Consider the following 243,793-nt stretch of genomic DNA (forward strand, 5'->3'; position numbering starts at 1 on the left):
GTTTGATTAATTTGCTGGAGTGGCTCACAGAACTCAGGGAAATGCTTATGTTGTTTACCAGTTTATTATGAAGGACATTTTAAAGGATACGGATGGACAGCCATATGAAGAGATACACACAGGATGAGGTCTGGAAGATTTTGAAGGGTCCCAGGTGCAGGAGCTTGTGTCCATGTGGATTCAGGGAGCACCACCCTCTCAGCACGTGAATGAGTTCTTCACCTTTTAGTCACCCTTCATGTGTTCAGCTCTCCAGAAGCTTCCAAACCCTGTCCTCTTGGGTCTTTATATGGGGAATTTGTTGGATAGGCCTGATTGAAGCATGGGTGACTGTGGAAATGTGATTGGACAAAATGGGTTCTAAACCCAGCAAGGCCTGTGTGTTCAGATTCTTCTTGGCCTCTCTGTGTAGCCTTCCTTCCTCCAGGTTATGAGACAAAACCCTCTTTGGAATGAGGGTCTCATGACCCACAGAATCCAGCCATGGGCAGGGGAAAGAAGGGCAGGAGAAGGTGTGAGAGAGAGATTCTGTTTACTGTCACAAGGGCTATGAGAGTTATGAACAAGGAACTGTGGATGAAAACATATATGTATATGTTTCAATGACATGCCACAGCCATACTTTCATACAGTTTGTTTCTACATACGTCCTAAACACCATCATGCTTTGTTATTTTTGCTTAAACTGTAAATTATTTCATAAAAAATTATGAAAAGCAAGATAAAAGTATTTTATATTTACCTGTATGTTTCCCTTTTCCAGGATTAATTCTTTAGTGTTTGGTAACGTGTTTTCCTTGTCTAGTGATTTACATCGATTTTTGAAGGGATAAGACCAGTTGCCTGGGTAAAAATTTCACTTTCTGGATTTGCTTAATAATTTTGATATTCTTATTCCTCTATTGACTATTCTAGAGCTGGGAGAATACATCAGACATCTGTTGTACATAGAGTCATCATGAAATAGTAATTTATGTGCAAATGCCAGCTTTTCAAAAGTTGATGCCAATTTGTGTAAGTTTATGGTAGAATTTGCTAATCTATTTGTTTCAGAAAGATTTGGGAAATCAGATAGTGATCTCATTAAATCTTAGTATAGCATGACATATATTAGACCCTAAATAAATGCCGCTAAGATCAGTTTTATGATGAGAAGAAACGACGGCTTGGTTGGGCTCCATAAGGAATTTTGATTTTGTTCCCCATCATTGACATTCCCACCTGTAGAATAAGTGCTTAGCTTTCACACCTGTTTCCTTTTAGCATTCTAAATCAGAACCTCAGAAGCAAAATTAGGCTCCAGTTTTGGTTTAGAGTTTATCTTAGTAAACACAAAATATTGGTGTCAACATCACCATAAAGGAACATGTTTTAATTGCCATTAACATGAGAGAATAAGATGAATTCAGTTCCTTCTTTGAACAAACTTTCCCCAGGTGTGTGCCTTGCTAGGATCTACCCCAGACAAGGAGGGCACAAAGAAGCCATGATCTCTGCCATTTCTCCTGGACACTCATAGGCCAGTGCAAAGAAAGACACTTGCAAGCAAAAGACTCCAGTATAGTGAGATGAGCTTGATTTTAGAGGTATTACAAAGAATGCTGGCTTCACCAGGAAAATAAGGATTAGCTCTGGCTGTGCCTGAGCAAGGAGGTCACCAGAGAAGAAGAGATGACTGGGTTGACTTTTGAAGCTTTGAAGATGACTGGGTTGAAGTTTCGAAGAGATGACTGGGTAGGAGTTCAGTATGAAGGGAAGGTTATTCCAGGTAAAAGGACCAGCATTTGTAAAAGCAAAGAGCAACTGCTTTCAACTGGGGATGATTTTTCAGGGCACATTTGGTAATGTCCAAAGGTGTTTTGTTATCAAAACTGGGGGGTGGGTATGCTATTGGCACGTGGTGGGTAGAGGCCAGGTTTGCTGCTAACATCCTACAGCACACAGGCCAGGCCCCTACAACACAGCTCTCCAGCCCCGAGCATAAATAATACGGAGATTGAGAGACCCCGATGGGAGGCATGAAGCAGTGTGGCTTGTTCTGAAAACTGTGTTTTGTGTGGTTGGAGTGAAGTGTGCGGTGGATTGGTGAGGAAGGAGAATCCAAGGAAAACTGGAGGACCTGAGACCCAACAAATGGACTGGATGCTGAAGCTGCTGCTCCATGGCTCGAATCTCACCCCGAAGGAGACAGGAGCCACAGCAGTCCTTTTGGAGAACCAATATCAGCAGCACTCACATACGGAAAGATTACCCTGGCAGTAATGCCCAGATGGATGGCAGAGCAGGGAGGCGGCTGCAGTAATTCAGGGCAGAAATGGGGAGGGCTTTAAAGAAGAACAGTGAGACTTAGTGATCCTCTGACTGCAAGGAAGATGAAGGCACAGATGGCCGCTGAGTTCCTCGCGTGATGGCTGGGTGACTGTCCTCACTCACTGAGGCCAGAAACACAGCACAGAGGAGCAGGCTTCTGGAGAAAGGTGCTGAGCTTGAAAGGTGAAAGACATCTTGAGAATGAATAATATATCTAAGATAGCCCATGTGTGGACAACAGGGCCAGGAGGAAAATTCAGGGCTCTGCTGTTCTCTCTGTCGCAGTAAATGACCAGAAACTTCATAACAAAAGATTCACTGGGAAAACCCAGAGGAAGTTAGAGCCAAGCAAAATGCAGCTTGCTTTCGGCTTCCTCATCCCCTTTTCAGAGACTTGCCTGGTGCTCCCAAGTCTCAACAGCGCTAGTGGGAATGCAGCCAAACAATAAGGCTATTTTTTCTATACCATGTTGTTTCATTCTTTGGCTACTGTAATCTATATTATCAATTCTCTGAATTTTTTCCGTGCAAAGGAGAAATAAGTTGTTAATAAGTCAATGGACAACAAAGTTGACATTAACTCTCTGCAAAACTACAAATGTGAGTCCACATACTCATGAGCGTTGTGGGTGGACAGGCTGTGCTGCCTCTACGGGGCCCTCCTGCTTCGGCTCAAGGGCCAAGGAAGAGTACACCCCAGGGAAGACTTCACCTGGCCCAGGGTCCAGGGTTTCAGGCATGTGGATGCGATGTAGGAGCGGTAAGACCATTCAGGTCTCACTCAACTCCACTTCTCCTTCCTCCCCGCTCTGTGACACCTTCCTGTCCTCCTCACTCCTTCCAGAACAACAGAAAATGAGAAGGTTTCAGGTGATCTGTTTAGGAACCAACCACCTTGCTTTACAATGGCTTCTGTAGGGGGGTTCAAGGTCTGTGTGTCTAAATGTAGTCCAATGGTCCAATTAACCAGAGAAAACATAGAACTGATCAATTGCAAGGCAAAGTTGGCATGTAGACATACACAGTTACTCTTGGTACAAAGCTATTTCTGAGCATAGCTCAGATAGCCAGGCCAGGCCAGATAGCCAAGGCCATGAGGGATACTATGTGTTTAAATATGTGCATTGATAAGAAGCATAAACCTAACTGATTCCTCGTGAGAGAAAAAGAAAAGTGAAATCTGAAAAATGTCTTTGTGTAAGTCATGTAGCAACCACCTTGCAGTGACAACCCTGAGCTCACACAGGCTGCTGTCCCTGCTGGCTCTTCAATGGAAGAGGAAGGCAGTGTGGCAAGCCAGAGCTCAGTACTGGCTTCCAGAAGTGGAGGTCGATGTCTTTATGATGTTCTTGCCTCTGGCGGGGATAAAGTCTGGAATACCTGGAGGGAGAATGGATGTCCATTAAGATAGTAATACTTGTGATCTGCAAGTCTCTTGACAGCTTACGATCCTGCTCTCTGCAAAATGTTTCCACGCTTATCATTCATGTTCCAAATCCCTGTTTGGTGGTGCATTTTCTCTCGTGGAAATTCCATTATCACAAATGGAAACCATTTGCCTATGGCTTCCACCCACCAGTGACTTGACTACAGACAAATACGTTACCCATGTTTTTATTTATTTCTGTGTTCTTGGTGCTCTGGCATCTGGGGCCTCTCTGGCTGGGGAAAGACTGCTCCTCCCAGGGCCAGCTAATTCTTAGAGGTGATAAACACGCCTTTCACAAGCAAATTAACTGCTCCTATAGGCTCCCCCCTCCACTACCTTCTTTATGTGGCTCTTATCCTGCAGGAATATTGATTCCCTCACCTGGTCACCCCAGGGCCAGGCACCGGACGGCTTGGGGTGGCTCCCACATCACACCCATCCCCCTGCTCCCTGGGGACAATGTCACCCTAACCCACCCTCCCGCCCTCTCAGCTCCTGCCACATCCAGTTGGGCATTGGGTCTTTCTAGTTTTGCTGTTTTTAGGTCAAAACTATCAGTTTTTTATATCCTTTTTTTTTTTTTTTTCTGAGACGGAGTCTTACTCTGTCACCCAGGCTGGAGTGCAGTGGCATGATCTTGGCTCACTGCAACCTCTGCCATCCAAATTCAAGCAATTCTCCCGCCTCAGCCTCCCGAGTAGCTGGGATTACAGGCACCTGCACTGAGTCCGGCTAATTTTTTGTATTTTTAGTAGAGACGGGGTTTCATCATCTCAGCCAGGCTGGTCTGGAACTGCTGACCTCGTGATCCACCCGCCTTGGCCTCCCAAAGTGCTGGGATTATAGGCATGAGCCACCGCACCCGGCCAGTTTTTTATATTCTTAAATATATTTCAAAGTTTTGTTTTCTCTCCTGAACCAGGTCACCTGTCTCTTCCCCTGCTCAGCACATCTTTCGTCTGAACTCAGATAATGCCTCCTCCCTCTGGAAAGTCTGTCACCCCCTCCTTATACCGAAGTGAGTAGCTTCTCAGTACCAAATAGAGGACTTTGGGGACATGACTTCTTCCCATGTCTCCTTTTGAAACTCCTAGTGTTCTTCTATCCAACAAAGATTTCCTTATATCGACATAGTCCTCACTTCGCATAGTAGTCTGTGACTATAAGAACGACCATGCAAGCCAAAACTATAAAGTGATCTTAATAATCAGTGGAGAAAATCATGAGTGTTCTGCAACCTTTGAATTTTTTTATCCACACGTTAACATGTCTCTTACCATTGCATATTGTCTTCATATGAACACATGAAAACGAAACTCAGGAAAACTGATATTTATTTCATATATTGTAATTTAAAATCTTTAGACACACTGATAGTTCAAGCTTATTTCTTTATAAAAATGTATTAAAAGCCAGGCTTGGTGGCCCCTAGCCTGGCTTGGTGCACCTCCTGACCAGTGCAATGTCAGCACCCACAGAGGCAGCACCACAGTGCCCTTTCCTGGAGGTCTGAATGGTACTTCCGAGGCTGTCACTCTTCCTTTCTTTCCTGCACTTTCCTCTTTGTTGGCCAATCCACTCTTCCAGTTTTTATCTTTGTAACATTCCGAGTGGTTTTATTACTAGGAATCTAAGAAGCAAGATGACTACACGTGGTGTTGTCTGTACAGGAACCGAGCTGTGCATGCGGAGGGAAGGGCCCTGCAGATTCTGAAGGGAGTGGTGTGGTTGGTCACTGATCGCCACTTGCTCCTGGTGTTCATGTAGAGGCTGGTGGGCAGAGGTGCTAGGAGCGACGTGTGCACTTTGAAGGCACAGTGATAACTGGAGTTTGAACTGTTATGTAAATAAACTGTGAGCATTCAGTGCAGTGAAATCTCTCTAAGAATCCCCTTCATGTCCAACCAACAGCCCCCGGGCTGCATGCAGCCCAGGACAGCTTTGAATGAGGCCCAACAAACATTTGTAAGCTTTCTTAAAACATTATGAGGTATTTTTTGTCATTTTTTTTCTTTAGCTCATCAGCTTTTGTTAGTGTTAATGTATTTTATGTGCAGTCCAAGACAGTTCTTCTTCCAGTGTGGCCCAGGAAAGCCAAAAGATTGGACACTCCTGATAAAGTGTTTTGCTGGCATCACTGGGCGCTGTGAGAATCGGAGCCTGCAGAGTGAGGACTGCCCAGGGGTGTGGCATCTGCACAGTTACAGCTGAAAATGCCGTTTCCCACAGTGGGGTTTACTGTCCACTGGGGAAAGTGATGAGAAAAGTTCACCATGTAACTTTATTCTCAGGTGCGACTAAATCCCGGACACATCCTGCTGTTCTGACACAGCTTCACCTCATGCTCTCACTGGGGCTGCATGGACCTTGAACCCTGCCCCATCAGCTTCTCCATTCCTCCTGGTTTGTCATGAGTCAAGTCTGATGGCCTCATCCACAAAACCGATCCTCTTCTCTTTCCACTTGTCCTTCCTCATCTCAGTCCTCAGAGCCCGTGCTGCCCCTGCCTCTGCACTTCGCAGATTAGTGAAAACTGCCATTTCTGGATCTTTCCAGTTAGACATAAAGTTCCACAAGGTCCAGAACTGCCGTAGAATCCTCATTTATAGACTCTGACTTTGCCATCTTTCCCTTAATACTATAGATGGCACCAGCATTGACCCAGCTACTCATTCAGGGAAGCCACTCAAGAAATGGATGACAAATTCCGTTGCGGCTTCTGCCATGGGACTAGTCCCCGATTCCTTTCCCCATTGCTGTTGCTTTAGTGAAGGCGGTCATCTCTTTTTCAGGTCTCTGGTTCTGGCTTCCCCTTCAGCCACCGTCCACTCTTCTGAAGCATTGCTTCTTTGACATAAGTCTGATACAGCACATTCAGGCCTTACATGGATCACTTTACAGACTCCCCAGTAGCCACAGCAGGATCTTCAAGGAGGGTGTGTACAGCCCAGGGAATGCCCAAGATGATCTTTTAAAGTGTGGAAAGGAAATTGTGAAAACTCTAATTACACTGATTTTCACCTAAATAAGAATTTTTTAAAACAATACTAGTGTTAGCTTAGTACATGATAGTATATGTATCTAATGCACGCTCATGTACAAATGAGTTACGATGTTCAAAATATGTTTACTGCTTGAGTTACCCCAAAAGCGTAAGGCAAAACTAGAACTAAAATAGGCATACCTTACAGTAACTTGTTTAGATTTGCAACAATAAACATAGTAGGAATCACATCCCAAATGTGTTTTCCATGTCCCTGTTTCCGAACCCCCAAAGTGCTGAGAAATGCACAATTACAGGTATCAGTGTCATTCAAGGACGTGGCTGGGGGTCCGCCAGGAGGATTGGCAGCGCTTGGGCCCTGTTCAGAGGACCCTGTACCGCGATGTGATGCTGGACAACTGGAGACACCTCATCTCGGCACGAGCGGACTTGACGGCATGCATTTTCTTTTTTTTTGAGACACAGTCTCACTCTGTCACCCAGGCTGGAGTGCAGTGGTGTGATCTCAGCTCACTGCAATCTCTGCCCCCCAGGTTGAAGTGATTCTCATGCCTCAGCCTCCCGAATACCTGGGATAACAGGCATGCACCATCACACATGGCTAATTTTTTTGTGTTTTTAGTTGAGACCGGGTTTCTCCGTGTTGGCCAGGCTGGTCTCAAACTCCTGACCTCAGGTGACCCGTCCACCTCGGCCTCCCAAAGTGCTGGGATTACAGGCATGAGCTACCACACCCGGCTGCATTTCCTTTTTAATTGCAATGCATGTAGACCCTCTCCTGAGCTCAGGGCTGTTCATTCCCGCGGATTCCCCCTGCATGGCCTGGGGTTCTCCTCCTCGGGGTATGAGTCTGTCTATGTGGCTAATAAGCCAGTGCTCATCTCCTCTGTCAAGTGTCGTGCGTGTGTGTGCAGCCATCCCCCTAGGCCTAGGGCAGAAACCCTGCTCACCCAGTGGGGTAAAGGGGAGGCACCTAAAACACTCTTCCCACAGTAGCCACAGTGAGTCTGAAAAACCTCACACCATGCGCTCTCCTGAAAGCCCTCCTGTGGCTGTTCCTCTCACACGGCAGAGACAACTCCCTCACCCACATCCAGGGGGCTGCACACAGGCTGGCCCTGTTACCCCGACTTCAGCCCTCTCCGCTCACTTTCATTGACACTTGAGCCACAGGTCCTTCCTCCTGGGAAATAGCGGGCCACTCTGCTCTCCAGGCATTTATCCCTGCTGTCACCCCGGCCTGACATTCCCTTTCCACACACAGCCATGCTCTCCAGGCATTTATCCCTGCTGTCACCCCCGCCTGACATTCCCTTTCCACACACAGCCACGTCACCATCCTCACTCCCTTCAGAACCATATCCCAATGTCAGCCTTACATAGCTCTTGCCATCACTTTCTCAAGCCCCTAGCTGGCACTCCATGTCCCTCGTCCTGCCCTTCACCTGCTCCACTTTCCTCCATGGAACTCCCTGATGATGTGCCACGTGCTCTACTCATTCATTTTGCTTTTTTCCTCTGTCTGCCCAGCTGGAGAGAATTTTGTGCTCAGCAAAAATGTTTGTGGCTCGCAAAGGGTGTGGCCGTGTTCTAGCCTCCCTGCCCCACTGGGACCGCGTGTCTCCCTTTGCCCCTCCCCTGTCTGCTGTGGGTGCAGAAGGCTGTCCTTCGTGTGTTGACTCAGTCTGCCCTGGGGCTGGGCCCAGAAAGCCCCAAGCCCAGAAGCCATTTTCACTGCCAGTGTGGACTTGGTGGATGAGCTCAGCTACCAGAACCCTGCTGGATCATCTCCAAGAGCCAATCATCTCAGGGACCCTGAAGTCGACTGTGGAACAGCTGCCAACACAGCTTTGAAATGCTCAGCAATATGAAGAGTGCTGACAGCCCCTGCCTGCTGAGGCACACGGGGCTATGGTATTTCACTTCTATTACAGTAACATGACTTTAGTTGAGGATGGGATGAAAGAATAAAGATGCAGCCTGGGCAATATAGTGAGCCCCCATTTCTACAAAGAATAAAAAATTTATCCAGGCAAGGTGCACCTGTAGTCCCAGCAACTCTGGAGACTGATGGAGGATGGCTTGAACTTGGGAGGTCAAGGATGTAGTGAGCTGTGATCATGCCACTGCACTCCAACCTGGGTGCCAGAGAAAGACTGTCTCAAAAAAAAAAAAAAGAGAAAGAGAGAATAAAAAAAGATTAATTCATCATCTTGGACATAAACAATATTTTCTTGAGTGTTACTCAGATGTGTTTTTACTTCCTGCCCTTCCAAGAAAAATACTGGTAATGGCTCTGCCTCTTTCAGCTTGGAGAAGACAGCCAGGCCAGTGAATATGGAACTGTTAGGCCTGAGCAGGCATAAAGGAAATCTCCATTGTGCAGTGTTTTCAGCATAGTTAGTTTGGGATGAGTAAAGGTGTGTGGGGTAATTGCCATGCTTTTTGGCAATCGGGCATGCAAATGGGAAGGTCACAAATCACCCAGTCATACCACTTTGGACAAAGAAATCGGGAGTGTGCATTTCTTTTTCTTCTTATTTTTGCTTTGTTAGAAGTGAGTGTTCACTTTATCTCTGAAGGCATGTGATTGTTATGAAGTCAGCAGTGATGATAGCTCTTTACCCCAAACTGCCAAGGCCAGGGATTACATCAATCATCTCTATCCTGAACATGGTGCCTAGCATTCGGCTGGAGCTCAGCGAGTATTTGTTGAATGAATGAATCAATCCCATTTCGCCTTCTTGCCAGCTCTGGTCTGGGTGGTCGGTACTTTCCTTTTTGAGTACTGCACGGACCCAGGTTTCTGGAGTCTGGACTCAATGGCTTATGTGGGAGCAGCCTCTTCCATTCTGCAGTGGGGATTACTATCCAGAGCCAGGTACAGGCCCCAGAGGAGGGTGCACTGGGGCCACAGGCCCAAGGCCATCCAGTTCCCTTTGCCCAGCTGGGGTCTTGTGGAAGAAGAAAGCCAGTGTCCTGAAATTATTCCTTCCTCACTGCCATCTATACTGGAAATAATCCCAAGGGATTTAGAATAAGCAAAATCAAATTCTGTCATTTCTAAATTTTCTAAGATGAACACGTATAGCTTTTATACACAGAAAAACCATATTAAAACACAAACACACGGCCGGGCGTGGTGGCTGATGCCTGTAATCCCAGCACTTTGGGAGGCCGAGGCGGGTGGATCAGGAGGTCAGGAGATCGAGACCATCCTGGCTAACACGGTAAAACCCCGTTTCTACTAAAAAATACAAAAAAGTTAGCCGGGTGTGGTGGCGGGCGCCTGTAGTCCCAGCTACTCGAGAGGCTGAGGCAGGAGAATGGCGTGAACCCAGGAGGCAGAGCTTGCAGTGAGCCGAGATGGCGCCACTGCACTCCAGCCTGGGCGACAGAGCGAGACTCCGTCTCAAAACAAAAACAAAAACAAAAACAAAACACAAACACACATACAACCTCGCTGGGTCTTGAGAAAGCTTGTCACTGGGGAGGTTAATGGAAATTGTACATTTTTCTCTGTTAGCTAGTTAAAAGTCTTTAAAAATCCTGCCTCAATTTAACCTTGGGAAATGGAACTTTATAGGTGGTTCAGGAATGTGAAGATTCACACATCACAAAATATTTAAATGTATTTGACGTGTGATAAACATGTAAATATCATAGTGCTGTGACTTTGCTTATGAGTTATATATTTCTAATCATTTTAATGTTATCACGATTTTTTAAAAAGTTCTTTTATATGATAGTTATTATTTGGGGTTACTGTGTAAGAAAGCCATTTAGCCACCAGAGGGCGATGTGACACAGCAGAAAGTAGGTCTCCGTTCGGCTGAAACCTTTACTTTTCAAAACGGGAAATCACCAGCCTGGCCAACATGGTGAAACCTAAAAAAAATACAAACATTAGCCGGGCGCGGTGGCAGACGCCTGTAATCCCAGCTACTCAGGAGGCTGAGGCAAGAGAATCGCTTGAACTGGGGAGGCGAAGGTTGCAGTGAGCCGAGATTGTGCCACTGCACTCCAGCCTGGGCGACAGAGCGAGACTCCGTCTCAAAACAAACCAAAACAAAACCAAAACAAAACAAAATAAAACACAACAAAACGAGAACTCAAAATGGAATTCTAAGGAAGTGGTCACTTTTATATATGTCCATGTTAAAGTTCTAGAGCTGTTGATAAATATAAAAACAATAATGGTAAGTTATTCCAGTAGGAGATGTTCATTATTTTCTTTATTAATGCTTAATGTTTTTCAGTTCATATTTCAAATATATGTATTCTATATGAAATTTTCATAAAATGGAGAATGGCATGCTATCTAAAATGTAAAAAACACATATACATGTATATATACCCAGATATCTAGATTTTGCTGTTGCAATTATAGAAGAAAACAATGACCTCTGTGCCATTAAAAAAGCGTTTGATTTTTCCACATTTTTTTCTCTTTTCCTTAGGGACTCAGAGTTGCAATGAAGTGGTTTTTGAAGGTTCTGTCTTGTAATATTGTTCTGCTGTATAGAAACTCAAAAAGACTTTGTAACAATAGACCTTATTAGAATTAACTTACCTGTATTTTTACTTTATTTTTGCGGAAGACCAGAGTTTCATTATTATTCAAATCAGACTTCTTGAGCATTTGTTTTGTTTTGTTTTAAGATGGAGCCTCGCACTATTGCCTGGGCTGGAGTGCAATGGTGTGATCTCAGCTCACTGCAACTTCTGCCTCCAGGGTTCAAGCGATTCTCCTGCCTCAGCCTTCCAAGTAGCTGGGATTACAGGTGCCCGCCACCACGCTTAGCTGTTTTTTTGTATTTTTAGTAGAGACGGTGTTTCATTATGTTGGCCAGGCTGCTCTCCAAATCCTCACCTCGTGATCCGCCCGCCTCGGCCTCCCAAAGTGCTGGAATTACAGGCGTAAGCCACCGTGCTCAGCTTAAGTTTTTAGAGACAATTTGACGGGTAGGGGCTAGAGAAGTGGGGAGTGCTGATTGATCAAGTTGGAGATGGAATCATAGGGGGTCGAAGTGAGGTTTCCTTGCTATCTTCTGTTCCTGGGTAGGATCTCAGAACTGATTGAGCCAGATTACCAGTCTAGGCGGTGTCAGCTGATCCATGGAGTGCAGGGTCTGCAAATTCCTTCCCGAGGTTAGTTCGGCCTATGCCCAGGAATGAACAAGGACAGCTTAAAGGTTAGAAGCAAGATGGAGTCGGTTAGGTCTGATCTCTTTCACTGTCATTATTTTCTCAGTTATAATTTTTGCAAAGGCTGTTTCAATCCCTCCCTTAGGGTTTCATAGCACCTTATTCTTAAGGTGTGGGCTATGAAGATGGGAAAAGGCCGTCGATCACTCTGGATTCTTCCTGCAGACAGGGGGCATAGTGGGGTAGGTGTTGACCCCAAGGTGAGAGGAGTGGAACTGCTTTGCAGCTGTCTGAGCTGTTTGAGTGTACTCACGCAGGCCAGGCTGAGCTTCCAAGGCTTTCATGACAAAGGCATTCGTATTCTCATCTACAGTTTTAGTACGACATTTACACAAACAGTGTACAATAAGGTAAGTAATGAGTTCCGGAACAAGGAGTGCCATTCCCAGTTTTAAAAGTAAAGACTTAAAAGCATTAGTTTGAGCACTTGTAGCCTCCCAAAATTTAGGATTCAGTCTAAATGGCAGAAAAAAAAATCCTCAAAAACAACTAACAACAGGTGTACTGTAGTTTTTGAAACAATTTTTTCTCTCTTCAGTTCTTATTTTTATTAAAAACAAATCCTGATAGGACCGATTTTGTTTGTGAAATAAACTTTAATTTTATTATACTTGGCATGATTATTTGCAAAGAGCACAGCAAGAATAATTATTTTTCACATGGGCCTTTTAAGTTGGCTTTGATGGAACTCTGCATAAAGAGTCTTAGATAGACTTTTTTTAAAGCCCATCCCAGCCATGGGTTTGTACCCTCAAATGCCTATGAGTTGGGTACATTCCCCTCTTCTTGAGATCCCAAGATAACTTAAGATTCCGGGGCCTTTTGGAAAGTGACATTCTTTACTTACCATACGTTAGGAACCCTGTACAGGGACTGCGTAGACAAGGTATGAGGCCAGTTTACCCTAGGGGTTTTTATTGGCTTTGTAAATCAAGTTTGATTCCTTAAACAAAAGCATGCCATCCCAGTCAAAACCTTAGTAAAATAAACAGTTTCTCCAATTGTGTCCTGTTGCAAAAGAAAACATTCTTATTGCACTTATGCAAATAATTATGTTGCCATAAATTAAGAATACTTGCAAATAGCTTCCAGATTCTTGAGAAATCAGGTAGAGAGAAACAAACATGCTCCAAATTTTGTTCACAGGAGTATATTTTTCTCAGTTGTTAAAAGCTGTAATCAAAAGAAAAGTTTTCTTGGCTCTCTGAAAAATGAAAAGGAACAGCCACATTTTAAGCAAAAAAAAAAAAGGAAAAGATTAGTTCAGTTTTCTATTAGTTCATTCCATTCAGTAAACTCTTGTTCTGCTTAATGTTCCTGAACAAGTCAGCTCTCCATGAGAGTCCTGAACGTTTTTTCCTTTATTCTAATGTTGCAATCTCCAAAGCTATCAGAAACTTGCATTCAAGAGCACCCATCCAAGTTTCATAGCTGATTATAAAACAAGAAAATTTTTAACCTCTGTGGCACACAATAATTTAATGTATCAATTATAATTATTACTGATAACATATGCTAAGGCATATCAAACTTATAAGAATCTTATACAGTTTTGAAACACATGCTAATAACGTATTTATATGAATATAACCCAAAGAAAGTTAAACATCATTTTATATTTGGCCATGTTTTCTGCATGATTTTAATACATTAAATAAGCAGATTATATCTTTTTGGACTGTAGGGGACCTATTTTTGTTTAACTTCTAATTTGATCTTGTCAGGTTTGTCAAATATGGTTTAAAACACTGGATGTCACAAAATAGAATGCCAGGTCACCATAAGTCAGTTATTTAGCCAAAATGATAACTCACAAAGTTTTAAAAAGGAAAAAACCTTTAGTTTGATAGAAAAGAGACTCAGCTTCTCAAACTACAAGACCCAGTGAAGCCGTCCCCTGAATTGGTCACTTCTCTCTCCCCTCCCTTAAAAGGCAAACAAAATTTTTTCATTGCTTCTCAATATTACACAAGAATCTTTTTCAAAAGAGAAAACCAAATTTCATGTTTGCATTATTGCACCTTTAATGCTAAAGCTAGTTTTTATTAAAATTTTATAAATCTATCCAGTTTTAATTAGTTTGACCATAAGTTAATGTTCTTATAAACCTTTTATAACCCTTTACAATTTAGTTGTTGTTGTTACAGAGCAGAACCATGTTTTAAGAAAACTCTGTTATGCTTTTATTCCAATGTTCAACTTATGGAAACATTGACTAATACCCCTTTAACTTTAGCCAATATGTTTACACACAGAATCTCTTTTACAATTAATTTTTTATAAACTTTTCACAACTTGCTTAAACCTTTAGGCCGGGCGCGGTGGCTCACGCCTGTAATCCCAGCACTTTGGGAGGCCGAGGCGGGCGGATCACGAGGTCAGGAGATCGAGACCATCCCGGCTAAAATGGTGAAACCCCGTCTCTACTAAAAATACAAAAAATTAGCCAGGCGTAGTGGCGGGCGCCTGTAGTCCCAGCTACTTGGGAGGCTGAGGCAGGAGAATGGCGTGAACCTGGGAGGCGGAGCTTGCAGTGAGCCGAGATTGCGCCACTGCACTCCAGCCTGGGCGACAGAGCGAGACTCCATCTCAAAAAACAAAAGCAAACAAACAAAAAAAAAACCTTTAGACTTTTCCTGTCTCACTTAAAACAATAACCCTCTAAACTTGGGAAAGAAATCCATATTCCCAGGTCTTCTTATAATCTTTTACCAAAAGTACATTCTACTTTTCTTACATGCCTTGAATGTGGAAATGTTTCTTCAGTAGCCTCAATACATGTTACACTGTTAACTCTGTGCAACTTCTATTTTTGGTGAAAAACCTGGTTAGTAGGACATTTTAATTATGTACCAAGTGTGGAGCTTAGGACAGACAAAGGACAGAAGTGCAGATCAAGTCTGACTTTTTCCAGCATAGCTATGGAATGTGGCTATCTCCACATATGCCCAGCACTTACCTAGCAGTAACGCAGGTAAGTGTATAGTTAAGAGTCACAGTGGCGTTTGTGAAGCATTTAGGCAGCCTAATAACCTTTAAATTGTACAACGTTTCTTGCATAAATTCCCTTTCATGAATCCTTTCATGGCTTAGACCATCTATTACATGCTTGGACAACGGTCATTTCAACAACCAGTCATTTCACTTTAGGACAAAAATTTACCATACAAGATCCTTTCTTATACAAAATCTCTTTTCTTTTTAACCTTCTTTGAGCAGCTAGGGGGCTAATTTCACATGTCACCGGGCCTTATCTAGAAAGTAATGACTCCAAGCTAGGTAAATTGAACAATTTTTAAAAGTTAAAGAAGCAGTTTATGATCTTAAAGCATTTAGCAAACCTAACATCAGACCCAATTTAGACCAAATGTCTAAATTTTGAAGACATTTTATTTTACCAATTTTTTTTTTTAGACAAAATCTCACTCTGTCACCCGGGCTGAAGTGCAGTGGCGCAGTCTCAGCTCACTGCAAGCTCCGCCTCCAGGGTTCACGTCATTCTCCTGCCTCAGCCTCCCGAGTAGCTGGGAATGCAGGTGCTCACCACCACGCCTGGCTAATTTTTTTGTATTTTTAGTAGATATGGGGTTTCACCGTGTTAGCCAGGATGGCCTTGATCTCCTGACCTCATGATCTGCCCAGCTCAGCCTCCCAAAGTGCTGGGATTACAGGTGTGAGCCACTGTGCCCAGCCTATTTTATCAATAATTTTTAATCTGTCTTTATTACCAAAAGATTACTAAAGTTAGGTGAACTAAAGGGCATTAGTTTTAATTTTACTGACAAAATATTTGACTTAAGTGCCTACTTTTCTTTAAACCAATTAATTAGAGCTTTTATGTAAACATCACACACAAAACATATATAAATACATAGACAGACAGAAGATCCAGTAGTTGTAAGATTTTTCATTTGCCAGTTCTTAAGTTTCCTAGTGGGATTACTAGATTCAGGCTGGAGCCCTTTGAAAAATAGGGCTGGGAAAGCTTGCAATTTCTAGGGCCTAATAAGCAGGCACAGCTGGAAGGCAAAAACAGATCCCCCAAATTAAGGGTGCCATTTTATATGGGATCCTGGATTCCCCCCAAAAAGAGGGAAATACTACAGAAGAAGCTAGTGCAGTGCTTCTACCCTGCATTTTATTGCAAGACAATCCAAAGCCAATCAGCCCATTTTGTAATCAGCCCATCCCCCATGGGATTCTCATCTCTCAGTGGGGGATAGGGATGTTTTCATACCTTCTAGGTGGTCAAGAGTGTGCTTCTCTGATCCAAGCATGCAAGGAGCCAAGTATTCCTCCTAATTGCCATTAGCAGTCCCTTATAGTGTATTTCCTATCTGGTTATTATAAACCATGGCTAAAAGCTCTCCCATAATGTGAAGCAATTTCTGATATACCCAAAAGTAAAAAAAAAAAACAAAAAAAGTCAGGTAACATAATGTAAAATTGAAAATTGAACCGAGACTTAGATTTTGAGGGAGATCTATCAACTTTCAGCTCCTGGGGTTTCATGAGGAAAATGGAGGTTTTTCCCAGAATGGGGTCTGTGATGCCTCCTCTGTTTTTCCCTATGAGTCCCAGGCTGTTAGAATTTATCTAGGTTCTCTCAGGTGTGCTTTAAGCATGGCAAGAAGAAAAAATGGAGAAAATCAATTCAGAAGAAAAGAACTTATTCCAGAAAGACATGAATCTAGAAGAGGAAAAGATAAAGGCCTTTTAAATAGATATAGTTTGGGTACTTTTATTTATTTATTTATTTAATTTTAAGATGTGGTCTATGTTTTCCAGGCTTGTCTCAAACTCCTGCTGAAGCAATCCTCCTGCTTTGGCCTTCTGAAGTACTGGGATTACAGGCATGAAAATAGATATCTAGGGTTACCCCACCCAACCCTGGATGTCTATTTTTAATTAAGCCACTTTTAACCATAGAGCTCTGCTGTTTAAAAAAAAAAAAAAACTTTCAAAATCCCTTATTACCAGGCTCTAGTGAGGACACCCCACATTTCTGGCTTTTGAATTCTATACCAGGTAACCTCTCACATGAAATTAATAAGTTTTAACTAAGGTTATAACTTAACCATGAACTCATGATGTGTTTCAAAGAGATGGTAAGTAGTTTTTTTTAAACAAGAGTTAGAATTTCCCCAGGGTAGTTCACAGAAAGGAAAATTCAAGACAGGAAATCAGAAATTATCCATAGAAAGGGGGGAATCCCTCAAAAAATGGCAGTTACACAAATAACAAACAAGAAGGGAATCATTCCCAAAGCCAAGAATTGAACCTGGGGCAGCCACTGTCAAAAGACAAAAGCCTTGGTTATTGAGCTACATCATTCAGCAGGTTCTGTTGCTCTTCCCAGAAGGAGCCTAGAGGTGCCAATTTTGACCTTGCAAAAGCTTCTACCTGCTCAAGATAATTTTTAGTGCTATGACATGAATCCCCAAATTCCTGTCCGCTGAATGGCAGACACCAAGAGAAAGTATCCCCACATGGTCACAAGGTTAAGCTCTCAAGGGCATAAAACGAAAAGATGGAAACTTTATATGGCACTGGTCTTGGGGACCCCCAGCAAAGTTTGTAAATGACCAGCTGCCAGGCTGGCTTGAAAGGCAGGCTTATAGGGGTCCTAAGCCCACCTTCTCTCCTGTGATACCTCTCTCTCCATTAAAGAACAAAGCAGAAAGATAAATTCTTAGCACAAAGTGCTCCAGATTTGCTACAGCCTAAGACTAGTCTCACAAATCCTTTTTTCTATTTGTAGAAAAGAGAAAACAGAGGAGAGAAGACAAACAGTGATATTTACCATTTGCATTCACACGCACACACACAAACACACAGAGGGAGAGGGAGGGAGAGAGACAGGGAGAGAGAGAGAAATATGAGAAACTTGGTTGGTAAGAATTTCTTACCCTTTTTTCGCCAGCATACCAGGTTTCTGGGTTCCCTTTCTCTGCAGCTTTCAGAAGAACAGAGCAGCTTTGATGACCTTGCTCAGTGTAACATAGCTATGGGAGCCAAGTTCCATTACAAAATAAAATTATGCTTTTCTGTTTGATGGAACCATAGGCATAAGCTTCCCAATTTTGCAAGATGCTGCTCAACAGGCTGCATGGGGAATCAAATTAATATTTTCCATCCCAGCCAAAGCAAAATACATGTAGCAAAACAGACGCAAGTCACTTTGTTCAGCACCAGTGTTGACCTGGCAAGGCTCAAACTTTCTCCTGTTGGCCCCTGTTATCTTTGATCCACACCAGGTGGGAATGGATGATCTCCAAATGGTAATTCAGTGTGTAACCTCTAGGCAAGACAACAAACCTGACAAAAACAAGCAATGGGGAAAGGATTTCCTATTTAATAAATGGTGTGAAAACTGGCTAGCTATACACAGAAAACTGAAACTGGATCTTTTCCTTACACCCTATACAAAAACTAACTCAAGATAAAGTAAAGTCTTAAATGTAAAAGCCAAAACTATAAAAACCCTAGAAAAAAATGTAGGCAATACCATTCAGGTCATAGTCATGGGCATATATTTTATGTTGAAATCGCCAAAAGCAATTGTAATAAAAGCAAAAATTGACAAATGGGAACTAATTAAACTAAAGAGTTTCACGCAGCAAAGAAACTATCATCAGAGTGAACAGACAACCTACAGAATGGGAGAAAATTTTTGCAATGTATCCATCTGACAAAGGTCCAATATCCAGAATCTACAGGGAATTTAAGGAAATTTACAAGAAGAAAACAAAAGACCCCATTAAAAAGTGGGCAAAGGACATGAACAAACACTTCTCAAAAGAAGACATAGATGCAGCCAACAAACATAAGGAAAAAAGCTCAACATCACTGATTGTTAGACAAATGGAAATCAAAACCACAATGAGATACCATCACATGCCAGTCAAAATGGCAATTATTAAAAAGTCAAGAAACAACTGATGCTGGTGAGGTTGGGGAGAAATAGAAACAATTTTACACTGTTGGCAGGAATGTAAATTAGTTCAACCATTGTGGCAGACATTGTGGCGATTCCTCAAAGATTTAGAATGGGAAATACTATTTGACCCAGCAATCCCATTACTGGGTATGTACCCAAAGAATATAAATTATTCTGTTATAAAGATGAATGCACTTATATATTCATTGCAGCACTATTCACAGAAGCAAAGACATGGAATCAACCCAAATGCCCATCGGTGATAGACTGGATAAAGAAAATGTGGTGCATAGACAACATGGAATATTATGCAGCCATAAAAAAGAATGAGATTATGTCCTTTGCAGGGACATGAATGAAGCTGGAAGCCATTATCCTCAGCAAACTAACACAGGAACAGAAAACCAAACACCACACGTTCTCACTTATAAGTGGGAGCTGACCAAAGGGAACACATGCACACAGGTAGGGGAACAACACACTGTGGGGCCTGTCAGAAGCAGGAGAGAGCATCAGGAAAAATAACTAATGCATACGGGGCTTAATACCTATGTGATGGGTTGATAGGTACAGCAAACCACCATGGCACACATTTACCTATGTAACAAACCTGCACATCCTGCACATGTACCCCGGAAGTTAAAATAAAATAATAAAAAATACACAAAAGATGTGAACAGACATTTCTCAAAAGAAGACATATGAATGGCAAACAGGTATATGAAAAGGTGCTCAACATCAATGATATCAGAGAAAGGTAATCAAAACTACAAGGAGATCTCATCTCGCCCCAGTTAAAATGGCTTTCATCCAAAAGACAGACAATGGCAAATGCTGGCGAGGATGTGAAGGGAACCCTCATACACTGTTGGTGGAAATGTGAGTCAGTACAACTTCTATGGAGAACAGTTAGGAGGTTCCTCAAAAACTAAAACTAGAGCTACCTCATGATCCAGCAATCCCACTGCTGGGTACACACCCAGAAGAAAGGAAATCAGTATATTGAAGGGATACTTGCACTCCCATGTTCCTTCTAGCACTGTTCACAATAGCCAAGATTAGGAATCAACCTAGTGAGTGTCCATCAACAGATGAAAGGATAAAGAAAAGGTGGTACATATAAGCAGTGGAGTGCTCTTCAGCCATAAAAAAACAATGAGAGCCTATCATTTGCAATAGCATGGATAGAACTGGAGGTCATTAAGTGAAATCAGGCAAAGAAAGACTAACAAACATCACATGTTCTCTCTTGTGAGAGCTAAAAATTAAACAGTCAAACTCATGGAGATACAGAGTAGAAGGATGGTTACTAGAGGCTGGGAAGGCACAGGGGGAGAGAGACGGGGATGGTTAATGGATAAAGAAGGTAATTAGAAAGAATGAATAAAACTGGGTATTTGTAGTATTTGACAGCAATAGAATGCCTATAGTCAATAATAATTTAATTGTTCATTTAAAAAATAAGGAGTATAATTGGATGGTTTGTAACACAAAGGAAAAAGGCTTGAGGTGATGGACACCCCATTTACCATGCTGTGATTATTACACACTGCATGCCTGTATGAAAGTATCTCATGTGCCCCATTAACATATACACCTACTGTGTGCCCACAAAAATAAATATTAAACTTTTAAAAAACTATGAAAATTGTAATCAAAATTCACAACGATCAATAAGTACAAAAAATGTAAATTCTATGTCTGAGTTGATGCAGGGCAAGAACATATTAAGGGGGAAAGTTAGAACTGCAAACAAATGAGTTCCTAAGAGCAAGAAACTGGAGAAATAACAGAAACTCCAGGGAGAAGTCTAGATTTAAAGATGCAGGAGATTGAGGGACTGGCACAGAGATCTCCACAAAACCAGGTAACATCTGTGTTCCAGGGAACAGAATAGAAAATGGACCCAGGGCTGTCTCTGACAGGGTGAGCAACTGGAGTGGGAAGGAAAGATCTGGGGGACCCAGGAGGGTGGAGGGACTGGAACTGGGACCTGAAGGAGGGGCTGCGCTTCAGCCTCCTCCTCCCACTGCCCCTCCCCTGCCCCCAGGAGCCCTTGGTGAGGAGGAGGCCCCAGCTCTGTGATGCAGGCCTGGGCTCCAGTCCCTAGTCCCAAAAGCGATGCCCAGGGCTCAGTTGCTTGAGGGCAACATTGCACTTCAGATGGAAAAAATGCTCTTTCCTCTGAAGAGCCCTAGTGCCACGTGGCTGGGCCCCAGCTCCACTCCCTGGATTGTGGATTTCATCCTCACCTCAGTGTGGAGCCTGGGCTTCCTCTTCCTATTAGCCCCCTACCTCCCCAGTGTCCCACCCTCACCCCCGCATGGGAGGAAGAGGAGCAGCAGGAAGGTAAGGAGCCCTCAGCCCAGCCCCACAGAGAAAGATTCTCTCTTCTTTTCCTCCCCTCATTTCCACTTTTCCTAAGTAATGAGAGACTCTCCTGCGATGGGAAATCTCATCATCCCTCTAGGGAAGGGCAGAGCAGGCAGGGGTGGGAGTGGGCAGAGGATTCCATCCTCAGCTCCCAGACTATCTGTGACATGCGCGGGAGGCATCAGGGCAAAACCCAACACTGGACTCAGTGGCGAGGACCAGATCAGGAGAGGGGTGAGGTCTCTGTGGGAGGACAGGCCCCAGCTCTGGCTCATCAGCCCCTTTCCAAGGCAGGTGCCTGGGGGTCCAGGCTCCTCTGTGTGGGGTGATCTGGGAGCTGTGCTGAACCCCTGAGAGCCTCCCGCTAGAGCCTGGATTCACGTCTGGCCTCCTCTGAAGCAGAATCCTACTGGCAGCTCAGAGGTGCCTGTAGGCCTGAGCCTGGGTATGCCTTCAGCGGAGGAGCAGGGACTGGGGATATCCAGGGTGGAGTCACACAGAAAACCCCTGCTTGCATTTCCCTAAGAAGGAAAACAGAAAACATTTCATCAATGGTAAACATGAGTAAAAGAAACGCACGCAGAGCTCCCTGAGCTACAGGCAGAAAGCCGTGTCCTTCAAGAGCACTGCGTGTGTGCAGCTGGTCTGGGAAGAGGAGACTGAGAACTGGTCCCAGCCCCTCACCCTTGCTTGCCTCTCGGCATCAAAGGAAGAGATAGGGGAGGCCCAGGAGCAGGAAGAAGATCCCAGCTCTGAATTGTGAGGCCCTACTAATCCCTGAGACTCCCCAGAGGTGACTGAGCATCGTCTGTCCCTGAGGGAATCATTTGCAGAGGCCTGAGAGGGAAGCTCCTGGGAGGGAAATCAGAACCCGGGGCCTCCTCATATTCCCTGTGGGAATGAAGCCATGGGCCCGGGAACCGGTATTGCCCATAAGGGGGCGCTGTGGGGAAGGGACCAAGGCCTGCCAGGATATGGGGGGAGGTCAGGGAGACCCCAGGTCCACGTGGACAGCTGTTCTCCTCGGCCATGGCTGACTCTTCTTAGAGACCACCCCATCCACTCTCCCCACAAGATGGTTGTGACACCCATGAGGGGTTGTACATGGAAGCACTTTTTGCAAATGACAAAGTTCTGCACAATGCACACCTTGCTGTCACCATTGGGGCCATGTGGCCTTGGACACAGATGCATGGGCTTCAGGGTCTAGTTCCCCATGGTGTCCCCTAAAGAGACATCCACCACTCAGCCTCCCATGAGGTTCGCTGGCACCGCCCTCCCCGCCATAACTCTGTCTCCTTACTTCCAGCTTGCAGAATCCTCCTGAGGGAGCTGGAGGAGACTCAGGACCTGACCAACCTTCTGGAAAGATGAGATTCCCCTTCTCTCCATGTCGTCCTTTCTACCAGGGCCTCTGAGGCAGCCCCAGGGTCCAGTGTTGACCTGGGAGGGGGAGGTCCTGGGAAGAGGCGGGAGTGGACTGAAGCCCTGGGCAGGCACAGACAGAGCTCTGTGAAGCCAGCAGTGGCGGAGGTGGAGGAGCTGTGGGCACCAGGTGCCCAGCCCTCCCGACCTCCCAACCCCACCTGCCCCTGGCTGCAGCTTGTGCCTTGTGCAGCCACCTGAGAAAGCTCACTGGGGAGGGTGGCTCCCATCTGCCCTTAGGTGGAGAGCCCTGGGTGATATGTACAAACCAGCTCCTGCTAAGGCCCACCAGCCGCATAGGAAATGCATGCAAGATCCATCTCCTGACAGCTTGTCCCCAAGGACTCCCCCAGTTCCTCTGGCCTCCAACCTGTCACCAGACACAATGACCTTCTCAGAGCCTTTTGGACCACGCTCAACCCTGAGTGCCTCCAGGCCTCCAGAGCCCTTGCTTCCCCTAAAATGCCCTGCAGTCCGGCCACATATGCTTTTCCTTCTTCACCACAGCCCCATGTTCCCGTGGCCTCCTCTCCACCTCCACCCGAACACAGCCTGGCTGGACTTCAGTGTGGCTCCACAATACGCCCTGTCCCCCAGAGCTCCCCTCTACACAACCAGGGGCCACCTTCTCCAACCAGGGTGATCTCTGGCCTTGGGTGCTCCAGCGGTCCCATCCGGGACCTCTCCCGCTGGAGGGAGGCTGCCACCACCTGGGGCCTCTCCACCTGCTCACAGGGCAAATCCCAGCAACAGCATCTTCCCAACCACCCCCCAGAGGCTTCCTTCTGGGGAGACCCCACACCCAGGCAGATGGAGGCAGGTGGCCGCACATTCTTCCATCCCAACGTGCAGAAGCTGCTGGAGACTCATCTCCAAGAGAGCAGTGATGAAGATGTGGCAGGAGAAAGAATGGGGGTGGGCAGACTACCCGCAGATGACATCACTGGGGAAGGAGTGGGACATCACGACTCTAAATCCCTTCTGGAACGTGGCAAACCTACCACAGAAGCTGCCCCATCCTCAGCAGGTCTCTGACGCCATGGCCATGTGGGACCACTTAGAGCAGAAATGCAGCCATCTCTTCTGGGATCTCCCCTCTTTCAATAGCGAGTCCCTGGTGACCATGGCCTGGGTTTCTAGGAACATTTCCTCACAGAATGAGCACTCTGTACCATCGGATAAAGCCTCCACTTCCCTTCCAGGTGAAACTGAGGTTGAGACACCCTCACAGCTTTCCCAGGCACGGCCCCAGCCCCACCACGTGGCCCAGCCCCAACCTTTCACTCCAACCTGGCCCCAGTCCCAGCCCCCGCCTCTAGCTGGGATCCAGACACAGTGGGGCAAATCTCAACCCCTGTCCCAACCTCTTCTCCACCCCAGATTAGGGTCTGTGGAGCATCTTGCCCTACATCCCAGAAGAGGGCACAGTCTGTCATCCCCACTGGAAAAAAGTATCTTGAGTGGCCCTTGCAGAAATGACCAAAGTGGAAGAGGGTTTTGCCCTCTCTCCTCAAAAAGTCTCAGGCTGTCCTGAGCCAGCCCACTTCCCACCTTCCCCAGGAGAGGCCAGCCTCCCTGAACCCTAAGTCAGCCCCCATCCTTCCCGGGATTGCCACCAGCCCTGAGCTCCCAGAGCACCGGTGGCAAGGAAGGAGTGCCATCCACCAGGAGCAGTCCCGTGGCCTCCCAGCAGATTCAAGGCACCTGGAGACCTGCTGCAGCCTAAGGGGGAATTCCCAGGGAGGCCCCAGAGTCAGGCAGAAGCCACGCAGGGGGCCCTCTTGCCCTCCCGGGATTCTGAATTTGTAGGAAAGGGCACGAAGGATGTGCAGAAAGCAGGGCTCAGGAGCTCTGGAAGGTTCTCTGGGAAGGGGTGCTTAGGGTCCAAACTAGAGCCAGAACCAGGATCAAGGCTCAGGAAGGACTTCAGTGAAGGTTCTGGAGAAAGACAAGGAGGAAGCAGAAGGTGATTTCAGGAGGCCCTGGAAGTACCAATCAGTAAGTTCTGCACCCAGGGACCCAGAAAAGCAGCATCTGGAAAACAAGCCACAGGTCCATCTGGACAGGAAGGTGGGGGAGATCAAGGAGGGCTGGATCCCTGTGTCTGTGCATCGCTCCTAATTCATGGCCAAACATGCCATTCCCAAGTCTGACACCCACAGGAAATCGAGAAAGGTGACATCCTGGAGGGGTGGGAAAGCCCACGTGAACACCTCCCAGGAGCTGTCCTTCCTCCATCCCTGCACCCAGCAGATGCTGGAAGCACATCTTTTCAAGTTCTGTGTGAGGCACAGGTGGGGTCCAGAACTTCAGTCCTTAGAGCCCATAAATGTCTAGTCAGGGGAGGCTCAGCCTCCACCCCTCCCACACTCCACCATTCTCCCCTGGGCCTCCTGGGAATCTCTGGCTGAATCTGTAGCCAAGGTTGCCATTTTGTCGGGAAAACCTCCCCAGAATGGTCCAGGAGACAATAGAACAACAAGCAAGTCAGCCCCCACCATGAGTGGCCCTGTCCCTGCCCCACCAACTGAGCAGGAGGAAGTCCAGAGGGTCCCAAGAGGGTCCCAGTCAGCTGACACCCATGAGCAATCAGAGGCCTCTCTGACTGGACAGGAGGGCAGGGCATCTTCTCAGTCCCCCATATGCAACCTTGTAGGCAGAACCTGGCAGAGAGGGACTGTCCTGGGGTCCGGGAAACCCAGACTCGAGGGGAGTGTGGGTTCAGAAATGGCTGGGAATGAGGCATGGCTTGAGACTGAGAGCATGTCCCCAGGAGACCCCTGTCATAGCAGAGCCCTGCAAGAGCTCAGCATGGGGTCCCAGTGGGCAAGGGCCAGAGATGCCCTGGAGGCACTGGAGGCCAAGGAGGAAAAGCCCCCTGATTGGAAAGTCACCTTGGGAGCCAGTGTGAGGGCAAGATCAGGAAGTGTTCAGGTGGATCTGAGGAGCACAGGGACTCTGGGGACCACTAGTAACCCCTCAGTGTCTACAATCTGTGTTGCTCAGGATCCAGGGCAGCTGTGCCTGAAAGCACAGGTTGTCAGTGAGATTGCGCTCATAGTGCAGGTGGACTCAGAGGAGCAGCTGCCAGGCCGTGTTTCCAGCATCCTCCTCCAGGAGGGCGCCACAGGCCTGTGCCTTCCAGGCCGCCATGTGGACATGCTCCCAGCCACATACAGGCCACCCACTTAGGCCCCTCTGTCCACCTCCCAGAGTGTGCTCAGTAGGAGGAACACGACAGCTTCCCAGGGGCCATGTGCCCTCCTATGGAAGGGAGGGGACAGACTGGGGCAGCAGGAACCTGGGAGCCCAAAAGTGAAGGCCCCACAGAAGAGTCAGAAGATGCTGGGCTCTTTGGACAAGGGCAAGGCCCACAGGAGGCCCAGACCAGGGGAGCAGGGACACAGGTCCAAAGGACCCAGGACCTCCCAAGCCAGTGGGAGGAGCCACCCTGCCCACACGAGGGAAATAGGAGACAAACAAGAAAGGAAATACAATCAGCCTCAGCCAGAGAAGGGACAGGCACCACCAGAAAGCAACTTCCAGAGAAAGATCAGTCACCGTCCACAGGGTCTACATCCCAGGAAGAGGGGCTCAGGGCAGGAAGACGTCCTGCAGAAAGGCAAGCCTGGGCAGATGCTGTCCAGAGCTGGGGGTCTGGCCCAGCAAGGTTGTTTATGGACAGCATGGCTGATGAAGCCCAGACCATCATCAGAGTTATGGGGCAAATCCTGGTGGACAAACTGGGGATTCAGCAGGGACGTGGTCCCTCAGAGGTCAGTCGCCACAAAGGCGACCTCCACGCCCAGGAGAATGTGCCTTCCTGCTGCCACAGGAGTCACTACTACCAGGAACATAGCAGAGAGATGGGGCTGGTCTGCAGCCCCAAAGCCACCCCCAAGGGCCACAAATGTCCTGTCAAAAACAAGGGCATCAGAGACAGAGACAGCAGTTGGGCCCCCACCTCCCAGGGAGCTTGTGTCCCCAGCTGGTCCCCACCACCACAGGCCATGAGTGGCAAGCACCTCGGGCAGCCCCATCCACAGCTGCAGGAACTGAGGTCTACACAGAGGTGTCTTGCCTCCTGAACCAGACCAGGCTTCCCACACCTCTCCTGGAGGAGACAGGGGGTTCTATCCAAATAACACTGGACGCCTACACAACAAACCTGTCCTGCGTGGGTGACAACAGTCCCCATGTGTTCCTGACTTCCACGGAGAAGTTCCCAATATACCTGTTTTCCCTGCAGAGGTGGTGGCTTCTGTCTGTTCCATGCTAGGCTGCAGGCAAGGGCTCAGTGTCAGCTCCTCCTGAGTGCGGCTTCCAGAATGGCTGGGCCTAGAGGAAGCTGACAGGGACCTGGAGGACCCCCTTTTCTCCCTGTCCCCACACTGTGTCTGGTTTCCAAACTGGATCATGACCCAGAGCCTTCAGGATATGTAAGGACAGCAAACTTACGGAGATCCCACCCGGGCTCTGGCTCACTGCATTCCCTGTTCTAAGGCGACTTCTGTGCTGCTGTAGGGGATGGGTCTACAGGGGCGTCACGGACTGGGGGGTGGTAGGCTCCCCTCAGGCTGGAGGAGTGATGGATCCCAGCAGCCTCCCTGCCTCACAGTAGCCTGGGAATGTAGGGGGTGTCTTGTGCTGGCCCTGGGTCAGAGGGGGGACTGCTCTTTCTGGGATCTCCTGGTGGGGAAGAGATGACACCCTCCCCAGACCCTTTCCTGACTGCTGAGTTCCGGATCTGGGATGGACCTGGGCCCCTCCAGCACTTGGCTCAGGCTTGATAACACCCCTGGGTTCATGTCTGGTGTCCCCTGCCTCACTCTCCAGGGCAGTCTCCCAGCCCACTAGTGTGGGGTGTCTGTTTCAGGAGGCACCTAGGGCTGCTGCCTGCCCCTCTGGCAGGACTCTGTGGTCAGGAATCACAGGAGGAGACCTTGGGGCCCAGGGTGAGAGGTGGGAGAAGAATCAGGGAAGACGAGCATAAGTTTGCAAGTGCAGGATCCACAAGCTGCCCACAGCTGTAACCAGGGTCCTTGCAGTCTGGTGACCATTACAAGCAAAAGTGGTCAGTGCCACTGCCAGGGGAGGGGGACCCAGAAGGCAAGGGCTGGCCTGGGTTACAAAGCACATCTATGGTTCCAGGCCCAGGTGCTGGCAAGGGACACATTGGGGCTCAGAGAATCTGGTCACATGGTTGGCAGGGACAGTCCCCACAGGGCCCAGTCCTGCACTCCCTTCGTCCTGGTACTGGGTCCTTCCTGGCCATCCCCAGGGAAGGCAGGAGCAAGGGCAGGGCAGGCAGGAGCCAGTTCCTCAGAGGGCTCTGCCCAGGGGCCTTCTGCCCAGGGAGAGCTCTGCACCTGCAGGGGCTGCAGAGGCTGAGGACAAGGTGTCAGGTCTGTACCCAGGCCTGGCGGGACCCACACCGGGGACCTGTTTCGAACACGCCCTGGTGTCACTTTGGGTGTCCAGGCTACTGTTGGAGCCAAGTCCTGTCTGGGGTGGTGACCTGGGCAGCTCCAGTGTGGGCCCAACATCTATGGGACCCAGGATCCTGTGACCTGCAGCAGAGGAACCCCACAGGGACCCCCGGTAGACCCCAACACGCAAAGATTCCCACAAAGACCCCACATTCATTGAGATTTCAGAGATTCCCCACAGTGACCCCCAGAGACCCCAACACTGAGACCCCCCCCCATGAAGACCCCCCAGAGGGACCCCCCCACAGAAACCTCTGACAGAGACGCACACGGAGACCCTTCAAAACCAACACAGAGATCCCCACAGAGACACTCACAGTGACTCTAACAGAGACCTGCACAGAGAAAAGATATCAAGGTCACTTTGCCACCCGCTAAAATCCCTAGCACTGCACTTGGTGAAAATGAGCAGCATCTTCCTCATTACCAGCAGCGGCTTTCTCCTGGCGGCCCTCTGCCCTCTTCTAGATAAGATTCCTTGAGATATGAGATGCCGAACAATAGAAAAGCCTCCTCTATCAGACAGCGTCCAACTTAGAGCGACCCCCCGACCCGCTGACAGACCCTTCCCAAGATCACCCAATCACAACTCCCATGCTGATGTCAAACTGTAAGTGTTCATGATAGAAACGGTGAGAGTTCCTCTGATGCCGTCCTTCGGAGACCGCGCTCAGCTCCTCAGGCCATGCTCCCCCTCAATGCCAAGGGAATCCACCCGGCTGGTCTAGGTTGGCCTTGCTCACAGGGCTCCTCCTGCAGGCCTTGTGCTGGAGCACATGGAGCGGGAAGGATCTCGGCTTGGACACAGCTTCCTCAGAAAACCTTGTCCGACTCCCCTGTGAGGGCAGGCCCCCTGTGCTGGGTTCCCCACCCTGGCCCTTCCTCCCTTGTGACAATCTCTGCATGCCTGGGTATGTTTCTCCTAGAACCCTGAAATCTTCTGGTGGGCCCAATGAGGAGGGAGGCGTGCCTCACCACCTGACCACACTCCCGGTACTGACTGTGGCCCCTGTTAAAAATTGTTTCATAAAATCTTCTTAGTTAATGGGCACAGGAAGTAAAGCTTCCTAATCTACCTCATATATAAGTTGCATCACTAAAATCATATTTTCATAAAGGGTATTAGCTCTTTCCAGTAGCCAATATAATGTTTCAAGGAAAATTTGTAAAAATAAATGTGGCATTGATACTTCAAATTTAGTGGTATAAAGAAATTTCCAAATTCAAATTATTCCATCTAAGTTACTTATTTTATAGATCAAATATGAATATTCTTGTAAGTTTTGAAATACTTCAGAGTAAAATTCTGAAGTTTAGATAATACAAATTAAAAAGCAATTTTTCTTAAAAACATTCTAATGTGCCACAAATTTATTTTTAAAAACTCTTACCAAAGAAGATGTATTTTTAAGTAATTTAAATATACAACTTGCATCAGACACATATATTGTAAATACACCCTTCCAAAAATGAGGAGCAGCTATGTGTTTACTTTAACATCTAAGATGCTGAAATATCTATATAACAGGTCACGTACTTAAAGCCACATGTAAAACAGGGGATTGAGAAATAATTCAGCATGCATATTTGTTCTGTTTGAAATTTTTTTAATTATTGAAAATAATTGAAAATCTTACAAAACATCATCTGTTTGAAAGATGTTAGAAAAGAGAGGGTAGAAAAATAGGACTGCATTCTTATTGCCTAACAGTTTAACCTCAGTTATAAATACACACATATTACACATATCTATGTGTGTATATGTGCATAGGTCTGTATACACATACAGACATGGGTGTGTTGTAACATCATTTGGTTAGTATCACTTGTCCTATTTTTTTTCTTGAATACTCCGTTTTTATTATTCTACAGAGAAGGGCACAACGCAATTGGTCTCTAGACTTGCCCAAGTAACTTTCTCTCTCCAGCAGTTTCTGTCAGTTCTTGGGTTTGGAAATTTCCTTCCTGCTCACCTCCACTGGCAGCGTGTTCACCTCACGTTAGGCCCTCTGGTTCAATGCTCCAAAAGTGTGATGAGCATAAAGAGAATTTTCCTCTCAGGAAAACAATAATGGCTGGATCACTGATACACTATGGGTTCATAAAGAAAGGTGAGTCTATTTGATTTGTCTATTAACCTGGAAGAGCACATTGAACATTTTTTCTTTTTTAGAATAAGTACACGTACACATTGATCTTTTACTGAAAATAAAAAAAAATTAAAAGATACATGTAAATAAGAACAAAGGACTTTTATCTAGCCCTAGATCCCAATAACTTCTTTAGAACTCTTTTCCTAAAAGGTTTATAGTACAACCTTTTATATTTAAGTTTGCAAACCATTTCTAGTTAATTAGTGTATAAAGTGCAAGGTTTACACTGAGATTTTGAGCCTGTGTTTATTTTCTCCAGTAACATTTGTTAAAAAGACTATTCTTTCTCTTTCAATTACTTTTGTACCATTGTCAAAAATGAGAAATGAGTTGGGCATATTTACTTGTGTCAATTTCTGAGTTCTTCATTCTGTTCTGCTGACCTATGTGTCCATCTCTCCACCAGTATCATGTGCCTTTTCATATAAACTTAAAATAGGTTTATCTATATGCATAAAAATATGTAGCTGGTGTTTTGATATGACTGTCATTAAGTCTACCCATCAATTTGAAGAGAGTTGACATATTTGCTATCGTGAGTCTTCCAAACCATTAATAAGGTATGTTTGAATTTTAGTTCTTCTCTCAATTCATGCACATTTTGTAATTTTTGCCATCTTGATTCTGCATGTCTTGTCAGATTTATGCCTAAGTATTTTCTTTAGAGCAATTGTAAAGGTATATTCAGTTTCCACACATTCATTTTTAGTTCATAGAAATATGATGAATTTTGGAGGATGGATCATTTATCCTGTGAACTTGCTAAATATTATTTCTACAAGACTTTTTTTAGTTTCTCTGAGACTTTACAAAGACAATCGTGTAATCTGCAATAGAGGCCACTTTCCTTCTTTCTCTTTTTTTTCAATCAGTATGCCTTGTTTCTTGCCCAATTGTGCCGACTAGAACTTTCGGTGCTCTGTCAAATAGCATTGTTGAGAGCAGGTGTCTCTGCCTTGTTTCCACCCTGAGGGGAAAACCATTCATTCTTTCATCATTAAGCATGACATAGCTGTTTGTTTTTGATAAATACTCTTGATAAAGTTCAGGAAGTTTCCTTGTATTTCTAGGTTTCTGAAAGTTTTTATCATAAAACTGTGCTATATTTTGGCAAATGCTCTTTCTGCATCAATTGAGATAAGTAACGTACGTATTTTTGTATCGTGTTTCCGTGTTCAGGTTGATATTCCTTGTGTTTTAATTGACACATGTACACAATTTATATTTAAGATAACTGTAGGCCGGGCGCAGTGGCTCAGGCCTGTAATCCCAGCACTTTGGGAGGCTGAGGCAGGTGGATCACGAGGTCAGGAGATCGAGACCATCCTGGCTAACACGGTGAAACCCCGTCTCTACTAAAAATACAAAAACATTAGCCGGGTGTGGTGGCGGGCGCCTGTGGTCCCAGATACTCGGGACACTGAGGCAGGAGAATGGCGTGAACCCGGGAGGTGGAACTTGCAGTGAGCTGAGATCGCGCCACTGCACTCCAGGCTGGGCGACAGAGCGAGACTCCGTCTCAAAAAAAAAAAAAAAAAAAATGGAAATACCAGAATGCCACCTTCTTTTGCAATGTGGGAGACAGAAGATTTATCTCCCTTCTTGGCCCCACTGACACCATCCGGCAAGGGAATCAGAGCACTGCTGATTCCTTCCACTCTGTGTAAGTGAAGTGGATCATCAGCTCCACACTTGATTTCACTGAACTATGGTGTTCGCAGAGGGGGTTTCCATTGATGTTTGGCTACACTCAGGTGGGTATTCCTTGCTAGGCCATTATTTTCCAGGTTCTTTGGCTGAGACAGCTGGGGTTTTATTAGGTTTGGTTTTGTTGGGTGTGGTTTCTGGTTGGAGGCTTCTGCAGCACTCTCTCCAGGGCAGATGAGAAGAACAGGAGACCCAAGGAACATACCACTGTGTCATTCCCCAGGGAGTCTGTCTTCCTTATTATATTTTTCCAACACTTCCCATGCTCCTTTGTTGTTTTACGTGCAGACTTTCATTTAGAACACAAAGGATGTGATAGTAATGAGGCTTCTCCAACTGGGCTGAAAACACATGTGTTTTTGTCTTAAAATCATAAGTATTTTAAAATATACTTGAATAGGTTGGTGAGAATCCTGGGGAGAATTAACACATGATTGGGAAAAAAAAAGAAACATTCTCAACACTACAAGAAAAAGTCATTTCATAACAGTAAAAACTCTAGCTCACATTATCTGCAACTTACTTACTTATTTTTTCTAGCCTGGTGTCAAAATTATCATTTGCCCCTGTGATAAACAAAATTACCAACCAAAGTGGAGTGTTTCTATGCAGCTTGTTTGGTCTTAACCTTAGAGTATCCAATCAAAATACCATTTTCCAAAGTGTCTTTGATCAGTTTCTTTTTCCTCTTGGAATCCTCTGACTTCCTGGTGGATTTTTTTATTATTATTTTTATTTTGCAAAAAATAAGAAAGAGGTTTTGTAGTGTAGCATTTGGTAGGGTTTGAGAAACCATAGAGACACGTGTCCACCCTCCAGCACTGCACAGAACAGCCGCATCACCCTAAAATTCTGTGTGTGATGCCTTTGTGATCAACCCTTCCCTTTCTCCCAATTGTGGGCAAACTCTGATCTGTTTTCTTGACCTATAATTTTGCCTTCTCCGGAATGTTATACGAATGAAATCATACAATATGTAGACATTTGGGGCTGACTTCTTTCACACAGCAAAACACATGTAAGTTCATCTGTACTGTTGTGTAAGTGAATAGTCTGTTCCTTTGTATTGCTGAATAGCAGTTGATGGTATTGATGCAATAGTCTATCTGTTCACCTGTTGTAAGATGTGTTGGTTAGGCTGGGTGTGGTGGCTCATGCCTATAATCCCAGCACTTTGGGAGGCCAAGGCGGGCAGATCATGAGGTCAGGAGTTCGAGACCAGCCTGGCCAACATAGTGAAACCCTGTCTCTATTAAAAATACAAAAAATTAGCCAGGCATGGTGGTGGGTGCCTGTATTCCCAGCTACTTGGGAAGCTGAGGCAGAAGAATTCCTTGAACCTGGGAGGCGGAGGTTGCAGTGAGCCAAGATCGTGACATTGCACTCCAGCCTGGGTGACAGTGCGAGACTCCGTCTCAAAAAAGAAAAAAAAAAAAAGAAAGATGTCTTGGTTGTTTCCAGGTTTTGGAGATTATAAGTAAAGCTGCTAAAACATTTGCCTAGACTACGGGCTTTTATGTGAATTTGTTTTCATTACACATTGATAAATATATAGGAGTGGAATGGCTGAACCTCACACTGGACATATGTTTTACTTTATAAAAAGCTGCCAAATTATCTCCTAAAGTGACCATGTCATTTTACATTCCCAACAGTAATGAAAGAGAATCTTTGTTGCTACACATCTTCAGGAGCACTTGATATTTTAATTTTTTATTTCTATTCTAATGGCATGTAGTAGTATCCCATTGTAGTTATGTTTTGCATTCCCTTATTAATAACAATAACCATGTTTTCATATGCTTATTTGCCATATGTCTGTCTTCTTTTGAGATGTACGTGCTCAAGATTTTTGCTTGTTTTAAATTGGATTGTTTGTTTTGTATTGTTGAGTTTTAAGGGTTCTTTATTCATTTTGGATAAAAGCTTGTATAAGATACGTGACTGATATGGTCTGACTGTGTCCCCACCCAAATCTCATTTTGAATTGTAGTTCTCATAATCCCTATGTGTTGTGGGAGGGACCTGGCAGAAGGTAGTAGAATCATGGAGGCAGGTTACCCCCATGCTGCTGTTCTCAGATAGTGAGTGAGTTCTCATAAAATCTGATGGTTTTATATAGGGCTTTTCTTCCTTTGCTAAGCACTTCTCTCTCCTGCCACCATGTGAAGAACAACATGTTTGTTTGCCTTCTGCCATGATTGTAAGTTTCCTGAGGCTTTGCCAGCCTCATGGAACTGTGAGTCAATTAAACCTCTTTCCTGGTAAATTACCCAGCCTCAAGCAGTTCTTTATAGCAGCAGCAGAACAGACTAATACAGTGACTTAATATTTTTCCCTGATTGTTTTAGCTTTTTGCTCTTGTAATGGTTCTTTCACAGAATGAGCATTTTTAGATATAACAAAGTCTGCTTTTTCATTTTTTCTTTTATGGATCATGTGTATGGTGTTTTATCTAAAAACTCATCAATGACCCCAAAGTCATACCTAATTTCCCCTGTTTTATGATAGTATTTTATTGCTGTATACTTTACACTTTTATATGGTCTATTTCAGTCCACTTTTGTAAAAGGTGTAAAATACGCATTAAGTTTCGTTTTTTTTTTACATGGGGAGATCCCATTATTACATCCCCATTTACAGAATAGATTATACTTTCCCCTTTTCCTCTGCATCTTTTTCAAAATGCAGTTGAATATATTTGTGTGGGTCTATTTCTGGGGTCTGTATTCATTCCATTGGTCTACGTATCTAGTGTTTTAACAATATTTTAACAAAACCACAATATTTTGAGAACTGTAGCATAATAGTAAGCCTTGTAATCAGTAGTTTATGTCCTCTAACTTTTTTTCAGAAGTGTTTTGACAATTCTAGTTATTTTGTTTTCCATGTAAATTTTAGAATCTCCTTGGTGATATCTACAAAAAAAAAAAAACTTACAGGAATTTTCATTGTTAATGAAGGAACTCTACAAGCAGAAATGGAAAAGACTGGCATCTTAACTATATTGAGACTCTGAATTCATAAATATTTCATTCCCCTCTTTTTAAATTTTCTATTTATTGCATTTATATTTTGTAGTTTTCAGCATACAGATCCTGCACTTCTATTGTTACATTAATACCTAAGCACTTAATTTTTGCTTCTATTTTAAATAGTAATTTAATTTTTTCAACTGTTAATTACTCACACATAGGAAAATTATTGACATTCTATATTGACCTTTGATAATAAAACACTTAATTTCACGTATTTATTTTAGAAGCTTTTCATAAATACTGTAGACTGTGTATATAAAGATTAGTTTTATCAGCAAATAGAGGCAGTTTTACTTCTTCCTTTGCAATATGTATGTTATTTATTTCTTATTCCTGTCTTATTGCACTTTGCAAATTTTCTAATACAATATCGAATAGGACCTGTCCCCAGTCTTAAGGAAAAATCATTCAGTCATCACCATATAGTATACAGATATAAACATATATCCTAAGTTCTTTTATTCCTAATTTTATGAGTTTTGGTCAGAAATAGATGTTGGATTTCATCGAATGCTCTTCCTGCATCTCTTGAGAAGAATATTTTAAAAATATTCTATAGCAGATTACTTGGATTGGATTTTAATAGTGAATCAGCCTTGTTTTTATTGGACATAATGAATCATCCTACATGGGGAGATGTTCAATTTGATGTCACAATATTTTGTTGATATTTTTTCATATATGTCCATGACTGATATTTGTCTATAGTCTTCTTTTCTCTCCATATCATTTTTTGGTTTTGGTGTTATTGTAATGCTGGCCTTATAAAATGAGTTGGGAGTGCTCCCATCTCATCTATTTTCTCTAAAAGATTGTGTACAGTCAAAATTATTTATCCTTCAAATATTTGATAGAAATCAGTAGTGAAAGAACATGTGACTAGATTTTTTGGTAGGTTTTATTTACAAATGCAATTTCTTAATTAATACAGGACTATTTGTTACCTGTTTCTTCTTCAGTGAGACTTGGTAGTATGTGTTGTGTCTCTAGAGGAATTTATTTTTTTCATCTCATCTATTAGATTTGTGTGCATAAAATTATTTTTAGCTTTACTTATTTATGGTATAGTGTGTATTGATAGCTTGTCTTTCAGTCCTGCTGTTAGTAATCTGTAGTCTCTCTTCTCTTTCCCTTTTTCTCTCTTTGGTTTTGAATTTCACTTATTTCTGCCCTAATTGTTATTAGCTCCTTTCTTTAGTTCCTTAGATTTAAGTTGTTGTTCTTTCTCTACGTTCCTAAAGAAGAATCTTAGGCTACTGAGGTGAGATTACTCTTTTCAAAGAACCAACTTTTAGCTACGTTTATTTCTTCTACTGCTTTCCAACCTTCTATTTTATTGATTTATGCTCTAATCTTTATTATTTCTTTACTTCTGCTAGCTTCAGATTTAGTTTTCTCTGGTTTTTATACTGCCTTTTAGGTGTAGAGTGAGGTTACTGATTTGAGCTTTTTTTAAATGTAGTTGTTTATGTCCATACATTTTCCTTCAAACTCTACTTTCACTGCAGTCACTAAGTTTTGGTATGTTTTGTTTTTATTTGTCTTAAGATACTTTATAATTTCACTTATGATTTATTCTTTCACTGGTAGTTTAAGAGTGTAGTGTTTAATTTCTACATATTTGTGAATTTTTCAGGTTTCATTTTTTATTTATGTTTCCTCCATTGTGGTTGTAAATTATATTTTGTATGATTTAAAACTTTTGTAAATGATTAGGACATATTTTTGTGGACGAAGATATGACCTATCCTAGAGAAAGTTCCATATCCACTTAAAAGGAATGTATATTCTGCTGTTTTGGGGTGGACTGTTCTGTATATGTGTATTAGCTCTAAATGGCTTATACTGTTGTTCAAGTCTTCTATTTCTCATGAAGCTTCTGTCTGGTTTTTCTATCCATTAATTAAAATGAGGTATTGAAGTGTCCAACTACTATTATAGAACTGTGTGCTTATCCTTTCAATCCTGTTCATTTTTTTTCAGCTTTACTGAGGTATATTTGAGAAATAAATATTGTACATATTCAAAGTTTACAATGTGATGTTTCTATCTACATGCGCATTTTGAAATGATTACCAAAATGAAGTCAATTAACATATTAATTACCTCGCATAATAGTTACCTTTTTTGTGTGCATGCATGGGATAAGAATACTTAACCATAACCCTGCAGAGTGGCCATTCCAGCTGCTCCAGGCTCCTGCAGAGGAGGAGCGGGGCGGGTGGCACCACCAGGGGGGCCCTCAGGCCTGGCGCGCACGCATTTCGGAGGCTGCCCAGGCCAAGGTGCAGCTGCCCTCTGCCCTGTGTGTGCAGGTAGCAGCCGCCTGTCAACTCCCGAGCCCGGTCGCGCTGCCAGCGTCGCAGAACCGGGGTCAGATGTCCCGGCGGCTGCACAGGAGTGAGAACTGAGAACCTGCCGCTCAAAGCCATCACAGGTGACTGCGGAGTCCCCATGCCAGCAGCTCCTGTCTCCCTGTGGTGGAAGAGCCGGGCGGGATGCGCGGCTTGGGGCTTCTCAGCCTGGGCGCCCTGGCGATCCGCAGGCCTCCCGGGCCAGGCCCCTCCAGCCCGCCTGGGCACCCAAGCTGCAGCCACCCTCTGTGTGCAGGCAGCAGCCTCTGGGGAACCTCTAAGCCCGCCTGCACTCGTAACATCTCAGAACCGGGGACAGATGTCCCGGTGGCTAGAGCCAAGCCAGATGGTCTGCCCGATGGCGGCTACACAGGGGCGAGAACCTGCCACTTAATCCCATCCCCGGTGGCTGCGGAGGGCCCCTGGCCAGCGGTCCTGAGCTCTGGCAGAGGCGGGGGCAGGGCCTGGCGGGCTCTCAGGCTCGGTGTACTCGCGATCCAGAGGCCGCCCAGGCCATGTTCCACTGCCTGGACACCCAAGCTGTAGCCGCCCTCCGCCTGCAAGCAGTAGCTGCCTGGCAACTCCCAAGCTCGCTCGCGCTCCCAGCATCGCAGAACCAGGGCCAAATGTCACCGTGGCTGCGGCCAAGCCAGGCGGTCTGCCCGGCGGCGGCTGCAGAGGGGCGAGAACTGAGAACCTGCCGCTCAACCCCATCTCTGTAGGCTGCGGAGTGGGGTCCGGACTCCCTCGGACGGCCTGGCCAGCAGTTCTGAGGTCCGGCAGAGGAGGAGGGCAGGAGGCACGGCGAAGGGTACGGACTCTCAGGCCGCGCGCGCTCGCAATCCCAAGACTGCCCAGGCCATGCCCCGCTAGCCCTGGGCGCCCAAGCTGCAGCTGCTTTTTTGTTTGTTTTTCTTTTTGCAGGCAGCAGCTGCCAGGCAACCTCCAAGCCCGCCAGCACCCCCAGCCTCGCAGAACTCGGGCCAGTGTCGCCGTGGCTGCAGCCAAGCCCGGCGGTCGGCCTGGCGGCGGCTGCACTAAAAACAAAAACTGGCCTCAGCCCCATCCCCGGTGGCTGCGGAGGGCCCCTGCCAGCGGCCCTATCTTTCTTCAAAGGAGGAGCAGGGCGGCCAGAGCGGCCGGGAGGGCTGCGCGCCTGCGATCCTACGGCGTCCCAGGGGAGCCCAAGAGAACCGGTGAGCCAGCGGCGCCTGCGCCCAAGCTGTAGCCGCCCCTTGCGGACCGCGCCACTTGGGAGAGGCTTCCGGAGTCCCCGCGGGCGCTGAGCTGCAAGCGTGCGCCTACAGGCTTCGCTTGGCTTACTCGGTCTGAGAGGTCGGAGGCTGCCAGTGTCGCTGCTGAAGGCTGTTAAAACCAGCTACACAACCATCTGAAAGCCATTTTCCTCCCTCTGGTTAAAAACAGTCATATGTCGCTGGGCGCGGTGGCTCACGCCTGTAATCCCAGCACTCTGGGAGGCCGAGGCAGGCGGATCACGAGGTCAGGAGATCCAGACCATCCTGGCTAATACGGTGAAACTCCGTCTCTGCTAAAAAATACAAAAAATTAGCCGGCCGTGGTGGCGGGCGCCTGTAGTCCCAGCTACTCGGGAGGCTGAGGCAGGAGAATGGCGTGAATCCAGGAGGTGGAGGTTGCAGTGAGCTGAGATCACGCCACTGCACTCCAGCCTGGGCGACAGAGCGAGACTCCGTCTCAAAACAAACAAACAAACAAACAAACAAAGAAAACCAGTCATGTGTCTACTGATGATGTAGTTAAGGCTGTGTCTAGATCTATCTCTCAGCAGGGACGTGGTTTCTCAAATGCGAATGTTTGACCGGCAAAAGTTTTGCAGCCAGAGCCTGTGCAAGTATTGGCAGATTGAAAATACAAAATCAAGGCACTTCTCACGCCTAGCTTTTTTTTTTTCTTTTTTGAGACAGAGTCTCACTGTGTTGCCCCAGGCTGCAATGCAATGGTGCGATCTTGGCTCACTGCAACCTCCGCCTCCTGGGTTCAAGCGGTTCTCCTGTCTCAGCCTCCTGAGTAGCTGGGATTACAGGCATGAGCCACCATGCCCAGCTAATTTTTGTATTTTTAGTAGAGATGGGGTTTCACCACGTTGGCCAGGCTGGTCTGGAACTCCTGACCTCAGATGATGCGCCACCTTGGACTCCCAAAGTGTTGAGATTTCAGGCGTGAACCACCGCGCCTGGCTGGAAACTATTTTTGTTTTGTTTTGAGACACGAACTCACTCTGCCGCCCAGGCTAGAGTGTAGTGGCATGATCAAACTCACTAAAGCCTCGACCTCCTGGGCTCAAATAGTCCTCCCCCACCAGCCCCAGAGTAGCTGGGACTACAGGTGTGTGGTACCATGGCTGGTTAATTTTTTTTTTTTTTTTTTAATTTTGAGACAGAGTCTCACTCTGTTGTCCAGGCTGGAGTGGAATGCTGTGATCTCGGCTCACTGCAACCTCCACCTCCTGGGTTCAAGCGATTCTCCTGTCTCAGCCTCCTGAGTAGCTGGGATTACAGGTGTGTGCCACCATGCCCGGCTAATTTTTGTATTTTCAACAGAGACGTGGTTTCACCTCGTTGGCCAGGCTGGTCTTGAACTCCTCGGCTCAAGCGATTCACCTGCCTTGGCCTCCCAAAGTGCTGGGATTACAGGTGTGAGCCACTGAGCATCTGATGTCAAAAAGATTAATAAATGGTGCCTCCTGAGTGGCTGGGATTGCAGGCATGTGCCACCATACCCCATTAGTTGTTTAGTTTTTATTTTTTTTGGTAGAGACAGGGTTTCTCCATGTTGGTCGGGGTGGTCTGGAGCTCCTCCCTCAGGTAATCCGCCGGCCTCGGCCTCCCGGGGTGCTGGGATTGCAGGCGTGAGTCACTGAGCCTGGCCCGAAACCCGGTCCCATAACGGAAAAACAAAACAAAAACCACAAAGATTAGCCGCCCCACAGGTAGTCCCAGCTGCTCCCAAGGCTGACCTAGGAGGATTGCTTGAGCCCGGGGGTGGAGGTGGCAGTGAGCCATGATGGCGCTGCTGCAGTCCAGACAGAGCAACAGAGAGGGACTGTGTCTCAGGAAACGGGAGAGGAAAAAAAAAAGTATACAAAAGTGCTAAATCAAGGAACAGCTTGACAGTATATTATTGAGAGACAAAGAGGCAAAGGTTAGCAGACACCGATGTTCGCTTAGTGGAACTGCAGGTGTCCCCCACAGGAGGGTGCCACTTTTCCAAAAGAAATGTATTATTGACAAAAAAAAAAAAGTTGTAGGTTTGTTACAATATACAAATAGCTAAACTTTATATAGCCACGACCCTCTTCTAGCACTGCTCTAAGCCTTTTCCTGCTCTGGAATAGCTACTATTGTTACCTCCATTGTAGAGAAAACAGATGGGGGAGGTTGTTGTGGAAGGACCAGGGAAACTGACTATGAAATTGACTTGTAAGTTGAGGACTTAAAGGTTCTTCCTGCTTTGCTCCTTACATTGCCACATTTTAGTTAACATACCTCTTAAAATACTGATCCTTTCTGTATTTGGAGGGACTCCTCTTGCAGTTTGAAGTTTTTTCTTACACTAAGCATCTGGTTAGAAGATCATCTCCATTTTATGTCAGTTTAAGTTTAGACATTGTTCAGTAAGGAATGTAAATATGAGCAAACAGTTATCTGATTGAAATAGATAAACTAGAAAAAAAATCACCTATGAGAAAGTCAACAAAATGTCAACTCTGGATTTGTGGCTATTTTCAGAATATTAATTTTTTGATATTTAATGGCATTGTGAATATATTTATTTTTAAGAATTCCTTGTCTTCTACAGATACATATAAGGTAATTAAAAATGATAGGATGTATAGGTTTTACTTCAAAATAATTCAGAGGAAGAAGGAATGTATATAAATGAAGTGGGAATGTAAATGAAACAAAACTGGCTGTGGCCAGGTGTGGTGGCTCACGCCTGTAGTCTCAGCACTTTGGGAGACCGAGGCAGGTGGATCACCTGAGGTCAGGAGTTCAAGACCAGCCTGGCCAACGTGGTGAAACACCATCTCTACTAAAAATACAACAATTAGCCGGATGTGGTGCCGGGTGCCTGTAATCCCAGCTACTCGGGAAGCTGAGGCAGGAGAATCGCTTGAACCTGGGAGGTGGAAGTTGCAGTGAGCCAAGATCATGCCACTGCACTCCAGCCTGGGCAACCACAGCAAAATCCCACCTTTAAAAACAAACAAACAAACAAAAAACAACCAAAAAAAAAAAAACTGTCCATACCATGAATGAAAAATTGTTGATGATGTGTATATGTAGGGCAATTATATCATTTATTATATATAATATATATATTATTTTTCTCAACTTTTTTTTACATCTGAAACTTTCTATTGAACACATGGACATGTCCCTTGATAACTGGGGCTGCTTCCCCATTATTCTCTCAGCAGCCCTTCTGATTTTCACTCCATCTTCATTCTTAGAGATTCTGGATTTTATTTTTTTTTTGGGGAAGTTCAAGTATGTCTTTGCAAGGATTATCCAGCATGTCTACCTACTCAATCATATTATCAGAAACAGAAAAAGTGTCCAGATTCTTGTCTTGTCCTGTTCAGATTTTTTAAATTCCAAGAACAGTCACCTTCTACCAGACACTCTGATGTTGGAAGACAAAGCATATTTGGTAAGTGGCATGATTTCTGGGCTCCGATTTAGAACAGTCACAGCTTTCAACAATCCAAAAATAGCTGACTGTGACTCACCATATTTAGAAAGATGGAGATTATTAAAAAAAGAAAACCTTAATTTATTATGTGACCGCTAAGTGTCTCGGCTGAAAATTGTAAAGATAGAAAGGTAAATCAAAAGATACAGAGACTGTAATCATGCACTTAATAAAGCGCTAAATCAAAATATATTTGGCATATGTGAAAGAGTTTAATTTTATCCCATTTTCTACTGGCACTATAGGTATTTGTAAGTACATATAAAACTACAGTGTTACATATAAACTACCAAAAAGGAACTTAAGAAACGAGACTAATCTAGCAACTTTATTTAAAAGTTTATCTTAAGGGAATAATTAAGGATGTCCATACAAAAGGATTTAGCCATGACACGAGAATGTTCTTCCTGGCAAATCAATGGAAATTATTAAATGTGCAAAAGGGAACTGTTGGAATAAATTCTAATGCCTTCATATGATCGTATGTCGTAACCTTTTAAAATGATATTAAAGAGTTGCATACATTGACTTAAACAGATATTCATAACACATCACTGAATAGGAGAAATACGGGCCAGCAAAGAACATAGAGTTGGTCCAATTTCTACAAAAAAAAGAAGACTAATAGCATGACAGCAGGGAAGGGGGAATATGTCAATGTATGTGTGTATATATATGTATGCATAGCAAGTATGAACTTGAAAGGATATATATCAAATTGTTTACACAGATTACCTCAGAGAGGTAAATAACTGGCCTTTGGTGTTCTGTGTTCCATAGATTCTGAATTTTCTTTTTTTATTTAAATAGAGATGGGATCTTAGCCAGGAGCAGTGGCTCACACCTGTAATCCCAGCACTTTGGGAGGCTGAGGAGGGCGGATTGCTTAAGGCCAGGAGTTGAAGACCAATCTGGCCAACATGGCAAAACTCTGTCTCTACTAAAAATCCAAAAATTAGCCAGGCGCAGTGGCTTATGCCTATAACCCCAGGTACTCGGGAGGCTGAGGCATAAGAATTGCTTGAACCAGGAGGCAGAGGTTGCAGTGAGCAGAGATTGCACCACTGCACTCCAGCTTAGGCAACAGACCGAGACTCTGTCAAAAAATAAAAACAAAACAAAACACCACCACCAACAACAAAACAGTAATAAAGAGAAAATCTTATGGACAGGAGCAATGTCTCATGCCTGTAACCCCAGTGCTTTGGGAGGCCAAGATGGGAGAATCGCTTGAGCCCAGGAGTTCAAGACCAGCATGGGCAACATAGCAAGACCTTTTCTCTACAAAAAATTTAAAAATTAGCCAGGCATAGTAGTGCATGCTTATACTCCCAGCTACCTGGGCGGCTGAGGTGGGAGGATCACTTGAGCATGAGAGTTGGAGGTTGCAGTGAACTGTGATCACACCACTGGGAAGCCATGACCCCATCCCTGCCTTCTTCCTCTGTCCTATGCTAGCAATAAGTAAGTTTCCCAGCCACAAATAATTATTAGAACCTCCTCCCCATGTGCCACCTCCAACCACCGCTAGGTATGATACAGGGGTGGCCCTACCCTCTGGAATATACAAAACCTTACACAGACACAATATATACACCGGGGAAGGGGGGCCACCCCAGCAGCCCATGCCTTCGCCTGGTCCACAGTTAGCCCCACTGTCCTGCCTCAGCTACCTCTCTGAATAAGAAGATTCGAGCCCCCACTGAGGGAAAAGTTGCTATGGTGAGAGTAAGGAGGCCATGAGGCCTCCTCCAAACAAACCAACTCCACCAGCCTCTGGCTCTTAAATAACAATATCATCCAGAAATTTAAGGACTCAGCTCTGGTCAAGGTGGCAAAGGGTCTGTTTGTCTTTCCTCGTTAGACAGTGGTCTTGTCTTGCTACCCTAATTGTAAAGGGGTGACTGGGAAGGGGAGATAGGGACAGTGTGGTGGTGGAGAGACCCCAGCCCCACTTCTCCAGGCTTTGCTGACAGGGGCCTGCTTTTAATTTTAATTTTTATTTTTATCCCATGCCTTTTTTTTTAAATCCCATAACTTCTTTTTCATAACTATTTTTGGTAACTTTTCATAAAACTTTTTTCTACTTTTTGGTCACAAGATTTTTTTGCCACAACTTTTTTACATTTTTTATCCCATAACTTTTTCACCCCATAACTTTTGTTAATCCCATAACTTTTTTATTTTGTGTTCTTTTAATAAACTCTTGCATAGTTATATTACAATTTTGTAAAAATGAAACATTATCTCATGCCAAGCATGCTCAGCATTTGCACAGTATCAATACCTTTAATACTATATTTTTCAAGACACACAGAATAAAATTTTAAGGCAAAAACAGCACTTTGCAACAACTTAATAATTTATTACATTACAGTAGCATCACACCAGCAGTCAATAATGCCACTTTAGGCAAAAGTCTTTCAGTATTTCCGTTTTACATTCCGCTTACAAGAATTCATAAATTGGTAAAATTCATTCTAAGAAAACTTGGCAAATAAAGCTTTGGACTGGAATTGGCATTTCTTTCTCTACTTTTCCTTCCCACCATTTATTTCCTTTACAGTATTCATATTTTAAAATGTTTTAACTTATTTCAGAACATTAAGATAGCAGTTACATTGTTTAATAGTTATTTTAAAATGACTCTTTCAGATAAAGTTTTAGAGAAACTATAGTATGGATAGGGCTGATTTACATTTTCAAATTTTCTAAAAATCAGCTTTGGTTTTAGAGCTGATTTTTGTTCATTTCTGGAAAACCTATCAGATTTAATCCAATACTTTAAAAATGATTATTATATATTGCACTCTTTAAATCGGTGATTTGATTCTTCCTACAGAAATTCAAATTTATTGAATTGAACTCACATTTTAGAATTCTGTTTCTGATGAACTCTAACCTTCCAATGTTGCCTTCTAAGCAAATTGAAAGCTGCCTTATACCGAATGAGGAAGAATACCAATACTTGGCTGAATGAGGTATCGCAAAAGACTGCATGCACTTTGAAGAAAGACTTAAGTTATAGTCATGCGATTTCCATTCTTTTTAGCTTTTTCTTAAATATATGACAAATATCTACACAAAGAGTGGTATTTCTGTTAATACAGTCAATTTATTTTCCAGATTGACATTCAGCTTAAATATGCCAGTATGTGATTTAATCCATAGGCACCTGATGAACACATTATTGTCAGATTGGTTACAGATGCTCGTAGTTGTCTTTAAACTGAACTCAAAGAATGCAAAAACATCAAGTTCAGAAAATAAAAGGCAAGGACAGGACTTTAAGTGCATTTTAAAGCCACGGGCTAGAAATCGTACCACTGTTAACTAGCCGCATTATTTGGTCTAACATTTTTTCTTTATCATTCTGAAACTGGGTTTATCTAATACATTGATACATTCATACAATTTGGAAGAGTCCGTTGAAGTCACAAGGACCCGATATTTGCACTCTTTCAGTGATTGCCGGCAAATCTGTTATTCCATCGGCAAAATCGTACTGCTGCTCTCCTGTTAATGTCGTATTTATAAAAGTATCATGAGGATGCCAAATGCTAAAAATGGAGATGGTCTAGTAACTAGAAATCCCCACCCCAGGGAGCACACATACATATCTCCCTACATCCTAATAATGTGATGTGTTTTGGAACACAGACATTAGAACTTCATGAAGTTTTAACTGTTGAGTCTTTCCCAAGCATCATCAAGTTATGATTTAGGCAATGTACAACTGAAATTCATTCATTCATCATGCATAGGCACAATCACATAAATACTGCACAAAATATGCCCGTAAGTGAAACCCAGAGGTACAGAAACACATTTCACTCTTCACAAAGAAGTTTGTGAGGAAATATAACTCTGTGATTGTATAGACATGTTTCCTGATAATACACTGACATTCACCAACAGTAGATTGCACTGCAGTTTGTACACATTTTAAGTTGCATAAACTTCTCCTTGATTTTCAAAGATAGTATAATACTGTCTACTAAAACTCCTTTTTGTTTCAACTAAGCACTCTCACATATATTAGTTTATAACAATGTTTATTATTATTTCAAAGTGTTTTCCATTCAAGGAAAAGAAGTCAATTCCTATGTCAAAGTAACCAAGGTGGTTGAAGAATAGGCAGAGTGGTCTAGATGGTAAAATCAATCTTCAAGCCTCAAAGAAGCTCCATGAACAGAGGAATGCCAGGTGTCACACAGCTTTCCTTCACTCTAATTCATTCTTGACTAGAGCCTGTATGCGTGTTCCAGGGACATTTAAACTCTTAAAGGATTTCTTCTGATCTTTACTAAATACATTAAGAAGAATGCCAACCAGTGCCCTTTTGTGTACTGGGACATGCAGTCATGTGATTAAAACAGGTAACATGAACTCTGACTTTAAAATATAGATACAAATGCTCTAAGCTAGGAAAGGTTTTCCACATCCATAGTCAATGATGGGAACCTTTCATTCCTCAGAAATAAGCCCTTTTTAGGTCATCAAAAAAGAGTACAACTGCTGCAGCTCATGATGCAATATCTTCATGAGCCCAGAGCACATACAAATCCTAAAGGAACTACAATAGTACAGCACTAATTCTTGGCAACAGAACAAATGAAACACACTCTATCTTGCACATACCTGCCAGAGCAGGCAACTTTCCTCTTCTGTGAAATTTAAAAAGCTCCCCCAAAATGTTATTACTCCCATCACCAATACACAGAAAATGAGGGAAAGGCTGTTTCCAGTTCTCGGCCTTTAAACAACTCTAAATGTCAGTACTCTTGGTGGCATATTACAAAGTATTAAATAGTGCACACTTGGGGCAAACCACATATTGTGCTAATGAAGAGCTCACTGTGATTAAGATTAGATCAAACAATAGCAGAACATAGGCAAATTTTATCTGAATTCTGTAATGAATATACATGCTTCAATAACATTAAAAACACATGGCAGCCTATTCCAAACCAGCAAGAATAGTTTTGTGCAAATAGTGGGTCTTTGTGTGTTTGAACTCCCACCACGTAAGGGCAAACTCAATATGCATGCTAATGACCTACAATCATGAAATTGAAAAAGAAAATTGCGAAAGTATGCCAGAGTGAACATCAGTGAAAGCCACAGAGACCCACTCTCTTTTAACTATTTACAAATAAACTTAAACTATAAATTAGAAACACAAATAATCATAAGTGGCTATAACATTCAAACGAAGTAAATGAATTGTGTAGGAGATTAACCCCATAACTTTGTTTCTTTTTTAAAAATTTCTTGAGCAGGTCTTTGACGATGGTCATGTTTATCTCCTTCTTCTTGGCAGCCAAGCCCAGCAAAAGAATGGCACACAGCAGTTGCTGCCCAAGCCTGGGTGCTCCTGGTGGTCCTGCACGATCGGCTGTGCAGTAGGGTTGTCGTGGGGAGAACCCTCCCTGGCCTCTCCTTGCACAGGCTCCACGCTGTCAGTGAGGCTCACCTCACAAAGATCTTTGGAGAGAGGGAGGCGGGGATCTGAGCTCAGTGAGAGCCCCCCTGCTCCTGCCTGCCCACCCCGCCTGAGGGCTCTACTCACCACCATGCTTGTGGGCAGCCCCAAGCTCCTGGGGGGCTGGGGCTCCTGGACTGGGCTCATGAGCAGGGTTCTGGGCAGTCACCAAGAATTTGCTGTGTCCCTTGTAGTCGCCACCAGCTGCAACACCATCTCCTGCAGCTCCAGCAGCTTCACCTGGAGGGAGGGGTGCTCAGCTGTCACGCTGCTGCCAGCGCTCACCGTCACAGCCACCCCCACCCCCGCAGAGATGTTGCACACTCTACCTTCATCTCCTCCCTGTCCAGGGCCAGCCTGATGGTGTCCTCCTCCCGGTGCTGCATCTTTGGCACTGCCCCCTGGCTTTGTTATAGGGTGATAAACTTTCCTGCGGGAGGACAGGGCTCAGACGCTGGGGCCCCTCCAACAGCCCTGCAGCTCCCCCTGCCACGCCCTGGCCTCCCACTCACTGATGGCATCTCTCTCTGTAGTACTGGAAGAATCCAAGTTCTTCTTTCTCCACCAGCTCACTCAGGTCTGCCTTCTCCTCCAGGTGGTCCATAAAGCCGCTCTGGAGCCAAAATAATGGGGTCACATCTCGGCAGCGACCTGCCCTCAGGTGGCATTTTCAAGTCATGGAGAAGGCGGAGGTGAGTTCCGGCATGGGCCAGCTTCTCCATGACTTCCTGCAGGGCCCGGTGGGTCTCCCCACTCACAGACTCGCCCCCAGGCCCTGGGGCTGGGACCGCTGCCTCTGGCTCCTTCTGGGCCGAGGCCACCGGGTGAGCCAGGCGCTGGCAGCACACCCTCTGCTCTTTCACCTGCTCTTGTAACTGTGCCTGCTTCTCCTGGGCACTAGCTCCAGCGGACTTGAAAAATGCCACCTGAGGGCAAGATGTGAGCATTCTTCTAGGGGCATACACAGAAGAAATGGGGCAGAGAGGTGGAGCGCAGCCCCTTCCCTTGGGGCCTCAGAGAGTGCACCTGTTGGCCACAGGTGAAATGGTGTCTGACCACTGGCTCTCGGAAGGGGTGAGGGTCCAGAGAAATCAGAAGGCAGGGAAACGAAGAGCATAAAGGGGTCTTGGAGGGACCACAGAGAAAGGTGGCAAAATGGGTGCAGGGGGAGTCAGGCTCACCATGGCCTCCCTGCTCTCCAGGTCCTCTGGGACACTCGGCATGGGCCGAGGTGCCTCCTCCCCCTCACTGTCCAGATGTTCTCCTCCGTGTCCTGTTGGGGGTGGCCAGAGGGGTCTTCAGACAACTCAACAAGGGAAGTATTGTGGGCCCACCTCTGCCTCCACCCTCATTGTGTAACCCTGAGCCAGGCCCTCCCCAGAGAGGAATGAGCTGCTGTTATTTATTTTTACTTTGAAGAACCAAGATCTTGCTATACTGCCCAGGCACATTCCCACTACTGGTCGGTGTGGGAGTTCTGACCTGCTCCCTTTCTGACCTCGGCCAGTTCAGCCATCCTTAGGCAACTTGGTGGCCCCCCGCTCCCAGGAGGTCACCATATTGATGCTGAACTTAGTGCAGGCACCCGGTTAGTATAATGACCAGCTGTTCTAAAGGTCTCTTCCAACTCCTCAATCCTATGCTGCTAGCAGTCCCCCCTTCCTCCTGGGGCTCTCTCCTCTTCCTCTAAGCGGTCTCCCGTACCTTCCCCAGGGAGAGCCATGAGGCTCAGCTGGGCCGTTAGCTGCTGTTTCTGCTGGCTGGCAGCTTCCAGGCGCTCCTAAGGGGCCAGGAAAGAGTGAGAAGGCACAGAGTTTGTCAGGTCGTCCCCCTCACGGCCCCATCCTCGGCAGCTCCCTCCCCTGGGCCTCCTGCAACTTTTGGCAGGCCATCTCGGCCACCGCTTTGCCCCAAGCTTCCTGCTGCTGCAGCTGGTTCATTAGCTGGGTCTGCTGCAGTCACTGCCTGTACAGCGCCTCCTTCTCACAGGTCAGCTGCTGATAGGCGGCCACCTGCTGCTGATAGGTGGCCACGTACTGCTGCAGGTGACCCAGGTAATGGTCTGGCTGCTGCTGCAGACTCTGAGCCTCTTGGCTCTTCAGCTCCACCTGCAGGAAGACCCTGGGTGTGAGGGCACGTGGTGGCTGGTTTCCAGATTCTGGGCCCATTAATAGGGTAGCGAGGGCACTGTGGGGCTCTGTCGCCTGCCCAGGCCCCTGGCCCCTTACTCCAGGCCTAAGTGACTGCCTCCCTTTCCTAGAACCCCATGCCTCCTTCCCCAGCCTCAAATCTCATGTCCTCTTCCCACCATTTCAACTGTAGGCCACAGAATGGTAGAAAAGTAGTGGGAGCCAACCACCATCTGCTAAATGTGCTACAGGCCTAATGCTTCCCATGTATTATCTCATTTAATCCTCAGCACCTCTGTAAGGAAAATGCTAACTTCCTTTTGAAGTTAAAGAAACAGAGACTTAGAGATGTGAAGTACTTGAATGGTGACCAGTGGAACTGAGGCTGGAATCCAGTTTTAATCTAAGGAGTCTTTTTGTTTTGTTTTGAGACAGAGTGTCACTCTGTGGCCCAGGCCGGAGTGCAGTGGTGCAATCTCAGCTCACTGCAACCTCCACCTCCTGGGCTCAAGCAATTCTCGTGCCTCAGCCTCCTGAGTAGGTGGGATTACAGGCATGCGCCACCACCATGCCCCACTAATTTTTCTTCCTTTTTTTGTTTTTTGTTTTTGTAATTTTAGTAGAGATGAGGTTTTACCATGTTGGCCAGGCTGATCTCAAACTCCAAACCTCAAGTGATTCTCCTGCCTCAGCCTCCCAAAGTGTTGGCACTATAGGCGTAAGCCACCGCGTCTGGCATAAGAAGACTGTTATACCACTCTGTCTCTTCCCCTGTGATTGGCGGTGCTCCATGTCTCTAGCTGGAATGATGATGTCCAGACCTGGGAGGAGCCCAGGGCTACCCACCTCTAAAATCAGAGGGCAGGAAGCAAGAAACAGCCACAGGACTGCCCTGGAGGGTGCTGGGGTCACCTGCCCCCGGGCTGGAGCTGCCTCTGGCCTGGCACCTCCCCTCCCCAGAGGCTGGTGCCCACCTCCCAGACCTTCTTGGATGGGGTGGAGGTTACCGTCTCCTTCACCTTGCCTAGCTTCTCCTGCAGCTCCTTTACTTGCTGCTCCAACTGTAGTACGCTCTTGTTCTCATTGTTCTGGACAGAGAGAAGCAATCAGCAGCCACCCACTGCAGCTGGAGACCCCAGAACTTGGTGACTGCCTCCCATGGCACCGGGAAGGGTGGAGGCAGGTTAGAAAAATCATCCCCTGTCTCCCACAGCCACCAGAGCAGGGCTCTGGCTCACAGGTGCCTTTAGGAGTAACATTTCACTTGAGGGCTACACTGCCACATTTTATAGGTGGGGAAACAAAGGCCTGGAGGGCTAGGGAGGAGGGCAGGCTCCCCAGCTGGGGCAACGCACCAGCTCCTTGAAGCTGTTCTGTGGCTCGGCCAGCTGCTGAAGCCTCTCCTCCTGCTCCCGAAGCCTCTCCTGCTGCTCCTGAAGCCTCTCCTCCTGCTCCCGAAGTCTCTCCTTTTGCCCCTCATTCAGGAGACTTATGCGCTGATTGTACTCCACCTGGGCCTGGAGCGCTCCTGCCACTCTCTCTAGTTCCTTCCTCAGGTGCTGCAGCTCCACCTCAGAGGGCACTGCTGGGGGCTCCGGGGGCAAGGGTTCAGCTGAGAAAGGAAGCAGATAATAAGGGCCTCTGGATTCTCGGAAAAGAAAAACCCTCCTCTTGGCGCACAGCTCCTCTCAGGCTCCTCAAACTTGGCCTCACTGCTAATGATTCCTCGCACCCAGATGGTAGCCAGTCTTCCAAACCACTTTCAGAGAAAGAGCACTGCGGGTGGCTGACAACGGGCCCTCTTTGCTGATGGGGACACTGAGGCTCATTGAGATGACAAGACTTGCCGTCTCCTGGAACAGACCTCTTTCCCTCTGCCTCAAAGCCCTTCCCATCCACCCACCTCGCTGGGGCACTCCAAGCCACCCTCACAGCCCTCTGATGCCAGTCCTGCTGTCAGGTCACGCCAGCCCCATCTTACCCATCTGGTGTTTGAGTTTGGACAAGCTCCTCTCCAGCGTCTCTACCCGATATTTATCATGCTTCTTCTCCTTCTTCAACGAGCAAACCTGCCCAAAGCACAGGGGGAAAGGGCCCTGGAGAGAGGGGCTGGAGGCTGGACATGCTACCATCTCCCTCTCTGCCCCCACCTCCACAAAGCCCAGTCCCAGGACCACCTCTGGCTCTACTATTCCCATTTTACAGGTGCCCAGAAAGATCCAGTGACCTATCTAATGTGGGGGGGCTGAAGGGTCAGATCTCACCTCCTGCGACATTTTTCTCATCCTCTGCTGCCACCGGGCCCTCTCTCCTTTTAGATGTTCAGCATATTCATCCCTCTCTAGCTGGACTTCTTTAAGTGACTCCTTCAACTGCAAGAATGGGCACAGAAATTAGGAAGGGCTGTCACTGGTCCTCACCTGCTCCTGGTTACCTGGGGTCATCTTCCTTCCACATCCCTCCCTCTGAACACCTCACCTGTGTCAGCTGCGCTTTCAGCAGTGCCTGCTCCCGCATGGACTGCTCTAACTTCCACTCCATACGTGCTTTACTGCGGCTGGAGAACTGCTGAAGAGTGAGAAGTTTCAATCTGGGGAGGCCGGGCCATTCCACACAGTGCCCCTTAAAAGGGCCAGGGCTAGGCCCAATATACAACTCGGTCAGTAAAGATCAAGGCATTTCCAAGCCCGTGGTTTGGTTTTTAAAGAACTCAGTAAAGTTGGAAGGGACAGGGAAAGAGATCGAATTTATAGCTGGCTAACAGAGGCCCAGAGAGATCAGATAATATTGCTATTGTTATTACTGTTATTATTACCACTGTTTGAACTTTTATGGAGTGCTTCACCAGATACCATGCTAGCAATCCCATTTAATCCTCGCAACCACCATGGGAGACAGTTACTATGATGACCTCTATTGTGTAGATGAAAAAACATGGAGTATTTGAGGTTAAGTGCTTGCCTAAGATCACTTAGGCAGAGCTGGGATTTAAACACCCAGATCTATCCAATTCTCTAAGCCCATTTTTCTTGCTGGGGGTGGGGGCACAGCTAGGAAGGGGAAAATTAATCTTTTGTTCACTTTTTGAAAGGATAATACATTCACATAGTCCCAAACTCAGAAGGTACAGAAGGGAAGTATCTCCCAGCCACCCTGTTGCTCTCTCCTGAGTTTTTATGAACACTTGCAAACATATTTTATGTATATTATCATAATATGTACACACACACACACGTTTCCTCTCTCTACAGAAATGGTAACATACTAAAGGTACTCTTCTGTACCTTCACAGTACAAGTAGCCAATACCCCACTTAGGACTTGGCCAAGACCACAGCCAGGTAAAGGCATGGCAGGCACTTGGCCTCCAAGCTCTACGTCCTGTGTTCTCTCCCCAGAGTGCCCCCCAACTCACCCACAGCAGCTGACTCAGTCCCAAGCTGCCGCTAACAACCATACAAAAAAGCAGTGAGAAATGGCCATGCTGCCTTCTGGGCAGGACACTCCATCCTGCAGAAGGGACCTTTAGGCTCACTCCTCTGTCTGCGAAGCCAGGCTCCCAGGGGACGGGGCAGGTGGTTGGACTCACCCTCTCCGCCTTCTTCTTCTGTGTGGCGGTGACAGCAGAGAGAGCCCGCTCTAACTCTCCTTTACGCTGCAATGAATGTTGCAGACGGACGGCCAGATCCTTGGACTCTTCTGTAATGAGAGAGTTGAGATGGGGCCCAAAGGACTCCCCCTGAAGACCTGTCAAAGTCCCAGGTTGAAGGATGACAGGGTACCCAGATTCCCACCTTCAAAGTATCTGAGAGAACGTTTCGTGTGGTACAGGTCCGTATTTAGTTTCCCTTTCTGTATGTTCAATCTCTGGATTTGAACCTTTGGGAGAAAAGCCAAGCAAGTGCTGAAAGAGAAGGAAAGAAACATTCTCCGGAGGACAGGAGAAAACTGCACACCGTCCACTCACCTCTAGCTCCCTTTCGGCTTTCTGTTTCTCGTTGTTTGCTTTCTTTTCCTGTAGGAAGAGGAAGACAGAGATCTAACCAGGCAGAGGCAGAGATGGTACTGCAAGAGACATGTCCCCAGAATGCCACCACTGCCCCTGCCCCGGGACAGGCCCACCCATGGGACCGGGTTATCAGAGACCCTGTGGGGGATGGGGTGGACTCTGGGGGGTTAGCCTTCTTCCCCAGGCTGGGAGTGGGTGAGACGAGACTCGGGGCCTCTACATCTGAGTGTCCCCCAAACCGAGCAGTCATGTCGCGAGCAAACAAAGAAATCATGTTACTTCTTCCAGCTGATGTACCACTTGTTTCTTCTGTTGTTTCTGTGGGGAGAGTCACATTAAGGTGATGGAGGGTGGCCCCCTCAACTCTATTCCCCAGAGCAGGAAGTGGTAGGCAGGGACCAGGAATGGATTTTAAAGGCAAAGTTCTCAGACCCAGTGGGAACTCGAACTGGTAAACTCTCCTCAAGCTCCCAAGGACAGAGGATTTGGGTCTTTGTTGGCTTTTGCCCACAGCCACAGAACTCAAGGTCTGAATCTGGAATCTCTTGACAGGACAGTAACATAAACCTCTAGAGATGGAGTTTGAGAAAGGCCCCCCCTTCTGCCAGCTTGTGATTTAGAAAAGTGCATTCATTCAATAAACATTTACTGAGCACGTACGGGCCAAGTACGGTTCTTCACAGCAGATTTAGGGCGGAAAAGGACAGACAGGAGCCTTTGGCCCTGAGGTTTCCATTCTAGGAGGCCTTTAAATCTCAGACTCTCAGAGCTAACAGAGACCTATGATACTCACTACTTCCTCTGGAAACACGAGCCCAAAAAGGAGAGGTGGCTTGTCCAGAATCAAAGAGCAAATTAGGGACTGAGTCATGGCAGAAATACAGGGCCCCTGACAACCAGTCAGGCTAGCACTTCCCCAAGAGGCAACAATCCCAGGGCGTGTGTAGCAAGGACTCGAGCAGGGGCGTCTGGAGAGGGGAGAGTCAGCAAACAGGGCAGCAAAAAAAGAGCCATGCTGCATGCTCCGGGGTCCCTCCAGGTGAGGCCTGGGTGCCCCAGCTCCCTATTCGCCCTTGGCACCAGGGGCCCCTGTCCCCTTTCTTCAGGGCCCCAAGGAGAAACTAGAGCCCAGGATTGGCAGCGTGGAATCAGGGGACCCCAGTGGACTCTTACCAAAGATTTGATGGTGTTCTTCAGTTGACTGACTTTTACAGACCTCGAGTCTGGGACTACTGCTAGTTCTTGGCACGGGCTCTGAGGCGCATGCAGAGAGGAGGAGGTGGAGGAGGAGTGGGGGGAGAGGTAGAGAGAGCAATCATTAGGGCTGGGGTGTGTGTGGACTGTCTCAGCTGGCAGAGGGGCACCCCGTCCCACCTGGAGGAGGAGGTTGGAGGGCTGCCCTGCAGGGTCACTGCACCTCTGCCCAGAGCCTCTTACCTCCAGATCCTTCAGGGTAGCAGATGATGTAGGGCTCTCCCCGTGGATACCTGTTGCTGACTACAAGAGATGAGAGTGCACATGAAGATGTTCTGTCCCACTCAGTATCTAAGCCCTCTGACTTCTTTTCTTCCCCATCAACTGGCACAATTTTCTTTTCTGCCTATCTTGGACCCTTTGTCCCATAACTCCTTTGTGCCAACTTCTCTCATGGTTCTTATCTCCCCACCACAGCACCCTGCGGCCCTTTCAGTGACTCCTGTGCCAAGTGACTGTTCTCATTGTCCTGGCTTCCCCTTGAGACTGGGGATGAGGAAAATCGAACAGCAATGACCATATCCTGGGTGTTCTGGGTGTTTACAGCAGGCCATGTACTAGGGATTAACATAAAAACAACAATAACAGATCTCATTTAAACTTCACAAATGGAAGTGAAACAATACCACCTCTATTATACAGATGTGAAAAGAGAGGCCCGATGAGGTCAAGCAACTTGCCCTAATTCATATCCCTAGCAGACAAAGAGGCAGGATTCAAACCCAGAATTCTTCACAGGTACCCAACAGTCCATCCACAATCTTAACAATTACCCTCTAGTGCCCCTTGGGTCCCCTGTCCCCAGGAACCTAGTCAGCCAAGACTCACATCTCCAGGTGAGTGGCAACCACCAGAAGTGGCTGTCTCATGGATGCTGCCATTTGTTTTCCTGTTCCTCTTGGCTCCTGCTGGAACACCAGGGCTGTTTCTCTGCCAATATTCTTTTAACTGTCAGAAACAAGAGCAGTAATACTCATGAGAACTATCAGCCCCTGCAGCCACATCCTCCTTTACAGTTTTTATAAAATACTCTTATACGCCATCTGATTTAATGATACCAACAACTGTACAAGGTGTTGTCACAATCATTTAGTGACTCAAAGAGATTGATATCATGGCTAGAAAAAAAAAGAAGAAAAGAAAAAGGCGACAGACGAACTTTGAAACTCAGTCTTCTGACTCCAAACTCTGGGGTATTACCAAGAATCATCAGCTGCCAGGGACCAAAACCAGAGGCAGAGCTAGAAAAGTAAACATTAAGTTGGCAGGAACTGTATGCCATGTGGTTTAGAGTCATACATCCTCACACGTCTGTTAGTGTGAAGAAGTGCACCAGTACCTCTCAAACTCTTATATCAATGTATCCTCATGGCAGAAGGCAGCCTTTCTGTTAAATCTGGGAATTTATCAGAAAGAGGACAACCCAAGCCTCATTTCAGAGAGAGGTCTGGTATACTCTTAGAAACCTATGTGACTGTCATCCCTAAGTACATTAATGTTTTTTCTCTTGATCTCAAGAGAATCAATGGAAACTGATGCTTCAGAAAGATGTCCCATATGTATCCTGTGGCACTCAAAGTACCCCAGGTTTACATAATATGAGGAAGATTCAAGCTGTCAAGTTCAGTTTCCCAAGATCTATTCCACAGAAGATGAGCAAATCTCACTTCACAGACCACTGACTGAAGGGCAGTCTGGTCCCAGAACCATGGAGAATTAGAATGTGAGGTGGAGAACTCACAAAAAATTTGTTAAAATCTCTCTGGAAAGTAGAAGCCTGGGAGAAAACCAAACCAAGTCAAACCCATTCTCCAGTTGCCATCCAGAGGTACTGTCAATGTTTTGAGCTCACAGGGGAAGTGTAGGCTTTTCCCGCTGTCAATGTTTATGTTAAGGGAGTGAGGCAGCCTGAAACCTCTTGCTCCTAGGTCCCAATCTCCATTCCCCTTCCAGCTGGAAATTTGTGCTGTGACAAGAGGAACCAGAAATGGGGTGGCAATGCTTAGGGGACTGGGTCATAAGATCAAAGGCCAGTCTTGCAGTAATGACAGTTACTGGATGGACCGTGACATCACTACATTCCACTCTTCCTGGTGAGGGGGAGGGACCACATCAGCATGATGTCCGAGTCACCGCTCCATGATAGGGGAGGGAAAAACAGAGCTGGGACCCAGGTCCTTGGAGACGCCAGTGCACACAGCCTAGGGAGGTCCACCTTGAGGCAGCAGGAGGGAAGGGAAGAGTCAGCAGCAGGGAGCCCCAGGATTCACCAGCCTAAAGTCACCCAGGGATGACTGGTGAGGGTGGGGTCTGGGGCTGTGGGACCCAGGTCCTTGGAGATGTGAGCCCAAAAAGCCCTGGGAGGTCAAGCTTGGGGTGGCAGGAGATGAGGGCCCAGTAAAGGAGCGGGGAGCCCCAGGATTCACCTGCCCAAAGTCACCCTGGGGTGATTGGTGAGGGCAGAGACTGGGCTGCTTGCTGAAGGGGTGGGGCTGACTGGCAAAACTTTGGTGGGGGTAGCCCAGAGGCACCGGTGTGGGGGTCCCAGTCCGGTGAACCTCGGGATTGGTATGGACTCTGGCAGCAGTCTTGTCGTTGGAGAGGATCTATGGCTGGGTTGGGGGTCCGTGACCTGGTGTGTTTTTACCTTTCTCTTGGCTGCTGCCAATTTACTTTGTCGAGTTTCTTCTGCCATCGCAGGGTGGGGAGGGAGGCGGGCTTGGGGCCACATCAGCAAAATCCCACCAAGCACTGATCAACACCTCCAGTCACCTACCAGGTAGCTGTGCGACTGAGCCAGAGGAGGCGTAACCAGGGATGCAGTAGAAGGCAGAATAGGGGCGTGGCCTTAATGCTCCAAGCCCATTGGTTAATGAGAAAGATGAAAGGGAAAGGGGGCGTGGCCAGGCATCATGTGTCCAGAGGGACCTTTGGCTCACAAGGAAAGCTGCCCATGCAACCACTGTCCCCACCCACCCTAAGAGAGGGGAGAGGCCGCCAACTCTGGGAGAGGGGCAGGGCCGGCTTTTGCTTTAAAAGCTTTTAAAAAATATATATGTGTATACTTTATATATATGTGTGTCTGTGTGTGTGTACCTGTGTGTTCCTCCAGAGCTGTCTTCATGATCCAGCTTCTATGCAAGGTCTATGATTTTGGCCTATATTTTTCATAGAGTACAAAAATTACCAGTATTACCTTAACCGAGATACAGATCCTATGAAAATGGAAAATCCATAGCATGCTTGATGATTACTGAAGCAGACTATATTATCCAACATTCCAATAAGATAAAATAATCACAATGACTTCTCTTTTTTGGAAAAATGTTTCTCTTATTCTCCTACGTTATTGTGAAGACTTTTTTTCTTAAACAAGAAACGTGTAATATTTGTAAAAACACAAAGCTTTTGGGCCGGGTGCAGTGGCTTATGCGTATAATTCCAGCACTTTAGGAGCCTGAGGCTGGTGGATCATGAGGTCAGGAGATTGAGACCATCCTGACTAAAAAGGTGAAACCACATCTCTACTAAAAATACAAAAAATTAGCCAGGCGTGGTGGTGGGTGCCTGTAGTCCCAGCTACTTGGGAAGCTGAGGCAGGAGAATGGCGTGAACCCAGGAGGTGGAGCTTGCAGTGAGCTCAGATCGTGCCACTGCACTCGAGCCTGGGCTACAGAGCGAGACTCCTTCTCAAAATAAATAAATAAATAAATAAATAAAACTTCTATTTCTTTCACTTTCTAATATAATTTTAATATCTCCTCCTGGGATTTCACTAAGACACATTTTGGACCTCATTCTGATCTTCCTCTCCCCTCCAAGCCCACCAACTTCTGCCCTATCATCTATCCTCATGTCTCTCTGTGTGACATGCTGACTTACTTTTTGGAGAGAATCGTCTAAACAATTAATTCTTTCTTCTCGTGTCTAATCCATCCACTAGTTTCTTATTTCAACAATTACATTTTTATTTCCTTATTTCATTTTATTCTGAGACTGAGTCTCATTCTGTCACACAGGCTGAATTGCAGTGGTACGAACCTGCAGACTCGGCCTCCTGGGCTCAAGTGATCCTCCCACCTCAGCCTCTTGAGTAGCTGGGACTATAGGCAGGTGCCCCATACCCAGCTAATACCATACCCACACAGCAGAGACATAAAAGATTTCCATCCTCAAAGAAGGTTCCATTGAACAGCACTGCTCTAATTCAATAAAAAATACCACTGAGCACAACATAGTAATAGAAAAGATTGAAGAGGCAGTGCTGATACTTAAAAACCTGGTATTTTCAGCCAGGCATGGTGGCTCATGCCTGTAATCCTGGCACTTTGGGAGGCTGAGGTGGGAAGATCGCTTAAGCCCAGGAGTTCTAGACCAGCCTGGGCAACATGGTGAAACCCTGTCTCTACAAAAAATACAAAAAATTAGCTGGGCATGGTGGCATGTGCCTGTAGTCCCAGCTACTTGGGAGGCTGAGGTGGGAGATCACCCGAGCCTGGGAGGTCAAGGCTGCAATGAGGTGAGATGGCACCACCACACTCCAGCCTGGGTGACAGAGTGAGACCCTGTCTCAAAAACAAAAAACAAAAAACAAAACAAAAACACCTGATATTTATTTTTAAGTACACTATTTTCAAACATTCAGAAGTTATTTCATCCTACCTTCATGGTTTCCATTCTATGCCTGGTTTAGAATTGGGATCTGATAAAATAAACGTGTTCAACAGAACCACTTCTCATGGCTGTATAACAGATGATCAATATGTATTTGCTGAGGAAATCATACAATTTTCTTAATTTTTTTTAACAAAAATTGTGCTTTCAAGGGACCAAACTTGAATACTACACCTTCATGTTCTAAGAATCAGGGGACTTATATAAAACCTCAGTTGCCTGATAAGGACTACATCAAAGTGAAAAGCCATGGGAAAGAACTAGAAAGTATACTTTTGACCCTAGTTCTGTAAAGTTTCCTTATGCCACAGGTAATACACATCGCAATTCCTGCCAAATTCTTTCCCTCACCTCTGTTTATGGTCTCGATTCCATAAATAGGAGAAGGGCATGAATTTGCTTTAGTTAGATAGACAGATAGATGGATAGATAGATAGATGGATGGATGGATGGATGGATAGATAGATAGACAGAGATAAAGATAGAGACAAAGATGGAGACAGAGATGGACATAGAGACAGATTTGCAGAAGATAAGTTCTAGGTGAACTAGTGTCAACATTAAAGTGGTATGCCTACATCTAACTATTCTGGAGAGAAAAACATACCTCAAAGAAATTGACTTAAATATATACAGAGAAAAAGTTTAAGCTGAAAGCTACTGCCTTTTTATATGAGACACTTTAGGAAATTACTTGGGGGGCAAGAGAGAAAATGGGTGGACATAGCTCAGAGGTTACACAGTAGCAGATATGTAGGATGAACAAGCCTAGAAATATAATGTACAACGCAAGAAATATAGGTAATAAAATTGTGCTGTATTGGGATTCACGCTAAATGAGATTTTAAGCTCCTCTTGCCACCAAACAAAAAGAAAACGGGTAACTATCTGAGTTGAAGGATACGTTAATTTGCTTCACTGTAGTAATTTTTTTAACCATCTATATGCATCCCACAAAATCATGTTGTATACCTTAAATACACAGAATACAATTTATTTAACATAAAAAACTACTCCAATATTTTCTGCATTTTTAATATGCTCACCCAAAGAAAGCATTAATTTGCATCTTTGATGTTAAACAGATAGCCTAATCAAGTCACTATCAAGATCAAGACTAAAAGTTACAGCTTTTTTCTTTTGATGCCTTTCAGATATATCTATTTATATATAAAAATATATATACACACACACATACATACACACACACATATATATGTAGTTATGTGTGTGTGTATATATAGTTACAGTTTTGGCCAGGTGCAATGGCTGACACCTGTAATCTCAGCACTTTGGGAGACCAAGGCTGAAGGCTTGCTTGAGGCCAGGAGTTTGAGACCAGCCTGGGCAACGAAGCAAGACCCTATCTCTACAATTTTTTTTTTTTTAACAAAATTAGCCAGGGATGATGGCATGCACTTGTAGTCCCAGATACTTGGGAGGCTGAGGCGGAGGATCCCTTGAGCCCAGGAGTTCAAAGCTGCAATGGGCTGTTACTGTGCCACTGGATCCCAGTCTGAGCAACAGAGCAAGACTTTGTCTCAAAAACAAAATTTATAATTAAAGATAAATAGTTATAGTTTTATGAACCTTGACTGCAACTGAGGGAAAATCCCGTAATTGGCAAAATGAATTCTGCCTGCTTGCAAAACTTCTGACTAATACGGAATGAATAATAGGAAGCCCATATTAGAGGATCCACATCAGTTAAAAAGTTTCCAAATAAGAGTGACTCTGAGTTCTGCAGAGTGAAAAGATTGGGTTCAAACCAAACACTTGCAAGATCTTGAGTAAGATACTTAATCCCTCTGTGACTCACTGTTCTCAAATGTAAGTGAAGATAATTTGTAACTCAAAAAAAATGAAAAAGTTTTCTCTAAGATTGTAAATCCTAAGGATAATTTCATTTTAATATCAGTTATTTAGTCTGGATACACCATAATGCAGACTAATTTTCCCTCTGCTTAAAGACCACACAAAAACATTACCAATAAAATTTACTTGTGTATCAACTTTTACTCCTGAGACTTCATCGTTTGTTTGGTTAAAAAAAAAAAAAAAAAAGCGCACTAGACCGGGCACAGTGGCCCATGTCTGTGATCTCACTTGCGGAGGCCAAGGCAGGTGGATGAGTTTGAGAACAACCTGGGCAACATGGAAAAACCCCGTCTCTACAAAAAAAATATATAAAAATTAGTCAGGTGTGGTGGCACATAACTGTGGTCCCAGCTACTCCAGAGAGTGAGGCGGGAGGATTGCTTGAGCCCACGCAGAGGTTGCAGTGAACCAAGATGGCACCACTGCACTCCAGCCTGGGTGACAGAGCAAGACCCTGTCTCAAAAAAAAAAAAAAAAATCACTATAAAATTGAAATTCACAACAAAATGTGCATACTTAACCTTCTTTTTATTTATTTATTTATTTATTTTTAATATTTTGAGACAACATCTTGCTATGTTGCCTAGGCTGGTCTTGAACTCCTGGGTTCAAACCATCCTCCAGTCTTGACTTCCCAAAGTACTGGGACTACAGGTGTGAGCCACCAGCCCCGCCAGCCCTGTTACACTATTCTTGGCCCCTCAAGTGACTGTATGAATTTTAGGATCAGCCTCTCGAGTTCCACAAAAAAATTCTATTGGGATTTGTGTAGGAATTTCTTGAATTTATAGATTAATTTGTTGAGAAGTAGTATGTTTATAGCATTGAGTCCTACGATTCATAATATATATGGCATATATTTCAGTTTAGTCAGTTCTTCCTTTAAGTCCCTGGGTAATTTTTATATTTGTCTTAGTCCCTTCATAGTGCTATAACAAAACACCTGAGACTGGGTAATTTACACAGAGCAGAAGTTTATTTTCTCAGTTCTGGAGGTTGGGAAGAACAAGATCAAGACTCCAGCAGACACAGTGTCTAGTGAGGGCCTGGTCTCTGCTTCCAAGATGGTACGTTGAATGCTGCTTCCTCTGGAGCAGGCAAATGCTATGTTCTCATGAGGCAGAAGGGACAGATTTACCACCACCCACAAGCCCTTTTATAAGGAAGGCACTAATCTCATGCATGAGGGCTCACCCTTATGTCTTAATCACTTCTTAAAGGCCCCACTTCTTAGTACTATCATCTTGGGAATTAAGTTTTAATACATGAATTTTGGGAGACACATTCAGGCTATGGCAATACTCTTCATGAAAGGCCTGTGTATACTTTGCTAGATATATTCTCAGGGTTTTGTTGCTATTGTGAATAGAATCTCTTTTTTTTTTTTTTTTTCTTTTTTTGCCACGGAGTCTGGCTCCTTTGCCCAGGCTGGAGTGCAGTGGCGCGATCTCGGCTCACTGCAAGCTCTGCCCCTCCAGGTTTAAGCAGCCTGTTGCCCAGGCTGGAATGCAGTAGCATAGTCATAGTTCAATACAGCCTCAAACTCCTGGGCCCAAATGATTCTCTAAGCTAATATTTTTAATTTTTTAGAGATGGAGTTTCATTCAAGGATCACTAAAGGCCAGTGATCCTCCCGCCTCAGCTTCTGAAATTGCTGGGATTACAGGTGTGATTGAGCCATGGAGCCTGGCCAGACATGGGCTATTGATTCTCGCTGTTACTCTTTTCCCTTTCCTTCTAATCCTTGTATTGGGAAGAAAACAGTATGGAAATTTTATTTCTTCATTTTATTGATACGTAGATCTCTGCTTAGAAGACAATTTTAGTTTTAAATTATAAATGTTTCGTTCATTATTCATAGAAAACTAGATTTGCCATGGGATATTTATAAGTGTTGCACGAATGAAGGGTTTTCTAGTCAAATAAGTTGAAACACATTACGTTAAACAAACTTGGACAGTTTTGTTTCCGGTCATTTTTAGAGTTCTAAATTATGATTCTACTCAAGAGGATATTGTATGCGGTATTTTCAAACCAACTCATCCTGCGTCAGGTTGTGGTTACGCTTTGGGAGAGGAAGCTATAATCTTATACTGAGACTGTAATGAATGTATTAAGGTAATTTTCGTAGCTTTCTCTTTTTGGAGCTACCTGAGAAATTATGACACCCTTTTCCAAACAGGCCAACCTGCTTTGCAAACACGATTTCCATAATTTTAACAATGGTGAGGCCAGGCACGGTGGCTCATACCTGTAATTCCTTCCAGCACTTTGGGAAGCCTAGGCAGGAGGATCACTTAAGCCAGGAGTTCAATACCAGCCTGGGCAACATGGCAAAAACTCATCTCTACAAAAAATACACATATTAGCCAGGCGTGGTGGCACACACCTATAGTCTCAGCTACTCAGAGGTTGAGGTGGGAAAATTGCTCCAGCTCAGGAGCTCGAGGCTGCAGTGAACAGTGATCACGCCACTGCACTCCAGCCTGGGTGACAGAGCAAGACCCTGTCTCAAAAACAAACAAAACAAAACACAAACCAAGGGTGAGAGAGATGTTAGATGTTTTTGTCCTTGTTACAGATGTAAATGCTCAGTTGGAAAGAGGGAAGTATTTAGAGTGAAAAAGTTTCGGTGGAACACACACAAAAATAGGAAGATCAGGTATAACTGTTCCAAAAAAAAGAGTATGGCAGTATAGAAGAAAAGGTCTCCATGAAAATGCAGAAGAACAATTTCACAGCTGGTGCTGGCATTTCAGAGACCTTGAGCTGGGAATCAAAAGATGGGAATTTCAGTCTCGGATGTGCCACTCCTTAGAGGTTTAATATCTACTAAACCCGGCGGGCTCCACTTGGTGGTGGTTGCTATTTAAAAAAACAAAAACATGTGGCAATGATCTTCCACGTGATTCTGACTTGAGCCCCACGCGAGTCTGCAGACTTACCCTTCCACTGCTTTGCCCTTCAAGTTTGTGCCCATTAGCAAAGAGAAATTTTCTCTTTGGGATCACTGCTGTGTTGATCTCAGGAATATTTGGCGTTGAATTTAACATATTTTTCATATGTGTGTGCAATAGGGAGGCTGAGAAAGTTGTCTTTTTTTTAAGGTGTTCATTTTTGGGGTACAGGTAGCAGCCTGCTCTACAATCCACACAGAAGCTGGAAATAGCCTCTAGAGAATTTCCACGTTTAGAGAAGATAAATTTATACATTTGTATCTAATCAACATTTTTTAGCTAACATAGTAGTCTAATTATACTATGTATAATTATACTATGTATAATTATGGGTACTGAAATGACTCCTGGCATATGCTGTATGCTGTGTTATATATACATATATATTTACACATATACATATATATTACACATATACATATATATTTACACATATATATTTACACATATACATATATATTTACACATATATATTTACACATATACATATATTTACATATTTTACATTTACATTTTACATTTATTTTACATTTTACATTTATTTTACATTTTACATTTACATTTGACATTCTACATTTATTTTACATTTACATATTTTACATTTACAAATATTTACATATTTTACATTTATATATACATATATTTACATACATATATTTACGTACATATTTTTACATACATATTTACATGTGTATATATTTACATACATTCACATACATATTTACATATATATTTACATACATACATATTTACATAATATTTACATACACATATTACATACATATATGTACACATATACATATATTTACACATATACATATACTATGTATAATTATGGGTACTGAAATGACACCTGGCATATGCTGTATTTAAAAATGTGAGGTTCAGTGAGAACACATGGACACAGGAAGGGAAACAACACATACTGGGGCCTGTCAGGGCGGGTGGGGGAGGAGCATCAGGAAAAATAGCTAATGCGTGCTGGGCTTAACACTGAGGTGATGAGTTGATAGGTGGACCAAACCACCATGGCACACGTTTCCCTACGTAACACTCCTGCACATGTACCCTAGAACTTAAAACAAAATTTTAAAAATAATAAAAAATAAAAATGTGAAATTCAGCACATAAACTGTTGGTTTTATTCTTCATATTTTCTTAATTCAGAAATTATTTTCTGAACTATGGTTTATTAGATAATTTTGACGTAACAATTTTTTTTTTTTTTTTTTTTTTTTTTTTTTTTTGAGACGGAGTCTCGCTCTGTCGCCCAGGCTGGAGTGCAGTGGCGCGATCTCGGCTCACTGCAAGCTCCGCCTCCCGGGTTCACGCCATTCCCCTGCCTCAGCCTCCCGAGTAGCTGGGACTACAGGCGCCCGCTACCACGCCCGGCTAATTTTTTTTTGTATTTTTTTAGTAGAGACGGGGTTTCACCGTGTTAGCCAGGATGGTCTCGATCTCCTGACCTCGTGATCCGCCCGCCTCGGCCTCCCAAAGTGCTGGGATTACAGGCGTGAGCCACCGCGCCCGGCCGACGTAACAATTTTTTAAGAGGAAATTTAAGTTTTACTTTTTAATTGGGGCTCTTGGTTCTTTTTAAGAAAGACAGAGATAAATCATTTATACATTTAATTAGAAGAGACTGGGCTTGAATTTTTAAAAAGTACTAGAAATCGTAGCCACTATATATGTTATCTTTGAAATGTTTTAGACACTAATTACCTAAACAAGGAGCAAATAAGTTAAAACTCTTGGATTTTAATAAGAACTAAAATGTACAGTTGTATTTTCTGGTTTTTTAAATTGTTACAGTCTAAATTTATTCTTCCTAATGAAGAAATGTATGTGCCGTCAATATCAGGTTCTTTGTGGGTACTCACAGTTCCCTTTGCCTTTTACGCAGTGAATGTGGGCAACATGCGTGGAACAGAAATGATGTCGTTTTCTTTCTTTTGAATATCACTATGAATCTAATAATTCAAAGATTCCTAACTTTCTGAATGCCATTATTAATTGGATTCACAATGACTTACCAGGTACAGAGTTGTCCCGTGTGTCTTGGGGTGAACTACTGAGAGTGGTATGAGGGAAGCGATTCTCAGCTAGCGCTGAGTGGGGCCACTTCCAAAGAGGTGATGGGGTAAGAAGCACACACAATGTGGCATTTTCACTGCAAAGGGAGGTTTGTGCTGCCTCTCCTCCTGTGGCAGGTCTGCTCGCAGGGGAGGCTCCAAAGTTTGGCTTTGCTGGGTTTGGCATGTGAGAACTGATGAAATATCTGTATGTAGTATCTTTCAAGGATTTATATCGGTTGGATTTCTGTGTAAATTTGCATATCCCTTTGACTGCTTTACCCCATAGAAGCTTTGTATGCTTAACAAAATCTGTAACTTTTCTGTCACTTTCTCATTTAGCATCTGCCTTTCTGGCTTTTTACTTTATCTTTTTATTATTGTTTTTAGTTTAATGAGATTATGGTTAGAGAGAAAGATGGGTGCATGATTCCGCTTCTTTGGAATTTGTTGAGATTTTCCTTATGGCTCAGTACATATGTACTTGGGGGGGTGAATGCTGTCACTTTGGAGAGATGTTTTTTCTGTACATTAAGTCAAGCTTGTTAATTTTCTAGAGAGATGTAAATCTTCTATGTCTATGCTGATTGTTTTTTGTCTCTTTTATCAGATACTGAGATATGTATTTAAATTGCCCTCTGAGGGTTGCAATTTTGTCATATTTTGCTTTCATGTATTTTGAGTGCTAGTTATTAGATACATTAACATTTTAGATTACCTTCTCCCTTGGTTTATTAGAATTTTTATCATTATATTGTGGCCTTAAAAAATCTCCCATATTGCTTTTTGCCCAAAGCCTATTTTATCTGATAATAATATAGCTTCCAACCCTTCTTTGGGTTAGGTACATATGACAGGTGTATCTTTTTTCAATCTCTCTCAGTCTTTCTGTGACTTTATGTTTTAGATGTCTTTTCATACTGTTTATTTTCTGTTTTTTGTGTTTTTTTGTGTGTTTTTTTTTTTTTTTGATACGGAGTCTTGCTCTGTTGCCCAGGCTGGAGTGTAATGGTGTGATCTCGGCACTGCAACCTCTGCCTCCTGGATTCAAGCGATTCTCCTGCCTCAGCCTCCTGAGTAACTGGGATTACAGATGTTCACCACCACGCCGGCTAATTTTTGTATTAGCAGAGATGGGGTTTCACCATGTTGGTCAGGCTGCTCTCGAACTCCTGACCTTGTGATCCCTCCGCCTGCCTCATCCTCCCAAAGTGCTGGGATTACAGGCATGAGCCACCACGCGTGCCCTAATTCTGTTTTATAGTCATTTTCTCTTAATTATTCAGTCTATTTACATTTATTGTGATTGTTGGCATAGTTTCTTTTATAACTTTCATCGTATTTTGTGCTATTTGTTCCATCTGTTTTTATTTCTTCATGTCTTTTTTGTTTCGTTTTTGCTAATTCCTTTTATATTCATGGTTATTCTGCTCTTGAAATGTATGCTATGTGAATATATTTGTGAGTTGACAATACTTTATTAGCAATTAAATATACTATTTCTCTTTTTTTTAGAACTTGCTCAAATGTTACATAACCTCAATATCCTTAGTATCTAAATTAAACTGACTTTCTGAACAATCATCATTTTAAGGCAGTTACCACGATCTACTAAAAAATAAAAAAAAATTAGCCGGGTGTGGTGGTGGGCGCCTGTAATCCCAGCTACTCAGGAGGCTGAGGCAGGAGAATCCCTTGACCCTGGGAGGCAGAGGCTGCAGTGAGCCGAGATAGCGCCACTGCACTCCAGCCTGGGCGACAGAGAGACTCCGTCTCAAAAAAAAATAATAATAATAATAATAAAGGAATTTAAAAAAAGACTGGGTTTAACCATGTTGCCCAGGCCGGTCTGGAACTCCTAGGCTCAAGCAATCCCCCACGCTTGGCCAGTCCAAAGTCCTGGAATCAAAAGCGTGAGCCACCACGCCAGGCCGATCACGCCTGTCATCCCAGCACTTGGGGAGGCGGAGGTGGGTGGATCACCGGAGGTCAGGAATTTGAGACCAGCCTGGCCAACATGATGAAAACCCGTCTCTACTAAAAATACAAAAAAAAAAATTAGCCGGGTGTGGCGGCAGGCGCCTGTAATCCCAGCTACTCAGGAGGCTGAGGCAGGAGAACCACCAAAACCCGGGATGCAGAATTTGCCGCGAGCGGAGACCCAGCCACTGCACTCCAGCCTGGGCAACAAGAGGGAAACTCCGCCTCAAAAAAAAAAAAAATAATAATAAGAGACAGATTTTCACCATGTTGCCCAGGCAGGTCTGGAACTCTTAGGCTCAAGCAATTCCCCACGCTCGGTTGTCCAAAGTCCTGGGATCAAAAGCGTGAGCCACCACGCCAGGCCGATCTATTTCTTTCTGATTAATAAATTGGGCCGGGAGCGGTGGCTCACGCCTGCAGTCCCAGCACCCCGGGAGGCCGTGGCGGGCGGATCACCTGAGGTCGGGAGTTTGAGACCAGCCTGACCAACATGGAGAGACCTGTCTCTACCAGAAAAAAAAAAAAAAAAAAAAAAAAAAAAAAAGAGCCGGGCATGGTGGCTCCCGCCTGCAATCCCAGTCACTCGGAGGCTGAGGCAGGAGAACCACCCAAACCCAGAGGCAGAGGCCGCGGGGAGCCGACACCGCACCACTGCACTCCAGCCCTGCAACAAGAGGGAAACTACGCCTCAAAAAAAAAAAGGAGAGAGAGAGAGAGACCGGTTTTCACCACGTTGCCCAGGCTGGTCTAGAACTCCTAGGATCAAGGGATCCGCCACGCTCGGCCCGTCCAAACTCCTGGGATCAAAAGCGTGAGCCACCACGCCAGGCCGATCCTTCCTGTCATCCCAGCACTTTGGGAGGCCGAGGTGGGTTTACCTGAGGTCCGGAGTTCGAGACCAGCCTGGCCAACATGATGAAAACCCATCTCTACTAAAAATACAAAAAAAAAAAAAAAATTAGATGGGTGTGCTAGCGGGCGCCTGTAATCTCAGCTACTCAGGCGGCTGAGGCAGGAGAATCGCTTGAACCTGGGAGGCAGAGGTTGCAGTGAGCCGAGACAGCGCACCACTGCACTCCAGCCTGGGTGACAAAGTGAGACTCCGTCTCAAAAGTATATATATATAAAAATAAAAAATGAAATAAAAATAAATTGGGTGTGTGCGCTGGCTCACGCCTGCAATTCCAGCATCCCCGGAGGCCGAGGTGGGCGGATAACCTGAGGTCTGGAGTTTGAGATCAGCTTGCCCAGCATGGAGAAACCCCGTCTCTACCAAAAACAAATAAAAAAAAATTAGCAGAGCAATGTTGGTCAGGCCTGCAATCCCAGCCACTCCGGAGACTGAGGCAGGAGAACTACTAAAACCCTGGAGGCAGAAGTCGCTGCGAGCGGAGACCCAGCCACTGCACTCCACCCTGGGCAACAAGAGCGAAACTCCGCCTCAAAAAAAAAAAGAGAGAGAGAGAGAGACCGGGTTTCACCATGTTGCCCAGGCAGGTCTGGAACTCCTAGGCTCAAGGGATACCCCGCGCTGGGCCATCCGAAGTACTGGGATCACAAGCGTGAGCCACCACACCAGGACGATCTATTCCTTTCTGATTAATAAGTTGGGCCGGGAGCGGTGGCTCAAGCCTGCAATCCTAGCACCTCGGGAGGCCTAGGCAGGTGGATCACCTGAGGTCGGGAGTTTGAGACCAGCCTGACCAACAGGGAGAAACCCCATCTGTACCAAAATAAAAATAAAAAAAAAATACAAAATTAGCCGGGCTTGGTGGCTTATGCCTGCAATCCCAGCCACTCTGGAGGCTGATGCAGGACAACGACCGAAACCCGGGAGGCGGAAGTCGCGGCAAGCAGAGACCCAGCCACTGCATTCCAGCCTGGGCAACAAGAGCGAAACTCCGTCTCAAAACAACACAAAACAAAAAGACCAGGTTTCACCATGTTGCCCAGGCCTGTCTGGAACTCCAAGGCACAAGCGATCCACCCTACTTGGCCGTCCAAAGTCCTGGGATCACAAGAGTGAGCCACCACGCCAGGCAGATCAAAGCGTTGAGCTGAATAAAGAGTTATCTTTTAGCATTTTGTGGAGCCCGGGTAGATCTGTGCAGGGGGAAGCATATTACAGAAGCGAGAAACAGAGAGTTATTTAATTGAAGCACGCATTATGTTTTTTTTTTTTACGTTTTTAGGAAAAATATGTTTTGTGACTTGCATTTGTTTGTTTAGTGACCTTGCAGTTGCACAGTTAGGGAATTAGGGTTTTGATAATGCCTGGGAAGGGAGCGATAAGGCTCACTAGCCATAGGAAAACAGGTAGTTTTTTTAAAGGACTAAGGCTCTTTCTCATTCTCAGGGGGAATTGGGTTTTTTTTACATACAGCTGAGTTTTTGCTTACACATTTTTTCATTTCTTTTAATTCCTGTTCCAATGCCAGCATCCTTGCGGTGCGGTTTCCCAGCGGCTCTCTTGCCTTGCAGCTTGTGTCGGGAGTTGCAGACAGCCATGGCCCATGGGCCTGGCGCTGACGGACCCTGGAGCGGTGTCTGAGGGAGGTGGGCAAAGCCACTGGCTGGCCCGAGTGCATCCTCACGTAAGTGCACAGATCCCGGGCTCGGGTGCGACTGCGGTCGCACGTGGACACGGGTTGCAGACCCCTGGCAAATTGTGGAGCTGGGGGAAGGTAAGGGGAAATGTAAATCACTTTTCCCCACATTTCAGAGGACCTAGGCTATCAAAATTTTAAAAATTGTTAAAACTTTTACAGTATGGATCTCTCAGATGAATGTTATTGAAATCAACCTAACCTCAGTTATTCACGCCTATAAGCTCCCCTTGAGGCTTATTACGGCCCCCATCCCCCTACACACAACTGTGTTGGTTTCTCCTTCCGCCTGTGCTCCTAAAGCACTCAGTGTTTACCTGCCATCATACTTTATTGAAAGCACAAACTTGTCACTTGTCTGTCTACCCCACTAAGCTTCTTGAGAATTAGAACTTTCATGTCTCTTCCCAACACAAACGTTTTATGTGTATTTTGTTGAAGAACTTCAAATATGACCTATAAAATTATGACTCATTTATGTTTCAAACTCCAACCTCTCCCTTGAGTTCCTTGCTCACAAGCAACTCCAGACTGAGCTTAGTTGGAATTCAGTAGCGCACAACTGGGATATCCGCACCGTACGGCTTTTAACAATTTTTTAAATTTTGATCCTCTCAGCATCACAAATTCACTGTGTCCAAAATACAGTAGAATGTTGTTTCTACCCACCTACACTCTGCCATCCGCTGAAGTCCTTTCCCCTTGCTCCACCACTCAAGCCTTGCCTATCGCAGTAAATGGCAGTTCTGTCTCTCCAGTTGCTCGCACATAAAACTAGGCTGCTATTTTGATGTCTTCACTTTTCTCTATTCTGTATCTAATTCCTTAGCAATCCTGTCAGTTCTACCTCCAAACTGTACTCAGCATATTCACTGCTCTAACTCCAGCTTAAATCACCATCATCCTTTGCCTGGAATGCTGCATCAACCTTCTAATCACTCTACTTTCCTCCTCCTCCTTCCTCCCTTTCTTCTTCCTTCGTATAAATCATCATTTCATCCTTCTGCTTAAAATCTTCTCACATTTTCTTATTACACTTAAAACGGCAAACTCTTACCCTTGAGCCCTGCAGAATTTGGCTCCCATCAGTCTCTCCAACTTCACCTTCTGCCTCCTTCACGCTATAGCCATGCTCACTTTTTTATTCCTCAGGCTTACCAAGCTCAATTGCATCTTAGAGAATTTGTTCTTGCTGTTTCTTCCGCCTGGAATACATGTTTCCCAATCTTTATAAGACTATACTTGTCTGTAAGTTTCATCTCAGATGTCACATCTAGGAGAGGTTTTCCTTGACCACTGTAGCCAAAGCAAATGTTGATCATTGAGTGAATAAGGGAATGAATGAATGGAGTGGTATATAATGTAGCAGAGTAGAAAATTTAAGGCTAATTCTCTATATATCTCCAAGCAAATAGATTTGTAATGCTTTTCCTGCCAACAATCTATACAGATGATTCACAAATACTTGGTTGACAGGTTTTATATATCATTGTGGCTCATCAGCTTATATATTATTGGGGCCAGAATCTATACTTACACTTTATTCAAATTTGATTTTACAGAAGAGTTGAGGTTTTTATTTTTCTTTTAATTAAGAGGGCTGTGAAATTATTATCTATAATTCTAAATCTCATTTAATTCCTCCCAATAGGTTTCAAGATGGATTGGAACCAAAGTTCACTTCTTTAACAAAAGTGCTTTATGACTTTAATAAAACAGTAGAGAATGGTAGAATCCATGGCAGCTCTTTACAAAAACTTGTGATAGAAAGTTTTGATGATGAGCAGACTTTGCAACAACTGGAATTGCAAAATGAAGCAATTTTACAGTGCTTCCAGAATGCGGTTAGTGAAAGAAAGATGAAGATATCAGTCTTCTCCCAGAGAGTGAAGAACAGGAGCATGAAGAGGCTGGTTCAGAAACAGAGGCTGATGGCCAGGAGGACCTAGAAGATTTAGAGAAGGAGGAGGATGTGTCAGATATGGGTGGTGACAATCCTGAAATGGGTGAGAGAGCTAAAAACTCAAGCAAATTCAGGGCCAGGCGCGGTGGCTCACGCCTGTAATCCCAGCACTTTGGGAGGCCGAGGCAGGCGGATCACGAGGTCAGGAGATCGAGACCATCCTGGCTAACAAGGTGAAACCCCATCTCTACTAAACATACAAAAAATTAGCCAGGCGTGGTGGCAGGTGCCTGTAGTCCCAGCTACTCGGGAGACTGAGGCAGGAGAATGCCATGAACCCGGGAGGTGGAGCTTGCAGTGAGCCTAGATCACGCCACTGCAGTCCAGCTGGGCGGCAGAGTGAGAGACTGCATCTCAAAAACAAAAACAACAATTACTTAACTTTAGGATGCTCCAATAATCAAAATTGATAGTGGCTTGTGAACAGATAGATTACTTGAATAGAATAGAGCCCAGAAATAAACCCAAATGCTTCTGGGGGAGTTTGGTACATTATAAACATGACATTTTAAATCAATGAGGAAAAGAAATCATTTGCAGCTCACCCCACCATACACAGCAGGAATAGGAAGTCATTGGCAGAATAAAAAGATGGTAAGAACAGAACAGAATTGTAGAACAGTACATTTCTTGCTTCCCCACTTTTCAAAGTATTTTTTGCTTTTTCACAAATGTAAGTGTAATTTTATTTTCTAAATGTATACTAATTCTTTTCTTCTCTTTCTTAGATGAATGACAAAAATTACATCTTTAGAAAAAGAGTTGTTAGAAAAAAGCCTTGGCTGCATGTGGGGGAAGTGACAGCACAGAAGAGACCAGAGAAGAGCCTCCTGGAGGAGAGCCTGCACTTTGACCATGCTGTCCGGATGGGTGCAGTGCTCTTTTCTGCAAAGTGTTCACTTCTCTGCTTTTTCTGTGGTCCCATTTCATAGAAAGATTTGGGGTGATGTTTCTTTCCCTCAACTTTTATTTTGAAAACTTGCAAACACAGAAAAGTTGATAAAATCATACAGTGAACATCTGTATGCTATTCAACTGGATTCACTAGTTAATGTTTTGTCACACTTGTTTTCTGTCTTCTGCGTATGGAAGATTGTATATGTGCCCTTTTTCCCTCTGAATCATTTCAAAGTAAGTTGGCAGTATCAGAGCATTTCACTGTTAAGTACTTTCGCAGATATCTTCTAGGAACCAGGACTTCTCCTATATAATCACAATACCATTAATCCACCCCCAAAATTTAACATCAATACACTAATGATACCTACTGTATAGATTATAATCAGCTTCCTTGCAGCAATCTGTTTAGAAGGCTTGCATCCTGTCACTGTCCACTGATTAAATTTTGAACTCTAACTTGAAACCCTGGTCATCTCATTGCCTTCTTTCTTATACCCATTAAGTCAAAAGGAGCTCTCATTTTATTTCAACAGAAAAGAGAATGGAAAAGAGGGGAAGAGTCCCTAGTACCTTGGATAAAGTATGAGCACTTACTACCATATGTATTCTAGTTCTGTAGTTTTCAAACTTCAGGGAGCATCTCAAGGCTTATTAAAGCACAGATAGCTGTCCTTCCCCACTTTCTGATTCAGGAGGTGTGGGGCTGGCCCAGGAATTTGCATGTCTAACAAGTTCCCACGTGTTTCTGATGCTGAGGGTCTAAGGACTACAATGCATGAATCCGTGGTTTAGTGGATATCCACCTAATGAATACATGTTGTATTTCCTTTGGCACCCGTGATTACAGAGGAAACACCTTTCAACTGGAAGGTATCATTAAACAGAGGATAAGAGATCAGATCAGTAAGAATTAAATTTCACTTAATTGAAATGTCACTCAAATGTTTAGAAATAATATGACAGGCCAGGCACAGTGGCTCATGCCTGTAATCCCAGCACTTTGGGAGGCCAAGGCAGACGGATCACTTGAGGTCAGGAGTTCGAGACCAGCCTGTCCAAGATGGTAAAACTTCCTCTCTACTAAAAATACAAAAATTAGCTGGGCATGGTGGTGCATGCCTATAGTCCCAGGTACTCGGGAGGCTGAGGCAGGGGAATCGCTTGATCTCGGGATATGGAGGTTGCAGTGAGCTGAGATGCGCCACCGCACTCCAGCCTGGGCAACAGAGTGAGACTCCATCTCAACATAAATAAATAAATAAATAATAAATAAATAAATAAATAAATAAATAAGATAAAAATAAAAATAAAGGGAAGATGGGGCAGCTTTGTGTATTGCATGTCCTGAAAATGGGCTGATTTCTCTCAAGAGGCAGGGATTTAAGCTCTGTAGCCTATGTGGGATACATACAGGAGAAAAAAGAAGAAAAAGAAAAGAAATGTAAATATAAATAAATGAAAATAACACTTTTCCATGATTATAAAGGAAATCACATTGTTTTTGTAATAATTTGGATGACAAAATGTAAAGAAAAATCTTTAATTTTGCCACTCAAAACATTCCAGTTTGTTGCTTTTCACACTTTTTATGCTGTAAACATTTTAAAAAGTAGAATCACAATACATGGTCTTTTGTCACTTACTATATTTTAAGCATGTTTCTATGGGAGAAATATATCCTGGCATCATCACTTTCAACAGCTGGATGTATGTTAAGTGAATCATTGCCACCCCAGAGGTGGATTTCCTTCTATATATATTTTAATGGACTCGAGTGAGGATTTTTGCACTGAATTCATAGAAGTAGAATTTCTAGAAGAAAATAATATAAAACAGTTTTAGGATTTTTAAAACAAATGTTCAAATCATCCTATAGGAAAATTGGTTGAGTTTACGCTCCCACCAACAGGGACAGAGCTCCAGGTTCCGCCTTCCATTTGTCGTCTTCGCTGGTCTTTAAGCAGAAAATCTCATTGTTTTCATTACCTTTCTTTGATTTCTAGTGCTTTTGAATCTTTTTCATTTGCTCATTGGCCATTTTTATTCTTGTGGGAAGTGCTGGTTTCTCCATTGCCCATTTTCTGCTGCAAATCATTCATTTTTTTTTCTGAGTAATTTTAAAGATTTCTTTATAGGCTAAGGATACAAACCTTTAATCTGTCATTGAGGTTACAAAGATCTTCTCCCAGTAAGTAATTTGTCACTTCACTTTATTTATTTATTTTTTGCTAGCAAAGCACCAAAGTCAAATTTCACTTAATTTTTATCCTGCTGAATGAACACATTTTAAGTTAGTGATTTTAGTGGAAACAGGAGCAGGACAGAATGTAATAATTAGATCTCGCTCTGTCACCCCAACTGGAGTGCAGTGGCATGATCATAGCTACTGCAGCCTCAAACTTCTGGGCTCAAGTGATTTTCCCACCTCAGCCTCCCAAGTAGCTCTAGGACTACAGGTGTGTGCCGCCAAGCCCAGCTAATTTTTAAATTTTCTTTGTAGAGATATGAATTCGCTATGCTGCCCAGGCTGGTCTTTAACTCCTGACTTACCCCACCTTAGCTTGCCAATATGCTGGGAGTACGGGCGTGAACTACTGCTCCCGGCCAAGAGCTTACTTTGGTTTGCTAGCAAGGTTCTTGGTATCTTTTTATATTTGAGGCTTTCGTGCTAGTGCTGAAGTATTACACTCACCATCTGAGGTTTACAGGACTTTTGTTTTAATATTGAACCGAGGGAACTGTTTAGTTTTGCATCTTTGCAGGTATACAAAATGTGCCTACCAGGACTCTGCTTTATATCCATTGAAAAGCAAGAAGTAATACAGTAAAAGTTTGCCTGGCTACAGGCTTTGGAAGAATGGAGTATTCTGGTTTAATTCTATTAACTTGGAAGGATGAAGGTGGAAAAAATTCAAAACTTTAATTTCCTGTTGAATGCAATTTGAAAATATAGCCAATGAGTCCACTTTTCTTCTCTAGTAAGTTTGGACATTCAGATCTACTTGGTCTTTTATCATAGAACTCCTAGTGCGCCTGAGTCTTACGTTGTGAAAATCCTTTTCTAAAACTTTAGATGTAAGAGGATAGAAATGATATTGGATGAGATCAGGCTGGATGAGAACTGATACCTGTAGATATATTTTTTAGATGAAATCTCTGATTGCCACACGTTTTCTTATTGAACTCATAAAAATAAAACACACTGGCTGGAGGGTGGAAGTAGGAAGGAGATTTATGTCTTTTAATTGCATGTCATTGTTTCATATTGAGACAGAACATATAGTATCCCTGGCTTTGGACCTACAGAAGGAAACACATTTTTCTACCTGCTGTATGGCAGAGGTTCCTGAGCACCTGGAGGGATTATTGCAGCACGGATTGCTGGGCCCTACTGCAGAGTTTCTGATTCATTCATGTCTAGGGTGGGGCCTGAGAATTTACATTTATAAGAAGTTCCCAGGTGCTCCTGGTCCGGAGACTACATGTTTGAGAGCCACCCTTACATACTAACTGTAAATTGTAGAACTCTAGAAAAAAGCGTAGTTTGGACTGGGAGAAGAAGCACACAGGTAATGGAGCAAATCATGAAAAAGTCAACCCTTGATCCCAGGTAACAAGCAATACACAGTGACATAACACAATTCTTGGTTTTCATGATTGCAAGTCATAGCCAAGTATCGAGTGAGAAATTCAGTTTCATTTTCAGGGCTTAGAGGCCAGGTGATTCTAGAAAAATCGGATTTAGTGATTAACTCATGAGAGTAGGAGTTATTTATGTCCTTTTTCTCTCCCCCATCACTTAGCATTTAGCCTTACTTTAGAAGGGTCCTGTATTTGCTTTAACCTTGTAAAGAACTTTGAGTGCTTATTAAATGGAAAGCCTTGTGTGTGTGTGTGTGTGTGTGTGTGCGTGTGTGTGTGTGTCTGTGCGTGTGTGTGTGTGTGTGTGTGTATTTAGAGACAGAGTCACATTCTGTAGCAGCCCAGGCTGAAGTGCAGTGGCATGATTTTGGCTCACTGCAACCTCTGCCTCACAGGTTCAAGGGATTCTCCTGCCTCAGCCTCCCAAGTAGCTAGGATTACAGGCACCTGCCACCATGCCCAGCTACTTTTGTATTTTTAGTAGAGACAGGATTTCATCATGTTGGCCAGGCTGGTCTTGAACTCCTGAATTCGGGTGATCCACCCGCCCCAGCCTCCCAAAGTGCTGGGATTACAGGCATGAGCCATCACGCCTGGCTCAAAGCTTTGTATTTTTAAAGATATTAGACATGTTTCTTGTTTGTTTGTTTTTTTTAAAAAAACTAAACGCTAATGTAGGAGAATAAGAGAAAGTTTTTCCAAAAAAGAGAAAACATTGTGATTATCTTATTGGAATGTTGGATAATAAAGTCTGCTTTATCAATCATCAAGCACACTATAAAATTTCCATTTTAATAGGACTTGTACCTCAATTGAGGTAATAAAGTTTTAAAGTTTTTAAAGTGAAAGCCAGCCCCGCCCCTCTCCTGGAGTGGGCGGGGACAGCGGTTGCATAGGCAGCTTTCCTTGTGACAACACAGGTCCTTGATGACACGCTGCTGTCTGGCCACACCTCCTTTTCCTTTCATCTTTCTCATTGACCAATGGGCTTCAAGCATGAAGGCCACACCCCTATTCTGCATTCTAGTGCAGCCCTGGTTACGCCTCCTCTGGCTCAGTCACACAGCGACGTAGAGGTGACTGGAGGTATATACTTGTCCTCACCTGGATCATGCTGATGTGGCCCCAACCCCACCTCCCTACCCATCCCCACCTCCCTACCCATCCCCACCTCCCTACCCATCCCCACCTCCCTACCCATCCCCACCTCCCTACCCATCCCCACCTCCCTACCCATCCTATGATGTCCAAAGAAACCAGACAGAGCAAATTGGCCGAGGCCAAGGAACAGGTAAACGCACCAACACCCCAACCCAACCCGAGGCCCCCTCTGACAGCCGAACTGCTGCCAGAGTCTGTGCCACTCCTGAGGGACACCAGGCTGGGCCCCCCACCCCAGTGCCTCTGGGCTCCCCACACCAAAATCTTGTCAGCCAGCCCAACCCCCTCATAAGTCCTGCCCCTGCTCTGCCCGGCACACCAGGGTGACTTTGAGCAGGTGACTCCTGGGGCTTCCAACTCCATACTCCGCCCTTACCTCCTGCTACCCCAAACCCGACCTCCCTGGGCTCCTTGAGCTCACATCTCCAAGGACCTGGGTGCCCCAGAACCTGCCCTCACCAGTTGCCACAGGGTGACTTTGGGGATGTGACTCCTGGAGCTCCTTGCTCCTTAATTGGCCCTCACCTCCTGCCGCCCCAAGCCTGACCTCCCGGGGCTCTTTGGGGTCACGTCTCCAAGGACCTGGCTCCCAATTTTGTGACCCCCTCCCCAGTCTCAAAGCGGCAACTTGGGCATTGCACTCATGTGTCCCCCCCAACAACTCCACCGAGGAGTAGAATGTAGTGATGTCACAGTCCCGCTACAAACTGTCATTACTACCACAAGACCGGCCTTTGGTCTTAGGACCCAGTCCCCTAAGTGTTCTTGCCCACTTCTGTTTCCTCTGGTTGCAGCACAGGTTTCCAGCTGGAAGGGGAATGGGGACTGTGGGACCTAGAAGAGAGAGGTTTCAGGCTGCCTGACTTCCTTACCACAGACCTTGACAGTGTGAAAAGCCTACACCTCCCCCATGAGCTCAACACGTTGACAGTGTCTCTGGGTGGCAATGGGAGAATGGGTTTGGTTTGGTTTTCTCCCAGGCTTCTACTCTCCAGAGAGACTTTAACATTTTTTCTCAGTTCTGCACCTCAGATTTGAATTCTCCATTGTTCTGGGACCAGAGTGCCCCTCAGTCACTGGTTCTGGAGTGAGATCTGCTTATCTTCTGTGGAACAGATCTTGGGAAACTGAACTTAGCTTGAGTCTTCCTCATCTCATCTCAACCTGGGGTACTTTGAGTGCCACAGGATAAATATGGGGCATCTTTCTGAAGCATCAGTTTCCCTTGATTCTATTGAGAGGCAAAACATTAATGTACTTAGGGATGAAAGTCACATAGATTTATAAGCGTATACAAGACTTCTCTCTGAAATGAGGCTTGGGTTGTCCTCTTTCTGTTAAATTCCCAGATTTAGCAGAAAGGCTGCCTTCTGCCATGAGGAGACATTGATGTAAAGGTTTGAGAGGTACTGGTGTACTTTTTAACACTAACAGACGTGTGAGGGTGAATAACCCTAAACCACATAGTGCACAGTTCCTGCCTACTTAATATTTGCTTTTCTACCTCTGCCTCTGGTTTTGGTCCCTGGCAGCTGCTGATTTAGGGCAAAATCCCAGAGCTCAGAGTCAGAAGACTAAGTTTAAGTTCCATTACTGCCTTTTTTTTCAGCCATGGTATCAATCTCTCTCAGTCACTAAGTGATTGTGACAACATTTCCTACAGTTGGTGGCATTAAATCAGATGGTCTATAAGAGTATTTAGTATAAACTGTAAAGCAGGATGTGACTGTAGGAGCTTGTAGTTCTCATGAGTATCACTGCTCTTCCTTTCCACAGTTGACAGACCATCATCCCCAGACCAACCCTAGTGTTGGTACAGCAGCAAGCGACACCAAAAAGAAGAAAATAAATAATGGCACTAGCCCTGAGACAACCACTTCTGGTGGTTGCCACTCGCCTGAGGATGTGAGTCTTGGCTGGCCGGGCTCCTGGGGACAGAGGGCCCAAGGGGTGGTGGAGGGTAATTGTTAAGATTGTGGAAGAACTGCCAGGTACTGGCTAAGAATTCTGGGTTTGAATCCTACCCCTCCATCTGCTAGGGACATGATTTAGCGCAAATTGCTTGAGCTCTTTGGGCCTCTCTTTTCACATCCGTAAAATACGAGTGATATTGTTTTCCTTACGTTTGTGAAGTTTAAATGAGATTTGTCATTGTGTTTTTATGTTAATCCCTCGTCCAGGACCTGCTGTAAACTCTCCTTCTTGGGCTTGCGTTTCCTGAGGTAGAGTTAGAGAGTATCAGAGGTTTCTGTTAGCTCTGAGAGCCCGAGAGTTAAAGGCCCACTAGAATGGAAACCTCGGGGCCAAGGGCTCCTGTCTGCCTTTTCTGACCTCTATTCCCGCTGTGAAGAACCGTCCCTGGCCCGTATGTGCTCAACGTTTGCTGAGTGAATGCACCTTTCTAAATCACAAGCTGGCGGAAGGGTGGGCTTTTCTCGCACTCCACCTCTGAAGGTTTCTGTTACTGTCTTTTCAAGAGAATCTAGTTTCAGACTTTGAGTTCTGTGGCTGTGGGCAAAAACCAAAAAGACCCAAATCCTTCTTCTTTGGGAGTTGAGGAGAGTTGACCAGTTCATGTTCCCATTGGGTCTGAGAACTGTGCCTTTTAAATCCATTCCTGGCCCCTGCCTATCGCTTCCTGGCCTGGGGAATAGAGTCAAGGGGGCCACCCTCAGTCACCTTCCTTTGACTCTCCCCACAGAAACAATAGAACCGAGCTCAGCTGGAAGAAGTAGTGTGATTTCTTTGCTCACGACATGACCGCTGGGTTTGGGGGCACTCAGATGTAGAGGCCCCAGGCTCATTTCACCCACTCCCAGCCTGGGGAAGAAGGCTCACCCCCAAGATTCCACCCCATCCCCACAGGGTCCCTGATAAACTGGTCCCATGGGTGGGCCTGTTCTGGGACAGTGGTGCCATTCTGGGGGCATGTCTCTTGCTGTGGATCTCTGCCTACCCCTAGTAAGAGCTCTGTTTTCCTCTTTCTATAGGAACAGAAGGCAAGCCACCAACATCAGGAAGCCCTAAGGAGGGAGCTAGAGGTGAGTGGAGGGTGTGAAGTTCCCTCCTGCCCTCTGGAGAATGTTTCTTTGCTTCTCTTTCAGCATTTGCTTGTCTTTTCTCCCAAAGGCCCAGGTTCATACCATACGAATCCTTACATGTCAGAAAACTGAGCTTCAGATGGCACTCTACTACAGCCAGCATGCTGTCAAGCAGTTGGAAGGTGGGAATCTGGCACCCCATCATCCTTCAACCTGGCACTTTGACAGGCCTTTAGGGGGAGTCCTTTGGGCCACATCTGAATGTCTCTCATTCCAGGAGAGGCCAGGGATCTGATCAGCCGCCTGCATGATTCATGGAAGTTTGCAGGAGAGTTAGAGCAGGCTCTCTCTGCTGTCACTACACAGAAGAAGAAGGCGGATAGGGTGAGTCCAAACACGGCCCCGTCCCTTGGGAGCCCAGCTTCGCAGATGGAGGAGTGAGCCTAAAGGTCCCTTCTGTAGGATGGAGTGTCCTGCCCAGAAGGCAGCATGGCCATTTCTTGCTGCTTTTGTGTGTGGTTGTTAGAGGCAGACTGGGGCTGAGTCGGCTGTTGTGGGTGAGTTGGGGAGCACTGTGAGGAGCGAGCACTGGACATAGATCTCAGAGGCCAAGTGCCCGCCCTGCCCATACTTGGCTGTGGCCTTGGCCAAGTCCTAAGTGGCGGTTAGGGTACTTGTACCATAAAGGTACAGAAGAGTATCTTGAGTATGTTATTATTTGTGTGGAGAGAGGGGGCAGGTGTATATGTGTGTGTGTGTACGTATTATGGTAACATACATAAAACACGTTTGTAAGGATTCATTAAAAAACTCAGGATAGAGGCACAGTGTTGGGGGGAGATATTTCCCTTCTGGACTTTCTGAGTTTTGGACTATGCGAACGTATCATCCTTTCAAAAATTCAACAAAGGATTAATTTCCTCCTTCTTAACTGTGCCCCTACCTCCAGCGAAAGAATGGGCTTAGAGAATCAGATATACCTGGGTGTTGAAATCCCAGCTCCAAGTGATCTTAGGCAGCACTTAACCTTTAATACCACATGTTTTTCATCTACACAATAGAGGTAATAATGGTAACCGTCTCCTATGGAGGTTGTGAGGATTAAATGGGATTGTTAGCATAGTGCCTGGTGAAGCACTCAAGAAAGGTTCGAACAGTGGTAGTACTAACAGTAATAGCAATAACAATATTATCTGATCGCTCTGGGCCCCTGTTAGCCAGCTCTAAATTCAATCTCTTTCCCTGTCCCTTCCACATCCACTGAGTTCTTTGAAAAACAAATGAGGGCCAGGTGCTCTCGCTCACGCCTGTAATGCCAGCACTTTGGGAGGCTGAGGTGGGCGGATCACCTGCGGTCAGGAGTTCAAGACTAGACTGACCAACACGAAGAAACCCCGTCTCTACTAAAAATACAAAATTAGCCCGGTGTGGTGGCACATGCCTGTAATCCCAACTACTCGGGAAGCTGAGGCAGGAGAATTGCTTGAACCCAGGAGGTGTAGGTTGTGGTGAGCTGAGATTGTGCCATTGCACTCCAGTGAGGGCAACAAGAATGAAACTCTGCCAAAAAAAAAAAGAAAGAAAGAAAGAAAGAAAAACAAATGAGACCATGGGCTTGGAAATGCCTTGAGAACACGTCAGGTGTGATTGAGAGTGAGGAAGTGTTACTGTGGAGTAGTCACTGTAGCAGTTGTTCCTGGTCGTCCAGCTACTGCTGTGCCTGCTCTATCCTGACTTAACCTTTCTCTATTTGCAGTACATTGAGGAGTTAACAAAGGAGAGGGACGCCCTGAGTCTGGAACTGTACAGGAACACGTAGGATGGGGGAAGGTGGAATGGGAGGTCTGGGGGCCCTTAGCATGGGTGGTGTGCTGGGAGGTGGGGGGTCCAGGTGAGTGTGCGGAGAGGCTCATACATGTTTTCATGTGTGCACACGGAAGCTCTAGTGCTGGCTGTGCCACTGACTCATGGGGTAGCCTCAGGCAACTCATGTCTTCTCTCTGGCCTGCCACCTGGGACTTTTAATTCCTGGGGTCCCTTCCAGCGCCACGGTTCTGTGGTTGTGGGGCGAGGGTAGGGGGTCAATCACCAAAGTGGTCTTTTATGTTCTTCATTCATTCCTTTCTCTACTGCCTCTGGCCATAGCATAACTGATGAGGAGCTGAAGGAGAAAAATGCCAAACTACAAGAAAAACTTCAACTTGTAGAATCTGAAAAGTCTGAGATCCAGCTCAACGTAAAGGAGCTAAAAAGGAAACTGGAGAGGGCCAAGCTCCTGCTGCCACAGGTGAGCAGCTGCAGCCCCGGGGGTTGTGGGAGACCCATCCAGCTGGGACCATGGTCTAGGGATCATGCAGGGTATGGGGAGGCTCCAGCCAAGAGCTGGAAAATTTGGGTCCTTGTTCTGGTCCCGCCATAGAATCCTCTAGAGTGTGCTAAAAATGTACAAATTGGGGCCCTGCCTGGGGAATCAGAATCTCAAGAGTTAGGGCTTAAAAATATTTTTTTAAAGGATCATGGATGAAAACCATTATTTTATAGATTACATTTATTTATTTATTTATTTATTTATTTATTTATTTGAGAAGTAGTCTCACTCTGTCACCCAGGCCAGAGTGCAGTGGCGCAATCTCGGCTCACTGCAAGCTCCAACCCCGGCTTCACGCCATTCTCCTGCCTCAGCCTCCCAAGTAGCTGGGACTACAGGTGCCCACCACCACACCCAGCTAATTTTTTGTATTTTTAGTAGAGACGGGGTTTCACTGTGTTAACCAGGATGGTCTCGATCTCCTGACCTCGTGATCCGCCCACCTCGGCCTCCCAAAGTGCTGGGATTACAGGCGTGAGCCACCGCGCCCAGCCTATAGATTACATTTATGTGGCTAGCTCATGATTCTGCTTCCTTCTGAGGTTCAAAAAAACACTTTCACTATTCCAGCAGCAGCTGCAGGCGGAGGCTGACCACCTGGGTAAGGAGCTGCAGAGTGTGTCAGCAAAGCTCCAAGCCCAGGTGGAAGAGAACGAGTTGTGGAACCGCCTGAACCAGCAACAGGAGGAGAAGATGTGGAGGCAGGAGGAGAAGATACAGGAGTGGGAGGAGAAGATACAGGAGCAGGAGGAGAAGATACGGGAGCAGGAGGAGAAGATACGGGAGCAGGAGGAGAAGATGCGGAGGCAGGAGGAGATGATGTGGGAGAAGGAGGAGAAGATGCGGAGGCAGGAGGAGATGATGTGGGAGAAGGAGGAGAAGATACGGGAGCTGGAAGAGAAGATGCACGAGCAGGAGAAGATACGGGAGCAGGAAGAGAAGAGGCAGGAGGAGGAGAAGATACGCGAGCAGGAGAAGAGGCAGGAGCAGGAGGCGAAGATGTGGAGGCAGGAGGAGAAGATACGGGAGCAGGAAGAGAAGATACGGGAGCAGGAGAAAAAGATGTGGAGGCAGGAGGAGAAGATTCACGAGCAGGAGAAGATACGGGAGGAGGAGAAGAGGCAGGAGCAGGAGGAGATGTGGAGGCAGGAGGAGAAGATAAGGGAGCAGGAGGAGATATGGAGGCAAAAGGAGAAGATGCACGAGCAGGAGGAGAAGATACGGAAGCAGGAGGAGAAGGTGTGGAGGCAGGAGGAGAAGATGCACGACCAGGAGGAGAAGATACGGGAGCAGGAGGAGAAGGTGTGGAGGCAGGAGGAGAAGATACGGGAGCAGGAGAAGAAACGGGAGCAGGAGGAGAAGATGTGGAGGCAGGAGGAGAAGATACGGGAGCAGGAGGAGAAGATACGGGAGCAGGAGGAGATGTGGAGGGAGGAAGAGAAGATGCATGAGCAGGAGAAGATATGGGAGGAGGAGAAGAGGCAGGAGCAGGAGGATAAGATGTGGAGGCAGGAGGAGAAGATACGGGAGCAGGAGGAGAAGGTGTGGAGGCAGGAGGAGAAGATACGGGAGCAGGAGGAAAAGAGGCAGGAGCAGGAGGAGAAGATGTGGAAGCAGGAGGAGAAGATAAGGGAGCAGGAGGAGAAGATACGGGAGCAGGAGGAGAAGATACGGGAGCAGGAGGAGAAGATACGAGAGCAGGAGGAGATGATGCAGGAACAGGAAGAGAAGATGGGGGAGCAGGAAGAGAAGATGCAAGAACAGGAGAAGATGCGGAGGCAGGAGGAGAAGATAAGGGAGCAGGAGGAGAAGATACGGGAGCAGAAGGAGAAGATACGAGAGCAGGAGGAGAAGATATGGGAGCAGGAGGAGAAGATACGAGAGCAGGAGGAGATGATGCAGGAACAGGAAGAGAAGATGGGGGAGCAGGAGGAGAAGATTTGGGAGCAGGAAGAGAAGATGCAAGAACAGGAGGAGAAGATGCGGAGGCAGGAGGAGAAGATAAGGGAGCAGGAGAAGAAGATACGGGAGCAGGAGGAGAAGATACGAGAGCAGGAGGAGATGATGCAGGAACAGGAAGAGAAGATGGGGGAGCAGGAAGAGAAGATGCAAGAACAGGAGGAGAAGATGCGGAGGCAGGAGGAGAAGATAAGGGAGCAGGAGAAGAAGATACGGGAGCAGGAGGAGAAGATACGAGAGCAGGAGGAGATGATGCAGGAACAGGAAGAGAAGATGTGGGAGCAGGAGGAGAAGATGTGTGAGCAGGAAGAGAAGATGCAAGAACAGGAGGAGAAGATGCGGAGGCAGGAGGAGAAGATGTGGGAGCAGGAAGTGAGGCTGCGGCAGCAGGAGGAGAAGATGCAGGAACACTAGGTGAGGCTGCAGGAGCTGGAGGAGAGGCTGGGGAAGCTGGGGCAGAAGGCCGAGCTCTTGGGGGGAGCAGGCGGAGGTGTGTGCAAACCCTGGAGATCATACAGAACGACCTCACCACAACTTAGCAGATGGTGGTTGGCTCCCTCTGCTTTTCCACCAGTCTGTGGCCTACAGTTTAAATGGTGGGAAGAAGGGTGTGAGATTTGAGGCTGGGGAGGGAGGCATGGGCCTCTAGGCAAGGGAGGCAGTCATTTAGGCCTGGAGGAAGGGGCCAGGGCCAGGGGCCTGGGTAGGCGACAGAGCCCCGCAGTGCCCTCACTACCCTGTTTATGGGCCCAGAATCTGGAAGCCAGCCACTACCTACCCTGACGCCTATCCTGCAGGTGGAGCTGAAGAGCCAAGAGGCTGAGTCTGCAGCAGCAGCGAGACCATTACCTGGGTCACCTGCAGCAGTACGTGGCCGCCTATCAGCAGCTGGCCTCTGAGAAGGAGGCACTGCCCAGCTGCAGCAGCAGGAAGCTCAGGGCGAAGCGGTGGCCGAGATGGCCCACCAATAGTTGCAGGAGACCCGGTTGAGGGAGTTGATGAGGGCGGGGCCCCAAGGGGGATGATCTGGCAACCTCCGTGCCTTCTCACTCTCTTTCCTGGCCCCTTAGGAGCACCTGGAAGCTGCCATCTAATGAGCACATGACAAGAAGGCAAAGACAATAAACATGTAAAAGCCGGCAGCAAGGCCTGGAGAAGAGTAAGCCGCCATGTGACTGTTTAGAATATAGTCTGAGCACAAACCTGAAAAAAAAATTTTATTTATTTTAAATTGTGGCAAAATACTGGCCAGGCATGGTAGCTCACGCCTGTAATCCTAGCAATTTGGGAGGCCGAGGTAAATGGATGACCTGAGGTCAAGAGTTCAAGACCAGCCTGGCCAATACAAAAATTAGCCGGGCATGGTGGCGCATGCCTGTAATCCCAGCTACTTGGGAGGCTGAGGCAGGAGAATCGCTTGAACCTGGGAGGCAGAGGTTGCAGTGAGCTGAGATCGTGCCACTGCACTCAAGCCTGGGTGACAGAGCGAAACTCCGTCTCAAAAAAAAAAGTTTCTTCCTTACATGTATGTTTCTATTAGTTTTCTTCTTGGTCTTTCTCATTTAGTCTTGTGTTGTCTTTTGACATTCATAGTAAACTTTTATCTGCCTCCAGAGAGTATTGACTTTGAGTTTATGGCACACAATTGGAGTAAGGGCAGATCGCCTTCATCTACTTTGGGACTAAGCTGGTTCAAAGCAGGTTTTAGGTTTTCTGATGGCTGGTCTATGTTTTATTCATCTGGACTCCCAGGGGTGGCCCTTCCAGGGTCCCCACCAAGGTCCCATCTCCTTCCTGGGACCCAAATTCTCATTAGGTCATTTCAGCCCTGTGAGAGTGCCAAACATTCAGCTAGGCTCTCCAGCCTCTTAACTACCACTTCATACTCAGTTTCTTAGCCTCTTAGCCCTCTACTGTTGACCAATCACCAAATGTGGGAAAGCACTACAGACTGTCAGGATCACCTCCTAGGCCTGGTCACTCAAGTCCTGACTGAGGTCTCCAATTACCTTCCAACAATTGTTTTTGATTGGGGGCGGGGCACATTTTTATCCAGTTTTTCTAACTGCTCTTGTGGGGAGGCGAATCTGTAACAAGCTCCTCTGCCTTTATTGAAAGTTGAAAACCTTCATCTGTCCTTTTTTTGTTGTTGTTGAGATGGAGTCTTGCGCTGTTGCCCAGGCTCTAGTGCAATGGCACGATCTCTGCTCACTGTAACCTCTGCCTCCTGGGTTCAAGCAATTCTCCTGCCTCAGCTTCCCGAGTAGCGTGTGCCACCATGCCTGGCTAATTTTTTTTTATACCTTTAATAGAGGCAGGATTTCACCATGTTTTCCAGGCTGGTCTCGAGCTCCTGACTCAGGTGATCTACCTGCCTCAGCCTCCCAAAGTGCTGGGATTACAAGTATGAGCCACTGCATCCGGCCCATCTGTCTTTTAAAACATGTTTTTAATTGGAGGTATAATTTCTATTAGTGAAATGCACAGGTCTGGTTTACATTTTGATGAGTTTTAACTCATTTAACATTACTATGGAACCCACCTCCTTTGAAGATACAGAGTATTTCTATCATCCAGAAAGTTCTCCTGTGCTTTCATGCTGTCCCGCACTCCCCCAGCCAGCTGATGAACATGCTGAGGACATTGGTACTGGATTCTGGCCGCCCCAAAAGAGCCACTTTGACCAGGCTTACCCAGCACTAAATCCCTGCCTGCTCTCTCAAAATTTCCATCTTTAAACTGGTTGTACCTATAACCCTCCCTCATCAAGTCAATAGATAAACAAACCCTGAAAAATAAACAACTCTTCCTGGCCCAGCAGCCCACAGCCTAATATTTACTGTATTCCCAGGCTTTCAGAAATGTAACTCGCCTGCCGGTTCACCCTCACTAGGGCGGCAGCTGCACGGGAGCAGCTGGGCTCACCCATTAAGCAAGAAGCCAATAGCTGGACAGTGACACTCAGACCCCAGCCTGGGCGAGCCTGGCTGAAAGCCCCCTTCTTTCCATCCGACTGCGGAGAAAGGGGGCGGAGCACACACAACTCTACTGCCCTCCACATCCTTCACCTGTGCTTCCTCCTGGGAGAGGGAGCCGCTCATTAATTTGGCCAAAGTCTTCTTGAGGGCTGTAGGTTTCACAGGCTGGGTGTGTGGGGGCCACCGTGCTAGAGACAGAGGCTGGTGTGTCAGAAGGCAGCCACCTGGCCAGAGGGGGGTCAACCCCCTTGGTGACCTCCTTCCCCCGGCTGGACACAGTGCCCTGCACTCTCTACATGTGACTGTTCCCCTCAGAGCTGCTTCCAGGGGAGGGGTTCTAATCCTGTGGGTGGGGACATTGTGTTACTTTACAGTGGGCCATGGCTCCCTCTGACATCTCCAACTCAGAGGCAGTAGAGAGAAGATGAGAAATTCCCTGCCCCTCCTCCCTCAGCACCCCCACCTCTGCACACGTCCACATGTGGAGACCCTGACAATGGGCCCTGGGAGTGCCGCCATCTGTGCCTGCTTTCCATGCCTGCAGCAGCCATGCCCACTCTCCAGACCCTCACCCGCCTGGGTCAGTAGACGCTTCACTGCCTGTGGTCCTGCGCCTACACCTGGGCCTCTGTACCCGTCAGTTCCCCCAGTCTGGTTCTTATTCCCTGCAAAGAGTAGGGAGCCTGTAAGGTCACCTGTTGAGCAAGCTGGGGGAGAAAAGTAGGGTGGGGCTGGGAGGATCAGGATGAGAAGCTCATGGTCGTGCTGGAGACTCAGCTGAGTCTCCTAGCCAGTGGTGATCTCGCTCCCACCCTCATTTCTTCTTTGTTAACAAAACCATGGCCTCATTAAATACTGGACACCTATAAACCTCATGGACCCTCCTCCAGCCTCCCCACCGTGTACCGGTGAGTCTAAGTCAACTCTAGTCATTTCATTCCTCTGGACATTGACTGCTTAGGGCTTGGGCATGAGCTGCCTCTTCACCTGAGCCTGAGCCACAGGTACCCTCTGCACCTACCACGCTGATGCACTGGGCCAGGGAGAGCGCCGTCTGGATGGAGATGAGCTGTGAGGAGCTGGTGGCTGGGCGGATCAGGTTGTTGTAACAGGTTTTGTTCAGAAGGTCGTCCATCAGTTTCTGCTCGGCATGGGCCATGCGGCAGTCCCCTGGGTAAACACACAGACATGCTGGGCCCTTGTGCAGCTGTCTCCCACTGCAGATGACAGCTATGAAGCAGGAGCTGAGAGGGCCAGGGAGCACAGACACCCTGAGAGCTGGCTGAAGCAGTGAAGGTGCTGGCCGGCCTGGCTTTCCCTGGGGACTTCAAATGACATTCACGACAGAGCTCAGCTACCTCCTCCCCATGCCATACCTCTTCCTCCTCCTCCTCCCTCCGTCAATGAACAGCATCCCACGCTCTACACATCTGATACAAAACTGGGTGTCTCTTCCTGACTCCTCCCTTGGTTCACCCAAGTGGCCACCAAGTCCTGTCTGTCCTCCCATCTCCACGGCTACAGCCATGTCCCTGCCTCCCCCGCCCTGCCCACCTTCTGTTCTCTCCACCTGCACTCTGCCCCTGCCATCCATGTGCCATACAGTGGCAGACTGATCTTTCTACAGCAAACTGGACGAGGGCCCTTCCCTACCCACAGCTCTCAGAGCTGGAGGTGGAGTTGAAGCTCATGTTTTGGCTTGGCATTCAGAGCTCTTTCCCCCTCAGCACTGGCTTATCCAGAGTGCTCACAGTGCAGGGCAGGAGCCTCGTGACTCAAATGTGGGTTTGGTGCAGAACTGGGTCTGAGGTGGTGCTTTCCCTATGAAGAGACAGGGCCGACATGGGGGAATTTTCTGGGTTCAAAGTTAGACCTAGAGAGTGCAAAGTTTCTCTGAGGCACCAAATGGAGGGGTCCAGCTAGCAGCTGGCTCCTGGTCTGGAGCTTCAAGGAGAGGTCTCAGCTCAGAGCCACATTCAATAGCCAGCTTACATGTGGCCTCCTGCAGGGAGCCCCTGGAGCTTCCACAGCCTCCGTTCTGCCCCTCTGCATACCCCAGATCTCCTGCTAAGTGGCGTTTGGGTCTTCATGTCATCTCCCTCCCATGTCTGGGAGTAAAGGTGAGGTGCAGAGACTTGCGCTTGTGTACTCTGGTGTCTTAAGGGAGAGTGTGTCAAGTAGAGTGGAGGCGGCTTGGAAAGAGGGAGACTCAGAGGAGAGTGAAGGACACATGACCAGGCGAGCCTGGGAGCAGGAAAAGAGAGTGAGCAGAGGCAACTGCTGGGTCAGGGGAGCGGATGGGAGGATCAGGGAATGCGGGGGGGCTGGAGAGGTAGGGGTGGGGACGTTGGCGAGGGGCTGCCTGGCTCGCCAGGCTCAGGAGTCAGTTACATCCTCCCACAAGGGCCAGCTCACCTGGTCGCCCCAAAGACCTCCCTCTGTGGGTGGGACCAGAGGGCCAAGAGCACGGATAACCCAATTGAGCAGGACTGAGGCGGACTCAGGTGGGTGCTGGGCCGGACTCCTGGCTGTGGGGAGCAGCCGCCACCCTGCCTATTGCATCCACTTTCCAACTCGCTGCCTATCTGAGCAGATGCGATATTGGGCACCTTGTGAAACATGCTCCTGGTGCACCTGCTGCCTGCTGCCCCTCCTGCAGAGTGCCCGGGCTCTCCAGAGGGGATTCCTATGGAGGCTTGGCCTAGATTCTGAGTCCTGCCTCTCATACCTGGGGCTGCTACCCCAGAGGCCAGCTGCTTGAGTACCCCGGAAGCCAGTCTGTAGCCCCAGGCTACAGCTGGGTCCATCCCACAGCCCTTCTCTAACGTACCTATTTGGACTGGCTGCTCATTTCATAGAGAGGGGTGTGTCTTGCCCCAGACCATCTGGCATGTCTAAGGCAGCTGTGGGGTCAGAATCTGCAGCTCCCAGCCCTCAGCCCAGCAATAGTAGGAAAGGCTGGACCCCACATCTCTGAAGTCCCACTGGGTTGGTGCGAGCGGGCTCCCGAGTACAGGGCTGCTCTGCAGGCTGTGGGGCTCATGCGCCAGCTCTGAGCCCACCTGATGTGCTCACGTTGCTCACCTTTGGGCCTGTCCGGCCTCTCAGGCATTCGGCTGACCCTGAGGGCCTCTCCCTCATCTTGACCACCAGCTACGGGCTCTGATTTAGAGGTTCCCAGAACCTTAGACCATTTGGCCGGCCCCCCATTTCTCACCTGAGGAAACTGAGACCAGAGAGGGATAGCAACTTTCTCAAGGACCCCCAGCAATTCAGAGGCAGAACCAGGTCTAGGAGCCTCTTCTCGATAGAGGTTCCCCCTGTCCCCTGAGCCTTCGTTAGTGCCTCATTAACTTCCCTGTAAGGAAACTGCCCCGCTGAGGCTGGAAATGGTGCTGTCCAGAGTGGTGTGTGCCAGTGACTGTGCTTGTGTTTGTACTTGTGAGTGTGTATGGGGGTGGGGATGAGGGGTGGGAATAAACGGCAGGGATGCTGGGGGCTGGATGCACTCCACCTCACCCCAAAAAGGGGCGCAGGAGAGCCCAGCCAAGCACAGCACATGCTTCGACTTTCCAATCTGCTGAATGCCTGTGAGGCCGGCTGGGCCCAGAAGACAAGGGACAGGCCTTTCCCCATAGATGGCAGGGGGGGCCCAGGATGGGTGGAAGCTTCTGCCGCAGCTTTGGGGGTCACAACCCAGCCCATGGGCTGACACTTAAGCAGAAAAGCCACCTCTAGGGGTCAGTCATAATCTAGTGATTCTGATGAGGAGGGCCCCACCAACCTCTGTCCAGGGTCTTGTCTGGGAAAAACTGCTCCCTGGCAGAAAGAGGCTAATAATTTGAGAGGAAGCCATAGCTGAAACCCTAAGCTGTGTGAGTGCGTGTCCAGTTTGAGAAAGCATATCCGACTTAAACATTTGTATTGAAAAAATGGAAACATATTCCCCTTGTTTTGGAATACAAACTGCAGAAAGCAGCAGTTAACAGAATCTTATCGGAAAGGTCAGATTCTGCATCTGGAAAGGCACAGTGATTTTCAACTGCGGTGTGTGTCCTTAACTGAGGAAGGGAAGGTGAGATTTATGTTTAGTAAAAGGCAGCTATGAATTTACCTTTTATAAAGAACTTGCTATATACTATTAGTGCTTTTCAGTCATGTCAGAATCAGCCAGATGCCTGTGGAAATGCAAATTCCCAGGCTTCATTCCCAGAGATTCTGGTCCTGTGAGCCTAGGGTGGGGCCCAGAAATCTCTATGGGGTGGTGCAGCCTGCCCCAGGACCACACCAAGAAACACTGCAACTGGCCCACACACATCCCAGTCCACAAATATGTAGGCAGGCATCTTATCTCCACAGAACAGATAGGGAAACTGAGGTCAGAGTGGGGAAAGAAACGTCATGGGGCCACCCAGCAAGTAGTAGCAGAGCCACGATACACCCACTGCCTGCAGACACCATCTCTGATGACAGCTCCACCTCCCCACAGGAATCTTGCCTACCCCCACCCCTACCTCCTGCTGCCCCTATGGTGGGTCTCTGTCCAAGGAAGATGTATCCTAGGTCCTCTAGGCTGACTGCGGCTCAGAGGAAACCTTGGCCCAGAGTGTAGGAGCTAGAGGGGTCCTTGGAATTCACGTGGGGAATTTGAGGCCCAAAGAAGGCAGTCCTCACATTTGAACTCTGTCTGGAGAAGGGCTAGGTCTTCTTCCTGAGTGGTAGTTTTGACTTCACCAGCCTGGCCCTCAGTCAAGCTGGCTGTCCAGGCCCGCCACACCTCGGGGTGGGTGACCAGAGGCGGTGGTGCCATAAAAACACGTTTCCTGGGAGATCCACCCCCAAAGCTCCAAACATTCCAGGGCTGGTGATTTGGGCAAGCCCCCTTCCCTCTCAGCCCAGTTTCCCCATCTCTGCAACAGCCGTGCTGGTGGAGACTTCTGATACTGAGCTGCAGATTTTCTCCTGGGTGCCTACACAGCCCAGGTTGCCGGCTCCTCTGTGCCCACTCTTCAAGAAAGTCAGCTCTTAGGTAAGGAAGGTGCCTTGGCCCTATCAGGAGCAGGAGCCGGTGCACCCCCAGCTTCCCAGACCAGTGGGGATGACCCAGGCTGCCTACAAAGCTGCTGCCCAGCCCGGAGACACCCGCCTGGGAGGGTGGCCCTGGCCCTTGCAGCGGCTCTGAGAAGAGTCGGCCCCCACTCCAAAACTGGCAGAGCCACCCATGCCTTCCCTCAGCCCAAAGAGGCTTTTAGGAACATGAATCGTCTCAAGTTCAAACCCATGGGGTTGCTGAAAGACAAGACAGTGCAGGGTGAGCTGGTGCGAGGGAGCGCTGCTCGGTGCAGACTTTGCAGGGAGGGCACTTAGGAAAAAGGACTGGAGTCTGGGAGGGTTAACTAGCTTAGGGTTAAAGGGAGGGGATGGAGCTGGAGTGAGCTGGCCTCGTCCTCCCCCTTGGGCCTTCCAGCCTGGGCTCAGGTGATTCAAGGGAGCAAGCACCTCCCTCTCCCAGCCAGGGAGTTCTCGCCACATTCTGCAATCAGTACCATTCCCCTGGGGGCTGGGTGACAGCCCCCACCTCTGGACCTGGCTGGAACTGCTGTCTCAATTCTAGATCCAAAAGAATCTCTGGCAGCTTCTCCATCTCCCTCTCAGTCCAGCCTCACCTCTTCGCCCGTGGAGGAGCTCCAACAGCAAATCTGGCAACTGGAGGAACAAGGCAGGAAGGGCAGGGTCTGAGGAAGGAACCACCTTCAAAAGGCAGCTCTGCCACCTTCTCTCCAGGACTCTCAGGCTTGCTTTCCTATTGCTCCCTCGACATCCTTTTGCTATAATCTGCCATGTTGACGTATAGTCTTTAAAAGCAACAATGCTGTTGACGTGGAGCAGACTTCCCATTTGGGATGGTTTGGAGAAGTTAGGTTTGAGGGCATCCTCTCTTCTGCAAACTGCAGCAGTAATAGATGAGATATACAAAGTAAATAAAGGCTGGGTGCGGTGGTCGTGCCTGTAATCCCAGCACTCTGGGAGGCTGAGGCAGGAGGATCACTTGAAGCCAGGAGTTCGAGACCAGCCTGGCCAATATGGCGACACCCTGTCTCTACTAAAAATGTAAAAATTAGCTGGGCATAGTGGTGCACACCTGTAGTCCCAGCTACTCAGGAGGCTGAGGCAGGAGAATCACTTGAACCCGGGAGGCAGAGGCTGCAGTGAAATGAGATCCCGCCACTGCATTCCAGCCTGGGCGACAGAGTGAGACTCCATCTCAAAAAATAAAAATAAAAAATAAAGTAAATAAAAAAGACATGCCCAGGCTGAAAAATAAGTTAATTATCTCCATGAACGAAAAGCAGACAAGAAATGCAAAGTGGTTGGAGGCTGAAGAGCCTGGACCCTCCTGGGCTTTGGGAACCAAAGATGGTGGCAAGTCCTTTGGGATAAAGAGGGACAAAATGACTCCTAGCTAGAAGCTGGGAGCTTGGGTGTACCCCAGTACTTGAAAGGATGCTAGCTGGGCGCGGTGGCTAATGCCTGTAATACCAGCACTTTGGGAGGCCGAGGGAAAGTAACTCTTATGTCAGTGTGAAGCAAATCAGACAGGACAGGGGAACATGGAGGGGAGGAGAGCCAAACCAGGGCCTGGTTCCAGACCCACCACACACGCCCCGTTGAGCCAGGAGCACAGGTGGCTCTCTGCACAACATCAAGAGTGAGGACATGCTTTCAGCTCCACTTTAACTCAGGTTCCTAATGTGACAGCAGGCTTGTCAATCCCACTTGCCCCCGTGGCTCACACCAGAAAACTACCAGCAGTGTGAGTAAGGACAGAAGCAGGAGACAGAGGAGCCAGGGTTGGGGAATCCCATAGCAACCCACAGGCCCTCATCACACACGGCAAGGATGCGCCTTCACTGGGCTCACCACCACCACTAGACATCACCTTCACTACATGATACCCTGCCTGGATAACACCACTGTAACACAAGAAACAGGTCTAGAATCTAACATGTATGCTACACCTGAAGGAGCAAGAGACGGTAATACAATACAATGAAATTTTTAGTTTATTTAATATAAAATTTAGAGCCATAATCAAAATGTGTAATTCTGATGGGATTCACTACTTATAAAAACTTCGCAGCACTCTATTTTCAAATGTAAATGGTATTCTGTGGCTCCTCGCCAGCATGTAAATAACGATCTACTCTGAAATACGTTTCACGGCTTATTTTTGGCAAGCAGCGATTTCTCCAACCCACGTTTTCCAAGGGAAAAAAGGACATGAAATGTCTCCAAAAGTCTCTTACGATCTTTAGATAAACTACTGTTCAACAACTGCATCTGCCAAGTCAACACATCAAGAATCCTTCACTCACAAACACTTAAGGTGAGAAAACAGTGTCTACCCATGCAGGAGAGGGAAACATGATCCATGCTTATGAAGACAGCCTGGATATCGGCTACTGGAAAGCTGCGAATGCATTTTTCTTTTTCTACTTTCCAAAAGTTTTGTGAGGTGATACTTATTTCTATGTTTGTGTCTATTCTTTTTATTTTGTATTTTTTAGTAGGTACATCCTTACTATAAATCTGCTGTAGAACCAATGTCCCATACAGGACCCCACGTGCCACAGGAACCAAAAAGTCACACGCAGCGAAGACGAAGACACAGGAGACAACCTGTGTAGACAGCACAGAGCCACCTGCCCAGGACACCAATGGAGCCACAGGTGCAATTCAAAATGTTCTTAGTCGTATTAATAAACATGGCCAGGTGCGGTGGCTCACGCCTGTAATCCCAACACTTTGGGAGGCTGAGGTGGGCAGATTACCTGAGGTTGGGAGTTCAAGACCATCCTGGCCAACATGGTGAAACCCCATCTCTACTAAAAATACAAAAATTAGCCAGGTATGGTGGCATGCTTCTGTTAGTCCCAGCCACTCAGGAGGTTGAGGCAGGAGAATCATTTGAACCCAGGAGGCAGAGGCTGCAGTGAGCTGAGATCGTGCTACTGCACTCCAGTCCAGGCAACAGAGTGAGGATCCATCTCCGGGTGGGGAAAAAAAATTGTTCTTAGTCACATTAACAAAAGTAAAAAAAAAAAAAAAAAACACACCAACAAGAAAAACAACAACACATAAAATTAATTGTAATAATGGCTGGTTGCAGTGGCTCATGCCTGTAATCCCAGCACTCTGGGAAGCCAAAGCGGGCAGATTACTTGAGGTCAGGAGTTCGAGACCAGCCTGGCCAACATGGTGAAACTCTGTCTCTACAAAAATACAAAAATCAGCCAGGCGTGGTGGTAGTCCCAGCTGCTCGGGAGTCTGTAGTCCTGTAGTCCCAGCTGCTCAGGAGGCTGAGGCAGGAGAATCACTTGAACACAAGAGGCGGAGGTTGCAGTGAGCCAAGATTGCACCACTGCACTCCGGTCTGGTCAACAGAGTAAGATTCCATCTTAAAAAATAAAAATAATTTTAATAATGTATCATAGTTATTCCAACAGATCAAAAATATGACCATTTCAACATGAAATCAATCTAAGAAAAATTATTGAGATATTTTACATAGGTTATTTCATATTAAGTCCTCAAAAACCATCTGAGTAGCTTACATATGTAACACATTTCAATTTGGACCGTGAAATTTGCATTGAAAACATCTGATCTCCATTTAGACTCATAAAATACACAGTTGACAAAGTAGACTCCCAAGGCCAAGTGATTCTAAACATACTTAAGTGCTTTCTAATAACAGAATCAAATTTTCAAACCTGCATTTTAATGAATAAAAATTAAACAGATAAAATATTCAGTGTCTCAGCTATGACGGACAGACTTCAAGTGCTGATCAGCAAACGGTGTTGAGTGTAGCCAGATGGGCCAGCGCAGGCTACACAGCTGCAGCTCAAACAGCACAGCTGCAGGTCAAACAGGCCAGTCTCTCTGCGCACGGGAACAGTCTGGGCAAGCAGGAGACGGGGAAAACGGGCACTGCCCTCGTGAGAACAAAGGACCCACAACAGGAACCCTGCACTCACCCCCTGCCAAAGACCAACAGCCCCACGAAGCAGCCACTTCAGAAAAGGGAGAGGCATTCAAGAACTTAGAAAAGCACCTCTGGAAAATGCTCACTTTAAAACTTTGCATGTAACTGTACATTTTAATTACAAGGTTTTTAACATCCATTTTCTCATGTATTCTTAATTAACTCTGTGAAAGTAAACACAGCTTTTATTCTTACTCCTATAGTTACTGTGTTGGAAGTCCACCTATATGAACAAACTGTTGTAACTGAAATTTTCTGAGAACAAATCCCAAGCTCTTTCCATCGACACAAACTATATTGTTTAGTTCTCTTTATTTCCATTTGTTAAAGACCAGAATGTGTGAAATATGCATTATCAGATTAGAAAAACAAAACAAACATCAGAAAAAGGTTTTGCAAAGTAGCATTTACTAAAATCTATGACAGAAACTAGCTCTAAAACTTCCTGTTTCAAAATTTCACTGTGTGTGCACTAAGTTAGTTTTTCTGGCTGTGGACAGCAGGCCCACCCCATGCCGCGGGCCCACCCCACGCCGCAGGCCCACCCCACGCCACAGGCCCACCCCACGCCACAGACCCACCATGGCCCCATGAACAGGCCAGCTGAGAGCTGCAGCCACTGCCCAGGGCTCCCTGGTCTGTACTCGGCTGCCTGACCCCAGCTGCCAGGGCTCTGCTTTCTCTATGTGTAGAAACAAAAACCAGGAGCATCAGTTGACGAAAAGCAGATTTTTATTGAACAGAGGTATAAATGTGTTTCATTTTCTAATAAATCTCTTTCACAAATCACCTTGCTGTTTCGCTCTTCTTGAATGATCATTTTTACACAACACTGTCTGACTGTTTTGGCTTCTGCCAAGGTTAGCGTCTGTTCACAGGCTGAGTCTGACTTCTTCCTCCCACCTCCTCCTAGTCTGGCCTTCCAAAATAATGCTCACCATTCTATCACATTGACTTCAGTTTTGAAAAGAAAAGTTATCTTACAAAGTAGTATGTATAACTCTGTAATATATAAAGTGAGGCAATGATACAATCAGTTTTAAAAATAACCTTCCATGATGATTTTCATTTGCATCCACCTGCTTATTAGTAAGAATCTTTTTACATGTTTACTGCACGCCCCAATTTCTCTTCAGTGAAAAACTTTTGAGTATCATCACACCCTCCAACTTCTCCTCTCACCTATATTGAAAAGGGTCTGCTCTTTATCCTAACATCTATACTAGGTAATTTTCAGAATATTCCTTCAATCATCAAACAAATTTTTGAGATCCTTGCGCTAGATTTCACTATCTTAATATGAAAACCAATAATCACCTATTAAAATACAATACAGGCCAGGCACAGTGGCTAACACCTGTAATCCCAACATTTTGAGAGGCCAAGGCAGGTGGGTCACCTGACGTCAGGAATTTGAGACCAGCCTGACCAATATGGTAAAACCCCATCTCTACTAAAAATACAAAAATCAGCCAGGTGTGGTTGCAGACGCCTGTAGTCCCAGCTACTCGGGAGGCTGAGGCAGGAGAATAGCTTGAACCCAGGAGGCGGGGGTTGCAGTGAGCCAAGATCGTGACACTGCACTCCAGCCTGGACGATAGAGCAAGACTCCATCTCAAAAAAAAAAAAAAAAAAAAAACACCATTAATAAGTAAATAAATAGGCCAGGCGTGGTGGCTAATGCCTGTAATCCCAACATTTTGATAGGCCAAAGTGGATGGACCACCTGAGGTTGGGAGTTCAAGACCGGCCTGACCAACATGAAGAAACCCTGTCTCTAATAAAATTACAAAATTAGTGGGGCATGGTGGCGCATGCCTGTAATCCCAGCTGCTCGAGAGGCTGAGGCAGAGGAATTACTTGAACCTGGGAGGCGGAGGTTGCAGTGAGTCAAGATCGCACCACTGCACTCGGGCCTGGGCAACAAGAGCGAAACTCTGTCTCAAAAAACAAAAAAGTAAATAAATAAAACACAATACAATACAGCTAATATGATTTACCTAAGAAGCTGTTGTATGAGCTGAACCAGAGGCAAACACTGTTTGCCAGAAGACTCACAGATCCCCGTATTAATAAGGTCTTTATCCAATGGAGTCCTCCTTCTATGAAATGTTGAGGCATTTGCTTCCTGTTCATAAATTTCTTTTTCCTTCCGTGCTTCTTTTTTTGTATCCTGTAATTGACAAACAGAAATTGTTTACAAGTGATCTCATTACCAGGTGTGAAGGCACACAGGCTGGCTGAGCCCTGACCCCAGTGCCAAGCTATCCCAGCCTCTGTGGCTGCCACACCCATCCACCCACAGGCCCCCACCTGCCCTGTTGGAAACCCCAACTCATCTGTGCAGTTTCAAACAGTGTCTTCTTTTTACAGATCCAAGGTCTAGGCTGCCTCTGCTGATGCTCTCCAGCCTCCTTCTGTGAAGTCCCTAAAATCCTTAACCCTGCTAATGGCTCACACAAAACCCAATGTGATCGGCTCCACACACACAGCATCCAGCTGCTCTGTAAGGACAAGAAGGAGCTAGAATTCTCACACACAAAAGTCCTGGTTCAAATGCAAATGGCAAAGCCACTTTGGGAAACTATGAACACACACTAACCCCAGGACCTAACAAATTCCACTCCAAGTGTTTATCCAAAGGGAGAACATATGTTCACTAAAGTACTTGTTCACAGCACAATTGTGGCAGCTCTACACGGCCAAAAACCAGAAAGCCTGGGCGCGGTGGCTCACGCTTGTAATCCCAACACTTTGGGAGGCCAAGGTGGGGGGATCACTGGAGCCCAGGAGTTGAAGACCAGCCTTGCAACACAGTGAAACCTTGTCTCTACAAAAAAATCAAAAAACTAGCCGGGCATGGTGACATGTATGTGGTCCCTGCAACACAGGAGGCTGAGGTGGGAGGATCATTTGAACCTAGGAGTACAAGGCTGCAGTGAGCCAACATCAGGTCACTGTATACAGCCTGGGTGACAGAGCAAGACCCTGTCTCAAAAAAAAAAAAAAAAAAAAGAAAACAAAAACCAAAAACAATTACATGTCCTTCAATAGGAGAATGAACTAACAAACAGTACTACACCTATAAAATGGAAAACTTCCCAATAATAAAAACGAAGTCGCAATACACACAACAGTGAGTGAATCTGAAAATCATTCTCCAAGGCAAAGCAGGAAAGAGTGCATACTATACAGTTATATTGCTGCGACACTCAGAGCAGGAAAAATGAATCTAATCTCAGGGCAGGGGAGTATCCTGGCTGCAAGTGCCAAGGAGCACAGGGATCTTTCCGGGTGACGGGAATGGTCTACATGAGGAACAGGTTACCTGTTAACTTCACTGAAACAGACAACATGCAGTATTTTATCACAAATCATCTCAATAATTTTTAAAATTAGCACATAAAAGAATTTTAATTTAAAAAAATACTTGGATATAAGTTTAGTGTTTTACTGTTTTCAGTTATTCTTCACATGTGTGAGTGTGGTATTTCCGATCTCAGCCCACCACCAGGTCACGTGTGCCTCCAAGGCCATACCTGGATCTCTGCAGTAATGGCTGCGTGTAAGGCTGACTCCAACCCTCCATCAGCCATCAAGCTGCCCACCAGAAGATCAATCACCAATCGATGACCTGGACTTATGCTCACTTCATTGCCTGAAACTGAAATAGAAAGTGTGTGCCAATTTGAGTGAAACGCCATCCCCTCCCAGCACCCTGACCCATGCCCTCTCCTGTTCCTTCCCCGAGCCCACCTCCGCAGGACAGGAGAGCAGAGTGCCCGGGCCTGCTTCTCAGCGGTGGGCAACAGCATGGACCAGCCGCTCTGCAGCATGGCCTGGGAGGCCGACTGCACGGTGCTCAGCACGTCTGCGCTGCTTGCCAGGGTCACCACCTTCTGCTTCAGGCTGTTCAGGAAGACGCTGCCCAGACCTAAACCAAGGAATTCCAGGTCAACCTGGTGACTAATGGCAGCATGCAACTGAAAGGAGAAAAACAATTTTCACTTAGAACCCCTAAAAATGAGTGAATTTCAAAGTCTTATTAAACACTGAATAAAAGTCAATTTGAAGTATCATCTAAATAGACAAAATAACTTCTCAGTTTACGTATTTTTAAAAACTGGACTAAAAAAACTCTTACCCACAATAGTTGAAGTATTTTCTAGAGGAATTTTTTTTAACCCCACTATGAACACATATATGGAAAAGCTCAAGATGAGCAGAAGAGCTAAACAACTAGCAACAGCAACCTCCACCCCGCCCCAACAATCTGCACCAAACACAGAAATAATGGCTACAATGTAACCACAAAAGCTGCCATAGGCGGTGGCTCATGCCTGTAATCCCAGCACTTTGGGAGGCCGACGGGAAAGCTCACTTGAGATCAGGAGTTCAAGATCAGCCTGGCCAACATGATGAAACCCCATCTCTATAAAAAAATCAGCCGGGTGTGATGGTACACACCTGTAGTCCCAGCTACTTGGGAGGCTGAGGCAGGAGAATCACTTGAACCTGGCAGGCCAAGACCGTACCACTGCATTCCAGCCTGGGTGACAAAGTGACACCCTGTCTAAAAAAAAAAAAGAGCTGCTAAAAATTAGACTGTGGAGCTGAGAGTACACAGGGAAACTCCTCAAGTGCAAAACCAAAATTCACGTGGGCACACACAGCAGGAGTCAAGAGGTTCCGGGCTCTGAAAGCAGAGCCAAGCCGCCAGGCTTCAGCACAACCTCCCACACGGGAATGCACACAAGGACCCACTGAACTCGAGCTTCCTGCAGAAGGCTGGGAGCCACTCAGGATCACCTGCCTGCCAGCCAACCGCAGCCAGGGGGCAACACACTGCCCGTCCCAGGCTTTGGGTAGCAAGAGGCCCCATGAGAAATCAGAGACCCGGCCTTGCCCTGTGAGTAGAAGTGAAATCAAAAGCACACCACTCATCTAGGTATAGATATCACAGGTCAGGAAATGACCACCGAAACTCACCTGGAGTCTGTGAAACCTACAGAACCCTCAGGACCCTGGAGAGGCAAATGCAAAACCATACGCTGGGACACCTCGACAGCCTAAGACATACACAAGGCCACGCCCCACAGCACTGACCAGAACAGACACATCACCGCAAACCAGGAGGGGCAGCAAACACCTGGGGCGCAACCACGCAAACGCCAGGATGCCACAGATATGGTGATAAATGAGTGCTACAGAGGACTAGAGGAGAAGCATGCTCCAGACCTCTGCTCAGTTCATTACTGCAACTAAACACTACACTCAGTTCTGTACATTCTAGAAGCAGGGCAAAAAGGGGAGGGGCTGGAAGAGGGACATGACGGGTTGTTACAAGAAACCACTGTAATAAAAGGGAAAAATTACTATGTCGAGAAAACCGTGGTTCTTGTCATTAAGTTAGAGGGTTTTATTACAAAGACAAAAGATGATGATCAAACACTTCAGCTTTAGTTTTGCTAGGGAGGAAGGCTTTTGTAGCTTTTATTTTGACCCTAACCACAGCCTTCATGGTGAGGAAAGGAAGGTATTGCTTTGGGAGCCAAGCTTACTGAGTAGATCAAGCTTGTTCAACCCACGGCCCGAGGGCAGCATGTGGCCCAGGGCAGCTTTGAATGTGGCCCAAAGTAAAATTTCTTAAAACATCATGAGATATTTTTGGGATTCTTTTTTTAAGCTCATCAGCTATCATAAGTGTATTTTATGTGTAGCCCAAGACAATTCTTCTTCCAGTGTGGCCCAGGGAAACCAAAAGACTGGACCCTCCTGGAGCAGGGTTTTCACAGGACAGAGGAGAGACAGGCCAGCACTGGTCTCTCAGCTGAGCGCTGTCTCTCTCCATCACCTGTGATCTCACCCAGTCATTTCTCCACACGCAACAACAGTAAAACAGTAAGAATACCAACAAACTAATGATTATAGCAAAAATAACACAATCCATATACACTCTTCCTGCATGCCGAGGCTGACTTCCAGGACAAACATAAAATAAACAGATCAAGTTTTTTAAGCCTTGCGTCCATTATTAGTGCATTACAATCTTACTTTAAAATACTTCCCCCAGCAGGCTAAAACCTATGTCCTTCAAAATACATAAACCTTCTTACAAATCGCTAAGACACTTATAAAAGGAGCAAGAGGAAGGGAAATCACGAATACCTGAAGTCGGGGAAGATTCAGCGTTGCCACGGCCACGCACTCTTTCTCCTGGGGCGGGGGCCAGTCCGTGGAGCCATCCATCCCCTCACTCACCTGCCGAAGCAGGAGATCCAGCTGCTCAAAAGTCACTGAGCAAATATCCACCCCAAAAGGGACATGGAGGCCAATGGACCACTCAGAACACGATGACCAAGCAATGCTCTAAGAGGAAACGCAACAATCGGAAATGAATCTCCAAATGCAGTTCTTGGTCTGTCGCACAGGAGTCACCAGCTTGTGTGATGGAGCTGCCTTATATTATTACCTATCATCCCTCTAACTGCCCAGTGGAAAAGCATTCATGGGTGTCTAGCTCACACACTATCAGCTTCCAATTCTCCCACCCATTTCACTAGCCCCATCTCACTTGGCCATACCTAAAAAAGTAAAAACATTTTAAAAAATCTTTTCACTCTCAAAATGATTAATGCACATTAATGGATGGCAGTGAGGCTCTCCATCCACTTGAAGTGGTATAATAGCAACTCTAACTAGACAATGAATTGTTAGACACATATAACACACACAATATCTTTCATAGTGAGAGAACAAGTAATCGGCAAAAATCTAGGAGAACTGTAGAACACCTTCAATAAACTGGATCTAATTTATAGAACACTTCACCCAACAACAGCAAAATACATATACTTTTTTTTTTTTTTGAGACAGAGTCTCGCTCTGTCGCCCAGGCTAGAGTGCAGTGGCGGGATCTCAGCCCACTGCAAGCTCTGCCTCCTGGGTTCACGCCATTCTCCTACCTCAGCCTCCTGAGTAGCTGGGACTACAGGTGCTCACCACCACGCCTGGCTAATTATTATTATTTTTTTAATTTTTATTTTTAGTAGAGATGGGGTTTCACCATGTCAGCCAGGATGGTCTTGATTTCCTGACCTCGTGATCCACCTGCCTTGGCCTCCCAAAGTGCTGGGATTACAGGCGTGAGCCACCGTGCCCGGCCATACATACACTTTACATATACTTTTTTTAAATTTTATTTTTTTTGAGATGGAGTCTAGCTCTGTCGCCCAGGCTGGAGTGCAGTCGCATGATCTCAGTTCACTGCAAGCTCTGCTTCCCAGGCTCAAGCCAGTCTCCTGCCTCAGCCTCCCAAGTAGCTGGGACTACAGGCGCCCGCCATCATGCCCGGGTAATTTTTTTTGTATTTTTAGTAGAGACTGAGTTTCACCCTGTTAGCCAGGATGGTCTCGATCTCCTGACCTTGTGATCTGCCTGCCTCGGCCTCCCAAAGTGCTGGACCATACATATACTTTTTAAGCACATACAGACCATACATATACTTTTTACACATATATGTATACATATATGTATATACAGACCATACATATACAGACCATACATATACTTTTTAAGCACATACAGAATGTTCACTGAGAACATAACCTGACACATAAATCTTAACAAATTTAAAAGAAATGAAATCATATGCAGTTTGTTCTCCAATCACAATGGTATTAAACTAGAAATCATTAACAAAACAATCTGCAAACACTTCAAAATAAAACAACATACTTAATAATCCATGGGTCAGGCCGGGCGCACTGGCTCACGCGTGTAATCCCAACACTGTGGGAGGCCAAGTTGGGGGGATCACCTGAGGCCAGGAGTTGAAGATCAGCCTGGCCAACATGGAGAAACCCCATCTCTACTGTAAATACAAAACAATTAGCCGGGCATGGTGGCGGGTGCCCGTAGTCCCAGCTAATCAGGAGGCTGAGGCAGGAGAATCGCTTGAACCCAGGAGACAGAGGTTGCAGTGAGCCGAGATCATGTCATTGCACTCCAGCCTGGGCAACAACAGTGAAACTCCGTATTGAAGAAAAATAATAATAATAATCATCATCATCATCATCATCCATGGGTCAAAGAACAATTCTCAAAAGAAATTAGAAAATATTTTGAACATAAATGAAAATGCACCAAAATTTGTGGGGTTAATTAAAGTACTGCTTAGAGGAAAATTTATAGCATCAAATCATTATATATTACAAAAAAGATAGGTCTAAATCAGCAATCCAAGTTTCCACCTTAAGAAACCAGAAAAAGAGCAAAGTGAACGCAAAACAAGCCAAAGGAACAAATGCCAAGATAAAAGCAGAAACTAATGAGATTGAAAGCAAAAAAAGAAGGGAAAAATTAATGAAACTTAAAGATCATTCTTTGAAAAGATCAACAAAATTGAAAAACTCTAGGAAAACTGACAAAGAAAAAAACAGAAAAGATACAAATTATCAGTATCAGGAATGAATGAAGGGACATCACTGCAGGCCCCACAGACTTCAGACGGTTAGCAAGAGAACACTAAGGAAAACTTGACACTTAAAAATCAGACAACTTAGATGAAATAAAGCAATGTCCGAGTGCCACAAACCAGGAAAATCCTCCTAGAAACAAACAGGTTACCTGAATAGTTCTGTATCTGTTAAATAAATTGAATTTGTAAAAATTTTTTTTTTTTTTTGAGCCGGAGTCTCACTCTGTCACCCAGGCTGGAGTGCATTGGTGCAATCTCAGCTCTCTGCAATCTCTGCCTCCCAGGTTCAAGTGATTCTCCTGCCTTAGCCTCCTGAGTAGCTGGGATTACAGGCGCACGCCACCAAGCTCGACTAATTTTTTGTATTTTTAGTAGAAACGGGGTTTCACCATGTTAGCCAGGCTGGTCTCAAACTCCTGACCTCAGGTGATCCACCTGCCTCGGCCTCCCAACGTGCTGGGATTATAGGCACGAGCCACCGTGCCCGGCGTAAAATCTTTTAGAAAGAAATCTCCAGGTTCAGATGGATTCAAAAACATTTAAAGAAGAAATAACACTAATTCTACACAATCCCTTAGAGAAAATGGAAAAGGAGGGAACACATGCCAATACTTTGTATAAGGTCAGCTTTCCCCTGACAGAAAGCCAGACGAGATAGTGTAATACAAAGAAAGAAAACTGCAAACCAACATCCCTGATGAGCATCAACAGAAAAATCCTCAAAAACGTGTTAGCAAGTCAAATTTAGCAATATAGAAACAGAATAGGGCCGGGCGCAGTGGCTCACGCCTGTAATCATAGGAATATTGGGATGCCAAGGAGGGTGGATCACTTGAGGTCAGGAGTTGGAGACCAGGCTGGCCAACATGGTGAAACCCCATCTCTACTAAAAACAAACAACAAACAAACAAAATTAGCCAGGTGTGGTGGTGCACACCTCTAATCCCAGCTACTCAGGAAGCTGAGGCAGGAGAATTGCTTGAACCCAGGAGGCAGAGGTTGCAGAGAGCTGAGATTGCACCAATGCACTCCAGCCTGGGTGACAGAGTGAGATTCTGTCTCAAAAAAAAAAAAAAAAAGAAAGAAAGAGAGTAGTAAATCGTGGCCAAGTGATGCCTATCCCAGTAACACAAGGCTTGGTCAGTATTTAAAAATCAGGCTGGTATAGTGTCTCACACCTGTAATCCCAGCACTTTGGGAGCTCACTGCAACCTCAAACTCTTAAGCTCAAGCAATCCTCCTGCCTCAGCCTCCTGAGTAGCTGAGACTACAGGTGCACACCAGCATGCCACGCTAATTTTTAATTTTTTTGTAGAGATGGGATCTCGCTGTGTTGCCCAAGCTGGTCTCTAACTCCTGGGCTCAAGTGACCCTCTCGCCTATGCCTCCCGAAGTGCTGGTGTGAGCTGTTGCACCCAGCCAAAATACGGCAGATTTGTAGTACCCCAGAAGGCTCCTTCCTGACCTACACTTTCCCACAAAGGAAACTACTCTTCTGACTTCAATCATCGTCAGTTCTGCCTTCCTGCGCTTCATCTAGGTGGGCTGGTACTGTGCACTGTCTCTCATACCTGGCTCCCTCTATTCACCCATGTCGTTGAGTGTTCCTACCACTTCATTTTTCTTTTTTGGCTGTGTAGTATTCCATGATGTGACTGTATCACCATTTATTCACTCTCCTGTTGATGGACATTTAGGTTGTTTTCATTTGGGGCTCTTATGAATAAAAATGGCAGTGAACATTCTTATATAAGTCTTTTTGTGGACATATGCACTCGTTTCTCTTGTGTACATGCTTAGGATGGAATTTCTGAACGTAGGCATAGATATAGCTTTAGTAGAAGCTGCCAAACAGGTTTCCAATGTGCTTATACAATTTTATGCTACTGCCAGCTTGACAGTTCTTGTAGCTCTACATCTTTACCAATACTCTGTATAACACAGCATTTAACTTTAAATAGAGATAAAACGATGGTAAGATCCAAAGAAGTGTGCATGTTCCTGAAGAACATCCAGTAAAGGGCCTATTTTATTCATCTGTTTCGGGCACTGAAAACCACTGCATGGCCGGATGAGGAAGGAGGCCTGGTACAACTCCCAAGAAGGCATGTGTCCCTCGGGTGGGCTTTGTTTCCCAGAAACTCTGGGGAAGGGGTGGAGAGGCACCTTCTGGGCCAGCTGGTCTCCTCTGGCTTTTCTTGTACCCTAGGGCTCCCTCCAAAGAGACAGAGAACAGCCTGGCCGGGGAGCAGTATCTCCTACTGCGCTTGCTGTGAGCCAGCCACTCTGCCTTCTTTCAGGAATTACAAAATCCACAGGTCCCCGGCATCCTTATTTATGTATTTATTCATTTATGAGGCATGGTTTTCCTCAGCTCTGTTGGATGGGTCTCTGTGAAGGGAGCTTGGTGGGGGCGAGTGGCCCCTCCCTGGAGGAGGCAGGCCCCTGGTCAGGATCTTTGGGGCTCCAGGTCTCATAAGTGGGGGGCCAGGCTCCCTAGAGAAACCCTTCTTGGCTAGGGCTGGGGAGCCCACCAGAGTGACCCAATCAGTTCTCAGGGCCTGTGATGGGGCCAAGTGGTTTTGAGAAGCCAGTGTTCAGCTCCATCCTAAAGAGCACTCATGCACGTTGGGGAGGAGGGCCGGGGTGCACAGCTCTGACCTGAGTCAGACCCACCTCAGGACTTAGCCCAGCAGGAGGCCCAGAGTCACTGACCATAAAACGAGCAGATGCCTCCCCCGTGCTGATGGAGATGAGTCTTGGGCATCAACTCTAATAATTTCTAACTGCACCCAGAAATACTGATTCACACAGCAACTAGTGAATAATAGCCTTTTAGAGCTAAAAAAGCCTCATATATTATAAATTAACATATGCATTTTACACAAACTAGAGGCACCGTGGTGGGCCAGCAGCAGCCTGTTCAGGGGCCACAACAAGGGAGATTGGATTTCCTTAAGTGCAATGGGAGTTACTGGCAAGGCTTTAAGGTTTTAGCCACAGGAAAGATGAAAGTATTTTAGAGCAATGTGGGTGGATTCAAAGTGAGGTTTTGAACTAGATCAGTTTTTTTTTTTTTTTTTTTAGACAGAGTCTGACTCTTATTGCCCAGGCTGGAGTGCAGTGGTGCTATCTTGGCTCCCTGCAACCTCTGCCACCCAGGTTCAAGCAATTCTCCTGCCTCAGCCTCCTGAATAGCTGGGATTACAGGCACCTGCCACCAAGCCCGGCAAATTTTTGTATTTTTACGGGGTTTCACCATCTTGGCCAGGCAGTTCTTGAACTCCTGACCTCGTGATCCACCTGCCTTGGCATCCCAAAGCATTAATTTTTTTTTTTTTTTTTTGAGACGAAGTCTTGCTGTGTCGCCCAGGCTGGAGTGCAGTGGCCCGATGTCGGCTCACTGCAAGCTCCGCCTCCCAGGTTCACGCCAGTCTCCTGACTCAGCCTCCCGAGTAGCTGGGACTACAGGCGCCCGCCACGATGCCCAGCTAATTTTTTGTATTTTTTTTAGTAGAGATGGGGTTTCACCGTGTTAGCCAGGGTGGTCTCAATCTCCTGACTTCCTGATCTGTCCGCCTTGGCCTCCCAAAGTGCTGGGATTACAGGGGTAAGCCACCACGCCCCTCCAAGTATTAAATTTTTTATTTAAAAAATCTCCCCTCTCCAAAGATCTCCCAGCATTTCTGCAGAGGTCTCTACCTAGGTAAGGAGAAGAAACTATTCTTGGCCGGGTACAGTGGCTCACGCCTGTAATACCAGCACTTTGGAAAGCCAAGGTTGGAGGATTCCTTGATCCCAGAAGTTCGAGACCAGCCTGGCCAACATGGTGAAACCCCATCTTTACCAAAAATACAAAAATTAGGTGGGTGTGGTGGAGTGTGCCTGTAGTCCCAGCTACTCAGGAGGCTGAGGTAGAAGGATCGCTTGGGCCTGGGAGGTCAAGTCTGCAGTGAACCAAGGTGGTGCCACTGCACTCCAGCCTGGGTAACAGAGTGAGATCCTGTCTCAAAAAAAAAAAATTATTTGTGAGGGTGAAATTTAAATACCTTTGTGCATAGCTATCAGTTATTCTTTGTTTTAATATTTAGTTTATTGTGAAATATAACACATATAGAAACATACATAAAACAACACACAGGGCCAGGCCCGGTGGGTCACGCCTTGTAATCCCAGCACTTTGGGAGGCCGAGGCGGACGGATTACTTGAGGTGAGGAGTTTGAGACCAGCCTGGCCAACATGGTGAAACCCCATCTCTACTAAAAATACAAAAATTAGTCAGATGTGGTGGTGCATGCCTGTAATCCCAGCTACTTGGGAGGCTGAGGCAGGAGAATCGCTTGAACCTGGGAGGCAGAAGTTACAGTGAACCAAGATCGTGCTACTGCACTCCAGCCTGGGCAACGGAGTCAGACTGTGTCTAAAAAAAAAGAAAAAAAATAAAGGCTGGGTGTGGTGGCTCACGCCTGTAATCCCAGCACTTTGGGAGGCCGAGGCGGGCAGATCCCTTGAGGTCAGGAGTTCGAGACCAGCCTGACCAACATGGAGAAACCCCATCCCTACTAAAAGTACAAAATTAGCCGGGCATGGTGTTGCATGACTGAAATCCCACCTACTTTGGAGGCTGAGGCAGGAGAATCGCTTGAATCTGGGAGGTAGAGGTTGTTTTGAGCTGAGATCACGCCATTGTACTCCAGCCTGGGCAACAAGAGCGAAACTCCGTCTCAAACAAACAAAAAACAAAACAAAAACAAAAAACACAGTGTAACATGTTATTATAAAGTCACTGCTCAGGGACCAACTTGGCCGCTCCTGTGCCTCTAGAGGGAAGCTCCTTCCCACTGTTCTTTAGAGTTTTATATGTTAAGTACAGGAGTCAACAAACTAGGCCTATGCACCACATCTGGCACCCAGCCTTTATTTATTTTTTGAGATGGCGTCTCACTCTGTCACCCTGGCTGCAGTGTGGTAGCACAATCTCGGCTCACTGCATCCTCCACCTCCCAGATTCAAGCAATTCTCCTGCCTCAGCCTCCTGAGTAGCTGGGATTACAGGTGTGTGCCACCACACCCGGCTAATTTTTATATTTTTGGTAGAGACGGGGTTTCACCATGTTGGTCAGTCTGGTCTCGAACTCCTGACGTCAGGTGATCCGCCTGCGTTGCCCTCTCAAAGTGCTGGGATTACAGGCATGAGGCATGATGCCTGACCCAGCCTTTTTTAAAATGAAGGTTTCGGCTGGCGCGGTGGCTCATGTCTGTAGTCCCAGCATTTTGGGAGGCCAAGGCAGGTGGATCACCTGAGGTCAGTAGTTGGAGACCACCCTGGCCAACATGGTGAAACCCCGTCTGTATCAAAATACAAAAATTAGCTGGGCGTGATGGCAGGCACATGTAATGCCAGCTACTCGGGAGCCTGAGGCACGACAATCACTTGAACCCGGGAGGCGGAGGTTGCAGTGAGCCAAGATCACACGATTGCACTCCAGCCTGGGCAACGAGCGAAACTCCATTTCAAAATACAATAATAAAAAAAAGGATGTCCTTTTTTGTCTCTCAACCCCGTTTTTTATTTTTTTTTATTTTCAGACAGGGTCTCGCTCTGTTGCCCAGGGTGGAGTGCAGGGGCCCGATCTTAGCTCACTGCGGCCTCAACTTCCCCAGCTCACATGATCCTCCCACCTCAGCCTCCCAAATAGCTGGGACCACAGGTGGGTACCACCATGCCCGCCTAATTTTTGTATTTTTTGTAGAGATGGGATTATGCCATGTTGCTCAGGCTGATCTCGAACTTCTGGGCTCACGTGTCTCTCTGCCTCCACCTCCCAAAGTGCTGGGATTGCAGGCCTGAGCTACCATGCCCAGCCCTGCTTTAATTTAAAGTGTATTACATTTGATATTAGTACAGCCCCTTCAGCTCTTTTTTGGTTACTATTTTAATTGTATCTTTGTATCCCTTTACTTTCAATCTGTTTCTGTATTTAAAATGTTTATCTTGTAGATAGCACATTGGTGGATCATATTTTGTTCTTCAATCCTTTCAGCCAGTCTGCTTTTCTTTCTTTCTTTTTGAGACAGAGTTTTCCTTTTGTCACCCAGGCTGGAGCGCTATGGTGCGATCTCAGCTCACTGCAACCTCTGCCTCCTGGGTTCAAGCGATTCTCCAGCCTCAGCCTCCTGAGTAGCTGGGATTACAGGTGCGTGCCACCAGGCCTGACTAATTTTTGTATTTTTAGTAGAGACAGGGGTTTCTTCATGTCGGTCAGGCTGGTCTTGAACTCCTCACCTCAGGTGATCCACCGCCTCAGCCTCCCAAAGTGCAGGCATTACACGCGTAAACCACTGCGCCCGGCCAAAGTGGTGGATTTTTTTTCTCAGAAAATCTATTCCATTCTTTTTCCAGAAACCAAATTTGTACAAGTTAACTAAAATAAATATTTATACTCTAATTTTTTTGTTCTGAGGTCTGAGTTTTTAGAATTTTATCTTTACATGTTTAGAAAAATTAGAAAATATAGATAGAACATAACCAAGAAAATAATAACAACTTTCCTTCTGTTCAAAGTTCATTACTATTAGCCGAGTGCAGTGACTCACACCTGTAATCCTAGCACTTTGGGAGACTGAGGCGGGCGGATCACTTGAGCCCAGGAGTTCGAGACCAGCCTGGGCAACATGGCAAAATCCCGTCTACAAAAACTACAAAAATTAGCCAGGTGTGGTTCCATGTGCCTGCAGTCCCAGCTAGTGGCAAGGCTGAGGTGGAGAACCACCTGAACCCGGTAAGTCAAGGCTGCAGTGGTGCAGCCTCTGTCCCCCAGGCTGGAGTGCAGTGGTGCAATGTCGGCTCACTGCAACCTCCGCCTCCCGGGTTCAAGCGATTCTCCTGCCTCGGCCTCCCGAGTAGCTGGGATTACAGTCACGTGCCACCACACCTGGCTAATCTTTGTATTTTCAGTAGAGAAGGGGTCTCATCATGTTGGCCAGGCTGGTTTTGAACTCCTGACCTCAAATGATCCACCTGCTCTGGCCTCCCAAAGTGCTGGGATTACAGGCCTGAGCCACCACGCCCGGCCGTTATTTTTCTTTCTTAGAGGCAGGATCTCACTCTGTCGCCCAGGCTGGAGTGCAGTGGCACGATCTAAGCTCACTGTAGCATTGATCTCCCAGGCTCAGGCGATTCTCCTGTCTCAGCCTCCCGAGCAGCTGGGATCACAGGTGTGTGCCACCACACCTGGCTAATTGTTAAATTTTTTTATTTTTATTTTTTAGAGATGGGGTCTTGCTATGTTGCCCAGTCTGGCAACATGGGATCCTCCAACTCCTGGCTTCGAGGGATCCTCCCGCTTCGGCCTCCCAAAGCGCTGAAAATTACATACGTGAGCCACCACGCCCGGCCTATATTGTTTTATAGTTCTTCAATTTTGTTTTGTGGTCGCTGGAGGTGTTTCCTTCTTCGATTCCCTGCACAGTGCTTCCACAGCTGCTCCATGGAATCTGCCCAAGACTTTTGCTGCGTTCAGTTGAACACACAGGAGGAAGCTCTTCAGGCCCCAGCCAGCCGACCGCACAAAGATGCGTTCTCATACCCAGGGGAGCTGGTCTCGCCACTCGACCCGCGCCCTGGATAGCTATAGTTAGTGTGAGCGCCACCTCCCGCCGCGGCGTGATCAAGAGCGCTCCGGGCCAAGCAGTCTCCCGTGGGAGTGCGGGAGCGCGTGCGTGCGGCGGAAATCCAGCCTTCCGGCGCCCGCTGTTGGCCTTGGCCGCAGCCACGGCGCTCCAAGTAGGAAGATAAGCGGGATTGCTGGAAGCGGGAGAGTCGGGAGGAGCGGCGAAGGGCTCCTCTTCCCCATTGGCTGCGCCCACGGAGCAGCCTCGTTGCGATTGGCCGTACGCGGGGGGCGGCAGTCCCGCGTCGGCCCGCCCCTCGGGCCGCGAGAGGCGCCGGGATCGCGGGCGCCGGCTGAGCCAGCGGCTCTTGGGAGGCTGCGTCCGCGCGCCGGCGGGGCGAGGCGGCCGGGCCCTGCGCGTCAGGTCCTGGCCTGGGGCACCTGGGCGGCCGGTGGCGGGGGCGGTACGGGCGCGGGGCTGGCGGGCGGCCGAGCCCGGGAGGCGGGCGTGGGCGCGGCGGCCGCACCGGGGCCTGCGCGGACCACCCGCGGGGCAGCCTCGGGCCTCTCTCCATCTCTTAAGTGGTGGTGGCTGTGGGTTTTTCTGCAGGCGATCCTTTTGAGTAATTTGTTTCACGCACGCGCCCTGCTGTGGGGTAAAGCGGCAGATTCATGCTGCTGTCATTTGTCGTTAAAACGATGGGCTCCCTGTTATGTGTGTGTACTTCTTGGATTTGAGGGCAGGGGGATGACATTGTAACTTGGCTTCCTGTGACCGTCCATTCTCAAGGTCTCGTCAGCGTGGTGCAGAAACTCGGCACACCCTGCCTACCTTGGAAGCAGGCTTTCCCTTCCCCACCTCCCTCTCTCTCCATCTCTTCCCTCTTTCCCTCTCTCCCCTTCTCTCCCCTCCACCAGCTCTTCTCTCCCCCCTTTCTGTTCTCTCTCTCTTTTTTCTTTTCTGCATTGAACCTTTCGGGAGTGTCTTTGTAAACTATTAAAAAGCATTAGGTCTTCAGCGTATGTGTTTACTTGCAGGCCTGAGACCTGGGAGGAAGCTGGAGAAAAGATGCCCTCTGAATCTTTGTGTTTGGCTGCCCAGGCTCGCCTCGACTCCAAATGGTTGAAAACAGATATACAGGTGGGGTTTGACATGTCTTTTTCTTGGTGTGTTTCTGCTTCCATGTTTAAATTTCTCGTGTAAGGCTTTTTTTTAGGGTATGTAAGGGGAAGTCAGTTGTATCTTGCTGAATTAGAGGAGCAGGTTTATTTCCTGTAACTTAAAATGTAACAGTCTTATGGCTGTTTTTGTAGATCGTGCGCGGCTGCCTTTTAATTAGTTTCTTGCAAGTGCACGAAACTTGAGATCTATTAATAGAGAAAATTTTTTTCCTATTTATTATTACTGGTTAAGAAATCTGCCACACTCCTAACCATATCATGGTGACTGTTGTTTGTTACTGATCGTTTTTGAGCTGTTGAGTTAACTGTGGAGGGGAAAATTGGAGAAGTAAGTTGCAGTAATTATGGCCTATAGAAACTCACTCATTCCCTGAGGTCAGGAGTTGGAGACCAGCCTGACCAACATGGTGAAACCCCGTCTCTACTAAAAATACAAAATTAGCCAGGCGTGGTGGTGTATGCCTGTAATCCCAGCCACTCGGGAGGCTGAGGCAGGAGAATCGCTTGAACCCGGGAGGTGGAGGTTGCAGTGGGTCAAGATTGTGCCGTTGCACTCCAGCCTGGACAATGAGAGCTTTTTTTTCAAAAAAAAAAAAAAAGCTGTTGTGGATGATGGGATTGTTATTCATAGTGTAATGTTACATAAGACAGAGTACAGAGAATTGGGTCAAGAATTGGTGTAGTTACTCTTTGGGTTTGTTTCTCTTTAAACATTTCCTTTGATTTAGCTATAATGATCTGTTTTGTCATTTTAAGTGGATGGGAGACGTGAGAGATGAGTACTTTCATATTTCTGAAATCCTGAGATTCAGGCAAAGTTTTAATAGTTGTTTTTATATTAGTGTTTATGTATTTTGAGAAACTTTTTGGAGTAAAGGACTTTACGTAATGAAGTTTTTTTCTTAATAATTGTAATTTAATAACTGCTAAACATGAGTTCTAGTGTCTTGATCTAAAACCAGTTTAATGCTGAATTGAGTTCCTATGATGGGTTGGGCAGATAAACATACAGTGAAGCACCATTTATATCTTAGAGGGCCTGTTGTTTTGATTTATTAAGTTTAATACACAGTACTTGGTCCTTGTTACACATTTCCAATATGATTAGAAAGTCTTTTTTTTGAGACGCAGTCTTGCTCTGTCGCCCAGGCTGGCGTGCAGTGGCGCAATCTTGGCTCACTGCAACTTCCGCCTCCCGAATGCAAGTGATTCTCCCACCTCAGCCTTCCGAGTAGCTGGGATTACAAGTGTGTGCCACCATGCATGCCCGACTAATTTTTGTATTTTTAGTAGAGATGGGGTTTCACTGTGTTGGCCTGGCTGGTCTCCTGACCTCAAAGCGATCTGCCTGCCTCGGCCTCCCAAATTGCTGGGATTACAGGCGTGAGCCACTGCACCTGGCCAAAAAAAAAAAGTCATCTAAATTCCTCCTAGGAGTAAGGGAAACGACTAGGTTTTGGATAGTGTGCACCAGAGGAAAAATGTGTTACAGGTCTAAGTAGCATGAAAAAAGTGATTGCTAAGTTTTGTTTTATGTTCCACCAGCATTGGTTGTTAAACACAAGGAATGAATGGTGGTGTTTTACCGTAAGGAATAAGACATGGTTTCCCTCTTTGGGGAGCTTCCCTGCAGACAGGAATTGCAGATGGAAGCCTTGTGCTCACAGGTTTTACCCTTATCTTGTTGAGGATGGCTCTCCCAGCTGGAGTGGGAAGCGCTTCACTGCTTGAGACTTTTGTATTGGAAACAGAATTGACACCTGGGTAATGAATAATACATGGGATAGGAAGATGTTTCTTAGCCATAGGATTTAACCGATCTGTTTTCCACAGCTGTTTTTGTTCGAAATGCCCTTAAAAGTTTTAGTAACTTTAGAAAGGAAGAGTTTTTGGAGTGTGAAAACTTATAATGCTTGTGTGTTATAGAGAGCACTTATTGACTTCTTTATCATAGACATTATTTGGATACGTCAGGCCTAGGACCCTACATCCAGCAACCTCTAATGCAGGGCTCATTTTATGCCAGGCATATATATCTGGTTATTACATATAAACAGTTTAATTGTTCAACACTTTTTTTTTTTTTTTTTGAGACGGAGTCTCACTCTGTCTCCCAGGCTGGAGTGCAGTGGTGCCATCTTGGCTCACTGCAAGCCTCCTGGGTTCATGCCATTCTCCTGCCTCAGCCTCCCGAGTAGCTGGGACTACGGGTGTCCACCACCACGCCTGGCTAATTTTGTGTACTTTTAGTAGAGACAGGGTTCCACCATGTGGGCCAGGCTGGTTTTGAACTCCTGACCTCAAGTGATCCACCCGCCTCGGCCTCCCAAAGTGCTGGGATTACAGGCGTGAGCCACCGCGCCCGGCCTGTTCAACACTCTTTTCTGCTTGATGTGTGGAGTGATTGAATCACCATGTTTTCCTTCACTGCTCTCGTGAAGAGTAATACATTACAGAGGTAAGAGGTGTCAGTCACATCACTTTTTATTTTTACCGTGAAAGTACTTCTAATCTGATGTGATTGGTAGTTTTTTAGCAAACCAAAAAGTCAGTTAAGCAAAGGAATCATAAAAACCAATATATGAGACCTTAAAAGCTTTTTATTCTTAAAACACATGCCTGTTCGCCAGTTTTGTTGTAAGGTAAAGGTGCATGTCTTTGAGCATAGGTCCAGAATGGAGTTATCCTGCCCCTTCTTGCATAAGCTGCACTCAGATGAATTTCCTACAGTTTCTATTTTTGGGTTCTTTTTTAAGTGGCACATGAAACTAGATATGCATGAAGCAATTTTTAAAAAAACTTTTTATTTTGAAATAATAATAGACTCTCAGGAAGTTGTAAAGAAACTAGAGAGGTCATTGTATATTTGCGCATACTGCCCCAGTGGTTACATTTTATGTAACCATAATAGAGTATAAAAACCCAGAAATTGAAGTTGGTACAATGTGTGTGCGTAGTTCTGTGCCATTCTATCAAGTGTCTGTAAATATAACTACTACTACAATTTCCTATGCAGAACTGTTTCATCACCAGAAAGATCTCTCTCCTGCCTCTCTTCTGCCACCATCTCTAACTCCTGCCAACCACTGATCTGTTCTCCATCTCTATAATTTTGTTACTGTGAGATTACCAAGTGATATGTGACCTTCGGAAATGATTTTCTTTACTCAGCATAATGCCCTCAGGTCCGTCAAGGTTTGTTGAGTATATCAGTAGCTAAACTGGGACCATTTATTTGTCTCTTCATCTAATCATCAATTAAAAATGACCACGCATAAATGTAAGCTTTTACAGTTAAACTTATTGTATATAAATATTGTCACTTCGGCTGGGCGCGGTGGCTCACGCCTGTAATCACAGCACTTTGGGAGGCCGAGGAGGGCGGATCACTTGAGGTCAGGAGTTCAAAACCAACCTGGCCCCCATGGTGAAACCCTGTCTCTACTAAAAATACAAATGAGCCAGGTGTGGTGGTGTGCGCTTGTAATCCCAGCTACTTGGGAGGTTGAGGCAGGAGAACTGCTTGAACCCAGAAGGTGGAGGTTGCAGTGAGCCGAGATCATGCCATTGCACTCCAGCCTGGCCAACACAGCAAGACTCCTTCTCAAAAAAAAAAAATGTCACTTCATGCTTAGAAATATCAGTAGATGGCCGGGTGTGGTGGCTTAGCCTGTAATCCTAACAGTTTGGGAGGCTGAGGTCAGGAGATCGAGATCATCCTGGCCAACATGGTGAAACCCCATCTCTACTAAAAATACAAAAATTAGCTGGGTGTGGTGGCACGTGCCTGTAGTCCCAGCTACTTAGGAGGCTGAGGCAGGAGAATCGCTTGAACCCAGGTGGCGGAGGTTGTAGTGAGCTGAGATCGCGCCACTGCACTACAGCCTGGTGAGAGAGTGAGAATCTGTCTCAAAAAAAATAAAAAAGGGCAGTAGATAAAAAAAGTACAAACATGAGTATCTTGATAAATTCTATTCTCAGGCTTTCAGGTTCATAATCCTGTTGATAGATGACATGTAGAAATAGAAGAATTTGTAAATATAGGAATATTCATTGATGTTTTTAGGACTGGATTCTAAGGGTGGTTTTTACCTCTAATATCCAAATACTGCTGCCTCAAGAGAACAATTTTTGTTTTCAAAATTCCATGATAAAAAAGATGCAGTAACCCTGTATGTGGCATTTTGTCAGGTTAATTAAGAGCATTTTGCAGCAAAAAAAAAAGTTTTTTGTAGAGGCAGGGTCTTGCTTTGTTGTCCAGGCTGGTCTAGAACTTCTGCATTCAAGTGATCCTCCTGCCTTGGCCTCCCAAAGTGCTGTGATTAGATATGTGAGCCACTGTGCCTGGCCTGGTGTTTTAAAGAACTAACTTTTAACTTTGGTTCTTGGAAAAGACTAGCAATACTTGTTATAAAAAAAAGGAAAAGGGTTTAGCCGTAGGACTTTGATGACAATTCCTTTTTTTTTTTTTTTTTTTTTTGAGACAGAGTCTCACTCTGTTGCCCAGGTTGGAGTACAGTGGCACTATCTCAGCTCACTGCAACCTCCACCTCCCAGGTTCAAGCCATTCTCGTGCCTCAGCCTCCTAAGTGGCTGGAATTACAAGTGTGCACCACCACACCCAGATAATTTTTTATATTTTTAGTAGAGATGGGGTTTCACCATGTTGCCCAGGCTGGTCTTGAACTCCTGAGCTCAGGCAGTCCACCTGCCTTGGCCTCCCAGAGTGGTGGGATTACAGCAGTGAGCCACTGAGCCCAGCAGATGACAATTCTTTATGAAGAAGAAATTGAGTATCCTGTTTAAGGCACTCAAGAAAAGAAAATGTGAGTAAAGCATTTTTTGTTCCAGCAAAACCGACTTTTCAGATGAAAAACACACAAACTTCTCAGTGAGCTGTAACTTAGGAAGTATTGTTCTCATGAGCCCTTCCTTAGGAATGGAGTGGAGAAAGATCTTTAGACAACTGGATGACTGTAGATCAACCTGCAACTGATGATGGGCATGAAACAGTTATTTGTTAAACCTAGACTGCATGAGTGTTAAGGGAGAGAGCATGGCATAGCCATGTGCTTAGACATTGTAGATTATGGTTGTAACTGTTATGCAGTTCTGTTAATCTCATCCATCCATTTTGTATTTTCATTTCTAGAGATTCCATTTGAGTCCTTTTTATATCTTCTGTTTCACTCCTTATAACATTCATGCTTTCCTTCTATTAGTATAGGGAGCATTTCTGTAAGAGAGCTTTTAATGTCCTTGTCTGTGAATTCTGTAATCTCTGATCACTTCTAGATCCATCTCTGTTGATTGATTCTGTCATTTCTATTGATTGATTGCCCTAGTTATGGGGGCATGGTTGTATGCCTGCTAATTTTTGATTGAATGCTAGGCATTAATTTTATCTTCTGTGCAGGATTTTGTTTTATTTTTTTAAAGAGCCTTAGTTTTCTTCTGCCATACATGTAAGTTACATGGGGTCAGTTTGATCTTTTCAAAGCTTGATTCTGAGGTTTGTTAGGCTGATCCACACAGGCTTTACTCTTGGGCTCATTTATCCATACAACGAAGGCAATACTGTTCTCAGGACTCCACCTGATGCTTGGTGTATGAGAAGATCTTTCTTTCCTTGTTTGTGGAAACACAGGCTTTTCCCAGACTGTGCATCATGGCAGTGCTGCTTATTACTTTCTAGTGCTGCTTTCCCCAGTATTCCATAGTTTTCTTAACCTATGCTCAGAGTAGTACTCAGACAGATACTCAAGGGGCCCCTCCACTCATCTCTGGAGCTTGCTGTATTCTTGTCATTTGGCCTACGTATAGCTGATCTGTCTCCTGAGCTCAGCAAGTTCTTTGGGCTCTATTTGGGTTCCCCTTTCCTGTGCTGCAGCCTGGAAGCTGCTTCTGGGCAGTGTTTCCCTTCTCTCAGGGATCCCAGCTCTGGGCTGTCTGTTGTCCAGTTTTTGGTAACAGCTTTTCGGTATATTCTGTCTGGTTTTCTAGTTGATTATAGCAAGGAAGTGATTTCTACAGAATTCATCCTTTATAGGTGGAGGAAGCACAGGCCTTCCCAATCTGTTTTTAATCAAATCCATTGAGTTTTAAATTTTACTATTATATTTTTCTATTCCAGAATTTCCATTTTTTAAACATATCAACTTTATTGAGGTATAATTATATTAAACACATCCCTTTAAAATGTTTAGTTTGAAATGTTTGACAGTTTCTTTAACTGCCACTTTAGGTACTTTTTTCTAGTTTCAACTTCTGTGTTGAAATTGTTAATGTGATCTTTTTTTTTTTTTTTTTTTTTTTGACAAGGAGTCTCGCTCTGTCGCTCAGGCTGTAGTGCAGTGGCACAATCTCGGCTCACTGCAACCTCCATCTCCTGGGTTCAAGTGATTCTCCTGCCTCAGCCTCCCGAGTAGCTGGGACTGCAGGTGCCTGCCACCACACCTGGCTAATTTTTGTATTTTTAATAGAGATGGGGTTTCACCAGATTGGCCAGGCTGGTCTTGAACTCGTGACCTCGTGATCCGCCTGCCTTGGCCTCCCAAAGTGCTGGGATTACAAGCATGAACCGTGCCCGGCTGTTAATAGGATCTTTTAATTGCTTGACTCTATTAAAGGTAGTTATTTTAAAAGTGTGTTTATAAACCTTGTCCGACCCCATAGATTCCTTAGCCGCCTCTCTCTGTCCCTCTTGGCTGACTCATGCCTGTGAGCCGCCCTTCGGCTCCAGTCTCCGCTGTGATGTCACGCAAGAGAGTTGGAGTATGGCTTCCTGACTGCCTACCAAGGAGCCAGTGACACAGCCTGGAAGGTGTGGCGAGTGTGTGTGGGTGTGAATTCCTTGTGGTATGAACGTTCACCACTTTACAAGGAGAGATGAGGGAACTCAGTGTTTTTATTCCTCCCTTTTTTCTTTCCTCTTTGGACTATTTTATGGTGTAGTTTCTTCTTGCAAACCTTCTGGAAAAGCCACATATGCCTAGTGAATGTGCTGGCTGAACAGTTGGTTGTATTTGCAGCTCATTGAGAAGAGGTGGCACTAACATAGGGGTCAGCACATTTTTTCTGTAAAGCACCAGATAGTAAATGTTTATGTGGGCCGTACGTGCTCTTTTAGAACAGCTCACCTTGGCCATTGTCCTGCGAGAAGCTGCCAAACATGTGTATGGCTATATTCCAGGAAAACTTCGTGGATACCAGAATTTGAATGTCATATAATTTTCATTTGTTGACATATGATTTTTTTTTTTTTTTTTTCTGAGAGGGAGTCTTGCTCTGTTGCCCAGGCTGGAGTGCAGTGGCGCGATCTTGGCTCACTGCAACCTCCACCTCCTGGGTTTAAGCAATTGTTCTGCCTCAGACTCTGGAGTAGCTGGGATTACAGGCGTGTACCATCATGCCTCACTAATTTTTTTTTTTGTATTTTTAGTAGAGATGGGGTTTCATCATGTTGGCCAGGCTGGTCGTGAACTCCTTACCTCGTGATCCGCCTGCCTTGGCCTCCCAAAGTCTGAGATGACAGGTGTGAGCCACCGTGCTTGGCTGACATATGATTCTTTTGATTATGTTGCAACCATTGAAAAATATAAAATCACTCTTTTTTAATATATATTTTTCTTTTTTTAGGAAATTAAAGGAAATAAGAATGGCTCCTACATAGGCAGAGTAGGCTAAAATCACACTTAGCTGACTGTGAAGTCATATACTGCATATCGTTACTTCATTGATCTCCTTGTCTCGCTTTCCCACTTCCCTCACCCCATTGCCCCGAGCTGACATCTGCTGAGCAGAGTGTCAACACTTCAGTTCATTCCTCAGGCTCTTCTTTCATGACAGAAGTCTTTATGTTTCTGTTTTCAGGATCTACTCAGTCTGTTCTAATGACTTCTATTTTTTTTTCATTTTTCAATGATGTGGTCTTGTATCTTTGTCATTATTATATTTGCTTGACTTTCAGATATTGTATATGCAATATTGTAGCAATAAATCGAGGCTCTAGGTAACAATATCTTCCTCCAGAGAGGATGTTCTAGGCAATCCCAGGTCACTGCAGTCCCTTTGGAAATTGAGAGAATGCGAAACTGGGCTGGTTTTCCGTGAAGGCTGGTCTACTTCTAACTCACCTGTATTTCTGGTGTGTGGCCCTTTGAGGTTCCAGCTCAGAGCATGGGATCTGCCAGGCCTCTTTCTCCTGTATGAGGGCCCTGGGAGTCTCTCAGAAGCTCCGTTTTGCTTCTCAGTCTCATCCCTGCGTGCTTAGGTTCTCTGGGCCTCTTTCTTCCTCTCGTGGGTCTTAGACTTTAGGAAGACCTCACTCCCTTGCTGCTTCTAGGATGTCTTCAAATCGACGTACTTAATGTTCCTGTCTGACCTTTCTAATTGTTCTAGGAACCTGTTCTTAACATTTTTTCATATGTTGTCCTACGTTCAGTAGGTGTTTAGTATTTTTCTGTAGGTTTAAGAAAAAAAGCCGTATACCTTTACTCATCTGCAAATATTTGAAGATTACTTTTCTGTCAAATTGTAAGGACATGAAAAAGAAACATTTTCTAACCTATACATTAATCAGATATTCATTTGTTATATTATTCAGTTTTGGATTTTATTGCCTGACTCTATAGTTCTGAAGTCACTTTAATAAATGCCTTAACGGGCTGGGTGCGGTGGCTCCCGCCTGTAATCCCAGGCCGAGGCGGGTGGATCACAAGGTCAGGAGATCGAGACCATCCAGGCTAACACGGTGAAACCCTGTCTCTACTAAAAATACACAAAAAATTAGCCGGGCGTGGTGGCGTGCGCCTGTAGTCCCAGCTACTCGGGAGGCTGAGGCAGGAGAATGGCATGAACCCGGGGAGCCAAGATGGCGCCACTGCACTCGAGCCTGGGCGACAGAGCAAGACTCTGTCTCAAAAAAAAAAAAAAAAAAAAATGCCTTAACTGTTTGCTTGCCTAGTCCTGATTGGTATTAAAATATTGGTGGCCTATGTATGGGAGCGTGAAGGCTTGCCCTGGCTGCCGTGCTGCAGGTGTGGGTGCATGTTATGGTGTTGGTGGGAAGCGAATAAGCCTTGGAGTTGGGCCTCTTCCCAAATCCCGCCTCTCACAGCCTCAGTGTTGTGTGGCCTTTGGTCAAGTCATTGGCCTTCTGAGCTTCAGTTTAGTAACTTACAAAAAGTGAGCCTGTTACTGCCTCTTTTGCTGGGGTCTTTTGACGATGAAAGTGCCTTTACTTGCCATGTCATTTCAGAGGTGTAAGATAGGAATGTGAGATTGGAAAAGATTGGAAAAGAGTTCTTAGCCCAAATAACCTAATTAGAAGCTTCTGGGATCTGAACCAAAAAAGTCAAAAGTTGAAAAGCTACTGGGCACGTTTAGGTAAGTCAGCTACTAATAAAAAGCTAATTGGAGACAGTTGTAGAAATAAATACTCTCACTTTACAAATGGAAAGTCCCATTCATTTTTTTCTTTTTCTTTCTTTTTTTTTTTTTAAATGAATAGGGTCTCTGTCACCCAGGTTGGAATGCTGTGGTGTGATCAGAGCTTACTGTAACCTCAAACTCCTGGGTGCAGGTGACCGTCCTGCTGTAGCCTCCTGAGTAGCTGGGATTACAGGCACGTGCCATGCACTTGGGTAATTTTTACATTTCTGTAGAGACACGGTCTTACCATGTTGCCCAGGCTGATCTTGAAATCTTGGCCTCAAGCAGTTCTTCTGTCTTGGCCTCCCAAAGCTCTGGGATTACGGCGTGGGCCACCACGCCCTGCCTGTAGTCTCCATTCTTCTCAGTGCCACGGCTGTCTTCCAGTTGTTCCCAGGCTGCTGCTTCCTCAGTCAGGATCCTGTACTGTTTGTGATCTGGAGAGCTCTTCTGGGCTTCACTTTTGCTTGTTCAGAGTCTAACTCTCTGGAGACCTCCTCCAGTGAGGCTTGCTTTATTGCCTTAGTAATGTTCCACCTTTAAGGTGCCCAAATAGTTTTTTGAATGGTGCTTACCATTTATTTGGGTCATCAGTTCCTAGGAGGCTTCCACAGTGCATGTCCTTCCAGGAGTCCAGTGTCTACCTTCCAAAAAAGAATTCCTTGTTACTCAGAAGGACAAGGTCTGGCCTATCCTCTTCCTTCCCAGTGCTACCCAGGTAATAATCGAAAGGTGGTGGTAATTATTCTTGTTTCCATGTAAACTGGGCTTCCTCTTTGGCTTAGTCTTTAAATGTTCCATCTTTTGGCTTTTTTTTTTTAAATGGTACCTCTGTAACACTAATGTTTCTCAATCTAGGCTGTACCGCAGAACACTGATGTGTGGAGCCCAGCCAGTCTGGGGCGATCTTAGAGTGCTTTCAGGGCTGGGCAGGGGTCTCCCCTCTCTGCTTGGGTGTTGGCATCTTCTCCAGGACATCACCTACAGTCCATTTGTTGACTACTCCCAGATTTGAGTCTCTAGCCCTGAACACTCTGCTAAGATCTGGATCTATATTTACTGAGGGTTGGTGGAGTGGGGAGGAGCTCCATGTTTATGTTCAGTAGTTAGTGCAAATCTTAGTGGTTAAAACGGAACTAATTCTCATTCCTCTTCTGTTCCCTCCCTTATTTTCCCTTTCACATTTGATTTAACTTACGTGATTTGAAATAGTTTCTTTTTTTGTTTTTTAAGTCAGGGTCTCACTCTGTTGCCCAGGCTGGAATGCAGTGGCACCGTCACGGCTCACTGCAGCCTTAACCTCCCCGGGCTCAGGTGATCCTCCCACTTCAGCCCCCTGAGTAGTGGGACTACAGGTGCGTACCACCACGCCTGGTTAATTTTTGTATTTTTTGTAGAGACCGGGTTTCACCATGTTGCTCTGGCTGGTCTCGAACTCCTGGGCTCAAGCAGTCTGCCCACCTTGGCCTCCCAAACTGCTGGGATTACAAATGTGAGCCACCGTGCCCTGCCTGAAATAATCTTAAAGACTGTACTTCCCTGTGTTGACTTCTGCTGTCATCCTTTCTTTTTTGGACACTTGGTAATAGCCTTTTTTTTTTTTTTTTTTTTTTTGAGATGCAGTCCCACTCTGTCACCCAGGCTGGAGTGCAGTGGTGCGATCTCCACTCACTGCAACGTCCGCCTCCCAGGTTCAAGCAATTCCCTTGCCTCAGCCTCCCGAGTAGCTGGGACTATAGGTGCGTTGCCACCACATCTGGCTAATTTTTTGTATTTTTAGTAGAGATGGGTTTTCGCTGTGTTAGCCAGGATGGTCTTTATCTCCTGACTTCATGATCCACCCGCTTCGGCCTCCCAAAGTGCTGGGATTACAGGCGTCAGCCACCGTGCCTGGCCAGTAATAGCTTCTTAGTTCACCTTCTCTGTTTCTGTTTTCTGAAACACTTTAAGACACGGGTCAAATGTCGTATTCCCTTGAGTGCCTAAAGATAGTCTGAAACTCCTGGAGCACGGCCCACATGGAGCTGTGAGTTCTGACCACTGTTAGCCTCTTATCATGTGCATTGTGGTAGGGTTTGGACTGAACCCCAGTGCACGTATTCACTGCTCTCCTCTGACTGAAGACTAGAAGAGTCAAAGCTTTCCATTCACTCGTTAAACTTCAGGGGCCCTGAATGTTTTTGGCTCACTTTTTAATTTTATTTTTTATATTATTTTAATTTTTTAAATTTAAATTAAAAATTTTTTTTGACAGGGTCTTGCTCTATTGCCCAGGCTGGAGTACAGTGGAGTGATCTCAACTCACTGCAGCCTCTACCTCCTGGTCTCAAGCAGTTCTCCCACCTCAGCCTCCCAAGTAGCTGGGAGTACAGGCGCGCCACCACCTCTGGCTAATTTTTTGTATTTTTGGTAGAAATGCGGTTTTGCCATGTTGTTCAGGCTGGTCTTGTACTCCTGAGCTCAAACAATTCACCCGCCGTGGCCTCCCAAGTGCTGGGATTACAGGTGTGAGCCACCATGCCCAGCTTTCTGGCCAATTTTACAATTTTTTTGTAGAGACAGGGTCTTGCTATGTTGCTTAGATTGGTTTTGAACTCCTGGGCACAAGTGATTCTCTTGCCTCAGTCTTCCAAGGTGCTGGGATTAGAGATGTGAGTCACTCTATCTGGCCAGGGCTCACTTTTTAGGAAGGAGTTTACCTCTCCCCCACCAGCTGATATTTTTACCAAAAGTCATATGTTTTGGTTCCAAGTATGTTTATGGCAGTTATCCTGTTAGTGATGTGAACAGAAAAAATAACAGTGCTGAGGGAAAGCTGTTCCTTCTACAAAAACTGAAGGATGCTGGCTTGGTTTCTGTCGCTACAGAACAAGTTACCAAACACAAATTTGGCAGCTTGTAACAACAAGCATTTACACTCTCACAGTTTCTGTGGGTCAGGAGTCTGGCCATAGCTTAGTTCTATCCTCTACTTCAGGTGTCACAGGCTGTAGTCAAGGTGTTGGCTAGGGCACGCTGTCATCTGGAGCTCAGGTCCTCATTGGTAGAATTGAATCCATTGTGGTTGTGGGACTGAAACCCTGGGCTCTTGGAGGCTGCCCCTCCCCACAGGCAGTTCATTGGCTGCTTGCTTCTTCAGATTGGAGACCATCTCTTCAGGACAGTGCAGAGGGATGGAAAAAGGGAGAGGCAAATGGAAATCACAAAAGAGCATAGCGGTTATATCAGACCAAATAAATTTCAAGACCAAAACTATAAAAGGAGACCAAAAAAGTCATTATGTAATGATAAAGGGGCCAATTCAGCAAGAGGCTATAACTATTATAAATATATGTATATATGCACTCAACACTAGAGCACCCAGATACATAAAACAAATATTACAGCTAAAGAGAGAGAGAGGCGTTAATACATTAATAGATGGAGGCTTCAACACTCCACTTCAGCATTGGACAGATCAGATCATCCAGACAAAATTAACGAAGAAACATCAAACTTAATCTGCACTGTAGACCAAATGGATTTAATAGATATTTCTAGAACATTTCATCTGATGGCTGCAGAATTTACATTGTTCTCTTTAGCACATGGATCGTCCTCAAGGTTAGACCATATGTTAGGCCACAAAATAAGTCATTAAAAATTGAAACCTTGATACTAAAAGCAGACAAAGACACGTCAAAGAAAGAATACTACAGGCCAATGTCTCTGATGAATATTGATGCAAATATCCTCAACAAAATACTAGCAAACCAAATTCAGCAATACGTTAGAAAGATCGTTCATTGTGATGAAGTGGGGTTTATCCCTGGGGTACAAGGATGGTTCAACATATGCAAATCAATCGATGTGACACATCATGTCAACAGAAGGATAAAAACCATGTGATTATTTCAGTCGATGCTGAAAAGGCATTTGATAAAATTCAACATCCTTTCATGATAAAATCTCTTAAAACTGATTATGGAAGAAACATACCTCAACATAATAAAAGCCGTATATGACAGACCCACAGCTAGTATCATACTGAATGGTGAAAAACTGAAAGTCTTTCCTCTAAGATCTGGAACATGACAAGGATGCTCAGTGTGGCCACCGTTATTCAACATAGTACTGGAAGTTCTTGCTAGAGCAATCAGACAAGAGAAAGAAATAAAAGGCCTCCACATTGGAAAGGAAGAAGTCAAATTATCCTTGTTTGCAGATGATATGATCTTATATGTGGAAAAACCTAAAGACTCCACAAGAAAATGATTAGAGCTGATAAATTCAGTACAGTTGCAGTATACGAAATCAACATACAAAAATCAGTAGCATTTCTGTGTGCCAACAGTAAACAATATGAAAAAAATTAGAAAACTAATCCCATTTATAGTAGCCACACATGAAATTAAGTACCTGGGAAGTAACCAAAGAAGATAATTACAAAGATCTCTGTAATGAAAACTCTAAAACCCTGATGAAAGACATTAAAGAGGACACAAAAGATGGAAAAATATTTCATCTTCATGGATTGGAAGAATCAATATTGTTAAAATGTCCATACTACCCAAAGCAATCTACCGATTGAGTGCAATCCCTAGCAAAATACCAATGACATTCTTCACAGAAACAGAAAAAAAAAAAATCCTAAAATTCATGTTGAACCACAAAAGACCCAGAATAGCCGAAGCTCTCGTAATTAAAAAGAAACAAACTGGAGGAATCAGATTACCTGACTTCAAATTATACTACAGAGCTATAGTAACCAAAACAGCATAGTACTAGCATAAAACAGACACAGACCAACAGAACAGAATAGAGAATCCAGAAACAAATCCGCACATCTACGGTGAACTCATTTTCGACAAAGGTACCAAGAACAAACACTGGGGAAAAGACAATCTCTTCAATAAATGGTGTTGGGAAAACTTGATATTCATATGCAGAAGAATGAAGCTAGATTCCTCTTTTGCCATATAAAAGTTAAAAAAATTATGTTAAGTATCTTCTCTGATCACAATGGACTATAACTAAAAATCAATAACGAGGAATTTTGGAAACTCCACCAACACATGGGAATTAAACAATATGCTCCTGAATGACCAACAGGTCAGTGAAGAAATTAAGAATGAAATTAAACAATTTCTTGAAGCAAATGGCAATGGCAGCACAGCATACGAAACCTGTGGGATATAGTGAAAGCAATACTAAGAGGAAAATCAAAAAAGTAGAAAAACTTCAAATAAATAACCTAATGATACATCTTAAAGAACTAGAAATGAAGGAGCTAACCAAACCCATAATTTTAAGGACAGAAATAATAAAAATTAGAGCAGAAATAAAATGGAGTTGAAATGAAGAAAATAATACAAAAGATCAATGAAATGAAAAGTTGGTTTTTCTAAAAGATAAATTGACAAGCTTTCAGGCAGGCTAAGAGAAAAAGAAGACCCAAATCAGAGGTGAAAAAGTAGGCATTACAACTGATATTGCAGAAATTCAAAGGGTCATTAGAGACTATGAACAGCTATATGTCAATAAATTGGGAAACGTGGAAGAAATAGATAAGTTTGCAGGCTGGGCGTGGTGGCTCATACCTGTAATCCCAGCACCTTGGGAGGCTGAGGCGGGTGGATCGCTTGAGGTCAGGAGTTTGAGACCAGTCTGGCCAACATGGTGAAACTCCATCTCTACTAAAAATACAAAAATTAACCAGGTGTGGTTTTGCGTGCCTGTAATTCCAGCCACTTGGAAGGCTGAGGCACGAGAGTCACTTGAGCCCTGGGAGGGGGAGGTTGCAGTGTGCTGAGATCATGTTACTGCACTCCACCCTGGGTGAAAGAGTGAGACTGTGTCTTCAAAAAAAGAAGGAAAAAGAAATGGATAATTTCACAGGCACATACAGCCTTCCAAGTTTGAACCATGAAGAAATCCAGAACCTGAACATACCAATAACAGGTAATGAGATTGAAACTGTAATAATAAAAAGTCTTCCAGCAAAGAAAAACCCCAGGACCCAGTGACTTCACTGCTGAATTTTACCAAACATTTAAAGAAGAACTATTACCAATCCTAGTGAAACTATTCTGAAAAATAGAGGAGGAGGGAATACTTCCAAACTTATTGTAGAAGGCCAATATTACCCTGATACCAAAACCAGACAAAGACATAATCAAAAAAACAAAACAGGCCAGTATCCCAGATGAACATTGATGCAGAAATACCCAACAAAATACCAGCAAACCGAATTCAACAACACATTAGAAACATCGTTCATCATGACCAAAGTGGGGTTTATCCCAGGGATGCCAGGATGGTTCACCATATCCAAATCAATCAGTTTGATACATCATATCAATAGAATGAAGGATAAAAAACCATATGATCATTTAAATTCATGCTGAAAAGGCATTTGATAAAATTCAACATCCTTTCATGATAAAAACCCCAAAAAACTGGTTATAGAAGGAACACACCTCAACGCAATAAAAGCCATATACAACTGACACACAGCTAGTATCATACTGAAAGGTGAAAAACTGAAAGCCTTTCCTCTAAGATCTGGAACAAGACACGGATGCCCACTGTCACCACTGTTATTCAATATAATAATGGAAGCCCTTGCTAGAGGAGTCAGATAAGAGAGAGAAAGGCCGGGTGCAGTGGCTCACACCTGTAATCCCAGCACTTTGGGAGGCTGAGGTGAGTGGATCACTTGAGGTCAGGAGTTTGAAGCCTGGCCAACATGGTGATACCCTATCTCTACTAAAAATATAAAAATTAGCTAGGCGTGGTGGCGGGTGTCTGTTGTCCCAGCTACTCGGGAGGCTGAGGCAGGGAAATCACTTGAACCCCAGAGGTGGAGATTGCAGTGAGCTGAGATTGTGCCGCTGTATTCCAGCCTGGGCTATGGAGCAAGACTCCATCTCAGAAAAAAAAAAAAAAGAAGAAGAAATAAAGGGCATCCAAATTGGAAATGAAGATGCCAAGTTACTCTTGTTTGCAGATGATTGTTGTATTTGGAAAAACCTAAAAACTCCACCAAAAAATGATTAGAACTGATAAATTCAGTAAAATTGCAGGATACTAAATTAACATACAAAAATCAGTAGCATTTCTCTCTCTCTTTTTTTTTTTTTTTTTTTTTTTTGAGATGGAGTCTCACTCTGTGGCCCAGGCTGGAAAGCAATGGCGCAATCTCGGCTCACTGCAACCTCTGCCTCCTGGGTTCAAGCGATCCGCCTGTGTTAGCCGCCTGAGTAGCTGGGATTACAGGCGCCTGCCACCAGGCCTGGCTAATTTTTGTATTTTTAGTAGAGACAGGGTTTCACCACATTGGCCAGGCTGGTCTCGAACTCCTGACCTCAGGTGATCCGCCTGCCTCGGCCTCCCAAAGTGCTGGGATTACAGGTATGAGCCACTTTGCCCAGCCAAATCAGTAGCATTTCTATATGTCAACAGTGAACAATATGAAAAATAAATCAAGAAAAATAATTCCATTTATAATAGCTACAAATAAAGTAAAATACGTAGGAATAAACCTAACCCAAGAAGTGAAAAGATCTCTACCACGAAAACTGTAAAACATTGATGCAGAAAATTGAAGAAGACACACAGAAAAGGAAAAGATACTCTGTGTTCATGGATTGGAAGAATCAATATTGTTAAAATGTCTGTACTACCCAAAGCAATCTACAGGTTCAATGTAATCCCTATCAAAATACCAATGACATTCTTCACAGAAATAGAAAAAAAAATCCTGAAATTTGTATGGAATCACAAGAGACAGAATAGCCAAAGCCATCCTGAGCAAAAAACAAAACTGGAGAAATTGCATTACCTGACTTAAAATTATACTACAGTCACTTCCTGGTCTTTTTTGGCTTAGATCAAGTGCAAAGTTTACTAGAAAGGTATACCAAAACAGCATGGTACTGGTATAAAAACAGACACCTAGACCAATGGAACAGAATAGAGAACCCAGAAACAGATCTATACATCTACAGTGAACTCACCTTTGACAGAGGTGCCCGGAGGATACATGAGGGAAAGGATAGCCTCATTGATAAATGGTGCTGGGAAAATGGGGCACCCATATGCAGAAAAATGAAACTAGACCACTATCTCTCACCATATACGAAAATCACATCAAAATGGAGTAAAGACTTAAACCTAAGACTTCAGACTATGAAAGTGCTAAAAGAAAACATTGGGGAGACTCTCCAGGACATTGCACTGGGTAGTGATTTCTTGAGTAATACTTCGTAAACACAGGCAACCAAAGCTAAAATGGACAAGTGGGATCACATTGAGTTAAAAAGCTGCACAGCAAAGGAAACAATCAACAAAATGAAGAGACAACCCACAGAATGGGAGAAAATATTTGCAAACTACCCATCTGACAAAGGATTAATAACCAGAATATATAATTAGCTTAAGCAACTCTATAGGAAAAAAATCTAATAATCCAATAAGAATGGGCAAAAGATTTGAATAGACATTTCTCAAAAGAAGATATACAAATGACAAACAGGCAGTACGAACAGGTGCTCAACATGGTTGGTCATCAGAGACATGCAAATCAAAACTATAATGAGATATTATCTCACCCTAATTAAAATGGCTTATATCCAAAAGACAAGAACAAATGCTGGCAAGAATATAGAGAAAAGGGAACCCTTGTGCACTGTTGGTGGGAATGTAAATTAGCACAGCCATTATGGAGATTAGCTTGGAGGTTCCTCAAAAAACTAAAAATAGGACTATCATATGATTCAGCAATCCCACTGGTAGGTATATACCCAGAGGAAAGAATATCAGTATGTTGAAGAAATATGTACACTCTCATGTTTATTGCAGCACTATTCTCAATAGCCAAGATTTGGAAGCAACCTAAGTGTTCCCAGCAGATGAATGGATGAAGAAAATGTGGTATATATACTCAACGGAGTACTATTCAACCATGAAAAAGAATGGGATACTGCCGTTTGCAACAACATGGATAGAACTGGAGGTCGTTATGTTAAGTCAGGAACAGAATGTCATGAGCCAGACCCAGAAAATCGAACTTTGCATGTTCTCACTTATTTGTAGGTGCTAAGCAAATGAAAGTAATTGAACTCATGGAGATAGAGTAGAATGATGGTTATCAGAGACTGGGAAGGATAAAGTGGGGGTGAAGTGCGGATGGTTAATGGGTATAAAAATGGAGTTAGATAGGGCTGGGCACAGTGGCTTACGCCTGTAATCCCAGCTCTTTGGGAGGCCAAGTCAGGTGGATCATGAGGTCAAGAGACCCAGACCATCCTGGCCAACACGGTGAAACCCCATCTCTACCAAAAATACAAAAATTAGCTGGGTGTGGTGGTGTGAGCCTGTAGTCCCAGCTACTTGGGAGGCTGAGGCAGGAGAAACCCTTGAACCCAGAAGGCAAAGGTTGCAGTGAGCTGAGATCGCACAACTGCACTCCAGCTTAGTGCCAGAACGAGATCCGTCTCCAAAAAAAAAAAAGAGTTAGATAGAATATATAACCCATATATATATACATACAACTAGTGTGTATCCACAGAAGTTAAAAAAAAAAAAAAGATGGGCAAACATCTGTCTCTTTTAATTAAAAATGGCTTTTGTTTTGCCAGACAAGGGAGCTTCTGTCACATACGCAGTTTTCAGAATGGATGCCTTCCCCCAGTGTCTGAAATGCTCCCTTTTCCTGTTCTGGGAAGCCTTTTCTGACTCACAAATGTTGACAAGCAAAGGCGTTTTTGATTTTGATGCTCACAGTTATTATAATTATTATAAATTTGGCCAGGAGTCCCTATCATCTTTGAACAGCTGCTTTTTTTTTTTTTTTTTTTTTTTTTTTTTGAGAAAAAGTCTTGCTCTGTCACCCAGGCTGGAGTGCAGTGGCACAGTCTTGGCCCACTGTAACCTCCGCCTCCTGGGTTCAGGCTATTCTCCTGCCTCAGCCTCCCAAGTAGCTGGGATTATGGGCGCCTGCCACCATGCCCAGCTAATTTTTGTATTTTTAAAAAAGATGGGGTTTCGGCATGTTGGCTAGGCTGGTCTCGAACTCCTGACCTCAAGTGATCTGCCCGCCTCAGCCTCCCAAAATGCTAGGATTATAGGCGTGAGCCACCGCACCTGGCCATGTTTGAGGAAACAGCTTTTTCTTTGAGGAAACAGGCTCATCTTTGTCTGCCCTGGCCCTTGAATCTACTTATTTTCCCAAGAGCCCTAGCGTCTTTTATCGGGAAATGGTTCTAAGAGACCAAAATCTGGGTGCCGCTGTCAGATTGCCTTTGATTCTAGTCCTTTAAAAAACAGAGTAAGCAAATATATTCAAAAATAAAGTTCATAGATTTCCAATTTAAGTTGTTTTTCAAAATTTCTTTGATTTTTTTTCCTCTTTTCCACTGAAAACCTTAATTTTTTTTTTTTTTTTTTTTTTTTTTTTTTTTTTTGAGATGGAGTCTCGTTCTGTTTACCCAGGCTGGAGCACAGTGACATAATCTCGGCTCACTGAAACCTCTGCCTCCTGGGTTCATGCTAGTCTTCTGCTTCAGCCTCCCGAGTGACTGGGATTACAGGCATGCACCAGCACACCCGGCTAATTTTTCATATTTTTAGTAGAGATGGGGTTTCACCATGTTGGCCAGGCTGGTCATGAACTCCTGATCTCAAGTGATTTACCTGCCTTGGCCTGCCAAATGCTGGGATTACGGGTGTGAGCCACCATGGCCGGCCTAAAACCTTAATTTCTGAGAACATTTAATACTTTATCATAAACATGTTTTATTGTATTTACACTGCTTTATTGTGCAACATGAAGTAGTTCTAAAATTGTGAGAGTGTTATCAATACCGATAAATATTTTATTTTTCATTATAGTATATTCTATTAATGATATGTAGTTCAAAAGTCCCTTGACATACTTTTCTTTGTATATGCATGGGTTAATTTGCTTGTTGCCAGTTGTAGGTTTTGCTTTTTTATGATTTAATTTTAATTTTTGAGGATGAAAGTCATGTATGTTTCAGAAGTAAAGACATCTAAAGTATACTCACAATGTTGTTGCTTTTTCTGGTCCTGCTGCCTTTGTCCATGTCCCCTCCCCATTTCCCCGTAGGTAGTCATTGGTACTTGCTTTCGGTTTATCTTTTCAGAGCATATGCACGTGTGTGTGTTTGTGTGTGTGTCTTTTTTTTCTTTTTTTTTTTTTTTAACACCGAGTCTCGCTCTTATCAACTCAGGCTGAGTGCTGTGGCGCGATCTTGGCTCACTGCAACCTCTGCCTCCTGGGTTCAAGCAATTCTCTTGCCTCGGCTTCGTGAGTAGCTGGGATTATAGGCGCCCGCCACCACGCCTGGCTAATTTTTTGTATTTTTAGTTGGGACGGCGTTTCACCGTGTTGGCCAGGCTGGTCTCAAATTCCTGATCCCCCGTGATGTGCCCCGCTCGGCCTCCCAAAGTGCTGGGATGACAAGCATGAGCCACCTCGCCTGACCACGTGTCATTTTTCTTGTATGTTACATAAGAGGTAGAATAGTATTTATACTATTATGCACCTTTTCATTTATATTTCTTGGATGACTTTCATGAAATGTAAAATGATTAAGTCACTAATTCAGTAAATCATTGATTTTATTACCGAATGATCGAATACATAAGGGGGATTGAGATTTTTTCCCATATCATTCTTTAAAAATTGCAGTGTGAGTGTGAGCTTATCTCGTTTATCATTGCCAGCTTGCATTCACAAGAGATGGGCTCTGTGGTCTGTGGAATGAAATGGTTAAAGATGGAGAAATTGTATACACTGGAACAGAATCAACCCAGAACGGATAGCTCCCTCCTGGAAAAGGTAAGGGCCTTTAACTAGTGTTTTTTATTTGGTAAAGACCATTATAAAATGCATTTTATAGAAATTTTGTAATGTGCTATAGGAACAGGAGCTTTGAGCTTAACTCTTTGAAGTTTTGCTTTTTACTTTGGAGATTGTTGTCTAAAATGGTAGTTAATACAAGCTGCCCGGATTTTATTGTTTTACGTGAATTGAAGGCATTTTTATTGCAAAACCGTCTTGCTGCATTTGTGGTGTTCTTTGGGGGTGTATTAAACACTTATTGGAAGCCTTTGGCCTGCAAGGAAATGCCATTGAACAATCTTATTTAGCGTTGTAGTTTTGCATGCTCAATAGGACTATCATTAGGTTGTTCATAACAGTGGCTGTGTTTCAGAGTCCCCATTGAGGTTTAAAAAAATGGATGCTTGTATACACCCTAAACTTGTTGAATCTGAAAAGATCCTTGGTTGAGAACCACTGTTGAAGTTCGTTGGTCCCCCTGCTTGAGAGTCATCAACGTGGATAAAGCTACCACTTTAGAAAGTATTTATTCTAAGTTGAAATAGCTCAGTTGGGAGAGCATTAGTCTGAAGAAAGTATTTCTTCTTCTTTTTTTTTTTTTTTGGGAAGGAGTCTTGCTCTGTCGCTGAGGCTGGAGTGCAGTGGCGCGATCTCAGCTCACTGCAAGCTCCACCTCCTGGGTTCATGCCATTCTCCTGCCTCAGCCTCCCAAGTAGCTGGGACTACAGGTGTCCACCACCACGCCCGGCTAATTTTTTGTATTTTTTAGTAGAGACAGGGTTTCACCGTGTTAGCCAGGATGGTCTCAATCTCCTGACCTCGTGATCCGCCCGCCTCAGCCTCCCAAAGTGCTGGGATTATAGGCGTGAGCCACCGTGCCTGGCAAGTATTTATTCTTCTTTTGTGGAATGAATTGGGATGGTGTCCACTTGAAAATACTTGGGGACCGGGCGCGGTGGATCGTGCCTGTAATTCCAGCACTTTGGGAGGCTGAGGCGGGCAGATCATTTGAGGTTGGGAGTTTGAGACCAGCCTGGCCAACATGGTGAAACCCCGTCTCTACTAAAAAATACAAAAATTAGCCAGGCATAGTGGCGGGCGCCTGTAATCCCAGCTACTTGGGAGGGCACGGCAGGAGAATTGCTTGGAGCCGGGAGGTGGAGGTTGCAGTGAGCAGATATTGTGCTACTGCACTCCAGCCTGGGTGACAGAGTGAGACTCCATCTCAAAAAAAAAAAAACAAAAAACACAAAACAAACCATGGGAAAAAGTATTAGTCTCCCTCTTCAGTTTCAGTGTCAAGCAGAGTTACCTGTGTTTTTATTTTAATTTATTTTTTATATTTGTTTGAAAATATTCACACACACACACACACACACACACACACACACACACAATAACTGACAGACGTGTACAGTGAGTGGCTGCAGACCCACCTCCATGTTCTGCCACCGTATTTGGCTCCACATCCTGCTGTCTGTCCATCCACCGTTTGTCTCACCTAGCTCCTTAGACACTCATGTATGTAATTGATTCTAGTTCAACTTTGTTTTTGACTTTCAGGTAAAATTTATATATAATGAAATGTATCTATTTTGAGTTTACCATTTCACAAGTTTTGACAAATGTAACCCGTGTAACCCACATCTTTATCATGACTCTTGCTCAGAAAGTTCTCTGGTGTCCTGCCCCTTCTTCCCAGAGGCAATAGCTGGCCTGATGTTTCTCCAGCATTGACAAATTGCGCCTGTTCTAGAACTCCATACATGGAATCATGTAGTCGGGTTCTTCTGTGTCTTGGCTTCTTTCACTCTGTTTAGTGCTTTTGATTTTCATGTTTTTTTTTTTTAAACAACATAATGGGTTTATATTTAATATAGCACTTCTCATCAGGAGGTGTTACTCAGTTAATATAAAGTTTTTATTAACATTAAATCTCTTTTCCATGTCAATGTCTATAGTGTTTTTTTTTTCTTTAACATTAAGTCTTTTCTCCATTTCAGTATTAGATACACTGAATACATTTTTCTAAATGATTTTTTTTCTTTCCAGAGATAAAAGTTTCCCTTTTTGGCTGACTATTGGATATCTGAATTTGGGAGATGACAAAAGTCTAATAAAAATACAGAGAACAGACTCAGTGATTTAGGAGGCAGTGATTACGACTGAACAGTGGCGATTTCCTAGGATTCTGGGCAAAATCCATTTATGTACCAATTTGTTCCCATTTCATGGAATCAACTCAGAAAGTAAAACTCTCCTACTTACTAATTCTTGGAAACTTTCAGACACCAAAGCTTACATTTAGTTTCAGTAGCACAAAGGTTTTCAGGGTGAGGTTTCATTCATTAGGCCCTTCAAAGTCACATCTGTTCATTTTTATCTTTCGTGCGTATACCCGCAAGCAAGTACAAACACCTGTAATACTGAGAACCACACCTTTTAACGAGAGAGCAGTTGCATCACTGGCTTCCACTGCCTTGACAGCAGGCAGCACCAAAAGCAGTGACATAAGGACTAAGGACAATTGTGTTGAAACTGAGGTCATGATGTTGGGATTTTGAGGGCTGAATGTTCCAAGTAAGTGGTATATATAGAATTCTCTCTGACTTGAAATTTTCCCTTTCTGGACCTCTGGATGCTGAGGCTAAGAGTGTCCATATGACAGTGTCTTCCAAGACAGGAATCAGCAACCTTTTTTTGTTTTTCTGTATCAGTAATTCATTCTGTATATTTTAAAAAGTTTTAACCTCTTCTTCCTAGCCCTCCAGTATTTGTTTATAAATTAAAACGTTTCCCAAAGTGTTTTCTGTGAAACAATAGTTCTAAAAGGTGCTCTAAGAAAAGCTAAGTACATGGCAAAATCCAAAGTATATGTTTTATTCATTACATTTGATGAATTTTTTTTGTTTTTTCCTCTCGAGAGGGAGTCTTGTTCTGTCGCTCAGGCTGGGGTGCAGCGGCATGATTTTGGCTCACTGCAACCCCTTCCTCTCGGGTTCAAGCAGTTCTCTGCCTCAGCCTCCTGAGTACTCAGCTAGGATTACAGGCGCCCTCCACCATGCCCAGCTAATTGTTGAATTTTTAGTAAAGACGGAGTTTCACCATCTTGGTCAGGCTGGTCTTGAACTCCTGACCTCATAACCCACCTCGGCCTCCCAAAGTGCTGGGTTTACAGGTGTGAGCCACCATGCCCAGCCCACATTTGATGAATTTTTTTGTCTTTTGTTCTTTTAAAAATCATGGTTGGAAAGCAGAGCATAATTGTTCTTTATGTAGATCCCAACTGATTGGGATTGTTAGGGAGATGTTTTGGCATTCAGTAAATGTTTTTGTTTTCCATTATTAAGACTATGAATATTTTATTTTATTTTCTGAGACAGGGTCTCAGAATTTGTCAAATTTGTAAAATTTATAGCCAGATGTAGGGTAGGGGTGGCCTACTTTCTGTAAAGGGCCAGATAGTAAATATTTTAAGCTCTCAATGGACCCTATGGTCTCTGTCATAGCCATGGGACCTTGCAGCTGTAGTGCCAGAGTAGCCACAGACAATACTACGTCAGCGGGCTGGGGACGTTCATTCTGTAAACTTTATTTATGGACACGAAAAGATGAAGTCCACAGAATGTTTGCAAGTCACAAAATACTGTTTTTCTTTTGATTATTTTTCAATTATTAAAAACTATAAAATACGGTGGCTGGGCGTGGTGGCTCACACCTGTAATCCCAGCACTTTTGGAGGCTGAGGCAGGCGGATCACCTGAGGTCAGGAGTTCGAGACCAGCCTGGCCAACATGGTGAAACCCCATCTCTACTGAAAACAAAAAATTAGCCGGGCATGGTGATGCACCCCTGTAATCCCAGCTCCTCGGAGGTTGAGGCATGAGAATCACTTGAACCTGGGAGAATCGCTTGAGCCTGGGAGGCAGAGGTTGTGGTGAGCCAAGACTCCATCTCAAAAGAACAACAAAACTAAAATACTTTCTCTGTGTTCAGACCATACACAAAAAGGCTGTGGGCTGGGTTTGTCCTGTGGGCTGTGGTTAGTGACCACACACACACACACACACACACACACACACACGGCAGAGTCTGGCATTCAGAGCCAGCACCTGTGTTCTCACCTGAGCCGTGTTCCTGGCTGGGTTCTACTCTGTATTCTGTGACTCGAGGTGTCTACCTTGGTAAACTGGAGGCTGTTTTAGTTTGCATTCCCGCTGACAATCTGTCACGTTTCTGTTGCTCTGTGTCTTTGTTAGCACTTGGTGTTATCAGTGATTTTTAGTTGAGCCATTCTAACAAGTCTAGTGGGATCTCATTGTGGTTTTAATTTGCAATTCTGTAATGGCTAACAATGCTGAATATCATGTTCTTTTTTGCCACTCTTGTATCCTCTGTGAGTTTCTGTTCAGATCTTTTGCACAGAAAAAGCTGTATCATGGAACCAGTAAAATAACCAAGGAGAGGTTGATTAAAGTTCTGTTTATAACCCTAGAAGATTCCTGCCCTAGGGATATGGGATGGCTGAACGTAGGACACCGACACTGGACAGATGAAATAGCAGTTTATTAGTCACGCATGCTCACAGCCCTGGGGTGGGGGACACCGCATGCCACACGGGGGCTGCACTTGGGAACAGAGCGAACCACGAGGGGCTGTGGGAGGCACATTTTGTAGTAACAGGAGGGTGAGATGACCTTGCTTCCATGGGAAGATGTGACTGGCTTGTTTGAATAACTCTGGGCCGGCAGGGATGAGCAGGCTGGGGTCGGGTTTCCGCGATAAGGAGGTTGTTTGGCTTTGGGATCTTATCCGTGAGAGCAGAGCTCAGGGGAGACCTTGTGGTTAGGCTATTTGAGGCCTTCTTGATTTTACCAATGTCAAGGCAGCACGTAATATTTAGTCTTAATTTCAGGCCACACGAGAAATTCTTCTGTATCTACTTTCCGTGGCACTTTTCAAAAGGTTTTGTCCTTAGTGTTTAGCAGTTGATTATGATGTGCCTCGTCATGGCTTCCTTTGGATTTATCTTGTGTGGGCTTTGTGCAGATTCTTCAGTCTGCCTGGGTTTATGTCATTTGCTGAACCTAGGAAGTTTTCAGCCATTAGTTCTTTGGATATTTTTTTCAGCATTCACCTTTTCTCTCTTGTTATTAACCTGTGGGGTCTGTGCTAATTCTAGGTAGTTAGTTTCAGAATTGAATTGCACTGTGGGACACAAAGCTGGGTGTCGCAGAGAACTGGAGAATTGCTTGGTGCAAAAGTCCATACATTTGGTGTCAGAAGTGTTATAAACAGAGGAACTGTTTCCTTCGAGATTTTTAGATAGTCATTATTTGTAATCTGGATGGGATATCATGTCTTTCCCCGATTGAGATACATTTTTCTAATTATGTTGTTAGACATTTAGTCACAGCCTTCTGTGATGGAATGTGTTTACACTTCAAGGTTAAGGTTAGTTCTCTCTTCTCTTCGCTTACTGTGTAAGGAGTTTTATGACAGTTGTTTTTGACTGAAACTTGACATTGTCAGTGGCCTAAAGTGATTTTTCTCAGCTTTTCCTTTGTGTCCCAGTGCTCTTGAATTATGCCAGCAGTGACAGTGCCCCTGCATAGCAGTGCTTCCCAGTTGGCAGTGGAGTAGGGCCTTGTAAAGAGTTAAAAGATTTTTGAATCATACTCTTGTTCTACACCCTCCCTTTTCCCATGGATACACAAGCACTGGGACTCACTGGATAAAAGCAATTGGTGTGAAATTGAAGTAGGTAAATATGAAAGACTTAAGTTTCTCAGTTAAGAAATGTACTAGGAAGTAGATGGAATATCATTTTGGAAGACATCCTTTAAATAATTTGTTGTATTGGTTTCTTTTTTTTTTTTTTTTGAGATGGAGTCTCGCTCTGTCACCCAGGCTGGAGTGCAGTGGCATGATCTCAGCACACTGCAAGCTCTGCCTCCCAGGTTCACACCATTCTCCTGCCTCAGCCTCCCGAGTAGCTGGGAATACAGGCGCCTGCCATCATGCTCAGCTAATTTTTTGTATTTTTAGTAGAGACGAGGTTTCACCGTGTTAGCCAGGATGGTGTCGATATCCTGACCTCCTGATCCACCCGCCATGGCTTCCCAAAGTGCTGGGATTACAGGCATGAGCCACCACGCCCGGCCAATATATTGGTTTCTTTATGAAAATTATACTGGATCTGTTACAGGTATGATTGATGTATTTTATTTTTAAGTTGTCAAGCATTCAGTTAATCATGTGTGTTGTAACTTTTCGGGGAGGGACATTTGCAGAGGCTAACGGTATGACATTCTGAAAAGCGGTGACAGATTAAAAAATTTTTAATTCTGCAGATGATAGTGTCGAACCAAGTGGGACAAAGAAAGATCTGAATGACAAAGAGAAAAAAGATGAAGAAGAAACTCCTGCACCTATATATAGGGCCAAGTCAATTCTGGACAGCTGGGTATGGGGCAAGCAACCAGGTGATCTTGCGAATTTTGGCACTTTGGAAAGGTTGATCTGACACTCCCTTTCTAAATAACTTGAATGGATTCTTAGTATTTTTTTGGTAACAATTTTTTAAAAACTAATTAAAAAATTTAAATATTGTGGTAAAATATACATACCATGTAACTTACCGTTTTAACCAGTTTTATGTGTACAGTTCATTGGCATTAAATATATTGACATTGTTGCCCAGCCATCACGCTTGACTAATTAGAGACAGAATCTCACTGTGTTGCCCAGGCCGGTCTTATACTCCTGGCTTCACGGGATCTTCCTGCCTCAGACTCCTGAGTTGCTGAGATTTCAGATGTGAGCCATCGCACCTGGCACTATGTGTAACTTTTTGAGGAAGCAGTAAACTGTTTTCCACAGTGGCTACATTGTTTTACATTCTTGCAGCAGTATACTAAGGTTCCAATTTCTCCACACCCTCACCAACACTTTTTGTTTTCTGATGATAGCCATCCTAATTTGTGTGAGTAGGTACAGCATCTCATTGTTTTGATTTATATTTCCCTGTTGATTAGTCATGCTGAGCATCTTTTTACATGCTTATTGGCCATTTGTATACATTCACTGGAGAAATGTCTATTCAAATCCTTTGCCCGTTTTTTGTTTTTTTTTTTTTTTGGGGAGATGGAGTTTGGCTCTTGTTGCCCACGCTGGAGTGCAGTGGTGCAATCTTGGCTCATTGCAACCTCCACCTCCCAGGTTCAAGTGATTCTCCTGCCTCATCCTCCCGAGTAGCTGGGATTACAGGTGTCCGCCACCGTGCCTGGCTAATTTTTTGTATTTTTAGTAGAGACGAAGTTTCACTATGTTAGCCAGGCTGGTCTTGAACTCCTGACTTCAGGTGATCCACCCACCTTGGCCTCCTAAAGTGCTGTATTACAGGTATGAGCCACTGTTCCTGGCCCTTTTGCCCTTTCTTTTTTTTTTTTTTTTTTTTGGAGACAGAGTCTTGTTCTGTCACCCAGGCTGGAGTACAGTGGCATGATCTTGGCTTACTGCAACCTCCACCTTCCGGGTTCACGCCATTCTCCTGCCTCAGCCTCCCGAGTAGCTGGGACTACAGGCGGGCACCACCACACCCAGCTAATTCCATTTTTTAATTGAGTTTTTTGTTTTGGGTTATAGGAGTTCCTTATCATGGATGGACTTTCATAATCTCTTCCCTTTCTCCAACCCAGTAAAACCCATATATTTATTCTTTGCTTACTTTTTTGTGTGTAATTGAATTTTTTAAAATGTCTGATGCATTTTCGTTCCAATTAAAAATATACATCAAATAAATGTTTTCTTATAAAAATGTATCGATTATAAAAGCAGAAATTTCACCTGGCTGCCCACCCCAATTTCAGTTTTCCTCTAAGAGTTAGCCACTATTATCCCTTCAGAGTGGATATTCAGGCTTTTCTTTCCTGGCATGGACATACATATGTAAATGTACATATATAAAAATAATTAGTGACACCATGCATGGTAGCTCACGCCTGTAATCCCAGCACTTTGGGACGCTGAGGTGAGAGAATTGCTTGAGGCCATCAGTTTGAAGCTGCAGTGATCTATGATTGTGCCTCTACACTCCAGCCTGGGTGACAGGGTGAGACCCTGTCTCTTAAAAAAAAATTCGTATTTGGGGTTAGTAGTAGTACCTACCTCATAGGTTATTATGGGATCAGTACAGTAGGCCAGACAAAGTGCGTATGCTATTATTTTGCATGTAGTAAGTACCAGCATATACTACCTGTTATCCAGAAATTTGCTGAAATGTGCCTTGTATTTTCTCTCTTTCGATTTTGATCAGTCTTCCTAGAAGTCATCAGTTTGAGTTTTTTCAAAGAACCAGTTGTTGGTTTTATTGATTTTGTTTGTTTTCTTTTTCATTGATTTCTGCTTTACTCTTTATTATTTCCTTTTTTCTGCTGGCTTTGGGTTCCATTTGTTCTTCTGTCTCTTCTAGTTTCTTAAGGTAAAGGCTTAGATCATTGACTTCAGATTTTTTGTCTTTTCTAACAAGTGTTCAAGACTATAATATAAATTTCCCTCTAAGCATTGTTTAGCCACATTTCACAAATTTGGAAATGTTTATTCATTTTCATCTTCATTCAGTTGAAAATATTTTCTAATTTCCCTTTTAATTTCTTCTTTTACTCACTTATTATTTGGAAATGTGTTATTTCATTTCCAAATATTTGGGGATTTTCAAATATCTCCTGTTAACAATTTCTAAATTAGTTGTAGTCAGAGAACATATTCTGTGATTTCAATGCTGAGGCTTGTCTGAAGCCCCAGAATATGGTGCATTCTGTGGAATGTTTCATGCACATGTAATAAGAATGTGGCTGGGTGCAGTGGCTCCTGCCTGTAATCTCAACACTTTGGGAGGCTGAGGTGGGTGGATTACTTGAGGTCAGGAGTTCGAGACCAGCCTGGCCAACATAGTGAAACCCTGTCTCTACGAAACATACAAAAATTAGCTGGGTGTGGTGGTGGGTGCCTGTAATCTCGATTGCACCCCTGCACTTTAGTCTGGGTGACAAAGCAAGACTACATCTCAAAAAAAAAAAAAAAGTGTATTTTGCTGCTCTGTAAAGCTTAGTGAGATCAAGTTGATAGTGTTCAGGTATCCTTGACTTGAAATAGTTTTCTGCCTGCTTGTTCTAGTCACTGTTAGGAGAGGAGTTGAACTAACACACAAGGTTGGCTTACCACATTAGTTTGACATGAATCTCAGAGATGTTACCCGTAGCTGATTACTTAGTAACTTTAAAGATACAAGTAATATCCTCACTTGTGTGCTCAGGCAAAGTGGGGAGAGATGTGGGAGAGTCTGTGCAACCCCCGCAGGTCCATCCTCTTTGAGCCCGGCCTGCGAGATGAGACCTCTCACTGAGGCGTGTGGTCCTCTCACTGAGGTGTGTCGTCATCTCACTGCACAAGGAGCATTAAGGATGTGCAGTGTTCCCGTTTTGTAGTCAGATAGTTTATACACCTTAGGGAACCTTTTCCAGGGAGCCATGTCCCATAAGTCCATGGATTTTAGGTATGTTTACCAAACACAATCCTAAACTAACCACATCTTGCTAAAAACATTTCATAGATAAGGACACTTCTCCTAGCAAATACCAGTCATTTATTTACAGAGAAGCCAGTCTCAGTGTTCTGGGAGATCAGCCCCAGTGACTGGCTTTATTTCCCAGGAGTATCTCCATTGTGCTGGGGAGGCATGAAGAGCAATTTCACTGCTTAGTTCCTCTTTCTTCTGAGGAGAATTGAAATCTCTCATGCTAATTATGGATTATTTTCTTTCAGCTCTGCAGGTTTTGCTTCATGTATTTGAGAATGTTATAAGGTGCATGCACTTTTAGGATTTTTACGCCATATTCATAAATTTGACCCCCTTAATCTCCGGTGACATTCTTTGTTGTGAAGTCACCTTGGTCTGACTACTCTCCTTTCTTCTGATTTGGTGTTTGCGTGGTGTGTTTGCCAGGTTTAGCTTTTTTCACTTTCAAACTTTGTGTATGTGTAAAGTAGATTTCTTTCAGGTATCATTTAATTAGGTCTTGCTTCTTTATTCACCCTGACAACCTCTGTTTTTTATTTGGAATCTTTAGACTACTTGGGTTTAAATCTATCATCTCTGGCGTTTTCAGTTACATCTTTCACTTGTCACTGCCCACTCTCAAATGGTATTACACTGCCTGAGCCGCGGGGCAGTGCTCTGACTGTAGCTTCCTGCTTCTCACATGTTCTTGGTTGGTAGTGTTGCTGTGTCATGTCCAAGTGAAACATGGTATAAACCCCACAATATGATGTTTTTGTTTTTGCTTTAAATAGGCAATTACATTTTTTCCCCTCAAATTTGAAAAGAGAAAAAAAAGTCTTTTTTTTTTTGAGACGGAGTTTTGCTGTTGTTGCCCAGACTGGAGTGTAATGGCACAATCTCAGCTCACTGCAACCTCCGCCACCCAGGTTCAAGCGAGTCTCCTGCCTCAGCCTCCCTAGTAGCTGGGATTACAGACACACACCACCGTGCCTGGCTAACGTTTTTGTATTTTTAGTAGAGACAGGGTTTCACTATGTTTGCCAGGCTCGCCTCGAACTCCTGACCTTAGGTGATCCACGTGCCTCAGCCACCCTTAAGTGCTGGGATTATAGGATTATAGGTGTGAGCCACCACACCTGGCCTCTTTTTTTTTTTTTTTTTGAGGCGGAGTTTTGGTCTTGTTGCCCAGGCTGCCAGGATGGAGTGCAATGGCATGATCTTGGCTCACTGCAGCCTCTGCCTCCTGGGTTCAAACGATTCTGGCTCAGCCTCCCGAGTAGCTGGGATTACAGGCATACGCCACCACACCTGGCTAATTTTGTATTTTTGAGTAGAGACATGGTTTCGTCATGTTGGTCAGGCTGGTTTCGAACTCCTGACCTCAGGTGATCCACCCACCTCGGCCTCCCAAAGAGCCACCATGGCTGGCCAAAAAAAAGTTTTTTATGTTAACTTTCATTTTACCATTATGGGCCCTTAAGGTTTTGTTTCTGTCCCAGCTACCTTGTGTTATCATGTTCCTTCAGTTTGAAGATCTCCCTTTACCATTTCTAGATTTTCTGACAGAGAAGTTTTTCAGTCTGTCTGGGTATCAATTTTGGCTTTATCTCTGACTCTACACAAATCACTTTGTCTCACCTTGGGCCTCTCATGTATAAAATAGGAATAAGTGGCCAGGTGCAGAGGCTCATGCCTGTAATCCCAGCACTTTGGGAGGCTGAGACGGGCGGATCATGAGGTCAGGAGATCGAGACCATCCTGGCTAACGTGGTGAAACCCTGTCTCTACTAAAGATACAAAAAAATTAGCTGGGCGTGGTGGTGGGCACCTGTAGTCCCAGCTACTCGGGAAGCTCAGGCAGGAGAATGGCATGAACCCAGGAGGCGGAGCTTGCAGTGAGCCAAGATTGCACCACCACTGTAGCCTGGGTGACAGGGTGAGACTCCATCTCAAAACAAAAAAAACAAACAAAAAAAAGGAATAAGTATAATATAATGTAAATAATTAAAATTATATATAAAATAAGTGAAAGTACTTACTCAGAGAGTTGCTGTGCAAATGACATGAAATAATGCATTTGAAGCTCTTAAGTCAGTGCCTGGCACAAATGTTTGATAAAGATTTGTTGTGATTTTAAAAATCTGTTATTTTGCCTTTCTCCATGTTTCCCCTCACCTAGGTATCAAAGTACCTACAGTTATGGGTGGGTAACTAGACTAAAAATGTACCTTTCTTGCTCAGATTAAAGCCCGGCTTATTGACTCAGGGCAGCTTTAATCGGTTTATTTGGAAGCTCTGCTTGTTCACAGGTACAGAGCTTTTGCAGAACCGACTCTGTACCTGGCAGCCTTGAAGGGGCTTGGATTCAAAGCATATTCTTGAGCCACGCCATCTTTAATCAAACTGCAGGTGGAATTTGTAGCTGTTAGAATAGCTCCTATTCCTTTCATTTCTTTTTCTGTTTTTTTACTCTTCCATCTCAGCCTAAAAAGAAAAACACGTTAATTTGAGCCATAGGAATTTAGAATTTGTTTTTTCTTTTGCTTAGATATGTTTGACTAAAGCTTCCTTTTTCACAGGTTTATTTTTTCCAACATTTTATTATGAAAAAAATATATACAGAAAAGTTGAAAGAATTTTACAGCGCGCACCCACATATTCACCACCTAAGATTGTGCCGCTGGCATCATCCCACGTGCTTTATCACCGTTCTCTCCACCTTTTCATCCTTCTATTCATCCATCAGTCCCTCACATTTTTTTTGCAATGTTTCCAAGGAGACCTCTGGACACTTGCTTCTCAACATTGCAGCGTGTAGGCCCTCAGCAGGAGTTCAGAAGTGCACATTTCACAGTGAACCTTCTGAGAGTGTTGACAGATCACAGCTTTTCTTTTTGTCTAATGAAAAGGGCTTGCTGGCCATTGGGTGTTGTAATCTCTTAGGAGAGTAAACTCTTAGTAACTATCTAAATCATTCTTAATGATTCTCTCTGCTGTATAAATAGGTCTGGGAGGACCCTTTCTGACATTCTTGTTGGCATAGGTTTTAGCTTAAGGTGTTGTAAATGCTGTTTATCAAGATGATGAAGTTCCCATTTGTTGCTATTTTCTGAGAATTTTTATCATTCACGAGTATTGAATTTTGTCATTTGCTTTTTCTAAATCAATTGATATGTAATTATGTGATTTTTGTTCTTTAGTCTATTAATAGGGTGGGTTACATTGATATTTGACTGTTGAACCAGCTTTGCATTCCTGGAATGAAACTACTTGGCGATGATGTGGAATTCTTTTTATATATTGTTTACTTCTACTTGCTAATAATTCACTGAATATTTTTGTGTCTATATATATATTAAGGTATATTGTTCTGTAGTTTGTACTGTCTTTAGTTACGGTACCTAATATTAGCTTCTTAAAATGCTAATATTAGCTCTAATATTAGCTTCTTAAAATGCTAATATTGGCTCTAATATTAGCTTCTTAAAATGCTAATATTGGCTCTAATATTAGCTTCTTAATATGAATTGGGAAGTTTTTCCTTTTCTAGTTTCCAGAAGAGATTGTTTTGAGTCTGTGTTAATTCTTTTTTAATGTTTGATGGAATTATCCAGTGAGTTCATTTGGATCTGGTAATTTCTTTTTTTTTTTGGGATTCTTTGAATTATGAATTCAGTTTTCTTGATAGTGGTAGAGCTATTCAAATGATCTATTTTATATTTGGTGAGTTGTGGTAATTTGCATTATTTGAGGAATAAGTCTATTTTGCCCAAGTTGTCAAAGTTATGTGTGTAGAGTTGTTCCTAGTAATTCCTAATTATCTTTTTTCATATCTTTAGAGCTTGTTTCATCACTAATGTTGGGTAATTTATGTCTTTTTTTTTTTTTTGTCAGTCTTGCTTAGAGAGGTGTGTCAGTTTTATTGATCTTTTCAAAGAACCAGCTTTTTGCTTTACTGTTTATTGTTTTTCTGTTTTCACTTTGTTTCTACTCTTACCTTAATTATTTCTTCCTTTCTGCTTACTTTTGGGTTGATTTTGCTATTTTTAATTTTCGTTTAGGTTGTCAACGTGGGCACTTATATTATTGATTTGTTTCCAAGTTTCTAATGTACCATTCATTTAGTGCTGTAAATTTGTCTCTCGTCACCCACTGTAGCTCTTTCCCATACATTTTGATGTATTGTACTTGCATTTTCTCTCAGTTCACAATATATTTTAAAATTTCCCTTGAGACTTTCTCTTTGATCCATGGGTTATGTAGAAGTTTATTGTTTAGTTTCTGAGAGTTAGGCAATTTTCCTGTAATTGTTCTCTTGTTGACTTCAGATTTGTTCCCATTGTTTGAGGGAACATATGCTGTGTGATTTTAATTTCAAAAAATTTGTTAGGTTTGTTTTATGCCTCAGGATATGTTCTAACTTAGTATTTGTTTTGTGGATACTTGAAAAGATTATGTATTCTGTTATTATTGGCTGGAGTGTTCTATAAATTTTGATTGGCTCTAGTTGATGGATGGTGATGTTGCGTTCTATATCCTGGCAGCTTTTCTGTCTCCTAATTTTATCAGCTGTAGAGAGAGATTTTGAGGTCTCCAACTATAAAAGTATAAATGTCTTTTTCTCCTTTCGGTTCTATTCATTGTTTTTTTGTTTGTTTGGTGTCTGCACGTTTCGAATTGCTGTGTCTTAATGGTGGATTGACCAAGTTCTCATTTTGTAATGTTGCCGTTGGTTCCTGGTAATTATCTTTTTTTTTTTTTTGAGACGGAGTTTCGCTCCTTTTGCCCAGGCAGGAGTGAAGTGGCATGATCTCAGCTCACTGCAACTTCCGACCCTACCAGGTTCAAGTGATTCTCCTGCCTCAGCCTCCTGAGAAGCTGGGATTATAGGCTTCTGCCATCACACCCAGCTAATTTTTGTATTTTTAGTAGAGATGGGGTTTTGCCATATTGGCCAGGCTGGTCTCAAACTCCTGAGATCCACCCACCTTGGCCTCCCAAAGTGCTAGGAGTACAGGCGTGAGCCACTGTGCCCGGCCCTCCTGGTAATTATCTTTGTTCTGAAGTTTACTTTATTTGTTATAAATATAGCCAACTCCTGCTGTCCTTTCAGTAATGTTTGCATGATCTTTTTTTTTCTATACTTCTATTTTCAGTTTGCCTGTTTGAAGTCACTTTCTTATGGACAACATATAGTTGGATCATGTTCTCTAGTCTACTCTCCTAGTGTCTTTTAATTGATGTATTTAGATTGTTTACATTTAATTTAATGTCATTGATAAATTGAGGCTTAACACTGCCATTTTGTTTTGCATTTTCTATTTCTTCTGTTTTTCATTTTTTCGGTTTGGTTCTTCCTGGCTCTCTGTGGTTTACTTGACCATTTTTAGCATTCTATTTCATCTGTAGTGTTTTAGAGTGTATCTTTTTGTATAGCTTTTTTAGTGGCTTTTCTAGGTAATATATTGCATACAGATTGAGCATCTGTAAACCCAAAATCCAAAATCTGAAATGCCCCAAAATTCGAAACTTTATGGCACTCCAGCATGACGCCCCCAAATTGAAAATTCCATTCATAAGTACTTAGCATGAACTTTGTTTCATGCACAAAATTACTAAGCATGCTATATAAAATTACCTTCAGGCTCTGTGTATAAGTTATATATAAAACATAAATGAATGTATTTAGACTTGGGTCCTATCCCCAAAATATCTCATTATTTATATGCAGATATTCCTAAATCTGATAAAAATCTGAAATTTGGAACACTTGTGCTCCTGAGCATTTTATAAGGGACACTCAGCCTGTGTATGTATGAACACTTATCAGATTTTACCTGATGTTGTCATTTACCAGCTTCAGGGATATAGAAACTACCTCCCTTGATGTTCCTTTATGTTCTTCTGTTCATAATATACTTGCCTTAAATATTTCATTTACTTACATTGATAACCACATATGACAATGTTATAATTTTTGGTTGAACCTTCAGACGTAATTTAGCAAAGTCAAGAGGTGAGGGAAAAGTCTATTGTATTTATGCGTTGGTGTGCTTGTCATCTCCTCCTTCCAGAAGTTCCAGGGTTTTCTTCTTTGATGGTTGCCATTCTGCTTAGAGAACTTCCATTAGCCTTTCTTTTGGTGTGGGTCTTCTGGTGACAAATTCTGTTTCACTTCCTCTGAGAATGTTTTGCTTTCCTTTTCATTCCTGAAGGACATTTTTGCTGGATATAAGAATTCTGGGTTAATGGTTCTTTTCATCGCTTGAAAAATATTTTGTACTTTCAGCTGGGCTCCATGGTTTCTGATGAGAAATTCGCTGTCATTTGACTTGTTAATCCACGATAGTTAAGGCACTGTTTTTGTTTAGTGGCTTTTGAAATGTTTTGTCTTTTGTTTTTTGGAGTTTGATTATTATATGTCTTAGTTTGGATTTCTTTGGGTTCATCCTGTTTAGGGTTTGCTTACGTTAGATCTGTAGATTTATGTCTCTTGCCAAATTTGGGAACTTGTAAGCCATCACTTCATGGAGTACAGTTTCAGCCCCACCTTCTTTCTCCTGTCCCTTCGTGAGTTCAGTGACCGGAGTTGTTATAGTCCCATAGGTCCCCGAGACTGTTTTTTTGTTTGTTTGTTTGTTTTGCGGGTACATTGCTTTCTTTCTCCCTTCCCGTCCTGTCCTATCCCATCCCGTCCTGTCCTATCCCGTCCCATCCCGTCCCTTCCCGTCTTCGGAGTCTCTGCCTGTTTCCCAGGCTGGAGTGCAGTGCACGTTCTCGGCTCACTGCAACTGCCGCCTCCCTAGTTCGAATGATTCTCCTGTCTGAGCCTCTCGAGTAGCTGGGATTATAGGTACCCGCCACCATGCCCAGCTCAGTTTTATATTTTTAATAGAGATGAGGTTTCACCATGTTGGCCAGGGTGGTCTCAAAGTCCTAACCTTGTGATCTGCCTGCCTCGGCCTCCCAAAGTGCTGGGATTACAGGTGTGAGCCACCATGCCCAGCCTATTATTTGGCAGTCTTTAAACTAATGATAATAGGGGTCTTCTGCCTTTAGAAGAATTAGAACTGTGATTTAATTTGCAAATGAAAGTAGGTGTTCTCCAGAGTGGGCAACATTTAGATTAAAATAAAGGTTTTGGTTTTAGATTTCAAGGCCAGCTTGAGATGCTGTGCTGGGTTCCCACAGAGGTGGTTCTGCCTTTCTCCAGGGGTCCTAGGCTTGTAGAGTGGTTTGGTCATGTTAGTAATCTGTGTGGATTCAACTTACCTATGGTATCATAAATGTATACATGCACAGTCAATGTTGTGTACATGTATACAGCAGATTTAGAGATTTATACAGTTTATATGCTGCATAAATATATAGACGTATAGTATAACTGTATCATCAACATTGTCATTTGATGGGTCAAATGAGTCAATACCAAAATATAAAGCTTGGGTAAAAAACTGTGTTACTTTAGTTTTTCCCACCATTTCTGAATTTTTGTTTACTTTTCCTTTCTAGCTTTTGTCTGGTCCTCTGAGCCCCAGTGAGAGTTTCCTGAGGTACCTCACCCTTCCACAAGACAACAGGCTTGCCATTGATCTGCAACAAACGGCGGTTGTTGTCATGGCCCATTTAGACCGTCTGGCTACACCCTGTAGATGCCTCCTCTGTGTAGCTCTCCGACGTCTCATAAGGTGTGTGCAAGAACCGTGTTCTCCATGTGTTTTGTAGCTAGTACCACTTGTAGGTTCTCATCCTGGGCCCGTGTGGAGACTTGTTTTTTCTGGTATTGGTAGGGGGAGCTGGCCTGTGGTTTTTAAACGTGTTTGCAGTTGAAGGTGTTATCCGTGTTGAGAGTGAGTGATGAGCAAGCTGAGGCGCACAGGCCTGGCGACCCAACCTGGGGGCCCGGGTTCCAGGTTCAGGTGGCACAGCCCCAGAGAGCTCCCCTTTATCCACAGCCCCAGGCCCTCCCACCTTCTGCAGGGGGTTCCACAGCCTTCTTCATACTCTGAACGCAGGCTGTCTTAGTATGTCATGCTGGTTATAGTAGTGACAGTATAATTATGTATTATATCTCTTATGTAATAGTAATGGTAGTGATTTGCATGTGTGGAGCACCTGTAGGGTGCAGGCCCGCTGAGGACCTCATGCACGCTGTTGTATCTCATTATGTCAATGAGAAAACTGCCTTTGGGAATGGTAGTGAACTTTGCCAGTGCAGAACAGTAATCCTAGTTTTGAATCCAGATTTTTCTAACATTTTATTTCTAGTATAAAGAGTATTTATTTTGTTTTACAGTCATTAAAAAAAAAAAATACAGTCACATGGTTCAAAAATCAAACCTAGGCAGAGACACACTGTCGCTTCCCCTGCCCACCCCTTCCACCCATTTTCCCACCTGCTCCCTCTGACTTTCCAGTCTCCTCTGTAACCTCCTTGTTCTCTGGCATGAGTACGTTCGTGGTAGCATGCTTCATTACTTGTGTTGCTTGTTTTTTGTTTTTTTTTTTAACTAACCATATATACTGGAGTACCTTATCAGAGTGTCCCTCTTTGTTTTTATAAATCAGCTTAGTCTTCAGTGTGTGGATGTGTCTTTTATCTATCTTTCTTTAGTGAGTCTCTTATTGGTGGACACTTGGGCTTATTGCCACAATGTTGCTATACAAATAGTGCTGAGGGTCGGGTGTAGTGGCTCACGCCTGTAATCCCAGCACTTTGGGAGGTCGAGGTGGGTGGATCACCTGAGGTTGGGAGTTTGAGATCAGCCTGGCCAACTTGGAGAAACCCCGTCTCTACTAAAAAATACAAAAATTAGCGGGGCGTGGTGACGGGTGCCTGTAATCCCAGCTACTTGGGAGGCTGAGGCAGGAGAATCGCTTGAACCTGGGAGGCAGAGGTTGCAGTGAGCCGAGATCGCGCCACTGCACTCCAGGCTGGGCAACAAGAGTGAAACTCCATCTCAAACAACAACAACAGAAAACACAAATAGTACTGCAAGGCCTGGCCTGGAACACGTGTCCTCCATGTGTGCACGCGTGTGTGCCTGTGCACATGCACAGGTGGGGATGGACCTCGTGTGGGCTGGTTGTCACCAGATTGCTCCTGTACATCTTGATTTCTCTCACCACCAATAGGGATGCTGGTCTCCCAGCCTTGTGTGTGGGCTTTTGGGATTTTGCCTGCTAAAGCACAAAGTGGTGACCCCGATATAGTTTGAGCATTTTAAAATATATTAGTATTTAAGGGCCATTTATACTACTTTTTAATGGGCTCTGTTGAAATGCAATGGAAATGGAAAAATAGCCTGTTCAGTTGCTTCATCATACCTGTTAAATGCAGTAATATGGCATGGTACGAGATGGGGTTTCACTGTGTTAGCCAGGATGGTCTCGATCTCCTGACTTCATGATCTGCCCGCCTCGGCCTCCCAAAGTGCTGGGATTATAGGCATGAGCCACCGCGCCCGGCTGATTGGATTATTTTAAAGCATAACTCTGTCTTTAAAACATTTTAAGGTATTTTACCTCTTAATGATAAGGATTTTAAAAAAACCCTACAATATCATTATCCTGTCTATAAGATTAACAGTGATTCCTTAATCTAACATGCAGTCCATGTTACATTTTCCTGGACTATCTCAAAAATGCCTTTTTTAGGTGGTAATTTTGAATTAAGACCTGAGCATGTTCTGCGTATTGGCATTGCTTGACATATGCTTCTAGTCTCTTTCCCCAAACAACATGGCTCCAGGCCCTCTTCTCCCTGTCTCTGATCATACCGTTTTCTTTTTCAAAGAAGCAGGTTGGTTATTTTGGAGAACTTCACATTTTCTGAACTTGGTTGATTGCATTCTCTTATTCTAGACCAACATGTTCTTCTGTTAGTTACATTAATCTGCTGGTTAGATCTAGAGGTTTGGTTGGATTTGAATTCAGTCTCGTTGGGGCGGTGTTATGTCTGGGGTCATGCTGCATGCTTTCTGTTGGCTCAGGAGGCCTGTAATGCTCGGTGGCTCCCCGCTTTAGTTCTGTGAAGCTAGACCAGGGAATTCATGTGTTGCGTATCCTCTATAAAATCCCCTACCAACCTTGCCCTCTGCTGTCTGGTTAGCAGGAGGTACAATTTGTACAGCAAGGACATAATCTAAGCTTGACTTCTTGAACTGCCACCTCCCTTTAACTATTTTTCATAATATTGAGTTGGTATCCTAGCACTTGCATAGGTGACCACCACTCAGGTTTTCTTTTTTTTGAGTATTTTTATGAACTAACAGACTTTTATTGATTTGGTGTTTCTTTTCTTTTTTAGCTTTTTCCCCCTTTAATGTGTAAATATATACATTTAAAGGCATAAATGCCCTCAAGCATGCATTTAGTTGTATGTCACCAATTTCGATCTGCAGTATTTTGATTATTAACTGAACACATTTTCTAATTTTCATAGTCATTTTTTCTTAGAATTTTGGGTTACTTATAAGTGTATCTTGTAATTTTCAAATATGTGGATGAATATTTTTATTTTCTGTGTATACAGAGTCATTTTTATTTTATTTTGAATGAATTTTTGAAAACCTATTTGTAATTTAACTGCATTGTAGTCAGCACACATGCTCTGTAAGTTTATTTCTTTGAAATCTGTTGAGATTTACTCTATGGCCTGGCATGGCCCGATTTGGTATTCATGCTGCCTAGACTTTTTTTTAAAGCATTCTATATTTAACAGAATTTGTATGTGTGGTATTAGTTTCAGAGCTAGGTATGTATTTCTCCCATTGTGATTGTGGATTTGTTTATTTCTGCTTGTAGTTCTTTCACACAGTTTGTTCTTTTCATTTTACCTGTTGATTGATCAATGGACTGATTCTGGTTTCTGTATATACAGAGTCATTTTTTACAGGTCAGAACTGTAGAAATAATGAGAAAGTGACATTTGTACGCATAGCTGATTTGGAGAACCATAATAACGATGGAGGCTTCTGGACTGTGATTGACGGGAAAGTGTATGATATAAAGGACTTCCAGACACAGTCGTTAACAGAAAATAGTATTCTTGGTAAGATTACACTTGTTATTTCCTGGTTAAAAGTTACAGCCTGTATCATTTTAAGCAGAGTATTTGGCTTATAAATGATTCCTTTAGTTTTGTGCCAGCCCCCGCATATTTTAATGTATCTGTGGCTTTGGTGTCTGTCTTATCAACAAATTCAGCACATTCGAAGAATTTCCTTTCATTATGTATCTTTTGTTTTAATACTTGGAACTCATTTCAAGTTCCGAGTTGGCCCAGGCAACCCTGGGAGACAGTGGGAGGTCATTATATTCTGGTAACCCTCACTTTTGAGTTAAGAGCCTAACTTATTTCCTACTCACTATTTCTCCTGTAGCTCTTCAGGCAAGCTGAATTGAACTCATGTTGCTTTTTCCCTTTTTGTTTCAGCTCAGTTTGCAGGGGAAGACCCAGTGGTAGCTTTGGAAGCTGCTTTGCAGTTTGAAGACACCCGGGAATCCATGCACGCATTTTGTGTTGGCCAGTATTTGGAGGTGAGGCTGTATGCCTTGAGTGATGCAGAGGATGGCAGGGGATACCCTCTGTGTGTTTGTGATAGGAATATTTGGATCTAGAAGTACTGATATCTGGGTCTTTTGCGGGGCATTAGGGATAAATATAAAGATCCTTTAGAAGTTTTGTCATAAATGAATTTACATTTATTCATGTTAAGATCTGTGATGTACTGGTCTTGAAAGATTGTTTTTTAAATGATCAATTTGTGAGAAATATAGGCAGTGTTCCACAAGAAAAGAGGTTAAACTTTGGTCTTATGTAGAAATTTGGAATGGCTTATAATCTTGAGGTATGTATTTTTTGGGAAGAACTATGTAGAAGTGTAATTCTTTACAATAGAAATATGTCCTTCCTATGTATTCACGAACACATAGAATTTATATATTGGGATTAGCTTACTAGGTATCGACAAGTAATAAGATGTATTAAATGCCATTAGGGCAGGGCTTAAAACAGTTTATGAAGGGGAGAATTAACTTTGCTGTAAATATCTTCTGTGACTGAAAAAGTTGAACTCTTGCTTTTTTCAGAGTTTGATTTTTGTTAGAATAAATTTCATTTCCTCTACATGTGTGGTCACAGTCCACTAATACTTGTCATCGAATACTTGTCATAGTTTTGTTGCCCAGTGGGTTCTTTATGCATGTAACAATTCATTATACTTTCTGAAGCATGGTGTACAGTCACTTTGGAAACTGATTCCTAAGGAATATTCTAGCCAAATCATGTATCTGTGGTTTAGTTTTTCTACAGTAGGGCTGTGCGGTTGCTGCCTGCTTTATAGGGCATGTGGGTTTATATGGTATCTGCTGTTACTTGGGCACAGCAGCACCAACTCATTACAGGATGGAGGGGCAGAACGCCCAGAGCACCCCTGGGCTCACGTGCGGTACAGCTGCAGGAGAGAGCTGTCCTTTTGGTTTTATGTTTTTAATTAATTCTGTTTCCTCAGATTGATGATTAAATTTATTTTTCCAGCCTGACCAAGAAGGCGTCACCATACCAGATCTGGGGAGTCTCTCCTCACCTCTGATAGACACAGAGAGGAATCTGGGCCTGCTTCTCGGATTACACGCTTCCTATTTAGCAATGAGCACACCGCTGTCTCCTGTCGAGATTGAATGTGCCAGTAAGAAAATCTTTACTTTTTGCTAATCAGCAGATTTTTTTTTTTTTGAACTGTAAGTGCCATTAAGAGTGGGAGAGGGCCAGGCACAGTGGTTCATGCCTGTAATCCCAGCACTTTGGGAGGTTGTGGCACGTGGATTGCTTGAGATCAAGATTTTGAGACCAGCCTGGGCAACATGGCAAAACCCCATCTCTACAAAAAACACAAAAATTAGCCAGGCATGTTGGCACGTATTTGTAGTCCCAGATACTCAGGAGGCTGAGGTAGGAGGATTGCTTGAGCCTGGGAGGTTGAGGCTGCAGTGAGTCATGATCATACCACTGCACTCCAGCCTGGGTGACAGAGCAAGACTCTCTCTTTAAAAAAGCAGGAGATGGCCAGGCAGTGGCTCATGCCTGTAATCCCAGCACTTTGGGAGGCTGAGGCGGGTGGATCACCTGAGGTCAGGAGTTCAAGACCAGCCTGGCCAATGTGGTGAAACCCCATGTCTACTAAAAATGCAAAAATTAGCTGGGTGTGGTGACGGGTGCCTGTAATCCTAGGTACTCGGGAGGCTGAGGTAGGAGAATTGCTTGAACCCAGGAGACGGAGGTTGCAGTGAGCTGAGATCACGCCACTGCACTCCAGCCTGGGTGACAAGAGCGAGACTCGGTCTCAAAAAAAAAAAAGGAGAGGAGGATTCAACACAGTTGATGATGACAAAAAAAAAAATAATAAGGATAGTGAGACTCAATCAGGTAGAAACAGCTGTGAGTGGTTGTCATTTGCCCTCATGGTCTGTTGCTGCAGAGGAAGCTAAAAAGTGTGCAGGAATGTCTACCCGTCTGCCCTTGGTGGTCTCACGTATTGCAGCCTCTGCCTGATGGGCCCAGCATGGCTTTTGTCTCCCTGCATGCCCAGAAATTGCACAGAATGTGGATCAGCTGTCCTCTCAGGGAAGAGCATACTATTTGAGCACTGCGTTTTTACCAGACCAGGCTCAAGTCAGTTATATTTCAGGATGGCAGCCTTTGTAACCACCTAAAATAATAAGCTTCTTTCTGTCTCCTAAGATGTGTTTCCATTTTCCTTCATGTAGTTGTGCATTTCCCATCTGTCTGTCTGTCCATCCATGTGAGCAGCTTCTGTTGAGCATTTGCCTGGTGCCGTTACCATACGAGGTGTTCAGGATACAGTGATAGATAGGACACACCTCTGCTTTCTGGTGCCGTTACCATGCGAGGTGTTCAGGATGCAGTGATGGGTAGGACACGCCTCTGCTTTCAGCTGCTGCTTGTTGATGAGCCACCATTCTAAGCAGGTCACATTACAAGGTGGTGAATGGTGAAATGGAGATGTTCATACATGGTTCTGGGAGAAGAAAGGCTTCACATTGGCAGCAGTCCTGAAATTGCGTGAGAGAGCATTCTGGGCAGAAAACACAGGAGTGTCAAGGGCACTGCTGAGAGGAGCAGGGCTTTCCTGCTGCTTGCAGGAGTGGGTGTGGCAGAGGCTTGCAGGGAAGGAGGATCTTGGTGTCCATACAGCCCCCCGTTGGGCGGACCTTTGTGCAGTGCTAGGTGCTGGGCTGCCTGTGGTGCCCTCTGAGGTGTCTGCTTCCTTCCCTCCTCCTCAAGGCTCATTGCTTGCCAGAAGATGGGCTTTGTTTAAATTGGCAAGGAGGGCAGGGCTGGCGAGCTCCAGGGCAGAGGGTGCCATGGGCCCTGGCAGGTGGGTCCGATCCACAGGAGGATCAGAGGCTTATCTTGGAGCAGTAAGGAGGGGCTGTCCTGTGCTTAAAGAGAGGGGGCCAGAGAGAGTCGGCATTGGATTAGTGTTTCAGAAGAACGAATGTGGTGTGTTGGGGAATGCTCCTGAGTGCTCTAAAATCTAAATGTCCAGTAAAAGAACACTAAGTGCATCCCGCTTTGATTGCTTGGATTTGGAGCAGTATTTGATAACACAGATCGTTAATAGAGATCTGTAGTGGTGCACTCCCTCAAGTTGCCATAAGCAGTTGTAATTAACATTCGCACTGGTTGATCCCATGCCTTGCACCACGCACAGGTCTCCTTTCCAGTCCATCGGCCCTCCCATCTCCAAGGATCTATCCTTCATTACAGATTGTGTGTTTCTTAAATATTTTCTCCTTTTCATTCCTTTATAAGTGCTCTAGGAATACATAGCCTACCCTGAGGATGTAATTCTTTGTAGAAACCCTTCAGATGTGCTATTCCCTGCCTGGATACTCAGCGTCTGGGTCTTATTCCTCATCTTAGCTCAGTTGTTGCTTCCACAAGTCCCTCACTGACCCTCAGAATAGCGGTGGTCTGTCTTCCAGTCTCCCTGGTACCCCCATAGTCATCTGTTGCACAGTTTCGGACTTGAAATCCTGTGATTAATTGTGTCAGCGGTGCCCTTTGCTGCCTTCCCTGTTAGAATGTGCACCTCAGTCTTCACACGGTACCTGTGGAACCAGGCAGCTGCAGGCAGAGCACAGGTATCCAGAGAATGTTGGACTGGAACTACGATCCTGAGTTCTGATGCCATGCCTGAGGCGTGTGGAATCACCAGAAAGTGTGTTCACGTAGATAGAGGAATTATAAGTCAACCTGTGTAAACATGTTAGGTGGAGCTCTTTCATATGAATGATGCTGAATTTCACCTTCTAAATTGAGTGTTCAGTTGAGCATCTTTTTTTTTTTTTAGTATTTATTTTGAGTTGTGCACTTGAGTTTCTCTTTCATGTTTGTGTGTGCATTTTCTAGAATGGCTTCAGTCATCCATCTTCTCTGGAGGCCTGCAGACCAGCCAGATCCACTACAGCTACAACGAGGAGAAAGACGAGGACCACTGCAGCTCCCCAGGGGGCACACCTGCCAGCAAATCTCGACTCTGCTCCCACAGACGGGCCCTGGGGGACCATTCCCAGGCATTTCTGCAAGCCATTGCAGACAACAACATTCAGGATCACAACGTGAAGGTGAGCTAGGCCTGCCCCCACTGCCACCTCAGTGCTCTGTTTATCTGAGGACTTTGACATAGGAATACTTATGTGCTCTTTGGTTAACACAGCACAGACTTTGTTTCATGTATTATTTGGAGGGTTTTGAGGTGAGAACCTGATTGTGTTAACATGCTAGCGAGGCTTCAGAAGCATTAGTGATTGCAAGTGCGTCAGAAGCTGTGGCATGTTTAAGATTTGTGAAGACTCACTGGGTTTCCCTGAAGTTACTTCCAGCTGTTCCTGTTGCAGGACTTTTTGTGTCAAATAGAAAGGTACTGTAGGCAGTGCCATTTGACCACACCGATCATGTTTCCCCCCGAGCATCCCGTGGAAGAGGTCGGTCGCTTGCTGTTATGTTGCCTCTTAAAACATGAAGATTTAGGTAAGGAGCTCAATATCTTTGTACTTTAGCTACACTGCAGATTCCTCGACTAACCTGTGGTACGTATTCATTCCTTCACTGCCCTTCTTTTAAATGTCTTTTTACAGGTCATGTGGCATTATCTTTAGTTCATGCAGGTGCACTTGATATTGAGCAAGTAAAGCACAGAACGTTGCCTAAGTCAGTGGTGGATGTTTGTAGAGTTGTCTACCAAGCAAAATGTTCGCTCATTAAGGTGATAGATTTTAATTCTTTTTATTCTGTGCTTTGCAGACAGTTGCTGAAATATTTGTTGTTAAAGTTGTCTTTTCCTGGTTAACTTTGCAGACTCATCAAGAACAGGGCCGTTCTTACAAGGAGGTCTGCGCTCCTGTCATCAAACGTTTGAGATTCCTCTTTAATGAATTGAGACCTGCTGTTTGTAATGACCTCTCTATAATGTCTAAGTTTAAATTGTTAAGTTCTTTGCCCCATTGGAGGAGGATAGCTCAGAAGATAATTCGAGAACCAAGGAAAAAGAGAGGTAAGAATGTAAAAGGACAGAAGATACTATTAAAGCTTGTGCTTCACCCTGCCACGTTGGATCTGTGATTTCAGAGTGAAGTTTCTCTACTGTTGATTCCATGTAACATTTCTACCTGCTGCCATCATTTTTATTATAGTTAGGATTAAATACAGACATCTCGCTTATTTTTCCAAATGATCAGACAATGAGGCAGTTTAGGAATTGAGTGTGGTATGATTTGATTACTAGTAAATTGATGTTGAAAACGTAAATAATCTTTGCTAAATTGATGGGAACAAGGAAGTACTTTTATTAGTTATCCTGGTAATGAGATATAATGGGAACATTTAAACTTATTGCCATTCTTCTAAAGAAATGTTTTTTGTTTGGAAATATTGAGTATTCTGATACATGAAGAACTATAAAGGGAAGCTAAAAGAGTTACTGACATTTTCCTGGAAGTAGCTGTGTAAGGGTACAGAAAAGTCTTTTTGCATTAAATCCAAATTTGAATAAAAATGCTTAGAAATTATAAAATAGTTTAGAATTTAGTCACTTGTGATTATAAATAAACTACAGAAATTTCTGATTATATCCTTTTTTTTTTTTCTTTGAGATGGAGTCTTGGTCTGTTGCCAGGCTGGAGTGCAGTGGTGCGATCTCAGCTCACTGCAACCTCCGCCTCCCAGGTTCAAACGATTCCCCTGCCTCAGCCTTCCAAGTAGCTGGGATTACAGGCACGCGCCACCACTCCTGGCTAATTTTTATATTTTAGTAGAGACGGAGTTTCACCATGTTGGCCAAGATGGTCTTGATCTCCTGACCTCGTGATCTGCCTGCCTCGGCCTCCCAAAGTGCTGGGATTACGGGCGTGAGCCACCGCGCCTGGCCTCTGATCATATTATGACTTATACTGATTTACTCACAAACCTGCTTATTGAACAGTATTGATTACTGACTTTCTGATGGGCATTTTGAACAATAAGCTTATGAAAGACTAAAGTGTGTTAGAAGCCATCCTAATTTGATTGTTCCTGAACAAACCCTACACCATAACAGCCTGTCTGAATGCGAGGGGTGCTCTGGATCAGGAAGTCACAGCAGTCACACTGCTGCGATTCCTTTAACCCAGGCATGCAGGAACTCAGCCTGGGCCCAGGAGACAGGCTGCCTCGGAATGAGGGAGAGAGACTCCACATTTGCCATCTCATATCCGTGGGTTCTGAGCCCACACTGTCACTTTTAGAGTTTCTTGTGGGTTTATAGATTTATCGTGTGGTGTTTCAAGCTGGTTTTCTTTTTTTTTTGGAAAGTAAGTAACTTGAAAAGATTAAGTGATTAATATTCCTGTTGCTGTGTCAGGGATCCCCGAGCCTTCTCTCAGGCTTGATTCACTAAAAGGACTCAGAAGAGCTGTTATAGTCACAGCTGTGTTTTTACTGCAAAAAGGATACAGATTAAAATTAGCAGAGGGAAGGGTGCATGGAGGGAAGTCCAGAGGAAACTAGGCACACGCTTTGGTGTCTCTCCCCAGTGGCGTCACGTGGATGTGCTTAGCTCTCCCAGCAACAGTGTCACATCATGTGTGAAGAATTGTTAACCAGGCCAGCGCACCTGAGCCTCGAGTCTAGAGATTTTGTTGGGGGCCAGTCACATACGCAGGCAGTGCCCCTGTGACTGACCTCACTCAGGCTCCAGTGCCCCAGTGCAAAAACAAGTGGTCCCTCGCAAGTCCCATCATTAGCATAAACTACCTGGCCAGACCACTGCCACAAGGTCCTGGGTGTCAGGTATACCAAAAAACTTCTCAGGCAGGATGTTCCAAGGGCTCAGAGCTCAGCTCCTAGAAGAAGGACCAATCCTGAAGGGACAGACCTTCCTTGGGAATTTGCAGGGTTTGAGCAACCCCGGCCTGCTATGTTAGCTCTTTACTGCCCAGATGTATTATCATGTTGCTTATTTTTTATATTATATGCTGAGGAGATTTAGACCAAAAATTTTAAAAGAGATAAAGTATAGGGAGGAAATTCCACATATCACAGTGAATTCAGTTGATTCAGTTACACAGTAACAGAACCACTGAACTGGACCAGGGTGGACAAGCCAGGAACTATGGGCCAAATTCTACCTCTTGCTGGCTTTGGGTTGCCCATGGACTAAGACCTTTTTTTTTTTTTCCAGTTTGAAATTGTTATTTAAAAATTAAAAGAAGTATATTATTTTGGCACATGAAAATTACATGAAGCTAAAATTGTAGCACCATAAATAAAGTTTTACAGGAGCACAGCCACACCTGTTGCTTTATCTGTGGTTACTTTTTGTGCTACAGCAGCAGAGTTGAGTATTTGCGACAGACAGCATGGCCTGAAAGACTCAAATGTTCACTCTCTGGCACTTGAGGAAGAGCTTGCTGGCTGCCGGGCTTCCCCTGCTTCGGGGCTTCTCCCCTCGTCGCACTCTCACTTTGTCTTTTTGTTCTGCCAGGGTGATCATTTCACTCTTGTTGTTGAGCATTGCAATTTATAATGTTGTTCAGATGTTTATTTGAATGAAATATTTGTCCTTCATGTAAATCTAAATATGTCTTAATTTAAAATTAATATTTAAGTGTATGATTTTTATAGTGAATGATGTTTTAAAACACAGTTCCTAAGAAGCCAGAATCTACGGATGATGAAGAAAAAATTGGAAACGAAGAGAGTGATTTAGAAGAAGCTTGCATTTTGCCTCATAGTCCAATAAATGTGGACAAGAGACCCATTGCAATTAAATCACCCAAGGTGCGGTATTTTCTGTGATTCTGAGGTTGGCTGAATAGAATCGTAGCATGTAGCACAGGAATCCACAGTCTTGTACCTCTGTACCTGAGCATCTGGAGGGAGGGACGGGCGGTTGTTAGAAATACGGCCCCAGTGATGCTTCATGAACTTGACTTATGATGTCCTGGTCAGAGCTGTAGCTGGAGAAGGGTTTCCTTTTATTTTTGGTATTAGATTGTATCATTAATTATTCACCATTCATTCCTTAAATATATTCTTTGTTCCAGAAACAGTGCTGGGCCCTGTGGCTGTTAATATGAACCATAACTTAACTTAGTATGCCAAGCTAGCCTGTTCCAACATATAGTATAGAGATTATAAATTCACTTATATTTATAGCATAGTTTTAAAAACATGTATTACTAAATTTAACGTATTTTAACCAATTTAAACCCATAAGCATTATTTATATTTTACTTGAATAACTTTTAGAGCACAGTTTATTATTAAATAGGGTAGACTAATGATGAAAATTGTTTTCCTTTGTTAGGACAAATGGCAGCCGCTGTTGAGTACTGTTACAGATGTTCACAAATACAAGTGGTTGAAGCAGAATGTGCAGGGTCTTTATCCGCAGTCTCCACTCCTCAGTACAATTGCTGAATTTGCCCTTAAAGAAGAGCCAGTGGATGTGGAAAAGAGAAAGTGCCTACTAAAACAGGTAACATTTGATGAGAAATGCTTCTCTGCATTGGGTAATATACATAACACTTAACTGTATGCATTGATATTTTGCAGTTGGAGAGAGCAGAGGTTCGCCTGGAAGGGATAGATACAATTTTAAAATTGTATCTGGTGAGCAAGAATTTCTTACTTCCATCTGTGCCGTATGCGATGTTTTGTGGATGGCAAAGACTTATTCCTGAGGGAATCGATATAGGGTAAAACGTTAGCATATTTTTTTCTTAATTAAGGAAGCTGTGGCAACAGAATGTTTTTCTGTAACAGTTAGAAGTCTGGCAGTGTCCCGAGTCAAATTCTTTATCTTTATTTGAAAGGGAACCTCTTACTGATTGTTTAAAGGATGTTGATTTGATCCCGCCTTTTAATCGGATGCTGCTGGAAGTCACCTTTGGCAAGCTGTACGCTTGGGCTGTTCAGAACATTCGAAATGTTTTGGTGGATGCCAGTGCCAAATTTAAAGAGCTTGGTGAGTCAATAATTGTATCAATGTTATTTTATAGTTTGCCTTTAATTATATGTTGTGGAAACTTGCAAATGCCAATTTTTGCTTTTGAGAAGACTTTAATAAGTTTGTACTTTGTACTTGTATAATCTATGCTGCTGTCAGCTTTCTCAGATTTTAAACAAAACTTTAAAATTTAGCAGGAGACACAATGTTGAAGTACTCTAGTATAACATTTTTACATTTTGACATTTTTATGTGTATCACCACATATCCTAAAGTGTCTGTGTCCTATATTGATATTTATTTCCTGGATAGTTTGAGCATCTACAGAGAGTTGATTGGATTGGTTTTGTGGAGGAAAAGTGAGACATAACTTTTATATTTGAAATGGAAGGAATGGAATAGGGCACCGGTGTATTCAGAGAGCAGCATACTAAGTCCTGTAGACAGATGGAACGACCTGTGCATAGAATGCAGGGGGTAGGCCCATCGTGCAGCATGACAGAGCTGCCCACTCTGTGGAAACCACTGAAAAATAGTCAGATGTTTAGAGTAATCGCCCGTGCCTTCTGCATTACGTTTATGCTTGTATCCATGCGAGAGAAATGTCAGTGGGTGTCAAAATAGTCAGATGATTAGAGTAATTGCCCATGCTTTCTGCGTTACGTTTATTCTTGTATCCACGCACAAGAAATGTCAGTGGGTGTCAGTGCTTATTAGTCAGATGTTTAGAGTAATTGCCCGTGCTTTCTGCATTACATTTATTCTTGTATCCATTACAAGAAATGTCAGTGGGTGCCAATGCTCATTAGGTATCCAGCCGGTTCCCCTGCAAACCATCACCAATGAGAACCCATCGGGACCGAGCCTGGGGACCATCCCGCAAGCCCACTTCCTCCTGGTGATGCTCAGCATGCTCACCCTGCAGCACAGCGCAAACAACCTTGACCTCCTGCTCAATTCCGGCACGCTGGCCCTCGCTCAGACGGCACTGCGCCTGATTGGTAGGTCTGCACTGGCTTGAGAGCCTTTGGGAAAACGTCAAGATTTTGCTTTGATTTATTTTCTTTCTTTTTTTTAAAAAAAGCTTTTTGTAAATTATGGTAAGACACAAATAGCAGAAAGTGTAGCATTTTAACGTCGCAATTCAGCGGTATTAAATACATTCACAATTTTCTAGAGTCATCACCACTGTCTAGTTGTAGAACTTTTTCATCACTATAAATGCACCCCATTTAGCCATCAGTCCTGACTCCCCTGCTCTCCAGCCCCTGGTAGTCACAAATCTGCTTTCTCTGTCTATGGATTTGCATATCCCGGATATTTCATATAAATGGAATCATACCATTTGTGGCCTTTGTGTCTGGGTTATTTCATTTGGTATATATCAGTACTTTATTTTTATGGCTGAAAAAGATTTCATTGTATGAATATATAACATTTTGTTTACTCATTTATCTGTTGATGGACATTTGGGTTGGTTTTGCCTTTTGACTTTTGTGAATAGTGCTGCTAGGAACATTTATATACAAGTACTTGTTTGAACACTTGTTTCTAGTTCTTTTGATTATACACCTAGGACTGGAATTACAGGGTCATATGGTACAACTATGTGTAACTTACTGAGAAACTACCAAAGTTTTCCACAGTGCCATATCATTTTTACATTCCCATCACCAGTGGGCAGGATTCCAGGGTTCCAGTTTCTCTGCTTCCCTGCCAACACTATTTTTTGTGGTTTTCTTTTTTTTTTTGGATTAAGGCCATCCTAGCGGGTGTGAAGTGGTATCTCATTGTGATTTTGGTTTGCATTTCACTAATGATGAATGACATTGAGCTTCTTTACATGTTTGTGCTTGTTGGCCATTTGTATATCTTCTTTGGAGAAGTGTCTATTCAAGTCCCTTTCTCTTTATTTTTTATTTTATTTTTTTGAGACGGAGTCTCACTCTGTCGCCCAAGCTGGAGCGCAGTGGCACGATCTCGGCTCACTGCAACCTCCGCCTCCCGGGTTCAAGCACTTCTTGTGCCTCAGCCTCCCAAGTAGCTGGGATTACAGTCACACACCACCACACCTGGCTAACTTTTGTATTTTTAGTAGAGATGGGATTTCGCCATGTTGGCCAGGCTGGTCTGGAACTCCTGACCTCAGGTGATCTGCCTGCCCTGGCCTCCCAGAGTGCTGGGATAACAGGCGTGAGCCACTGCGCCCAGCCCCTTTCTCCTTTTTAAATAGGGTTATTTGTCGTCATCTTGTTGTACCAATAAATGCACTATATAAGTGTATCAAACCTTTAAAGAAGAATTAACACCAGTCCTCAGACTCTTTAAAAAGTTCGTGTATACTAGACCTTCACAGATCTGTAGACCTTTATCAGGTATATCATTTGAGGGTATTTTCTCCTGTTCTCTGGATTGTATTCCCTTAGATAGAGAAGTTTTTTATTTTGATGAAGTTCAATTTATCTGTTTCTCTTTTGTCGTCTATGCTTTTGATATCATATCCAAAAAGCCATTTCCAAACACAAGGTTGATGAAGATTATCCTCATGTTTTCTTCTGTAAGTTTTATAGTTTCAGCTCTTATATTTAGATCTTTGGTCCATTTTTAGGTAATTTCTTTTACACAGTGTGAGGTAAGAGTCCAGCCTTTTTCTTTTGTTGATCTGATTGTTTCAATACCACTTGTTGAGGACTGTTCTTTCCCTGAAGTTCTGGGTACCCTTGGCAAAAATCAGTTGGCTGTGGATATTTAGGTTTATTTCTGGACTCTCAATTACATTATCACATTCTATATGTTGATAATTGTGCAGGTACCGCCCTGTTTTGAACATTGTAGTTTTGTACTGTTTTAAAATTGAGAAGTGTGTTTTCTTTCTCAAGATGATTTTGGCTACTTTGGGTCCCTTGCATTTTCACATGAACTTCAAGGCTGGCTTTTCCATATCTGCAAAAAAAGACCATTGGGATTTTTGCTAGGGATTGAATCTGTAGATTGTTTTGGGAAATAGTGCCATTTTAACAATGTTAACATCCATTCTCTGAATGTGGAATGTCTTTCCATTTATTTCTGTCCTCTTTAATTTCTTTCAGCAATATTTTATTGTTTTACAGTTATCAGGGTAATAATGGCCTCATAGAATGAACTAGGTAGTGTTCCCATATATTCTGTTTTTAGAAGAGTTTGAGGATTGGTGTCAGTTCAGCTTTAAATGTTTGGTAGAGTTGACCACCTAAGCTTTTCTTTGTTGAAAGATTTTTTTTTTTTTTTCTTTGAGACGGAGTCTCACACTGTTGCCCGGGCTGGACTGCAGTGGCATGATCTCGGCCCACTGCAAGCTCCGCCTCCCGGGTTCACGCCATTCTCCTTCCTTAGCCTCCTGAGTAGCTGGGATTATAGTCGCCAGCCACCACGCCCGGCTAATTTTTTGTATTTTTAGTAGAGACGGGGTTTCACTGTGTTAGCCAGGATGCTCTCGATTTCCTGACCTCGTGATCCACCCGCCTCGGCCTCCCAAAGTGCTGGGATTACAGGCGTGAGCCACGGCGCCTGGCCTGAAAGATTTTTAATTACCGATTCAATCTCTTTACTTGTTATGGCTCTATTCAGATTTTCTATTTCTTCTTGAGTCAGTTTGGGTAATTTATGTTTCTAGGAATGTGTCCATTTTATCTAGGCTATTTTATTTGTTGGCATACAGTTGTTCACAGTGTTCTTTTATAATCTTTTTTATTTTTATGTTGGTAGTACTGTCTCCACTTACATTTCTGATGTTAGTTATTTGCATCTTTTCTCTTTTTTTTTCTTTTTTTTTTTTTTTTTTTTTGAGATGGAGTCTCACTCTGTTGCCAGGCCAGAGTGCAGTGACACAGTCTTGGCTCACTGCAACCTCCGCCTCCTGGATTCAAGTGATTCTCCTGCCTCAGCCTCCCAAGTAAGCTGGGACTACAGGCGCCTGCCGCCAGGCCTGGCTAATTTTTTTTGTATTTTTAGTGGAGATGGGGTTTCACCATGTTGACCAGGATGACCTAAATCTCTTGACCTTGTGATCCGCCCACCTCAGCTTCCCAAAGTGCTGGGATTAGAGGCGTGAGCCACCTTGACTGGCCTCTTTTTTTCTTAATTTACCAAAAGTTTGTCAGATTTTTTGTTCTTGCCAGAAACCGAACTTTTGGTTTTGTAGATTATTTTTCTATTCTCTATTTAATTTATGGCTGCTCTAATCTCTATCGTTTCCTTCTTTCTGCTTTGTATTTTTTTGTTTTTGTTTTTGTCTTTGTTTTGAGACAGGGTCTTACTTTGTCCCTCAGGCCCAAGTACAGTGGCGCACTCATGGCTCACTGCAGCCTCAACCTCCTGGGCTCAAGTTATCTACCTGCCTCAGCCTCCCAAAGTGCTGGGATTACAGGTGTGAGGCACGACACCTGGCCTAACTTTGGTTTTTATTGTGTTCTTATTTTTTTAGTTCTTCCAGATGTAGAGTTATTGATTTGAGATCATCTTTTGTAAATGCAGACTTTTATAGTATAATTGCCCCTTTTAGCCCTGCTTTTGGCCCAGCACAGAAGTTTTGGTGTGTTGTGTTTTCATTCATCTCATAGTATTTTCTAATTTCCCTTGTGATTTCTTCTTTGACCCACTGATTGTTTACCATGTGTTGTTTAATTTTCATATACTTGTGAATTTTCCACTTTTCCTTTTGTTATTAATTTCTCATCATTTCCTTTTGGTTGGAGAAGGTAACTTGTATGATTTTCGTCTGTTTAAATTTGAGACTTTGTGGCCTAACATATGGTCTGGTCAGTCTAAGAGAGTGTCCTGTGGTATACTTGAGAAGAACGTGTATTCTGCTCTTTTTGGTGAAATGTTCTGTATATGTCTATTAGATCTGATTGGTTTATGGTGGTGTTCTTTGGCTAAAACTGAGATGCTGCAGGGCCAGTTGTCAAAGTCACAGTGAAAAAGCAAGGTTTTCCCAAGCTCTTATAATCACATCAGTTTTAGAGTTCACATTAATCCATTCAAAAATATGTATCAGGCCAGGCTGTAATCGTAGCACTTTGGGAGGCTCAGGCGGGTGGATTGCTTGAGCTCAGGAGTTTGAGACCAACTTGGGCAACATAGCGAAACCCTCTCTCTACAAAAAATACGAAAATTAGCTGGGCATAGTGGTGTGTGCCTGTGGTCCCAGCTACCTGGGAGGCTGAGGTGGGAGGATTGCTTGAGCCAGGGATGCAGAGGTTGCAGTGAGCGGAGATCAAGCCACTGCACTCCAGCCTGGGCTCCAGCCTGGGTGACAGAGTGAAATCCTGTCTTGGGGGTGGGTGGAATCTTTCTATCTGTCTGTCTGTCTGTCTCTCTCTCTCTCTCTATATATATATATATAATTATTTTTTAATTTATATATTATGTTTATATGTTGTATTATGTTAAATATATATTTTAATATGTATATTACAGCTGAAAAGAATCATCTAGTAAGGGTTATATCTGATTTCCTGAGGCCTCATTAGCAACCAAAAGTTGCATTTAAAAATTACAAAAGCATATCTCCATCGAGAAATGGCCTTTTTATGTTGTCTACTTTTCCCCCAGAGGTTCCAATAAGTAAAAATCACAGCACAAATCATTAAGTATGGGGACTTGTTCTGTTGATAATATTCATGTGTTTAAATTTCATCTGGCCCACTGGCTGCAAAAAGCAAGGAAGTTGTGTCTCATGAATATCCGTCTATATTTGCAGCCTGCCCTGATCAGGGTATCCTTCTTATCATTTAAGAAATTATAAACATATAATATTTTATACCAGCTTAATGTATACATCCACATGTAACAGCCACAAAACATAAAGCTATGTAAAATAAAAAAATTCCCCCCGGTTTTGGTTGCAAATTTATTCAAGCCCTTAGCAATACATTCAGTCTTTACAGAGTTAACAGTATAGCTGCCCAGGGGCTCCTGGGAGATCCACCTGGAATGCAACTCCTGTCCCTTCCTTGGGGCCCCTTCCTGGGGGCCCTAAAGTAGCGGCTAGGCTAAAGGAAAGGCTGTTTCTCCTGCTAGTTTATCTAAAGTTTTGCTCCAGCCCTGGGAATTGAATATCCTTTTTTGTTCTCTTGGAAGAGAGAGAAACACAAACTTTTTACATTTTTTGGTCCACCCCAGCCCACCTTTGGGACTGTTTGGATCTTTTTCCCTCCCACCTGGAGGAGAAAACTAAAATCAAGGGAGTTACCAGAACCACACTCCTACCCCCTCTCAGTTTAGCAAGTGGGAAAAGGGGGGTTAAAAATCTAGCCTACTCTCCTAGGGTTAGCGCTCCTATTTTCAGATCCATTGGGAAGTTTTACTTCTCTCAGGTGACAGCAGCTCGGCTTCTGTTTTGTGCTACGGATGACTCTGTAGCCACCCAGGGCACCAATTGTCAGGGGTCTCCAAGACCACCCCCAGGTTTGATGGTTGGCCAGGAGGACTCACAAGACTCAGCATGTAGTTGTACTCAGGGCTATAGTTTATTACAGTGAAGGGACACAGAGCAAAATCATGAAAAAGGACATGGGTAAAGTCCAGAGGAAAGCAGGTACAAGCTTCCACAGGATCCACACAGGACGAGCTTAACTGCCCTGGCACCGAGCCGTGTCAAGTGCTGTCTGCCGGGAAGCTGGGTAGAGACTCCAGGCCCACGGTTTCCATCAGGACTGATCACACGGGCACCCCCTGCCTGGCGTGTACCAAGTTCCAGACTAAGGAAAGCAGGTTTCAGCACAGACCACATTGTTTGTACAGACAGTTCAGGCACAGGGAACCACACCTACCACCTAGGGAATGGGGGAGCCCTCCTGAGATCCAGACTCCAGCTGAGGGCCAGCCTGCAGCAACCCTGTCTGAGGTTGTATCTCGGGCCAGCTGTTAGCTGTCTTCTGCACAGAACCATGATTAAAGTTTGTTAGTTTCCCACTGTTAGATATTTAGGTAGTTATCTTTGTTTTTCTATTAATAAAAAATGTGATGAGGATCTTTCTAACTCAGTTATTTTGCTTTTTTCAGGGGAGTAATTCCTAGAAGTAGAGAAAGTAGCTTTACTGAGCATTTTAATATCTTTTATATCTTCCTAGGATATTTATGTATTTCATCCTTCCGTTTATCTTCTTTTTATCCTATATCAGTAAAATATTCATAATATTATATTGATAAAACATATAGTATGGATTGTTCAAAATTACGATCTTCATTAGTACTTTGTGAATGTTTTGTGTGTATTAAGGGGACACTGTAGCTACTTGTTGGCTCAGCTATTGTTTTTGACGCTCCGTCAGGCCCCAGTTGTGACAGCGTTGAGGAAGATATGAATGCTTCTGCCCAAGGTGCTTCTGCCACAGTTTTGGAAGAAACAAGGAAGGAAACGGCTCCTGTGCAGCTCCCTGTTTCAGGGCCAGAACTGGCTGCCATGATGAAGATTGGAACAAGGGTCATGAGAGGTGTGGACTGGAAATGGGGCGATCAGGTACTCAGAGATTTGATGTGAACACATTAGCCACACATTAGTTATCTTCTGCATAGTTCTGTACGATATTGGTGGGTGGAAATTGGAATAATCCAGGATGTGTCAGTTGATCGATGACACAGGTGTTGGTTCCCGAGCAGCTGAAGGGAGTGAACACAAACAGGGAATCATAAGTAGGGCATCTGAGCAGAATCAAGTCTGGAAAGAGAGGCAGCTCTTTTCAGGAAACTCACTGGCATGAGGCTCAGTTTGATGGGTCACTGGAACAAGAGTGTGAGAGTGAGCAAGAGAGTAAATCTCATTCTGAAAGTTGGTGTAGTGAAGGCTCTGAGGCAGGAAGCCCAGATGCTGCCCCTGTGGGCTGATGGCCATGTGCTGCGAAGTGCCCTGAAGCCAGTAGTTAGGGATCTACTTCATGGGCCTGTGGCCACGTTTCCATCTTCCCTCATCGCAGGTCTCTTCTAAATCTCTGCCAGGTGCCCCCAGGTGGAAGTCACTTACCACAGCCCTAGCTAAGTTAGGGCAGTGTTCACCTTCCCATGGTCTGTCTGGCTTTTCTCAGCCACGCTGGTAAGCCCTGGCTTTGTCACAGTCATCTTAGAAATAGCAGTGTCTGGAGACAGCATCCATCCTAGAAACAGCTTTCTCCTGCAGAAGTGAGAGACAGAGCTTCCCCCTGGGGCCCAGGGGAAACTGAAGCAAAGGGAATGTGGAGGTGCTGGTGCTTGTTTCAGGTTTCCGCTCTTGCAAGGCCCGTGAGGGATTGTGGGGACAGGACTTGCTGCAAAGCCCTGTCTCTGCATTGACTCAGAGGATCCTCATTGAGATGAGATTTCCCCGACTTCCTTGGTAAAGCAGCATGAGCACGTTATTTTATGCCATTTAATTTAAAATGATGCAAGCACACATTTTGTAGGAGAGGTGAAATCTGTGTCTGGGGACAGCCCCTGACAGACAGGGTGGCATATGGCGACATCTGTGTGGCAGGTCTGGTGGGAGCCATGGAAGGACCAGGGCAGGGCACGCACCCTCCTAACTGAGGTCTGGTGGGAGCCATGGAAGGACCAGGGCAGGGCACGCACCCTCCTAACTGAGGTCTGGTGGGAGCCATGGAAGGACCAGGGCAGGGCAGGCACCCTCCTAACTGAGGTCTGCTGGGAGCCATGGAAGGACCAGGGCAGGGCACGCACCCTCCTAACTGAGGTCTGGTGGGAGCTATGGAAGGACCAGGGCAGGGCACGCACCCTCCTAACTGAGGTCTGCTGGGAGCCATGGAAGGACCAGGGCAGGGCATGCACCCTCCTAACTGAGGTCTGCTGGGAGCCATGGAAGGACCAGGGCAGGGCACACACCCTCCTAACTGAGGTCTGCTGGGAGCCATGGAAGGACCAGGGCAGGTTACGCACCCTCCTAACTGATCTCTACTTTGGCTTTCTCAGGATGGGCCTCCTCCAGGCCTAGGCCGAGTGATTGGTGAGCTGGGAGAGGACGGGTGGATAAGAGTCCAGTGGGACACAGGCAGCACCAACTCCTACAGGATGGGGAAAGAAGGAAAATACGACCTCAAGCTGGCAGAGCTGCCAGCCCCTGCACAGCCCTCAGCAGAGGATTCGGACACAGAGGACGACTCTGGTGGGTGACTCAGGAAGGTGTTTAGTCCAAGGCAGCCTACAAACTGTCCAGTTGCTGGGTGCTGCCACTGCCATCTGGGCCTTAGAATGGGATGTCAGGACACACCTGCAGCTGGCGCTCTGTCCTCGGAACCTGTAATTTAAATAAGCTCCCAGGCACCTCCGATGCAGGTGTGTGGAGTGACTGTGGGATCCGGCGATCTGGCTGGAACTGACTTTCTGCATTTTCCTCTCATGTGTGCACCCGCCCCTCTTTGAGAATGTGGTGGCCAGGTGGGGGCAGCTGCATCACCAGTGAGTCTCATGTGGTTGGTGCTGAGCCTGCATCTGAGCGAGTGAGCCGAGGCCTGGTGGAATTGCCCTGCGGTCTCGGTCCATCGCGTCCTCCTCCAGTGAGAGCCCCTGCCCAAGCACACCCCACCTGCCACCTGCCTTTACCTTTCCTCTGTGGTCCCTGACTCTGAACTCTTCATGTAATGTGGAGTTAGTCAGCACTTTATCGCTTCTAGGGAAGCAGAGGTGAGAATTTAGGGGTGGACCAAGAAAGCTAGATCCTATCTGTGGAGATCCAGGTTGTGGGAGGAGGTTTCGTGACATTTCTTAGCTGTTCCTAAAACACGTGAAGCTTCACATGGTTGGGCTTGGTAAGACCATCCAAGAGGCTGGGGCTGCCAATATAATTTGTAATTTTGATTATTTTTTTTAGAAGCCGAACAAACTGAAAGGAACATTCACCCCACTGCAATGATGTTTACCAGCACTATTAACTTACTGCAGACTCTTTGTCTGTCTGCTGGAGTTCATGCTGAGATCATGCAGAGTGAAGCCACCAAGACTTTATGCGGACTGCTGCGAATGTTAGTGGAAAGCGGAACGACGGACAAGACATGTATGGAATGAGAGATCGAGGGCCCAGGGAGTCAGCGCTGGGGGCCGCACGCTTGTCGTGTCTGGGTGTGCATGTGGGTGGGTGTGGATGTGTGTGGATTCCTTTCCTGTGGCTGCTGTAACAAAGTATACAAACTTGGGGACTTACACAGTAGAAATTCTCACGGTTCTGGTGGCTGGAAGGCTGAGATCAAGGGTAGTTCCTTCTGGGGCTGTGAGGGAGAAGCTGCTTCAGGGCTCTGCCCCAGCTTCTGGAGTTTACTGGTCTCTTTAGCGTTCCTCGGCTTGTAGAGGTGTCACCCCTATCTCTGCCGTCATCTTCACATGGCATTCTCCCTGTGTGTGAGTCGCCTCCAAATCTCCCCTTTTCATGAGGACATCATTCAACCTCATCAAACTGATTACATCCGCAGCGACCCTATTTCCAAACAAGGTCACCTGCCGAGGTACGGTAGGGGTTAGGGCTTCAACATACGAATTTTGCAATTCTGAATTCAACCCGTAACACTGGCTTCAAACAACAAATTTGTTCTCTCAGAGTTCTGGAGACCAGAAGTCCCAAATCCAGGTGCGGGCAGGGCCATGCTTCTTCCACAGGCTCTAGGGGAAGGTCCTTCCTTACTTTGTCCAGCTTCTGGGAGCTCCAGGCTTCCTTGGTGTTGGGACGCATTGTGCCAGTCTCTGCCTGCGTCTTCACATGGCCCCTGCCCCTGTGTTCTGCATGTCCTTTTCTGTCTCTGAAAGGACTCTTTCATTGAGTTTCTTTGACTCTAATCCAACATGATGTCACCTAAATTCTTACCTTAATGACGTCTACAGAGACCTCATTAAATAAGATCATATTCTGAGGTTCCGAATGTATGTGAAGTTGGAGGACAGGCACAGTTTAATCCATAAAGTGTTTGTGTGTGTGGAGAGTAAGTATGAGAAATGTGAGCTGAGGGAGTGGGGTGAGTGTGCATGTGACTGAGAGTGAGCACGTGTGAGTGTGGGTGGGTATGTGGGCGTCCTCCAGTGTGTGTGAGAGCATGCGTGTATTAGTGGTGTGCTGGAGCGTCCGCACATATTGATGAGAGTGAGTGTGTTAGCGGTCGATGGGCAAGTGGCTGAGCGTTTGTGTTGCAAGTGTGATGGTGTGTTTGTAGCATGTGGTTGTGTGGGTGTGTGTATGTCCATGAGAGCATGTGAGTGGGCAGGTGACTACATTCAGGTGAAGTGGGAGTGAAAGCGTCGGTGCATTGAGCCAATGTGTGTGTGTGAGGGTGAGCACGAGGGAGGCATGAGTGTGAGTGTGAGGGGATTACTGGGTGTGCGAATGAGACACCCAGTGTAAGTGTAAGTCAGTGAGGGTTGGTGAGTGTGAGGAAGTATGAGTGGGTGGCAGGCACAAGTGTAAGTGTGCGATTGAGTGTGAGCATTTGTGTAAATGTGTATGAGTGCCTTGTGTCAGTGTGAGCACGAGTGATGTTATTGTGAATGCGTGTGAGTGAATGTGAGCATTTTGCTTGTGTCAGTGAATGGGAGGTTATAACAGTATAGGTGTGAGTGTAAAGTGAGAAAGTGTGTGGGTAAAGGTGTGAGTGGGTGAGTAATCGGTCATTACTAGTGTTGAGGAGTGTGAGTGCATATGTGAGTTTTTGTATGCATTGGGAGGGGTAAGTGTATGTGAGAGTGCATGGGAGTGTGTGTCAGCTTGCATCTGTTTGTGCATACGTGTGACTGGGATTGTGTGTGTGTTAGTGATTGCGACAGTGGTGTGAGTGCACCTGAAAGTGTGAGGGTGGGTGTATGAGTGCCCATGAGTGTGTCTGAATAACTTAGTATCAGTGTGAGTGTGAGGATGCATATGAGGGTGTGAGAGTGAGTGTGTGTGTGTGTGTGAGCGCATGTGAGTGTGCTGAAGGAAGGCAGGTGTCCTCATAAGCTTGGATAGCTGAGGGCAGGGTGGGGGAGGTGGGAGGGAGAGCAGGTCCTGTGGGGCTGTGGGCGGGGTCCCTCAGGGGGCCCAGCCTCCAAGCCTCAGCTTCCATTGAGGGAGTAGTGGAGTCCTGGAGCCAGGCGGAGCAGAGGTGGGCCCACTGGTGCCAGAATCCAGTGGTGTAAACCTAGTGAAAAACTCATTTTGTTAATGCAGATGCATTAAACTTGGATTGGAAACTGTCTCTACTAAAATTACAAAAAGAGTATTTAAGTGGTGCAGATTAAATATAACCAAGATTGTGGAGATATTTAAAACACGAAATTAAAAATATAATAGATGCACTGTTGCAAATTACTATTTGAATTATAGATCATTTTCCTATTGCCTAGAAACAATGCATAGCTAAAATTCCCTAACTACTTTTACGACACATACTTAGAAGGTTTTAAAAATGCCTGTAGTCCCAGCTATTCGGCAGGGCAAGGCAGGAGAATCACTTGAGCCCAGGAGTTTTAGACCAGCCTGGGCAACACAGTGAGGGCCCTTCTCTAAAAAAAACAAAAAAAAAAGAAAACTTCGGAAATGTTTCTTGAACTAACTTAAAAGCCGCCTTCCACTTCTCACTTTGAATTAGTTTGAATTAATTTACAAACTGCAATATATTTTAAAGGAGCTTATTGTAGAAAATAAGTTGATAAAAAAATAAGGATATATATATCTTTAGGGATTTGTCTTTAGGGACTTGTTACCAAGCATGTCTATTTTCCCTCCCGCAGCTTCTCCAAACAGGCTGGTGTACAGGGAGCAACACCGGAGCTGGTGCACGCTGGGGTTTGTGCAGAGCATCGCTCTCACGCTGCAGGTGTGCGGCGCCCTCAGCTCCCCGCAGTGGATCACGCTGCTCATGAAGGTTGTGGAAGGGCACGCACCCTTCACTGCCACCTCGCTGCAGAGGCAGGTAATGTGCTGCCAGGCAAAACCAGTTCCCTGAGAGAGGCCTCCATGTACTGAAGTTCCCTGCCCTCAGAGTCAGGGGCCTTTATTCCGTAACGAGTGCAGAAAGGGTCTAGAAGTGACAGGGTAGATTTTCTGGAGGCAAGGGGCAGAGGTCCTTGATAATTGGTAAGTTGCTAACCTTCAGTTTACCTGCTTTTCTCTTAAGTGGTAAATCCTGCAACTACTTACTCATCTGCTTCACAGAATTTGTAGTGTAATTGTCTTAAGAATTAAACTAAAAATAATTCTTTTTTAATTAAACACATGCATCTGTAATGTTGCTTTTTTCTAAAGTCCCTGACAATCCTAATCACTAATCAACTTGAGTGTAATTACCTGGCTGTAAAATAATGAATCTCAAAATTTTCACATGATTACTTGCATTATGAGAACAGAAAATAAAGAGAGGCTGGGCGCAGTGGCTCATGCCTGTAATCCCAGCACTTTGGGAGGCAGAGGCAGGTGTATCATGAGGTCAGGAGTTTGAGACCAGCCTGGCCAACATAGTGAAATCCTGTCTCTACTGAAAATCCAAAAAAAATGAGCCGGGCTTGGTGGTGAGTGCCTATAATCCCAGCTACTCAGGAAGCTGAAGCAAGGAGAATCGCTTGAACCTGGGAGGTGGTGGTTGTAGTGAGCCAAGACCGTGCCACTGCACTCCAGCCTGGGCGACAGTGCGAGACTCTGTCTCAAAAAAAAAAAAAAAAAGAAAATAACAATCTGTAGTTTCCTCATCAGATTTTTTTTAATGCTTGTCATTTTAAATTTTCTTTTATCAGATCTTAGCTGTGCATTTGTTGCAAGCAGTCCTTCCGTCATGGGACAAGACCGAAAGGGTGAGGGACATGAAATGCCTCATGGAGAAGCTGTTTGACTTCTTGGGGAGCTTGCTCACTATGTGCTCCTCTGACGTGCCGTTACTCAGAGGTGGGTGGCCGTCTCCCTTCCCTGTACCCTGGTGAAGAGCGGTGCAGTGCCGTCACTCAGAGGTGGGTGGCCGTCTCCCTTCCCTGTGTCCTGGTGAAGAGCGGTGCAGTGCCGTCACTCAGAGGTGGGTGGCCGTCTCCCTTCCCTGTACCCTGGTGAAGAGCGGTGCAGTGCCGTCACTCAGAGGTGGGTGGCCGTCTCCCTTCCCTGTGTCCTGGTGAAGAGCCGTGTAGTGCCGTCACTCAGAGGTGAGTGGCCGTCTCCCTTCCCTGTGCCCTGGTGAAGAGTGGTGCAGCAGCTTCTCCCCTGGTTTCCTCCTCAGAGTCCACGCTGAGGCGGCGCAGGGTGTGCCCGCAGGCCTCGCTGACTGCCACCCACAGCAGCACACTGGCGGAGGAGGTGGTGGCACTGCTGCACACGCTGCACTCCCTGACTCGGTGGAATGGGCTCATCAACAAGTACATCAACTCCCAGCTCCGCTCCATCACCCACAGCTTTGCGGGAAGGCCTTCCAAAGGGGTGGGTTTGTGTTCTCAGAATTAATTTAGTTGAACAGTAAACCTGTAGGGATTGGGCAGCTCCGTGAGTGTCCCCGGTCGAGCTCGCTGTTTGGTCTGCACTAGGCCCAGTTAGATGACTACTTCCCTGATTCCGAGAACCCTGAAGTGGGGGGCCTCATGGCGGTCCTGGCTGTGGTTGGAGGCATCGATGGTCGCCTGTGCCTGGGCGGCCAAGTTGTGCACGATGACTTTGGAGAAGTCACCATGACTCGCATCACCCTGAAGGGCAAAATCACCGTGCAGTTCTCTGACATGCGGACGTGTCGCGTTTGCCCATTGAATCAGCTGAAACCAGTAGGTGAACTTGTGCTTAGTTACTGCATGATAAGGGAAATTGACTTTACACTAGAACCGAGCACCAACATCAGCACTTGAAAGAACTTGATTCTGGTACTTGAAGTTTGCCTTCCAGGAAGCTGTGCGAGCTTGTGCTTCTGTGGTAAGCAGGGCCTGTCTCACAGGGCACTTAAAGCAGTGGTTCGTGTGTATTTCAGCCTCAGAGACACGAAGAGGGCTTTAGCAACCTAGAAGGTACCGTGCATCTATGAGGTAGTTCTAATTATTTTAAAATGTGAATTTATGAAGTTTACTTTTTATTCAACAACTCAAGTTTTAAAAAAACAAACATGTTTAAACACCTTTAAAAAAACAGCCTTTCTTCATGTAGAAAATGCTTAGTAGTTTTGAGTGACGTGACTTAATGTAGCAGCTACTGTCATCTTAATCTGTGAATCAAGGATGCACAGGGAGAAGGAGCCATTTACATTATTTTGATGTAGCCCAAGTGCAATCTTACTATATATTCTTTTTCTTTTTTATTTTGAGATGGAGTCTTGCTCTTGTCACCCAGGCTGGAGTGCAATGGCACAATGTTGTCGGCCCTCTGCAACCTTTGCCTCCCGGGTTCAAGCGATTCTCCTGCCTCAGCCTCCTGAGTGTCTGGGATTACGGTGTGTGCCACCACGCCTGGCTAATTTTGTATTTTTAGTAGAGATGGGGTTTCACTATGTTGGCCGGGCTGGTCTCAAACTCCTGACCTCAGGTGATCCGCCCGCCTCGGCCTCCCAAAGTGCTGGGATTACAGGCGTGAGCCACCGTGCCCGGCCTGACTATATTTTCTATAAAGTACTCTTTTTTATTATTATAGGAATATATACATGTTGTAGAAAACTTGAAGTATATAGAAAATATCTGAGAAGATAGTAACCACCACACTGATGTAATTATTGTTGACAGGTTTGTAAAGAAAAATTAATATAGATTATACTTATTATATGTGTAAATCTCTATCCTGCCTTTAATGTCATTTTAAAAAATGATTATTCTCAGCTATAAAAAGGCTTACGGGTATGTGTGGCATTTCAGGATTAAGCCCATGGTTTTGATGACTTTCAGAACGTTTCATTTGTTAGTCATATTGGCCACACTCTGACAGCTTCTGTGTCCTCTCCAGCTCCCTGCCGTGGCCTTTAATGTGAACAACCTGCCCTTCACAGAGCCCATGCTGTCTGTCTGGGCTCAGTTGGTGAACCTCGCTGGAAGCAAGTTAGAAAAGCACAAAATAAAGAAATCGACTAAACAGGCCTTTGCAGGTCAGTACATGGCGCTTCTTGATGAAATAGCTGCCGTCTTAAACTCGTGTGGTTTGTACAGTGTTCTTTTATGAGTGAATTCACGGACGTACTAAAGTCCTGGGGTTCACGTGGGCTCACCATTTGTTGAGTTGCGGTTGGGAATGTAACCCTGTGTTCGTGGTAATGAGTATTTTCGAGTCAGCCTTTGTCGCCATGTTCGGAGCCACACTTGAAGAACCCCATGGCTCACACCCTCTTCTCCGTGTCACCCTTTATCCCGGAAGAGAAGTCTGTTCACCTCTTCCCTCCTCCCCTCCATCCCAGGGCCCTGTGGCCCCGTCACCCTGTTGGACCATGGCTCACAGCCTGTTCTCTGCCGGATCCAGGGGCCTCTGTCCCGGAAGCGCCTGGCTTGCCTGTGACATTCAGGATGGCTAAGACTGTGACTGTAGCCTGGCTTGGCTTTGCCTTCCTTCGGGTCTAGAAGGCGGTTCTCCTGAGTTTGTTTCCATGTTTCTAGGGAGCTCTTCTCTCTGCTCATTCTTTATGTCCTGGAAGTCTGTGTGGCTTCACCCATAACTATGGCGTATTCTGCCCAGTCTTCTTGAGTTTTCTCCCCTCTTGCTCCCACAGACCTACGATTGCTGCTTCAGCATTTATGATGTAAGCACTTTCAACTCTGGATCTCCCATTCACATCTCTGGTTGGAGGTGCAGTGCATGCAAATCACCACATGTCCGAAATTCAGCTGGCTGGCATTCTCTAGTAGCTGCCGTTTCCCATCGTGGTGAATAAAACTGTCTGCCAGTTAGTTGAGCCAGTGTCCGAGCGGCACCTGCGGCCCTCCTTCCTTCCCACCCCATGCTCTCTGTGCTGCTTCTGCGGCCTCTGCTATCAGATAAGCCTTGGGCATTGCTGCGATCTTCATCAGTTAAAGAGCTAGTGGGGCTGACAGATTCTCTCAGAGGAGTCTTAGAAGAAGAGTGGAAGCGGCTGAAACTTCAGCAACTTGGGGAACATTTGATCATATTAATAGTAGCTAACATGGTTCTAACCGTGTTAAACCCATTGAATCCTGCGTCCTATCAAGTTAGGTGCCTGGAGAGCAGGGAAGGAAGACCCAGGAGGCAGAAGATGCTTACCCAGAAGCACCGAGTGTAACTCTGGGAAAGGCAAGCCCTTCGTCACGGACAGTGTGTGCGGTCGGCAGATTCCTGAAGGGCAGAGCGTTACTCGTCGCCATGTGGCGGAGGCTTGCTGCTGGCGAGGAGGGAGTCTGAGCAGGGCACGCCCTTCTCACTGAGTCTTTCCTTCCGCAGGACAAGTGGACCTGGACCTGCTGCGGCGCCAGCAGTTGAAGCTATACATCCTGAAAGCAGGTCGGGCGCTGTTCTCCCACCAGGATAAACTGCGGCAGATCCTGTCTCAGCCAGCTGTTCAGGAGACTGGAACTGTTCACACAGGTGTCTTTTTAAAAAGTTCTTAAATCTTTATAAGAAGGGCAGTAGAAAGTAGACAAAGGAAGTGAATAATCAGTTCATAAAAATGGACATAGGTGGCTTATAAATGTACAAAACAGACACGTGGCCTGCCCAGCAACCACCAACTGTGAATAAAATTGTCATCGTCATCTTATAAGACAAGACTGAGGGCATCTGGTGGGTGGGGAGGGAAAAAGGTATTTTCATGCCTTCCCATTTAAAGTGTGCTGCATGGGTCAGCAAGATTGGTGGCACGCAGGTATGTGTTAGAAATGCAGACTCCCAGGCTGCACCCCAGACCAAAGAAATAGAGCCTGTATTGTAACAAGATGAACCTAAGCTGGTTCTTCAAATGCGCGTAAAGCCGCACTCCATGAACAGGCTGCTGCTGGGAATTTCAGTTGGTGTAGCCATCTAATGGGCGTCTGAGGAAATGAGTTGGACTTTGAAATGCATAGATGTATGTATGTATTTATATACTTTGGCCCAGCAAGTCATTCTGTGGGACTTTATCACACGAAAAGGCATGTAAAGATAATGTATTCACCACCTGGGCACAGTGGCTCATGCCTGTAATCCCAGCACTTTGGGAGGCCGAGGCGGGCGGATCACGAGGTCAGGAGATAGAGACCATCCTGGCTAACACGGTGAAACCCCATCTCTGCTAAAAATACAAAACATTAGCTGGGCAAGGTGGCAGACGCCTGCAGTTCTAGCTACTCGGGAGGGTGAGGCAGGAGAATGGCATGAATCTGTGAGGCGGAGCTTGCAGTGAGCTGAGATGGCGCCACTGCACTCCAGCCTGGGCAACAGAGCAAGACTCTGTCTCAAAAAAAAAAAAAAAAAATTGGCGGGGCATAGTGGTGGCTGCATGTAATGCCAGCTACTTGGGAGGCTGAGGCAGGAGAATCACTTGAACCGGGGGGTGCGGAGGTTGCCGTGTGTGCGGATTGCAGGGTGCAGATTGTGCCACTGCACTCCAGCCTGGGTGACAGAGTGAGACTTCGTCTCAAAAAAAATAATAAATAAAAATAATGTATTCAACAGTGTCGTTATGGCCTCCTTTTTGGTATTGTTTTTGTATTGAAAAACTGTAGACACCAAAATACCCATTCTTATGTTGTGTATCCGTACAGTGTGATATCATGGTGCCATTCAAAATGATGGTACATGTATAGTCTTCCCTCAATATCCATGGGGATGAGTTCCAAGACCCCCAGTTATACCAGAATTCACTAATGCTTAAGGCCCTTCTATAAAATGGTGTAGTATTTGCATATAACCTATGCACATCCTCCGAAATACTTTAAAAATATAAATGATATATAGGCTGGGTGCGGTGGCTCACGCCTGTAATCCCAGCACTTTGGGAGGCTGAGGTGGGCAGATCACGAGGTCAGGAGATTGAGACCATCCTGGCTAACACGGTGAAACTCCATCTCTACTAAAAATACAAAAAATTAGCTGGGCGTGGTGACGGGTGCCAGTAGTCCCAGCTACTTGGGAGGCTGAGGCAGGAGAATGGCATGAACCCAGGAGGCGGAGCTTGCAGTGAGCCGAGATCGTGCCACTGCACTCCAGCCTGGGTGACAGAGCGAGACTCTGTCTCAAAAAAATAAATAAATAAATAAAAATAAAATAAAATAAATGATATGTAAATAGTTGTTATTGCTATTCTTTTTAAAATTATATTTTAAAAAATTGTTTTATTCTGAATATTTTTGATGTGTGGTTTGTTGAATCTTTGGATGCAGAACCCATGGATACGGAGGGCTAGCTGTATATGTTTATTGCTGTGGAAACATGAAAACAGTAAGTGAACAGAAAAGCACACTGCTATGTATATCCGTTTATAGATATGCCATAGTTATCTGTTTAGCAAAACAGTGACCCAGTAATCTTTGGTGGAATTTTGGCTGTCTTTATTTTCTTTATATTTCTCTATATTTAGTTTTCTAGAATGAGCTTGTGTTACTTTTAATAGAAAAAAACATTTTTTGATCTCCAACTATTGAAAGACATTATGCTAAGTCTTTTGCGGAGAAGTCCTTTTCTATGATCATTGCTCTCTAGGGTTTGGATGAGGAGAGGAAGTGAATGCAGATGGCTCTCTTTGTTCTCTGGGGCCAGGGGGCGGTGAGGCATGTGAGTGGTTCCACAGGCGTCTGGAGCCAGTGGCAGCTGAGCACTGGACGGGCAGCCTTTGAAGGCTGTGGCAGACAGATGCCAGCAGACAAGCACTCTGCTGGTGGTGGAGGCAGGAGGAGAGGAGTGAACGTGGTGAGTCTTTGGAAGCACGTTGAGCAGCTCTCCTCTTCTTGGAGCTCAGGGTTTTTCGATGAGTGGTGGGGCTGAAGCTAGATGGGCAGCTGACATCCTGTTACAGAGTACCTGGGAGACCAGGGTGAAACTTGAGGCCCACTTGGAAAGCTGTGGTAGGGGCCACATGGTAAGCATTGACCTTCGGGTGATACACCTGCTAGGAAGGTATAGGAGTATCTGAAACAGGAGATGACAGAGATGGAGAATTGCTCCTGCGTCAGGTGATGAGGGGGAAGGCATGAAAAGGGAAAGAAGGTTCTGGTGGAAGGAAGGTGCCATCCACTGTGATGGTGTAGTCTTGTAGATGATAACTTTATGGGGAACCAGCAAAAAGTGGAAGGTGACTGCTGTTTCAAGCTTGAGTTGAGGGAGGAATATTGAGTAGTGTGTTTGAAACAAATAAGCAAGTCCAGTAGAATGTGGAGTGTGTGCGTTTGCTTCTTAAGAGGAGAGGATGCTATGAAATTAATTTTAAACCTGCTGAGGATGAAAGAAATCAATTGAAAGTATAGAATCAATTAATAGTAGAGGTCGTAGGGAACATGAAGATTTCCCAGTTGTAGAGATTGGGAGATTGGAGCCTGGGAATTGGATTGGCTGTTCTGTTCTGCACTCAGCCCGATGAGCAATTACAGCAGACCTGAATCAGGATGATCAAGTCTGTGCTTTGGGCCGAGCAGGGACTCCGAACAGAGCTAGATTGACAAAACTGCCATGCACCTGTTTTTGTAAATTTTTATGGGAACACAGGCACACCACTTGTTTACACATCGTCTCTGGATGCTTTTGCTCTGCAATGGCAGAGCTGAGTAGTTGGGACAGAGACTGTACAGCCCATCAGCCTAAACTATTTACTCTCTGGCCCTTTAAGAGAAAGATTTCCAGCTCCTGGTCTAGTTAGTTGAAATTGTCACTGAAGAAAACCAGCACATGCAAATGCTGTGAGTACCTGGATGAGTACCTAGATGTGTGAAGTGGGCTTGAGCGCAGTGGATCTCCCTGGGGCTGTGTCAAACAGAGTCCTAAAGGCTGCACCTAAAGCTACTCATAACAGACAAAAAGCCATCACCCTGAGCACATGTCACATTTGGACTTGGGGTCACTTAATGATCTCAACAAGGCTTAGCTGGAAAAGCTACAGCTAGAAATATGCACGTGGGATGTGTCTGTGTCAGGGGTTACTGAAGCCGTGAGTGAACATGAAAGAGAGTGTGTAGGTCAGGCATGGTGGCTTACGCCTGTAATCCCAACACTTTGGGATGCCGAGGCGGGTGGATCAGGAGTTGGAGACCAGCCTGGCCAACATGGTGAAATCTAATCAACAGCCTGGCCCCATCTATACTAAAAATACAAAAATTAGCTAGGCGTGGTAGCATGTGCCTGTAGTCCCAGCTACAGGGAAGGCTGATGCAGGAGAATCACTTGAGCCAGGAGGCAGAGGTTGCAGTTTGCCAAGATTGTGCCACTGCACTCCAGCCTGGGCAACAGAGTGAGACTCCATCTCAAGAAAAAGAGAAAGAATCAGACCAAGTGCAGAAATCTGGGAAGGAGCATTTGCTGGCTCTAAGAGACAGATGCACTAATGAAGGACAGAGACCAAAAGCAGGCAGTGAAAGTGGTTTAGAGTCTAGTTCCTTTTTTTTTTTTTTTTTTTGAGATGGAGTCTCGCTCTGTTGCCAGGCTGGAGTGCAGTGGCGTGATCTTGGCTCACTGCAACCTCCAACTCCCTGGTTCAAGCAATTCTCCTGCCTTAGCCTTGCGAGTAGCTGGGATTACAGGCACGCACCACCATGCCCAGCTAATTTTTTTTTTTTTTTTTTTTTTTGAGACCGAATCTTGGTCTGTCGCCCAGGCTGGAGTGCAGTGGCGTGATCTCGGCTCACTGCAAGCTACGCCTCCCAGGTTCATGCCATTCTTCTGTGTCAGCCTCCCAAGTAGCTGGGACTACAGGTGCCCACCACCATGCCCGGCTAATTTTTTTGTGTTTTTAATAAAGATGAGGTTTCACTGTGTTAGCCAGGATGGTCTCGATCTCCTGACCTCGTGATCCACCCGCCTTGGCCTCCCAAAGTGCAGGGATTACACGCGTGAGCCACCGCACCCAACCTAGAGTCTAGTTTTTGTTCGATGTCTGAACCTTGAAGATTTTGGTTTTCTATCACATAATGAGGCAGAAGTCATACCTGATTTAACATGCTTAATGCATTTTCTTTAATAGTAAAGTGGTGTTCGCAGTTGAAAATAGAATCTTACACATATTTTGTTTTTAAATTCAGATGATGGAGCAGTGGTATCACCTGACCTTGGGGACATGTCTCCTGAAGGGCCGCAGCCCCCCATGATCCTCTTGCAGCAGCTGCTGGCCTCGGCCACCCAGCCGTCTCCTGTGAAGGCCATATTTGATAAACAGGAACTTGAGGTACAGCCATGCAGCCTTGACAGTTTTTAATCCACAGCACTAAATTGTGAACACTTTTTTTCTAGGTGTATATTTTCTTAAGGATCTATTCTGAATGTTAAATGATAGTACGCAAATAATTCTAATGATTCATTGGGGTTTAACCATGTTTGTGCATAGTCTGCAGAACATTATAATACTAAAGACTGAGAGGGTTGAAGTTTAACCTTATTTTGGGTTTGTGTAAATTGTGAAAAAATATTAACTAGATGCAGCATGGGTTAAACGCTCACATCTTCATGAAGGGATCTTTTTCCAGGAAGTAGAATTATTCAAAGAGGCTCGTCAGGACTCTGGCAGCCGTTTGTTTCATTCACTCAGGAGCCTCTTGGGGGTGCTCTGGTGCCGCCAGCCTCTCCGCTCTCTCCATGCTGTGGAGCAGGTGAGGGCAGCAGCGAGGCACAGGGTCAGGGCTACGGGACGTTCGCATAGAGGAGGCGACGTGATTGAGTGTAAGAGGGATGGGAGCTTTCATGGCTGGCAACATAGAGGATTAGAGATGTTCATTCCAAAATCTTTCTTGCTGTGTAATACATTAAAAATCTGGACAAAATATCAGAGACAAAAATAAAACTATCAGTACTCAGTTTGGCAATCAGAAATTACCCTAACAGAAACCCTCAGATAGCAGGGCCCTTCTGGGAGCAAGGGTCCAGATGAGGCAGCCACTGCCTTGGACAGGTGGGAGGCCTCCCCCAATCCTAGAACGAGCTGGAAAGATGGTGGGGGTGCAAAGGGAGAAAGCAAGAAACGGGTGTGGGCAGGAAGGGAGGAGGTTGGCCATGAGCTCTTCTGAACTCCAGCTTCTTCTCAGGTCTGGGAACCTCCAAGGTGAAGGTTCATTTTAAAGGGCCTGGTTGTGTTTCCAGTCTCCCTGGCAGAGATCAAAAGACGCTGAGCAACTTGAGAGCACGTGGGGCGGTGCACGTGCTCCCTGCAGTCATGCTGGGAGATGCCGAGTGTGAACACCTAGAAGGCCGTGTAGAGTTGTTCTTCAGGAACTGAGAAGGACTGTTGTACAAAAAAAGACCTTCCGCTGTTTTGTCTCCATGGATTCCGATGGAGAGTCGTTGTTCTCATCTCTTCTTTTGTATGAAATGTCTGTTTTCTCTGGTTGCTTTTCGTATTTTGTGTTATCTTTGGTTTTCTGCAGTTTCCCTAAGCTGGGCTCATGTATGCAATGGTGGCCCACCCCGCCCACCCCACCATCCTCCTTGAAATTTATTTAAGCTGCTTGCATCTTTGGCTTGATTTTTGTTCCCCTACCAAATTTGGAAACTTTTGACTGCTGTTTTTTTCCCCGTCTTGCTCTTTTTGTTCTTTTCTGGAAATACTATTATACATCTGTTACACGGTTAGTGAGTTTCCTTTTATGACTTTAATAGAAAGTCTTTCTTCTCCTTGTTAGTAGCTTGGTTAGTTTGTCTTGATCTGTTTGAAAGGTCAAGATGCTTTGCTTTGTTGGGCCTAATCTGTTGTTATATCCATCCAAGACATACTTTATTTTATATTTCTCACATCTCTTATTTCCATTTGGCTCTCATTTAATAGTTTTATATCTCTTCTGACAGTTCCTTTCTTCATCCTTTAAGTCTATCTTTTTTTTTTTTTTTTTTTTTTTTGATGGAGTCTTGCTCTGTCACCAGGCTGGAGTGCAGTGGCGTGATCTCAGCTCACTGCAACCTCTGACTCCTGGGTTCAGGTGATTCTCCTGCCTCAGCCTCCCGAGTAGCTAGGACTACAGGTGCCTGCCACCATGCCTGGCTAATTTTTGTATATTTAGTAGAGATGGGGTTTTACCATGTTGGCCAGGCTGGTCTCGAACTCCTGACCTCATGATCTGCCCGCCTCAGCCTCCCAAAGTGCTGGGATTACAGGTGTGAGCCACCGTGCCTGGCCAAATCTATCTTTTGCTGTACATTTTAAAACATATTTCTGATAGTTATGTTGAATTTCTTGTTTGCTAATTCTAACATCTGCCCACCTGTTGGTCTGCTGCTCTTTGCAGTTTTTTTCCCTTGATTATAGTCAGTTATTGGTTGTTGTCCTTCACATATGAGAATTTTTATTTCATTCTGGATTCTTTGGACGTTACATTGTATTGGCTCTGGGTTCTGCCTCCTCTGGAGAATGGGGAGTTTTCTTCTCACAGGCAGTTCAGTACCTGGCAGTCCTCCTTGATCCTGAGGTGGCTTGGTGCCAGGCTTTCTAATGATTTTTTATTTGCCCTTAGCCCTGGTTGTGGATCCTTAATTCTCAAGGATTTAGAATCTCTTCTGGGCGTCACTGGAAGCCTTGACATTCTCCTCCCCACCTCTAGTTGGTTGAGCTTGAGCCTCAGATGCTGTCCTGGCCCTGGGCAGCTGGGGAGCCCCTGCAGCCTTCCAGCGGTCCCTTTGTGCCGAGCGCAGGCTCTTCAGTGGTGCTTCAGTTTAGATTCAGCTGTAGATTTGCGGGTAGTCCGTCCGCATATTTCGTGGTTTTCCCTCTGTGGTTTCTTTCTCAGGCGGGCTTTCCCTCACATTCTGGTTGCTCTGGCAGGCCGGGACCCCAGCCCCTGCAGTGCAGGAAGGTGCGCCGTCTGTGGTTAAATGCGCGTCTTACCTGCAGGCTTCTCGGGGTCAGGGGTTGTGCTTGTTTTATTGCTGATTGCGTCAGCTGTTCTCCAGTGCCCTCAAGCAGTTTTAAAAAATATTTTATCCAGAGTTCATGATTATTATCAGCCAAGGGTTAGTCCAATGCACCCTAACTCCCCATTATCAGAACCAGAACTCTTGGCTCAATCTGGCTCTGAATTTTAAACTTTTAGGATGAAACCTGTCACTTCCAAGTTACCCAGACTTCGCTGCAAAACCCTAGGCTTTGATACTTCCTGAGCACCGGGGGGCTCCACAGTGTCCTCGGTTTCTTCCTGATTCCTTCCTCACATGCTCCGTTTAACAAAATAGCAAGTCAGTGCTATGAGAGCAGCTGGGGAGGAGGACCAGGGAGTTGCAGACAGATCAGGGAAGTGCTATTTGTGCTGTAGGTGGGGAGTTCCCAGCTGTAGAGACTGGCAGTTTAGATGTTCACTGATTCATTGCAGTGTGTTTCCCAACTAATACTCTTTTATTTCTCTTACTTTTTAATACCTTGTTTAACCTCACTGTGGTTATTTAACCCTTGAATAGTTGAGGGTTGTTTTAATGGTACATGAGAGTCCTGTGTCATTTCTGGCCTGTCTAAAACACAGGTGCCTGTGGCCGCCACCACAGTGCCTGGTTAAGGCAGGGGAAATGCCTTTCTCCCTGCTCCCTCAAGCCCCTGTGACTGCTCGCTTAGGGCTGTAATGAAGTTTTCCTTAATGGACATTGATACTTGGCTAATTTAGTAGGCTCTCTGTCTGCTGAAACAGGCAAGTTATTTTACCACCAAGTATTTTCTCTGCATTAAACTGCGAAACTTGGCTTTGTCATTTTCTAACATGTTTTAGGAACTCATTGAAAAACGCACATGTGAATGTGGGCTTTCTAGACTTGCATGATGCCCCATGTTCCTAGACTGTGTAAGCTAGCCGAGGGCACTTCCCAAACCTCCCAGGACCCTCTTGTCTGCCCAGACTGCTGCACTGGCCGTTGTGGAGTCCACTCACCCTTCGAGCCCAGGATTTGAAGACTGCAGCTCCAGTGAGGCCACCACGCCTGTCAACGTGCAGCACATCCGCCCTGCCAGAGTGAAGAGGCGCAAGCAGTCACCCGTTCCCGCTCTGCCGATCGTGGTGCAGCTCATGGAGATGGGATTTCCCAGAAGGAACATCGAGTTTGCCCTGAAGTCTCTCACTGGTGCTTCCGGGAATGCGTCCGGCTTGCCTGGTACTTCGTTTTCCTGGCCTCTGCTTGTACGTGTGTGGGTTCCCGCTTCAGGGCTGTTGACTCACAGTGGCTGGTGTGCTGTGTGTGCCTCTCTTAGGTGTGGAAGCCTTGGTCGGGTGGCTGCTGGACCACTCCGACATACAGGTCACGGAGCTCTCAGATGCAGACACGGTGTCCGACGAGTATTCTGACGAGGAGGTGGTGGAGGACATGGATGATGCCGCCTACTCCATGGTCAGTGCCTCCCATGTGACCGCCCGCACCTGGGCCGCTGTCCGTCTAGCGCTCTAACAGTCTTACACCTTGGCTTTCTCTGTCCCTTGAAAGAATTAACTATATCTACTGTGGACTGTTTCATAAAACCAACCTATGGTGTTGCCGGGCACAGAACAAAGCTGTGTTTCACTACTGAAGGGATGATTGGGTTTCTATATCATAATTACTTTTAGCTTCAGAACAGACCCTTGTTCAAACATCTCATGATCTTCGGTAGCCATTAGAGGATATTTTATTAAAATACCATGTTTTGACACATCAGTTTCTGACCTGAGTAAATTGTTCATAGGATTAATTTGGAAGTGCCTTGGAAATTTTGTATACTTGTAGCTTTTGAGATTCATTTCTGCCTACTATGCTACTGCTATTAGTCTTTTTTAAATGAAGATTTTTATAGAGAAAATAAAGGATTTCATCCTTTACTTTTTAATATTATAGATTTCACAGACATTTCTTTTTGAGTAGATTTATTGAGTTCTCCTTTTTTTTTTTCTTTGAATGTATTTATTTCTTGTAGTCTACTGGTGCTGTTGTGACGGAGAGCCAGACGTACAAAAACCGAGCTGGTTTCTTGGGTAATGATGATTATGCTGTATATGTGAGAGAGAATATTCAGGTGAGTAATTGTCTTAAGCTGGAGCCTCGATCCGTTTTTCACTCAGCAAATATTTGGGTATGTCCTATATGCCAAACATCAGTGGACAGAGGCCCCTGCCCTCAGGGAGCCTGCCTTCTGGTGCTGGAAGACATACCTGACCAGTGAGCTCATGGTACGCTAGAAGGTGCTGTGTACCCTGGAATGAGAGAGAGCAGACTACAGTAAAGGGGTGGGAGTGAGGGCACAGTCCAGGGATCGGGATCTGCAATGAGAAGGTGAGATGGGTGCAAAGCCTACAGGGTGTGAAGGGTGGCTGAGCAGGATGGGCACCCAGACAGAGGCTGCTGTGGCTGCCCCGGTGTAGCCAGAGGACAGAGGGGCAGATGGGCTCAGGGGCAGCCGGAGAGCACAAGTGGCCTGTCCACGGTGGACATGGCGCAGGGATGGCTGTTTTCTACTAGCCCCACTTGTGACACTTCCTACATACCTTTCCTTGTTTTTCTTATGTAATTCTCATTGCCATCAAACTTTAAAAATCTAATTATGTTTTATATAGTCCTTTATCTACTTTAAATCATTTCTTGTCCTAATTCTCTTGTTTTAGTATATTTTAGAGAAAATCCCCCAAATCATCTCATTTCACCTGTATATATGTCAGTGAGTATCACTAATAAAGAATCTTAACATAATGACATTTCTGTTTACCAGCATTACCTAACAAAATAAATAATAATTCCTTAATATCATCTCATATCTAACGCTTGCTTGTAGTTTTCCAGTTTTCTCAGAAATGGCTTTAATGGTTAGTTTTTGAACTTGGATAAACCAAGATTGTATGCCTTATCTGCATTTGGTTGATGGATCTTTGAAGTCTATTCCAAGCTAGAGTGGTTCCCCCTTGTCTTAGCTCAGTTGGCTATAACACAGTACCATAGACTGGCAGCTTCAACAACAGACATTTATTTCTCATGGTTCTGGAGGCTGGAAATCCAAGATCAAGGTACCAGCTTGGCTGGATTCTGGTGATGGCCCTCTTCCTGGCTTGTAGGTGGCTACCTTTTTTTTTTTTTTTTTTTTTTTTGAAACAGAGTCTCGCTCTGTCACCCAGGCTGGAGTGCAGTGGCGTGATCTCAGCTCACTACAAGCTCCGCCTCCCGGGTTCCTGCCATTCTCCTGCCTCAGCCTCCTGAGTAGCTGGGACTACAGGTGCCCGCCACCATGCTCAGCTAATTTTTTTGTATTTTTAGTAGAGACGGGGTTTCACCATGTTAGCCAGGATGGTCTCGATCTCCTAACCTCGTGATCTACCCGCCTTGGCCTCCCAAAGTGTTGGAATTATAGGCATGAGCCACCGTGCCCGGCCAGGTGGCTGCCTTCTTGCTGTGTCCTCCTGTGGACGTGGGGCTGGGGATGGGGGGAGCTGGAGCTAGCAGGGGAGCACTGGTGTCTTTTTTTTTTTTTTTTTTTTTTTGAGACGGTGTTTCACTCTTGTTGCCTAGGCTGGAACGCAGTGGCACGATCTTGGCTCACCACAACCTCTGCCTCCCGGGTTCAAGCGATTCTCCTGTCTCAGCCTCCCAAGTATCTGGGATTACAGACATGCACCACATGCCTGGTTAATTTTATATTTTTAGTAGAGACAGGGTTTATTCATGTTGGTCAGGCTGGTCTCGAACTCTTGACCTCAGGTGATCCACCTGCCTTGGCCTCCCAAAGTGCTGGGATTATAGGCGTGAGCCACCATGCCCATCCTGGAGTCTCTTCTTATAAAGACCCTAATCCTGTTGTGTCAGAGCCCCACTCTTATGACCTGATTTTACCTTAATGACTTCCTTAGAGGCCCCATCTCCTAATACTGCCACATTAGGAGTCGGGACTTCATGAATTTTGCGGGGGGGATACAAACATTCATTTCATAGTAACCCTCCTTCTCCCTTCCTCTCCTTTCATGCTATTTATTTGTGGCTGAAACCATGTCCTCCAAATGTCTTACAGTCTGCATTTGGAGGTGGCTTCCTTGTGGCTAACATCTTCCTCTCTCCCTGTTTCTCCAATGCAGTAGGAGTTAGGGTTGGAGGGTGATTGGACCAGGCTGAATCTCAGGCAGGAAGCTTCATAGGCATGTACTCCCTCCGGCCCCATCTCAACAGGCAAGCAGGTTTGGGTGGGTTAGGTCTTGTCAGCCTGCTCCTTCCTTGATGACATTCTGTATTAATTGTCCATCTCATAGCTCCAGCAGGCATTAGTGTCATCACCTAGACCTATCATTAGGGGCTGCACCATAGTGATTTTCTAACTTCATCTTCTCTGAGTTCATTAGCTGGAATTCTCTTCTGTGAAAAAAAGCTTTGTTATTAATCTTGGTTGCTCTTGATAATACAGGGAGACTTCATCAGTTTTCACAATGATGCATTGGTGTTCTGATATGTATAAAGATGACCAGGAAGCTTCGTTTTCCTTATTGTCATGATGACCAATCCATTGGCTTTTAGGGTGTGATGTCTCCACTGTTATATTTTTGATGATCAGGGAATCCTTTTGAGTAATCTTTGAAAACTCCCTTCCTTTATGATACAAGTTGATCCAGCCTCTTCCTGTATATTTCCTGCCTGAGACACAAAGCCAGACAGTGTTCTAAAGAGTTTCTCTTCCCTTTATCATTAAATAATACTTAGAATGCACTCTGGGTGCTAGATGAAATTCTTTTTTTTTTTTTTTTTTTTTTGAGATAGGGTCTCACTTTGTCACTCAGGCTGGAGTGCAGTAGTATGATCTTGGCTCATTGTAACCTCCACCTTCCAGGCTCAAGCAATCCTCTCAACTCAAGTCTCCCAAGTAGCTGGGACCACAGGCATGTGCCATCACATCTGGCTAATTTTTGTATTTTTGGTAGAGGTGGGTTTCGCCATGTTGCCCAGGTTTGTCTCAAACACCTGAGCTCAAGTGATCCTCCCACCTCAGCCTCCCAAAGTGCTAGGATTACAGATGTGAGCCACCGTGCCCAGTTGAAATTCTTTATTAAGAGTAGAGTAATACTACTTATCATGGCTCATTTCACCTGTGTACATGATGGACTGGATCTCCAATTTCATTTTAATTCTAGGTGGGAATGATGGTTAGATGCTGCCGAACATACGAAGAAGTGTGCGAAGGTGATGTGATGTTGGCAAAGTCATCAAGCTGGACAGAGATGGATTGCATGATCTCAATGTGCAGTGTGACTGGCAGCAGAAAGGGGGCATCTACTGGTTTAGGTACATTCATGTGGAACTTATAGGTGAGCACATTCTTTGTTTAGTGCTTTTACTTTTTCTTAGAGACAGAATTCCCATAAATGAATACTGATTATAATGATTTGTTATTGAAATCTGTAGGCTATCCTCCACCAAGAAGTTCTTCTCACATCAAGATTGGTGATAAAGTGCGGGTCAAAGCCTCTGTCACCACACCAAAATACAAATGGGGATCTGTGACTCATCAGAGTGTGGGGGTTGTGAAAGGTAATATCATCTGGGTAATTAAATTCCTGATGTTAACTTTTCATTAATGCATATGTACTTAGTATTTCTTTTTGTTCAAGCACACAAAACAGAAAACAAGTGTGAAGAAAGAGATAGAGTGTTCCTTTGCTTGTCAGTGCCTTCTGCCAAAGGCCACAAAGGAACTCACCTACAGTGAAACAATCAGATTTATTAATATTAACTCATTGCGGTACAGGAGAACACACACCTTGGGGAATGGGTGTCTCCATCAGAGGGAGTGAGCGAGGACTAATGAAGTTTATGTTGGGTATTTGGGGGAGGGGTCGAGAAAGCAGGGGTAATCCTAAAACAGGATGTCTTAATAAATTTACCTAGCAGGCAGAAAGAATGGAGCCATGCTAACGTCATGATTGGTAAGGAAGCAGTCATTCATATCACCAGGATAGGGGACTGTGTGGTTGTTTGTGGTTTGGATTAGACTCAACTTTAATCACACATGGTTAAGGAGGGGTTTTGGTTGTGCCTTGATTCATCAGTCACAGAGTGGCCTTATCTGATGTTCGTGTTCTGTAAACTTGTCCTGTCATTTGTTCTGTGAAATGGCCTAACATTGACATTAACAGGCCAGCTCCTGACTGTCAGGACTGCTTTTTCTTTCTCCTCCCCTGACCAGGCTGGAGTGCAGTGGCGCCATCTTGGCTCACTGCAACCTCCGCCCCCGGGTTTAAGCAGTTCTCCAGTCTCAGCCTCCAGAGTAGCTGGGATTACAGGTGCCCACCACCGTGCCTGGCTAATTTTTGTATTTTTCATAGAGATGGCGTTTCCCCATGTTGGCCAGGCTGGTCTCGAACTCCTTACCTATTGATCCGCCCACCTCGGCCTCCCAAAGTGTTGGGATTACAGGCATGAGCCACCATGCCTGGCTCTTTTTCATGCTGTATAAAAATTTAGGACTGAATTTAAGAAATGGAAATGTGCTAATGATGGAAATTAGGAACTGGAAACAATTCTCAGATTATATTTAATATGATACTGTTGAGATTCCAAATCAAATCCGTGGCACACTTTGAAAGGCACACTATGTCCGTTTTAACAGTTGCATGAGAAATAAGTATGTGTATAGTTTTATAAACTCTTGATGCATAAAGAGATTATTTGTTTGTTCGTTTGAACCTTGTGGAAGCCTCTCTTTTCATCAGATCGCTTAGAAAATGGCCACAGTTGGTGGTTCCCCAGTGGTGAGAGGTTCCTAGAGCTTCTCATGTTACATAAGAACAAGTGGATTATTTAATATTTTACTTTAAACATTTTTCTTTGCTTAAGAGATTGTTAAAATATTTGCAAATCAAAACAAGACAAATTTTAAAAATAAGAATTTGGTTTCTTTGTTTTGAGTGACACGTTGCTCTTATCAAAGGATGAAAGAAGTCTTCATGTTATTAATGTGGTTTTTATTCCCTGAGATACCAAAGGTATTGTATGGAATTGTTGACTTGGTGTAATTAGAAACCAAAATGTCCTATTTTAAACCTAATGCAAAAGTAAGGAATGTAGTTTACAATGAACCTCCATGTGCTCATTACCTGGCTTTAACGATTGTCGCCTCATGGCCAAAATTATTCATGCTCCCTTCTTGTGATTATTTTGAAACCAGGCGCTGACATCATATATTAGTTCATCCATAAGCATTTTAGTACCTATCTCTAAAAGATAGACTCTTTGTAAAAAACAAATAACTACAATGTAGTATGACATGGCTAGGTGCAGTTTTAAGTTCAGGTTTTTATTGGTGAAGAGGAAGATGGATCAGGTGATTTCTGTTGTGTCCTGGCTTTCAGTGCCAATGGAAAAGATATCATTGTTGACTTTCCCCAGCAGTCTCACTGGACTGGGTTGCTATCAGAAATGGAGTTGGTGCCCAGTATTCATCCTGGGGTTACGTGAGTTATTTTTATGATTGCTAGATTTGCTTTGGGACGAATGGTTTTCTGTTGAATTAAGTTTAATAAATGACCTTTCTTAACTCAGTTGCTATTTTACAAATAGGTGTGATGGATGTCAGATGTTTCCTATCAATGGATCCAGATTCAAATGCAGAAACTGTGATGACTTTGATTTTTGTGAAACGTGTTTCAAGACCAAAAAACACAATACCAGGCATACATTTGGCAGAATAAATGAACCAGGTATGGCAGAATGTTTATATTCTCTCTTCCACCAAATATTAATGAAATACTTATTGTGGACCACAGTGTACTGGAATTTGTTATTTTAAGGTTCCTTTGCATATGGTAATTCTGTAGAGTGAGTACAGTGAGACGGAAGTGACGGTCCTACCCGCTGATGACTGGCTGGCTTTTTAAAAAAATCAGGATGGGGTATCGGGGAAGAATTAGAATAACTAGGCTTGTTTGCTTGTTTTTCCATAAAGAAACATTAAAAGAATCTCAAGAAACTAGTAAGTGTTTAGTTGCGTGGCATGTGGAATTGGTTAGATGGAGAGTGAGTGTTTTAATTTGTATACCTTTTATTATATTTTTCATTGTGGCAAAATATATTTAACTTAAAATTAGCCACTTAGTCATTTTCTAAGTTTATAATTCAGGGTATTAAGTACCTTAAGTACAGTGTTGCACAACCATCACAACTTTCTCTTACCAAAACTTTTCACCACTCCGATCAGAAACTCTGTACCCATTAAGCAATTTAACTGCCCTACTTCCCCTTACCCCAACCCTGGTAACCTTGAATCTAACTTTGGTCTCTACGAATATGACCACTCCAGACATCTCATCTAGATGGAACCATGTAAGATTTATCCTTTTGTGTTTAGCATAATGTCTTCAAGCTTCATCCGTATTGTAGCATGTGTCAGAACGTCATCCTTTTTAATGGCTGAATAATATTCCACTGTATGCATATATCACTTTTCTTCTTTGTGAGATAGAGTCTCACTCTGTTGCCCAGGCTGGAGTGCAGTGGCACAATCTTGGCTCACTGCAACCTCCACCTCCTGGGTTCAAGCAGTTCTCCTGTCTCAGCCTGCTGAGCAGCTGGGATTACAGGCCGGTGCCACCATGCTCAGCTAACTTTTCTACTTTTTTTTTTTAATTATTATTTTTTTGAGACAGAGTCTCACTCTGTCTATAAGGAGTGTATGTGTTATATACATTTTTAGTTTTAGTAGTTACTGAAGATATTAATTATAACATCTATTTTTGACTGATTTAAATCTATTATTATTTAGTAAAGTCTCCTCCTAAACAATGCAAAGACCTTAGTTCTCTTTAACATCATTTATCTTCATTCTGATTTATATGTTCTTAACATATTTTAATTTTTAATTTTTTTTTTTTTTGAGACGGAGTCTCACTCTGTCGCCCTGGCTGGAGTGCAGTGGCGCGATCCTGGCTCACTGCAACTGACACCTCCCGGGCTCAAGCGATTCTCCTGCATCAGCCTCCTGAGTAGCTGGGATTATAGGCTCCTGCCACCACGCCTGGCTAATTTTTGTATTTTTAGTGGAGGTGAGATTTCACCATGCTGGCCAGGCTGCTCTTGAACTCCTGACCTCAGGCGATCCACCCACCTCAGTCTCCCAAAGTGCTGGGGTTATGTGCATGAGCCACCACGTCCAGCCAAAATTTTATACATTTTATACAAATATATATCTAACAGAACTATCGAAGACATTCTTTTATGCACATAGAAAATGTTCATAAAATCCAGTCATATGCTAAGTGGGTCATATGCTCAAACAAAATTTCAAAAAAAGTCAAAGGATCAGCCAGGCGCAGTGACTCATGCCTGTTTTTGTTTTTGTTTTTGTTTTTGTTTTTTGAGACAGAGTCTCGCTCTGTCACCCAGGCTGGAGTGCAGTGGCGCGTGATCTCAGCTCACTGCAAGCTCCGCCTCCTGGGTTCTCGCCATTCCTCCCGCCTCAGCCTCCCGAGTAGCTGGGACTACAGACGCATGCCACCATGCCAAGCTAATTTTTCGTATTTTTAATAGAGATGGGGCTTCACCGTGTTAGCCAAGATGGTCTCGATCTCCTGACCTCATGATCCATGCCTGTAATCCCAGCACTTTGGGAGGCCGAGGCGGGTGAATCAGGAGTTCAGGAGATCGAGACCATCCTGGCTAACGCGGTGAAACCCTGTCTCTACTAAAAGTACAAAAAATTAGCCGGTGTGTTGGCGGGCACCTGTAGTCCCAACTACTTGGGAGGCTGAGGCGGGAGAATGGCGTGAACCCAGGAGGCGGAGCTTGCAGTGAGCCGAGATCGTGCCACTGCACTCCAGCCTGGGCGACAGAACAAGACTACGTCTCAAAAAACAAAAAAAGCAAAAAAACAAGTCAAAGGATCAAACAATACATGCAGGGCATATGACGATTTTATGTAGTCAATATTGATTTAGATTTTTCTGCATACTTTGTAATTTCTCTCCACTTTTTTCTTCTTCTTTAATTTTCCATCTATACTGTTTTTCTCCTGCCTGAAAATCCCCTTAATATTTTTAAAAATGTGTCTTTGTTGGTTACAAATTATCTATTTTTGTATGTCTGAAAATGTCTTTATTTCTCCTTTATTTTTGAAAAGTCTTTTTGCTAGGTGTTTTCTTTCAGCACTTTAAAAATAGTATTCCATTGCAATTTGGTTTATATTATTTCTCCTGAAGTTGGATGGAAGTCTAATTGTGGTTCATTTTATTTTTCCTTCGTCTGCTTTTCAGAGAGTCTTTTTGTTTTCATCTGGCACAGGTTTTACATGTGCATGGAGATGTTTATCTTTCTTGGGGTTGGTAGGGCTTCTGGGGCATGATATCTGTTGTCTGTTTTGGAAAATTCTGTCTTTCAGTATTTCTTCACATTTTGCCTCTGCTCTATTCTCTTTTCTATCTTTTTGGGGGGACTCTTCTTTCACTTGTGTTAGGCCTAACCTCTGTCCTGCAGATCTTTTACCTTCTTGTTATGTTTTCTAAACTTTTGCTCCTCAGTTCTTCATTCCAGATATTTTTACTTTCTCTTCAGCTGAGTTCAGTGTGTTCTAAACTTACTCATTAAGTTCTTAATTTTAAATATTGGATTTATCAGTTCTAGTCTTTCTATTTTATTTTCAGTAGTTTTTGGTTCTCTGCTGAAATATTATCTTTTTGAACACAGTAAGCATATTTATTATACTAAAGTCTGTGTCTTCTAACTCCAATATATGGAGCCCTTGTGGGTCTGTTTCTCTCCTATCATTTCTGGTCATTTTTAGTCGCTTTTTTTGCCTCTTCATGTGTCATTATGTACTGGACACCTAACAAATAAAGAGAAACACTATGTTCATGGGTTAGAAGACTGAATACTGTGAATCCATCCTTGCACATTGACTTACAGAATTAATGCAATCCACATCAAAATCCCAAGCAAGCGGTTTTATAAAAACTGACAAGCTCATTTTAAGTCATATGGAAATGTAAAGGGCCTGCAACAGCCAAAATATATTTGAAAAAGAACAAAGCTAAAAAACTGTTGCAACCTGAGTTCAGGCCTTTTATAAAGCTGTAGTAATCAAGACAATGTGGCATTGCCACCAAAATACACAAATAAATCAATGAAACAGTACTGGGAGTCCAGAAATAGATCCATACATCCATAGACAACTGATTTCTGACAAAGGCAAAAGGCAATTCAGTAGGAAAAGCGTAGTTTTTCAACAAATACAACTGAAACAACTGGACAATCATGCCCAAAAAAGCCTTTCAATCTGAACCTCCCACTATATATAAAATTTAATCAACTGGTCATAGATATACCTGTCTAAAACTATAAAACTTCTATAACAGAACATAGAAAGACAAACTTCATAATCTTGAGGCAAAGGTTTTGTAGTCACAACATCAAAAGTACACTCTACAAAAGAATAAAATGAATAAACTAGGCTTCATCAAAATTAAAAACTTCTAATCTTTAAGATTCACCTGTGAAGAGAATAAAATGACAAGCCACACTGACAGAAAATACTAGCAAATTCTATATTAGGCAAAGGACTTGTAACTCAGAATATATAAGGAACTCTCAAACCAGTAAGAAAACAACCTATTTAAATATGGGAAAAGACTTGAACAGACATTCACCAAAAAAGGTATGTGATTTGTAAATAAGCAAGATGCTTGAGATCATTAGTTATTAGGGAAATGCAGATTAAAACCACAACGAGATACCACTATACATCTGTCAGTATAACTAAAATTAAAGACTGAATGTATCAAGGGTTGACAAAAATGTGGAGGATGTGGACCTCTGGAACATCCACTTTGCAAAACAGTATGTAGCGATCTTAAGAAGCTAGACATACACGTACCATATGATCCAACCACTCCTCTCTTAGAAGTTTACCCAAGAGAATTTCAAGTGGATGTCCATACACAAACTTGTATGGAAATGTCCATTAGCAATTTCACTTGCATAGTCAAAAACTGGAAACAGCCCAAACATTCATCAACAGAAAAATGGATGAACAAATTGCATTTGTTTATCTTAAGATACTATTCAACAATTTAAAAGAATAAACTATTGATACATGCAACGTAAGTGAATCTCAAAATTATTATGCTGAGTGGAAAAAGTAAGATTTTTAAAAAGAGTATATGCTGTATGATTCTACTTATAGTAAGCTGTAAAACATGCAAACTGGCCTGCCACAGTGGCTCCTGCCCATAATCCCAGCACTTTGGGAGGCTGAGGTGGGAGGATCACTTGAGCCCAGGAGGTGGAAGCTGCAGTGAGCCAAGATCGTGCCACTGCACTCCAGCCTGGGCAACAGAGTGAGACCCTGTCTACAAAAAAAAGAAAACAAACAAATAAAACACCCACAAAACAACAACAACAAAAAGCAGACATGCAAACTGATCTCTAGTGACAGAAATTAAATTGGTGCATACGGCAGGAAGGAGGGAGTTAAAAGCAAAAGGGAGGGGTACAGAGGGCCAGAGAGAAACGCTGGGGTAGTGTATGAGTTCATTATCTTTGATTGTGCTGATGCTTTCATGGATCATACATATTCCAAAGTCGATCAAAATGCATACTTTAAATAGGTGCAGTTTATTATATGTCAATTATAACTGAATAAAGCTGTTAAAAAATACAAAAGAGCCCAGTACAGTGCCTGTATCTCTCAGGCAGTTATTAGGAGTCCTGTTTACACACAAGTACAGCGCTGTGAATTTACCTGATCATAAACACAAGAATCAGCAACATACTTTCTTCTAAAACTTTCATTCCAGCATGTATAAATCACATGAGCGCACACCATAATTCTTCTGTGTCTTTAGATTCATAATGTAGTTAACGCAGCACTACAACCTCTAATGTGTTGGCACAATTAAATAAATGTAAAGTTGCTGTAACCTACAGAAAAATCTCAGGATACAAATCTGTGTTACCTAAATAGGAAGCACCTAAAGGGTCTCTTGCAGTCTGGAAGAGGACGGGCTCGTGGACAGAGGGCATGGCCACATCCACAGTTGTCCACGCCACACTGTGGGATGACCCGCAAGCCACACACATGATCTTCTGGCCTTCTAAGCCTTGCACGAGTGTGGGCTTCCTGTTAACCGTGGTCGTGCCATTGCCCTGCTGGCCGTGGTCGTTGTCACCCCAAGCATACACCTGTTTACGAGGAGAAAAAAGCTTATAATTTTTCAACATTTCAGGACATTTTCTTTAATGTAATTTTTACTTCAAAATGCTTAACGTGTATGCCATGGTATTTGAAAGAATTGAGTTCTTAAAAGTAAAAGCAAACCATTTCACAATCTTACAAAATGGCATCGGTGTACTATAATTCTGAAGAAAATCTAACCATGAAAATGCCAATAACCATAAAAGGAGTATTTTCTTAATATTAATCAAATTAATTCTGCTTTGTTGCAAGTCACACAGAAGGTCCTCTCTTCAACTAAGTGCAATAATTTTTTCCCTTTTACTTTGCAAAGAAAAATGACCAAAAACAATATGCTCATTTTTCAAGTAAGTAGCTCCTTGGCCTTATAGAATTATAAAGTATAATTCATTTTGACTAAAAAACAGTAATGGTAATTTTGTTTTCATAAATAAAATTTTAAATTGAATATCTACAAGCCGGTCATAGCATATGCTTCTCCAAGCAGAAGAGAGTGTAACACTTGTCAGGCACTAGCTCTGTCTCTAAAATGAGGCATGGGTGCCTCCTCACCAGTTAGCAATTTCCTAAAGCAAAGTCTTGTTAATACCTTGCAGTAGGAGCATCTTCAAGAATAACAATCTTTTGGCCGGGTGCGGTGGCTCACGCCTGTAATCCCAGCACTTTGGGAGGCCGAGGCAGGTGGATCACGAGGTCAGGAGATCGAGACCACGGTGAAACCCCGTCTCTACTAAAAATACAAAAAATTAGCTGGGCGTGGTGGCGGGCGCCTGTAGTCCCAGCTACTCGGGAGGCTGAGGCAGGAGAATGGCATGAACCCAGGAGGCAGAACTTGCAGTGAGCCGAGATCGCGCCACTGCACTCCAGCCTGGGCGACAGAGCGAGACTCTGTCTCAAAAAAAAAAAAAAAAAAAAAGGATAACAATCTTTCCACACACTTTTCACGTGGACTTCAGAGTGGGAACGCCTCTTTTCTGAGGACCCCGCCCCCAACCCCTGCTGCTGAGTAGGCAGATACACCAGCGGGCAAAACGGATGGGTCCCGGCCTCATGGTTCTTCAAGCAGTAAGACTCGGCTGAGTTCATCAACAGCTGTGATTTCAACAGGACGAGGGCCATGTCGTGACCCCCACGTCCCCCAAGTCAGGATGGCACGCCACCCCCAGGCCACCTGCAGCCTTACCTGCCCCGAGTCCGTGACCGCCAGGCAGTGCAGGGCCCCGACAGCCACATGCACGATCTTCTTCCCTCTCAGCCCTTCCACCACCTACAGTTTCCACACGTGCACGTCAGAGCCCTGGCGCAACCTGAAGTAATCCCCCTTTCCCCTGAGAAGGAGGCCCGTGGTGGAGTGTTACAATATAGTTGTGGTCTGACAATGCTATACAAGAAGACACTCATTGTCTCACATCTTTCACAGCCAGCTCAATGACATCACACACAGCACCCAAGGTCTTCGAACTTGTATTCAAAATCATACACCATTAATTCAAATTAACTTATTAAGTCAGCTGGGAAAAACCTTAATACCTTAATACATGTTCTACAATATTTAAGTTACTGTTGTAGGTTTTCATATAGACTGAAAATAAGACACATTACTGCAAACACCTATCCAAAGTCCTATCTGGTATACATCTTTCTCAGAGTGCCAATGTCGGCCAGTAGCAGTGGTTCACGCCTGTAATCCCAGCACTTTGGGAGGCCGAGGCGGGTGGATCACAAGGTCAGGAGATCGAGACCATCCTGGCTAACATGGTGAAACCCTATCTCTACTAAAAACACAAAAAAATTAGCCGGGCATGGTGGCAGACGCCTGTAGTCCCAGCTACTCGGGAGGCTGAGGCAGGAGAATGGCGTGAACCCGGGAGACGGAGCTTGCAGTGAGCTGAGATTGTGCCACTGCATTCCAGCCTGGGCGACAGAGCGAGACTCCATCTCAAATAAATAAATAAATAAATAAATAAATAGTGCCAATGTTATGACCAGAGGCAGCAAGGCCTGACACAGCATCCAAGGCCAGTCTGGGCACCTGCTCATTTGCACATTAATATAATAAGCTTTTACAAGAAATACATGTTAACTTTCTCAGGATCAAAGGATTCAGAAGGCTATTTTGCTCTCATTTTATCCTTAGGCTTCAGCAGAAGAAACACTTCCTATAAATCTCGCCCAAACAGGAAAGGTAAGTGGCCTAAAATTTTTCTAGTATTTTCAAAATGACCCAGTTACAATAGGAAATTTCTTCTTGTACTATTGTCACTAATCCCGACTCAATATCCTTTAAAGGACAAAGATGCATGCATAAGTAAAAATATGACAGGTCACAATCACGCCGGGGTGGTCCTGGGGCGAGGCCCAAGTTCCCTGCACGCGTCGGCACAAGCACGCACACTGTGACGGGGAGGACGTTTACGTACCATGTCCACACCACTCCAGACTTGGTGAGCGCCAGTAGGAACTGAGCTCCACACTCAATCTGGCACACCCCCTGTCCATTTAGTCTCTCAATGTTCTGGGGAATGTTGCAGCCTTCACTTCCGCCCCGGCCCAATTTTCCAAAGTCACCATCACCCCAGGAAAATACCAAACCTAGGTTTAAAAATAGGGAAGGGAAGGGAAGGGAAGGGAAGGGAGAGAAGAAAGGAAAGATAAAGAAAGCCCAACCTCCTTCCAAAATGTCATGAGAATCTTGAGCACATATGGTCCTTGGCATGACCACATGACCTGCAGAGCCCCTGTTATAGAACTCATTTTTATATTTTCCTTAGTATAACAGTTAATATAATATGTCATTTTTGTTAATAGTGTCTTTTTGTCATTTTACTTTTTAAAAGATTTTATTGAAATATACATACAGGAAAGTGCATCTATCATAAGTGTGCAAATTGATGAATTCTAAAATCTTTATTGTACCTGTTTAGCACATAGATTGACACTGAACATAACTAACAACCAGAAATCTCCGTGTACTCCCTTCCTGTAACTACCCCTGCGCCCGACCAAATCACTCTCTTCTAACAGCATAACTTTGTGTGACTAGCTTTTTTAATGTAAAAGAATGAAATCTACAGCATGTATTCATTTGCATCTGGCTTCTGCCACCCAACATTATATTTGTGGGATTCATTTGTACAGTTGCATATTAGTTTGCAGATCCCTCACTCTCATTTCTATATGGTATTATATTGCATAAACGTACCACACTTTATCCAACTACTGTTAAATATTTGTGCATTTTCTACTTGGGGGTGATTTCAAATAGTGCTGCTATGAACATTCTTGTAAATGTCTTTTGGTGAACATATGCAACACATATATGCGTTGTTGTTGGTTCCCAGGAGGGGCATTCCTGGGTCATAAACAATGCGTGTGTTCAGGTTTAGTACAGTATAATGCCAAACAGGTTTCCAAAGTGTTTGTGCCACTTTACATACCTGCCATTATTGAAAAAGAGTTCTGTTTGCTCCACATTGTCACCAATACTTGATATTTTCTGTTTTTTTTTTCTTTTAAACCGTACTAGTGGGTGTGCAGTGATATTGCAATGTGGTTTTAATTTGCATCTTCCTTGTGACAACCTTGATTACTGTAAGCCACTTGGAAATGTGATTTAAATTCATATAAAGATATAGTAGCAAAACGCATACTAGGTTACTTTCGTATCCAGAAAGTTTAGATAGAATGATTTCTATGTAAGCTTTTACTGTGTAGTCTGAGTCCATGAATATTGATTACAAAAAACACATCTGTAGGTGAGTTACAATACCTCACTTATAATTCCAAATTCATGTTGTGTTAGCTCAATATTTTTCAAATAATTTTTGCATGCAATTTTCACCTTCTTTCTGAGTAGTTTCAGGTATTTTGTATGGTTCCAGCAGTCAGTTAGGTTGCCATTGTTTGGAAGCACACATCCACGTATCTGCACCATGATGATATGACACGCCCATACCCCCCATTTCACATTTTGTCAGAAGTGCATAGTTATCACTAACTTTGCCAGTAGAAATGTACTCCCAATTTCCCACGGACTTATCTTGAATAATCTCTCCACTGAAGCATAACAGGTTTTGAATTCTGTTAGAATAGTTGTTTTTACTATCTTTTAATTTTATACAAATTTCAAAGTTACGTAATACTTTTATTTAAAAAGTGAAACAAAGCTTTTCCTCTCCTTTACCCACATGTTAGTCCAGCAGAGGGGGAAAGCATTGGCCCCAGGCCAAAATCATAAACGCTTTCAATTAACTAATAATAATTGCTGGCATGTTGCCATTAAATATTCTTGTCTCATTATCTCTGGTTGCTTTATCAAACCCATAGGTCACTGAAGCCCACTTTTGAGACAAAGACTATTTCTCCCCCAAAAGTCAAGGGAAATATAAAAAATGAAATTAGTGATTAAGAATAGAAGTCAATTAATACAATCATTTTGTCTTAATTATTTAAAGTCCAGTTTTTTCCCTCCAGCAAACCTGAAAATACACTATCCTCCAGCTATCAGAATTATATTGAGATCTACTCACATTTATGATGATGTTCAGAGATTCTCATTGGGAAGGAAAAGGCACACGCTGCGGCGGTCTTGCATGACTCTGTTGTTGTGGAAATTCAATTTGTTCATTGTGTTTTGGGCTCTCTGGGTGGTCAGGGCTGGGCTCTGGGTCCTTGGCAATTCCTCAGGTTCCCAGCACTCCAAAGCCAAGCTCACCTCCTCATCACACACCCTACAGGAGAAGCATTAGGGTGTCCGACTACGTGGGTTTCATAGCTGTGGAAAAGCCAAAGGGGAGACTCCTGAAGAAAGGCGGTGAAGACTGTGAAGAGCGGGTCAGGAAGATGAGCACAGCACTGCTACTCCTGTGGGCACAGGGACAGCATGTCTCCAGCCAGCGCCACCTTGTTTAATACATGGGAACTCACTGAAATTCATTCTGTATTTTGCCCGCAAAGTTTTAAAGCTTTCATCCACAGTCAGGAATTAAACTTATACCAATGAGAGCCTCACACATTCAAGGATGTACTAAGCACTACAGGCCTCACAGAAACAGAGATCCCATCTTGGAGTTTTCAGTACCACATGGGAGATAAAGGGTTTTGAACATGAAATGACAAAAACAACAGCAAGAAGAAAATTCTTGTCCTTTTTCATTACTATCAGACTCAAATAAATGTCTTGGCTCTTACATTACATTCATTCTTCAACCATTGTGGTCTGGCTTCCACTTCCTTCACTTCACCAACATGGCTCTGCCAAAGGAAGCCCGTGATCTCTAGGCCATCACTTTAATTGATCTTTCTACAACATTTATCCTGGTTGTTAAGCCCTCCTTACAACATTCTTCTCTCTTTGTTTTTATAGCTCCATCTCTCCTGCTTCTTTAACTTGATAATGCATACTTGATTTTTCTATTTGTTATTTCATAAACCAATTAATACACAGATAAAATGACTGTATATCAAACCATGTTTGTATAGAAAAAATGGATTTTGGATGCCTCTCATATGTAATTAGTTCTATTAAACATATTAATTGTATTGTTTAATTTGTCAGGTTTTTGACAGAATTTTGTTTACAAGTAATAAAAATTTTATCTCCAATTTTCAATAATTACACCCATTATTTCTGTTTTATGTCTCATTGCATTGATGAGATCTTGCAGAATAATTTTAAAACAGTAGTGGGTATTTTCTGCTTTTAATGGGTATGTCTAGTATTTCATATATTGTTGCTTATAGAACACTATTCAACCAAGACATGTCAAGACTAGTTGTCTCTCAAACCATTAGTATTTATATTATTCCTTTCCAGCTACACTTGTAGGATGTAAAAGACCATTTCCAGGAATATGGAACTGTTTTACTAGGTGGAGGGTATATATAACCATATAATAGTCACAGAAACTACATTAATACTCACATAAATCAAAGCATAAATGACATAGAATCTTGGCAGATTTGCTTAAGGTTAAATGTATAACTCTTATCAGCAGGAGGTGAAAGAATATATTCTTAGATACTTGGCACATTTAGAAAATATAATCTAATATTCTTTTTAAAGAATAGGCCGGGCACGGTGGCTCACACCTGTAATCCCAGCACTTTGGGAGGCCAAGGCGGGCGGATCACGAGGTCAGGAGATCGAGACCATCCTGGCTAACACGGTGAAACCCCGTCTCTACTAAAAATACAAAAAATTAGCTGGGCGCGGTGGCGGGCACCTGTAGTCCCAGCTACTCAGGAGGCTGAGGCAGGAGAACGGCATGAACCCGGGAGGTGGAGCTTGCAGTGAGCCGAGATCGCGCCACTGCACTCCAGCCTGGGCGAAAGAGCGAGACTCTGTCTCAAAAAAAAAAAAAAAAAAGAATAAATAAAACATCATCTACAAGGGAATTACTTGAAATTAAAACAAATGGTAGTCATATATATGGTACTTCATTATTAGGAAGGTGGCTAAAAGCCCATTTAGACATATTCTGCTTTTCTTAAGGAATAATGATCGTTTCATGTTAGGTTATAGCCAGCACAGCACCTCGTGGGGTCATCAGAGGCCTGTGCTATCATTCTCACTAGGAGGGATGGTTAACCCATGTGTTCTAGGACCACAAACTATGCCCCAATCTACTCATCCATCTAGAAAAAAAGGCATGCTTTTAGTTCAACAATTCCAAAGCATCAGTTGGAGGACCAGTGTTGGCTGCATCAGAATCACCTGGGTGTTTGTAATAAATACAGAATCCTGAGCAGGTATTCTGGCATTTCTGTTCATACAGAATCTCCAGGGTCAGGGCCAAGTATGTCTGATGTGTAGCAACAGACGGAAACCATCACTTTAGTTAGCAGAAGGAAGGCACTGAGCAGAGGGTTGAATATAATACATTGGAAAAATATCTTAAAGAATTGGGAAAAAGTAATATATGTGAATATCACATCATCATTATAATAGGAAAAAACAAGGTCCTCAACATTGTCAAAGGTATAAATTCCTAAAACAGGTCAAATTCGTGTTCTCAAAACATTTTCCTGAAAAATGTTACTAGGTGGTATAGGGATAAATAGGTTTGCAAAGTACTGTACCCTCTATATATCTTGTCTCAGAAATTCAGAAAGTGTTAAAGACTCTGAGAAGTCCTGCAGGCAACTTCTTATATTTAATGCAGTATATCTCAAACTCACTTGAGCACACAATACTTTTTTCCCCCGAGGCATATCTATTAAGGTCCTATAGAACAATATTCTTAGGCATACCATTTAGAGATACAATTCTAAAATGATTTTATCAAATATTATATTTCATGGCAAAGTTTTTCCCTATATATTGACATATTCCAACACTTAGTCTTCTTTTTTGCAATATAAATCTTTTCAAGAGGAAATTATAAGCATTGATTAAATGCATCTTAAATTCAAAACCTTAAATAATATTCATCCCAGTATAATTCTTCTTATTGAAATCTATACTTCAAATTGAGTTAGTCCTATAATTTTTCACTTCTAATTAAACCAATTAAAGCAGGGTATGTCTACTGACCTACTTTCCAGAATTTAAAAAATAAACTAGGAAAAAACATCTTCTGAGCTCTGGGATGTTTCCAGAGCTTCATTAAAATAACTTGAAATTTTCATTTGGGTACAGTTTTTGCTTATTTTATGGTTCAAATATGCAGCACAAAAGATGACTGGAAGAGGATTATTGAAGCAAATTTAATAAAAGCAGAGTCTATATGAGGCAGTGCTGCTTCATTGCTGCTTTTTCTGCTTTGAGGATGGCAAACTAGAAAAGCCCTTAGATTAAGTTTTTACTTTACCTAAGACAGCATTAAAGCTGATTAAAAGGTTCCACTGAAATGGCAAAATGGCCATATCTCTAATAAGCGCCAGTATAAAACTTAATCTTAAATTGGGCAGTCCTGGGGAAAAGAATTAGATTTAATTTATACCAATTTGAATTATAGAAGTCAGACTCATAGCAGCCATTGGCTACTTATTCTGTGTGCTAAACTAAATCTCAACTCAGTCCCAGGAGGACACATTTCCTACTACAGGGCAACCCTTTTCTGCCCAGTGATCTTAGGTTCGATTATCTATGAAGGGTAGACCATGTGGTAGTAACATATTTTCCAGGGAACAAAACAAATCAGTTTTAATAGTGATCAAACCCCACCCAGCCTCTTTATGTATTAATACCCAACTTACAAAACCGTATGTTAAGCTGTACAATTCCTCCACTGGAAATTTAAGCGCACATTATTATGAGTTCCTTATTTCCTGATAAGTCCCAATGGTTACAAAATTACTCAGTTTCTTTGAAGAATCAGGAAGCCACCACCCATGGGCACTCAATACTGATTGTCATTTTTAACAAATTGTGGGAAATAAGCTTTAAAACTGGGTCACTACCCCTAAAAGTATGCAGTTTAGTTATAATATATCAATACTGATTTGTTAGTTGTGACAAATATACCATAATCATGTAAGATGTTAGCAACAAGGGAAACTGGGTGCCTGTGTGGTACACAGAAACTCTCTATACCACCTTTGCAACTGTTTTCTAAATATAAAACTATGCTAATATTTTTTTAAATTTAAAAATTAAAAGTAGGTCACCAGAAATTTCCTACCCACATAATATAGTCTCATTTTGAATGTAGGCAAAGGAGGATTCTCAATTCTAGGACTGTCTCTCTAAAAAAGTAAAAAGCTGGTAATTTGATAAGATTACTGCAAGAGAAGCATGACTAAGTAGGCATATATCAACAGTCAATATGGTACCTTTATTACCTAACAAAAACAAGGCAAAAATTTATCTTGGAAAACTGGATTGCAGAGAACCCTATCTTCTAATTTAATCATCACACACTTACATAGCTCATGTTACACACACAGTACGGTAATATTTATTTGCTGAAAAGCAGAATACAAAAGCATTAGATACTCCCCATCCACCTATGAGTTCACCATCTAGTTAAGTACACGTCACTGCCAAGAAGCTTAAAATGATAGTATTGTCCCTGATTTCTAAGAGCACACATACGCTGACGGGCAACTCTCATGCCAACCTCAAAGGAAGGTAGAATGGATAACAGCATTAAGTCTACAAATACTGTGCTGTGAACACTGTAGCTAAGACCATTCTGGAATAAACAGTGTATCATCTTTAATGTATAGTATCCTATCCCAAAAGTGATATCAAAATGTCTTTAGTAAAATGAGTTCTGTTCTTCTTCATTCTTTCATTCAGCACCTACTGTCTGCCAAGTGTTGCTGTATATGCTGAGCACACTAACAGCACTAACAAAAATACCCTGCTCTAATAGAAACAGACAATAAGTATATGACGTAGATGGTGTTATGTACTATGAAGAGAAATAAGCCCAGAGCAGATGAGAGTTGATGGAGTTGTGTCTTAATTTGCCTTATTTTACATATATTTAACGTATTAAAATCGTGCTGACATCCTATGTGGAAAGGTTTACTGAAAATTTGAGAGACAGAGAATGGCTGATCTGTAGAACATGGGTACTGTCTAAAAGAACCTTCACTGATTCTTTCAAACTTTTCCAGAGATAAACTTAGACTCATTTTGAAAGTTGCTTTATTACCAAAAAATTGCCACTCCATGAAAAGTTCAGCACTTGATGCCAATAGATGTGACAACAAAAAAGCAACTTCGGCATCACATATATGGTCAGGAAAACCATCAGAAACTAAGAGATTTTTTTTTTTTTTTTTTTTTTTTTTTTTTTTTTGGTGATGGAGTCTTGCTCTGTCACCCAGGCTGGAGTATAGTGTTGCAATCTGGGCTCACTGCAACCTCCGCCTCCCCGGTTCGAGTGATTATCCTGCCTCAGCCTACCGAGTAGCTGGGATTACAGGCATGCACCACCACACCCCAAAATGAGGTTTCACCATGTTGGCCAGGCTGGTCTCAAACTCCTGACCTCAGGTGATCCACCCACCTCTGTTGCAGGAAGTCAGGGACCCCAAACGGAGGGACCAGCTGAAGCCATGGCAGAAGAACATAAATTGTGAAGATTTCATGGAGATTTATTAGTTCCCCAAATTAATACTTTTATAATTTCTTACGCCTGTCTTTACTGCAGTCTCTGAACATAAATTGTGAAGATTTCATGGACACTTATCACTTCCCCAATCAATACCCTTGTGATTTCCTATGCCTGTCTTTAATCTCTTAATCCCGTCATCTTCATAAGCTGAGGAGGATGTATGTCACCTCAGGACTCTGTGATGATTGCGTTAACTGCACAAATTGTTTGTAGAACATGTGTGTTTGAACAATATGAAATCTGGGCACCTTGAAAAAACAACAGGATAACAGCAATGTTCAGGGAACAAGAGAGATAATCTTAAACTCTGACTGTCGGTGAGCCGGGCGGAACAGAGCCATATTTCTCTTCTTTGAAAAGCAAATGGGAGACATATCGTTGAGTTCTTTTTCTCAGCAAGGAACATCCCTGAGAAAGAGAATGTATCCCTGAGGGGAGGCCTCTGAAATGGCTGCTTTGGGGACGACTGTCTTTTACAGTCACAGCAGAGGGATGAAATAAGCCCCGGTCTCCCATAGCGCTCCCAGTCTTATTAGGACGAGGAAATTCCTGCCTAATAAATTTTGGTCAGACCAGTTGTCTGCTCTCAAACCCTGTTTCCCGATAAGATGTTATCAATGACAATGCGTGTCTGAAACTTGATTAGCAATTTTAATTTCGCCCCGGTCCTGTGGTCCTGTGATCTCGCCCTGCCTCCATTTGCCTTGTGATATCTTACTACCTTGTGAAGCATGTGATCTCTGTGACCCACACCCTATTCGTACACTCCCTCCCCTTTTGAAAATTGCTAATAAAAACTTGCTGGTTTTACGGCTCAGGGGGCATCACGGAACCTGCCAACATGTGACGTCTCCCCGAGACACCCAGCTTTAAAATTTCTCTTTTGTACTCTGTTCCTTTATTTCTCAGACCGGCCAACACTTAGGGAAAATAGAAAAGAAACTATGTGAAATATCGGGGGTGAATTTTGCCCGATACACCTCAGCCTCCCAAAGTGCCAGGATTACAGGTGTGAGCCTTCGTGCCTGGCCGATAACTCCTTTGAAACAACATAAATATGGAAATGAACTACTCACATATGTTATTATATTGCCCATATCCTTCTGCAGCTTGCCTTTTTCACCCAAAGTTTTCTTCATGAGATTTACCCATGTTAATTCTTTTCAATCTAGTATGTTCATGTTTAATTGCTGTATAATATTCCACCACATGGATATGAGTTTATCCAATCTCTTGTTGGTTAACTTACATTCTGCATCATCTTATGTTACTGCAAATACTACTGTGATAAACAGGTTTTCCAAATTTCTTTGTACACATGTGTTTTTTTGCTCAGGTATGTGCATCTTCAACTTCATTAGAGATTATAAAATTGCGCTCCACTTTACCTAGCTGAGTTTCCACTGGCCCATATCTCTGCCAGCAATTCTGTCAGACTTACATTTTCGCCAATCTGAAGATGACAGAATAGTCATTTTAACTTTCAATTTATCCATGAGTTTCTAGTTCAAGTATCTTTTCCCATGTTTACTGACCATTCCAGTTTCTTCCTCTATAAAGTAACTCTTCACATCCTATGCCCATTTTGTCTTAAGTTTTTCTTTTCATTATTAGGCTATTTTTCATATCCTGGATACTAACCATTACAAAAAGTTTCCCTACAACAAGATCACAAAGACAGGTAAATTTTCTTTGAAATTTTTTCTAGTTTTTCTTTTCATATTTTAGTCTTGTAATGTCAGAAAAAAAGACCTAACACTCAAATGTCAAAAAAAACCTAACTGAATAAAAAAGTGGTACATCCACACTACAAAGTACTAATTTTAAAAAAGATGAAGAACATTTCTATAAACAGATATGAAGTGATCTCTAAGAGAAGTTTAAAAAGGTGCAAAATGGGCCGGATGCAGTGGCTCACACCTGTAATTCCCAGCACTTTGAAAACACTCTGGGAGGCTGAGGCAGGTGGATCGCCTGAGCCCGATATCAGCCTGGGCAGCATGGCAAAACCCAGTCACTACCAAAAATACAAAAAAAATAGCCGGGTGTGGTGGCACACACCTGTGGTTCCAGCTACCCTGGAGGCTGGGGTGGGAAGACAGCTTGAGTCTAGGAGGCAGAGGTTTCATTGAGCCAAGATCACACCACTGTACTCCAGCCTCAGTGACAGAGTGAGACCCCACCCCAGGTCAAAAAACAAAGTGCACAATGGTATATGCTATCTTTTATCTAAGGGAGGGAGAAAATATTCCTGCCTCAGCCTCCCGAGTGGCTGGGACTGCAGGCTGAGCCACCATGCCCGGCTAATTTATTTATTTATTTTTTTTGGTGGAGATGGGGCTTCATGTTCGTGGGGCTGGTCTCAAACTCCCGACCTCAGGTTATCTGCCTGCCTCGTCCTCTCAGGGTGCTGGGATGGGAACAGGAATTAAAAGAAATTTAAAAATGTGTAAACAAAAACTCAGTTGTATGTAAAAAAACCCAATTCCCCCTGAGAAAGAGAAGAGCTAGAGTCCTTCAAAAAAAACTACTACCTCCTGCTTTTCTATGGCAGTGAGCCTTATCTCTCCTCCCTTCCCGGGCATTATAAAAACCCTAATTCCCTAACTGTACAACTGCAAGGTCACTAAACAAACTCAAGTTACAAAACATATTTTTCCTAAAAAAGGAAAAAATAATATAATGCATGATTCAATTGAACAATTATCTTTGTTTCTCACTTCTATCATATGCTTCACCCTGCACAGATCTACCCCCACCCCATAAAATGCTTAAAAGGTAAGTCTTGTTCAGAACTCAGTGCTTTAAATGTTAATCCGACTGGGCCAATGCACGTAAATAATTAATTAATAACCTCCTAAACCCCATCAGTCTCTCTAATTCCTTAAAAATCCTGCTACAGGATTGTAAGCATGAGCCACCGGGGTGCTGGGATTGCAGGTGTGAGCCACCGCACCCAGCCCAATTTATTAATCAGAAAAGAATAGATCGGCCTGGTGTGGTGGCTCACGCTTGTGATCCCAAGAATTTGGACAGCCGAGCGTGTTGGATCCCTTGAGCCTAGGAGTTCCAGACCAGCCTGGGCAACATGGTGAAACCGGGTCACTTTTTTTGTTTGTTTTTTGTTTTTGTTTTTTTTTGAGGCGGAGTTCCGCTCTTGTTGCCCAGGCTGGAGTGCAGTGGTGTGGACTCACCTCGCCGGGCCTCTGCCTCCCCGGTTTGGGTGGTTCTCCTGCCACAGCCTCCCTAGTGGCTGGGATTGCAGGCGTGAGCCATCATGCTCGGCTCTTTTTTTATTTTTTTGGTGGAGATGGGGTTTCTCCATGTTGGTCAGGCTGGTCTCAAACTCCCGACCTCAGGTTATCTGCCCGCCTCGGCCTCTAGGGGTGCTGGGATTTCAGGCGTGAGCCACTGCGCAAGTCCCAATTTATTAATCATAAAGCAACTGATCGGCCTGGCGTGGTGGCTCACGATTGATCCCAGGACTTTGTATGGCTGAGCGTGGGGGATCACTTGAGACTAGGAGTTCCAGACTGGCCTGGGCAACATGATGAAACTTGGTCTCTTTTTTTTTTTTTTTTTTTTTTTGAGACAGAATTTCGCTCTTGTTGACTGGCTGGAGTGCAGTGGCGTGGTTTCGGCTGCCTGTGGCCTCCGCCTCCAGGTTTGGTTGGTTTTCCTGCCTCAGCTTCCCAAGTGGCTGGGATTGCAGGTGTGAGCCCCTATGCCCGGCTTTTTTTTTTTTTTTTTTTTTTTTTTTTTTTTGGTAGAGACGGGGTTTCTTCATGTTTGTCAGGCTGATCTCAGACTCCCGACCTCAGGTGATCCGCCCGCCTCGGCCTCCCTGGGTGCTGGGATTGCAGGCTTGAGTCACCGTTCCTGGCCCAATTTATTAATTAGAAAGGAATAGATTGGCCTGGAGTGGTGGCTCATGCTTGTGATCCCAGGAATTTGGACGGCCGAGAGCGGCGGATCGCTTGAGCCTAGGAGTTCCAGACCAGCCTGGGCAACACGGTGAAACCCGGTCGCTTTGGGTTTTGTTTTTTTTTTTTTTTTTTTTTTTTTTTGAGGTAGAGTTTCGCTCTTGTTGCCCAGGCTGGAGTGCAGTGGCGTGGACTCAGCTCACTGGGCCTCTGCCTCCTGGGTTTGGGTGGTTCTCCTGCCTCAGCCTCCCGAGTGGCTGGGATTGCAGGTGTGAACCACCATACCTGCTAACTTTGTATTTTTTTATTTTTTTTTTTTAGTATAGACGAGTATTCTCCACATTGGTCAGGCTGGTCTCAAACTCCCGACCTCAGGTTATCCACCCGCCTCGGCCTCCCGGGGTGGTGCGATTCCAGGCGTGAGCCACCGTGACCGGCCCAATTTATTAATCAGAAAGGAATAGATTGGCCTGGCCTGGTGGCTCACGCTTGTGATCCCAGCTGGGACTTTGGACGGCCGAGCACTGAGGATCACTTGAGCCTAGGAGTTCCAGACCGGCCTGGGCAACGTGGTGAAACCGGTCTCTTTTTTTTTTTTTTTTTTTTGAGGCAGAGTTTCACTCTTGTTGCCCAGGCTGGAGTGCAGTGGCACGGTCTCGGCTCCCTGCGGCCTCCATCTCCCGGGTTTGGGTGGTCCTCCTGCCTTAGCCTCCTGAGTGGCTGGGATTGCAGGCGTGAGCCACCATGCCAAGTTAGTTTTTTATTTTTTTATTTTTTTGGTAGAGACTGGGTTTCTCCATGTTACTCGGGCTGGTCTCCTGCTCCTCACCTCAGGTGATCTGCCGGACTCCGCCTTCTGGGGTGCTGGGATTGCAGGCATGAGTCACTGCGCCTGACCCGACACCAGGTCTCTTAATGGAAAAACAAAACAAAAACCATAAAGATTAGCCTGGCCTGGTGGGCCCGGCGGGTAGTCCCAGCTACTCTGAAGGCTGATGTAGGAGGATTGCTTCAGCCAGGGGGTGAAGGTGGCAGTGAGCCATGTTGGCGCTGCTGCAGTCCAGACTGGGCGACAGAGCGGGACTGTGTCTCAGGAAAAGGGAAAGGAAAAAAAAATAAAGAAAAAGAAAGTATATAAAATTGCTAAATCAGGGAACAGCTTGACAGTATATTGAGAGAAATAGAGGCAAAGGTGAGCAGACACCAATGTTCACTTAGTGGAACTGCAGGTGTCCCCAGACAGGAGGCTGCTATTTTTCCAAAAGAAATCTACTATTGACTAAAAAAAAAAAAAAAAAAAAAAAAAAAAAAAAGTTGGTTTGTTACAATATACAAATAGCTACACTGTATATAGCCACCACCCTCTTCTAGCACTGCTGTAAGCCTTTTCCTGCTCTGAAAGAGCTACTGTTACCTCCATTGTAGAAAAAACAGATGCCAGAGGTTGTTGTGGAAGGACCAGGGAAACTATGAAATTTACTTGTACTTTTCAGACTTAAAGGTTCTTCCTGCTCTGCTCCATACACTGCAACATTTTAGTTAACATACCTCTTAAAATACTGGTCCTTTCTGTATTTGGAGGGACTCATCTTACAGTGTGAAGTTTTTTCTTGCACTAAGCATTTGGTCATAAGCTCATTTGTGTTTTATGTCAGGTTTAAGTACCTCTTCCGACATTGTTCAGTTAGGAATGTAAATATGAGCAAACAGGTATCTGATTGAAATAGATAACCTAGAAAAAATCACTTATGAGAAAGTCAAGAAAATGTGAACTCTGGATTTGTGGCTATTTTCAGAAAGTATTAATTTTTTGATATTTAATGGCGTTATGAGTATATTTTTAAAAATTCCTTGTCTTCTACAGATACATATAAGGTAATTTTAAAAATGATATGATATATAGGTTTTACTTCAAAATAATTCAGAGGAAGAAGGAATGTATATAAATGAAGTGGGAATACAAATGGAACAAAACAAGATGTGGCCAGGTGTGGTGGCTCACGCCTGTAATCCCAGCACTTTGGGAGGCCGAGGTGGGCAAATCACCTGATGTCAGGAGTTCAAGACCAGCCTGGCCAACGTGGTGAAACCCTATCTCTACTAAAAATACAAAAATTAGCCGGATGTTGTGACGGGTGCCTGTAATCCCAGCTACTCAGGAGGCTGAGGCAGGAGAATTGCTTGAACCTGGGAGGCAGAAGTTTCAGTAAGTCAAGATCATGCCACTGCACTCCAGCCTGGGCAACCACAGCAAAAGCCCACCTTTAAAAAAAAATACAAAACAAAAACTGGCCATGCCATGAATGAAAAATTGTTGATGATGTATGTATGTAGGGCAGTTATATTATTTTTCTTAACTTTTTTTAGGTTTGAAACTTTTTATTGAACACATGCAAACATCCCTTGATAACTGGGGCTGCTTCCCCATTATTCTCGTAGTAGCCCTTCTGATTTTCACTTCATCTTCATTCTTAGAGATTCTGGATATTTTTTTTTTGTTTGGCAAGATCAAATATGTCTTTGCAAGGACTATCCAGAATGTCTATTTTATGACAGAGGCTTTGCAGAGTACCTACTCAGCCATATTATCAGAAACAGAAATATTTTCCATATTCTTGTCTTGTCCTGTTTAGATTTTTAAAATTCCAAGAACAGTCACCTTCTACCAGACACTCTGATGTTGGAAGACAAAGCATATTTTGTAAGTGGCATGATTTCTGGGCTCAAATTTAGAACAGAGCCACAGCTTTCAACAACCGAAAAATAACTTACTGTGACGCACCAAATTTAGAAAGATGGAGATTATTATAAAAAGAAAACCTTAATTTACTATGTGACCTCTAAGTATCTGGGCTGAAAATTGTAAAGGTAGAAAGGTAAATCAAAAGATATAGAGACTGTAATCATGCACTTAATGAAGCACTAAATCAAAATATATTTGGCATACGTGAGTTTAATTTTATCACATTTTTTACTGGCACTATAGCTATTTGCAAGTACATATAAAACTACAGTGTTACATATAAACTACCAAAAAAGAACTTTTTAAGAAATGAGACTCATCTAGCAACTTTATTTAAAAGTTTATCTTCAGGGAATAGTTAAGGATGGCCGTACAAAAGGATTTAGCCATGGCATGAGAATGTTCTCCCTGGCAAACCAATGGAAATTATTAAATGTGCAAAATGGAACTGTTGGAATAAATTCTAATGCCTTCATATGATCGTATATTTAACCTTTTAAAATGATATTGAAGAGTTGCATACATTGACTTAAACACACATTTGTAACACATCACTGAATAGGAGAAATATGGGCCAGCAAAGAACATAGAGTTGGTCCAATTTCTACAAAAAAAAGAAGACTCTAATAGCATGACAGCAGGGAAGGGGGACTATGTCAACGTATGTGTGTATATGTATGTATATGCATAGCAAGCATGAACTTGAAAAGATATATTTCAAATTGTTTACACAGATTACCTCAGAGAGGTAAATAACTTTGGACTTTGGTGTTCTGTATTCCACATGCTCTGAATTTTCTTTTTTTATTTAAATAGAGATGGGATCTTAGCCAGGAGCAGTGGCTCACCCCTGTAATCCCAGCACTTTGGGAGGCTGAGGAGGGCGGATTGTTTGAGGCAGGAGTTCAAGACCAATCTGGCCAACACGGCAAAACTCTGTCTCAACTAAAAATTCAAAAATTAGCCAGGGGCGCAGTGGCTCATGCCTGTAACCCCAGACACTCGAGAGACTGAGGCATGAGAATTGCTTGAACCAGGAGGCAGAGGTTGCCGTGAGCCGAGATCACACCACGGCACTCCAGCCTGGGCAACAGACCAAGACTCTGTCAAAAAACAAAACAAAACAAAACAAAACAACAACCACAACAACAAAACAGTAATAAAGAGAAAACCTAATGGACAGGAGCAATGTCTCGTGCCTGTAATCCCAGTGCTTTGGGAGGCCAAGATGGGAGAATTGCTTGAGGCCAGGAGTTCAAGACTAGCATTGGCAACATAGTAAGACCTTTTCTCTACAAAAAAATTTAAAAATTAGCCAGGCATAGTAGTGCATGCTTATACTCCCAGCTACCTGGGAGGCTGAGGTGGGAGGATCACTTGAGCCTAAGAGTTGGAGGTTGCAGTAAGCTGTGATCATACCACCAGAGAGCCACGACCCCATCCCCGCCTCCTTCCTCTGTCCTACGCTAGCAATAAATAAGTTTCCCAGCCACAAATAATTATTAGAACCTCCTCCCCATGTGCCAGCTCCAACCTCTGCTAGGTATGATACAGGGGCAGCCCTACCCTCTGGAATATACAAAATGTTACACAGACACAGTATGTACACCGGGGAAGGTGGGCCACCCCAGCAGCCCATGCCCTCGCTGGTCCACAGTTAGCCCCGCTTTCCGGCCTCAGCTACCTCTCTGAATAAGAAGATGGGAGCCCCCCTGAGGGAAACGTTGCCATGGTGAGAGTAAGGGGACCATCAGGCCTCCTCCAAACAAACCAACTCCACCAGCCTCTGGCTCTTAAATAACAATCATCATCATCATCCAGAAATTTAGGGACTCAGCCCTGCTCAAGGTGGCAAATGGTCTGTTTGTCTTTCCCCATTAGACAGAGGTCTTGTGCTGCTACCCTAATTGTAAAGGGGTGCCTGGGAAGAGGTGGTAGGGACATGGTGGCGGTGGAGACTCCAGCCCCACTTCTCCAGGCTTTGCTGACAGGGGCCTGCTTTTAATTTTTATTTTTATTCCATGACTTTTTAAAAAAATCCCATAACTTATTTTTCATAACTTTTTTTGTAACTTTTCATAAAACTTTTTTCTACTTTTTTCCCAGAAGTTTTTTTGCCACAACTTTTTTACATTTTTATCCCATAACTTTTTCACCCCATAACTTTTTTAAATAAAGTTATTTAATAAAATAACTTTTTATAAAACTTTAATAAAAGTTTTTTAATAAACCCATAACTTTTTTATTTTGGTTTTTAATAAACACTTGCATAGTTATATTACAACTTTGTAAAAATGAAACACATTATCTCATGCCAAGCATGCCCAGCATTTGCACAGTATCAATACCTTTAATACTATAGTTTTCAAGAAACGCAAAATAAAATTTTAAGGCAAAAACAACACATTCAAACAACTTAATAATTTATTACATTACAGTGGCATCACACCAGCAGTCAATAAGGCCACTCTAGGGAAAAATCTTTCAGTATTTCCATTACACATTCTGTTTACAATAATTCATAAACTGGTAAAATTCATTCTAAGAAAACTTGGCAAATAAAACTTTGGACTGGAATTGGCATTTCTTTCTCTGCTTTTCGTTCCCACTGTTTCTTTCTTTTATACTACAGTATTCATATTTTAAAATGTTTTAAATTATTTCAGAACATTAAGATAGCAGTTACATATTTTAATAGTTATATTATTTTAAAACGACTCTTTAAAATTAAGTTTTAGAGAAACTATATTATGGATAGGGCTGATTTACATTTTCAAATTTTCTAAAATCAGCTTTGGTTTTAGAGCTGATTTTTTTTTTCATTTCTGGAAAATTATCAGGTTTAATCAAATACTTTTAAAATGATTATTATATATTGCCATCTTTAAATAGGTATTTTGATTCTTCCTACAGAAATTAAAATGTATTCAGTGGAACTCACAGTTTAAAATTCTGTGTTTCTGATGAACTCTAACATTCCAATGTTGCCTTCTAAGCAAACTGAAAGCTGCCTTATACCGAATGAGGAAGAGCACAAATACTCGGCTGAATGAGGTATCGCAAAAGACTGCATGCACTTTGGAGAAAGACTTAAGTTATTGTCATACAATTTCCATTCTTTTTAGCTTTTTCTTAAATATATGACAAATACCTACACAAAGAGTGGTATTTCAGTCAATATAGTAAATTTATTTTCCAGACTGACCTTCAGCTTAAATATGCCAGTGTGTGATTTAATCCATAGGCACCTCATGAACACATTATTGTCAGATTGGTTACAGATGCTAAACGCTATCCGAAGGTCATTCCTAGTCACTGATATTTATCAGGGTAAAAGTGAAGTGATTTCAACGATAAAAGTACCTTTGAAATAATTTATCAATGTATTAGATAAACCCAGTTTCAGAATGATAAAAGAAAAAACGTTAGACCAAATAATGTGGCTGATTAACAGTGGTCCGATTTCTAGCCCGAGGGTTTAAAATGCTCTTAAAGTAACCGTCTTTAAACTGAACTCAAAGAATGCAAAAGCGGCAAGTTCAGAAAATAAAAGGCGAGAACAGGACTTTAAGTGCATTTTAAACCCACGGGCTACAAATCGTACCACTGTTAATTAGCCGCATTATTTGGTCTAACATTTTTTCTTTATCATTCTGAAACTGGGTTTATCTAATACATTGATACATTCATAAAATTTGGAAGAGTCAGTTGAAGTCACAAGGACCGAATATTTGCACTCTTTCAGTGAATGCCAGCAAATCTGTTATTCCATCGGTAAAATCGTATTGTTGCTCTCCTGTTAATGTCATATTTATAGAAGTATCATGAGGATGCCAAATGCTAAAAATGGAGATGATCTAGTAACTAGAAATCCCCACCGCAGGGAGCACACACACCTATCTCCCTGCATCCTAACAATGTGATGTGTTTTGGAACACAGACATTAGAACTTCATGAAGTTTTAACTGTTGAGTCTTTCCCAAGCATCATCAAGTTACGATTTAGGCAATATATAACTGAAATGCATTCATTCATCATGCATAGGCACAATCACATAAATATTGCACAAAATATGTCCCGAACAGAAACCCAGAGGTACAAAAACATATTTCACTTTGTAAAGAAGTCTGTGAGAAAATATAACTCTGTGATTGTATAGACACGTTTCCTGATAATACATTGACATTCACGAACAGTAGATTGCACTGCAGTTTGTACACATTTTAAGTTTCATAAACTTCTCCTTGATTTTCAAAGATAGTATAATACCGTCTACTAAAACTCCTTTTTGTTTCAACTAAGTATCTCACATATATTAGTTTATAATAATGTTTCTATTATTTTTTAAAGTGTTTTCCATTCAAGGAAAAGGAAGTAAATTCCTATGTCAGAGTAACCAAGGTGGTTGAAGAATAGGTATTAGCCAAAGAGGTCTAGATGGTAAAATCAATCTTCAAGCCTCAAAGAATATCCGTGAACAGAGAGGAATTCCAGGTGTCACACAGCTTTCCTTCACTCTAATTCATTCTTGACTAGAGCCTGTATGCCTGTTCCAGGGACGTTTGAACTCATAAAGGATTTGTTATGATCTTCACTAAATACATTAAGAAGAATGCCAACCAGTGCCCTTTTGTGTACTGGGACATGTAGTCATGTGATTAAAACAGGTAACATGAACTCTGACTTTAAAATGTATTGTAGATACAAATGCTCTAAGCTAGGAAAGGTTTTCCACATCCACAGTCAACGATGGGAACCTTTCATTCCTCAGAAATAAGCCCTTTTTAGGTCATCCAAAAAGAGTGCAACTGCTGCAGCTCATGATGCAATATCTTCATGAGCCCAGAGCACATAGAAATCCTAAGGGAACCATCATAATACACTGCTAATTCCTGGCACCGGAACAGATGAAACACACTCTATCCTGCACATACCTGCCAGAGGAGGCCACTTTCCTCTTCTGTGAGATTTAAAAAGCTCCCCCAAAAGGTTATCACTCCCATCACCAATACACAGAAAATGGAGGAAAGGCTGTTTCCAGTTCTTGGCCTTTAAACAACTCTAAATGTCAGTACTCATAGTGGCATATTACAAAGTAATAAACAGTGCACACTTGGGGGCAAACTACATATTGAGCTAACGAAGAGCTCACTGTGATTAAGATTAGATCAAACAACAGCAGAACATAGGCAAATTTTGTCTGAATTCTGTAGTGAATATACATGCTGCAATAACATTAAAAAAGCATGGCAGCCTATTCCAAACCAGCGAGAACAGTTTTGGGCAAAGAGTGGGTCTTTGTGTGTTTGAACTCCCACCACGTAAGGGCAAACTCGATATGCATGCTAATGACCTACAATTATGAAATTAAAAAAGAAAAATGCTAAAAGGATGCCAGAGTGAACATCAGTGAGAGCCACAGACACCCACTCTCTTTTAACTTTTTATAAATAAACTTAAACTATAAATTAGAAACACAAATAATCATGAGTGACTCTAACATTCAAAGGAAGTAAATGAATTGTGTAGGAGATTAACCCCATAACTTGGTTTCTTATTTAAAAATTTCTTGAGCAGCTGTTTGATGATGGTGATGTTTATCTCCTTCTTCTTGGCAGCCAAGCCCAGCAAAAGAATGGCACACAGCAGTTGCTGCCCAAGCCTGGGTGCTCCTGGTGGTCCTGCACGATCGGCTGTGCAGTAGGCTTGTCAAGGAGAGGATCCTCCCTGGCCTCTCCTTGGGCAGAGGAGGTGAGGCTCACCTCACAAAGATCTTTGGAGAGAGGGAGGCAGGGATCTGAGCACAGTGGGAGCCCCCTCTTCCTGCCTGCCCACCCCACCTGAGGGCTCTACTCACCACCATGCTTGTCTGCAGCCCCAAGCTCCTGGGGGGCTGGGGCTCCTGGACCGGGCTCATCAGCAGGGTTGTGGGCAGCGGCCAGGAATTTTCTGTGCCCATTGTTGTAGTTGCTGTAAGCCGCAATACCATCTGCTGCAGCTCCAGCAGCTTCACCTGGAGGGAGGGGTGCTCAGCTGCCATGCCGCTGCCTGCGCCCACCCTCACACCCACCCCCACCCCCACCCCCACAGAGATGTTGCACACCCTACCTTCATCTCCTCCCTGAGCTCCAGCCTGATGGTGTCCTCCTCCCAGTGCTGCATCTTTGGCACGGCCCCCTGGTTCTGATAAAAGGTGATGGGTTTTCCTGCGGGAGGACAGGGCTCATACGCTGGGGCCCCTCCAACGGCCCTGTAGCTCCCCCTGCCGTGCCCTGGCCTCCCACTCACTGATGGCATCTCTCTCGCCAGTGGTGGATGAAGCAGAGTTCTTTTTTCTTCACCAGCTCACTCAGGTCTGCCTTCTCCTCCAGGTGGTCCATAAAGCTGCTCTGGAGCCAAAATATTGCAGTCACATCTCGGCAGCGACCTGCCCTCAGGTGGCATTTTCAAGTCATGGAGAAGGTGGAGGTGAGTCCTGCCATGGGCCAGCTTCTCCGTGACTTCCTGCAGGGCCCAGTGGGTCTCCCCACTCACAGACTCGCCCCCAGGCCCTGGGGCTCCAGGGCCTCTGGCTGCCTCTGGCTCCTTCTGGGCCGAGGCCACCGGGTGAGCCAGGCGCTGGCAGCATACCCTCTGCTCTTTCACCTGCTCTTGTAACTGTGCCTGCTTCTCCTGGGCACTAGCTCCAGCGGACTTGAAAAATGCCACCTGAGGGCAAGATGTGAGCATTCTTCTAGGGGCATACACAGAAGAAATGGGGCAGAGAGGTGGAGCGCAGCCCCTTCCCTTGGGGCCTCAGAGAGTGCACCTGTTGGCCACAGGTGAAATGGTGTCTGACCACTGGCTCTCGGAAGGGGTGAGGGTCCAGAGAAATCAGAAGGCAGGGAAACGAAGAGCATAAAGGGGTCTTGGAGGGACCACAGAGAAAGGTGGCAAAATGGGTGCAGGGGGAGTCAGGCTCACCATGGCCTCCCTGCTCTCCAGGTCCTCTGGGACACTCGGCATGGGCTGAGGTGCCTCCTCCCCCTCACTGTCCAGATGTTCTCCTCCGTGTCCTGTGGGGGGTGGCCAGAGGGGTCTTCAGACAACCCAACAAGGGAGGTACTGTGGGCCCACCTCTACCTCCACCCTCACTGTGTAATCCTGAGCCAGCCCCTCCCCAGAGAGGAATGAGCTGTTGTTCTTTATTTTTACTTTTAAGAATCAAGATCTTGCTATTCCGCCCAGGCACATTCCCACTACTGGTCGATGTGGGAGTTCTGACCTGCTCCCTTTCTGACCTTGGCCAGTTCAGCCATCCTTAGGCAACTTGGTGACCCCCCGCTCACAGGAGGTCACCACACTGATGCCCAACTTAGTGCAGGCACCCGGTCGGCATAATGACCAGCTGTTCTAAAGGTCTCTTCCAACTCCTCAATCCTATGCTGCTAGCAGTCCCCCCTTCCTCCTGGGGCTCTCTCCTCTTCCTCTGAGCGGTCTCCCGTACCTTCCCCAGGGAGAGCCATGAGGCTCAGCTGGGCTGTTAGCTGCTGGTTCTGCTGGCTGGCAGCTTCCAGGTGCTCCTAAGGGGCCAGGAAAGAGTGAGAAGGGATGGAGTTTGCCAGGTCGTCCCCCTCACGGCCCCATCCTCCGCAGCTCCCTCCCCTGGGTCTCCTGCAACTTTTGGCAGGCCATGTCAGCCACTGCTTTGCCCCAAGCTTCCTGCTGCTGCAGCTGGTTCATTAGCTGGGTCTGCTGCAGTCACTGCCTGTACAGCGCCTCCTTCTCACAGGTCAGCTGCTGATAGGCGGCCACCTGCTGCTGATAGGTGGCCACGTACTGCTGCAGGTGACCCAGGTAATGGTCTGGCTGCTGCTGCAGACTCTGAGCCTCTTGGCTCTTCAGCTCCACCTGCAGGAAGACCCTGGGTGTGAGGGCACGTGGTGGCTGGTTTCCAGATTCTGGGCCCATTAATAGGGTAGCGAGGGCACTGTGGGGCTCTGTCAGCTGCCCAGGCCCCTGTCCCCTTACTCCAGGCCTAAGTGACTGCCTCCCTTTCCTAGAACCCCATGCCTCCTTCCCCAGCCTCAAATCTCATACCCTCTTCTCATTTAATCCTCAGCACCTCTGTAAGGAAAATGCTAACTTCCCTTTGAAGTTAAAGAAACAGAGACTTAGAGATGCAAAGTACTTGAATGGTGACCAGTGGAACCGAGGCTGGAATCCAGTTTTAATCTAAGGAGTCTTTTTGTTTTGTTTTCAGACAAGAGTGTCACTCTGTGGCCCAGGCTGGAGTGCAGTGGTGCAATCTCAGCTCACTGCAACCTCCACCTCCTGGGTTGAAGCAATTCTCGTGCCTCAGCCTCCCGAGTAGGTGGAATTACAGTCATGTGCCACAATGTCCTGCTAATTTTTTTTTTTTTTTTTTTTTGTAATTTTAGTAGAGATGAGGTTTTACCACATTGGCCAGGCTGATCTCAAACTCCCGACCTCAAGTGATTCTCCTGCCTCAGCCTCCCAAAGTGCTGGGATTATAGGCATGAGCCACTGCACCTGGCATAAGGAGCCTGTTATACCACTGTCTCTTCCCCTGTGATTGGGGGCTCCATGCCTCTAGCTAGGATGATGATGTCCAGACCTGAGAGGAGCCCAGGGCTACCCACCTTTAAAAGTCAGAGGCAGGAAGCAAGAAACAGGACTGCCCTGGGGGGTGCTGTGGTCACCAGCCCCCAGGCTGGAAGCTGCCTCTGGCCTGGTACCTCCCCTCCCCAGAGGCTGCTGCCCGCCTCCCAGCCCTTCTTGGATGGGGTGGAGGTTTCCGACTCCTTCACCTCACCAAGCTTCTCCTGTAGCTCCTTTACTTGCTGCTCCAACTGCAGTGCGCTCTTGTTCTCATTGTTCTGGACAGAGAGAAGCAATCAGCAGCCACCCACTGCAGCTGGAGACCCCAGAACTTGGTGTCTGCCTCCCATGGCACTGGGAAGGCTGGAGACAGGTTAGAAAAATCACCCCCTCTCTCCCACAGCCACCTGGCTCACAGGTGCCTTTAGAAGTAACATTTCATGTGAGGGCTACACTGCCCCATTTTAGAGGTGGGGAAACAAAGGCCCGGAGGGCTAGGGAGGAGGGCAGGCTCCCCAGCTGGGGCAACGCACTGGCTCCTCGAAGACGCTCTGTGGCTTGGCCAGCTGCTGAAGGCTCTTGTGCTGCTCCTGAATCCTCTCTTCCTGCTTCCGAAGCCTCTCTTCCTGCTCCCGAATCCTCTCTTCTTGTCCCCGGTTCAGGAGACTTATGCGCTGATTGTTTTTGACCTGGGCCTGGAGCGCTCCTGCCACTCTCTCTAGTTCCTTCCTCAGGTGCTGCAGCTCCACCTCAGAGGGCACTGCTGGGGGCTCCGGGGGCAAGGGTTCAGCTGAGAAAGGAAGCAGATAATAAGGGCCTCTGGATTCTCGGAAAAGAAAAAACCTCCTCTTGGTCCACAGCTCCTCTCAGGCTCCTCAAACTTGGCCTCACTGCTAATGATTCCTCACACCCAGATGGTAGCCAGTCTTCCAGAGCACTTTCAGAGAAAGAGCACTGCGGGTGGCTGACAACGGGCCCTCTTTGCTGATGGGGACACTGAGGCTCATTGAGATGACAAGACTTGCCGTCTCCTGGCACAGACCTCTTTCCCTCTGCCTCAAAGCCCTTCCATCCACCCACCTCCCTGGGGCACTCTAAGCCACCCTCACAGCCCTCTGATGCCAGTCCTGCTCCCAGGTCATGCCAGCCCCATCTTACCCATCTGGTTTTTGAGTTTGGACAAGCTCCTCTCCAGCTTCTCTACCCGACGCATATCTTGCTGCTTCTCTTTCTTTAATGTGCAAATCTGCCCAAAGCACAAGGGGAAAGGGCCCTGGAGAGAGGGGCTGGAGGCTGGACAGGCTGCCCTCTCCCTCTCTGCCCCCACCTCCACAAAGCCCAGACCCATGACCACCTCTGGCTGTACTATTCCCATTTTACAGATGACCAGAAAGATCCAGTGACCTATCTAATGTGGGGGGGCTGAAGGGTCAGATCTCACCTCCTGCGACATTTTTCTCATCCTCTGCTGCCACCGGGCCCTCTCTCCTTTTAGATGTTCAGCATATTCATGTCTTTCTAATTGGAGTTGTTGAAATGACTCCTTCAACTGCAAGAATGGGCACAGAAGTTAGGAAGGGCTGTCACTGGTCCTCACCTGCTCCTGGCCACCTGGGGTCATCTTCCTTCCACATAACTCCCTCAGAAAACCTCACCTGTGTCAGCTGCACTTTCAGTAGTGCCTCCTCCCGCATGGACTGCTCTAACTTCCACTCCGTACCTGCTTTACTGGGGCTGGACAACTGGATGGCAAAGAGTGAGAAGTTTCAATCTGGAGAGCCTGGGCATTTCCACACAGTGCCCCTTAACAGGGCTAGGGCTAGGCCCAATATACAACTCGGTCAGTAAAGATCATGGCATTTCCAAGCCCATGGTCTGGTTTTTAAAAGAACACAGTAAAGTTGGAACGGACAGGGAATGAGATTGAATTTATAGCTGGCTAACAGAGGCCCAGAGAGATCAGATAATATTGCTATTGTTATTACCGTTATTATTACCACTGTTTGAACTTTTATGGAGTGCTTCACCAGATACCATGCTAGCAATCCCATTTAATCCTCACAACCACAGATAGGAAGGGGAAAATTAATCTTTTGTTCACTTTTTGAAAGGATGATACATTTGCATAGTCCAAAACTCAGAAGGTACAGAAGGGAAGTATCTCCCGGCCATCTTGTTGCTCTCTCCTGAATTTTTTATGAACCCTTGCAGACATGTTTTATGTATATTATCATAGTATGTACACACACACACACACACACACACACACATGCACACGTTTCCTCTTTCTACAGAAATGGTAACATACTAAAGGTACTCTTCTGTACCTTCACAGTACAAGTACCCAATACCCCACCTAGGACTTGCCCAAGACCACAGCCAGGTAAGGGCGGGGCAGGCACTTGGCCTCCAAGCTCTGCGTCCAGTGCTCACTCCACACAGTGACCCCCAACTCACCCACAGCAGCTGACTCAGCCCCAGGCTGCCACTAAAAACCATACAAAAAAGTAGCAAGAAATGGCCATGCTGCCTTCTGGGCAGGACACGCCATCCTGCAGAAGGGACCTTTAGGCTCACTCCTCCATCTGCAAAGGCAGACTCCCAGGGGATGGGGCAGGTGGTTGGACTCACCTGGTTTGCCTTCTTCTTCTGTGTGGCCATGACATCAGAGAGAACACTCTCTAACTCTCCTTTACGCTGCAATGAATGTTGCAGGCGGACAGCCAGATCCTTGGACTTTTCTGTAATGAGAGAGTTGAGATGGGGCCCAAAGGACTCCCCCTGAAGACCTGTCAAAGTGCCAGGTTGAAGGATGACAGGGTGCCCAGATTCCCACCTTCAAAGTATCTGAGAGAACGTTTCATGTGGTACAGGTCCGTATTTAGTTCCTCTTTCTGTATGTTCAATGTCTGGATTTGAACCTTTGGGAGAAAAGCCAAGCAAGTGCTGAAAGAGAAGGAAAGAAACCTTCTCCGGAGGACAGGAGGAAACTGCACACCCTCCACTCACCTCTAGCACCCTTTTGGCTTTCTGTTTCTTGATGTTTGCTTTCTTTTCCTGTAGGAAGAGGAAGACAGAGCTCTTACCAGGGGGAGGCAGAGATGGCACAGCAAGAGACATGCCCCCAGAATGCCACCAATGCCCCAGGACAGGCCCACCCATGGGACCAGGTTATCGGGGCCCTGAGGGGATGGGGTGGAATCTGAAGGGTGAGCCTTCTTCCAGCAGTCATGTTGCAAGGAAACGAAATCACGTTACTTCTTCCAGCTGATGTTCCACTTGTTTCTTCTGTTGTTTCTGTGGGGAGAGTCAAATAAGGTGATGGAGGGTGGCCCCCTCAACTCTATTCCCCAGACCAGGAAGCGGTAGGCAGGGGCCAGGAATGGATTTTAAAGGCAAAGTTCTCAGACATAATGGGAACACGAACTGGTAAACTCTCCTCAAGCTCCCAAGGACAGAGGATTTGGGTCTTTGTGGGCTTTTGCCCACAGCCACAGAACTCAAAGTCTGAATCTGGAATCTCTTGAGAGGACAGCAACATAAACCTCTAGAGATGGAGTTTCAGAAAGGCCCCTCCTTCTGGCAGCTTGTGATTTAGAAAAGTGGGTTCATTCAATAAACACCTACTGAGCACGTATGGGCCAGGTACGGTTCTTCACAGCAGATATAGGATAGAAAAGGACAGACAGGAGCCCTTAGCCCTGAGGTTTCCATTCTCGGGGGCCTTTAAATCTCAGACTCGAGAGCTAACAGAGACCTTTGATACTCACTACCTCCTCTGGAAACACGAGCCCAAAAAGGAGAGGTGGCTTGTCCAGAATCAAAGAGCAAATTAGGGACTGAGTCATGGCAGAAATACGGGGCCCTTGACAACCAGTCAGGCTAGCACTTCCCCAAGAGGCAACAACCCCAGGGCGTGTGTAGCAAGGACTCGAGCAGGGGTGTCTGGAGAGGAGAGAGTCGGCAAAGAGGGCAGCAAAAGAAGAGCCATGCTGCATGCTCTGGGGTCCCTCCAGGTGAGGCCTGGGCACCCAAGCTCCCTATTTGTCCCGGGCACCAGGGACCCCCAGCCCCTTTCTTCAGGGCCCCAAGGGGAAACTGGAGCCCAGGATTGGCAGCGTGGAATCAGGGGACCCCACCGGACTCTTACCAAAGATTTGATGGTGTTCTTCAGTTGACTGATTTCTACGGACCTTGAATCCAGGACTACTGCTCGTTCTTGGCACGGGCTCTGAGGTTCATGCAGAGAGGAGGAGGTGGAGCAGGAGTCGGGGGAGAGGTAGAGAGAACAATCATTAGGGCTGGGGTGTGTGGGCTGTCTCAGCTGGCAGAGGGGCACCCAGTCCCTCCTGGAGGAGGAGGTTGGAGGGCTGACCCGAAGGGTCACTGCACCTCTGCCCAGAGCCTCTTACCTCCAGATCTTTCAGGGTAGCAGATGATGTAGGGCCTTCCCTGTGAAAACCTGTTGCTGACTACAAGAGATGAGAGTGCACATGGAGATGTTCTGTCCCCCACAGTGTCTGAGCCCTCTGACTTCCTTTCTTCCCCATCAACTGGCAACATTTTCTTTTCTGCCTATCTTGGACCCTTTGTCCCATAACTCCTTTGTGCCAACTTCTCTCATGGTTCTTATCTCCCCACCATCCCATCCTGGGGCCCTTTCAGTGACTCCTGATGGCAAGTGGCTGTTCTCATTGTCCTGGCTTCCCCTTGAGACTGGGGATGAGGAAAATCAAACAGCAAAGACCATATCCTGGGTGTCCTGAGTGTTTACAGCAGGCCATGTACTAGGGATTAACATAAAAACAACAATAACAAATCTCATGAAAATTTCACAAATGGAAGTGAAACAATAACACCTCTATTATACAGATGTGAAAAGAGAGGCCCGATGAGGTCTAGCAACTTGCCCTAAATCATATCCCTAGCAGAGCAGATGGAGAGGCAGGATTCAAACCCAGAATTCCTTTTTTTTTTTTTTCTTTGAGACAGAGTCTTGCTCTGTCACCAGGCTGGAGTGCGGTGGCATAATCTTGGCTACTGCAAGCTCCACCTCCCAGGTTCACACCATTCTCTTGCCTCAGCCTTCTGAGTAGCTGGGACTACAGGCACACGCCACCACGCTTGGCTAATGTTTTTGTATTTTTAGTAGAGACAGGGTTTCACCGTGTTAACCAGGATGGTCTCGATCTCCTGACGTCATGATCCGCCTGCCTTGGCCTCCCAAAGTGCTAGGATTACAGGCGTGGGCCACCACACCCGGCTAAAGCCAGAATTCTTAACCCGTACCCAGCAGTCCATCCACAATCTTAACAATTACCCTCTATTGCCCCTTGGGCCCCCTGTCCCCAGAAGCCTGGTCAGCCAAGACTCACATCCCCAGGTGGCTGGCAACCACCAGAAGTGGCTGTCTGAGGGATACTGCCATTTGTTTTCCTGTTCCTGTTCGCTCCTGCTGGAACTCTAGGGCTGTTTTTCTGCCAATATTCTTTTAACTGTTGGAAAGAAGAGCAGTAATACTCATGAGAACCGTCAGCCCCTACAGCCACATCCTCCTTTACAGTTTTTACAAAATACACTTACACACTATCTGATTTAATGACACCAACAACTGTACAAGGTGTTGTCACACTCATTTAGTGACTGAGAAGGATTGATATCATGGCTAGAAAAAAAAAAAGAAAAAGGCAATACTGGCACTTTGAAACTCAGTCTTCTGACTCCAAGCTCTGAGGTTTTGCCAAGAATCAGCAGCTGCCAGGGACCAAAACCAGAGGCAGAGGTAGAAAAGTAAACATTAAGTAGGCAGGAACTGTATGCCATGTGGTTTAGAGTCATACATCCTCACACGTCTGTTAGTGTGAAGAAGTGCACCAGTACCTCTCAAACTTTTATATCAATGTGTCCTCACGGCAGAAGGCAGCCTTTCTCTTAAATCAGAATTCATCAGAAAGAGGACAACCCAAGCCTCATTTCAGAGAGAGGGCTGGTATACTCTTAGAAACCTATGTGACTGTCATCCCTAAGTATATTCATGTTTTTTCTCTTGATCTCAAGAGAATCAAGGGAAACTGATGCTTCAGAAAGATGTCCCACATTTATCCTGTGGCACTCAAAGTACCCAAGGTTGAGATAATATGAGGAAGATTCAAGGTGTCAAGTTCAGTTTCCCAAGATCTATTCCACAGAAGATGAGCAAATGTCACTTCAGAGACCACTGACTGAAGGAGAGTCTGGTCCCAGAACCATGGAGAATTAGAATATGAGGTGGAGAACTCAGAAAAAAAATGTTAAAATCTCTCTGGAAAGTAGAAGCCTGGGAGAAAACCAAACCAAACCCATTCTCTCATTGCCACCCAGAGATACTGTCAATGTTTTGAGTTCATGGGGGAAGTGTAGGCTTTTCCCACCGTCAACATCTGTAAGGGAGTGAGGCAGCCTGGAACCTCTTGCTCCTAGGTCCCATAGTCTCCATTCCCCTTCCAGCTGGAAATTTGTCCTGTGACCAGAGGAACCAGAAACGGGGTGAGAACGCTTAGGGGACTGGGTCATAAGATCAAAGGCCAGTCTTGCAGTAACGGCAGTTACTAGGTGGGCTGTGACATCACAACATTCCAATCCTCCTGGTCAGGGGGAGGGACCGTGTCAGCACCATGTCTAAGTCGCCGCTCCACGATGGGGGAGGGAAGCACAGGGTTGGGACCCAGCTCCTTGGAGACGCCAGCACAAAGAACCCAGGGAGGTCGACCTTGAGGCAGCAGGAGGGGAGGGCAGAGTCTGCAGCAGGGAGTCCCAGGAGTCACCAGCCCAAAGTCACCCAGGGATGATTGGCGAGGGTGGGGCCTGGCTCCTTGGAGATGAGAGCCCAAAGAGCCCAGGGAGATCAAGCTTGGGGCGGCAGGAGATGAGGGCCCAGTAACGGAGCGGGAAGTCCCAGGAGTCACCCACCCAAAGTCACCCTGGGGTGATTGGCGAGGGCAAGGACTGGGCTGCTTTCTGAAGGGGTGGGGCTGACTGACAAAACTTTGATGGGGGTAGCCCAAGGCACCGGGGTTGGGGGGAACAGTCCAGTGTGCCTCAGGAGTCGTATAGACTCTGGCAGGGGTCTTGTCATCAGAGGGGATCTGTGGCTGGGTTGAGGGGCTATGACCTAGTGCGTTTTTACCTTTTTCTTGGCTGCAGCCAATTTGTTGTGTTGAGTTTCTTCTGCCATCGCAGGGTGGGGAGGGAGGCAGGGTTGGGGCCACAGCAGCAAAATCGCAATGAGAACCGATCAAGGCCTCCAGTCACCTTCCAGGCAGCTGTGTGACTGAGCCAGAGGAGGCGTAACCAGGGCCCCAGTAGAATGCGGAATAGGGGCGTGGCCTTAATGCTCCAAGCCCATTGGTCAATGAGAAAGATGAAAGGGAAAGGGGGCGTGGCCAGACAGCAGCGTGTCCAGAGGGCCCTGTGGCTCACAAGGAAAGCTGCCCATGCGACCGCTCTCCGCACCCACTCTAAGAGAGGGGAGAGGCCTCCCACTCTGGAAGAGAAGAGGGGCCAGCTTTTGCTTTAACAGCTTTAAAACTTTAAAAAATATATGTGTGTATACTTTATATATATATGTGTGTCCGTGTGTGTGTATCTGTGTTTTTCTCTATAGCTGTCTTCATTATCCAGCTTCTATGCAAGGTCTATGATTTTGGCCTACATTTTTCATCTTTGATTACAGTATAAAAATTACCAGTATTATCTTAACTGAGATACAGATCCTATAAAAATGGAAAATGCATAGCATGCTTGATGATTAATGAAGCAGACTATATTATCCAACATTCTAATAAGATAAAATAATCACAATGATTTCTCTTTTTTGGAAAAATGTTTCTCTTATTCTCCTACGTTTTCGTTAAGATTTTTTTTCTTAAACAAGAAACATGTCTAATATCTGTAAAAACACAAAGCTTTTGGGCCGGGTGCAGTGGCTCATGCCTGTAATTCCAGGACTTTGAGAGCCCAAGGTGGGTGGATCATGACGTCAGGAGATCGAGACCATCCTGGCTAACACGGTGAAACCCCATCTCTACTAAAAATACAAAAAAGGCCGGATGTGGTGGCAGGCAGCTGTAGTCTCAGCTACTTGGGAGGCTGAGGCAGGAGAATGACATGAACCCCCGAGGTGGAGCTTGCAGTGAGCCAAGATCATGCTGCTGCACTCCAGCCTGGGCTACAGAGCAAGACTCCATCTCAATTAATTAATTAATTTATTTATTTATTAATAAAAATAAAAAATTAATAGTAAGAGCAATGTGAACAAAAGATGCAATAAAATAATTTAGAAAATACAAACTATTAAAAAATAGATTTTAAAACTTGTGCAACAAAGTCAAACAGCACCCAACGAAAATGTATACCCTTACATGTTTGTTTAAAAAGCAATTTAAATTACATTGATCCACTAAACTAGGAAAAGCAAAACAAACAAAAAGGGGGAAATAATTAAGACATAAGGAAAAAGGAAAAAGAAAAACCACTAGATTTAAAAAATAAAACTGAAGGAGGATTCTTTCAAAAGACTGAGGAAAATAAAACAGTCAAACCTCTGATAAGTAATCAAGATAAAGAAAACTTTGAAGAGAAAAGGGCATATAGCCACATGTGAATATGATGCAAAAAGTGAAAACTTTACACATCTTTACAACACCTTAGAAGTATGGATGACATGTTCATTTTTTTTTTTTTTTTTTTTTTGAGACGGAGTCTCGCTCTGTCACCCACGCTGGAGTGCAGTGGCGTGATCTTGGCTCACTGCAAGCTCCACCTCCCGGGTTCACAACATTCTCCTGCCTCAACCTCCTGAGTAGCTGGGACTACAGGCGCCCGCCACCACGCCTGGCTAATTTTTTGTATTTTGGCTTAGTAGAGACGGGGTTTCACCATGTTAGCCAGGATGGTCTCAATCTCCTGACCTCGTGATCCACCCGCCTCGGCCTCCCAAAGTGCTGGGATTACAGGCATGAGCCGTCGCACCCGGCCAAAGTGCTCATTTTTTTTTAAGAACCTACAGTTACGAAAACTAACTGAAGAAGTGGGAAATCTGGAGACCAATATGCAGAAGAAGGAAAAAGACAAAGACTCATCCTCCAAATTGGATATTTATTTAAACCAGAATTTGTCAGCCTCAGCAATATTGATATATTGGGCCAGATAATTCTTTGTGGAGGGTTCTCCTGGTGTGTTGTCGGGCATTTAGTAACATTCCCTCTACCCACAGAATGCCAATAAGACCTCCCGACCATGACCAGTTGTGACCACAAAAATGTCTCCAGATATTTCCAAACGTCCCATAGGAGGCAAAATACTCCTGCAGTTGAAAATTACTGTGTAAACCAGATCTACATCCTAGATCTTAGAAAAAAGATGTAAAGCTTCCCAACTCAGCCCTGCATACCCTTGATACTGAAATGAAATAACAGCCTTAAAGGAAACAAACAAAACTATAATCTTATTTAATACAGAAGAATGCAAAAATAAAACATTACCATAGCCATTCTAACAGTGTTTATTATAGGAATGCAAAGACAATTCAAAATTATGAAAATTTCATCAGGCAATTCACAAATTATATTTCTACATATAATTGAAGGCACAATCATGAAAAACAAAGTAGCTCTATATGCATTAAGTCCATGATCTATTCAGTGAAAAACACAAGTTGCACATGTCTTACAGAAGGAAAACTTAACACTGAACATAGATTCTCACCATCTGCTCTTTGTCCTGAGGCTCCAATAGAAATACAGTGAAGAATAAACATTGTATAAGCACACAATTACAAAAAAGGAATGGGGTTACCAACAGAAGAGAATTCATCTTCATTACACAATGACAGTACATGGAAAATGGTTAATTCATGGAGCAAAGCAACAAAGGTGGAGGTCAGGGGGATACTGAGGACAAGGAGGCTAATCTGTCCCACAGCAACCTGGAAAGGTTCTAGACTCAGACACGAGGTACCCCCGACAGTGGGACTGATAGGCAAGACTGAAAACAGAGATTAAGCAAAAGCCCGGATAGAGAACACATTTCACAGGCCCTGAAACACACTGCTGGCCCCATCTCCTTAAACAGAACCCAAGCAAACGTATCCACCTCAGGCAAGAGAATGTAGATTTTACATCCAGAGGAATGGAGTAGTCATCCAGCCATCATTTATGATTGCACCAGGAGATAAGATAGAGGGATGGAGGATAACAATTAGGAATCAGCATACATTCCCCTTAAAGCTATCAGTTGACAAGTCTTGGCCACAAAGAACTCCCAATCAATTTTTATTTATTTTTATTTTTATTTATTTATTTTTTTTGAGACAGGGTCTTGCTCTTTCGCCCAGGCTGGAATGCAGGAATGCAGTGGCATGATCAGAGCTCACTGCAGCCTCAACCTCCTGGGCTCAAGCAATCCTCCTGCCTCAGCCTCCCGAGTAGCTGGGACTGCAGATGGGTGTCACCACACCTAGCTATTTTTTTTTTTAAAGGTGGGGTCTCACTATGTTGCCCAAACTAGTCTTGAGCTCCTGGGCTCAAGTGATCCTCCCACTTTGGTCTCCCAAAGCACTGAGATTATAGGTGTGAGCCACCACACCCCGGCTCCCAGTCTTTTAGTACCTCTCTCAAATATGAATGAACAAATAAAGGAATGGAAAAAAGATTACAGGTCAGGCGTGGTGGCTCATGTCTGTAATCCCAGCACTTTGGGAGGCCAAGGTGGGTGGATCACCTGAGGTTGGGAGTTCCAGACCAGACTGACCAACATGGAGAAATCCCATCTCTACTAAAAATACACAAATTAGCTGGGCGTGGTAGCACATGCCTGTAATCCCAGCCACTTGGGAGGCTGAGGCAGGAGAACCGCTTGAACCTTGGAGGCAGACGCTGTGGTGAGCCGAGATCACATCATTGTACTCCAGCCTAGGCAACAAGAGCGAAACTGGGTCTCAAAAAAAAAAAAAAAAAAAAAAAGACAACAAATGATAAGCAACATAGAATAGATATTTAAGGAAAGGCTTTAAAAAGAAAAATAAGACCAAAATAAACCAAGGAAAAAAATTATTAAAGAACAAGGAGATGCCAGGGAGAAGACAAAGAGTATCAAAATCACTTCATAAAGACACTTGTGAATATATTACATGCATAAAACAAAACAATATGAATAAGAAATAATCAGAGAAGAAAAAGTTCTTAGAACTCATGCTTCATCTTGGGAGTTGGTCTCCAATGAGCCATACCTCCTGTCATCATGTCCTTAGACAGGCCCATCCCATAGTCAATCTGGGTTGGCCCCAACACTCACTTTAACCTATAGCATGTGGTAGAAATGACACTGGACCTGTTCCAGGTCTAAGCCTTAAGAACTCCTGGCAGCTCCATTTCTGTGCTTCTGGAAGCCAAAAATAAGAATTGACTACCTTCTTGGAGAAAGAAAAGCCACATGAAGAGATCCGAGAGGATGAGATGCTATGCAGAGAGAAAGGCCACATCAAGAATTACCAAGGCAGCAGACCTGTGGGTGAAGAAGCCGTCTCGGACATTCCACTGCAGCTGAGCATCCAGATGACCAGTCCCTGACACTGTTTAACCACACAGTGAAAGCTGCAAAATGAGACCAGCAGAAAAACTGTCCAGCTAGCCCCAGGTAATCCATACAGTAGTGACAGATAGACAGATGTGTAGTTTTATGCCATTAAGTTTTGGGATAATTGGTTAAACAACAATAAATAACCAAAACAAAACTTAAAGTTATGACAGTCCAAATAAAATTTCCTGAAAGTCGAAAGATAAGGAAATATTCCAGAACTTAAAATTTTAAAAAAATTTAGAAATAACAGGAGATACAAGACTCAAGACAAGAGGTCTAAAATCCAATTAACAGACACTTCAAAATGAACAAATAAAATGGAAAAGAGAAAGTTAACAACAAAAATATGACAAGATTCAAGACTCCAACTTTGAAAGAGCCTATCCATAGGCCTGTTCATTTGGTGTACCCAGCATAATGAATGAAAAAAGACCCACACTAAGTACACTGTTGTGCTATTTCAGCTCACCAAGGAAAAGACGAACTCCTAAAGCTTCCAGGGAGAAAGTCATGCATAAACAAGTGAAACTCAGGATGGCATGAGGCTTCACCACCATGACTGGTTAGAAGACAACAGTACAGACTTTGAAATTCTAAGGTAAAATTATCCTCAACCTAGAAATACATAATCAAGCAAACTATCAATCAAGTGTGAGGGTAGAATATGAGAGACGTGAATACTGATGGGGATGTGGTATGCAGCAGGCACTGTTCTAAATGGTTTACATGTCCCAACCCAATTAAGAAACTTAAAATACACACACACACACACACACACACACATACACACACACACAGTTTTTCCTGCTAATCATTTTACGATGAAACAACCAAGTAGCTAACCCAGAGCCCACAAAGGCAGGGTAAAAATTCTAACACTTGGTAAAATAAAAATGCACATATACCCTGTGATCTAAAAAAAAATGCTTAAATATTCAAAGACAGACAGCAATTACAGCTACTGAGAACATCACTGTAAGCAAACTGAGGCAGAGAAAACAAAGGTGCTAATGAGGATTTGAACCACCTAACATGCAGAAACCCACTGGATGCTTTCCTAGGTTCCGAGCTGGCATTGTCTTTCAGAATGATCTAGAAGAGGTCACATGACACTGTTACAAAGGATCTGGAAAAAGGGACCCTTGCTTTATCACTCTGGCTCTCCAGTCATGCTTCACATTTTCACTTCTTACACTCTTTCACATGAAGTCAATTTACAGACCTCCATAAAGCCCTTAGAGACCTTTTTGTAATATTCATGACAAGTTCTGGATGTCATCTCTGCACTTATATATACTTTCAGCAGCATCAACACCTAAAAGTGGTTGACTTTACTACTGTCCTAAATTAAATTACATTCATTTTGTCAATAGGTGTTCCAAATTCGTACTGATCTTTGTCTCCAAGGGGTTCCTGCTGAATATTGAGACAGTTGAAGATTACTAGGGGAAAAAATTCTTAATAATCGAAGTAAGGATCATCTAAGGATAATATGCCACATATACACACACAGTCACATTTTCAGCTTTAAAAATGTTCAGTTATCAAAGTTGTACAGCAAACACTGTCCTAAGCTTAGCATCTTCAGGCATTTGATTTATAATCACTGTAAACTGGCCCTGTTTCAACCCCTTAGATGTAGCCCTCAGTTCAGGGAAGGGAAGAGTTCTCTACTGGGCTGATAAAGCAGAATTCAGAAACATTGTTTTCTTCTTTACCTGGTGTTTTACAAAACCAGAAGATGTGAGTGTGACTCGTAAAGGCAAGAGCATGTATATTATGCAAAAGCAGCCTGAAATAT

General features: G+C 44.5%; 1 protein-coding gene, 2 long non-coding RNA genes and 10 pseudogenes across 8 annotated transcripts, besides 5 other annotated features; 6 read left to right on the forward strand and 7 right to left on the reverse strand.

Moving 5' to 3' along the window:
• Nucleotides 22,871–26,856, forward strand: SPATA31E3P (SPATA31 subfamily E member 3, pseudogene; annotated as a pseudogene).
• Nucleotides 37,791–38,634: an enhancer, noted in NCBI's record as "H3K27ac-H3K4me1 hESC enhancer chr15:23454295-23455138 (GRCh37/hg19 assembly coordinates)". NCBI's record gives its function as "activates a minimal SCP1, AML or CMV promoter by ChIP-STARR-seq in primed H9 embryonic stem cells {active_cell/tissue: H9 hESC(primed)}" and the evidence as "EXISTENCE:reporter gene assay evidence [ECO:0000049][PMID:30033119]".
• Nucleotides 44,506–57,859, reverse strand: GOLGA8EP (golgin A8 family member E, pseudogene; annotated as a pseudogene). Its single transcript, NR_033350.1, has 18 exons — nucleotides 57,688–57,859; nucleotides 55,869–55,988; nucleotides 55,224–55,283; nucleotides 54,960–55,040; nucleotides 53,745–54,104; nucleotides 53,572–53,656; nucleotides 53,367–53,476; nucleotides 52,257–52,346; nucleotides 52,043–52,150; nucleotides 51,760–51,847; nucleotides 51,134–51,390; nucleotides 50,798–50,866; nucleotides 49,354–49,429; nucleotides 48,831–48,922; nucleotides 48,162–48,262; nucleotides 47,979–48,079; nucleotides 47,737–47,889; nucleotides 44,506–47,651 (listed from the first exon to the last, which is right to left on the reverse strand). The product of NR_033350.1 is annotated as a golgin A8 family member E, pseudogene (transcript).
• On the reverse strand, nucleotides 49,033–49,322 carry RN7SL545P (RNA, 7SL, cytoplasmic 545, pseudogene; annotated as a pseudogene).
• On the forward strand, nucleotides 72,849–73,329 carry MPHOSPH10P9 (MPHOSPH10 pseudogene 9; annotated as a pseudogene).
• On the forward strand, nucleotides 73,185–74,213 carry LOC124900355 (uncharacterized). The gene is made up of 2 exons (XR_007064786.1): nucleotides 73,185–73,216; nucleotides 73,902–74,213. It is a non-coding gene; the product is annotated as an uncharacterized LOC124900355 (long non-coding RNA).
• A 4,522-nt stretch (nucleotides 74,214–78,735) lies between these two features.
• GOLGA6L22 (golgin A6 family like 22) lies at nucleotides 78,736–89,059 on the forward strand. 2 transcript variants are annotated; one of them, NM_001396956.1, is made up of 9 exons: nucleotides 78,736–79,006; nucleotides 80,653–80,781; nucleotides 81,867–81,917; nucleotides 82,006–82,099; nucleotides 82,195–82,301; nucleotides 83,674–83,732; nucleotides 84,063–84,204; nucleotides 84,856–86,658; nucleotides 87,315–89,059. In NM_001396956.1, the coding sequence occupies exons 1-8, from the start codon at nucleotides 78,827–78,829 to the stop codon at nucleotides 86,656–86,658; spliced, it is 2,565 nt and encodes an 854-aa protein (NP_001383885.1). In that variant the 5' UTR covers nucleotides 78,736–78,826; the 3' UTR covers nucleotides 87,315–89,059. The 2 variants fall into 2 exon arrangements, with proteins under 2 accessions (NP_001383885.1, NP_001383886.1); NM_001396957.1 differs by having other exon boundaries at nucleotides 84,859–86,658.
• A 2,151-nt stretch (nucleotides 89,060–91,210) lies between these two features.
• On the reverse strand, nucleotides 91,211–95,120 carry LOC112268161 (pectinesterase inhibitor 10-like; annotated as a pseudogene).
• Nucleotides 95,121–98,985: 3,865 nt separating this feature from the next.
• On the reverse strand, nucleotides 98,986–102,207 carry HERC2P7 (HERC2 pseudogene 7; annotated as a pseudogene). The gene is made up of 3 exons (NR_036470.1): nucleotides 102,028–102,207; nucleotides 101,811–101,935; nucleotides 98,986–100,444 (listed from the first exon to the last, which is right to left on the reverse strand). The product of NR_036470.1 is annotated as an HERC2 pseudogene 7 (transcript).
• Nucleotides 102,208–114,669: 12,462 nt separating this feature from the next.
• On the forward strand, nucleotides 114,670–210,664 carry HERC2P2 (HERC2 pseudogene 2; annotated as a pseudogene). Its single transcript, NR_002824.3, has 35 exons — nucleotides 114,670–114,788; nucleotides 115,403–115,505; nucleotides 136,709–136,823; nucleotides 153,901–154,076; nucleotides 157,271–157,441; nucleotides 157,826–157,929; nucleotides 158,930–159,080; nucleotides 161,828–162,042; nucleotides 162,316–162,448; nucleotides 162,556–162,683; nucleotides 162,776–162,971; nucleotides 165,600–165,733; nucleotides 166,263–166,433; nucleotides 166,511–166,653; nucleotides 166,771–166,922; nucleotides 167,714–167,905; nucleotides 174,218–174,405; nucleotides 175,845–176,037; nucleotides 176,743–176,925; nucleotides 179,622–179,803; nucleotides 180,621–180,768; nucleotides 181,091–181,287; nucleotides 181,392–181,622; nucleotides 182,782–182,920; nucleotides 184,222–184,365; nucleotides 186,138–186,195; nucleotides 188,982–189,124; nucleotides 192,762–193,014; nucleotides 193,112–193,248; nucleotides 193,808–193,906; nucleotides 196,992–197,165; nucleotides 197,263–197,388; nucleotides 199,417–199,556; nucleotides 207,177–207,224; nucleotides 209,776–210,664. The product of NR_002824.3 is annotated as an HERC2 pseudogene 2 (transcript).
• Nucleotides 116,951–117,605: an enhancer, noted in NCBI's record as "OCT4-NANOG hESC enhancer chr15:23375324-23375978 (GRCh37/hg19 assembly coordinates)". NCBI's record gives its function as "activates a minimal SCP1, AML or CMV promoter by ChIP-STARR-seq in naive and primed H9 embryonic stem cells {active_cell/tissue: H9 hESC(naive and primed)}" and the evidence as "EXISTENCE:reporter gene assay evidence [ECO:0000049][PMID:30033119]".
• Nucleotides 180,699–181,198: an enhancer, noted in NCBI's record as "H3K4me1 hESC enhancer chr15:23311731-23312230 (GRCh37/hg19 assembly coordinates)". NCBI's record gives its function as "activates a minimal SCP1, AML or CMV promoter by ChIP-STARR-seq in primed H9 embryonic stem cells {active_cell/tissue: H9 hESC(primed)}" and the evidence as "EXISTENCE:reporter gene assay evidence [ECO:0000049][PMID:30033119]".
• Nucleotides 186,196–186,775: an enhancer, noted in NCBI's record as "OCT4-NANOG hESC enhancer chr15:23306154-23306733 (GRCh37/hg19 assembly coordinates)". NCBI's record gives its function as "activates a minimal SCP1, AML or CMV promoter by ChIP-STARR-seq in primed H9 embryonic stem cells {active_cell/tissue: H9 hESC(primed)}" and the evidence as "EXISTENCE:reporter gene assay evidence [ECO:0000049][PMID:30033119]".
• On the reverse strand, nucleotides 204,800–207,633 carry LOC100419579 (HECT and RLD domain containing E3 ubiquitin protein ligase 2 pseudogene; annotated as a pseudogene).
• Nucleotides 210,665–227,437: 16,773 nt separating the features above from the next.
• Nucleotides 227,438–230,901, forward strand: LOC101927846 (uncharacterized). Its single transcript, XR_001751437.2, has 3 exons — nucleotides 227,438–227,526; nucleotides 228,147–228,243; nucleotides 230,663–230,901. It is a non-coding gene; the product is annotated as an uncharacterized LOC101927846 (long non-coding RNA).
• Nucleotides 228,928–229,428: an enhancer, noted in NCBI's record as "H3K4me1 hESC enhancer chr15:23263501-23264001 (GRCh37/hg19 assembly coordinates)". NCBI's record gives its function as "activates a minimal SCP1, AML or CMV promoter by ChIP-STARR-seq in primed H9 embryonic stem cells {active_cell/tissue: H9 hESC(primed)}" and the evidence as "EXISTENCE:reporter gene assay evidence [ECO:0000049][PMID:30033119]".
• RN7SL495P (RNA, 7SL, cytoplasmic 495, pseudogene) lies at nucleotides 228,974–229,210 on the reverse strand (annotated as a pseudogene).
• Nucleotides 230,186–237,687, reverse strand: GOLGA8IP (golgin A8 family member I, pseudogene; annotated as a pseudogene). Its single transcript, NR_024074.2, has 12 exons — nucleotides 237,542–237,687; nucleotides 235,752–235,871; nucleotides 234,789–234,848; nucleotides 234,527–234,607; nucleotides 233,386–233,673; nucleotides 233,213–233,297; nucleotides 233,008–233,117; nucleotides 232,032–232,118; nucleotides 231,818–231,925; nucleotides 231,535–231,622; nucleotides 230,910–231,166; nucleotides 230,186–230,654 (listed from the first exon to the last, which is right to left on the reverse strand). The product of NR_024074.2 is annotated as a golgin A8 family member I, pseudogene (transcript).
• Nucleotides 237,688–243,793: the final 6,106 nt, after the last annotated feature.

This window comes from Homo sapiens, chromosome 15 (assembly GCF_000001405.40).
Source record: "Homo sapiens chromosome 15, GRCh38.p14 Primary Assembly".
Lineage (NCBI taxonomy): Eukaryota > Metazoa > Chordata > Mammalia > Primates > Hominidae > Homo > Homo sapiens.

Excerpts from the sequence above, each read along its gene's own strand:
- GOLGA6L22 (NM_001396956.1), top strand. The coding sequence starts at position 78,827 with ATGCTGATGTGGCCCCAACCCCACCTCCCTACCCATCCCCACCTCCCT. Across the intron at positions 80,782-81,866 it reads GTTGCCACTCGCCTGAGGAT|GAACAGAAGGCAAGCCACCA; the intron begins GTGAGTCTTGGC and ends CTCTTTCTATAG. Across the intron at positions 83,733-84,062 it reads CTGGAACTGTACAGGAACAC|CATAACTGATGAGGAGCTGA; the intron begins GTAGGATGGGGG and ends CTCTGGCCATAG.